Below are 288,358 nucleotides of genomic sequence, written 5' to 3' on the forward strand. Positions count from 1 at the left end.
AATCAAGTGAGAGACGTTACTTCAGATTCAAACTGGACTGTCTCATTCACAGGGATGCCTTGCCGGCCAAAGGTTTGCCATCTAAACTGATATATATGTTAGAAATATGCGTTAAAATGACAAAGTTTATTACGGCAAGGCCTCGGAATAGCCAACAAATTTCAATAATTTACAATGGTATGGTAATCGGGCGTCCGCCTCTGTGGTGTAGTGGTTAGCGTGATTAGCTGCCACCCCAGGAGGCCCGGGTTCGATTCCCGGCTCTGCCACGAAATTTGAAAAGTGGTACGAGGGCTGGAGCGGGGTCCACTCAGCCTCGGGAGGTCAACTGAGTAGAGGTGGGTTCGATTCCCACCTCAGCCATCCTGGAAGTGGTTTTCCGTGGTTTCCCACTTCTCCTCCAGGCGAATGCCGGGATGGTACCTAACTTAAGGCCACGGCCGCTTCCTTCCTTCTTCCTTGCCTATCCCTTCCAATCTCCCCATCCCTCCACAAGGCCCCTGTTCAGCATAGCGGGTGAGGCCGCCTGGGCGAGGTACTGGTCATACTCCCCAGTTGTATCCGCCGACCAAGAGTCTGAAGCTCCAGGACACTGTCCTTGAGGTGGTAGAGGTGGGATCCCTCGCTATGTCCGAGGGAAAAACCGAACCTGGAGGGTAAACAGATGATGATGATGATGATGATGGTAATCGAGCACGAACAGATTACATTAGATTCTAAAGTTCGCTGACTCGCACGGAGTAAAGTGCCCACAAGTCTCTTTGAATTAAGACAGGAAGTCCTATTTATTCTTCTTCTTAATCTGTTTCCCCTCAAGTGTTGTTTTTTCCCTCGGACTCAGCGAGGGATCTCACCTCTACCGCCTCAAGTGCAGTGTCCTGGAGCATGAGACATTGGGTCGGGGGATACAACTGGGAAAATTACCAGTACCTCGCCCAGGCGGCCTCACCTACTATGCTGAACAGGGTCTTGTGAGGGGATGGGAAGATTGGAAGGGATAGGCAACGAAGAGGAAAGGAAGTGTCCGTGGCTTTAAGTTAGGTACCATTCAGACATTTGCCTGGAGGAGAAGTGGGTAACCACGGAAAACCACGGAAAACCACTTCCAGGATGGCTGAGGTGGGAATCAAACCCACCCCTACTCATTTGACCTGAGGCTGAGGGGACCCCGTTCCAGCCCTCGTACGACTTTTCAAATTTTATTGGCAGAGCCTGGAATCGAACCCTGAGCCTCCCAGAGGTGGCAGCTAATCGCACTAACCACTACACCACAGAGGCGGACAAGTCCTATTATTTTTAAACAAAATCAATGAAGATTTTCTTCATTTCTTTTGAGTTGTTCCTAAGTACATTGGGATATCCTTCAGAGATTATCAAAGGTAAATAAATGATATTACTGTCTTAAAGCTAATTCTTTGACTGTTCTAGATGCTCATTCAAAATTAACCCTCAGCAAGCGTCGTGAGATCCCTGGGACCTCCCACAGTTTTCTTTGTTTGCTCTGTGCCATTCCTTTAAGCAATGACTTTCTCAGTCCTAGCACCTTCAAGCTTGCGGCATCTGTTGCGATAACATCGGAATATGCTCTGTTGTACTAACTACATAATTCGAGCCGTCCTCTGGACCTCACAACGCTGGTTATGTAAAATTTGTGTTCTTGTGCGACTTTGTTTATTGCTGTCCAAAAGTAATTTTGTTGTTGTAGCTATGGCTAAACACGGACCATCAAAATTGTGTATTGGCTGTGTTTCTTTTGAAGATGTTTTAGCAATAATAGATGAATACACCAGTGGTTTCCGATAATGACGATACTAATAATCAGACGGTAGTGTATTTTCGTAGGTGACCTTCAAATTAAAGGATACTTTTGCTTTCGATTGAGGTGAATGGGGAAAGAATAGACTTACATACATCATCTTGTTTTATGAGTAGGATATATTTTAATTTTCCAATTGTTTGAATAACTGTCAAATAATATTTCAAAAGTACCTATGCCTACTCGTAAAATGTAAGTTCTGCTGGTTTCCACATAACTTTGCAATGCGGTAAATCATTTCACAGTTTGACTATTGGGATCTTTATAGTCCGACTCATTGGCTGAATGATCAGCGTTGAGGCCTTCGTTTCTGAGTGTCCCGGGTTCAATTCCCGGCCGGATTAAGGATTTTAATCGCGTATGATTAATTCTTCTGCCCCGGGGATTGGGTGGTTGTGTTTGTCCCAACACTTCCCTCTTCATATTCAGACAACACAACACACTACCAACCACCACAGTGAAACGCAATAGTGATTACATCCCTCGATATAGAGTTGGTGTCGGGAAGGTCATCCAGACGTGAAACAAGGCCAAATCAACATGTGCGACACATTTAGCATCTATGACCCCACCGATGTGGGAACAGCAGTAGGAGAAGTATGATTGGGATCTTCATTCATATTATAATTACACTATTAGAAATGGTTTGCATATTTTTAAGGGGACCCGGAATCGAGATGTAGAGTCATAAAACCAATTTTCTTATTTTTAATCTGAAATTAACTTCGGAATGATATATAGATCACTTTTTGTGTGATAAGTGGGTTCCTTTTAAAATATTTGCAATAGTTCATGCACGAAATTTAGTCAGCAGTTAGCCATCATGGCCGTCGGAGTTATCTCTAAGGTTTCAGTTTTTTTGCTAGTTGCTTTACGTCGCACCGACACAGATAGGTCTTATGGTGACGACGGGACAGGACAAGGCTAGGAGTGGGAAGGAAGCGGCCGTGGCCTTAATTAAGGTACAGCCCCAGAATTTGCCTGGTGTGAAAATGGGAAACCACGGAAAACCATTTTCTGGGCTGCCGACAGTGGGATTCGAACCTACTATCTCCCGAATACTGGATACTGGCCGCACTTAAGCGACTGCAGTTATCGAGCTCGGTCTAAGGTGTGAGCATTCCAAATATAGTATTTCTGAAATGAAGTCCTTCTAACCCCAACTTGGCAGGTTCGATCCTGGCTCAGTCCGGTGGTATTTGAAGGTGCTCAAATACGACAGCCCCGTGTCGGTAGATTTACTGGCACGTAAAAGAACTCCTGCGGGACTAAATTCCGGCACCTCGGCGTCTCCGAAGACGTTAAAAAAGTAGTTAGTGGGACGTAAAGCAAATAACATTATTATTTATTACTGAAATGAAGTGAGCGGTTTAATAATTAGGAAAAATTATAACTAATCACACAGTCTACCCCTTGCTGCGAAGGAAATATTAAAGCCAGTTTTTAGGGACTTAGCACATCCTGGTCTGAAGGAAAAGTGTCTGCACGGACGGACACAAAATCCAAACGAGAATGTAAACAAGTCATCTGGAGTCGAATTCCTAAGACGCTGTTTGTGGGAGTAGTTGAAGCAAATGTAAGAAGATGTAAGATTTTGGAAAAGCTAAGATTGGGTGTCGAACTGTTGACACCATGCGACGATGCGACAAGTAATGGCTCTGAAATGCTGATCGAAAGTTCCAAAATTTAAGCAAGGAAGTCATAAAACGATAGAGCTATCCACAGAAAACTGCTGGAACAGTTTGAAGAGTGGGATGATGACCCAAGTAATGGGACAGGCCTATTTTGACATTCTAACTTTGGAGACTATTTTCTTATAAGTTTACTTTGTTATTACTTAGTGTACCATTCCTCAGTTTGTACTACATGGAGGAGCTTGAAACTTTCACAATTTGTTTATTCAAGTGTTCTACATGTACTGAAAGTCCCTAATTCCTTGATTTGAATTTTTAGTCACCTTAATGAATATGATGTTCAGTAAAATGTATACATTATTTTGACAATTCAAGAAATGTCATATTTATTAAACCGGAGGCACAATTATATTCGCTTCAGTAGCTAGTCAATGTACCCATCCTAAATACCCAAAAAAATTCATACGTCTGTCATGGATAGTTTTTGAGAAAACGTTGAGAAAATATTGATAATTCATCATTGAAGGGGTAGGGAATTCCGGGTCCCCTTAAGCAGTTTATTTGAATATTTGTAGCAAACTATATTGAAATAGACATTAGCTAGCCTACATGATATTTTCAAAAACCTGTTAATAACTGCCCTATTGAGATTTATTTATGAAATTAGGGAAAATGATCAGAATTCGTCGCTCTTGTGGTCAAAAGGTTATATCTCACAATGCTGTTCCTATCCATTATTTTCCATAAGTTTGGTCACGCCTCCCAGCCACATATGGATATGCAGTCCATCAGAATCATTTTCGTTGTGTTTATTTTCGTATAGTTAACGTGTAAAGGAAAATGTACTTTAACTTCATTGTACTGTGGGAGTGCGTAAATATGTCAGGCACTCATACATTCGTAGAGTGCGGTACGGTACACACTTGTTGCACTGCCGACACACTTCGTCTCACACGAGCGGCAATTTCCCGGATGGATGCATCACGTTCTCTCATGCCAATAATGCGCCCTCTTTCAAACTCACTCATTTGACCGTGCGGTTCTTGCATACGTCTGCGAGGCATTCTGCACGTCTGCTCAAGTCACAATGATCCATTACTTTCGGTTAATAGCGGCAACGAGAGCCGCAGGCACATTTTATCAATCGGTGGTGGTGCGCCGAGATATCAATGTGGACCTTGAACCTGAGGGCCGACATGTTTCGAATGCTAGTCATTTCTTCAGAACATACTAATGCACATGTCCTGTAAATATTAACTTCCTATCTCTAGTCCTTGAAGGTGTTCTGATGCACGTCAGCCTCGGGGTCGGTAGATTTACTGGCATGTAAAAGAACTCCTGATGGACAAAATTCTGGCACCTCGGCGTCTCCAGAAAACGTTATAGTAGTTACTGGAACGTAAACCAATTATTATTTTTTATTTTATTATTAAAATAAAAATCACCACCACCTCATGTTCTTTAATGTAACCCCAGTTGTGCAGCTTCCTTTTATTATACCGTATTTGAATTCGCCCACTTGGAATACAATTTGAAAAAAACATTTTTAACAGGGAAACTTTTTTTATATGACTGCTTCTCTCGCAGAATGCTGTAGTACGCGAGAACATCCGCTTTGAACGTGATTTCGCTATTACATATTTAATGGAACTGCATTAGTTTCTGTTTGATAATCAGCAGCGTTCTCATTTACTATTCAGTAATTCTGTAAACCATATTTTACTTCTACATCAGACATACTAGTAATCCGCAGTGATAAAGAAACAAATCAAACCAAGCTCTATGGTTCAACAGCCCCGAATGACATTGGCCTACCGAGCAACCGCTGCTCAATCGGAAGGCCTGCAGATTACGATGTGTCGTGTGGTCGGCACGACGAATTTTCTCACCCGTTATTCTTGGCTTTCTAGACCGGGGTCGCTATGTCACCGTCAGATAGCTCCTCAATTTTAATCACGCAGGCAGAGTGGACCTCGAACCAGTGCCCGTTGAAAAAGACAATTGAAGGGGGTAACCTCTAGAGAATCTCAAAGTCATTGCTTGCAGTTACCTGTATCAGTCTCCTGAATTTCATCTGTCTTGAACCAATGGTATTACGTTTGCGAGGAATAAGGATTGTTTCATTTTCACTCTCTTTTGGCTGATAGCCCATATTTCAAAATATCAAATTTCTTCCATTTTTCCCCTGGTAGTTGTCCAGTTATACTTCCATTGAAACCGATAATCGCCGCTAGAATCCTAGTTACAGATCACCAGGAATTGAGGAGAGTATACAGTACGTTTATTATAACCCATATTATTCTGAAACAAGCATATTAATTGGTCCTTATTGCAGTTTGACTGTACTACATTACACAATATGAAAATACATTCTTTGCCGGGGGAGTTGGCCATGCGGTTAAGGGCGCGCAGCTGTGAGCTTGCATCCGGAAGATGGTGGGATCGAACCCCATTGTGGGCTGACCTGAAGATGGTTTTCCGTGATTTCACACCAGGAACAAGCTGGGGCTGTACCTCCACTTAAGGCCACGACTGCTTTCTTCTCACTCCTAGGTCGTTCCCATCCCATCGTCACCATAAGACTTACCTGTGTCAGTTTGAAGTAAAACGAAGTGTTCTTTTTTTAATTTTAACCATTTTATACATCATCAGTAATGATATAAAGCCTAATATATGCATCCAACGATATATCAGTGCATTCGAGATTCAATGTGACGGCAGGTTCATTCATGTATCAATGCCAACGGTATGCCGGTACGTTCGGTTTGTGTGTGATTTCCGTTACTATTATACCATGTAGAGTTGCTAAAAACTGAGTGTACCGGGCGAGTTGGCCTATCCTTTCCCAATCGTCGCCATAAGACCTGTCAGTGTCGGTGCATCGTAAAGCAAATAATAATTTAAAATTGAGTGCGACATGAAAATAAAACGTCTCCGGACCCATGTCCATATAATATTTCTTCTTCTTCGTGTAAGGCATGTGTCCTGAACTTTCGGCCGAACCATAATGCTACACACTCTACTTTAGCTTAAGATTCACTCTGCATATTCACGTTAACGTCCCAACAACGAATGTATCGTTCATTAATTAGAGTTTGAAATACAAATGTTTAATGCTATAGACTATATACAGAGTGAAGCGAAATTCGCGCACTCGGGCATCGCAGCGCGACTCCTCACACGCCAGCAATAAAAAAATATCTGTCACAAAACTTCGTCCTGCGATTATATCTGGCAGAAAAAGGACGTTGAAGAGTGGCAGTCTGGCAACACTGTGACCACATGTAGGGTAACTACCTCTGTCAGCACATATTAGGCGGGCTGTACAGTTGGTGCAGTGGACAGAGTTTTGGGTTACAATGCAGGAGGTCGAAGGGTCGATCCTGGGTTGAGACATATGTTTTTTATTTCATAAATGTAGTTCAGGTGGTATGGTATGTCGTTCTCATTGGTCAGATTTGAAAGACATCTGCCTTTGTGGTGTAGTGGTTAGCGTGATTAGCTGCCACCCCCGGAGGTCTGGGTTCGATTCCCGACTCTGCCACGAAATTTGAAAAGTGGTACGAAGGCTGGAACCGGGTCCACTCAGCCTCGGGAGGTCAACTGGGTAGAAGTGGGTTCGAATCCCACCTCAGCCATCCTGGAAGTGGTTTTCCGCGGTTTCCCATTTCTCCTCCAGGCAAATGCCGGGATGGTACTTAAGGCCACGGCCACTTCCTTCCCTCTTCCTTGTCTGTCCCATCCAATCTTTCCATCCCTCCACAAGGCCCCTCTTCAGCATAGCAGATGAGGCCGCCTGGGCGAGGTACTGGTCATTCTCCCCAGTTGTATCCCCGACCCAGTGTCTGAAGCTCCAGGACACTGCCCTTGAGGCGGTAGAGGTGGAATCCCTCGCTGAGTCCGAGGGAAAATCGGACCCAGGAGGGTAAACAGATTAAGAAGAAGAAGCTTTGGAAGACGCCCTTTCCAAGTCGTTGGCGTGAATTTTTTAGAGTTATTTATCAGTTAATGTTCACAATATGTTGACAATTGGGCTGCAGCGAAAATTAATGGTAGAATGATTTCTTGGTTCAGGGTACTTACAGGGGTTAGATAAGACTGTAATCTTTCACCTTTGCTGTTCGTAGTTTACATGGGTCATCTGTTGAAAGGTGGAGATGTAGTAAGCAGTCTGGCCTATGCTGACGACTTGGTCTTAATGGCAGATTGTGTCGAAAGCCTGCAGTCTTCTATCTTGGAACTTGAAAATAGGTGCAATTAGTATGGTATGAAAATTAGCCTTTCGAAGACTAAATTGATGTCAGTAGGCAAGAAATTCAACAGAACTGAATGTCAGATTGGTGATACAAGGCTGCAATAGGTAGATAATTTAAACTATATAGGGTGTGTGTTCTCCCAGCTTGGTAATACAGTGAGATTGACTGAAGGTGCAGTAAAGCTAATACAGTGAGCTTGCAGTTGCGATCAGCAGTATTCTGTAAGACGGAAGTCAGCTCCCGGACGAAACTACCTCTACATCGATCAGCCTTCAGACCAACTTTGCTTCACGGGAGCGAAAGCTGGGTGGACTCAGGATATCCTATTCATAAGTTAGAAGTAACTGACATGAAAGTAGCGAGAATGATTCCTGGCACAAACAGGTGAGAACAATGGCAGGAGGGTACTCGGAATGAGGAGATAAAGGCTATGTTTACGAATGAACTCGATGGATGAAGCTGTACGCATAAATCGGCTTGGCTGGTGGGGTCATACAGACGAATGGAGTAGGATAGGTTAACTAGGAGAATAGTGCACTCTGTAATGGAGGGTAAGAGAAGTAGAGGGAGACCAAGACGATGATGGTTAGACTCAGTTTCTAACGATTTAGAGATAAGAGGTATTGAACTAAACGAGGCCAAAGCACCAGTTGCAAACAGAGGATTGTGGCGATGATTAGTAAATTCACAGAGGGTTGCAGACTGAACGCTGAAAGGTATAACGGTCTATAATGATGATGTCTGTAGGTATTTACGTAATTGTTCAAATTTAATTTTGTTACTTGTTTTGATGTAGTTAAACTTTGTCCTTGTGGCAGTCATGAACTTTCAGCATCATAAAGTAAATAAGTAATGAAATCTACTTCCTTTCTTATCGTTTTCCCCACACCTGTGGGCTCGCGGGTGCGAACGGCCGGGTGCCTTTCCTGACGCCAACCCTATGTAGAGGGATGTAATCAATACTGCGTGTTTCTGTGGTGGTTGGTAGTATGGTATGTTATCTCAAAATGAATATGAGAGTGTTGCGATGGACACAAACACCCAGTCCCCGAGCCAGAAGAATTAATGAGAAGCGATTAAAATTCCCGACCGTCTGAACCGAAGGACAGTACGTTGACCATTCAGCCAAGGAGTCGGACAAGTAAGTAAAACAATACGGAGTGCATAATCATCAATAGCACATATTGAAACAGCTGTGTACACGATAATAGAAGCAGAAAGGTCTTAGCAAACGAGCCGCTTGCGAGATAATTTAGAATTTGTGGTTACCAGCCACCACTGACTTGAATGTGTGTAAACGTCATCCTAGTTACGAAAAGGTACCAATACAAGATTAAGATTATATACTTTGCTAGGAGTGCAGTTGTTTTTAATGAACAATAAAACAATCTTACTTAGTCTTACTTAACTACTTACTTAATTTACTTAATCACGAGCAAGTACACTGTACAGTCATTGTCGACCCATGTTTACTAAGCTTTTTTTGCTTCTAGGATCGTGTACTTACAGCTGTTTTATATTTGTGCTATTAATTATGATTTTTTTTGCTAGTTGCTTTACGTCGCACGGACACAGATAGGTCTTATGGCGACGATAGAACTGAAAAGGGCTAGGAGTGGGAAGGAATCGGCCGTGGTCTTAATTAAGGTCCAGCCCCAGCATTTGCCTGGTGTGAAAAAGGGAAACCACGGAAAACCATTTACAGGGCTGCCGACAGTGGGGTTCGAACATACTATCTCCAGAATACTGGACACTGGTCGCAACTAAGCGACTGCAGCTTAATATATACATATAACTAAGTGAATTTGTCTTCATTCAGGCAACAAATGTTTCTCTTGCAGAGTTCTTCCACACAACAAACAACGATTCTCGTTATCTTTCTCTCTTTGACCTTCATTCTTGCAAATTCCCATTAAACACTACACCGTACCTTACTCCTGAATTTGTCTCTCTTTTTCTCATCTAATTGTGAAATTATCACCACCACCATCAATCTTACTCGTACTTCCACAGTAAAATATCCCACAATATTTTGCACAGACAATCTGGCCGTTTCATTTTATTGTTTAATTAGTGCATTGTCTGAATATTGCCGTTATTTCATTAAACTGTTCTTTTCTCTTGCAGGTAAGTTACCCCTGTTGCTGCTGCATGAATTGGTGAGTGAAGTTAGTTTCGCTGTATAATTAACCTAATCAGCAGTGTGTTTAGTAGATAAGATTATTGAACATGTCTGCCTTAGGTAATAATTTACGTACGTATGTTATGATTAATGGGTTTTCGCCTCTGGCAGTCAGAAACTAACAAATGTTCCCTTGGGTGATATATCCCATCCTGTAAAATGTATACAGCCGATAGTGAGTTAATCAGAAGTGGAAAATGTTATTGTTTTCATATTGAAATATATAATTCTCGTAAACTTACGCTTGGTTTATACCATACAAGGAAGGAATCGTCCTAATGCGCCTATTACAATAACTTACTTACCTTCGCAAATAGCGGTGGTTCGTTGCGCTGAGAACGAGAGGTAGATACAAAGAGAGAGAGGTAGAGCTGAGTAGCTCAGACGGTAAAGTGCTGGCCTTTTGACTCCCAATTTGGCATGTGCAAACCTGACTCAGTCGCGTGGCATTTGGTGCTCAAACACGCCAGCTTCGTGTCGGTAAATTTACCGGCACGTAAAATAACTCTGCGGAAATATATTCCGGCACCTCGGCGTCTCCGAAAATCGGAAAGGCTCCTTCGAGTCGAGCATAAGAGCCAGCATCATTGCCAATCATCGAAAAATCCACAGTTCTAGCTCTTTAGGCAAGTAACTCGATGTTCAAAACAGCCTAAGGATATGGCTAGACCTCGGATTTTTAGGTGGTAATAGGTTAGAATGCAAAGTAATTTGGTTTGTAGGAAGTGTCATGCAACCCGTTGTACCATAATGTAGGAAGAATAGCATCAATTCAAGGAGTTCTATAGGCTGTGCTCCTAATATCTATGCAAATATCATAGCATAACCGTTGTACAGTGTAGGGTATACTTGTTACTGGCTAAAGTATGTTTGCATTCTAACCTATCAGAACCTAATAATCCGGACTCTAGATATGACCTAAGAATTTCAGATAAATAACATGTAATAAAGTATATTATATTCTTTATTTATTCCTAAAAATTACAATCCTTTTCTTAATTCTCATTATCTGGTCGATTAGATTGGCAGTTTGCCTTTTTCACCACTACGAGCGCTAATGTGAGTGAATGCAGAGTTTGACTTAAACCCTTATAACTACATTCAGTGTGACATTTTTCAAAAAAATCAAAGAATATCTGAGGGTATTGAACCAAGAAACACATTACAGAAGGAATTATGTAAATAAGTTAATTTGACTAGGATTTGAATCAAAAAGGAAATGATTAAAGAAACAAGCGAGTTTAGACTATTTTTCTGGAATTGCATTTAGAGCAGAAGTTATTTTCGAAGTTTTCTTTTAGCGTGATAGAGCTATCCAGGAATCACAATTTGATACCTTTCACATTAAGGGGACCCTTACTTTGCCTTCTAAGAAATTTTTTCAACAATTAAAGCACATGCTTTGGTGTTGGACCTTACTATTCTTTTTTAAAGACACGATGAGCAGGTGATTCAGGTTGACAGTGAAAAGGAAGATATTCATGAATCATGCCTCCCATATTTAAGTGAATATTACAATATCCGTTTTGAGCATTGCTCAGTCAAAAGTTTGCTTTCATGGTAGCAGGGGAGGTACTAAAAATACACCTCGAATATCTTGAAAGGGTCAGGTATTCCCAGAAATAGCCTACACCCAAGAACGTTATAATAGACATTATGAAAGACTCGTTAAGCATCCTGTACCGCCACCTTTACACGTCATAATTGTTAATGTAACCCACTTTGTGTGATGATCCCCATGAACGTGGTGCATTCCGTAAATTCCAAACAGTTTTTTTTCATGTCTTCCGAGTTGTAATATTACGTCTACAAATGTTTTTCGTAAAATTCACGATCCTTATGCCTATTGCTCACGGTAAAATGTTTCGTAAAATTTGTTGTACAATTAATTTTATAAAATTTTGGTAAAAACAAGTTGTGTTGCTCACGGTAAAATTATTTTTTAAAATCCGTCGAAGCATCAGGATGGCCATCTATGAACTCACTTCTGAACTAAGATTTGTATGTGCTGCCATCTATTGATAAAATTTTAAACTAAGAATCAGCTGTTCAACTTACAGTGTGTTTGAGAGTATGGCTCCATCAAACAAAGCAAAACTTGCTGCTTTAGTTGCACTTATATATTGTACAGTGGTGAGAAGGAAGAAAAGAAATGCCAGGAAATGCTGGACTCGGGGTTGGATCAAAAGAAGAGAAGTAGGTAGAGGATTGCTGTCCTTTGTCGAAAATTAGTTGAGGTTAGAAGACCAGCATTCATATAGGTATTCGACGATTGTGTTTTCTGCTTCTCTTCTTGCATTTCTGTTGTGGTAAAGTGGTGTTTTAACTTCGTACAAACAAGGATATTTCTGGTATTCGTCAGTAAAACACTAACAGCTTCCTTAGTCCACCCGGATCCTGCCATTTTAGAAAGAAGTGTTTGTTTACAATCGAGCTTCACAATCTTCTCACGACGTAGCGCCAATATCATCGTGATGTCAGCTTCGCTGATTGGTTCGTTTCGTAAAATTAATTTTACGGAATAGAACATGTCCTATTTTATGAAAAGTTTTATCAAATGTTTTATAAAACTTGAATTTGACCGTGAGCAACAGAAATTTTATAAAATTAAATTATTGTACCATAAATTTGACAGAAAATTTTACCGTGAGCAACAGGCAATACGATGACATACTGATGTTCTTGTGAATATAAAAATGCATACCATTCCTTTCGCAACGTTGTGCCCATCCGAGGAGCGCGACTGAACTTACTTAGCAGATGTATTTGCTTCCTTCTCTTCCCAGAATCTCTCCACCCTATCGGCAGACAAAGTGGGGGTCTCCGTACTAAGAAAAAAATTAAATTAAGCAAATTCTTCAATCATGGAAGTTGAGGGCTAAAGGGTGCGCCAAGGTTTCAAATTGTCAGTCTAGAATAGCTCTATCAAAGAAGAATATTTCGAAAATTATTTCCGGCTTAAATGCAGTTCCAGAAAAACGGCCTTAAATCACTTGTTTCTTTACTAGTTTTCTTTATTATTCAAATCCTGGCCAGATTAACTAATTTACATAATTCATTCTGTAATGTGTTCCTTGGTTCAATTCCCTCAGGCATTTTTTGACTTTTTGAAAAATGTCCTCACCGAATGTTAGTTATAAGGGCTTAAGTGCATTGGCTCACATTAGCGTTGGTAGTGGTAGAAAAAGGCAAACTGCCAATCTAATACACCGGATAAGAGTGATTAAGAGAAGGAATGTAATTTTTAGAAATAAAATTCGTAGCTCACATCCCTAGGATGTTTTCAGCATTGAGTTGCTTGCCTAAAGGATTTTTCTTCCGTTCTTCTGTCCGTGCATTATTATTATTATTATTATTATTATTATTATTATTATTATTATTATTATTATTATTCGCTGGGGCCGTCAAGGACCACGTTAAGTCTTGTTGCATTTGACACTGAACTTGGCCTTCTTTAGAGCCCAAATTTCCCTCATTCTTTGCGAGTGGGCCTGCTTACGCTCCTCTGTCCAAGGGGCACCGTGCCTCGTCTTCGGTTGCTCGTCTCGGTGTAGCCCGTTCGTCAATATTTTCTTGCGGAAGAGATCTCTGTTAAGGGCGTCTTCAGCTGAGATATGTAGCGTTTGCAGGTCTTCTTTGGTATTTCTAAACCAGGGAATTGTGGTTTTGGGGTTTGAATCAAAAAAGTGAAAGATTTCTTTAGTTAACTTTCTTCCGTCCATTCTTTTCAGATGACCGTAAAATCGTGCCCGTCTTTTTCTGATTGTGTCGGTAATTTTCTCTATTTTGCTGTAGACTTCCTTGTTGGATCTCTTTTGATGGATTCCATTTCTGTACTTTGATCCCAAGATTCCTCTCACAATTTTGCGTTCTCTTTCCTCCAGTTCTTCAAGGAGTCCTTTGTTGGCATTTAGAGACAGGGTTTCGGCTGCATATAGAACTACTGGCTTCAGAACTGTTTCATAGTGACGTATCTTGGTGTTTTGGGAAAGACATTTTATTATTGTAGATTGTGCGGGATGTTAGGTAGGCTATTTCCAGTTTGCGTACTCGCTCCTGAGTGCTTCTTTGTCCAGTCCATTTTTCATGATGATCTCACCCAGGTATTTGATTATTATTATTATTATTATTATTATTATTATTATTATTATTATTATTATTATTATTATTACGCCGTCCTCATGGTATAGGGTTAGCTTGCCTACCTGTCACCCGTAGGTCCCGGATATAATTCCAGGCCAGGTGCTGGACCTGAGGGTTGGTTCGTGGTCCACTTAGTCTACGAGATTGCAATTGAGAAGCTATCTAACGATGAGATGGCTATCCTGGTTTTGAAAACCAACAATAACGACGTTACCTCGTAATCTGCAGGCCCTAGGGCTGAGCAGGTTTCGCTTAGTAGGCCATTGCCGTTCGGGGCTGTTGCATGGGGTTTGGTTTGGTTTTGTAATAATCTGGAAAAATAATGTATCTAATGGTGAAATAATTCCTGAAATCGTTCAAGAGATCCCAAAGGTTGCCTTCCATGTACTGTATAAATTTATCTCTTTATATCAATAGTATACATGCACAGCCTAGTCATAAATACTGCTACACGTTATTTTTTTAATAACTCGAATGTGGTTTGAGATTTTTAATTTCCTTTCTATGTGGTAGACACACACGTTACTCACAATTTGTATCATCAGTCTTAAAAATGTCCAACATTAGCAAGAACACAGGATTGGAGTCTCTTTCGCCAATAATTAATGGCAGAACAGACAGTACACCGACAAGAAGAGAGCTTCAACCACAAGAATGACAGTGTATATGCGGCAGGCTCTCGAGGAGCTCGTGGCTCCAAGATTGATTAGTCGCCACTCCTCCTCAGTCATGATTTGGTGAGGGGTGAGCTGTGAGTGCAAAACTACGCCTAATTTTTGTGAAAAAGACTTGAAAACAACAACTGCCGGAGTGGATGTGGAAACTGTTAGGGTCCCTCTCGTGAAGGATTAGAGTCGCAGCATGTTCATAAATGAGGCCTGGACCTTCCAGGAAAACTCCGTGGCAGCTCATGAGGCAACGGCGACTCAATAGTGGTTGCAGGGCAAAGTTCATCTGCACTGTGATCGGTGCTAGAGGGAATGGCTGCAAGGAAAAACGCTTGGAAGTTTGATGCTTTCCTTTCTGGTAACTCTAACGGATTTCCCGATTGATACTGTCCATGCTGTGACGGATGAATGGCCAAAGTAACACCAAGCCTGTGTGAGTACTAACGAGGGATAATTTGAAGGCATTAGTGCAAATAGTGTGCAGTGTGGTGTGCAATGTATGTGCCTATAATATATTAATAGGAATTTAACAAATCTCAAAACCATTTTTCAGTTATTCGAAATGTATTTTGTGTCAGTATTTACGGCTAGATGAGTTAGTTTAGAAGTTTGTCTTTTTGGTGCCCAGCATTTTTTTTTCGGATTTTTGGTACGATCGCAGTGCCAAATCTGAATGTAACAGTTTCGTCTCCGGGTGACAGTACTGTACATAGGTCGCAGTTGAACAGACTAGTAGAACAGAGGTCGATTTCCTGATTACTGGGCACGAGACTTGGCGAGTCTCAGATATTTGGCGGTGCTCCAGAAGTATCCCGATGCTAAATGTGTGTTGTTTACACACGCATACAGGTAGATGATGGAGCCAATCTTTCAACTGCTACTAATACAAAGTGATGTTCGGAAATTATCGCCTCCTTTACTCCAATGATTAGAAAGAACACCCGGGGTGTTCTCTGATGCTCATCATTTGAGAAAATTCAGACAGAATGCCCTCAATGCAGTGCAGGTTAACTTGCTTTGAAGGAAGTGAAGAAAGAAGTTGAAGACGTCTGAAAATGTGGTTTGAGCATGATGTGCGAAGGGGTCCTGCTCGATTAAGTATACATGTGATCCATTAATAATCACCGGCTGGAATTGTGCCGCGTCGAGAGTGCGTAATCATAAACTGAACATACTCATCAGATCGTCACATCATAGGCTCATAAATTGAGACAGGGACTATATGAAGACAATTTTGCTAAATTTGAATATAAGATGCGTATTTCAATGCTAAAATATCTTTGTCCCTAAACCGCTTATGGCAGATTTCCGTCATTATTTACAAACAAAGCCTTCGTAGATATGTTTTGTGTATAGACCCTAATAACAGGGTAACAACGAAATATAATGTCACAATTTTGCAGTCTTTCAGCATCATGAAACGTCTACAATTCTTCTAACGCTTTTCCCACACCTGGGAGGTTGCGGGTGCGAACTGTGTCACACATGTGGATTTGGTCGTGTTTTACAGCCGGATGACCTTCCCGTCGCCAACCCAGTGTGGTAGGATGGAATCACTATTGCGTGTTTCTGTGGTGGTTGATAGTCTGGTGTGTTGTCTTAATATGAGGAGAGTGTTGGAACCAAACCAAACACCCAGTCCCTGAGCCAGATGAATTAATGACTCGATTAAAATCCCCGAGTTGGCCGAGAATCGAACCAGGGACCCTCTAAACTGGAGGCTTCAATGCTGACCACTCAGAAAAGTAGTTGTACTGGTTAGTTTAGCTGGACTTAACACTAGTTACAACAAGATACAAGTAGCTTTTCAGTATTTTCTGGCAGAATGTTGAGTCTTCTCTCGCTTAGTATTGTATTGCACGATAAAGTTAGACGGCAGGAGTGCTCTGGGCCTCTTGGAGGACACTTTCATATTGTGAAAGCCAAGGATGACTGAGACAGGCCAATCGAAGTAAATTTGTTCTTGCTCATACTAGAAGACACAGTAAAAAGTCACGGTCAGGCTGTGCTGCCACTCTGCTGTTTGGATGAGTGGCTTGGGCTTTTCAGACATGTTTCCAAGAAAATTCTTTCGATATAGTATCTAGAAATCACGTCCTATAGCTAATGGAATTATTACCGGAGGGAGAAAAGATCATGCACTTTGCAAGAGCGGCACTGCCAACACTAGGTCTCACCAACAAAGTCACTGATTCATGAACATACTGTAGGTTAATTTTTACATTTTATTTTTACCTGGTGTTGAACCAATATAATGTTTACTTCCCTTCTAGGTTATGCTAGTCCATAAAAGACAAAGACACTTCCGTACAGGCCATGAAGGCCCTTGGAGGAGTGGAAGGTAAATGCTTCCACTATTGTTAACCGTGGCACGTGATGAGGTAGAGTGGTTAGCTCTACGTCCGGCACCCTTTGCCCCCAGGAATTAACCTGGTAATCATTTTTGGTTTAGGGTGAGTGAACCTCAGGGCCATATGTACCTCCGGAAGTGGAAATCTCGTTTCTTAAATTTTACGACTTCCTGACGGGGATTCGAACCCACGCCCTTCCGGGCGAACCGAGCACGCCTTTACCACCTTGGCCAGGCAGCCCTTTATGCTAGTCTACAGCAATTTTAAATAAATGAACTATTTTAATATACTTAATGCATTTCTCTTTTCCTACTATTTTGTTTAATTTTTATTGTACGTTTTTGTCCATTTGAGTATTCCAGAACTACCTGTTCATTTAGTAATTACATTTCAATATCAATACTGAAGGATTAATTTACCTCCATGAACTGTAAAGCGCGAGGAATCTGGTTTCCCTGCTTATTGAAAATTCTCAGCCCGTTTCCAGTCATTCGACCGGGTCGAGAATGGAATGGATGAAGCCCCCATCTAGCGGCGAGGATAGGAATTGTGCCGGATGACGAAGCCTGTCGTACTCCTCTGGGGCAATGATTAATGACCGACAGATGAAATGTTAATGGAGAGTGTTGCTGGAATGAAAGATGACAGGGAAAAACAGAGTAACCGGAGAAAACCCTGTTCCACCTCGGCTTTGTCCAGCACAAATCTCAGAGGGAGTGACCGGGATTTGAACCACGATATCAAGCGGTGAGAGGCCGGCGCACTGCCGTCTGAGCCATACCATAAAACTCCGGTAACAGTCCGGCTCCTTGGTTGAATGGTTAACGTAGTTGCCTCCGGTCCAGAGGGCCCCTGGTTTGATTCCCGGCCAGGTCGGAGATTTTAACCTCAATGGTTATTCACCCTGGCTCGAGGAGTGGGTGTTTGTGTTGTACCTACCGTCCCTACAGTTCACACACCATGCACAATATCTTCCACTACAGTACCAAGCAGTTTCCCGCGCACGTCAGATGCCGCCCACCAGGGGCGTATTCTCCTTGAATGCAAGGCATTCATTGCATGCGTTATGATAACACAAATAACTGTCTGATGTACGATTTTAGGTTGTTTCAAGTCAAATATTAACGATTTCATCTCTCAGAAGTTCAAAAGTTCCGCGCAACTGTACTGGTTCCGTTGCTTGACTACGTATGGTGCTGGTGTAGTCTCGCCGTCTACTCCACTCTAGGAAGAAAGAGACAGCAAATGGAGGAGTTAATGATGTAAGGCATTCAATCTTAAAATTGCATTCGGTGGCAGACGTAGTTCTGAAACCCTCCGAACGATGTCGCTGCAATTGAAACTTGGTCAGAATTTGTCACCCCATACCCGTGCTACCTTCTGCCATCTGTTAGCAACTTGGAGAAAGTCGGCATCTTTACAGCGAACGGGACCCACAGATTACCCCACAGCGAGAACCCAACGTGACGAAACTGACCAATGCCACTGGGGTGACTTACCTCCAGTGCTTGAGTTGTGGCTAACTAGTGAGTTAATTCATTGTGTTTTCGGTGTTTTATTATATTTTGCGCACATGTGGTACTAACGATGGAAGAGTCTAAAACGGATATAATTGTAAATCAGTTTGAAAAGCCATTTACTGGCCGTTCGTTTGATGAAAAGATTCAAATAGTTAAAGCCGGGAGACCCCTACCTTCCCTCGTAAATTTATTCTTCTTCTTCTTCTTCTTAATCTGCTTACCCTCCAGGGTTGGCGTTTCCCTCGGACTCAGCGAGGAATCCCTCCTCTACCGCCTCAAGGGCAGTGTACTGGAGCTTCAGACTCTGGGTCGGGGGATACAACTGGGGAGGATGACCAGTACCTCGTCCAGGCTGCCTCACCTGCTATGCTGAACAGGGTCCTTGCGGAGGATGGGAAGATTGGAAGGGATAGAAAAGGAAGAGGGAAAGAAGCGGACGTGGCCTGAAGGTAGGTACCATCCCGGCATTTGCCTGCAGGAGAAGTGGGAGACCACGGAAAACCACTTCGAGGATGGCTGAGGTGGGAATGGAACCCACCTCTACTCAGTTGACCTCCCGAGGCTGAGTGGACCCCGTTCCAGCCCTCGTACCACTTTTCAAATTTAGTGGCAGAGCCGGAAATCGAACCCGGGCCTGCGGGGGTGGCAGCTAATCACATTAACCACTACACCACAGAAGCGGACCGTCGTAAATTTAAAAACAGAAAACAAGAATTGTGTACGCACGTTCAATCCAGAAACTTACTGTAAAACTGTTTAGCTCGAGTTCACCTACATGTAATTAGGGTGAGTAGAATTGAAATTTACTTAATACATTGTGTTAACTGCATGGTTACTAGTTGCATGCCTCAGTGGAGATTCCAGGATACGCCACTGCCGCCCACCCTCTTCGTAGGGGCTGCCTAACAAGGGCTGCACCAGGTGCGCCGAAGATATCCTCGGACACTCGGAACTAAAATCCGCACGATAAGTAAATAAAATAACGCCAATGAATCTCTTTTCCTAAGTTCACATTCACATCATCAAAATACATTAAATATTTCTTATAACTAACTCAAATTATACGTTTAAAACTTCAAAAGAAAATGTTTAAACGGTAAAAAATTGCTAAATTTCTGATTTCAGAATGTTACAAGTAGCCACCCTTACACCCTTGTACAGTCGGTTAAAACAAGAATGAGCTTAAGATATTGCAGAAGTTCTCCGAAGACACACTTTTCTCAGAAACAATCGAACCTGTAGCTGGTATAATATTTGTTATGACTATCCACAACAAAGGGTGTTTATCTGTATGGGAAGTGAATATTTTGATAATGAATGGAATGAAAACCTACAACATGTTTTCCAGTCAGTGACCGGGTCAGGGATAGAATGAATGAAGCCCCCATCTTGCGGCGAGGATAGAAATTGTGCCTACTGCCGACACCTGTCGCACACCTCTGGGGTAATGATTAATGAATGAAAGATGAAATGATATTGGAGAGTGTTGCTGGAATGAAATATGACAGGGAAAACCGGAGTAAACGGAGAAAAACCTATCCCACCTCCGCTTTGTCCAGCACAAATCTCATATGGAGTGACCGGGATTTCAACCACAGAATCCAGCGGTGAGAGTCCGACGCGCTGCCGCCTGAACAACGGAGGCTCAATATTTTGTTAAAACACATAATTAACATCAAATCTCACAAATAGAAAATGCGAGGGTAGTAAAATACCTCATTCTTGTCCTTTTTTATACCTCATTTTTCTCCTCCTTTTTTTATAGCGATTGTACAGGCTACCATCAACTGCACTTATAGGCCAACCTTATAATTCCGGAGTGATTTTACTTCTCTCTCCATTTCTCCATTCTAGAACTATCTGTCCCTTCAGTAATTATTTTTCAGTATCGGTACCAAAAGGGGAATATACCTCTTTGATTTGTTGAATGCGAAGGACTTGGTTTTCCTGTTTATTAATACAATAAAACACCGGTCAAACGCCCGTCAATGGATCACGCTTAACCGCGCATTAACCGACAGCGTGTACGAGGGGGGATCAAATACAAACGGGATATTATTTTTTATTTAAATTAATTTAATGAAAAACACAGGGCAATTACAAGATTTTTCCACAGAGTTTCTGCTTTGGAAATGCACTTGTCCCAGCGTATGGGCAGATTTTTGATGCCCTCATCGTAAAAAAAGAACAGGGTTGTGTCACCAGCCGGTTGCGCACGATGTCTTCCACGCTCTTGTCATTTTCAAACCGTTGCCCCCCTAGAGCTTCTTTAAGCAGTCCGAACAAATGGAAATCGTAGGGCGACAAGTCCGGGATGTAAGGAGGATGATAGACCTCCAAACGTCTCGACTTCAGATTTTCGGTGAAAAGGCGACGGACCCATCTGGAACACACTCTACGGAACTGTCGGTCGTTTGTGATGATTGCTTGACAGCTGCCATAACTGATTCCGACTTGTTCTGCAATTTCTGATACTCTCACCCGTCGAGCGTTGTCGGTAATGTCTTTAACCGCACGAATGTTTTCGTCTGTAATGCTGGTCGAGGACGGTGATCGTGTTGCTGATTTTCCACACATTTTCGTCCTTCCATGAACTTTTTATGCCAGGCAAACATACGCGTCGTTGACAATGTTTGATCGCCGAACTGTGCAGTCAATTTCTGGCAAATTTCCGCCGCTGTAACTCCTTCAAGAGTAAGAAATTTTATAATTATGCGTTGCGCAGTGGAGGGATGCACCTGTTGCTCCGATATCCTGAGCTTTACTGAAGAAACGGCGAGAAATATCTAACAGCACGCTCTCCCGACTCCTAACGGTCCCGCCTAAACATAGCTGAAGCGTGGGGCCAGTCCTACCAACTGTTGATGTTCCGGAACAAAAATCCCGTTTATATTTGATGGACCTGCGTTTTACGTGGAAGACAACTAAATTCATAGTCATCATAAGATGTAAAGGACAGAGCGGGTAAGTCTCTGGAAAGATCCCAACTAGAGTATGCTACCAGTGTATGGGACCCTCACCAGGATTACATGATTCGAGAACTGGAAAAATCCAAAGAAAAGCAGCTCCATTTGTTCTGGGTTATTTCCGACAAAAGAATAGCGTTATGAATATTTTGAAAGTTTGGACTGGAAAATTTGGAGGAAAGGAGACGAGCTGCTCGACCAAGTGCTATGTTCCGAGCTGTCAGTGGAGAGATGGCGTGGACGGATAAGTTTGAGTGGTGACTTTAGAAGTAGGTAATATCAAAATATGAAGATAAATTTGGAATTCAGTAGGACAAATTGGGGAAAATATCAGTTTATAGGAAGAGGAGTTAGGAGTTGGAGTAACATACCAACGGAGATGTTCAATAAATGTCCAATTTCTTTGCAATCTTTTAAGGAAAGACTAGGGAAACAACAGATAGGGAATGTGCCACCGGAGCGACTGCCCCAAATGCAGATCAGTAGTGACTGATTTATTATTTCAATTTCGAAATTTATCAGCTATTCATAGATTGAAAAGATACGTACATAAGTGGAGGGAATCTCTTTTTTTTATTTATGTTCCTTTTAATTATAATTTAGATTATTATGTTAACTCTTTATAGGTCTTTGGGATATTATCTTCCCACCTCGTATATACATAACGGGTTTAGGGAGATTATCTTCCCAGGTGTTTCAGAGCATGCAGTTCCACTTGCTAGTGTAAGAGGGCTGCACAGTTTCATTTCAAACTTAATAACCTGATCGCTACTGCGACCTAAATCACTAGGTGGGAAGTATATATACCCCAGTGGTTCCTAGCGCGCGTACGGTGGCAGTCACTTTGTGTTCAGTTGCAGTGAAACGGTGTTTGTAGGAGGAAGGTGTGGAATACTCAAGACAGAAGATTTCTAAAGGTTAGTATATACTTCAGAGGTGCAGTTTATCATGTTTTATTCAAGGAGCAAATATATTTGTGCCATGGATATCATAATGATCCATCCGTTGTGTCATTTGGAATACTACTAACAGAATCAATGATAATTTCTCAGTTTCTCTGCAACTTAGTAAGATACTATTTCAAAATTATTTACATATTTTTCAAACTTACTATAATTGCTTATTCTAAAACTGTTTTAAGTTTCCCCTATGACGACGGACAAAGATGTTATTGTCATTTGCACTTAGTCAGTACTTGGATTTTATGCAAGATCTAGGCCTAATTTTGCTTGGACTGTATTTGTGTTATTTAGTTCTTCTAATAAGTGGTTTCAAATCATAAACATGGGTAAAGCATGTTTCCTCTAATAGTAGCTAGGTAATAATAATAATAATAACAATAATAATAATAATAATAATAATAATTTTAATACAGTATTATATTGGAACTATTTGTAGGCTGATTACTACTGCTCTGAATATGGAAGCAAAGATTGAAGTCTGGCTGGATGAAATATCAGAAGAACAAGCTGTGGACTCGGAGGAAAGTGGAAACTCTGATGCTGAAGATTGTGTCCAGTACTCTGGTAGGTAAGAAAAAACAATGTTCAACCCACGCAACCTATTATGATTGGAATTCCTATACATAGTGTCTTATAGGTTCATGTTATCTTTTATTGGCAGGTCAAGAATCAAGAAGATGGTGGCTCAAGATTTTTATTACTTCCTGGATATTGTGATTGTCAATTCATACACAGTGTACAAAGCGGAAATGAAAGAGAATACAAAAGGTACATCACACCTGAAGGTAAGGTCACAGCTAGTAAATGAACTGATACAGTCATTTTCGAACAAGAAACTGGGCTATTCCCCAGCGAACGGGCGTGGAAGGAAGAGAAACAGATCTGATGGACAAGCAACAATCGAAAATATGGTGAGATTATCAGATATCGGCAGCCATCTACCTGAGCTAATAAAAACATATCGTCGCTTTGCGCAGTGTAGTATCGAGTAAAAGGAGTAACATGAAATGTAATGTTGCATTATGTAAATCATGCTTTGAACAATTTCACAAATCATAGACAGTATTTTCAAATTTTTCTACAACCAAAGTAAATTAGGTTTGAGATATTTCATTATCATTTTTTAATCCATAGGTCATGTAGTATGTAATGTTATCGTATTATATTGATGTCAATAAAGTAATTAATACGTAATGAGCGCATTATCATAAAATATTTTTTAAGTGGGAAATTATTATCCCACTGCCCACACACAGACAATACCTATCTGGAACGGTCAGTTCGATAATAATTTCCCACCCCATATTGTACGAAATACGGTGTAAATCCATAAACTAGTTGTACATCTATAGTCTTACATACATTTCATGTACAAATTAACCATAAAATAGTTTTTTTAATACCCCCAGTTTTTTGCCCTATAAAGGGTTAAACTTGGTAGAATGATTTCTTTTCTGTTTGATAGGTATGAGGGTAAAACCTGACGTAAACTTGTTTATTAATGGCCGTCGGAAGCTCGTCTCATACTATAATGTGTTCGATGAGTTGAGTGAGTTCAAGAGAATTTGAAGTATTTACCGCGAAGTTTGTGGAGATGAAGGGTGAGAAGCCTGCCTTTGAGTACCTAACAGTGAAGCTATTAAGTTGTTAAACCTGTCTGCGAGTATATCAAGAGGTAGTGTATTCACTCTGCCTTTCTCTTAACAAGCCTTACATAAGTTGCAAGTGACCTTTTAAATTTTGCAAACTACTGTTGAATATTAGAAAATGGCAAATAATCTGCCAACATACTGTTGCACAACATGTCAAAAATTAACTAAATTTCAGCAGAAACAGAAACCAGTTAACAGAAAAGAAGCTGTTGCCATTGATGCTTTCACGGCCCGTACTTATAGAGATGATACTGTATAGGCTCTTGGGATTATGCCGTGTCAAGGAAAGTTTTGTACGTTCCTCATCGCCAGATGTTTCATTCCAGGTTTGCGTCAATGTCATACACCTGTCAATGTCATGTGTTACGTACACATGTTATGTGAACCTCTTAGACTGATTCTGATGGTTTGGTCAGCTTCCGCTTCGAACGCTAGCGCTGTGCCACGTCCGGGGAGCCATCTGCTGGCGAATGAACGTACCATTCCCACTTCTATTATAACGTCTAAATTTAAAGAGTCATTGTTTAAGAAGCCTTTCTCGTGTACAGTCAGATTTTCTTCTGATGACGCAGAGCACAGTTCTCTGCGAAACATAAAGAATTTCACCTTATTTTCTTGACACGTCATAAGCCCAAAAGACTATACAGAATCATGTCCATACAGTAAAGAAATTGTAGATGGAAGATCTCAAGCATATTATGAAACGACACAATATTTTCTTATTCAACTTCTTGGATGTTCTACCACTTTCTTAGGACTGATATGTAGTTGATGTAGATTTATGACATTGTTTTACGGCTGCATGTCTACCCTCACGCCAATAGGTAAGGTAAGGGGTTGTTCTGCCCGAAGGCAGGTCCGAACCTCCGCAGAGGTATTCCTGAGCCGGAGTTTCCTTGCGGCAGTGTGGCCAGTTCCTTTCCGCTCCTCCATTCCCTTACCCCCACCAACAGCGGGTGGCAACCCATCCAACTTCTGACCACGCCCAATGTTGCTTAACTTCGGAGATCTCACGGGATCCGGTGTTTCAACACGGCTACGGTCGTCTCACGCCAATCGTATCTCGAAAATGTATTAATTATTGTGTGTTTCTGTAGTGGTTGGCAGTGAGGTGTATTTTGTGTGGATGCCTTAAAAATGCATATAAATAGATAGATAGATAGAGATAGATAGATAGATAGATATGATTTATTTTAACTGGCAAAGTTAGGGACACGTGTCCCTGTCTTACACTTAACCAGTGAAATACATAATTAACATAAAAATATATAACATACTGAATAAATGAAAAAAAGAGACTGAAACAAATTACTACGGTACTATGCTATCCTGCTGTACATAAAAATAACTATTATAATACACAATATAAATTAACATTTTGCTTCGTACGAAGAAATTAACATACAACAAAGAACGAATTACAATTTCAATAATAATAATAATAATAATAATAGTCTAATAATGATAATAAGAAGAGGAAGAAGGACCATGGAGAGAAGAATGACCATGAGAAGAAGAAGAAGAAGAAGGACCATGAGAAGAAGAAGGAAAAGAATAAGAAGACTGTCGCACTACGAGCTCGTTTCATAGAGATATTTTGAACACATACTTTTAAATCTTCCGTGGTTTGATATCCCTCTGACCTCCTGCGGAAGGAAGTTCCATTCACGGCTGGCCACAACAGTGAAGGAATTGTTGTAGGTTGAGGATTTATGCTTAGGAATAGCGAGCAATGTCGAGCTCAGCGCTCTGGTGTTTTTATCATGGTGTTCAGAAAGGCTATGAAATCGTTCATACAGGTAAGATGGGGATTGTATGGTAAGGATTCGGTGCAATGAAGTCAGGGTATGCAGCTTGCGTCTGTCTTCAAGGCGTAGCCATCCGAGGTCGACGTAAGACTGGGTAACATGATCTGAAAATTTCAGATTACATATAAATCTTACACAGGCATTCTGTGCACGTTGTAGTTTATCTCGAAGCTCGGTTTTCACATCTTTGTAAACTACGTCACAATAATCGAATATTGGAAGAACGAGGGTTTCAACTAGTTTCTTCTTTAAACTGAACGGAAAAGTAAATTTGAAATTGTTTAATGTGTGCAACGTAGCAAAAACTCGTCTGCTCACAGATATTATCTGATCCGTCCACGAGAGGTGCTGGTCAATGGTTACTCCGAGATTTTTTACGCTCTTGCGAAAGGGCAACACTTGATTTTGAAGTTGTACGTCGGGGATGGACATGCGGAAATTGTCGGAAATAAGTCTTGGGTGGGCAATTACTATAGTTTGGGACTTTTTCGGGTTCAAAATAAGTCCGTGCTGGTAAGACCATTTACTTATGGCCTCTAGATCCATGTTAATTTTCTCGATTGCTGTCAAAACGTCTGTTGGTTTTGCAAGGATGTAAAATTGTACGTCGTCAGCATAGATGTTACGTTTACAATGTGTCAGCTGTTTAGCTAGGTCGTTGATATAGACAGAAAATAGCAAAGGAGCAAGGGTTGACCCTTGTGGGACACCTCTTTTTACATATTGCCACGAAGAAAATGCACCTTGATTGATGACACGTTGTTGACGTTCGTGTAAATAAGCTCCCAACCATCTCAGAGTACTGTAGGAGAACCCTAGGTGATAAAGTTTGGATAGGAGCAACTCATGGTCTACAGAGTCAAATGCTTTGCTGAAGTCCAATAATACTAGGATAGTCAGTTTTTGCTCATCAATAGCCTGTCTTATATCGTCAGTCACGCTTAGTAAGGCAGTACATGTACTGTGATTGCGTCGGAAACCTGACTGGTGTGGGTCTAATATGTCGTGGTCGTTGAGATAGTTGGTGATTTGATTATGCACAATGTGTTCGAGTCCCTTGGCTACTATTGACAGTATATTTATAGGTCTGTAGTCACTGTTTAGTCTAGGAGATTTTATCTTTGGTAAAAGATGCACCAGGGCCATTTTCCAGACAGTTGGAAATACACTATTTTAAAGGGAGAAATTGTATATGAATGTCAATACTGGAATAATAGCGTCGATAATTTTCTTTAGCATTATAATACATATATTGTCCACCCCTGTGGATTTGGTTTTGATTCGCATGATAGCCGCTTTCACTTGAAGGGGTGAGACATAACTAAAATAAAATTTGTCTCTGCCTACGGGTGGTGTGTTGTAATTTGCACACAAAAGGTTTTCTTTTGCTTCTTCGTTTAATTGTACATGGGAGGATACGAAGTGATTATTCAATTCATCAAGAGAAACTTCCAAATCGTCTACCTTGTCCGGTTTATTTAGTCCAAAATGGCGGATTGACTTCCGTAAAGTAGCGGGTCTTACGTCAGGTTTTATAAGGTCATGGGCGTACCGTAGTCGAGCGTTTCTTACTATCTGAGTCGTTTTATTACGTAGTCGTTTGTAATAGATAAAGTTTTCCTCTGTCGGGTAATGTTTATATTTCCTATGAGCTGCATCACGCTTAGCCATCATTGCTCTGATATCATCATTTAGCCACGGGGAGAGTCTTTTACAGACGCGTGCTGTCCGTATAGGGGCATGTTTGTCAAAAATATGTATTATCATGTTATTGAAAGTGGTGACCATGTCGTCAATATTAGTTTTATGAGTTATCTCCTGCCACGGCATCGAAAAAGCGTCTTCCAATAATTTTTCGTTGTTAATACGGCTATAGTTTCGGTAAGTCACGTACTTAGGTTTATGTTTAGGGCATTGCAGTGCGTAAGACACAAAGATGATGTCATGGGCTGACAGTCCGGGAGCAGATGTCTGGCCGTGATGTAATACTCTGTCAGGGTTGTTCGTTACTATTAGGTCCAGTAGTGTGTGTGAAGTTTTAGTGTGGTGAGTGGGAGAAAGTGGGAGGACCGCCAAGCTGCATGCCTGAAACGTATTCAATAGATGGGTGGCTTCGGAAGAATCTGGATTTAGAAGGTTTGTATTAAAATCTCCCATCATTATAAAATGTTCGTACATAGGTAACAGTCTGTTAATATCAGTCTCTAAGTCATTCAGACGGCGAGCTTTAGGCGGTTTGTATACTACACCTACCAAGCATTTAACAGTAGCGACCTGTATCTCTATGAACATGTACTCAGGTTTACGCTCGTACTGTTGAGGCGAGGAGGTTTCAAGCGCGAAGAGACAAAAGCACAGACCCCACCTCCCCCTTTGCCAAGTCTGTCATTCCTCAGAAGGCAGTAGCCAGGTAATTCAAGATTCTTAGCTTGATGTTTGACTTTCAACCAACTTTCACTGCATAAGATGATATCAAAGGACAGGGGAATGAAAATCGCTTTGAGTTCATCTATACGAGTTTGAGAAACTAAACTCTGGGCATTAAGGTGACATATGTGAAGTGCGCTTTTGTCCATTTAGGGCTGACTGGAGAATGTGTGTTGTAGCTTCAAGGGGTGGGGTTCGGGTCAATGGACTAGCAGGTAGACAGGTTGAAGGGATCGGTGGGGAAGGGGAAGTGTGACAGGGAAAAGTATTGCTATGGTCAGAGGGATTACTGCTGTTAGTGGTATGCATTGCCAATTGCTAAAATGAAAACTAACTAGAAGTAGAACACAGCATGCGAATACATCCAATGAATAATCAGCAATTTACGTATTTTAGATGGCTAAATTGTCTATAATAATAATAATAATAATAATAATAACGTGCAACAGCAGATTACGCGTACAGAATAACTCGAGTAGGAGCTTATTCTCCGTAGTGTAGATGTTAGATCTATGTAGACGTAAATACGGGGACCTGATTTAAATTAGAACCAGTTAGGAAAGTGATTAAAGAGTAAGTCAATCGACAGATGGTAGGATAAGAAGACAGCTAAGCTAATCGATATTTAGATCAATTAATACGGTAAAAAGATAGATAGATAGATAGATAGATAGATAGATAGATAGATAGATTTTCTTAAACTAAATTGAAAGATAGCTTCTCGGCTGTGACTTACGGTAAAGGATGGGAAGTAGACTCATATTATCAAGTGATAAAGCAGCACTGCAACAGAACCTTATGCCATAGGAAGTTCCTTTAACTGGCAAACTCTTAATTTCATCCCGTCCGCCTTCTTGATTATGATGTCTCCTGAATCAGTCCAAGTGTTTTTAAGCCCAAAACGCTGGATTGCTGTCTTCAAGATGGACATTCTGACAGCCGTAAGGTCTTCACGGATTGTTGTAGATGATCCTTTCAGTTTCCTTTTCTTCGTGAAGACGTCCTGCCGTGAGCGATAAGACACAAATTTCACTAGGATAGGTCGTGTTTTTCCTGGAGATCGAGGTCCTACTCTGTGACACCTATCGATGTCATTAAGTCTCACATCTGCACCTACTGCTTTGCACACGTTGAGCACTAGTTCATCGCAGTTTTCGTTCGAACTTTCAGGAATGCCGAAAATTCTTACATTATTTCTCCGGCTATATTGCTCCAATGAATCACACTTAGCGTCCATATCCTCCTTCAGTTTGCGAATTTCCGCCTCCTTCTTATCAAGTTTTTCAGTTAACTCTGAAAACGCTTCGATATTAAATTTTAAACTCTTTTCAAGTTCTTTTATGACCACTTCTGTTATGCGGGTCGAAATGGCCTGCACAATTTTTTCAAGGAAGCTGTCCGAGTTAATGAAGTCGTCCAGCGTGCACTTCACGAGGCGGTCTACGTTGGCAGCACTGGTAATGGCTGGGCTTCCAACTCCGTTGTTTCGGCGACCCGTTTTCTTTACAATGCTAATTTGGAATTAAAAGAATATCAGTACCAACAAAACGTGTGTGTATATTGATTGGTAAATACAAATGTAACACTTCCGCAAATTTTTGTCACTTTCACTGCTGTATAACACCTTCAAATCACTTGATTACTGTGGAGCCTCACTCACTCACGTCCGTCACCAAGCATATACTAGACTTCTAACCAGAGGAATTAGCCTTGCGCAGTTAAAATCCCTGGCTCAGTCAGTAATCCAAACCAAGAAGCCTGAAAATGAAATCACACGAACACCGAGCGAGTTGACTGCACGGTTAGGGTGGCGTAGCTGTGAGCTTGCATTCGGAGGATAGTGGGTTTGGCAGCCCTGAAGAGAGTTTACCCGTGATTTCTCATTTTCATAGCAGGCAAATGCTGGAGCTGTACGTAAATCATGGCCACGGCCGCTTCCTTTCCACTCCTAGGCCTTTCCTACCCCCATCGTCGTCATAAAACCTATCTGTGTCAGTGAGATGTAAAGCAAAATTGTAAAAATAAAGTGCAAATTTACACGAATATATAAATGAAAAATATTTATATTGTTTTATTATCCTACTTTACTCCCTCCATTTTAGAGAGATATTCTCTTTTCCCAAGTACCAGCTCCATCAGTCAGTCAGTCAGTCAGTCAGTCAGTCAGTCAGTCAGTCAGTCAGTTCCTAGACTTTACTTCAATTATTTTGAAGAAGTTGGAAATTTATCGTACATCTCTGGGGGTGGTGATTATTATTATTTTAAGAGGAAGTACAGCTAGGCATCCATCCTCTATATAACACCAATCAGAGAGAAGGAAGGGATCTGACATTTTAAAAAGTGAAAGAAATATAAGGGCCACGAAAGACGTGAAAATGAAAACCTCCCTAGACCTTGAATGCTCTAACACCGTTGGGGTCAGAAAATAATAAGAGTTGACCAAGAGAGGTCGAATAGGATGGATGAAAGTGAGGAGCTTGGCACAAGTAAGCGGAGGCAATGTCAGGACTCATCTGAGAATCCAGTAAACTCCGGCTCAGGCACACCTCTGCGGAGGTTCGAACCTGCCTTCGGGCAGAATACACCCTTGCCTTACCTTTAATTCATCTTCATCTTCATCTTCGTACAAACAGGTATTACACTAAGTAGTCTGTTACGATCTCGATCTGTCTCATAGCTGGGTTTCCAATAAAGCCACTTTTTCTGCGCTGGTATCGTAAGATCTGTTTTGGCATTCTTTCCCTTCCAATTCTATGCAAATATTCCTCCAGGTCATTCGGTATAAAAGAATCCACGGCTTGTTTCCAGTCATTTGACCGGATCAGGAATGGAATGGTTGAAGCTCCCATCTAGCGGTGAGGATAGGAATCGTGCCGGCTGCCCAAAGCCTGGCGTACTCTTCTGAGGCAATAATTAACGACTGCCAGATGAAATGAGGTGATAATGGAGTGTGTTGCTGGAATGAATGATAACAGGGAAAACCGGAGTACCCGGTCCGCCAAATGCCTCTGCTTTGTCCGCCACAAACTGCACATGGAGTGGCGCGATTCGAACCACGGAAACCGGCGTTGAAAGGCCGGCACGCTGCCGTCTGTGCCACGAAAGCTCTATTTCTTTTGTTATCTTCCTACGAATTTAAAGATCGGTTCTGCCTTCAGTACTTTCATTAGCTACCTGCTACTTTTGTAGTCCCATCGCGTGTATCCTGTTGTACGTCTCATGTATCTCACGTCAGCAAAAGTGATTCAGGGCTTATCTCTATTCCTGATGGCCCATGACTCACTTTCCCACAAGAGAAATAATCAGGCTAGTTTTCTATAAATGTGTTGTCTTGTGTTACTCGAAACTATAAACGATTCCATGGTAGTACCTATGGTTTTATTGCATTTTGCAGTGCTGTTATCGATATCGGTATTTCTGCCAAACGATAGGCAATAGCCGATGTAGTATAATTTATTTGCTTTACGTCCCACTTACTACTTTTTACGGTTTTTGGAGACGCCGAGGTGCCGGAGTTTAGTCCCGCCAGATTCTTTCACGTGCCAGTAAATCTACCGACAGGAGGCTGACGTATTTGAGCACCTTCGAATACCACCTGACTGAGTCAGAAGGCCAGCGCCTCAACCGTCTGAGCCACTTAGCCTGGCTACCGAGATATTTGGAGTTAGTTCGTTCTACTGGCTCATTATTTCGTACAATTCTGCACAGAACTCTTTATTTGCTTTTAGTTTTTTAGTTGATATTTCCAATGTCTATAACTGATAGGTTCTTCAGTCTATCGAAACTAATTTTGAGTAATAAATTTATAAACTAACTGAAAGAGAAAACATATGGTAACGGTATTATACTTGAAAAGAAACAAATTAATTAAAACATAATGGCACGTTTTGTTTTTAAAAGAACATCGTCAGGTTCTATCAGATCACACTCAAATAATTTGAAAAGTATAAACACATTTGTTTATTTCTGTATGAAGACTTATGAACTTGGAATTTGGAACTATCTTAATGAAGTCGTGTTTTCTCTCCACTCTAGCGTAGAAAGCAAGGTGTTGAAAAAAACCGTTGCTCTGTCATTGGCGCGAGTACAGCTGGCTAGTTAGTCCGTTGACCTGCCGCTACGCCACGCCCCCCACCCTGTATTTTACTTTTAGGCGTTTAAGGAAAAACATGTCATTCTATTTTAATTTAATTAATTTGTTTCCCTTTCTTTCAAGTATAATACTGTTAATATATTTTTTTCAGGTAGCTTATAAATGTAGTACTCAAAATTAGTTTCGGTAGACTGAATAACCTAACAGTCATAACTGAATCGAAACTGAAAAAGAATGGCTTGAGATATTACAAAAAGAAAATATTTCCATGAAATATTCAGCAGCGATGTAATACATCCTCTGTACAGTCAAATTACTTGGTCATCAGAATGCAGCTGCCTATCCAGTTGTAGGTGATTATTTATGATGATGTCACCGGGGGGAGGGGCAGGGAGAATTCTCTAATCTTTTATAAGAGCCTTCATGTAGATAATAAAGAGCAGGGGTAATGGGCCGCAACCATGTCGTACACCTCTGTTGACTGGTTTCCATTCTGACAGTGATGTTAACTCTTACTGCAATATTGAATGTTTACGTACAATTTGGATATTGCAGTGATCAAAATTAGTAAATCTTCGGGATTAGGCTGGAAAGATATGAGGCTGATCCTACGAAGGGAAGGGAGTAAGAGAGGGTTGCCCACTATCACCGTACTTCTAACGTATTCATCGAAAAAGCTATAAAGAAGTTCAAGACGAACACAAAAGGAATTAGAATAAATGGACAACAGATCCATTGTGTTCCATTTGCAGATGATATAGTAGTGGTCGCGGACTCAGAAAGGAATTATCCAAGACGCTGAATATACTGTCATCAAATTTGTATATTTATACTTACACATTAACGTGAAGAAAACAAAAATATCAGTTGTAAGTAAACATCTTGTGCGAAATCACACCAACATCAGGCTTGCTAACAAAGTAGTGGAACAAGCCACCAGTTTCCCTTACCTCGGAAGTCAATTCACAAAAAATGATAACCGTTGCAGCAAAGATATAAGAAGAAGAATAGCGCTTGCCAAACAAGCATTCAGCAACAAAATAAATCTTCTGACCAGTATACATCTTGATATTGAGATTAAGAAAAGTTTTGTGATGTCATTTGTGTGGAGCGTAGTGTAGCTCACATTTGTCGTGATGTCAACTACGGTTGACTCTTACGCACCTTACATGCCAATGGTAGTCTTATATGGATGTGAATCTTAGACAATCCAAGAACAGGATAGAAAATGGCTTGACGCGTTTGAGATGTGGGTCTGGAGGCGAATGCTAAAGGTCAGTTGGACTGAAAGGAGAAACAACGAAAGTATCCTGCGAGAAATACAGGAGAAGAAACAGCTGATGATAACAGTACATAGAAGAACAACTAAAGTCATTGGTCACACAGTGCGTCATAATACTTTCTTAACCAATCTACTAGAAGGAAAGATTTTAGGAAAACAGGGTCGAGGTCGACCTGGGAACCAATTCCTTCAAGTACTGCAGCCAAACGTTGGATATAGTTAATGTGCGATGAAACGACAAGCTGAAGACGGAAGACAATGGTTGAATCGACAAGGCACTGTCTTTAGATACTGATTGATTGATTGATTGATTGATTGATTGATTGATTGATTGATTGATTGAGTTATCACCTCTTTAATCTTCTAATGAACGAACATTTTTTGCTCCAATTTTACCTCTTAATTTTAACACTATCTGCATGTCTTTCCTACTTTAAAAAAACTCCACTAAAGCTTATTCTTTTATTAATTTCACCCCATACCACCTCTCCACTAACAGATGAAAACATACCGCTTAGTGAAGTAGTCCGTCTTCTTACTCTCAACTCTTCCACGGCCAAAGTTTGCAACATTTTCGTAGCAGTACTCTTTCGCTGGAAATCGCCCAGAACAAATCGTGCAGCTTTCCTTTGGATCTCTTCCAGTTCTCGAATCAAGTAATCCTGGTAAGAGTCCCAGCTACTGGAAATATACTCTATTTTTGGTCTTACCAGTGATTTAGAGGATGAGCTAAAATTCCGTTAACATTTGACGAAGCAATACTTCACGGAATATTGGAGGTAGAAAGGTAATAATTGACACACATGATTTTCATAGCATGGGGTTTTATTGGCACGGTAATAAACTTCATAAAATGATCAACAGACGGCGCTGGACAGCAACACGTCAGTTAAAAATGGCCACATACGCGTATGCTTGACATGACATGGAGTTTTATTGACACCATCAATTAGTAATTCTAAATTCCCATGGAAGGAATTAGATATTTTTCCACCAATAGAGCATATCAAAAATCAGATCAAAAATTAGATGTTGGCTTTTCAGGCGTTTGCTCTATTAACCAGCATTTCGTCTTAGGTCTGACACTAGACTCGTCAGAGTGGGATGTGTCAGACCCTACCCACTGATGCTGGGGTGTATGCAGGTGAACTTATCAGAAGCCTCTTATGTGGCACAGTCTGATAACTGCATACGGGAGATAAAACTCCACAATGGAATTAATGCCGCCTAGCAATTCCAAATGGTAATTCTAAATTCCCATGGAGGGAATTAGATATTTTTCCACCAATAGAGCATATAAAAAATCAGATCAAAAATTAGATGTTGGCTTTTCAGGCGTTTAGTGCACAAATAGGCCAGCAGATGGCGCTGGACAGCAACATGTCAGTGATATCACATGAGACCCCTGTACTTTATAAAATGAGTTGTTGTGAGAGATGGCATTAGATGCGCCTGCAATCGCTGCATGTCCTGCTTGGCCACGCCGGTCCCCCGATCTCAATCCGTGTGATTACTGGTTGTGGAGTTACTTGAAGTCGTAAGTCTGCCGCGATCGTCCGACCTCATTAGGGATGCTAAAATACAACATCCGTTGGCAATTTCTCACCATACCTACGGAAATGCTGTACAGCGCTGTTCACAACATTGTCCCTCAACTCCAGGCATTGTTGATGAGTGACGGCCGACATGCTAAGCGTGTGTTATAAAGAACATCGTCTTTTCTAAATCCCGATTGTTATGCTAATTATTGCTTGTTTATTGTATAAAGCGCCATCTGTTTGTCACTTTGTGTACCTTATTTTGGTGTCAATAGAACCCAATGTCATGCCAATAATTGGGGCAATTTTTTATCTCCCTACCTCCAATATTCCGTCAAGTATTGCATCGTCAAGTGTTAACGGACTTTCGGGTCACTCTGTATGTGCCTTCTCCTTTACAAACTTTCTACAATCCCTAATTACTTGCATAACCTTATGAAGAGATTGTGATTACCCTAATGAAGATAGTTTCTTATGTTGACCCCCAGATACTCACTGTTGCCCCAGTGAGGTACTTTCACCCCCATTAATACAGTAATTAAAACCGAAAGGGGTTTCACATTATGGAGTTTTATGTTCGCAGTTGCTCACATTCCTGTAATTTATTTATTCCTCTCAGAGCCATATTTAGACATTGGTGTTATGCGCCCGGAACCATGGCGGCAGAAATGAATAAACCCTAATAGTTTGAAAACGATTTTCTAGAATGCGCGTGCTTTCGTAGTATTAAAAAAAGCGAAAGCTCCCGAAGTGATTAAGGGAATTTTCGTTCCACTTAAGTGAAAACTGTCGGTAATAATATTATAAATACAACCACAGTGTTGAAAAATAGCCCCGTCGGTTCTGCGTATATAGATATATCAAGATGACTTCGGGCTGCCCTTATTCAAGCGAGCGGCGAATCAACGCCACCTAGGGACAACCGCGTGGTATTGAGTGAATCAGGAAGGCCTCTAAATTCCCATAACAGCAAGAGATCTGGAGAAGTCCATGAAAGTGAAAGTCATTTCCATTCACTTTGTGAGAGTTGAATTAAAGTGTTTATCGTGTTACATACACAACACGGAATGTCGAAAACAGTACGGTAAAGGGCGCAAATTGTAGCAATTAGCAGAAGATAATGAAAAGAGAATTGTGTCTCGGACACCAAAATTAGACTTGTTTTTTCCACAGGTTCCATACTATAACTCATAAACTTCCTCTCGTGCATGATGATACTAAAAGTGATGGTACCGGCGCAGAAACCTTTGAGGAGTGTACGCCCTGTTTTAGTTTGCGTTTCAATTGGTCTGTTGTTGGAACTGTAAGTGGAATTCGTGAAGACGATTTAGTACCAAGAGAATATATTTTTATACCAAAGGATTATCTTTATTTTTGGCTTATGAATAATGTTACTAGAGACTACTATGCTAAATGTCGAGTGGAACAGAATCAGGACAATTTGTGTATTTATGTCCGGATGAATCCAGACATTTACCGATTTCTGACAAATGTGCTGTTTGAAAGAAAGCTTACAAATGGAGACATGAAACGTATCTGGTTTATTCGTGCAGCCAACGATTTGTTTTTATGTTTCTTGTAAACGTTTTTGAGGGACCTACCAATTTGCAACAACCGGCCTCGATTGGAAGGATGGAAATCAGCGGTTAATGGAACATGAGAATTTCCACTCTCATCGTGATTACGTGCTAATTTTTAAAGGCGTGGTAATGAAATGTGCAGTGTTGACAGGCGTCTGTTCTCTCAGTTGTATTATTATTATTATTATTATTATTATTATTATTATTAAGTGGTATTAATGTTTGATATTCCAGACTCGTTGGCTGAATGGTCAGCGTACTGGCCTTCAGTTCGGAGGGTCCCGCGTTCGATTCCTGGCCGGGTCGGGGATTTTAACCTTCATTGGTTAATTCCAGTGGCTCGGGGATTATGTTTGTGCTGTCCCCAACTTCCCTGCAACTCACACACCACACATAACACTATCCTCCACCACAATAACACGCAGTCACCTACACATGGCAGATGCCACCCACCTTCAACGGAGGGTCTGCCTTACAAGTGCTAGTAATAACCACATGAAATTAAAAATTTGTTTTATAATTGACTTTGGAGGCATTATACTTATTACTTTATTCATTATATATAATAATGATTGTAATTGCAATTACATCTTATCACGTTTAAGGGTGGGGCAAAATTATATGGGCCAAGACGCGTTGGAGTAGTTAAATTCGGCCCTAATTACTCCACACAGTACATCTAATATAACCTGTTTATCTTGTTACATAACAGTGTATGGGTTATAATAAGTCCACAGCATTTTTCTCCCTGTCCGAGTTACTTGATGAAATATGCAATAATCATATCGTAGATTACATATTAGTTATAGATGAACACTTCAACTTAATTCTCATCTATATTTGAGTGTAAAATGGAATTGAGGCCAGTAGGTTATGCACTAGCCTAATAAATTAGTTGAAGTAGAAAACGGAGTTGTATGCATTTTAAGAGCAGTGGATTCATGTGAAATTCAGCAGCTTCTAACTAAATCAGAAGCTGGTATTTCAAGTACGGTAATAAAACATAGTTGGTTCAGTAGTACACGCTCTCGCTTGTAGATGGCTGTCGGGAGGCAGACAAATGAGCATCACTAGCCGGCAGTTGCAATGGTAGTCTGGTGTACCCCCTGAGGAATTATTAGGTGTTGTAATTGCTCGCCCATGAAGGCCGGTTCCAGAAGCCTGGGAGATTACAGCTGCGGAATCAGATTTCTGGATTACAGAGTCTGATAGGCCGCTCTCACCATTTCAACCGTATTAATATACACTATTGTATGATTTTTTTCTTGTCTCGTTACTAGATAATATCAGTAAAATTGGCATGGTCATAACATCAGTTGAAATTATAAATTTGGGATTTTATTTTATTACGTCACACGTTGCACCGACACAGAGTTTTTTTTTACAATTTGTTTTACGTCGCACGGACACAGATAGGTCTTATGGCGACGATGGGATAGGAAAGGCTTAGAAGTGGGAAGGAAGCGGCCGTAGCCTTAATTAAGGTACAGTCTGAGCATTTGCCTGGTTTGACAATGGGAAACAACGGAAAACCGTCTTCAGAGCTGCCAAAAGTGGAGTTCGAACCCACTATCTCCCAGGTTCAAGCTCACAGCTGCGCGGCCCTAACCGCACGGGCAACTCGCTCAGTAGAGATACGTCTTATGGTGATGATGGGATAGCAAAGGCTTAGGAGAGGGAAGGAGGCTGCAGTGGCCTTAATTAAGGCACAAACCTAGCATTTGCCTGGCGTGAAAACGGGACACCACAGAAAAGAATCTTCAGGGCTTCCGACAGTGGAGTTCGAACACACTATCTCCCAGGTTCAAGCTCACAGCTGCGCGCCCCTACCCGCACAGCCAACTCGCACGGTTCTTCAAATTTTAGAAACTGGATTGTTATTGCTTTACTCACATTATGTGAACATGTACTTTTAAAATACAGAACGTGTCTAGCTCCGTGGCAATCTGTTTAGTATGCTGTCCTTTAATCCAAGAGGTCACTGGTTCGAATCCCGGCCCGGTTGGGGTTTCTTAAACTTCATTGGTTTATTCTTCTGCCTCGGGGGCAGGAGCGTGAGGCAACTTCAACGTTAGATTTCATCATAGATAGTTTCCCATCCTCACAGACATGCAGGACGCCCATGGGCGTTAAATCGAAAGATCTGCACCAGGCTTCTCTGGAGGCTATACATAATAATAATAATAATAATAATAATAATAATAATAATAATAATAATAATAATAATAATAATAATACAAACGATACAGAAGAACCGTCATCATAAGGTAACTAATGAAGTAATAATTCGTATTGTGCACTTGATGTATCAGGATTTCCCTATCGTGGGTATGGAACCCCTGTCAGAAAATGTACGCTCTGATTTTTTTTATTATTTTCTATTATAAGTTTTATCAGGCTAAAATTGTCATCATTCTGCAATACATATCCATTTGAAAGGTTTTCATTGTCGAAACTTTCACCGATAACACTTAAACACTTTACCACTTGCCGACAAGTTTGGAATCGAAAGTTATGATTGTTCAACATTTCTTTTAATTTCAGGAACACGCCTCTTGCAGTGTCCTTTCTGATGTTGATTTTTACATCTTGTTCCCATCCTGTGTTAGTCAGCATCCTAGGAATGTACTTGTAATATAAGGCACTTCCTAGACTGTTCCCGTGCAGATCAGTAACAGCTTTTATTAAATTCTACTTTCTGACTACCATGAATAATTTTCTGAGCGTTTATTTTAAACTTCTGAGTAGTAAGTAATTCCAGATGAACAGACAATTCTATGCTGAATTATTTTCAGTAAAGTGTTCCTTAGTTCGTTATGGCTTTGGATAAATTGAACCTGTCCACATTTTAACTCCTATATGATGTAGTTCCAGGTTATAAATCACATATACTAGCAGTTTCCCGCTGGCTCCACCCGTAATGTGTTGTTCGTTACTATCCTCACGGATGTATTTGCAAAGTTCCGACTTAATGAAATAAAGCACATGATCTGCTGCTGTTATAGAATGTAATATTGTGTCAAGAAAACACTTGAAAATACATTACACAAAGAAATTGAATTAAAACGTTCCTTGGAACAACACTACGCGCCGAAGTATTAAAAAGTCCTTCAAAGATCTTCGTCGTGGAGACAAATGTACTCATAACTATGCTCATAATCTACCAATGTAGGTAGTTATTACCTCAAAAGAAAACTCTTGATCCACTGAGCGTGTTTAGACCAAAACGAACTGCGTAGCTCAGTTAGAACGAAAGATATGATTGGTTTAATGAGAAAAAATGTTGAAAAAATGAGACGTCAAATTTAATGTGCACCTATAACTTTGCTCAGAATCAACCAATTTGAATAGTTAAGAGTTGAAATGAAAGAACCTGATCCACTGAGTGTTCCTAGGCCAAAACGAACTCCGTACCTCAATTAGAACCAAAGATATGATTACTTCAAAGATACAAAAAAATTGAAAAAATGAAATAATTTGAGGAAGGTGAAAGTTAAGTGATTTATAGTACCTGATGACAAATTTGTGCATGAATACCTTTAAGTTAAAACAAAAATGAAGGAAATCGACCGGATAGAATGGCCGGACTGACTGACTTTAGTTTTCATAAATTTTTTAAATATATAGATTCGCTTACGCGCCAGAACGTTTCTCTATAGGGTGGCCAAAATTAAGTTGGCCCGGAAAATATTTCCAAGTAGCTATATTACCCGGCGCTGCCGGAGCAATTTATTGATTTACTTTTAGGTATTTTTATACCTGTTAATATGTGAAGCGAATTTTTGTAGACTGCGTTATTGTGACGTTGACTGATACTTCACTCCCTTTCCATCCCCGCCCAGAAATAAGGGTGCACACACATAAATCCATAACCTGGGCCATTTTGGACATTTTTCACCACTTTTAACCTTCCATGTGCCAACGGTCGTAGCCGTGTTGAAACACCGGATCCTGTGAGATCTCCGAAGTTAAGCAACATTGGGCGTGGTCAAGATTTGGATGGGTTGCCACGCGCTGTTGGTGCTGGGGCAAGGGAATGGAAGAGCGGAAAGGAACTGGGCAACCTACCGTAAGTAAACTCCGGCTCAGGCACACCTCTGCGGAGGTTCGGATCTGCCTTCGGGCAGAATACACTCTTACCTTACCTTCACCTCCCATGCCGAGGGGGGCTGAACTTGGACTCAAACGACATGCGGAGTGTCACTGTTTATCTCAGCGACTCCGAAACCTGTGGATTCGAAAATACTTTCGATTAATTTTACGTGCCACCCCTCCCCAACTCAACCCATAGGGGTGGCTTATCCCCACAATGCTTCTTTCCAGACAGTCATATGTGTAGCAGAATCTCTCCTTTGTCCAGGCTACATTTACGCACGTGCCTACTTCGAACTGCAGGCCTGTACTTAATTTAGAATCCTTGAGCTGACGTTGCATGATTACGGCTGGTCACTTCTTTATCCGATTCCTAGAGCGAGGCAGTGTAATGGCAATATATCCATATCGGTTGGTTTTGGGCCTTTAAAACATGATTTTCGGGGCCTGCAGGTTTTTTTTGCTAGGGTCTTTACGTCGCACCGACACGGATAGGTCTTATGGCGACGATGGGATAGGAAAGGCCTAGGAGTTGGAAGGAAGCGGCCGTGGCCTTAATTAAGGTACAGCCCCAGCATTTGCCTGGTGTGAAAATGGGAAACCACTGAAAACCATCTTCAGGGCTGCCGATAGTGGGATTCGAACCTACTATCTCCCGGATGCAAGCTCACAGCCGCGCGCCTCTACGCGCACGGCCAACTCGCCCGGTCTGCAGGGTTCTATCGAGTTTATTCTTCGCGTCGTGGGCTTAAAATGAGCTCTGTCTCGTCTTTGTCCAACAACTTCGAAATTTCGTCTATATTGGCCTGAAATGACTTTTATGGGCAAAATTTTGATACCTTGAGTTATATTATTTAAATTTTCGTAGAGATCTATAATTGTTTACAAAATAAAATTCAGCCCATGTTACTCATTGATAATGTAGTATTCTATACGTGAAATAATTTTTAATATCGGTTCAGTAGTTTTTGAGTTTCTCCATTACAAACAAACATACACATCTTTTTCTCTTTGTAATATTAGTATAGACAGGACTGACGCGGGATTATCCCTTGTTAATGAACATCAGAGAAGATGCTGGAAATGACCTCATCCGAAGAATTGAAAAACTAATAATCCAGAAGTGCTGACTCCACTTCAATCAGAAACCACCGGCAGAACTCAATACGGGATGGTTCGTGTGGACACTTAGCGCATGCGCAACAGTAAATTTGTAAGGATACAGATGCAGGTCCTTTTTGGTAATATTTCGACACGACGACTCATAATTTCCACTTGCGCAGATAAACGGCGCTGAGATTTCATTGGATTTCGTTCCAGCCTTTCCTTCACTAGAGCAAAGTTTTCTGGTGTTCGAAACACTTTTCGAACAGTTACAGATTTTATTCACTACAGAGCCCATTTCTCGCCATTTTGCCTCTAATTTTTGCATTTCCGATTTTGCTGGTGGTTTTAGCAAAACACTTCCAGTCTTAAACTCTTGCGCAAACAGTTCCGAAAAGGATTTCCATGAATCGACGATGAACACGCTCTGTTTTTATCGTGAGCACCATTTTGTGCTGTATTTAACTGGTCACTAAACACGTCTGCTCTTCACACTCACTCACACTTAATGACACAGCGACGTGCTCAGGAGATGCGCACGCGTAAACATATGACAGCAACCGATTGGTGCATCGAAATCATGGTTTCCAGCATTTCCTGTGATGGGCAGTTCTCTTGTCAATTCCGCGTCAGTCTTATCAATATTTTCCGAGCCAATTATTTTTTGTCTACTTTTGCATAATCGTTTCCTTTTCTTCCAGTAGTTTTCAAACGTGTAAACATATAAAAGCACTTCTCGATGCAGAATTTTGACTTAAACTTGCCTAAACCTCTGGAAATATTTCGTATTGCAATTTTGAGCGCGAATTTTCGATTATTTGGTCAGAACACAGATTATTGAAATGCATAAATATTCTATTACTCGAACAAATTTGTTCTCAGCTGTTGGCAATTTTCTTTCCACCTCTAAAGACAGCCACAAGACAGTTGATTATATTTATGTTCCCCTAATATCACCACAAGTGTATTTGTAGTGCCAAACTATTTCGCCACTACAATTCTAAAGGTTAATGCCGCACTCCTTGCTTACTTCGTTGACCGTGTTGAAAGGGAACTGTAAATAGCCTGGGAGTTTAAGTCGAAAAGAATTGGAGACAGGATACAAACCTCACTTACAACACTTTTGTTCCTTTATATATTCAATAACGTAGTCTCCAATTTTTGTATGAGCTGTCCAATTCCAATACAGGTTTTCGATAATTTTTCCATATTTATTATCAAGCCCAGTACGTTTCAATTGCTGTATATATAACTTTGAGGCTCATTGTTGATACAAGAATGTTTATAAAAACATTTTCAATGGGAACGTGTATGTTTGTATGTTTACGGAACAAGTTTAAATGAAAATATTGGTTAAAAATCTCCCTAAACGCTGCCTGTCTTTTTCTGACGTAATACAATCAGCTAGTTTACTGGAAAATGTATATTGAAGAGAACTTGCATTCGGGAGATAGTTGGTTCGATCCCCACTGTCGGCAGGCCTGAAGATCGTTTCCCGTGGTTTCCCATTTTCACGCTAGTCAATTTTCACACCAGTAGCTCAATTAAGGTCAAGGCCACTTCCTTTCCACTCCTAGCCGTTTTCGATCCCATCGTCGCCATAATACCTACCTGTGTCGGTGCGACAACTGTAAAAAACTTGTGTAATCACGTAATAATCATAGAAAGAAATAATTCGGAGCAGAATGGCCGCGTTACGGGTATGTAGCCAAGATCTTTATTCGGGAGGCGAGTGGATTCGAACCCCAATCGTCGGCTCTTCTGCGAAAGGTTTTATGTGCTTTCCCATTTTTACTTCCAGGAAAATGCTGGGACAGTTCCTATTCATAAAGTACAACCAATTCCTTCCACCTCCTTGTCCAATTTCATTTAACATCATTCATTTCATCTTAATAGCTGCTCGGCTGGGTTCGGCGTCATGAAGGGCATCCAGCCGTAAAAAGACATGTCATAAATTATCCTCTCACCTCATCCCCAACCGCGTATCAGGATGCAGGACTAAGGGGTAGACACACAGAGAGAAATAAGGTTTTCAAAGTTTCACACTGATTCTTCCGTGTACAATTCTACCCAGTTTTTGTTTGGGAAAGTGTACGTTGTCATATTTTAACTCTTGAATCAATTATTCCGACCTTATAATAAATGCTTGTCATTATTTCACGATTTTACACGGTTTTCACCATGTTAAGAACATTGAATTATCTATTCATCTAGCATTTATTTATCTCGAAAACCCACACCATTATACTCTCTCACTCCCTTCCTTTCTGCTTTCTGTACTTTGATTGTTTAAAATATGAATGTGTTTTTATTGTATTTGTGCTGGACGATGCCAAAATATAAATACTATATGCCAGAAAACTGAATCTTATTGAGGCTCATTATAGTTCAAGTTTCATTTTGATACAGGTTCTCCACCAATCTGAGTTCAGATTTTCATTATGATAGAAATGTTTGACCAATTAGGTACGGATAGCGTCGCACCTGCAATCAACGCACTAGCTTCGCGCTTGCCTCCAAAATCAAACATGTCGGACACACACATTATCATCAATACACCTTCTACTTCCATTATTTCACAACCTCACGGCAAATTTCCCACAAATTCACTTCACCAACTGTACTGCAAACAGTTTGTATTTGAAATAAAGCTAGGTTATGATAACCTTCTAACAAAGCTTTGAAAACATATGACATTGTCAAGGTCTCTGATCCACTCACGGAAAATCAACAATCCAGCGCATGCGCTCTGTTCAGTAAAACTCAACTGTCAAGCGACATCTCCACAGATATTTATGAATATTTAAAAAATAGAGTTATAATTATCGTCGAGCATAAACAGTCGTAGTACCTCGCCTATAATGGTAATTAAGACACTTGTATGGAAGACACTTAATTATTGCCGTTATACGCTTGTTGCATAATGTGCTATTACGTAACTGCCACCAATCGAAGTAGCCCCAAGGGACTCAGTATACCCACAACACAGTAATAATGAACATTAAGATGACATTTACAGAAGAATATGATATAAATGTAGGATGGAAAAATGAAACTGACCCGGAAAATACTTTTAAGACTGACGGGGCATTGAGCCTCGATAATGAACAGGAGAACTGTCCATCACAGGAAATGCTGGAAACCGTGATTTTGATGCACCAATCAGTGGGTGTCACTTGTCGGCGCGTGCCCATATCCCGCACCTTTAGAGTTCGTCGCTGTGTCATCACGTGTGAGTGAGTGAGTGACAGGATGAGGCATATTACTGACCCGTTGAATGAGACACCAAACGGGGCTCACAATTAAACAGCGCATGTTCATTGTCGCAAGTTATGCCAATGGAAAACCATTGCCAAAATGTTTGCGCAAGAATTTAAGACTGGAAGTGGTTTGGCAAAGCCTCCAGAAAAGTCTGCAATGCAAAACTTAGTTGCAAAATGGGGTGAAATGGACTCTGTAGCCAATAAAAAACCGTAACTGTCCGAAAAGAGTTGGAACGACCAGAAAATATTGCTCGAGTGAAGGAAAGCCTGGACTGAAGTCACATGAAATCTCAACGCCGTTTATTTGTGCAACTGGGAATTAAAAGAGGGTCGTGTCGAAGCATTATTCATAAAGGATCTGCAACTGTATCCTTTCAAATTTGCTGTTGCGCATGCGTTAAAATATGCAGACGAGCCTTCGCATGTTGAGTTCTGCTGTTGGTTTCTGAGTGAAGTGGAGTCAGGATTTTTGGATCCTCAGTTTTTCATTTCATCAGATGAGGCCGTTTCCAGCATCTTCTGTGATTTTCATTAACAAGCGTCAGTCCCGCGTCAGTACTGCCGTAAATATTTTTCAGGACAGTTTTATTTGGCCCACCGGATATATTGTTAAACATTATTTAGACGTGTGGACTGAGATGATGATTCGGAATTTGACAACTCATTTTTAGGAGTATGTTGACTATCTCATCTCGTACGGAAGCTGGAATGTCATACATTTTTTGAGGATTTTTCTTTGAAATAGTGAACGTTAGGTTCCTAATTACTTTTTTCTTTACTACTACTAAAATGGTTTCACTCCTCCCCTGAAGGGGGGAGGCGGGCCTCTTAGACGGTGATGCCGTCTCTCAGGCCAGGAGTTTTGTTACGGTGAAGGAGAAGGTGAGGGGGTTGCCGGCCGTGGTCATTCGCCTTAGTGCAGGAGAATGGAAAACCACGGAAAACCATTCTCAGGTCAGCCGACGGTTGGGACCAGCCGTGAGGTCCAGCCCCGTCCCGTCTCCCGAATCCAGAGGTGTAGAGCCACGGCAGAGCCATCTCCTCAGCTTGTTGAAGATCAACCTCGAATCGTACAGAAGGGTCAATTATCATACAAAGCCTATTCATTAATGAAATAATGTTTAAAATGCGTTAGTGCCCTTCTTCTTCGGCAATACGAAATTTTTCCTTTTTTTTTTTTCTTTCTGATAACTCTAGTTCTCTGTTCAGACTGGAACTAAAGCAAAAGAGAAGGCAAAGAGAGTCTGCGAGCGCATAGCGCAGCACGTCACATCACAAACAATTGAATCATTACGGAGCGAAATCTGTCGAAATGCCAACTCAACTCGGACCGAGCCCTGTTAGTAGGCTAATTGAGGAAGCTTTAAATAGTCCGTGTCACCTGCTGCTGTAATTGTCTTATTTCAGAGTGCTCTTGCGGAGGGGATAATCGAATTATCAACAGGTGTTAGCACACGTATTAGCAGAAAGAAATTCTCTATGTCTCTCTTACACATCTCATTGTTCATCTCTTGTACAGTAGCTCAAGCGGGTTCAGAGAATGAATAGATTAAGATAGGGAAATGCGATTCCTGATGTAAAATGTTTTAACGAATCTCTGACTATGATAATGATATTATCCTTAATGTGTAGAGTGTAGAGGAACTATCTTAAAGTCAATTTAGAACTGTAATTTCCATACTGTGTCTTAACACGAAAGGAGGAAATGTATTCGTGATGCAATAACTGTTCGAATACTGTAAAGCAGATTACGTTATATTCTCCAAGGTTTCTAAGATTTTCTCACTGGAAGACATTAACCCATTGAACTCGTATGTCGGATATATATCGGACATACTTTAATAATAATAATAATAATAATAATAATAATAATAATAATAATAATAATAATAATATATGCATCTCCTTTCATTTACACCATTTTAAAAGTATTTTTCATATCTTTTTACTGATATTTTTCTTTGTTTTCCTAGTATTTTGTCTTTAAGGTCGATACACACACCCAGTCCCCGAGCTAGTGGAAATAACTATTAAGGTTAAAATCCCCAAACCGGCTCGGTGTCAAACCTGGGCCCCTTGAACCAGAGGCCAGCACGCTGACCATTTAGCCGTGGAGCCGGACAAACTAAACAGTATGAAGATCTAGGCCGCAGTTCCGGTGATACTGAAGGACAGATTTCCAAAAAGAGTAGATGAAAAAGATGTTTTGGGACATCATTCGTGAACATATTTTGTTGTATGTATGTTGGAATTATTTCTGTTGTAAATATTCGTATAGTTTCATAATCAAGAAGGGGACTATTTGCTTAGGCTGAGTCAGCCCATTATGTTCCCGGCACAAGCCGACCCTTTCTAAATAATAATAATAATAATAATAATAATAATAATAATAATGATAATAATAATTGTACCGGTTGGTACACCTATACGCCGCACATTTGAATTTTCCGTCTTAAAGTACTCCTCTACAGCTAAAACTCTGAACTTTAAAACTGAATTAATTCAACCGTTTATCAGAAGATGTCACTGTGTTAATTTCGGATTGTTTTTGTTTACTAATTATCAAGAAGTGTGGACATTCTCTCACAGATGTCTCTACCAAAAAACTATGATCATGCACCCTGGTGCGAAGTGAAGGAACGTTTTGAAGAAATTTTGTATTCAGAAGTTTTGGTCTTTGCAAAATTTTGTTTTCTCATTTGTGGGTTGGCAATCTTTCTTTCCGCCAGTTTTGAACTTAGCCAATCCCGAATTTCTTTAATTAATTTTGGACCAATCGTGCCCTTTTTCTTCACATTTGATGTGTAAACTTTAGCTGACCAATAAACGCATTTGGGTGTCTCTTATTTATTCATGAAAGGTCTCGAATCTTCCACGAGAGTATAAAAACTGCTGATTTTCTTGTCTCTCGGCCACTCGTACAACATCTAGCTAAGTGTATGGAAGTATAGCAGGAGGCGGGAAGCGCCTCTCTCATCCGCCAGCAGCTCTTCTACAAGGTGATGGCCTTTTAACATCTTTATTTCTTGCTAGCTCAGCCGTTTAGCCCCCGGGGAAGGTCCGAAACCTTTTCAATGTAACCTACCTTTCAAAAATGTAACTTAGTGCCGGCTTAGGTAAAAGTTTCTTATTATTTTAACTGTAAATCGGGGTTAGAGAGTGCTTTTCCCTCTCGAGTTCCCCTTCATTTCTGATTGGAGGTGACTACGTTTTCATAACCGATTTTCTATTCTTAATGTATTAAAATTTTCTTATACGAGTCACCTCCCTAGTATGAGATTACTATCGGCAGCCCTGAACATGGTTTTCCGTGGTTTCCCATTTTCACACCAGGCAAATGCTGGGGCTGTACCTTAATTAAGGCCACGGCCGCTTCCTTCCAACTCCTAGGCCTTTCCTATCCCATCGTCGCCATAAGACCTATCTGTGTCGGTGCGACGTAAAGCCCATAGCAAAAAAAAAAAGTGTGGGATTAACCCCTGTTTAATCAGCCTAGTGCCCCTTAGGTTTTAACACGTGTTCATGTAGGAGTGCAAGTACACGCCTCCATTCATCTTGGTATTTTGGGCCATTTAATTGTTCTGTTCTTTTCCACGAAGGCCCAGTAGATTGGGTACAAGATACCCCTGTTTCTTTGTAGGTGTGCCTTGAGGGCAGTTGATAGTAATGTTGGTTGTTGCCTTTGATAGGCTCGGAAAATTGAGAGCGGGTTAGCTCTCTTACTTGTGGTAAATGTGCCTCAGAGAGGCTTGAGATTTAAAGGTGGGAGCAAGGGCTCCACGTTATAAGGGGGTTTCTGCCCTTTGGTAATATGTGGTTGTGAGCTGAGAGCTCAGGAATTGTAAAAATTAGGGCTTGTGGCCCAGATTGTTAAAGTCTCTCTAAATCTCGTCTTTCTTGGTCTTGTACCTGATTTGACTTGTTGTTATTTGTTAAAATCTGAAATTTTTATGTGAAAATTGTTAAGTTTTGAAAATATAACCTTTATTGAAATTTTAATTCATCTTTCGGCCTTGTAGTTAGACCCATTCCAGCCCGCACCTTCTTTCACCTCTGCTGATCCACCAAAACACGGTCATAATAATAATAATAATAATAATAATAATAATAATAATAATAATAATAATACCGAAGGCAACAGAAACGCCAAGCTAGAATAAGGATGCAAGAAAGGTATTTTACTTACACTTAACCACAATAAACAATAAAATTTAAAAATGTAAACATAAAAGTAAGACATAGAACTTCTAAAAAGAATCAATACTACGGACAGATAATTCTAAGACTAAGTTAGGCCTACATATCAGTATGGCAATTAGTGTGACAATACTACTACTACTACTACTACTACTGCTACTACTACTACTAACAAATGAAGAAAACCCATTCACACAACATACACACAACGACTCACACAACTCAGTTTTATGTTCCCAGGAAAAAATTTCGACAGGCAGATTTGAATTTATGAGAGGAAGTAAGGTGTCGAATGTCCATTGGGAGTGTATTCCAGAGTCTCGATGCAGTAACTAAAAAGGAATGATTGTAGGAATTCGTTCGACTTAGTGGAATTTCAAGCAGGGAACCAGAACGTGTACTAATTTCATGGAATGAGGAAAGGAAACGAAAATTAGAAGAGAGGTAAGTAGGAGTGTTCGTCGAGAGCACGTGGTAAACAAGTGTCATTAGGTGAAAATTCCTTCGATCATTTATGCGTAGCCATCCTAGTGTTTTGAAATACGGTGTAACATGAGCGTCATGTCGCAGTTGGAAGGCATATCGTATGCATGAGTTTTGTGCTCGCTGAAGCCTCAAAGCTAGTTCAGCATTTAGATTGACTAGTACTGTATTACAGTAGTCTAAAATTGGGAATGGTAGTGCTCGGATTAATTTTAATTTAAGTTTTAGGAGAAAAGAATTCTTGTGACGTTTCAGGGAATATAGAGCTGCATGAACCTTCCTACATACATTTGTTACGTGTTCATTCTAGGTCAGATTCTCGTTGATGGAGATTATAAGATTAGTTACATTTTTAAGGTACGGTACAGCAGTGTCATTGATTATGATTGGAGGAGGATTGATATTGCTTATTACATGTAATAATTTAGAGTTCTCTATGATAATACTTTGTGTTTTACGAGGATTTAGGATTAAGTGGTTGTTTTTAGCATAGGCGGTAAGCCTTTCAATATCCGAATTAATATGCTGAACTGTTTCATGTGAATTGTTTGCAGTGGTGTGTTTATATATCTGCAGATCATCAGCGTATAAGTGATAGTTGCAATACTGAAGTGTGGAAGATACGTCATTAATATGCAAGACGAACAGTAAGGGCCATAGAACAGACCCTTGAGGGACACCGGATGATTTTACAGCCCATTGGGATCTTTCATTGTTTACCACTACGCACTGGCGAAGATTTGTAAGGTACGACTTTAAAACATTTAGGGCTATCGGGCCGATATGCAGAGAGCGTAGCTTGGATAATAGTATGTCTATATTTACCGTGTCGAAGGCACTACTAAAGTCAATGAGTGTCAGTATCGTCACCTGCCGTTTGTCCATTGCTAGTCTTATGTCATCTGTTACCCGAAGAAGTGCAGTCGTAGTACTGTGTCCCTTTCTGAAGGCAGATTGCAATGGGTCAAAAAGAGAATGTCTAGTTAAGAATTCTACTAGCTGCACGTGTACAACTCGTTCGAGAACTTTGGATAGAGGGGGAAGAATCGAAATAGGCCGGTAATCAGGTGGCGCATTTGCTGTGGTACCGGTACGGTATGCTTTAATATTGGGGTTACTAGAGCATCCTTCCATGCAGTTGGAAACGTCCCTGTGGTGAGACAGTGTTTTACAACGTGGATAATAATTGGTAAGACCGCGCCAATAATGTTTTTTCATAAAGCCTATTGGTATGTTATCTGCTCCTTTAGCTTGTGACATAACTGAATTCAAAGTACGCTTTACATCATTTACACTGACAGGGTGGAAAGAGAAATTATGTTCGTTTTCTGTAGGGTCACTGATTTTTTATTTAGTTTGATATGATTTTGACGTTGAGATTCCTTTATTGGGTTAGTTAAGAAGTGAGAGTTAAGTGTATCGAGAGATATAGTCGGCACATGTGGCTCTTTGCATTTTCCAACTCCCATAGCTCGAAGTTCGTTCCAGGTTTCACGTGCATTTAAGTTCCTTGTTACATTTTCAATGTGATTAAAATTTGCTATTGCGAATTAATTGCTTTGTTCTGTTACGTAAAAGACGATACTGTTCAAAATCTAGTTCATAATTTATTTCCTTGTATCGGCGGAACATTGCGCCACGGTGAGCCACTGTTGCTTTTATACTGCTTGTTAACTAAGGTGCAGGCGAGCGAGTGACTCTAACTTGCCTAACTGGAGCATGGTTGTCATATATTCCTATGAGTGGAGAGTTAAATCTTCTCACTTTCATGTCTGTGTCCTGCAACTGCTTTATATCTTTCCAAGGTAAACTGTACGCATCAGTTTGGAGTTGTTGTAGATCGATATTTTTCAGACTCCTATAACTAATACACTTAGCTTTGTATTTTGGTACGTGTAGTGAGTAGCACAGGTAAATTAAGGCATGAGTTGAGATGCCAGGTACAGGAAATTGACCGTACTTACGAACTTTATGAGGGTTATTTGTAATCAGGAGGTCAATTCCAGTATGGCTTGTATATCTAAGTGTTTGAACATGATTAGTTGCATCTAGTGGTAAGATCGTCATATCGATTGAGGTAAATAGGTTGCTGATTCGGTCTGATTTGCCAGTCGGGGTTAAGATATTTGAGTTACAGTCACCAAGAAGTAGTATATTCTCGTAGGTGGGTACTAGTTTGAAAAGGTGGTATTCAACGTCAGAGATATTAGTAACATTCGGTGGTTTATAGACAACTCCTATCAATACTTTTTGACGGTTAATTATGGTCTCAGCAAACATATATTCCGAATGTGGAGTGATGCCAGATGATGATTTAATAATTTTTCTACATTTAATATCATCTCTACAGTATACAGCTACACCACCACGCCTGGCAGTGCGATCATGCCGATATAGAGTATATCCTTCTAGTTTTACAAGAGTAGAGCTTATTTTATCGGACAACCAGGTTTCAGTAATACACATAATATGCATGTTACAGGTTGACATTATCGAACGAACTTCATCTATGTGACTTGAGGAGAGAGAGAATTGATATGGCAACACTGTTGACTTCGCGAGAACTGAGAGAGAGAGATTGTTTCAATAGCAGTTCAGTAGGCTGAGGGTTGGAGACAGTTGGTGAAGGTACACGAAGGTTATTTTCGTCTTGGAATACACTCAGGTCAATGACATTCAGGAATGCCTCATCTACTGTAACAGTAGTTTCAAGGACACCAGCTGCTGACATGTTTAAAGGGTAGGTGACACATTCCTGGAACAAACACTGATAGCACACACACACACACACACTGACAGGTACACGCAAATAATAACATACACATAGAAGATGTTTGAACATTTCAATAGACAAATAAATAATAATAATAATTGTACCGGGTGGTACACCTCCACGCCGCTAATTCAAACTTTGCGCCAGTTGAAACTCCTCTTCTGGAGGAAGTCTGAACTTTATCTACTGCGTAAATTTTCAAGTTTCTCAGAAGATGTCACTACTTGTAAATTCTGAAGTTTCTGAACTGGGTCGTTTTCGATGTATTGTTGTTTTGCCTGTAGTAAGAAGTGTGGACATTCTCTTCCAGATGGCACTACTGAAGAACTACAATTGTGCACCCTAGTGCGAAGTGAAAGAACTATGTTTTTGAAGAAATTTTGTGTTTATAAGTTTGTTCTTTGTTAAATTTCTTTCAGTTATTGTTGATGTTGGCAATATTAACCCCTTCCTTCCGCCAGGTTTGAATTTAGCCAATCGCGAATTTCTTTAATTAATTTATGACCAATCAGGTGTATCTTCTTCAACTTGGATATGTTGCTTAACCCTAACCAATAAAATTCTTGTGGGAGGGTGTTCTCATTCCTGAAACGCCTCGAACTTTCCGCGAGAGTATATAAACTGCTGATTTTCGGGTCTCCGCGCCACTTCAGTAACATCTTTCAGTGTGTAAAGTACGTAGCAGGGGGCGGGAAGCGCCTCTTTCTTCGGGCAGCAGTTCAACCACAAGGTAATGGCCTTTTAATAACTTCTTTTCTTGCTAGCTCAGCAGTTTAACTCTCGGGGCAGGTCCGAAGCCTTTTACCATGTAACTTTCCCTTAAAATGTAAAGACACTCGGTATCAATTCTATCTGTTTAAACTATAAATTGGGATAGAGAGTGCTTAACCCTCTCGAGCTCCCACTCATATTGCTTTGAGGTGAACTTATTTTCTCCACTGTTTCTTCCTGTCTAGCGTAATGTAAATTGTCTTCTCATATAAGTCACCTCTTTAGTATGGGATTAGCCCTTGCATTAACGGCCTAGTGCCAAGTAGGTTTTAAACAAAATGTATTAGGAGTGCAGCTTCGCCTCCTTTCAAATTGGTATTGTCGAGGCCATGTAATGTTTCTGTTTCTTTACTTGATAGGCCTCAGTAGGTTGGGTATTTTTACCCCTGTTTTCATGTCCCTGGAGGACAACTTGAATGTGGAGTTTGGTGTGGCCTTTGATAGGCTTAAATTTTGAGAGCGAGTTGCTCTTTCTTGTAAATTGACTTGTTGTATGCCTCGAGGAGGCTTTACCGTGTAAAGAGGAGTAAGTGCTCCTAGGCATGATTGGGGTCTTCTGCCCCTTTGTTGAATTCTGTATATCGTTAGGTTGGGCTTATAGCTCAAGAATTGTGTGTCTGGCTCTCGGAGCCCAAATCCTGTAATCATTGTAATTGTACATTTTCGAATTGTTTCGGCTACTGAGTACCTGTTCTATTTGTTATTTCTTAATCTTTAAAAGAAAATATAACCTTGTTAAATTTTATCTTAACTTTAATTTCGTATTTTGGGACCTGTTCACCCCCGCACCTTCTTTCACCTCTGCCGTTCCACAGATACCTCGGAACAATAATAATAATAATAATAATAATAATAATAATAATAATAATAATAATAATAATAATAATAAGGATATTAATAAAATTACTCTAATATACAGCTGAAGAGTTAGTCTAGAGTAGGGTTTTGCTAAGGTGCTGTACTCCCAGGCTTTAAGTGCACCTGCCGGCGAGCATTTCAGAAATAAGTAGAAGATAAAGAGTTTGTAGGTGTGGGTGGAACTTGTGAATGCTATACGACTATTTTACCAATTTATTACAAATGAATAAATCACTTTGGAAGAAACAGTTGAGGAACTAGAAAGCTGTTTCACAGTAGAATCTACAGACACAGGGTGAGATACTACACTATTGCATTGTTCATTTATTTGAGACAGTTCATTTCATCCATTGTTGTACCTGGTTTCTCCTCTTTTTTGAACAATCCGTCCCTGTATGGTCCTGACATTTCTCACTCCAAATTTATCTACAGCCGCCTTTAATATTAGTGTGCGAGCCGCAGTCAGGTCCTCCCTGATAAACCTGCGCTTGTTACGAAAGACTTCCTTCCTTTTCCTATAGCTTACAAATTTCACTATTATAGGGCGTTTCACTCCCGGCCCCGGCCTGCCAATACGGTGAGACCTATCAATATCCTGCAAGGCGATGTCAAGGCCAAGTTTGTCTTTAAACAACCTGACTCATTCGGTGATTCGGGAATTCCGAACACACGCACACTTCCTCTGCGTTGATATTGCTCCAGAGCATCAGTACTCCTTTTTAGTGCATCCTGCACTGCTTTCAGTTCAATTTCCATTTTTTAATGTCAATTTTAAATTCATTAATAATCTCAGTGTTGAAGTCCAGGGTGGCCTTTAGTTGTACAGCCACAGCCTTTGTAACACTTTCAGTTATTGCCTCAACGATAGCCGAGAGAATGTCTTTCGACTGTAGAGCTTCCTTTACCTGCTGAACAATGCTGTCCTCCTTCACTACCGCTTCCGGCTGCAGCCTCGTCTCGGTCTTGGTTCCCCGGCTGGCCGCATTCCTCTTGTCTCTTCCCATAATTAAATTTTGTTTATATTTACAAATTTTTACCACACAGCACTGAGTGATGTCGTGAAGTAAACAACACACACTTTTAAAGTTGAAATCCACTATTTTCGTGACGAATTACGCCTTTACTACACCTGCTAGTGATCGAAAGCTGGGAGCACACACACACAGCACTAACAGCGTTAAATCATTCGATCAATACTTCTGTATGGTTCTAAGACATGGAGTATAACCAAGAAAGAGCAGCAGCAGTTGCAAGTCCTTGAGAATAAAGTTTACAGAAAAATATTTGGCCCATGGCTCAATGGTATCTCTCAAAGCTGGCAGAAAAGATCTGATTATGAGATTTACACCCTCTCTCAACAACACACTATAATGGGTGTGATAGAATCCAACAGAGTGCGTTGTGCTGGGCATGTACTGAGGATGCAGGATAACAGAGGGATCTATTAATGGGAAAGACGTTCAGGAAGACTCCGAGGCACCTGAAAGAAGATAATCAACAATTGCTGAACACCTCCGAATTGATAACTGGGAAGAGTGGGATCAGTATCGAAAAGGATGGAAGAGGATTGTGAGGTCGGCATGGGAACTTCACGTCCCTCAGAAGTCCATGGAGTGAGTGAGTGAGTGAGTGTAATAATAATAATAATAATAATAATAATAATAATAATAATAATAATAATAATAATAATTCCAGAGCGTACACGTTGGGACCCGAAAGATGGTGAACTATGCCTGGCCAGGACGAAGTCAGGGGAAACCCTGATGGAGGTCCGTAGCGATTCTGACGTGCAAATCGATCGTCGGAGCTGGGTATAGGGGCGAAAGACTAATCGAACCATCTAGTAGCTGGTTACCTCCGAAGTTTCCCTCAGGATAGCTGGTGCTCGAACGAGTCTCATCCGGTCAAGCGAATGATTAGAGGCCTTGGGGCCGAAACGACCTCAACCTATTCTCAAACTTTAAATGGGTGAGATCTCCGGCTTGCTTAAAACATTTTTGAAGCCGCGAGAGATTTATTTCTTGGATCGGAGTGCCAAGTGGGCCACTTTTGGTAAGCAGAACTGGCGCTGTGGGATGAACCAAACGCAGAGTTAAGGCGCCCGAATAGACGCTCATGGGAAACCATGAAAGGCGTTGGTTGCTTAAGACAGCAGGACGGTGGCCATGGAAGTCGGAATCCGCTAAGGAGTGTGTAACAACTCACCTGCCGAAGCAACTAGCCCTGAAAATGGATGGCGCTGAAGCGTCTTGCCTATACTCTGCCGTCAGCTCGGCAATGAGGGGTGCGCGGTTTCGCTTCGGCGGCCCGCCCCGTGAAGCCCTGACGAGTAGGAGGGTCGCGGCGGTGAGCGCAGAAGGGTCTAGGCGTGAGCCTGGGACCACTTCCAGGCATCTTTCTGGGGTCGACAGAAAGATGAAAATACCATCAAGACTAAACTGCAGTCGTAAATGACGGTTCGAACTCCGAGTGAACTAAAAAAGAATATCGGCTGTTCAGCAGCTGGCGTAAGCAGCGTACGAGATACCGTACCTTCGCGCTTTGGATGTGCTGTAGTACAAGCAGAACTACAAAGAACAGTAGCAATTGCACCCAACGAAGTCTGAAAAGATCAGAACCCGTCTGCGAGTCTGGGCGTTACTCGCTAACTTGTATCCTACGTACACCACTTCGTCAGCACTTTCATTATTTTTAATTTTTTTAACAGAATCAACTCTACAGAACAGAACTTCTCATTCGTTTAAAAGATATACGAATATACCAAGTTACAACCGAGAGAAGTTTTAAGAAAAATCGAAGCGGCTAAAATAGTGCACAGAAATCTTCGTCGAATTAGTACAAACACCGGTCGAAAAATAACATGAATGATAACGAAGTAGTATCAACTACGCAGTTTTGGGAAACTGCTATCACAATTTTCAACACCATCAGCGCTCATATTTAGTCGTGAGGGGTAGGGGGAACTGGCCTAATGTCTTAACCATGCGAAGTTTCGAACGCTCTTCGAAAAAAAAAAAAACCCGCGCACCTAAAATTAACCAGCAAGATGTTCCTCCCCATTAAGAGGTATTAAACCAAATTCTCTATACTGTAACCCATTAGCTAATACATAGTAATACAAATGTACAAATTTCAATAAACATACCTTGAAATTAAACCGCAACGTTCAATTATTATTATTATTATTATTATTATTATTATTATTATTATTTTACACCCTATGGGAAATAAACTTACCTTTGTAACGGTGGAAAAAATGTATATACCATGTGGCATTTTGTGAAAAGAAAAGGAAAGGAAAGAAAAGACTGACCTACTTAAGATATTTGGTATTTTTCTTCCTTCTTTAACAATGTGTTTTGTTTACACGTGTGTTATAGTGTAATATTTGTATTTAACTTGTGTGTTCGACAGACTGAAAAGCTTTTAGGTTACATTTAATTGAGTCGACACTGGAAATGTAGCCTCGTTCTTAACAAAATATTTCATCTAATATTATTTTCGACTATCTCTCTCTCTCTCACTCTTCTTCCCTCCCTCCCTCCCATTTCACCAAATATGGTTCTCGACCCCTTCATTCATTCTACCAAAACGTAGGCCTCGATTCTCTCACCAGTTCCACCTAAATACCGTATTTACGCGAATAATCCCCGCATATTTTTTTAAAACATCACGAAATTTGAGTGCGAGTTTTATTTGCGTCAAGGTTGGCAATACGCTGGTGGTTCACGTAGTCTTCGATGTTGGGTGTACAGTTATGCTTTGTGTAATCGCAGATGTAAGAAAACTGCCCCCATATGCCATATTTAAATGGAAAACAATTCATACTTTTAATTCTAAACTGCCTTTATACTTTTTAAAAGTAGCATGTTACAGAGTAATTTAAATTCGAAGAGACCGCGTGTGAGAAGTGCTTTAGACGTGTAAGTAATTTAGGAGAGAATTCTAGTGATGCGTGGGACGTAGAATCTTCCGATCTACAACGAATCGAGCCTATTGCAAGATCAGATTAATGAAATACCTGGGAAAAGCTGAAGAACGTTTTTGGTCCGACTCGTTGGGTGAATGGTCAGCGTACTGGCCTTCGGTTCAGAGGGTCCCGGGTTCGATTCCTGGCCGGGTCGGGGAATTTTAATCTCTTCTGATTAATTCTTCTGCCTCGCGGAGTGGATTTTGTGTCCGTCCCAACACTCTCCTCTTCATATTCACGCAGCACACTACACTAGCAACCACCACAGAAACACGCAATAGTGATTACATCCCTCCATATAGTGTTGACGTCAGGAAGGGAATCCGGCCGTAAAACAGGGCCAAATCCAGCGACACCGTTCGCACCCGCTACCCCACAGGTGTGAGAAAAGCGATAGGAAAATAATAATACTGATTAATTAAGGCGACAAACAATACAGAATTACAGTATTCTCTTAATTACATTAAGAACATTTGGTCGTGAGAACTTCAGGTTGTGATGCTAGCGCCAAGTCATGAAAAACAATGTCCCTAAATCGCAAAATTAGGCTGTTTTCTGCAAAGTACTAGAATTAACATGTGTATTATACAACGATTGGCAACACTAGATTGGATGCATTTACACAGAGTTCCCAATAAAGTGATTTATTCGCATGAATACATTCTTGTGAAGATTTATCGTACAGCGAAATGAACTGAAGCTCAGCCTGATGGGGCGTTTCACGACGTTGTTCAATAAGTCAACCTGCTTTCATTACACCTCCTAAACTACTCTACTCTGAACATAATTTGTAATTCACTGAGAGCCGAGACCAGTGCGTTTACAGTCGTGTTAACCATTTATTAAACAAAAATATTTTTCTGAATTTTTTTGGTTTTAATATTTAAAAATGAATCTACTTTGCATTAAAAATTCATTGACGGGTATCCTCCTCGCCTACCTCAAAGTGATAACACCGTTCTACAAAAAACCTATTTTTGGAAGGAAAACGTGTGATTCTTATAGGAATTTTTCTCTGAATTCAAATCTAGTTTTATTTTTAATTTTTTTATACACAGCCGGGCTGATTGGCTCAGACGGTTGAGACGCTTGCCTTCTGACCCCAACTTGGCAGGTTCGATCCCGACTCAGTTCGGTGGTATTTGAAGGTTCTCAAATACGTCAGCCTCGTGTAAGTAGATTTACTGGCACGTAAAAAAACACCTGCGGGACAAAATTCCGGCACCTCGGCGTCACCGAAAAGTAGTTAGTGGGACGTAAGGCCAATAACATTATTATTAGTTTTTATACATCAGTGATAGTGTAAGAATAATCCGTTTTTAATTTCTTTTAATATTTTTATATAATTATATATATTTAATTTAGAGTCATAGACATAGTGACAGAAATTCAATTACGGGGGCTATAAGCATTAGGTTAGTAATAGAAGATGATAGATGAAGTTCTCACATTATGTTCTTACTTTTTAGCAGTTATTCACAAAAATGCTTATAAATGTCTTATAAATATGGAAAATACGGACAGAAATTTGTCACCAGGAATTGTCATGACTTGTTTCTTCCTTTTGTATTGAGAATCCTTCTTGTCCCGAATTATACTCCAGCAATAATCGGATAACAATGTGAGTATCCATTTCCTTTCATACCGTTTCTCCATGGTACCTATGTCTACATGGAAACTTTCTCCATGCTCATCCGATACATCACTAAAACTCTCTGGAAAAAAATCTAGATACGAGTCCATGAAACGTACCTTCATTGACATATTGTATCCTAATTCTTTATAAGCTCTGATCATGTCTTTCACAAACTCTTTATATTTAGGGTCTCTTCTACTTCCAAGGAAGTTTTGCGTTACTTTCTTGAAACATACCCAGGCTTGCTTTTCTTTGTCGTACATACATATCGAATGTAAAGAAAAGAACATATTCACAGATATAGTCATTTGGTATATCTGAAGAAGGCAAATAAATAAATAATAAATAAGTAAATTTTAAACTGGTAGAAATCGTTGCATTCTCGCTGTGATTTTGACGTTGATATCATGCCACACTATCTGAACAATAATATCATTTTATAAAAAAAGAATCGGAAATAGTAAAGTTAATATTTATTTTATAAAAGTACCTCATCAATGTGATATATATGTTCAGATTAATGGAAAACTACCACCGATAGTGCAATTGCACTTTCAGATTTGAATTTAATATTGTAAATTCCTTTAGAATACATATTTTTTAAATCGGGAAGTTCGGCAAAATTTGTGCATAATACGATCTCAGGTGCACTACACATCAAGAAAGTATAATTTTCTAACTAAAATACGGTATTTTGGTATCAAATTTCATTGCTATAATTGTTTTAATAATTTGGTGCAGTCCTGTTATGAGGAGTGCCATGGTGTTGCGAGAGGCGCAATAATAAAAAAAATTATAATAAAGTAAGTGCTTTATGGAAATTCCTTTACGTACAAATTGTAAAACAATTGTTTAATACAAAGATGCCCCGACGATTTCCGTGTAGAGTGACATTAGGCTAGATATATATCATTTTTATTTTTTGTGAGGTGTCTGCGGGGCCCCTTAAAGGCCCGGGCCCGCCCGCATTGCATGCTCTGCAGTCCCTCACGTTACGCCCTTGAATTTCATCGTGGGTAATTATAAAATTCAGCTTCATCTTATGCATTTAAAAAGTTTTGAGGGAGGATACAACCTTCTCGTTTTGTGTCATGATCTATTCAATAACTTGGTCGCCAATTATGATTTGTGCTCTTTTCTTCCAGCACAGCTTCTTGATGCTATTCACGTCTTTACTGTAAAGTACGATATAGGAACTTAATAAGCATTTGCCTAAAATTCAGTGTCCATTAATTTCCTCTATCTGAGCATGGTTAGCCTATGTAGGCAGGTAGTGTACTAGTGTACTAAGATATATAAAAAGAAAATGGAACATACTTCATAATCATAGCTTGTAATATGTGGACACGCGTGCTGCAGAAGAGGAGTAATCTGTTACGGTTTGTTACATACACTTCATTTGAATGACAACATAGTGGTGCGGAATTAGCGCGGAAAATGACCTCATTCAGGCCAAAATGAAACAAATAAGAGAAAGGGAGGCTATAAAGCACGGTTAATGTGAAGTTTATTACCCAAGGAATGAGTTCATAACACGAGACAAATGGTGGCTCTGCAGATCTCTCTTCTCCCAAGATCAATTATACGTTTTGTAGACTACCAGACTACCATTACGTGCTTTACCAGAAATAAGTACAACTGATTAGTGTATAATGTACATTACGTGTAGAAATCTTGCCATACAGTTGTGGCATGATATGCAAATGTTACAGTGTTTGTATGGCTAACCCTTACAAGGGGAGGCTATGGCTCATGGGTGACCGATTCGGTCAACCTTCGATACACGTGTAGGACATGACCAGGAGTATAACAGATGCAAGTAGTAAGGCGTAATTCTCAGCCGTTTCCGAGAAATTAATTAATAAATTATTCCAGTGCGCTTATGTACAAGCTATGTTTGCAAAAGAGGCAACAAGCTCGTGGCGCAGAGGCAAGGGCTCCGCTTCATCAGCGCGCGATCGCTGCATCGAATCCCGTCGATGGACGACTTTTTCCAAGTATTTTTCAACTCCCACACATTTTTTTGCAAGTTACTTTACGTCGCACCCATATAGATAGTTCTTACGGAGACGATGGGACAGGAAAGGGCTAGGGGTATGAAGGACGTGGCCGTGGCCTTAATTATGGTGCAGCCCCAGCATTTTCCTGGTGTGAAAATGAGAAACCACGGAAAACCATCTTCAGGGCTGCCGACAGTGGAGTTTGAACCCACTATTCCTCGAATACGGGATACACTCACAAATTAAGGTGTCTTCCATAATGTTCATTTTCTAATCATTTTAATAAATAATTTTTTAGCGGAAAACTAGTTCTGAAAAAATCGTACACAAATGCAGAAATACGGCATTAATCACTTACGCAAAATGCTCCAATTTTTGTTATTGTTTTCCCTCCTTCTATGACCAGTATCAGCGTAGTTCGTGCAGTAATTCGTCCCGCGAACAGCACGATAGTGAATAAACATAGGGTAGAGTAAGTTGTACAAAATGCTAGGAATAAAAGTATTAATTTTTCAAATCAGCACCTGCACGATTTTTTCGGGTAACTTTTCCCGCTAAAAATAATTTATTGGAACCAATTCGAAAATGAACATTCTTGAAGACACCGTAACTTGTGAGAGATGTAGTGAGGATAGCGGAGCCACTGCTTGACAGAGCATGTACGATCCGCGAAACTTTTAGTGACACTTCGTTTTACGGGGGTGAGGATTAAGGAGGGAGCTACAAGGGTTCCGGTAATACTGCCAACTGAATGGAAATGAAACCTGAATTGAATCGATAGCATGGTCGAACGTTATGAATTTTCTAACCTGTCGCTTCCATGTAGGAGTTCTAGGTTGTTCCTGTGATGTACATTGATTTTCCTCACTCATGTTCTAGCTTAACCTATATGTTGACTTTGCTGTGTAAATAACAACAGACAGTATTTAGAGTGTTGCAATTATTCCGCCAGATGTCTCACGGCGATGCATAATCGATTCATACTTTTTTGTGTCATAAGTTGCCAATACTAATCTCGATGATAATCGAAGTCTACCGATTAAGCACTAGGCAGCCGAAGTATCGCGGACTGTACATGCCACGCTTTTTCCACAGCTCATCGCCTTCATCACGATTTCTACGGATTATATCTTCTTTTTATTTTATTTTTATTTTTGCTAGTGGCTTTACGTCGCACCGACACAGATAGGTCTTATGGCGACGATGGGAAGGGAAAGGCCTAGGAGTTGGAAGGAAGCGGCCGTGGCCTTAATTAAGGTACAGCCCCAGCATTTGCCTGGTGTGAAAATGGGAAACTACGGAAAACCATTTTCAGGGCTGCCGATAGTGGGATTCGAACCTACTATCTCCCGGATGCAAGCTCACAGCCGCGCGCCTCTACGCGCAGATTATATCTTCTAAACTACACCTCATAGAATTTTGAAATAAAGTGTGTTATATTTCCTTTTCAGAGAAGGTTCGTGTCCCTTCGACTTGATCCGCCGTTTACAGGACACACAAGATTTAGCAGAATGATTGAGGGAGTTTAGGACTATACCGTATTTATGCGAATAATCCCCGCACCTTATTTTTAGGAAGGACCGCTCTGAGAAAAATGAAATGATGTAAAATGCATTCCATGGAAAGAGTAATGTAGGCATGAACAAACATTTCATATCACTCCTCGAGTTCCACGTGGTATTTACGCAAACATAACATGACGGATATATTTGAGATGATAAAAATGCATTATCACTGCTATAAAATGTTTGCCATGAAATTTAGCAAGTAGGCCTTCTTACGTCACAAATAATAATAATAATAATAATAATAATAATAATAATAATAATAATAATAATAATAATAATAATAATAATAATAATAATAATAATTGTACCGGGCGGTACACCTCAGCGCCGCTAGTTCAAATATTGCGCCCGTTGAAACTCCTCTACAGGAGAAAGCCTGAACTTTAACAAACTGTATTAACTCAACAGTTTCTCCGAAGATAGCTCTGTGTGAAGTTTGATGTGTTTTTGTTTGTATTTGATCAAGAAGTGTGGACGTTCTCTACCAGATGTCTCTACTAAAAATTATGATTACGCACTCTGGTGCGGAGGAATGAACCTTCTTGAAGAAATTTAGTATTCATAAGTTTTGTTTTTACTATATTTTGTTCTGTTATCTTTGGGTTGGCAAAATTAATCCTTTCTATCCGCCTGTTTTGAATTTAGCCAATCCCAAATTTCTTTAATTTATTTCCAACCAATCATGTACGTCTTCTTCGACATAGAGTAGATATGTTGCTCTAAGCTATCCAATAAAAGCGAAAGGGTGTGTCTACTCATTCCTGAAAGGTCTCGAATGTTCCACGAGGGTATATAAACTGCTGATTTTCTTGTCTCGGTGCCACTTCAGTAACATCTAACTTAGTGTGTGTGGAAATGTAGCCGGGGGCGGGAAGCGCCTCTTTCTTCAAGCAGCAGTTCTTCTACAAGGTAATGGCCTGTTAACATCTTATTTCTTGCTAGCTCAGCAGTTTAACTCTCGGGGAGGGTTCGAAACCTTTAGTATGTAACCTACCTTTTTAAAATGTTAATTCTTTTCTGTCTATGTAAAATCTATAAATTTCTTTTACTGTAAAGCGGGGATAGAGAGGGCTTTACCCTCTCGAACTCCCCTTCATTTTGAAATTGAGGTGACTACGTTTTCATAACCGTTTCTTCTCTTCCTTAAAATATTAAAGTTTTCTCATACGGGTCACCTCCTTAGCCTGGGATTAGCCCCTGTGTGTCGGCCTAGAGCCACTTAGGTTTTAAAAGTGTATTTAGGAGTGCAAGTTCACGCCTCCAATCCCTTCTGTACTTTGGGCCAGTAACTTAACCTGGTGTTTAGTTTTCTTCATGCGAAGGCCCTGTAGGTTGGGTATTAAATACCCCTGTTTCTTTGTATGCCTTGATGGCAGTTTGGATAAGAGTCTGTTATTGCCTTTATAGGCTTGAAAGATCGAGAGCAGGTCAGCTCTTTATGGTGTTGTGGTAAAGGTGCCTTAGAGAGGCTTAAGGTTAATAGCTGGGAGCAAGTGCTCCTTGTATTTAGGGGTTTTCTGCCCTTTAGCAATTGTGGTTGTGAGCTGAGAGCTCAGAAATTAAACTTGGGGCTCGAAGCCCAAATCTTGTATCGAACTGTAAATTGTTAATTCGTTGATCTGCTACTTGGTACCTGTTATACTTTGTTATTGATTGATTTTGAAAAGAAAATATAACCTTTGTTAAAGTTTTAAATTAACTTTAATTTTGTAGTTTGAGACCTATTCCAGCCAGCACCTTCTTTCACCTCTAACCACCACGGAGATCTCCGTAACAATAATAATAATAATAATAATAATAATAATAATAATAATAATAATAATAATAATAATAATAATAATAATAATAATAATAATAATATGTGGTCTATTTAAATACACAGGAGAGTCAAAATGAGTGCATCAAGTACTTCGCAATGTTGCTGTACAAAATAAAGCGAGATTAATAAAAATATATGTAAATATATTCATATTTTTCGATACTTTGTGCAGTGTAACATTCTGGAACATCGTAAATGGAGCCAAGTTTCGAGAAGATGACACTAGAAACTTTCCTCATTACTGAAGCTGCGTGCCTTGCTTTCTCCGATAATGTCATTCTCCTCTTGGAAGACGGGGCTCAAGGTAAAACAAAACTTCGGCATATATTTACATGCCCCAGATATGAAAGTAATTATCTACACTCATTGTCTATGGCAACTTTTATGATCATCTGCTTTACACTAGTGTTAACAGTATAAATATATCTTCATTTCTCCAGTCGGATTGTCAATCTTCGATCGTGGAGTAGACCATACAGCACGTAACTCCACACTTACCGTAGTGTCGGGCGGCGTAATATTTCAACCCCTTAAGGGGACCCAGCAGCCTCCGTGGCTCAGGCGGCAACGCACCAGCCTCTCACCGCTTGGTTCCGTGGTTCAAATCCCGGTTGCGGACCCTTAAGACCCATGCCTAAATACGGCTCTGGGTACGCACGTCTTCCCTGAGTTTTTCGTAAATAGATGTAGCATTGCCCATTCACCAAGTCTTAAATTGTAGGCAAGGACTTCAGCAATTGGACCCTGGATCAATGTCCATTCACAGATAAGAGAACATTACAAATTTCCTCTCACCTTTCTTTCATCATGAACGTTACTACTGTCAGCGCAGTCTATGATGGTCTCCTGGAACTAACCTGAAAACTTAAAGGTCTTGTAGTTCTTCAAACAACAGTAAGTCTCTGTTGCAAGATAGGCTCTGAGTTGAGAAAATACCACTGGTATCCATCCATATCGGCGAGTTGCTTCAACATCTCTGGAGACAAGGACCTTGGCAGTACTGCAGACTCTGGTCTGAGATAACAGAAGAGTTGGTGGCAGATGAATCATTGTGGTCAATGGCAGCACTCAGGAAAACAACGGCCTTGGCGTCTGGTGTCAATCGGCCGTAAAAGGTTTGGCCATAATATACAGGAATCATGAGGCACAAAAGTAACAGGAAACGGTGCCGTCTCATGATAAGAAAAGAGAAGTTCATTTTGAATAGTGGAAAACCGTGTGACCCTAAGTTCTAAGAACATAGTTTTACAGCAAAAGAAAGGCCACTAATTTTGTTCGGGCTTCACTTCGTAGACCGGTTTGGTAAGAAAGGTCACTAATTTTGTTCGGGCATCACTCCGTAGACCGGTTTGGTTTGATGCAGGTCTCCACGCTACTTGTGCTAAGTTCAGCTTTCATCTCCACGTAACTAATGCACCCTACATCTACCGTAATTTATTTGTCATATTCATATCGCAGTCTTCCCCTATCGCTTGTATCCCCTAAACTTCCCTTAAAGACCTACTGACCAAGTTCTGTGTGACTCAGGATGCTTTCTAGCAAGCTCTCTCTCCTCTTGGTCAAACTTTACCTACGACAACATGAAAGGTGTTAATCATACAATAATTGATCATATATTTATGGGCAAAGTAACGAATATCTATCATAAGAAGGTAAAGGAATCATGTAAGACATTTACACGTAATGCATCTTTTGGTCGCCTAATTTTTGATTCTGTCGATTATGATTTGCCCAATGACTGACTAAATGAAGAGCGTTTGAATACATTCCATTTTCTCGAGAAGTGCTTGTCCAATTTTCAAAATAATCATAACATATTATTTGGCATGTCCGTAAGTTTAAAGCCGTGGGTATAAAAAGTGTAATTCCATTTAAAAACAAAGTAAGTACCACTACAGTATATCAGAGGATATCGACACCATGGAAAAGTACGACAAGGTCGATTATGAGTCCTTTGGTAATATTACTGAAAGTGTAGAGAGAATGTAAACATCTCGAACGATTCACAAATTATTTGAGGTCGGCATCTTAGCTGAATAACCCGGTATATGTCACATAAATCTGTAGATCATCTGCATAAAGGTGATACGAAATGTTTATATTTCACCTATGAGATTGATACTTTTTAATTAGTAGTGGACCTGATCCTGAACCCTGTGGGACTGAATCCATTTAGCGATGTTGGAATATCAGTCCATGTACAGTATATACGCTGCTTGTAAGTATCTACAAATGCTATAATATGTTTTTTGTATATTACAACGCTGGACTGCTTCAGTGCTCAAATGGAGCAAATCCTTTAACAGTTTGTGTTTAAAGGTATACAAGCAGTCTGTGTATCACGGTGTATGTATACACAAAGACATAGCTTAAGGAAGAGTGGTGGAAACGAAAAGCAATGAGACAGCTCAAAGGAACTCTTGAGGAGTTACTTTGTAAAACGCTCAGTTAGGTTGACTGCAGTGAGTGTTTAAACGACTCCATCACGTGATGAATGGTTCCATCGAGACAGACGATACGGGATTTGAAGCGTGGAGGATAAACGTATTCATAACAATGGAGGCACAACATACACTAGTTCGTTGCACGGGCCACTGGGTGCGCGATGGGCCATGTCGAGCCAGCTGGAACTGACATTTTATCCCCCTCGTCTTGTTCTCAACTCTCTAGTTCTTTTTTCTTCCACAATAAAGGTACGTCTTTTTACCTTGGCAATGTGAAAGTCAAGCTTTTTACTTGATGAGATTACTTTCATAGATACGGAAAACAAACTTCATGAAGAAGTTTGTAACTCTGATATGACTTTCGTTGTTCTGATTATTGTTTTATTCACATGATTAAAATTTCTTCCGCTGTTACTACTTGCATCTGGTTGAATGCCAAACAGCTCGACCATTAGCTCTAATAGATGGCGTTGGCGTCAGTGAAGAAGCTTTCTAGGGAGCTGAGGATTCGTGCAGTGTCCAGTTGCTTTTCACATCACGAGGGCTGCTCATACAATGGTCCTATGTTTTTATATGACACATGTTTTATCGAGATTAGACTACGGAAGCGCATCTTATGTGTGGTAATGTGGATCTGTTCTAGATAAACTGAATACCGTCATTCTCATTAGAACTAGGCCAGTGACGAAAGTTTTCCGTACAAGTCCCATAGCCAGCTTGCTCGTCCTGTTGGGTGTACCACATTTAAACCTGAAACGCAAGCAAGTGCTGCAAACCTACGGAATTTCATCTAAACTAATCTTGCGCTTCCCGTAACCCACATCGCCGGCTGTTGTGCGGGCAGGCGTAAGTCTCGACACAAAAACGGATCTCCTGATCATTCGCAATGGATTCTTAACTGCTCGATGGTACATTGACGAGATTTTACAACCACATATTATTCGTCACGTAAGACAGTTTAGAGGGAAGGCAGAATTCATAAATGATAATGTTAGAGCACACGATGCCAGCCTCGTTCGGAGATCTCTGCAAGAGCACCATGTAACAACAAAATGGAGTAGCCATCCCGATTTTAATCCGATTGCACAAGCCTGGGACCAACTGGAGCAACTCATAAGAAATGCCATGAAGACGCTCTTTTGGAAGAGTGGAGACGCCTGCCCGAACTGGATGTATGGCGCCTTGTCAGTAGTATGAGATGGCGTTGCGAATCTGTTACCCATGCGAGGGGTGCCAATTCTCCTCATGTAGCTTCTTTTTCTTCTTCTTCTTCTTATTCTTCTTCTTTTCCTGCCGCTTTTCCCACACCTGTGGGGTCGCGAGTGCGAACTGCGTCGCACATGTGGATTTGGCCCTGTTTTACGGCCGGATGCCCTTCCTGACGCCAACCCTCTATGGAGGGATATAAGCACTATTGCGTGTTTCTGTGGTGGTTGGTAGTGTAGTATGTTGTCTGAATATGATGAGGAGAGCGTTGGGAAGGACATATACACCCAGTCCCCGAGCCAGAAGAATTAATCAGAAGCGATTAAAATCCCCGACCTGGCCGGGAATCGAACCCGGGACCCTCTGAACCGAAAGCCAGTACGCTGACCATTCAGCCAACGAGTCGGACAAATTCTCCTCATGTAGCTATTGTGGTGTATTACTAGGGCAACTTTGTTTATGCCATGATGTGAAATGACATGTATTGAACATCCAAAGAATACTTTTCATTTCAATTTTTAATTTTTGAAAATATAAAGTTTGTTTTCATTGTGTGTCTGCTTTCATTTCGATAAGTTATGTATGCATATCATGAAAAAAAAATTCAGTACCTTTAATTTTAAATTAGGACATTTTCAGCTAATCAACTTTTTTAAAATCTGTGTAGAATTTTATTCCATCTCATTTTTACAGTAGTACAAGTTTCAGTCTCTTACTAAGAACACCCTCAGCTACAATGAATAACCTTAAAAACTATGCATCAATACTAATGTTATAAATGATAAAGGCTCTGTATTATAAATTTACAATCCTAACTTTTAGGTTTCGTCTTCCTGAATTAGGAATACAGTTCAAATGTTTTTACTTTTGTTTTTGTCCTACAAATTTTATAAATAAATTAAATTTCGTGTGGCTATTTCTAGCCGAGTGCATCCTTGTGAGGCAGACCCTCCGATGAGGGTGGGTGGCATATGCCATGTGTAGGTAACTGCGTGTTAATGTGGTGGAGGATAGTGCTATGTGTGGTGTGTGAGCTGTAGGGATGTTGGGGACAGTACAAACACCCAGCCCCTGGGCCATTGGAACTAACCAATGCAGGATAAAATCCCTGACCCGGCCGGGAATTTTATGAAAATTTTATGAAAAACATACTGAATACATTAAAATACAGTTTTGAGTGTCCTACTTTTCGTTCAAACTTACACCAACTATTACAACTTATCCGCTATATAATTTAGTCTTCTTGTAAATGTAGGCTCTTGTTTTCAATATAATACTATCGGTGAATAAAGTAAAAATCTATGACAAACATTTTCTAGAAATATCAAGTATTTGAGAGGCAATAGACTCTCTAAATGTCCTTGTTTGAATTTAGTTTCCTTAGTTTGTAAGGTGGCTACTGAATGTTGTCAAAGGCGGAATGTCATCAAAAATATACCGTCGCTGTTCGGGCAAAAGGTTATATCTCAAAAAGCTTTCCCCATTCATTATTTTCCTTAAGAATGGTCACGCCTGCCAGCCACATATGTATATTTAATCCATCAGAACAATATTCGTTGTGTTCACTTTCCATTGCTTACGTATAAAGAAAATGAACCTTGCTGTACCGCACTCTAGCAATATATGTTTGTATGACTTATTTGTGCATCTCTACAGTTTAATGTACTTCAGGTTCATTTTATTTTACAGGTTATCATACGAAATTGAACACAGTGAAAATTGTTCTGATGGACTTCACATCTACGTGTGGCTGGGAGGCGTGACAAGTCTTAAAGAAAATAATGGGTAGGAAGAGATATAACCTCTTTTATTTCCTACAATGTCGGCCAACATTCTGAAAGTGACATTATTTCCGTCAACAAGATTAGAATTTTTGTTATTTTTGTCAAAAGTACTGAAACTGGCATTTCTGTAAAAATGAGATTGAATAAAACTCTACATAAATTTTAAAAGTGGTGATTAGGTGGAAATGTTCTAACTTAAAATTAAAGCTACTGAAACTGGGAAATCAACACGGGAGTTATGAAAATAATAAATTATGACATTGTAAATATATGAGAAATTTTGTTTGAGTAGTGTAGTTGAAATTACTCAAAACTTCCTGTAGGTACATGATTTCAGCAACAATGAATTTGACACCATATAGCAAGTAGTATCGATTATTCATATAGTCTACCCCGGTCTTGAAATTTTATCACCCTTCCTAGCATTAAATTACCTTGAAACACGCTACCACTATTATAAAAGTCATAATTATGATAACTTATTATAAAGAAAAGTATTTCAGATATTGTTTCCGAGCACGATACATTTTCTTAGAAAAAAATTTACACGCTAAGGTGATAGAATTATACTTTAACCTTGCTAACCAATCCATAATGGGCTTCTCGTGCAGCAGCATGACCTAGCGAACACCATCTCACTCACAGAGCAGAGTCACAGAATTGTCTACCAGAATCGCAATGAAACATTCCGTTATTTATTTATTTATTTATTTATTTCGACTACCCAACTGGAGATTGCCCTGAGGACAAAGGTATACAAAAATACAATATGAATATTAAAGGTAATTGTGAGTTGGTTAGCACTTTTGACATACTGCATGTTGTTGCATTAAAAAGTCTGGGAGATACGGATCTTCAGGATGAAAATCCACAGCCTGTTTTCAGTCATTTGACCGGGTCAGGAATGAAATGAATGAAGCCCCAATCTAGCGGCGAGAATAGGAATTGTGCCGGCTGCCGAAACCTGTCGCACTCCTCTGGGGCAATGATTAATGAATGACAGATGAAATGAAATGATATTAGAGAGTGTTGCTGGAGTGAATTATGACAGGGAAAACCAGAGTACCCGGAGAAAAACCTTTCGCACCTCCGCTTTGTCCAGCACAAATCTCACATGGAATGACCGGGATTTTAACCACGGAACCCAGCGGTGAGAGTCCGTCGCGCTGCCGCCTGAGCCACGGAGGTTTTTTGATCTTCAGGATCTGAACAGAATATCTCAAGGCAGTCACTGCAATTTCTTTTTTAATGTTTGATTGAGGTTGAATGATTTGCAGAATTGTGCCAAATGAGATGAATGATTCCTCTAGCGCCAACCGTTAATCCTATGACTTCGATATCGTCCATTTGGTATTCTTATTGATAGAATGGAATGGTTTGTTCAAATCTTGCTTTCTTTTCCTCATGTACCTAATTGGGTTGTGTTTCGGATGTCTCGAATTTGATCGTCGGATTTTAAAAAGCCCTATCGGTAGTCTTTGTTATGATGTGTCCGAAGCACATGTGAGAATAACTAATAGTCGCAATTGCTCGTGACCTCTCAGACAGCGATCGGAAGCTGCAACCAAACGCCGAAAAACATGAAAGCTTTATATCTTTCGTAAGAGCTTGAATGGGGTATATGTACAGTTCAGAAGGAGTTACTCCCAATATAATGTGAATCGTTGGTTATATCATATTGAAATAATAATCATAATATATATTTAATTGATTTTTTTAATTTAACACATGGCTTTTAGTGCCGGTAGTGTCCGAGGATATGCTCGTCTCGCCTGATGAAGGTCTTTCTTTATATTTGACGCCCTTAGACGTCTGAATATGAGATGATGTTCTTCATGATGATTATGATTATGAGGTAGAGACCTTGTGAAACCCTGTGCCCTATCCGAGGGACGAGTCACCATCAACAGCGTGTCATGACCTCACTCCATAAGAACACTGCGGAGAGGTTTGGAATTGTATCAAGGATTTTGGCTCGCAACCTAGAGTTAACATTATTTTTTATACTACCACATATTCTACCCTGCCAGCCAACATCGTCTTGGAGAAAAGTCTTTTTCACCAACGGGACTCGAACTGGCCAACCACAGTATCAGGCCACACAGAGATGATGCTTTAACGACCATGGCCGCTAGGTGGGCTATAATAATAATAATAATAATAATAATAATAATAATAATAATAATGATAATAATAATAATAATAATGAAAAATCCACAGCCCGTTTCCAGTCATTTTACTGGGTCAGGAATGGAATGAATGAAGACCCCATCAAGCGGCGAGGATAGGAATTGTTCCGGCTGCCAAAGCCTGTCGCACTCCTCTGGGGCAATGATTACTGAATGACAGATGATATGAAATGATATTGGAGAGTGTTGCTGGAATGAAATATGACAGGGAAATACCTGTCCCGCTCCGCTTTGTCCAGCTCAAATATCACGTTGAGTGACCGGGATTTGGACCACGGAACCCAGCGGTGAGAGGCAGGCACGCTGCCACCTAAGCCTCGGAGGCTCCCTATAATAATAATAATAATAATAATAATAATAATAATAATAATAATAATAATAATAATAATAATGGACAGATACGAAAGTATTAATCAAGATAAGTTGGCAAACAGAATATTTCTTCTACAAGGAAAGTGGAAAACACTAGCGTGGTTGGCTTAGCCAGGTGCACAAGGATCTAACAGAAGTGGGTTAGGCAGAAATACAGGTCAGAACAACATTTAGGAAAAAAGGGTTGCTGGAGAGAAGGATGCAATCGAAAAGCCACTGACCAAGCCACGGAACGTCTCGGCGGAAGAAAGAGAAAGGAGAAACCAAAGACTTAAAAATCTTTGACGAGAGTGCAAAGAGAATGGCATTAGTCCGCATGACAGAAGATTGTGTAGATGACCGTATCGATGAAACAATGAGTAATACTAACATGGTTTTAATTTCCACGCAATACGTTTACGTTCGATGGAAGGAAACGAAAGTGTGAAGAAGGAAATGAGGAAGAAAGGGTATCATTTTGGATCCAATGGACTGTGAAGAAATAGGGTAGAATCATGGAAAACCTCAAGTTTTATGAATTTGAAGCTCGAGTAAGCTTCAGTAAGATGACTTCGTGTGTGAACCATTACAAGAGGAAGCTCTACTTATTTCAAATTTGTTTCTAATTTCAGCATTTTATTTATTAACGTTTTTGTGTAACTTTTTTTCAATGAAAGTGGTACTACTGTGATAAAAATAATATTAAATGTTGCTTGAAAACTGAAGAATCAATACATGCACTAGAAGTTTCGCAAAACTTCAATGTGTTATCATTTTCCAGTTAGATATAAAATCTGCTATTTTGTGCAACATTAGCCATTACTGAGTTCAAAACCCACTATGCACGACTTCAGTTGCCAATACAATGTAATCATTAATTATTATGTTCAAAATAATAATATTACTTACGAATACTATGTTCCAACGAATTCAATTCAGGATGATGTGATGTTTTCGTAAGTTTTGTGTTTATAAATGCAATATATTATATTGTAACATATCGTCGTTATACCGGGACAAAACCTCTTATGTGATACTAATTTTGGAGATATACTGACCCGCAGCACATATATTATGAGGAGCGAGATTGCCTTGACAATATGCACACAATATTGCACCTTAGATGACAGAACCTCACCGGCCAAAGTTCTAAGCTAAAATATTTCACATAGGAGGTTTTGTAACGGCAGCGACGATATTTTGCCTTCTCCTGCAACATTAGGAAAACTTCCCACAGAATTTAGAATCTAGACGATTCAAATATTCTATTATAGGAAGGGAAGTTAGGGATTGGAATAATTTACCAAGGAGGGTTTTCTATACATGTTCAAGTTCTTTCAAATTATTCAAAAAAATTCTAGGTAAACAACTGACAGGCAATCTGCCTCCTGGACGGTTGGCCCAAATACAGATCAGTGGTGATTGATTGATTGATTGATTGATTGATTGATTGATTGATTGATTTTACGAACAGTGGGAACAATGACAGGAAGTATTCGGAATGAGGTGATAAAGGCTCAGTTAGAAATAAACTCGTATGATAAAGCTGTACTGTAGCCTAAGTATAAACCGATTTCGGTGATGGATCACATGAGGCGAATAAAGGAAGATAGGATATCTAGCAGATTACTGAACTCGGACGTGGAATGTAAGAGTAGAGATAGACAAAGGTGACAATGTTTATACTCATATTTTAATGATTTCAAGATAAGGGTTATGGATCTAAACGAGGCCATATAGATAACTGCAAATAGATAACTATGTAGATGAATGAATGAATAGGAGCACTCCCATCCCCTAGTTTCGGATTATCCGGAATTAAGGGAAAGAGCACTCTTTTATTGCAGTTTGTTCAATTTTGATACATGCATTACATTTTTACATTTTCTTCTTATATTTGGTTAACTATACCAAATATAATTTGTTTTGTCCTACACTTTAGCAATGCTATATTGTCTAGGACAATATATATCTTTCCTTGGATTATTTATACACTTAAGGCAATAATGATCATTATCAAACATACACTGACTAACAGAGCAAATGCAACACCAAGAAGGAGTGGTCAGAACTTTATGCCAATTGCAGGGTAGACTGACGTCACTGAGGTATGCCCATGATGTGAAATGCGCCGCTGTGCTGCGCACGTAGCGAACGACAAATGGGACACGGCGTTGGCGAATGGCCCATTTCGTACCGTGATTTCTCAGCCGACAGTCATTGTAGAACGTGTTGTCGTGTGCCACAGGACACGTGTATAGCTAAGAATGCCAGGCTGCCGTCAACGGAGGCATTTCCAGCAGACAGACGACTTTACGAGGGGTATGGTGATCGGGCTGAGAAGGGCAGGTTGGTCGCTTCGTCAAATCGCAGCGGATACCCATAGGGATGTGTCCACGGTGCAGCGCCTGTAGCGAAGATGGTTGGCGCAGGGACATGTGGCACGTGCGAGGGGTCCAGGCGCAGCCCGAGTGACGTCAGCACGCGAGGATCGGCGCATCCGCCGCCAAGCGGTGGCAGCCCCGCACGCCACGTCAACCGCCATTCTTCAGCATGTGCAAGACACCCTGGCTGTTCCAATATCGACCAGAACAATTTCCCGTCGATTGGTTGAAGGAGGCCTGCACTCCCGGCGTCCGCTCAGAAGACTACCATTGACTCCACAGCATAGACGTGCACGCCTGGCATGATGCCGGGCTAGAGCGACTTGGATGAGGGAATGGCGGAACGTCGTGTTCTCCGATGAGTCACGCTTCTATTCTGTCAGTGATAGTCACCGCAGACGAGTGTGGCGTCGGCGTGGAGAAAGGTCAAATCCGGCAGTAACTGTGGAGCGCCCTACCGCTAGACAACGCGGCATCATGGTTTGGGGCGCTATTGCGTATGATTCCACGTCACCTCTAGTGCGTATTCAAGGCACGTTAAATGCCCACCGCTACGTGCAGCATGTGCTGCGGCCGGTGGCACTCCCGTACCTTCAGGGGCTGCCCAATGCTCTGTTTCAGCAGGATAATGCCCGCCCACACACTGCTCGCATCTCCCAACAGGCTCTACGAGGTGTACAGATGCTTCCGTGGCCAGCGTACTCTCCGGATCTCTCACCAATCGAACACGTGTGGGATCTCATTGGACGCCGTTTGCAAACTCTGCCCCAGCTTCGTACGGACGACCAACTGTGGCAAATGGTTGACAGAGAATGGAGAACCATCCCTCAGGACACCATCCACACTCTTATTGACTCTGTACCTCGACGTGTTTCTGCGTGCATCGCCGCTCGCGGTGGTCCTACATCCTACTGAGTCAATGCCGTGCGCATTGTGTAACCTACATATCGGTTTGAAATAAACATCAATTATTCATCCGTGCCGTCTCTGTTTTTTCCCCAACTTTCATCCCTTTCGAACCACTCCTTCTTGGTGTTGCATTTGATCTGTCAGTCAGTGTACAATATAACAGCTCACCTCGCGGCAAACTAACAAATAACTTACCTTTACTATTTTTAGCGCGAGTAACTATGTTGATGTGTAACTACTTTACAGGAGCTTGCGGAGTGAGCGGTGAAAGGCATAACAGACTGTAACGAAGGTGTTTGTATGTATTATTGGCTGATTTTATATTGATTAATCTGATTGCATATCCAAATAAAATTAGAACCGTATCACGTGTGGACTGGCCGTAAGAGCATGTTATAATTCACCTCCTCGCTGTTTTTAAGCGTGCGCTCTATATACACACGGTGGACCATAATGGTATCTCAAGTGCCAGGGTATGTAGGGACATAGTAACATCACATCTCCCCCCCCCCCCACCCCCCTCCCGTGATCCTGTTTGTCCTCAACCCCATCTCCATTTACAATATTTCAAACTCACCCCCGGCGTTTCCTCACGCAGTATTCACCGGCACGACTTTTGGCTCTCACCATTCTTTGTGACCGCAAACAATGGGCACACTTGTGATGTGTTAGTGTCATCTCTCTAAACGGCACAGTTATCAAATGAGCAAAGCAGCGATGCCAAGCCTTACTGATAGAAAGGCTTTTATCCTCTTCATACCCTAAGTCAGGGCCTCTCAAACGCCCAAAATCTCACGCGTGCAGAGCGAGGCGCAAGAGCTCCGTGCACTGTGCATCGGTGCCGCTCGGTGTGGCTCGGATCAACGCTTCGTCTCTGGGCTACTCGGCTATACTCGGCTCAACTCAGCCCGGATTTGGAGCGCTACGGCGCAAGTGGGTAAGAGGGAGACAGGCGGAGCGAGCGAGAGAGGCGTAAGGAAAGAGAGAGTAAGCGCTATTGCTCCAAATCGAGGAGTGGGGGTCTGCACTCTGGTCAACCAAACCAAGTCGTCTTTTGCACCGTGCACAGTGCATGCACCACGCGCATGCACCCTGAGAGGCCCTGCCCTAAGTACTAAAATATCCACATGCACTTATTAATAATTACCTGCTGTAGTCGTCACTGATGGGTTAGTTTTACCACAATTCCGACTGGAATACCGTCAAGCGGAGGTGAGTGGTAATACAAGAGACGGTGGAGGTTACTGTTTCTGTTACTTGTTCACGTCACACCGGCTCACAGGTCTTAGGAAGCGACTCTAGTCTTAAATAAGGTACAGCCTCAGCATCTGCCTGGTGTCAAAATGGAAAACAACGGAAATCCATCTCAAGGCATACCGACAGTAAGGTTCAAACACAGCATCCGAATGCATTTTCACCCCAGCCGCGTAGCCAATTCACTCGGTAGAATTGAGAACTATTGAACGTGTTGAACACTGTCTGACTCCTTGGCTGAATGGTCAGCGTTAGGTTCAGCGTGTTCCGGGTTCGATTTGCGGCCCGGTCGGGAACTTTAAGCGTTTCTGATTAATACTTCTGGCTCGGGGACTGTAATTTTGTATTTCTACCAACACTCTCCTCTTCATATTCAGACAACACATCTCATTACCAACCACCACAGAAACACGCAATAGTGAGTACATCCTCCCCATAAAATTGGCATTCAAGAAGGGCATCCGGCCGTAAAAGCTTTCAAATCCACATGTGCGACACAGTTCGCAGGGAAAAGTGGTGGAAGAAGACGTAGAACGTGTTTAACATTGTAATCAAAGTTTGCTAGTGGTTTTATGTTGCACTAACGCATCGAAGGTTTTGGTAGACCTAAGGATTTAGTATTAAAAACTTCATTTTTTGTCCGTATTGACTCAAGATTTTACAATGATTGGTAAAGCTAAAGGTTCCACCTATTCAATACATTATCATAATGGTCTGTACAATGGTCTGTATAGTACAATGGGTCAATGTTATCTAGCTATTTTTAATGTTTTTCATGTACAATAGGACTTGCAGTTAAAAGTATGCCAAACATACATTCTATACTGATTTTATAGCATATTTTTACTTTTTTGAATGTTCCTTGCTATTAACTTCCAATGGCTGATGATGGCATAGTGGATTGCCGAAACCGGTCCCAAATATGTATTTTACAATAAGTTAAATAAATATGTGATGTTCTAAACAGACCATTATGATAATGTATTGAATAGGTGGAACCTTTAGCTTTACCAAGCATTGTAAAATAAAAGACCTAAGGATGGAAAGGTGGCCTTAATTAAGGTACCGCCCCAGACCGCCCCAGCTTTTTCCTGATGTGAAAATTGGAAACCACGGAAAACCATCGTCAGGGCTTTTGGCGGTGGGATTCGAACCCAATGTCTCCCGAATGCAAGCTCACAGCTACGCGACTCTAACCACGCAACCATTTCGACAATCAAAGTTTAAAAATACTATTGGTAGAAAATGATAAGCAAGACTGGAATATAAGAAATTCATATTTTTGGAATTTACTGTCTAGAAATTGAGCAATTGAATTTTTACGACCGGATGCACTTCCTGATGTCAACCTCATCAGAGATGTTAATGAAATGAAATGAAAGACGTGATTCCAATCCGACGTGTAATCTGTGCTGACCGGGCGAGTTGGCTGTGCGCGTAGAGGCGCGCGGCTTTGAGCTTGCATCCGGGAGATAGTAGGTTCGAATCCCACTATCGGCAGCCCTGAAAATGGTTTTCCGTGGTTTCCCATTTTCACACTAGGCAAATGCTGGGGCTGTACCTTAATTAAGGCCACGGCCGCTTCCTTCCAACTCCTAGGCCTTTCCTATCCCATCGTCGCCATAAGACCTATCTGTGTCGGTGCGACGTAAAGCCCCTAGCGAATACGAAATAATCTGTGCTGGAATTTTAACCTATATTTAAACTTCGACAGACCTCAAAATCATCGAAGACTAGTTGAAATAAACTCACAATTACCTGGGATAAGTCACAGAAAGTCCAGAAAGTGTGTACTTGGGGCACCACTGCCTCATAGCAACATCTCATTGTAACGTTATTATTTTAACAATTTTCAATATCTTGATAGTCAAATATGACTTGGTTTAATTTTGAATAAATAAATTCTTCAGTGGTTCAATGTGACCATAGTTTTACCGGGATATAATTTATTTTTATTTAAATTGGTTCAGTTTTGCTGCAAATATTATTTCTCTTGAAGGTACTGCTATAATTTTCCTAAGATTTCGTTCAGCTGTTTCAATATCCTTTTTTTATTTTTGGACCACTTTGCGCAGAGTATATTTCCCATTAGCTATGAAGCCATGTGTAGAAGCCATTCATTTCAGTCTGGTGTTACTTAGAGCTACGAGGTTTTACAATCTCTCAGAGCCAAGCTGTCTACTCCAATGTCATCACAATTTGTTTCTTGAAGTAAATTCTCAGTCTTCATATAAGTTGTTCTTTGTTGACGCATGACGCACCACATATTACAACAGACCTGAGAGATGCTCGGTGCATCTTTATGAAGAGACGAAGATGAAATTATGATGAATGCGATTGATGAAAGCGTGTCTACGTTCTCGGGTATGAAGTGAGATGAATCTTCGAAGTGAATTCCAGGAACCTGTTACACTGGCGTAGAAGGGGGGGAGGTGATACTCCCACGTGGCGTGTCCCAGGTGGCGGATAGGGGGGTCCTAACCGGCTTGTCGGCGGACTTGAGAGATATAAAATACCTCTCGTGAACCAAACACACAACCCCCTGTGGGTGGGGGACGCAGGCGAAGAATTCATCCACGGTACCCTCTGCCTGTCGTAAGAGGCGACTAAAAGGGGCGACCAAGGGATGATCAAATTAGAACCATGAAACTACTTGTGATTAGTACCACCACGCGGGGAACACCATGGGTCGCTTTTACTTGCGCGTAGTACCACTATGTGGGTACCAAATAGGTCTGTGATTAGCAGCAAACGAGGGCTCGACGACTTGTTCAGTACCTGTGATTAGTAGCACTATATAAGCGACACCATGGGATGAGGGAACCCATGGTTCTGGCTTGCCTATGATTAGTACCCATTATATGAGGAACACCACGGGATAGTACGAGTCCCTGTGGTTAGTACACTTATGTGATGAACACCATAGTTTTGCGTTGCCTGTCAATGGCGCCGCTATGTGCGAAACACAGTAGGTCTGCAATATATGTGCGAATTTCATTACCTGTGAGTAGTACCATAATGTGTGGAATACCGCGAGTCTACGCTACTCTTGGTTAGTACCGCACCATGGCAAATTCCATGGTTCTACTTTTCTAGCGATAAATACCGTTTTGAGGGGCCGATGACTTGGATTTTGGACCCGTTTCGACAACAAGGATAATTGATTCAGCATCGTGCTATAGAAGCAGTCCCTTGGTCTGTAATACTATTGTTTTTGCCAGCTTCTGTGCATGTGAGGCACTGTGGGTCGGATCCATTGATTGTTTTAAATTCATAGTCATCCATCCATTCGTTCTTCGTCCTCACGCTTTGAATTCTGGTCAGTGGAGGATTTTGGACTTTTAATTTGTCATCTCATTTTGTCTCATTTCGTACCATTAGGAGCCGATGACCTCTATGTTAGGCCTCTTTAAACAACAAACAGCAATCAATCAATCAATCAACCAATCAATCAATCAATCAATCAATCAATCAATCAATCAATCAATCAATCAATCAATCATCGAAGTGAATTTTTACGACCGGATCCCTTCTTTATGTCAACCTCATCAGCGCGTCGGCCTCTCATCGCTGGATATCGTGGTTCAAATCCCGGTCACTCCATGTGAGATTTGTGCCCGACAAAGCGAAGGCGGGACAGAATTTTCTCCGGGTACTCCCGTTTTCCCTGTCATCTTTCATTCCAGCAACACTCTCCATTCTCATTTCATTGCATCTATCATTCATTAATAAATCACTTTGGGAGTGGCGACCCCATCGTACTAACAGCCTATATATGCTTCATTCACTACATTCCTGACCCCGTCAATCACTGGAAAACGGTTGTAGGTTTTCATTTTCAGTGACAGAACGCATTGGTTTAAGAGGAAGTACAAATAGCTAATCATACCGTATTAACAATAATCAGAAGGGAAAACGGAAGTGGTTCTACACATCGAAAATGAAGGTGTTTGGGCCGATGACCTACATGTTAGGCTCCTTTCTACAATGATCATCGTCATCCGAAAGGCTTGAAAATATTATATGTCGTGGGCTTTGCAAGCCTTATACCAACATACCGAATAAGGTGGAATAGGAACAGTAAGAGTCTTGAAACAATGTCCGACTCAGCTGCACCAATCACAGCTCACTTTCCTACTAGTCCATTGTCCGACTCGTTGGCTGAATGGTCAGCGTACTGGCCTTCGGTTCAGAGGGTCCCGGGTTCGATTCCCGGCCGGGTCGGGGATTTTAACCTTCATTGGTTAATTCCAGTGGCCCTGGGGCTGGGTGTTTGTGCTGTCCCCAACATCCCTGTAACTCACACACCACATATAACACTATTCTCCACCACAATAACACTCAGTTATCTACACATAGTAGATGCCGCCCACCCTCATCGGAGGGTCCGCCTTACAAGGGCTGCACTCGGCTAGAAATAGGCACACGACCTTATTATTATTATTATTATTATTTTTAGTCCATTTTCGTCATCTCTTAAGACACCAAAAGGTTTTAATTTTTAATTTTTAATGAACGAGTACATGAATGGAAACTTTGTCCCTTTACTCATCTGTTCCCGAAAATAACCGATGAGTCGAAAACTCCCCATTGTAATGGACTGGCGGCGGATAAAACGATCCGTCATGCAGGCGGTACTTTACCCCATGTCAGAAAAAGAAAACTCTCTCTTCACTAATCTGTTATTTATAAAATACGGTCTGAGGAATTTTTAAGAAGAATGAGGGAGGTTTTGACAGAAAACCGTGTTTGGTAAGAAAGGTGAATTTCGAGTTATTTGGTGTTGAATTGCTTGAATTTAAGAAAAAGCTTGGAAAACAAGAATGTAACTAGTTAAAACAGGTCATAAGTTAACGATGAGGCGGGCTAGCTGCCTCTGTGGATCAGTTGGAAGAGTGTCGGCCTCCGGATCCCAAGATAGCGGGTTCAAACCCGGCAGAGGTAGTCGGATTTTTGAAGGGCGGAAAAAAGTCCATTAGACACTCCATGTCGTACGATGTCGGCATGTAAAAGATCTCTGGTGACACATTCGGTGTTTACCCGACAAAATTACTTAAATCTCAGCCATAGACGCCCAAGAGAGTTTCGGCTTACTCGGTCTGCCATCTAGTGGGCCTAGAGTAAAACGGAACGTCGACATTCACGAGCAGACAGCCAGATGGCGTCAAATTGAAATGTCTGCACACGGTAGCTGAGGCCATACGATTATTATTATTATTATTATTATTATTATTATTATTATTATTATTATTATTATTATTATTAGCCGGGCTGAGTGGCTCAGACGGTTGAGGCGCTCGCCTTCTGAACTCAACTTGGCAGGTTCGATCCTTGCTCAGTCAGGTGATATTTGAACGTGTTCAAATACGTCAGCCTCGTGTCGTTAGATTTACTGGCACGTAAAAGCCCTCCTGCGGGACTAAATCCCGGCACCTTGGCGACTCGCAAAACCGTAAAAGTAGTTAGTGGGGTGTAAAGCAAATAACGATGTTTAAAACGAGTGCAAGGCTGTATTTTTATATGACTGTTGATATTGTGATCGTAGCCAAAATCCTCTTTACTTACAAAACGGAGACGTGACGACTGATTTCAACAATATCACATCTGTTTCCGGGACTTCGAACCGCGAGCTGTGGATGTGTTCTAGCCGGTTATATTCGAGGAACGGAGGAGATTATGACCTACAATGATAAATGTAAATCGAGTCTCAGCCCGGGCTTGCATATCCAACAATTCAGCTGTCGTAGAAAGCCCGGGAGGATTAGGGAAATGAGGAGTGACGTAGAGAAGACCACTTAAATGCGCACACCAGACGACACAATACTTTTATATCTCTCATCTCAGGAATTAACTGTGTAAGGACTTGTGTTGCTAGCATCACTCATTCCTTATTCTCCAAGTCGAAACAGGCTGAGACAGGTCGTTAATAATAACTTCGTGCGGCTATTACTCGCTTGTTGCAAACATTGCCGTACACAGGATGCTCGGAGACTGCGTGAACCGGTATATGAACGTCATAGGGTTGGTCATACTGATAAATAAAGTTCGGATGTTAAGGAAAATTCATATATCCTACCTGGGCTCATTTTACCCGAAAACTAAAGTATGAATGTAATTGATGGATCTCTCACCCCGTTCAAAGCAATTTTATTTTGCATATAAATACATTTTTCAGTCATTTTTATTGTTTACGTCATAATTTGCTTGTTTTAGTGATATAAGGTGTCCGGCCCCGTGGCTAAATGGTTAGCGTGCTGGCCTTTCGTCACAGGGGTACCGGGTTGGATTCCCGGCAGGGTCGGGAATTTTGACCATCACTGGTTAATTTCCGTGCCACGGGGGCTGGGTGTATGTGTTGTCTCCATCATCATTTCCTCCTCATCACTACGCGCAGGTCGCCTACGGGAGTCAAATCAAAAGACCTGCACCAGGCGAGCCGAACCCGTCCGAAGGTCTCCCGGCACTAAAACCCATATGCCATTTCATTTTCAGTGATATTTTGAGCAGTTACAGTACGGCGTCAGTGTATGTGACCCTCACCAGTACTACTTGTTACGAGACCTAGAAAGAATTCAAAGGAAAGCAGCACGATTTCCGACAAAGGAGTAGTGTTACTAAAATGTTGCAGACTGTGGGCTGGGAGTACGGAGATGAGATGCTCGACTATGCGGTATGTTTCGAGCTGTCAGTGGTGACTTGGTGTGGAATGACATAAGTAGAAGGATAAGCTTGAGTGGAAGTTTTGAAAGTAGGAAATATCATAATCTATATATATAAAATAAGAGTTTTGTCTGTACATTGCTCAGAATTTGAAAATAATGGTATTTCTGTATCGGTCATGTCCATAGTAACAAGAAAATGCACTTTTTACTTTTCTGTAATTTCTGTCTGTCTGTCTGTCTGTCTGTCTGTCTGTCTGTCTGTCTGTCTGTCTGTCTGTCTGTCTGTCTGTCTGTCTGTATGTACACGCATCACGAGAAAACGGTTGAAGAGAATTTAATGAAAATCGGTATGTGAAATCGGGGGATGAGCCTCTACAATCTAGGCTATAAATCATTTTACTCACGCTGAGTGAAATGGTAGTTTAGGGGAAGGCCTAAAATTGAATTCTCAACTATTTATGTTATTAGTGGTCTAATGAAAATCGGTATGTGAAGTCGGGGGATGAGCCTCTACAATCTAGGCTATAAATCATTTTACTCACGCTGAGCGAAATGGTAGTTTAGGGGAAGGCCTAAAATTTAATTCTCAAATATTGTTGTTATTAGTAGTCTTATCTTGATGAAAATCGGTATGCAAAGTCAGGAAATAAGTCGCTATAGTCTGGGCTGTAAATTATTTTATTCACGCTGAGTGAAATGGTAGTTTAGGGGAAGGCCTAAAATGTAATTCTCAAATATTTCTTATTAGAGGTGTAATCGATGAATGCTACATAACTAAGGTTATATAGTATTAAATTTCCTATTATTAATGTCTTATACATTGTTACCGTACTGGCTATGTTTACAAAGATATTCATGAATTTGAATTTCCATGGAATGCCATCTTCAGCGCTGCCGACAATGGGGTTTGAACCCACTATCTCTCGGATGGAAGCTCACAGCTGCGCACCGCTAACCACACGGTCAACTCGCCCAGTCGTACAGAGTGTAACAGCCTGTCTGAATATTGATGGGAAGTAGCTGGGGAGTTAGATAACTTTCTTCTTTAGCATGCCATTCCCCTGGTTTATAAATTTTCTGATACTACTGGTACGTAACACACTGGATCATCATAGCATTCAAGCTATTCAATCCCTACTCTGAGGCACTGATTGGAATGAACAGTGTGCATATTTAGCGGAATAATGGCAGATGAGTGTTCATGGCAATCTGCGGCCTGATCATTCCAGCTCTGGAACTTTTGACTATTAGATTGGCACCGCAATCTAACCGCAGCACTGTTCGTTAAAAGTGATAAAACCTGCAGCTTTCCATTTGATCGAGTATTTTATATGATAGCATTGCTTTTAATCGCTACATTCATACTTACGTTTTTGTAATGACCTATGTTGATTTTAGGTTAGGAAAACCACAAAGTCAGTCTTTCTGAGTATGAAGATGGGGCAAATATACATTTATAGGACGAGGGGTAAGGGATTGAAATAAATTATGAAGGAAAATGTTCGATAAATTTCCAAGTTCGTCGTAAATATTTAAGAAAAAGCTAGGTAAACAATTATAAATAAATGTAATGAGGTAAACAATTGAGAACGTGATGCTGTATGGATGTACACCGAGTGACACAAAAATGTACAATTCGCCTCCGTAGCGTAATTATAGTTCTATTAGCCACCGTCCTCGGAGGTCTGGGTTCAATTCCTGGTAGGGCCAGAGTTTTGTGGTTAACATGGCACTTGCAGCTCACTTCCTTTCGGGGTGTGCCTGAAAAGAGCTGCAGCATGTCGGGATGGGAGCTCAAGTTTACTTACCAAAATGCATGCTAACACTTTGTGTTTTAGTTCTTTAAAAAAACAGAATGAGAACGCCACCTCGGAGCTGACAGTTAATGAATGTATAAAGTTTTAAAGTACCTACTGAAGCTCTATCAGTTCGCATGATTAAATGTGTCTCCTGTATTGTTGCTAATCACTTTTTGGTACATTGAATGTAAGTAATAATCTAACACTTGCTATCTTTCCCTAAAATTCTCAAGTCATATTTTAGCATTTTCAGGTCATATTTAGGGCATATTTGCTTGCATATTCTGTACTACTTACGTCAACCCTACTGATAAATATTTTTAAATAATTCTTTATCTCGTTGTCATTTTACCAGCTGCTGAAGTTAGCCAATCAGATCATTTCGCGGGCGTGTCGACACTGACTAGGCTTGCGTTGCAATGAGAATCCAAGTCCACAGTATGCACGCACATGGCTATATAACGAGCATTTAAGTAACTTATATGTCCAGCGGCTCCCGATGGCGAGAAATCAACAAACAAGCAAAGTCACCTCCGTACAGGGCATGAAGGCCCTTGGAGGAGTGAAAGGTAAAGGCATCCACCATTGTTAACCTCGGCACATGATGGGGTAGAGTGGTTACCTCTACGCCCGCCCGCCTTTGCCCCCAGGAATTAACCTGGTACTCATTTTTGGTGTAGGCTGAGTGAACCTCAGGGCCATATGCACCTGCGGAAGTGGGTATCTCGTTTCTTAAATTTTACGACTTCCTGACAGGGATTCGAACCCACGCCCTTCCGGGCGAACCTAGCACGCCTTTACCGCCTCGGCCAGGAAAATGATTGAGATGTTTCTATGGTTAAACATCCTGGCTATATTAGCTTTTCCTAATCAAGGAAAACAATTAATTAACTGTAATGAAGTGTGCACGATGTAATCTCACCCCAATATATGGCACTCATTGCTTGATCAGCGCTGACAAAAACTTTATAAGAACGGTTTTCCAAACGCCTTTGCGTCTCTGATGATCATAATTACTTAATGCCAGGTTATTTTTTACTTTAGTTTTTGAGGATAATAATAATAATAATTAAAATTATTAGTAGTAGTGGTAGTAATAGTATTTAACATGACCTATATTGGCGAAAATAAGGGTCATTATTTCTTACAATGGTTGAGTGCGATGCCATTTGATAATGAAGTCATAGTCGAGACCGCTAACATTTGCCAGACCTCGCACATAAGAATTACAAAGAAACTTGAGAATTTGTCCCTCAATGAGTTGACATATATATTACGTCTGTTGCCTTGAAGAAGGCGTGTGGTTCCAACCTTCATTCCCCTCACCCTTCATTGTCGAGCTAGTGGGACGGGTGGACAGGCGGGGAAGCAAGTACCTTCCCCTCCGCGTGTGTTTCGTTCATGCTAGATATCCTCGTACTTCCGTTTCCTCCACCTCCCCTCACTCTTCAGATGTGTGTATGTACTGACGCGTCTGATGGATGTGACCAATGAGAGAGAGAGTGGGTAAGCAGGTACTGGGTGGTTCTGAGGGCTGTACTGATTTCTCTCCTGGAATGAATGATGTGTTTCCGGCCACGAGATACTAAAGATTTCGAGTATACAAGAATTAGAAGATTTATTACTTTGACGTTGTAAGATCACGTAGACTTTGCGCCTTAACAATGATGGCCACCAGGTGGACGTAGGGGTGGTGGAGGATATTGTTGTGTTGGGGACAACACAAACAGCCAGTCCCCGAGCCCAGTAAATGAACCATTTAAGACCAAAATTCTTAGACCCGGCCGGGAATTGAACGCGATATCATAAGTAATAAGGTAGCCGATTTATGGAAAGGCGTTCGAAAATCTTGCCACTCCTAATCATTGTCGTTGCCACGTAACAACACCTCTGGTGCCGTACTCTGCTTCAACTGAGAATATTAATTAAAGCGTACGTACCGGCCAGTATAAATTCTAATTTAACGATATGATAAATACATGATTTAGAATATTTATTAATTTTTTAACGAATAATCACTGGTTTAAGTTTCATTATTTCGTGTCCTAAGTAGCACGAATCCTCTTGTTATGGTGTGTTGTGTACTCACACGTGCAGACATACACTCGTGTGTGCTCTTCCTCGTGACGATTATTCGTGTTTCTTTCTTAGAACACTATAAAGAAGTGGATGACGTCTTGGCGCCTGCTGCAGACTATTAAGAGTGACGCCACGACGCAAGTGTGAGAAGCCAAGAAGAAGAAGAAGTGGTAGTAGGAGGGGCAGGGAAGAGTTTTAATATTCATATGCACGTCCTGAAGGGGCGGCTTGTCGGGTGGAGGGTGTGACTGCCCTTAAAATGAGGCTCCGATAACCTGAACAAGCTTCCTCTTTACTCGCCTGTCGATCTCACATGTAAGTTTAGAAGTGGATTATAATTTTAGACGTAAAGGATTTGGCAGCCTGCTGTGGGTCCTCCACTGCACCTCACCCCCGTATGTGCTAAGGCATGAACAACGGATCTATCGATTGCTCTTCTGGTGTGCAAAATTCATATCAGCGTGAAAATGTAGCAGTACATTAGTCTGGTGTTTACACGGGGTCATTTCGTAAGTCATGGCAACTTTGTTATATCTTCTAATAGAATGGCAATAAAATAAATTTACTGCATGCGTTTGAAGGCCACTGGTATGTGTTTCTTGATGGTATCGCGAAATTTGTTCCGGACACGGGAGCTGATGATGAGTGGCAATCGAAATATAAGAAGACCGAGCGAGTTGGCTGTATTTTGGAAATATTGGGTTCGAACCCCACTGTAGGCAAACCTGAAGATATTTATCCGTGGTTTCCCGTTTCCAAACCTTAATTAAGGCCACGGCCGCTTCCTTTCCAATTCCAGCACTTTTCTGTCCCATCATCAGGGCCAAAGATAGTCCTACAAGCTACCAGCTAATTACGTCTCTGTTGGGCTGAGTGGCTCAGACGGTTGAGGCGCTGGCCTTCTGAACCCAAGTTGGCAGGTTCGATCCTGGCTCAGTCCGGTGGTATTTTAAGGTGATCAAATACGTCAGCCTCGTGTTGGTAGATTTACTTGCACGTAAAAGAACTCCTCCGGGACTAAATTCCGGCACCTCGGCGTCTCCGAAGACCGCAAAAGTAGTTAGTGGGACGTGAAGCCAATAACGTTAAAATCATTAATTATATCTCTAACTTCTCATCAGCGTACACTTGACTTACGTTGCGGAGATTGTCAGAATACGACTTCTACAGTGTCAATATTGTCAGAAGTTTCACATGAACAGCTAGTTTAGAGGCAACTTTGTAACCAAATGTGTTTTCGGACTGAATTCCAGTTCTACATTTTAAAATCCTTTTGACTCTCGGAATCAATGAATTTGAACTTGCTGGAATTCTGGAAAGCCGCTCTGTCCTGCCGAATGTGATTTATACACAAGTTGTCTGAAAGTAAGTTACGGAAAATGAATAATCCCAATGATATAAGAGGATCGGTCATCCATTTTTCACCGAGTGAGTTGGCCGTGCGGTCAAGGGCTCGCAGTTGTGAGCTTTTATACGGGAGATAGTGGATTCGAATCCCACTGTCGGCAGCCCTGTAGATGGCTTTCCGTGGTTTCCCATTTTCACACCAGGCAAATGCTGGGGCTGTACCTTATTTAAGGCCACGGCCGCTTCCTTGCAACTCCTAGCCCTAAGACCTATCTGTGTCGGTGCGACGTAAAGCCACTAGCCAAAAAAATAGCATCCATTTTCCCTAAACCGTTCCGTTGATTGCCAGGGGTTACTGGTTCATATTTCGTATGTCCTGTGACGTAGTGCACTGAATGCACAACCGAACGTTAGCGGAGAAGAGTATTAATATTAGCATTCAAAATTCCCAAGGAAAATGCATGAGATACGCAGAATATATCACAATCTCTTATAGCGAACGCAGTACAGACTTAAGCGCGTGACCAAGGAACGCACAGTATCAGCTGTTTACATGCGTTGTGCAGCTGGCAAGCGATACAGTAGTGTGTATTGCTTGAGTCAACACATGTTGGGTAGGGGCGGGGAGTGGACAAGCGGGGCATCGGGAAAGATATATTTAAAACATTATTCACCATATGTTTTCGCGTTTGTACCATGCGCCGTGTGAAACGCACTACAAAAATGAAATAAAAAAAATATTCACAGTATGCACGACACATAAGTAATTAACAGAATTCAATTATTACTAAATATATCTGTCCGCCTCTGTGGTGTAGTGGTTAGTGTGATTAGCTCCCACCCCCGGAGGCCCAAGTTCGATTCCCGGCTCTGCCACAAAATTTGAAAAGTGGTACGAGGGCTGGAACGGGGTCCACTCAGCTCGGGAGGTCAACTGAGTAGAATTGGGTTCGATTCCCACCTCAGCCATCCTCCGTGGTTTCCCACTTCTCTTCCAGGCAAATGCCAGGATGTTACCTAACTTAAAGCCACGGCCGCTCCCTTCCCTCTTCCTTGTCTATCCCCTCCAATCTTCCCATCCCCCACCCAGCCCCTGTTCAGCCAACGGCAACTACAGCAACGCACCGTCCAACGTTATCAAGCTCACTCCCCTTCTCTCACATTGTCGGACAAAATTAGCTTCCAAAATTATTCCACACTAGCATTTCAATAATACCGCTGGAATATATTTACCTTGCATTACGTCTGCGCTGTGCGTAGGAGGAGAAAGACATCTGAGAGAGTAATTTACAGTCCACGGCAGTTGCAAGCATTTTTCTCAAAAAGTCAATTAATTGCTTTCATTTACTTTAAAATACGTCAGTTCTTTGTTATGCATAAATCCTAGCCCAAGGGTGTAGGCGTAACGTGCATGCCTCAAGGGCAGTGTCCTGGAGCTTCAGACTCTGGGTGGGGGATACAACTGGGGAGGAGGACCAGTACCTCGCCCAGGCGACCTCACTTACTATGCTAACGTACGGATCTACTTTGGACTTAGTTTTATTGCCTATATCCTAGGATACCCTATTCAATACAACCTCTAATACCTGTCAATACCACAGGAAGGGCTCGCTATGTTTACTTGTATTACATAAGTTATGTTACATGGGTATGACACTTCAGCCAAGCTGTTTTGTAGTGTGGCGCACGTTGACATGCACGAAATACACTGTGTTTGCCAACATACTCCATTAAACCAACGCACTGTGCTCACCCGAAACCGGTAGGAGTTTTACTACTAGTATTCCAGTTTTGTGTGCCAGTTGGTTCAGGATACCTTAGCGCATGATGATAATAATAATAATGAGAATTAAGTCGCTACATTATCTGGGCCTGATTAGCAGATGTTGCTTAGTGATACACCACCAGTACTAGCAAAGTTGCAAGTGAACCAGCCACACGTCAGTAAACTACAGCCACGCACCGTCCAACGTTACCAAGCAAGAGAGCTTGGCCGGCTACACGCTGCACAGGCTGACACAGAAGTTGCTCACGATTGAGCTTACATTTCATTGTCGATTTTTCAATGAGCTCTCAGTAGGTGGAAACAAAAAACTTATTTTCAGACACTCTGTATAATTCTGAAGCCACTTATTATCCATATATCGCGACATTTTACCAAATACATTTTTCTCACTTCTTCGCCCGAAACCTTTATCAGAAGTACACAATTTGACTGTTATTCACCATACAATTATTGAACTTAAGGGACAAATCAAATGAACCTTCACACGACATATGAACACGGGGAAAATAGGCCAATATTCATTCGATTGTTATGTATGCTGCAAATGTTGTTGAAAAATGCTGCACATACCCCAGGATTTTCATGCTTAAGAGCAATCAGATGCAACTTCAATAATGTCAAAATTATAATTATAACATTTTAAAATAAAATGTTCAAAATTTCCCGCCTTTTAAACAATATATCACGGTTTCCTTCATAACTCTCTTACTGATTCACAGATAATTATGGTTTTTTCAGAGTTTCCTCCCATAATGTTGTACTACAATCTGTACCTCATTCAGATCAACAAGATTTAAATTTGACTTTATATAACATTTTTATTTAAAAAGCTATTAATATTTTCTGGTGCTCAGAATAAGAACGCGACCAAAAATCCAAATCACAGTGTATGTTAATGCTTGAGGTTCATTTTGTAGCTGGAGTTTTGATACAGACTTTAAAAAAGGAAAAGTACGAAAATTCTTATAAACTTGGAATTTATAAGGGAAACAGTGATATAGTGTTAAAAAGGCGGGAAATTTTGAATATTTTATTTTATTTGAGAACACCACAACAGCACTCTAAAAAATGAAGCTTCCCACATTCGAAAAGGAGGTCAGCGCGTCTATCCTGGTTTCGTTTAGTTCCTGATTTTCTAGGCAGCTTTAACTGTGGTTCATGGTACATTATGACGATGCGATGTATATTTTTCTGTCCAGTCCTTCTTCCAGTTCTCTAGGGATCCGGCCATTTTGACTGCATTCAGTATTATATTGTAAATTATGCCATATCTGAAATAATCTTTAACACCCATATATACACTGAGCGGCCAAAAGACATGCGAAGACACTGAATGTGCTGCTAATAACAAGTTTCTTATCCGCGAATCCTCGAAACGGCAGCAATACGGGGAGGCATCGACTCTACAATATGTTGCAATCATTCTGGAGGGATCTGGACCCACGCATCTTGCACTGCTACCCACAATTGCTCTTGTGTAGTTGGTGCGGGGGCTCATGGAGCGTATACACCACCATCGACAGCGACCCATAAATGCTCGATTGGATTAAGATTGGGGGATCTTGAGGGCCAATCCATGGTCGTAAACTTCAGTGGATTGCTCCTCCGACCACCTGCGTGCCACAACAGAGCGGTAACACGGCGCATTGCCCTGTTGAAACATGGCATCTTCATCAGGGTACTCTAGGGCTAGAAAGGGATGCAGGTAGTCTAGAGAATGTCCACATAACGTGCACCTGTCAGCGCTCCCTGTAGCCGGACAATGGAGCCTAACTGTAACCATGGGAACGCCACCCAGACAAGAACTGAGCCAACTACAGCCTGGACAAAATCTTGTTGACACGCAAGATTCATAGCTTCATGGGGCATACGCCTCATCCTCAAGTGCTCTTCAGATCGGTAAACTGAAACCGGGATTCATCGCCGCCTCTGTTCCACTGTCCACTGCCGATGTTCGCGGGTGCATGCACGTCATTGAACTCTGTGTCGAGGTGTCAGCAAAGAAACACAAGTTGGTCGTCGGCTGGTGAAGCGTATGCAGTGCAGTAGCCTCCTTATATTCCTGGTAGAAATGGGTTCCTGACTACTAACATTCAATTGGGCGGTGATATGATTCACAGTAGCCCGTCGAATGCCCAGTATGGTTCTGCGGAAGCGACATGATGTCCGTTCGTTGAACACCTGAGTCTTTCCATGCGTCAGTTACGTGGGCGATATTCAAGATTCACCCTCGATACTATTGACCCCGAAAACTCTGATTCGCGTGTAATTTCTGCAATGTTTCGACACATGCGCCGTGCGCCGATGATCATCTCACGTTCAAAGACTGATTACTTGCGACTTGTTCCCATCTACACGCTAGCTGCAACGCCAACGAGTCATACACGGCCCATTTTCTAATGGCACGCCCCTTCCCGTGACTTCTGGCCACTCATTTTACGTGATCATAGCTGAAAAATGCATCGATAAAAGTAAAATATCTTTCTTTTTTGAAGTCCTTCGATACTGATCATTACGAAAGCTAGATCTAACGGAAACTGCTTCTTTTTAAAATCTTTAAAGGAAGGGATATGCAGAGAAACACACACTGAGGAGTAATTTTAAGTAGAAATGCAATGCCCGTTAGCATCTTATTCAATCAAAAACCCCAGAGTGCAGCAATCCCAAAGGACCTTGGCCTACCAAGCAACAGCTGCTCAGCCTGAAGGCCTGCAAGTTACAAAGTGACGAAGACGACTTCTTCGCGCAGTTATTCCTGGCTTTCTAGACTGAAGCCTCTAATTCACCGTCAGATAGCCTCTCAATTTAATTACGTAGGCTGAGTGGACGTCGAACCAGCCCTCAGATCCAGGGCAGCATCCCTGGCCTGTACGGAAATTGAATCCGGAACCTCCGGATATGACGCAAGTACTCTATCCCTACATTTGCACCGTATTGTGAGAATAAATAAAAATATATATTTTAGGTGAATAAAGGACTTACTGAAATAAATAACATTTTCTAATAATCGTGAGATGGTGTCCTTTCTTTTCATGTGTAAGACACAGGGATGACTATCGCAGTTTGTTCAGAATATTGCCTTAGATCAAAATGTAAGACCTAAAATGTCCGAAGCCCCTAGAACTGATAAATAATAGCATTTTAGTGACTGATAGGTGCGCTCAATTTGTTCTTCTACCACCAATCTCCGCTAGATATCATTTCTGCCGCCGTTGTACGAGAACTAACTCGTCAAAGGGGGTACAAGGGCTGGTTGTCAGATCTACTTCAAAGGAAGATGATGTAGTCTTAAGGGGAGTCAAGACCAAAAAGTTGCTAGAATTTACCACTTATCAAAACCAAATTGAGAACACAAGCTCCTATTAATAAGACAAAGCCCCTCACGAAATTTGGAATTGATTAGTTAATTTGTTGTAAAATTATTGGCAAATCATGTTTATTTTTATATGTTGCATGGAAAATGCTCTTTGCGGCACAGATTTTTTTGGGCTAAAATTCGACAGATTTGTCAAAAATACTCGTATAGTTAAGAAAAACTCCGGTTTTTGCAGTCAGATATAAACTATTGGATTTTTTAAATTTTTAATAATTCATTCAGTAAGCAAATATTTGATATCTTGCTGTTTCAGGAGTTAAAATATGAAGGTAATATTCATATGATTATGACATGCAGAAGTACTTTTAATTCCTGTCCATATTCAAACACACTCTGAAAATTTCGGATGAATCCGGTAAGAACACTGTCGCAAGGAGCATTTTATGCATTGCAAAACCGAAACCAAACCCATGGCACAACAGCACTGAGGGGCCATGGCCTACCAAGCGACCGCTGCTCAGCCCGAAAGCCTGCAGGTTACGGGGTGTCATGTGGTCAGCACGACGAATCCTCTCGGCCGTTATTCTTCGTTTTCTAGACCAGGGCAACCATTTCACCGTCAGATAGTTCCTAATTTGTAATCACGTTGGCTGAGTGGAGCTCGAAGCAGCTATCAGATACAGGTAAAAATCTCTGACCTGGCCGGGAATTGAACACGGGGCCTCTTGATAGGAGACAACACGTTACGCCTACACCCCGGGGCCGGGATTTATGCATAACAAAGAACTGACATTTTTAAAAGTATAGGAAAGCAATTAATTGATTTTTTAAGAAAAATGCTTGAAACTGCCGTGGACCGTAAATTACTCTCTCAGATGTCTTTCTCCTGTTAAGCACAGAGCAGACGTAATACAAGGTAAATATATTCCAGCGGTATTATTGATATGCTAGTGCGGAATAATTTTAGAAGCTAATTTTGTCTGCAGTGTGAGAAAAGGGGCGTGAGCTTGTTCTATATACGTCAAAACGCAACCCTGTAAATCCGGTAGTTAGAGATTTCGAGGAAAAACTTTTTAATTTAATTTCGTATGGCTATTTCTAGCCGAGTGCAGCCCTTGTAAGGCAGACCCACCGATGAGGGTGGGTGGCATCTGCCATTTGTAGGTAACTGCGTGTTATTGTGGTGGAGGATAGTGTTATGTGTGGTGTGTGAGTTGCAGGGATGTTGGGGACAGCACAAACACCCAGCCCCCAGGCCATTGGAATTAACCAATTAAGGTTAAAATCCCCGACCCGGCCGGGAATAGAACCCGGGACCCTCTTAACCATAGGCCAGTACGCTGACCATTCAGCCTACGAGTCGGACGAGGAAAAAACTGATAATGTCATTGAAAGAGGAAGAATTGGGCCGTTTTCTTCTTCCTTTCTTTCTTAATCTGTTTACCCTCCAGAGTAGGTTTTTCCCTTGGACTCAGCGAGGGATCCCACCTCTACCGCCTTAAGGCCAGTGTCCTGTAGCGTGAGACTAACGGTCGGAGATACAACTGGAGAGGATGACCAGTACCTTGCTCACGCCGCCTCACCTGCTATGATGAACAGAGGCCTTCTTAGGGGATGGGAAGATGGGAAGGGATAGACAAGGAAGAGGAAAGTAAGCGGCTGTGGCCTTACCTTAGGTACCGTCCCCTAGAACAGAAGTGGGAAAGCACGGAAAACCACTTTGAGAATGACCGAGGAGGGAAATGAACCTCCCTCTACTCAGCCGATCTCTCGAGGCTGAGAGGACCCCGTTACAGCCCTCGTACCACTTTTCAAATTTTGTGGCAGAACCGGGAATCGAACCCGTGTCTCCGAGGATGACAGCTAATCACACTAACCACTACACCACATAGGCGGACTTTGGGTATTTTTTAAGGCTCAAATTGAAAAATGGAATTTATTGGTCAAAAATCGCAACGTATCATTCACGATTCCTCTTAAAACACGTTCGACCCCATGGCGCTACAGCCCCGAAGGGCCTACCGCTGCTCATCCCGAAGACCTGCATACTAAGAAGTGTCATGTGGTCAGCACGACGAATACTCCTGGCCGTTATTCTTGGCTTTCTAGACCGAGGCCGCTATCTCACCGACAGATAACTCCTCAATTATAAACACGTAGGTTGAGTGGACCTCGAACCAGCCCTCAGATCCTGATAAATATTCCTGGCCTGACTGGAAATCGAACCCGGGTCCTTCGGGTATTAGGCATGCACGCTACCTCTACACCGCGGTGCCTGTTAAAACATCTATACCAGTAGTGTTTCATAGTCAGAAAACTGCATCGTAAAAGCGTCTAATAAATTTCAGTGTCAATGGCGTTGGTAACTATAATAGCCGTGAAAAATCTTAAGGAAAGGCAAATACTGGCGCCAAATCCACATTTAGCCGATATATCACAACTGAACTATATTACGCCAGGAAACAGGATATAAAGTTGAAACTAGATACAAAGGCAGAGGCCATAAACAGTCGGTCGTTAACATTACACTTGTCGAATATAGCAAGAAGTGTTTTACATTTTTATAGCAAAAATCGTAAAACGTTATCATGTATGTAAATTCCATACCAATGTATGCGATACCTTGCTCTCTCTCTCTCTCTCTCTCTCTCTTGCATAATGTGTAAGCAACATTTACATTCGAGGTGTGGTGGCTGAGCTCGGGAAATACATCCCCATTACAACTGTCTACCATTCAGCACCACTACAACTGCGTCATATAAACACAATAGAAAAGCAATGATACTTATTACAGGCAACATTAAACGAAACACAACGGTTCATTACTAAAATATTGTCCTAAAATTCTAGGGCCTTAAACAGTGGATGTTTTCGTAGGTTTGTTATATTGCGAGATACAATCTGAACAAATTATAACGAAACTTAAATTTGTAGTAGAAAATAAATTCACCAATAAATCGCCCGATAGTGTTCCTGTTTTTCTGCTATCTGGTAGAGTTAAAGTGATTATCACAATTCATACGTAGACAGCATAAAAAGTATCATATGCAAACTCCTGCTAAAAGTAATTAAGATCATAGATGATGATGATGATGATGATGATTGGTGGTGGTTGAACGTCACACTAACACATCGACGGTTTTCGGTGACGCAAGAATGAGAAAGGGCTACCAACCGTGTCATTAATTGAGGTACAGCCCCTGTATTTGCCTAGTGTGAAAATGGGAAACCAAGGAAAGCCATCTTCAGGGCTTCCGAATGGAAGTTCACAACTATGCCACCTTAACCGTGTGGCAAACTCGCTCGATTATTATTATTATTATTATTATTATTATTATTATTATTATTATTATTATTATTATTACCCGACTCCTTGAGTGAATGGTCAGAGCTGAGGCCTTCGGTTCAGAGGGACTTGGGTTCGATTCATAGCCGGATCGGGGATTTTAATTGCGTCTGATTAATTAAACTTGGTCGGCGACTGGGTGTTCATGGTTGTCCCAACACATTCCTCTTAACATTCAGACAACACATTACAACCAACCACCATAATAACACGCAATAGTGATTACATCCCTGCATATAGGGTTGGCGTCAGGAAGGGCATTCGGTCGTAAAATAGGGCCAGCTACACATGTGTGACACAGTTCGCACCCTCGACCGCACAGGTGCGGGGAAAGCGGTAGAAGAGGAAGTATTATTATTATTATTTATTATTATTATTCCGGGGATACCGTGGTGGACAGAGGTGAAAGGAGGTGCTGGCATGAATGGTTCGGTATTAATCAGGCAAAATATTAAGTTAAAACTTTAAAATTCGTGTTATATTTCCTTCTCCTGGTTTTTTTTTTTTTTTTTTTTTTTTTAAATCAGAAGATAGACTTTACGATTTCAGGTACCAAATTCGCTTACAAGTTAGGTGACAACGTTTAGTAAAACAGAACAATCAACAAATGATAAATTAGAAACCTTGAGCTTGCAACTCCCTAATTACAAATGTTGCACGAGCACAGCTGCTCCCATTAACAAACAGTGGAGGAGACGGATCTCCGAATTTCTTTTACACCAAGGTAGGAGCCTCCTTGCTCTACAAGTTTGTCTAGGAAACTACTCTTTAAACCTTATATACTTATATCCTTCCAAAGGCACATTAATACTCAGAGCGTCCTTGCTCTATAAACTGTATATTTTGAAAAAATGTCCAGAAATCTCCAGGCCTGTCAAAGGCTCAACCTACATTTTACAAACTTCAACAGTATTCACTGTTTTCTATGTTTAACAGTCTGACGTCTTTACTTTAAGGGAATGAAAATGTTTAACAGGGGTATCGAGTGCCCAGTCTACCGAGCCTTTGTGGAAAACAACAGATTTAAGTTACTGGCCCAAAAATTGAAATGATGTGGAGATGGATACTTGCACTCCTTGAAATTTGCAATTAAAAAATTAAGACCCTATTTGGGCTTCTGGCTAAGTCTATAGTACCAAGGTGACTAGATGGAGAGAAAATTTAAATTACAAGGATTTTTAAACTGAAAAAGGTTACACAATCATAGTCACCTCAAAATCAAGTGGATATGGAACCCGAGAGGGTATCACACTCTCTATTCCCTGATTCCGGCTAAGTTCTTTTGACTTGTTTGAAAGTTACATTTTAGAAAATTAAAGTTACATTATTACAGACTGGAAATCTTCCCCTCGAGATAGCTTTCAAAGACTATCACTTAATAAAATCCGGACTGCCATTACCTTGAGCTGATAGAATGCACCCCGCCTCATTTGTAAACACACGCACTAGGCTGGAGCGATGAATAAGAACACCTGGTCGAAAATGTGCCAGCTTTTATACCCCAGGAGGAAGGTTCTAGAGAGCTCTGGGCTAAGGCCCGACACCTCCCCCCAATTCTTATTGCGTAATTAAATAAATACAAGACAGATCTAATCGGCTGAAAAATTAATATACAAAATTTGCTATTGGGCAGCATCCAAAGTTGGCGGGAAGGGATAGAAGTGTTGCAAGCTTTAACACACCAAAAACAAAGAATAAACAATTCAGTTTAGTAAACCTTAAAATAACAAATTACTTTGCAATCTTAATAGTCCCTCTTCACATCAGAGGGCATAACATAAGTTTTTTGGTAGAGAAATCTGTACAGAAAAGTCTAAACTTCTTGTATTAGTTGTTGCAACTTTAAGATGGCAGATAGCGTTCTTCCAGGCGTTTGATTTAAATGAACGGGGCGGGTGTACCTCTCGGTAAATTATTATTATTATTATTATTATTATTATTATTATTATTATTATTATTATTATTATTATTATTATTATTATTGTACCGGGCGGTACACCTCCACGCCGCTAATTCAAACCTTGCGCCTGTTGAAACTCCCCTACTGGAGGAAGTCTGAACTTTATCTAATGTGTTAATTTTCAAGTTTCTCAGTAGATGTCACTACTTGGAAATTTTGAAGTTTCTGAACTGGGTCGTTTTCGATGTATTTTTGTTTTGCCTGTAGTAAGAAGTGTGAACATTCTCTTCTAGAGGACACTACTGAAGAACTACAATGGTGCACCCTAGTGCGAAGTGAAAGAACTGATTTTGGAGAAATTTTTATTTCAAAAGTTTGTTCCTTGTTAAATTTCTTTCTGTTATTGTTTAAGTTGGCTGTATAATACCTTCTTTTCCCTTGTTTTGAATCTAGCCAATTCCGAATTTCTTTAATTAATTTATGTCCAATCAGGTGTATCTTCTCCAAAGGGGATATGTTGCTTAAGCCTAGCCAATAAAGTTTTTGTGGGAGGGTGTTCTCATTCCTGAAACGCCTCGAACTTTCCGCGAGAGTATATAAACTGCTGATTTTCGGGTCTCCGCGCCACTTCTGTAACATCTTTCAGTGTGTAAAGTACGTAGCAGGGGGCGGGAAGCGCCTCTTTCTTCGGGCAGCAGTTCATCCACAAGGTAATGGCCTTTTAATAATTTATTTTCTTGCTAGCTCAGCAGTTTAACTCTCGGGGCAGGTCCGAAGCCTTTCCATGTAACTTTCCTTTAATAATGTAAAGACACTCGGTGTCAATTCTTTCTGTTTTAACTACATATTGGGATAGAGAGTGCTTAACCCTCTCGAGCTCCCACTCATATTGCATTGAGGTGAACTTATTTTTCACAACCTTTCTTCCTTAACGTAATGTAAATTGTTTCCTTCTAAAAGTCACCTCTTTAGTATGGGATTAGCCCTTGCATTAGCGGCCTAGAGCCAGATTAGGTTTTAAACAAAATGTATTAGGAGTGCAGATCGCCTCCTCTCAAATTGGTATTTTAGAGGCCATGTAATTAACCTTTCCTTACTTAATAGGCCTCAGTAGGTTGGGTATATTACCCCTGTGTTTATGTCCTTAGAGGACAGCTTGAAGGTGGAATTTGGTGTGGCCTTTGACAGGCTTAAATTTTGAGAGCGAGTTGCTCTTTCCTGAAAATTTTGTTTTCTGCGCGCCTCAAGGAGGCTTTACTGTGTAATTTGGAGCAAGTGCTCCTGGGCATGTTTGGGGTCTTTTGCCCCTTTGTTGAATTCCGTATATCGTAAGGTTGGGCTAATTGCTCAAGAATTGTGTGTCTGGCTCTCGGAGCCCAAATCCTGTAACTCTGTAATTGTACATTCTCGAATAGTGGCTTTGCTACTCTGTACCTGCCATTCTTGTTATTTCTTGATTTTGCAAAGAAAATATAACCTTGTTAAATTTTAAATTAACTTTAATTTCGTAACCTGAGACCTGTTCACCCCCGCACCTTCTTTCACCTCTGCTGTTCCACAGAAAACCTCGGAACAATTATTATTAGAATGTCGGGCTTCAATGCTGAATTGCCAGCGTCTTAGCTTTTGGTCCTCGGAGCACCGCGTTCAATTTCTGGTCGGATCGAGGGATTTTAGTCTTCATTCTCTTGGTACCGAGCGAGTGGCTACGTGGTTTCAGTCACGTAGCTGTCATCTTGCATTCGGGAGATAGTGGGTTGGAACCACACTTTCGGTATCCATGAAGATGGTTTTTTTGTGGTTAATCATTTTAACACCAGGCAAATACTGGGGATGTACATGATGGTCAGGTTCGCTACTTTCCCGATTCTACCTCTTTCCAATCCCATCGTCGCCATAAGACCTAACTGTGTCGGTGCGACTTAAAAAAATGAAATCTCTTGGCTCGGGGTCTGAGTGTTTGTGCTTTTCCCAATATCCCTGCATCTCACACACAACACCATCCTTTACCAAACGAACACACAGTTCCTGTACATGCCAGATACCGCCCACCTTCGTTCGAGTGTCCAATTTTTACAAGGGCAAGCAGTAGTCATACAAAATCCTTCTGCTTCTTCTTCCACCACTTTCCCCTGACCTGTGGGGTTCGCGCGTGCGTAATATCTCGAACATGTGGATTTGATCCTGTTTTACGGCTGGATGACCTTCCTGACGCCAAACCTATGTGGAGGGAAGTAATCAATAATGCCTGTTTCCGTGGTGACTGGTAGTGTGGTGTGTTGTCTGTGTAGGGATTCAGTCCCAGATTCAGAGGAATTATACCGATGCAATTTAAATCGCCAACCCGCCCTGGATTCGAACTCCGGACCCTCCGAACTGAAGGTTTCAACGCTGACCACTCAGCCATTGCATCGGACAGTTGATACTAAATTATTATTATTATTATTATTATTATTATTATTATTATTATTATTATTATTATTATTATTATTATTATTATTATAGTTGAAAGGCAACTCATGTAATGTTACAATTTCGGCCACAACAGTTACTGGGTCAGGAAGTGGAGTAAGTATAATTTTATCATTAGTCCTCAGACAGTTAGCCTTTGTGATATTTGCTAGCGGAGCGATATTTGATTGCTTCCGCCTGGTAAAATAGTAGCGTGCAGACGAGAAGATGAGTGCTGGCTTCGAGTTTCTTCTTCGTTAGTCAGCCAACCCCCAAGAGTAGGGAGAGAAGGAAGTAGGGCAGATGTAATAGGAGCCAAGTTCTGATGAGCGCTTACGATATTCAACTCCAATTTACGGTAGATGTAAATCACATCTTACTGCGTGAGCTTCTCTTACGAGCAGCACTGGATGATGAATATACAGGAACTCCTTCTTTTATAGTTATGTACAGCCCCAAGAAACTACGAAGATTAGTCAAGGAACTAAATAATGTTGGTGAGGTAATGGTGGGGTGATCGTAGCAATTTAAAAAAAAAGGAGGTATCGTAAAACTGGGCAAACATTCTCTCTCAACACTAATGAGAAGGGACAATGAGAGTACCGACCCTTCAGAGAATGGAGATGTCGACAGAAATAAAGGAAGGGCCACGGATGGCGTGGAAATTAATGACATCCTAGGCCTCAAAAACTAAATAATGTCGGAGTCGGAGAAGAACAAAAGTTGACCGAAGGAGGTCGGATGGAAAATATGAACATAAGGAACCTGACACAAGTGGAAGGAGTGTCACACTCAGCTAGGGAAACCGTGGTCACCATCCCATGCTCCCAGGCTTGGAACCTCTGATACCGTTGTGGATGTACTCTACCGGTAGAGATTCAACCTAAACAGTAGCAATTTTGGGTGCGAGGGGTGTGACGTCACTGCGAGGAGGCAAGCGTTCTACATACGAACAATGAGATGTTGCGGTTGCTCAATATCGCACTTTAAGGACTAAATAAAACACGAATAATAATTTCGTGTGGCTATTTCTAGCCGAGTGCAGCCCTTGTAAGGCAGACACTCCGATGAGGGTGGGCGGCATCTGCCATGTGTAGGTAACAATGAGATGTTGCGGTTGCTCAATATCGCACTTTAAGGACTGAATAAAACACGAATAATAATTTCGTGTGGCTATTTCTAGCCGAGTGCAGCCCTTGTAAGGCAGACACTCCGATGAGGGTGGGCGGCATCTGCCATGTGTAGGTAACATCGTGTTATTGTGGTGGAGGATAGTGTTGTGTGTGGTGTGTGAGTTGCAGGGATGCTGGGGACAGAACAAACACCCGGCCCCCAGACCACTGGAATTAACCAATGAAGGTTAAAATCCCCGACCCAGCCGGGAATCAAACCCGGGACCCTCTGAACCGAAGGGCAGTACGCTGACCGTTTACCCAACGAGTCTGAAAAACACGAATCAAATTATCAGTTGCAGCATATACTTTTTTAATCTCTTAATAGAACTCAAAAGAGAAAGAAAGACTACGTCCGCTTATTTGTGTCAACTCCCTAAATTCCAGTGGAAGGAATTTCTAGTCCGCCTCTGTGGTGTACTGGTTAGTGTGATTAGCTGCCACCCCCGGAGGCCCGGATTCGATTATCGGCTCTGCCACGAAATTCGAAAATGACAGGAGGGCTGGAACGGGGTCCACTCAGCCTCGAGAGGTCACCTGAGTAGAGGGGGCTTCGATTTCCTCCTCAGCCATCCTCGAAGTGATTTTCAGTGGTTTTTCACTTCTCCTCCAGGCAAATTCCAGGATGGCACCTAACTTAAGGCCACGGCCGTTTCCTTCCCTCTTCCTTGTCTATCCCTCCAGTCTTCTCATCCCCCAACAAGGCCCCTGTTCAGCTTAGCAGGTGAGGCCGCCAGGGCGAGGCACTGGCCATCCTCCCCAGTTGTATCCCCCGAGCCAATATCTGGCGCTGCAGGACACTTCCCTTGAGGCGGTAGAGGTGGGATCCCTCGCTGAGTCAGAGGGGAAAAAACCGATCCTGGAGGGTAAACAGATTAACGATAAGAGGAAGGAATCTCTAAATCTGCGTCAGTTTGACTGCAGGTGGAGCAATTTTTTGCATTGCGTAGATTTACGTTACCTGAGGCTATATGATATTATTATTATTATTATTATTATTATAATTATTATTATTAGACTAATTTCTTCTGAAGTAGCTCTTCTCCACGACAGTTAGGTATCACTTGAAAAGGAAGATCTCTTTCACAATCCCTAGTAAGGAACATAGACGTACACTATCAACAATTATGTTTTTTTTTTTTTTTTTTTCATTTTCAGCTCGCAACCAATTCCCTCTTAATTTCTTTGTTCTTTTTTTTAAGTACGAAATACAACTTGTGAGTTGTTCTTTCCAGTATTCTTGACCCCCTGCGGGTGGGGGACGCACATGTAGAATAAACCCGTGGTATCTCCTGCCTTTCGTAAGAGGCGGCTAAAAGGGACCCAAGGGGCTCTCAACCTAGGAGTGTGGGTTGGCGACCACGGGGCCCTTAGATGAGTCTTGGCATTGCTTCCACTTACTTGTACCAGGCTCCTTACTTTCGTCTATCCTATCCGACCTCCCTTGGTCAACTCTTGTTCTTTTCCGACCCCGACGGTATTAGAGCATTCGAGGCCTAGGGAGTCTGTCATTTTCACGCCCTTCGTGGCCCTTGCCTTTCTTCGTCCGTTACTTCTTTTTTCGAAGTGACGGATCACTTCTTCCTTCTTTTTTCTCTCAACCCCCTGTGGGTGGGGGACGCAGACGAATAATACACCCACGGTATCCCCTGCCTGTCGTGAGAGGCGAGTAAAAGGGGCGACCGAGGGATGATTGAATTAGAACCATGAAACTACTTTTGATTCGCACCATCATGTGGGGAACACCATTGGTTGCCTGTACTTGCGAGTAGTACCACTAAATTAGGTACGAAATATGTTTGTGATTAGTAGCAGCAAGAGGGGGTTCTCCTGTGGGTTTCCAGCACCCGTGCGTCGTACCGATGTGAGCAACACCGCGGGTCTGGGCGTTGCCTGTGAGTTGTACCACTATATGAGCGACACCATGGGTCTGTGTTGCCTGTGATTAGTACCCACTATGTGAGGAACACCACGGGATAGTGAGAGTCCCTGTGGTTAGTACACCTAGGTGAGGAACCTTATCGGTTTGCGTTGGCTATGAGTGGCGCCATTGTGTGAGAAACACCATAGGTTTTTGTTACCTATACGAAGTACAATACTTGTGAGTAGTACCATCTTGTGTGGAACACCGCGAGTCTTCGCTACTTTTGATTAGTACCGCAACATGACAAATACCATGGTTCTACTTTACTCACGACATTTACCATTCTGTGGGGCCGTAGACGTGGATTTTGCTCCCCTTTAGACATCAAGCATCATTGTGCTTTATAAGTGGTCCCTTGGTCAGTAATACTATTATTTACGATTTTTTGAGTCAGATCCACTGTTTTTTTTGTTGGTTTCATGTCCATCCATTCATTCTTCAAGACATTTTTATTTGATTTTGGTCAGTGGATGAATTTGAACTTTTTGTTATTTCATTTCGTACCATTAGGGGGGCGATGACCTCGATGTTAGGCCCCTTTAAACAACAGTCATCATCATCATCAACATCATCATCATCATCATCATCATCATCAGCATCACCCAGTATTCTTGCAGATCGGAGTGGCAGAGTTATTATGAAAAAAACGTACCGGTACTCGTTACAAAAGAACAAAGCTAATCACTACTCACAAGTATAACAGCATCCTGATTGACTTCACGACAGCACTGAACACAGATATGACTAAATAACTGAAACAAATGTCATAAAACTGTCGGTGTTAGCGAGGATTTACATGAAACGGGTACTAACCTATAGGCTCACTATGACCGAGAGTCCTCACCGTGACGTTAAAGCGAAGATCAGCTCAGATGGCGCCACTGGCTATGCATTCATGAACGTTCTACCTTTTGCTTATTGTGTCTACCTCGGGTGTGCTCTGTATCGTTTATTGCCACTCATGTCCGTTAGATGACATTATCGCCGCAATTGTAAAAACTGACCCGTTAAGAACGGATATACGACTGATAGTATGTAGATAAGCGCGTTGATAATGACGAGCCATTTCATGAATAACATTTTAAAGGTTAATCACCCGCGAATACCACCACGCAGTGGAAGTAACGATGGTGGATATGTTTTTAATATTATAACGAAAACAGATCTTGAAAAGGATATTTAGATCAATGTCAAATGCATAGCATTCGCTGACATTTAAATTTATTAAAGTATTAAGCATGAAATAGCAGTGTTCAGTGAGTAATGATAATGCGAATTCGATGTACGACTCACTGTCAACAGTGATTGAGTTAAAGCTTAAAAAAAAAAAAAAAAAAAAAAAGGAATTGCCGCTCTCCATAGTACGACAATAGGAGGCTTAGTCATAAAACAGAGCTAATAAGTCAGAGGATGTATGAGCTCTATATATCGCAATAAAAACACTGCAGAGCTAGGATAATACTAATGAACCTAATTATAACCCGATGCTGGGTATAGCAAGACAATATCACGCATACTCATCCATCAACGGTCTCTCTGGGAATCGAACACCCATCACATAGGAGATATTAATGCGCCGTACATGCTCACTCATTTACGAGCATATATCATCACATGTTAAATGCAATTTTAGACGTTTAAAAAGAAAAACATGGCTCAGTTGTTGCTTAGCGAAGCGTCTGATTTTGGTGGCGGTGTATGGTATTACTCATATATATGCAGCAGGATGTAATTTTTCAGAAATTAGACCACGCCTCGTCCCGCTTCAAGCCACATATTAATATCTGATACTCGCAGCAGGCTATGAAATTGCAAACGTTATCTCTGCATCTCTATTTATACATAGCCTTCCTCATGTCGGGATGGGCATTTGCGATGTGTTGTACAAACAACAACATTCGGTAAAGAATGTTTAATCACAAGAAATATATTTATACTTTCATTCCATGGATATCACAAACATGTCATTAGACACGCTGATCAAAGTATCTGTTCAGTCAATCAGTGAGATATAATCGGGAAATTTAGTATATTATTAAATGAAGAGACCGGGCAAGTTGGCCATGCGGTTACGGGCGCGCGGCTGTGAGCTTGCATCCGGGAGATAGTGGGTTCGAATATCACTGTCGGCAGCCCTGAAGATGGTTTTCCATGGTTTCCCATTTTCACACCAGGCTGTACCTTAATTAAGGCCACGGCCGCTTCCTTCCAACTACTAGGCCTTTCCTGTCCCATCGTCACCATAAGTCCTATCTGTGTCGGTGCGACGTAAAGTCACTAGCGAAAAAAAATTAAATGATGTTCCGATTACCCAGTGAGTTAAACATTACAACCAAGGTTATTTAAAAAACATGTGTCTAGTCTCACGCACAGTTGCCCATTTTGTCCTTCTCGCACGAACTTGATTGTCATTTTATCAAGGATATCGTCGTTGCCGGGACAAAACCTCTTATGTGATAATATTTTTGGAGATAGGAGCGAGATTGCCTTGACGATATTCACACAAAAGTGCCCCTTATATGACAGAACCTGTGATAAGTTGATGACTACTGATATAAATAAAATGAATAAAATATATAAATAAAATTACTCAAAAACTTAATGAAATTAATAAGCATAATTAACCGAAATGTCCGTAGTATGGGCGCCAGAGTTCACCAGAATGGATCCCTCGAATTTAGATAAGAGCATGGTAAACTTTATATCCCAGGGCGTGTACATAATGCTGCGTACTGGTACATCTGCTGCAGGCCTTACCTAACCTCCTGAAAACGACTAATTAGGTAGGAACTGCACCTAGGTTTATCAATAACACTGATTCTAAAATAGCTAACTATATTCTGAACAAATTCCGTGCATGAGCACCTCATCAACATACAACATTAGACATATAATACACACATAAAATATTGCTGGAAGACTCCATATTTACAACAACAACAACAATAATAATGAAAATCGTGGGAAAACGAAAGTGAGAACTAAGCTACCATTTGCAGATAGTCCGATGAACAATGTACATGTATGAAGATAAATACCCTTCACTGTCTCTATATCAATACGACTTACCGATTCTCATAATCGGCAGTTATCACTTCACACAGATACTGTACCTTGTACTACTGTGTTCACATATTTTAACACTTGTAAAGATATATACACACGTCTGTCGATCCTCAACATATAAATTTATGGAAAGTCTGAGATAGCTTTCACCAACATATAATGCTAGGCCGCCACAAGTGCTGCAATACTTAATGCGCAAGCACTCTCCACAAACATAACACGACTACGCTCCACGAACGTTTGAAGTCCAGTCCATTGCTGCCGTGTCACTCCCGTACCGTGTATCAGCGCCACTTCCTTCCCGTACAGTGCGTCAGTTGTAGTTGTAGTTGTAGTTATCTTCCTTCTCGTTCCTTTACAATCACCTCTACAATCACCCTTACAATGTTTCTTACAATCTCCTATACAATCATCTGGTTGCCGCCGTATGACCAACCTTTATATACATCAACATCCCCCTCCTCTCAGATGAGACGTCTGGATTGGTGCTTGCCAGCCAATCATGAGTGATCTCAAATCAAGACCAAGCCCTGAACTACTTCTTCCTCCCAAGACAATAACAAACTCTGGGGAGTTTTCATGAATCACCAAACTTTCCTGGTACAACAACAAGCTTATCTCATCAGGCTGGGATATATACATGAGTAAATGGAATTTCCTGACACAAGTACATCACAACAGACACTGGGGTAGCCAGATGACTCATTCAAATTACCAGAGTTATTACAGCAATGTTTTCCCACTGGTGCAAAACAAATTACTCATACCTACATATGTGGATATCTTCCAGCTTACCAATATAAATGTCAAAGTATACAAAAGAAATAATAATAATAATAATAATAATAATAATAATAATAATAATAATAATAATAATAATAATAATAATAATAATAATAATAATAAAATAGAATACTGACAATAATATCTCTAACTTCTACATATAATTCGGGGGTGTGATATATGTACTATCACAAACCTTACCGGCCAAAGTTCTAAGCTTAAATAATTTACAGCTGTGAGCTTACATCCGGGAGATAGTAGGTTCGAATCCCACTATCGGCAGCCCTGAAAATGGTTTTCCGTGGTTTCCCATTTTCACACCAGGCAAATGCTGGGGCTGTACCTTAATTAAGGCCACGGCCGCTTCCTTCCAACTACTAGGCCTTTCCTATCCCATCGTCGTCATAAGACCTATCTGTGTCGGTGCGACGTAAAGCCCCTAGCAAAAAAAAAATTACATACGAGGTTTCGTCCCCGCAACAACGATATGTTTTTGGGTTGGGTATCCATCTGCAGTTAGCGTCATCAATGTCCCGATATAATTGTAACCATGGCAACCAGTGTTCTTCTACGTACACTAGGTCAGTAGTGTCATCTCCCCACTGTACGCTTTCTTCCTGTAATTAAGAGCTTCAAGTAAATCTCGTATCAAGTGAAACCCGTTTTATTTATTTATTTATTTATTTATTTATTTATTTATTTATTTATTTACTTACTTATTTATTTATTTATTTTTAACTTACATTTGTGACCAAGTTAGTACTCGCGGCCGGCTCTTACACTTAACCACTTTCAGTTATAATATTTAAAAATGTAGACATCAAAATGAAAGCAAGACATAGCAGTTCTGCAAAAACTGAAGACTGTTGATTGATAAAACATGAATACAATAAAAATTAAGTGCTCAATTCTGAAAATATATTATCTAAATACCTACACCTAACATTCGAGTGAAATAAATGTTTGATAATTGCTTTTTTTTTTTTTTTTGCTAGAGGCTTTACGTCGCTCCGACACAGATAGGTCTTATGGCGACGATGGGATGGGAAAGGCCTAGGAGTTGGAAGGAAGCGGCCGTGGCCTTAATTAAGGTACAGCCCCAGCATTTGCCTGGTGTGAAAATGGGAAACCACGGAAAACCATCTTCAGGGCTGCCGATAGTGGGATTCGAACCTACTATCTCCCGGATGCAAGCTCACAGCCGCGCGCCTCAACGCGCACGGCCAACTCGCAATGTTTGATAATATTCTTAATCAGACTGTAGTAAATGTAAACTACTAAAGTACAGTTGTCGGTTTTGCATATTAATTACCAAACATCATGATAAAAGTATAAACAATTAAGATCACGTAAACCGATCTCGATAGCTGCAATCGTTTAAGTGCGGCCAGTATCCAGTATTCGGGAGATAGTGGGTTCGAACCCCACTGCCGACAGTCCTGAAGATGGTTTTCCGTCGTTTCCCATTTCCACACCAGGCAAATGCTGAAACTGTACGTTAACTAAGGCCACGGCCGCTTCCTTCCCACTCCTAGCCCTTTTCTATCCCATCGTCACCATAAGACCTATCTGAGTCGGTGCAACAAAAGCAATTTGTAATATATATATATATATCGGGTAACAAATTTATAAGTCCATACGAGTCATGTGGCCACGGCTGCTTCCTTCCAAATAATAATAATAATAATAATAATAATAATAATTGAAGTGCAAAAGAGAGAAAAATCCCATTCACACATCATGCACGTACTGACTCACACAACTCAGTTATATGTTCCCTGGAAAAACTTTCGGCAGGAAAATTTGGAGGTAATAGAGGAAGTCAGGTGCCGAATATCCATCGGGAGTGCAGTCCAAAGTCTCTATCCAATGAAAATAAAATAATTATTGTAGGAAATCGTTCGATTTAATCTTCAGTCCAGCATTCATACCTTGAACTCTCCCAAAAATGAACCCAGTGCCTTGGAATAAGAGACAGGCACATTACCTCCACACCAGAGTTTTGGCTAATAATAATAATAATAATAATAATAATAATAATAATAATAATAATAATAATAATAATAATAATAATAATAATAATAATAATAATAATAATATATTTACGAGATCTAGAATGTCTTTCATTTTCTTAGAATTCATTAGCCTTAGGCCTACTCATTTTTCTTTCGATTTATCGGAATTCTTTATCTCCCCTGTGGGCGGAGTCTAAGGATACATGTCATAAGAGGCTACTAAGAGGGGGGACAACCCAGGAATCTATACTCGCTCTTTCGTTTCCTAAGCCCAAAATATATCCATGTTTCTATGCTTTCCCACTAGTGGAGAAAATTTGCGATTAAGAATTTCTTCTCCTAATCTCTCCAATGGACTGCCCGTTCGACTCCAAGTTTGTAGACTCAATCTGGGCTCAAACCGATATAATTCTAAGTTGTTCAAGTAGGTCAGCTTTCATGCTGGTAAATTTAGAGGCGCGTAAAGAACTCTCGAAGGACAAATTTCTGGCTCCTCTGAGTCTCAGAGAAATCGTAAAGGTAGGTATTGCGACTTAAAACAAATATTTTTAATCAGATTTACATTTACATTTCGTATTTGTTTTCATCTTGTAATCCTTCTTCAGTATATGTTGATTATGATGGTGGTTTTGAGATGTCGAACACCTAAATTGCTGGTCCAGAACGTTGTGTACACTGTTCAATAATTGCTGCAGAAAATTAGCATACCCACACATAATGGCAGTATCATCCACCAGTCCCAGAGTTTCGATTTCTTCTCGTCGTAGTGCGATTTCTTTCCCATAATATTCTTGAATATCCTCCTTAATATTCCTTGTCCTAAAATGCTTAACGCTCAGGTGTGAACAGGTTTTATCATTACTAGAGTACAGATTATTATGCTCTACACTAACCCGCAGAACAGCTCTGTAGTAAGAGTTGTATCGGTTCCCCCGTGGGTGGTGGCACAGAACTCATTCACGGTATTCGCTGCCTGTCGTAAAAGGCAAATGAAAGAGGTGGAACTCCCGGGATTTCATAGCAACCTAGGGGTTCTTAGCTGAGGCTGCGCCGAAGCATTCATCGTTTCTATTCTACCTCCTTTTTTCAGAAAAATAATGGTCGAAGCACTTGTTTTGTCTCATTTCGACCAGTGCGATGTTGTTGATAGGGATGCAGGTGTGTTCCTACAAAATCTACGATGGCGAGCACAGAAATCATGTTTGCGCTACATAAGCTATTTATTTCACGTCACACCGACAGAGATAGGTCTTATGGCGACGATGGGACAGGAAAGGCCTGGAAATGGGAAGAAAGCGGCCGTGGACGTAATTAAGGTACAGCCCCAGCATTTGTTTGGTGTGAAAATGTGAAACCACGGAAAACCATCTTCAGAGCTGCCGACAGTGGGTTTCGAACCCACTATCTCCCGGATGCGAGCTCACAGCTGCGTGCCCCTAACCGAACGGCCAATTCGCCCGGTCGCTACATAAACTCACTGGACAAAAATTTTAGTCACCTCTAGAGAAATTATTACAAGCATCCTAAAATACAGTGTAACTCCACCTCTGGACTTGGTAACTGTCTGAATTCGGTTAGGATGTTAGTTCGCAAAGCTGTGCAGGTACGTCACATCGCTGAGGATTTGATCGCGCAATTCCACAAATTTGCGGGAATGCTGATGTCGTCATTTTGCCCGCTGTTCCAACATGTCCCTCAGATTTTCAATGGGGTTGAAGTCAGGCGATTTTACATACCAATCGAAATGTGATAGGGTGGGGAAGTGTTCATAAAACAAGTCACACATGCGTCCGGCCCGATGAACTTCGCTCTTGTCATATTGAAAAATTGGGGTATCATTAGCATATTCATCTGATCGTCCAGAATGTTTAAATAAACATACTGGTTCAGGTTAGTTGACACCTCATTGAGCGTCCCCAATCCATGCTATACCCCCTGTGAGTGGGGGACGCACATGTAGAATACACCCGCAGTATCCCCTCCCTGTCGTAAGAGGCGACTAAAAGGGGCGACCAAGGGCTGATTGAATTAGAACCATGATTGAATTCGTACCATCATGTGGGGAACACCATGGGTTGTCTGTACTTGCGAGTAGTACCACTACATTAGGTACGAAATATGTTTGTGATTAGTAGCAGCAAGAGGGGGTTCTCCTGTTGGTTTCCAGTACCCGTGCGTCGTACCCGTGTGAGCAACACCGCGGGTCTGGGCGTTGCCTGTGAGTTGTACCACTATATGAGTGACACCATGGGTCTGTGTTGCCTGTGATTAGTACCCACTATGTGAGGAACATCGCGGGATAGTGCGAGTCCCTGTGGTTAGTACACCTAGGTGAGGAACCTTATCGGTTTGCGTTGGCTATGAGTGGCGCCATTATGTGAGAAACACCATAGGTTTTTGTTACCTATACGAAGTACAATACTTGTGAGTAGTACCATCTTGTGTGGAACACCGTGAGTCTTCGCTACTTTTGATTAGTACCCCAACATGACAAATACCATGGTTCTACTTTACTCGCGACATGTATCATTCTGAGGGCCCTTAGACCTGGTTTTTGGACCCCTTTAGGCATCAAGCACCCTCGATTCAGGACTGTGCCTTATAAGTGGTCCCTTGGTCAGTAATAGTGTGATTTATGGCCTTTTTTTGAGTCGGATCCAATGTTTTCTGTTTGTTTGTTTTTTGTTTGTTTTTGTTTTCTTGCGTTCATGTCCATCCATTCATTTTTCATGATTTTTTTTTATTTTGGTCAGTGGATTTTTTGAACTTTTTGTTGTCATTTCATTTAGTACCATTAGAGGCCAATGACCTCGATGTTAGGCCCCTTTAAACAACAAGCATAATCATCATCATCATTAATCCATGTTACGAAAAACACCCCCAAAATATCAGACCCACCTCCGGCTTGAACCTGATCTTGAACAAATCCACGATGAAATGCTTCATTTGGCCTTCGGTGCACTCAAGGACGTGAGTAACGTGATTACTTTCCACCGGTTAGCTTCTGTCTACTTTTGATGATTTCTAGCCCATCTAAGAAGAGCAGCTTCTTGTACCTGTGTGAGCAATGGCTTTTTGCGAGGTGACGGACACCAAATGTTCATTGCATGCAGTTTCCGTCGCAATATTCTCTCGCTAACAGTTTGGGGTGGACCTTCACTCACTGATTGCACCAATTTTTGTCGGGTTTGGAAGCGATTTTCATTCACAAGCTGTGAAACGCGTCTCCGGACCCTCTCTGTCAGTATCTTCTTCTGACTACAATTCTGACGTCTTTCTTGGCCACGTGTAGTAGGCCTACACCACTGCTGAACAGCCCGCTGCTATACACCAACTTCATACACCGTACGCCGATGGGCACGACCAAGCACGTATAACCATGTTGACGCACATTGTCCGCTTCTAACAACAACGTCTCACTGATCACTACTGCCTTACGCTCACTTATTTATTTTTTTTTTTTTTGCTAGGGGCTTTACGTCGCACCGACACAGATAGGTCTTATGGCGACGATGGGATAGGAAAGGCCTAGGAGTTGGAAGGAAGCGTCCGTGGCCTTAATTAAGGTACAGCCCCAGCATTTGCCTGGTGTGAAAATGGGAAACCACCGGGCGAGTTGGCCGTGCGCGTAGAGGCGCGCGGCTGTGAGCTTGCATCCGGGAGATAGTAGGTTCGAATCCCACTATCGGCAGCCCTGAAGATGGTTTTCCGTGGTTTCCCATTTTCACACCAGGCAAATGCTGGGGCTGTACCTTAATTAAGGCCACGGCCGCTTCCTTCCAACTCCTAGGCCTTTCCTATCCCATCGTCGCCATAAGACCTATCTGTGTCGGTGCGACGTAAAGCCCCTAGCAAAAAAATGGGAAACCACGGAAAACCATTTTCAGGGCTGCCGATAGTGGGATTCGAACCTACTATCTCCCGGATGCAATACGCTCACTTAGAGGCAGTGCGCGAGCGGTTGAGCATGGGAATCGTTCTCTGCGCCATCTGTACAGGCTTAAAGAACCATCTGTGCGTGCGCAATAGCGTGACTAATTTTTTTGTGCAGTGAGCTTACTTCGACCATGTATCGCCATCATCGCCATGATTTCCACACATATCTTGGTCATATCTCACCATGGGATGTACTCACCACTCCCTAAGCATGCTTCATAAAATACTGAATTAGTCACAACCCACCTACCTGAGAAATTCCATCACTTACCTCTCGTCATACCATACAGAACAGAAACTGGCTCAAGATCGAACCCTTGTGTACTCCTTCCATTACTGCAATCGATCTTGTGACTCCCGCATTTACGTATGTGTACATTACATCTATAATGTTAAAATCATTCTTCTTTCGACGGTTACACCAGATCACGTCTCCTGGAACACGATGAAATGCTTTTTCCATGTCCAAAAAGGCCAGCGTAAAGAGGGCTCGTTATGTCTTCAACACTCATGTTAAGGACAAATATCGAATTAATTGTGGAAATCCCCGCTCTGACCCCGTAATGGTTATTGGAGTGCAAGGGAGTTTCGTGTTACTTGTCTTACAGAGAAAGCGCGAGTTATTGCAACAAGAGTCGATGTTACGACTGACTTTCACACCATTCATAACAGGGACTGACCGCATGTCGCTCAGATACGTTCATATTATCGAAATCAAGGATAAGACTAAGGCAGATTCTCTCTTTCTTAGCATTAATCCCGACTTGCAGGGTCTGCTGCTTTGTTACATCTCCTCCATTTCTGTCTGTCGTTGACATCTTCTGGTGTTAAGCCAACACTGTGCATGTCTGCCCTGATGTTGTCAGTCCATCTCTTTGCCGGTCTTCCTCGTGGTCTTGTTCCCTCTGGGTTGATGTGGAGCGCTGTTTTGGCAACTGAGTCGTCCCGTTTTCTCATGACGTGGCCGTACCAGCGGAGACGGGCTTCCCTCACTTTGTCTATGATGGGCGCGACACCAAACCTTTGCCGGACGTCCGTGTTCCTTATGTGGTCACATCGGGTCAGCCCCATGGACCATCGAAGCATCTTCATCTCCATGGTTGTCAACATTTGCTCCTGTTGTTTCGTCATGGGGCGACATTCAGTCCCATAGATCGCTGCTGGCCGAACCACACTCTTATAAACTTTTGCCTTTAGAAATTGAGGCATCTTTTTATCACAGAGGACTCCAGTGACCTGTCTCCACTTGAGCCAAGCTGCATTTACCCTCATCCGAGTATCAGGAGTGGTGTCACAGTTTGAGGTGACGACGGATCCTAAGTACTTAAATTGCATGGTCTTCTGCAGGTCTTCTTCACTGATACTTATGGTACCTCTGGTTTGGGGGCCACCTTCCAGGTATTCTGTCTTCTGGATATTGAGGTGTAGTCCATTTTCAGCCAGTCTGTCCTTCCACGTTTGAACCTGATGCTGGAGTTCAGGACGGGTTTCTTGTGCAAATACCACATCATCGGCATAAAGAAGGGTCCAGGGATGTGAAGTCTGTATGTCAGCTGTTGCCGTATCCATGCAGAGGATGAATAGCAATGGTGAAAGGGCAGAACCTTGATGAAGGTAAAACATTTCTTATAGCCCGTGTCAGAATACTGCATCGCACCATAAACGGATTAGGGCTTATTTTAATGTATATTATGTCCCTAGTTTTTTAACCTTACTCGGGCTTGTCAGCGTTACAAAAACATCATATAATTAAAATGAAAATAAGTTCTAGGAAACTCGTTCGACGACAGTGTTCAACGTCTCGTTTTGAAGAGGAAGGGACAGTGTATCTAGCAACAAGAGTCGAACCTAGGTAAGACGTCAACGGACGATGCAATAGCACCGGCACCTTGAGGTACTAAATTTCCCATTCTTGGCGGGTAACAATTAGTGTATGTGGCATGACGATGCGTCGTGAGAGGTGTCGTTTAATTCGTCTCAGTGAGTCCCATAAGGATATGTAAAAACAAATCAAGTAATGAATATTTTAGGAAATTGTGGGGCGACGGATAACGAAAAAGGAATTTTCTTCGGAAAATGAATGGCTTCAGAACTACCAAACACATTTCCGGAAGGTTAGAGCGTTTTGTCGAAATTCCAATATGACCAAAATCATCAACGCTGAGCGCCAAAAGAATTACCGGGAGCGTCTCAAATTTAGTGCGTTTGAGACTCGTGACGTGTTTTCCGTGCAAGTAGAACCCCAGTTCGAGCACATCTCCTATTCTAAGAGGGGAGGAGCAATTTTCACCCCATATTAACCAAACTAAACTAAACCAAACCCCAGGTTATAACAGCCTCGATCTGCCATGGCCTGCCAAGCGACAGCTGCTCAACCCGAAGGTCTGCAGATCTTAGTGTCGTGTGGTCGAAACGACGAATGCTCTCGCCCATTATTATTGGATTTCTAGACTAGGGCCGCTATCTCGCCGCCAATAGCTCCTCAGTTTTGTACTGACGCAGGCTTAGTTGACCACGAACCAGCCCTCAAATCCCGGTAATAGTCCCTGGCCTGGCCGGATATCGAACCCCGGTCCTCCAGGTAAGAAGCAGACATAATACCCCTACACCGGGGGCAGGCATCCAATATTAATTACATACTTTATTTCGACAAGGCCTATCACTCGTTAGGTATAGGTCAGACTTCCGGCCGTGACCCGAACACAATCCCGTTCGAAATTTTTGATATTAATTAAATTAATTAATGTAACTGTCCGCCTCAGTGGTGTAGTGGTTAGTGTGATTAGCTGCCACCCTCGGAGGCCCAGGTTCGAAACCCGGCTCTGCCATGAAATTTGAAAAATGGTACGAGGGCTGGAATGGGGTCCACTCAGCTTCGGGAGGTAAACTGAGTAGAGGTGGGTTCGATTCCCACCTCAGTCATGCTGGAAGTGGTTTTCCGTGGGTTCCCACTTCTTCTCCAGGAAAATGCCGGGATGGTACCTAACTTACGGCCACGGCCGTTTCCTTCCCTCTTCCTTGTCTATCCCTTCCAATCTTCCCATCCCTCGCAAGGCCCCTGTTCAGCTTGGCAGGTGAGGCCGTGTGAGCGAGGTACTGGTCATTCTCCCCAGTTGTATCCACATACCGAGCTCGATAGCTGCAGTTGCATAAGTGCGGCCAGTATCCAGTATTCGGGAGATAGTAGGTTCGAACCCCACTGTCGGCAGCCCTGAAAATGGTTTCCGTGATTTCCCATTTTCACACCAGGCAAATGCTGGGGCTGTACCTTAATTAAGGCCACGGCCGCTTCCTTCCCACTCCTAGCCCTTCCCTGTCCCATCGTCGCCATAAGACCTGACCTATCTGTGGCGGTGCGACGTAAAGCAACTAGTAAAAAAAAAAAAAAAAGTTGTATACCGGCCCTGATCCTGAAGCTCCAGGACACTGCTCTTGAGGTGGTAGAGGTGGGATCCCTCGGCGAGTCTGAGGAAAAAGCCAACCCTGGAGCGTAAACATATAAAGAGGAATGTAACTTAATTACTTTAATGTAATATGTACTTTACAAGTACGAGTTTCTTAATGGACTTTTGAATTTTAGTGGACTGTTTTATTTATTTGATGGACTGTGTACTTAAATTATTTGAAATAATTCATTCATTCATACTGATGTTTCACCTATAGGCCTATCTGAGCTTGGTTTTAATCAACACTAATATGGTAAACTGGTATTTTGCATTCGGTAAATGGTGGGCTCGAATACCGCCGTTAGCAGTTCTGAAGGTGGTTTTTTCCTAGTTTCATTCTCACACTAAAAAAATTGCTGGGGCTGTACCTAAATTAAGGTCACGCCCGCTTTCTTCCAAATCCTATCCCTTTCACATCTTTGCGTCACCGAAATCTTTCAGTGTCTTAGTGCGATATTAAACCACTAGCAAAAAGAATGGTGGTACTGTCACTGTTGTAACTGCCGCAGGGTTTTGAGAGTTTCGTGGACTTATATCTTATAGTGCCAACGGCCGTAGCCGTGTTGAAACACCGGATCCCATGAGATCTCCGAAGTTAAGCAACATTGGGCGTGGTCAAGATTTGGGTGGGTTGCCACGCGCTGTTGGTGGGAGGTAAGGGAATGGAGGAGCGGAAAGGAACTGGCTGCCCTACCGTACGTAAACTCCGGCTCAGGCACACCTCTATGGTGGTTCGGACCTGCCTTCCGGCGGAATACACCCTTACCTTTGCATACTATAGTAATAAAATACAAATATTACGTGGATAATAAATTTGTTATTCGGAGGACCAATTGTATTTCGACATAACTTTTAAAAGGGTTTCCCATGCAACCAAGAGAAGTGTACTCTCAACTATTGCTGCACGCGTAGCCCTTTCGTGTCTCATCGTCACCACACGGCACCATAAATCCTATCTATGTCGGTGCGAAATAAGCCAATTGTAAGAAAAAATTAGTTGTAATTGTGTTTCAACGGGAGATACTACCAACGTTCCTTTCACTGGGCTAAATTATTTCTTTGTGTTACGTTATTTATTATGTAAATGGTTACATATAAAACAACATAATACAAACGAAAGAATTTAGTGCGCTGAAAATAAAGTTGGTATTCTCTCGCGTTGAAATTACAAATACAATTAAATATATCTTTACGTCGCATCGACACAGCGGGGAGGAAGCGGCCGTGGCCTTATTTAAAGGTACAACCCTAGCATTTGCCTGGTATGAAAATGGGAAACCACGGAAATCCATCTTCAGGGCTGCCACAGTGTGATTCGAAACCACTGTCTCCCGAGTGCAAGCTCACAGCTGCTGTGCGCCCGTAACTCCACGGCCAGCTCGCCCGGTACAATTACATATAAGTACGGCATGATAATGCAATTAAATATCATTTAGTATTTGAAACACACTAAGAAACTAACAGACACTAAAGAAACTGCCAGACAGACGAATGCGCGCGACAAGCGGGTAATTATAACTTAGTGGGCACAACCTTGGCCAAAAAATATGTACCCCTACTACCCTTCCTCACAGCACATGCAATGTCTCCACTACTTGCCGTAGCGCTATACAAATCGCTTAGCCGCGACAAACGGCGTCTCGTGCGTATTTCCGCCAATAATTATGTTAAAGAAAATATAGGAACGATTTAGCATATAAGACAACAAGGCTTGTACAAATAACTTTTCTAAATAATTCCTAGTTCCAGCTGGCTAAAGTGGAATAAAAATGTAACGTTTTCTGTGCAAAGTGGATTGGGGGGGGGGGGGTGACTGTCCCTTTTCGCCCCACCCCGTAATCGCCGCTACTGTTTGTGAACACGCCAAAGATGCAGTAAAGGATATCTAATAACTTATTGATCTATACACGTGTAAACGTTCCACTCGATAAAAGAGTTGCATGTATGAAACAAAAACTAATACTGTTCGGCGAGACACGTGTGTAGAAGGCATACGCCTGTTTGGAGCTTCTGTTGCAATCCGACCAGGTTGTCCAGTTTAAAATAATGTCTGTCTATTCATCGCTGCTGAACACATTATTCATTGCCGATAAGCAGACAGCAAATATAGTGCGGCTGTACCATACACCAGCCTAGAAGTATGCTGTCGAAAACGATGTTTACTAATGCAAGGGGTGCATTATACCGGTGGCGCTGAGTAACATGTTGCGAGCGACACTCCGATTCTTATCTCTTCATAGTCTCACGTAACCTGCCCGCTGGCAGTAGTTCCCCTGTGAAAATCAGTTAGTAGATATCCCACTCATCATTTGTGCATGCGGGACATTTATATGTAGAAAGTACGGCGTTCGGGAGCCACCTGGTATAACATAAGCTTCTATTTTATTATCTCAGCTTTTGAAGCAGGCTGTACATTAAAATTTTACCACATTTTGAAGGTTAGATGTTAACCAAGAACTAGCTATCAATATTCTCGAGGTGGTTTCTCTTTCTCCACATACAAGCTACTGGGGAATTTAAAAGGAAGGGGAGAAGGTTAAGAAAAAAAGAAGAGTACATCGCGTGAAGTGTCAAGACCGAAATTCCCCGTGATGTATATGGTAAGTGGTTGATCACGTGCTTGTGCAGAAACTTTTAGTAGGACGTGGTTCGAATCTCCAATATCTTACTCTACTTATCGATCTAGTTACACATGATAGCAGCTTTGCGGATCCATTGCAAGGGAGGCTGATTCAGGGAGGGGGAAGAGGATGGAACTGAACTCATCGGCTGGGAAACAGGATGAACATTTCGCGGATGAAGTATTTTAATGGGCTTATGTGTTATCTGTGATTAACAATAAAGCAGGATGAATTCAGCAATATAACAGCAGCTATATGATTGTAGAGAATATTATTTATCTTTAGTTCGCAAAACGGGGAAGCAGAAAGTGAAAAAATAATTGGCAATGTTTTGCCAGATTAACGATCTTTTTCTGGTATGCTGTATTTCTAGCTTGCATACTCACCACCTGTCAACCATTAGGTTCATTTTACAGTGGGTTATTAATATCCAGAATATTTCCATTACCAAGTCTCCGTGGCTCAGACGGCAGCGCGTCGGCCTCCCACCGCTGGATACCGTGGTTCAAATTCCGGTCACTCCATGTGACATTTGTGCTGGACAAAGCGGAGGCGGGACAGGTTTTTCTCCGGGTACTACGGTTTTCCCTGTCATCTTTGATTCCAGCAACACTCTCTTCGCATTTCATAGCATCTATCAGTCATTAATAAATCACTTTGGGAGTGGCGACCCCATCGTACTAACAGCCTATATCTTCTTCATTCATTCCATCCCTGACCCGGTCAAAGCTGTTACCAACGGCTTTGCTCGCGATGATTTCGTAAGTTGATAAAAATAATTTTTTCCTCGGTACTGCACTATGACATTATCTGAAAATCCCTAAAGTATAACAACTCGCCGAAAAATTGCATTTCATTTACCCCCGAAACTTTTTGTAAACCACGTTTGTGGCATTGATTTTGGGGCTAAGATGACCAGGCTACTGGCAGAGCTAAATCTGGAACATGTGACATGGGACAATACATGTGAGAAACAGTCCTCATTTAAGTCGAAAAAAGAATGGGTCTCTTTATTTCTAAAGGAGATTCCAAATACCAATTTTCACGTCTGCAACATTTTAGTTTTTTAAATATAAGTTTCCTCATCAAGAGAATTCAACCCCTTCAGTTATTTTCGATCTCTACCTTAAGTTGATTTTCCGAAAACAAAAGGTACGTGTTTCTTTATTTTTAAAGGAGATTACAAATACCAATTTCCACGTCTGTAACATGTTAAGTTTATGAGATATACTCTAGATACACTCATTTTAAAAGCTTCCCAACTCCTTGGCTGAGTGGTCAGCGTTGAGGCCTTCGGTTCACAAGGTTGCGAGTTCGATTTCGGGCTGATTTGGGGAATTAAATCGCATGTGATTAATTCTTTTCGCCCGGGGATAGGTTATTTGTATTTGTCCCTTCATATTCACTCAACACTCCACTTTACCAACCACAACAGGAACACGCAATAGCAATTACATCCCTAGACATAGGGTTGGCGTCAGGAAGGGCATCCAGCCGTAAAACTGGGCCAGATCTACATTTGTGATACAGTTCGCACCCGCGACCCCACAGGTGTGGGAAAAGCGGTAAAAGAAGAAGATACTCATTTTAAAAATTCACCCACCTTTTTTGTTATTTCACCCGCTTAATTGGATTTTCCAAAAAAGTGTGTTCATTTATTTTTAAAGGTGATTCCAAGTACCGTTTTTAACGTCTGTAACATCTTCAGTTTCTGAGATATATGTATCCTCATATAAATACTGTAATTCAAATCCTTTCTCACTTCTTTAACCCCACCCCCACCCCATCAACCCTTCAGTGGATTTTCTGGGGGGGAAAATGTGTTCTTTTATTTTTAAGGAGATTCTAGATACCAGTTTTCATGTCTATATCGTGTTAGGTTTTGTGATATATTGTAGATAATCTCGCTGCTGCAGAATCTTGGAGCTGACGTTGCCATGGTTACGGCAGTTCATTTCTTTAACCAATTCCTAGAGCAGGGGTGGTGTGGTGTCAATATCTCCGTAACGGTTGATTTTAGGGCCTTAAAACATGCTTTTTGGACCCAAAAGACTTACCGAGTTTGGTTCTTTGCGGCAAGGGGTTTAAAATGAGCTTTGTCTCGTCCTTGTACGACAAATTCGATTTCGCCTGTATTAGGCTATTATTTTTATATGTTTATAGCTCCCCCCATCGCCCTCGCCGCTCTCGAATTGTTTTGAAAATAAAATACAGCCTACTGTATGTTTCTCACTGGCAATGTAACTTTCTATAGGTGCAGTAATATTTTAATATCGGTTCAGTAGTTTTTGAGTCTATCCGTTACAAACAAATATACAAATTCTTCCTCTTTATAATTATAATAGTATAGATGTATCAATACGGTAGCTCTAACTTTCAGAACATATTGCTCACACGTAAATGAAGAAACTGTGTTATGTGAATAATAATATTATTTACGTACCACAAACTACTTTTATGTTTTTCGGAGACGCCGAGGTGCCGGAATTTAGTCCTGCAGGAGTTCTTTAACGTGCCAGTAAATCTACCGATACTAGTCTGACGTATCTGAGCACCTTGAAATACCACCGGACTGAGCCAGGATCGAACCTGCCAAGTTGGGATCGGAAGGCCAGCGCCTCAACCGTCTGAGCCACTCATGCTGGCATTTGTTATATGGACATGGGTCCAGGAACTCTTTATTTCAATGTTATAACTCATTTTCTACAACTCTACATAGAACATTAATCACGGGAAACAGACAGGTACAGGAAATACCAGTGTACCAGATGTAACTCTTTTTTCATGAAATGTTCATAATGTCCTGCGTCTGCTCGCCTTCAGCGAATCTGGGATTTAATGTGACGGCGGGCTGATGCATGTGTCAGGGCTAACGGAAGGCATTTTGAATATTTTTAATTTGAGAAAGAGTTTCATGTGGTACGCTGGTACGTTCTGTTCCTGTGTGGTTTCCATGACTAATTTACTAGGCAAAGTTGTAGAAAATTACTTCTAACATGCAAATAAAGCGTTTCCTCACTCAGGTGCATATAACATATCTTCTTCTTCTTTTTTGTGTCACAATACCATACTTTATTGGTGCACCTGTACATCGCTTTGCTTAGTCTTACACTCCATCCCATTATCTCGTTAACATCTGCAATATTTCCTTCACATTGTCTTGGTATTTGTCGGTAAAATACAATTTTACCTTTCAAGAAACATTAAGCCCAAGAAAGCTATAGACCAGGGCCTCTCAGGGTGCATGCGCGTGGTGCATGCACTGTGCACGGTGCAAAAGTCTTGGTTGACCAGAGTGCAGACCCCCACTCCTCGATTTGGAGCAATAGCGCTTACTCTCTCTTTCCTTACGCCTCTCTCGCTCGCTCCGCCTGTCTCCCTCTTACCCACTTGCGCCGTAGCGCTACAAATCCGGGCTGAGTTGAGCCGAGTATAGCCGAGTAGAGCCGAGCATAGCCGAGTAGCCCAGAGACGAAGCGTTGATCCGAGCCATACCGAGCGGCACCGAGCGGCACCGAAGCACAGTGCACGGAGCTCTTGCGCCTCGCTCTGCACGCGTGAGATTTTGGGCGTTTGAGAGGCCCTGCTATAGACCATCGTTTTTAAATACTTTGACACTGGCTGAAGAAATACCAACGTTTGTGTACTTACGCTGTTTTCCTTCATAGCCACAATTTTAAAAAAAGGACACCTTATTCCCCTTCTGAGTTCAACTCTCTCGGGCACTGTAGTAATTTTTGAATTTTCTCGTAGGTAAACTCGTGGTGGTGCAACACTTTTCAGGCACAACCCCGAATGGAGATGAGCTGCATGTACCATTTCAACCACATAAAATTCCTGCTGCCATTCTTAAATTTCTGGCAATACATGGAATAGAACTGGGCACCAGAGGTCGGCAGCTAATAACACTAACTCTTACGCTACGGAAGTGTACAATTATCTAGTGATCTCGGGGGTATAATTTTCTCTGAGACCTAGATATAAATTTGTAAGATTCCTGGAATTTTTATAGCTACACATTTCTTAAGAAAATTCTCTGTTATAAATAAGTCAAAGAAAAGTGTTTTACAAGAAAATAAAGCAATGCTACCTGAAAAAATAATAGGCAATGACAAAATCAACTGTCAAATTATTGTAAGTCTACAAATATCGTGATGATTTTCGCTTTATAACATCCTCGTTAAAATTGTTTTTTTAAATAGCAGATAATCTCTCTTGAATCACTAACCTATATCGTGAGTTACGATGTTCACACGTGGTTGCATGAGACTGGAAGAGACCCTGATCACATATCTATATCCATTACGCTACTTTATGAAATACTTTACGCATTTGCATGATGTATAAATCACCAGAGTTATGCATTAAATGAACATGTACACACACTCACTAATTGTAGTTTAATTTCAAGGGATATCATTTCCAAAACGCGATTTCGCTACAGGAAATTTCATATGTTCATGTACTGAACATAAATGGTGGACATGTCACAGCAGCAAACATGTTTTATCTATGTTTTAAATTTACATTTTATAATACTGTAATTAAAATTAGACTCTTCTGAAGATCACAAAACAATTACTTTCAGTTATGTAATTGCTACAATTATTTTGACTTTTTGTTGTTTTTTCCGTTTAAAATCTCGTCGTCTTTGTAGATCGAAACGAAATGAAACTCATCATTTGATTATCCTGTGGAGCTTTTATGAGTGACTCAAGTATGGAGATGGGTTGGTAGAGTGGCTGTCATAAGTGACAATTTCTACTTATAGTGTGGTTTTCTTTTTTGCTATTTGCTTTACATCGCACCGACACAGATAGGTCTTATGGCGACGATGGGACAGGAAAGGCCTAGGACTGGGAAGGAAGCGGCCGTGGCCTTAATTAAGGTACAGCCCCAGCATTTGCCTGGTGTGAAAATGGGAAACGACGGAAAACCATATTCAGAGCTGTCGACAGTGGGGTTCGAACCCACTATCTCCTGGTACTTACAATCTTTGTCACCGAGGGAGTTGGCCGTGAGGTTAGGGTAGTGCAGCTCTGAGCTCCCATTCTGGAGATAGTGGGTTCGAACCTAATTGTCGGCAGCCCTGAAGAAGGTTTTTCGTAGTTTACAATCTTCACACCAGACCGGCTGTACCTTAGTTAAGGTCACTACTTCCTTTCCACTCGTAAAACAATCTTTGTCCCAATAAATTATTGCCATACTCTTTTCTGTTGTACAGTTGTCTGAATGAATCTCATGGCAACATACCTTTCTACCTGGCGGTTAAACGTAAAGTGACTGTTTGTTTCCAAATATTGAAGACGTCTTTGAAATCTTGGGGAACTAAAATGGTTGTCTTTCATTATCATGATGAATTGTCTGAACCTGAGAAGTGGTGCTCTCCTCGGGAGACTTCCTAGAATCGGATGCTCTTCTTTCTTCAGAGTCCAAGGGGCATTGCAGCTGAGTCTAAAGAGGTTTAGTAGTTCCTTACTAGGAAGGCCACGGTTCAAATTCTATCCAATTTACGTGCAGTTTTTGAAACGAATTGTCACATCTCTGTAGTTCAGATTCCACGCAAAGAGGTTGGTCCTGTGGATATAATCAAGATATGCATGTACAGTTACGTAAAACTACAAGATTCCTAACTTTGCATTTATAATCTTCTGTAGACCAAAGAATGCTGGTGCTATGGTGTAGGGTTAGCGTGTCTGCCTCTTAGCCGGAGAACCCGAGTTTCATTCCCGGCCAGGTCAGGGACTTTTTTTACCTGGATTTGAGGGCTGGTTTCGGGTCCCCTCAGCCTATGTGATTACAATTGAGGAGCTGTCCGACGGTGAGATGGCGGCCCCGGTCTAGAAAGCCAATAATTTTTTTTTTGCTAGGGGCTTTACGTCGCACCGACACAGATAGGTCTTATGGCGACAATGGGATAGGAAAGGCCTAGGAGTTGGAAGTAAGCGGCCGTGGCCTTAATTAAGGTACAGCCCCAGCATTTGCCTGGTGTGAAAATGGGAAACCACGGAAAACCATCTTCAGGGCTGCCGATAGTGGGATTCGAACCTACTATCTCCCGGATGCAAGCTCACAGCCGCGCGCCTCTACGCGCACGGCCAACTCGCCCGGTAAAGCCAAGAATAATTGCCGAGAGAATTCTTCGTGCTGACCACACGACACCACATGATCTGCAGGCTTTCGGACTGAGCAGTGGTCGGTGCTGTTTCGCCAAGGGATCTGGTTTGGATATGATTATTTTTATTGTTCTATTATTAACAAATAATAATAATAATAATAATAATAATAATAATAATAATAATAATAATAAAATAAAGTTAACACATAGTTCATCATCATCTGTTTACCCTCCAGGTTCGGTTTTTCCCTCGGACTGAGCGAGGGATCCCACCTCTACCGCCTCAAGGGCAGTGTCCTGGAGCTTCAGACTCTTGGTCGGGGATACAACTGGGGAGTATGACCAGTACCTCGCCCAGGCAGCCTCACCTGCTATGCTGAACAGGGGCCTTGTGGAGGAATGGGAAGATTGGAAGGGATAGGCAAGGAAGAGGGAAGGAAGCGGCCGTGGCCTTAAGTTAGGTACCATCCCGGCATTCGCCTGGAGGAGAAGTGGGAAACTACGGAAAACCACTTCCAGGATGGCTGAGGTGGGAATCGAACCCACCTCTACTCAGTTGACCTCCCGAGGCTGAGTGGACCCCGTTCCAGCTTTCCACTTTTCAAATTTCGTGGCAGAACCGGGAATCGAACCCGGACCTCCGGGGGTGGCAGCTAATCACGCTAACCACTACACCACAGAGGCGGCTCTAACACATAGTTACTCGACAAAATCAACAACACATATACAACAAGCACTTCCTTTGAAAGAAAATATTACAAGAAATATTACTAGTTTAACATTCTTAAGTACATCCAGTGCTTAACATTACGGCTTTAAGTACAATAGGTTCAGCTTAGGCCTACTTCTAGCTTAACATTACATGTGATAATAAAGTAAAGTAAAAACATAACTACACAACAACAAGAGTAGACCAAAAATATCGTTAGTAGCCAAGCTTAGTGTTTCTTATCTGTAAAAATTCCCTATGCATTTCTATTTCGATTCAGCTAGACTGTGGAGGTTTAGGTTGTAATGGGCATGAGTGGCTCAGATGTATGAGCGTTAGCTTTCTGAGACCAAAGCGGTGGATTCCAACGTGGTGGTGTTCGAAGGTGCTCAAATACGTCAGCCTTATGTTGTTAGAATTTCCCGCTCGTAGGAATTCGAACGGAGAAATATAGTTGGCATCTCTGGCGTCTCTGGAAACCTCTAAGGACGAACGAAAGAATAGTAATAATAATAATTAAAACGTGCAAAAAAACTAATAAAAACAAAAATTAATGATTCAAAAAAAGGAGTAAACAAATTCAGATTGCCTATAATAATATGGGAGGAAAAAGGAATTTTACTGCTCAAGGAATTACCTAAATTCGCTTCAGAGGTTCCCGAGATTTCCGACCGACAGACAGACAGACAGACAGACAGACAGACAGACAGACAGACAGACAGACAGAGCGACCGACCGACCGACCGGCCAATCGACCTAACTTATGTTAGTTTAGATTATGATTATTGGTAGACCATACTATTATTATTATTATTATTATTATTATTATTATTATTATTATTATTATTATTGTTGATGTTGTTGTTGTTATTATTATTATTATTTCTTTTTTCTTAATCAGTTTGCCGTCCAGGGTTGGTTTATCCCTCAGACTCAGCGAGAGCAGTGTACTAGAGTTTGAGACGTTGGGTCGGGAATACAACTGGGGAGGAGGACAAGTACCTCGCCCAGGTGGTCTCACCAGCTATGATGAACAGGGGTCTTGTGGGGGAAAGGGGAATTTGGAATGCATAGGCAAGGAAGAGGGAAGGAAGTGACCGTGCCCTTAAGTTAGGTGCCATCCCGGCATTTGCCTGGAGGAGAAGTGAGAAACCACAGAAAACCACTTCCAGGATGGCCGAAGGTGGGAATTGAAACACCTTTACTCAGTTGACCTCCCGAGGCTGAGTGGATCCCGTCTTAGCTCTCGTACCACTTTTCAAATTTCGTGGCAGAGCCGAGAATTGAACCCGGGCCACCGGGGCGGTAGCTAATCACACTAACCAGTACACCACTATGTATTATTATTATTATTATTATTATTATTATTATTATTATTATTATTATTATTATCTCTGTGGAAGAGTGTAATGTTTACCCCAGAATCCTACGATCATGGGTTCAAACCTGGTAGAGGTAGTCACACTTGCCAAGGGTGGAAAGGAGTCCGTTCTACACTGAATATCGTATGATGTCCGAATTTAAACGATCTCTTGTGAAACCAACAACACCACTGAAGGCAGCCTTAGATCGCCCAATAGAGATCCACTATTCTGCTATCTGGTAGAGTAAAACGGAACTTCGAAACTGACCCGCAGTCAGCTTGAAGTGATGTAAAGTAATGAGCCTAAACACGATAGCTGAGGACCTATATTTTTGTTACTATTAGAACCAGTTTTTTCAACACATATTGCTAAATTACTGGTTAATTATTTGTGCAAATGGACTCTTGGGAAGGAAATTGGGAAGAACACAAATGTTCTTGAAGTTCAGTTCCTTCCCATGGAACGCTTGTTCTTTGGTTGTCATCGTTGAATGTAAACATATATGTTCAATATTAACAGACATTAATAATAATTTCGTGTGGCTATTTCTAGCTGAGTGCAGCCCTTGTAAGGCAGACCCTCCGATGAGGGTGGGCGGCATCTGCCATGTGTAGGTAACTGCGTGTTATTGTGGTAGAGGGTAGTCTTATTTGTGGTGTGTGAGTTGCAGGGATGTTGGGGACAGCACAAACACCCAGCCCCCGGGCCACTGGAATTAACCAATGAAGGTTAAAATCCCCGACCCGGCCGGGAATCGAACCGGGGACCCTCTGAAACGAAGGCGAATACGCTGACTATGCAGCCAACGAGTATTAACAGACATTAATTTGCAAAGACGTAAGAGCCCATCTTCCTTCACTATTCACCACCTTGTGTTGTGGACAGTCTCAGGTGACCTAGCGCAGTTGTAATATGCGATGCACGCGATCCTCCTTCCATCTGCGTGATTCGCTGGGAGAACTCAATCGATTCCCCAGCAATACCCGTATGGACAGCCTCTGTGTACACAGCTCCGTAGAAAATATTTCGGTTGGACTTCCACTCGGGGGTCAAGGATGTGAAACAGACAGCCAAGTGGTTTTTGACGATAATTCAAAAGTGAATTGGTGAATGCAAATCGTATAAGAATACAGGACATTCCAACATTCAACTTACATTACGAGGCTGTCTAGGCGGTTAAAAATTTCGATTACCTGTTAGGAAGTCGAAAACATTAGAAAAAATTTCCACTTCTGGATAGGCGCACGATCCTATGCTTCAGTCTAATTACACCAAAAACTTTACACGACTGGGGTGTATCTTATCTAAAGCCACAACCGCTTCCTTTCCTGTCTTAGATGTTTGGTATCCCATTGTCACCGAAATCGTTGCCAAGTTAGTGCGAAGTTAAACCACCAAAAACCTTTTTTTGTCACGTTGATCAGTTATCATTCCAAAATATGCTGGTTATCTGGCTGGTTGATCTGGGGATAAGTGAAAGTTCCTCTGAAATGTGAGAATCAAATTTGATAATAAAATATTGTATATATGAAGACAGGTGATGTAGGAAACATTAGATTAGGAAATTAAGTCTTAAAGGAAGTAGATGAATATTGTTACTTGGGTAGTAAAATAACTAACGATGGCAGAAATAAGGAGGACATAAAATGCAGACTAGCACAAGCAAGGAAGAGCTTTAGAAAAGAAATTTGCTCACTTCAAACATTGATATCGAAATCAGAAAGATATTTTTGAAGACTTTCGTGTGCAGCGTGGCATTGTATGAATGTGAAATATGGACGATAACTAGCTCAGAAAAAAAAAAGAATAGAAGCTTTTGAAATGTGGTGTTACAGAAGAATGTTGAAGGTGAGATGGATAGAACGAATCACGAATGAAGAGATACTGAATCGAATTGGTGAGAGGAGATCGATTTGGCTAAATTTGACGAGAAGAAGAGATAGAATGATAGGACACATCTTAAGACACCCAGGACTTGTTCAGTTGGTTTTTGAAGGAAGTGTAGGTGGTAAGAACGGTAGGGGTAGACCAAGGTATGAATATGACAAGCAGATTAGAGCAGTTGTAGGATGCAATAGTTACGTAGAAATGAAAAGGTTAGCACAGTATAGGATGGCATGGAGGGCTGCATCAAACCAGTCTATCGACTGATGACTCAAACAAAACACACATATATATATATAACACCACCGGCCGCGTGGTGTAGGGGTAGCGTGCCTGACGCTTACCAGGACACCCCGGGTTCGATTCCCGTCCAGATCAGTCCACTCAGCCTATGTGATTATAATTGAGTAGCTGTCTGACGGTGAGATAGTGGCCGCGGTCTAGAAAGTAAAAAATAAGGGCCGAGAGGATCCGTCGTGCTGATCACACGTCACTTCGTAATCTGCAGGCCTTCGGACTGAGCAGCGGTCGCTTGATAGGCCAAGACCCTTCAGGGTTGTTGTGCCGTGGGATTAGGTTATATAATATATATAACTCCATGGCGCAACAGTTGCGATGGGCCTTGCCTACCAAGGGACCGCTGCTCAGTCCCAAGGTACAACAACCTCTCGGACGTTGTTCTTGGCTTTTCAGGCCGGAGCCGCTATCTCACTGTCAAGCAGCTCCTCAATTGAAATCATGCAGCCTGAGTGGACCATATTCCAGCCTTCAGTTCCAGATAAAATTCCCTGACCTGGCCAGGAATCGAACCAGAGGCATCGGTGGGCACGCTACTCCTACACCGGGTAATAACTTATTTTAAATAATATTTTATTTACATATTAATGTCATTTCAGTGACGCAAAGAATACTTTAGGCCTGATATTTAATGCCTATTGGCCATAGGTACTTATTGCAAAGCGCAAGTATACTTCCAAGACTTCAATGCCTTTAAGGATGACGCCAAGAGGTACTCCTGCCTGTGGGAACTGAATGCGGACGGCCCACGGGAAATAGACGGTGGTTGGTACGCATGGATGTTGACTGGGTGGAAGGGAGTACCTTCGTATATAGCACTGTTTTGTCGTCTGTTATGTAAAAAAAAACCGAGGCATGACTGGTAACTTATATGCATTAGATTGACTGTGAAGTTGAATAGGTGACAGGGAAAATGAGCTACCGAAATTAAAAACAATAAATAATGCATAAAAATGCATCAGAACTCCAATGATTTCGTATAAGGTCCTGACGCATGAGACGATTAACAATGTGGAAGGGATCCCACACTTCGAAAAGTGGAGGTATCCACCAAAGAAAGACAAAGGCCATTAACGGGTTAAAATGAAGGATACCCTAGGCCTCGAATGCTCTACTACCATCAGGGTTGGTAAAGAGTAAGAGTTGAGCAAGAGAGGTTGGATAGTAGCCTATAGATGAAAGTAAGGAGCCTGGCATAGTAATGAAATCAATGACAGGACTCGGTTAAGAACCCCGTAGTTGCCAACGATAGATCCGAGTTTGAGTCCCTGAAGACCCTTTTAGTCACCTCTTACAACAGGCAGGGGATACCATGGATATTATTCTACCGCCCCCATCCTCTGGGGTATTATTCTGAGACTCTTCACGAAGAACGTTACAAATGTATGTATGTGTATGTATGCAGCTCCGCCAACAGCTGTCATAAATAGCCTAGGCGTCACTGAAGAGGCGTACTAGGGAAATGAGGAGTGAGGTAGTTTCCCGTTGCTTTCCTCACCGAGCCAGCAGTTGCAGTTACATATCAGTCTGCCAAGCCCACTGAAATGCATGCACCAACCGACCCTATGAGCGATATTTTCACACCATTCATAACAGGGACTGGCTGCGTAAGGAATGGTATTACTAGCATCACTCATACCTCAGTCACTTTCATATTGTCAAAGCCAAGGATGAGACTGAGACAGGTCAATGAGAGTAACAAATTTGATATAGCCCATACCAGAAGGCATAGTGCACTGTAAACACTAGTCTACATCTCGCTAGCAAAGACATAATGTTACAAATAATGCACCAAACTGTACAGGAAATCAGTACTCGGTAATTTAATTTAATTTAATTGTAAGAAATCATGCGGGAAGGGAGGTTTGTAAGAACTCCAACATGATGCACACCAGTGGCTCATTTTCATTTTCGCTGTGTCAGAGCTTTAACTCCTCTCAGTATGGCTAGTCCATATAAAAATTAATAAACAATATTAACAGTATCGGAACGGTTGCCAGTCAATGTGGAAGTCAACACCGACCCAACTTGATCTACAGGAGCATAGGGCTGGAGGAGGAGAGAGCTTAGGGCTGGAGGAGGAAAGAGGATATCCTGGCTTTACTTGTGTTCCCTGTGATGCAATACAACGGATATTTTAAAAACTCCACTCCGTTTTCCAGAAACACGACAGATTAGCACAACATCTGTCTTCACTATTCCTATTAATATTCACTAGCATTCACTTTTCCAACTAATATCGTACTAAATACGGTTGGATTCAAACTCACAACTTATTTTGTCCCAATTTGAATCATATACATTTTAACATACACTCTCATTGCATTTGTTGACTATTTTATCCCGGGTTTTTTCGTATCACTGTTTTTGTTGTATGTCTTTCTTCTTCGATATTTCTCTGATGATAACCTCTAAGCTAGGTTGAAACATTTCCAATGTATTTTAAACAATTGTGTAACTTTTAAACAGACCATTTATTAAATGGCAAAAGTGTACTGAATAGGTGGACCTAATATAATTGAATTCGTTTGGAATTTCAGCTTAGATAAAAAAAAGACGAAAGTTAATAAACAATGTTAATGAAGCCATGATATGGGATTTTGGGCTTATGCCGTGTCTAGAAAACAAGGTGAAACTCTTTATGTTTCGCAGAGAACATTGCTCTGCGTCTTCAAAAGAAAATCTTGACTGTTCCCGAGGAAATCTTCTACAATAATGAGGATTTGAATTTAAGAATGTATTACCGTTGGGCTGTCGTGGTACTCTCGTTCGTGGTGGCTCGCTGCATGCTGGCACAGCGCTCCAAGCGGGAGCTGATGACAACAGCAGACGGCAGCAGAGAGGACATAAGATTAGTCAGGGACGAATGTGTGTGCGATATAAAGTAATAAAATAAAATGCAACGAAAGACACCAGGGTGGGATAGAACAGAGCTGGAGAATGAAAGGAAAGTGTGTGGAGAAAACCAGAGGATGATGAGAGACGGTGTGAGAGAGTAGGGGAGTATGTAAACCTGTGTACACACGTTATGAATGTACGACATTAACACATAACACATAGCTTGGAATGAACCAACTGGTGATGACGAACGTACGAATTAGAAAGCACCGAAACGAAAGTAGAAAGACAGGGAGGAGAACTACCCACGTAAATCCTTAATGGCTGGCAACCAGGCATTACTTAATTGATAGCCAGTGTCCCTGTTCAAATTGTTAGGAATTTTACGTATTTCCACAGCTTCCCGTGCAATCCTAGACTTGTAGTGTTTAGTGTAGGTAAAAGCTCGAACATCTTGGAACATCATGATCCAGCGTGCTCAGCTATTGCTGACTTGTCTGGCTGATTGAGAGGGATATTTCTTTCGTGTTCCTTGATGAGAGTCCCAATGGACTGGCATGTTTGGTCAATGTATTTCTGGCCGCAAGAACAAGGAATTTTGTACACTCCAGGGTGTAATAGTGGGGACAATTTTTCTTTGTTTTTACCTAAACTGTGAGCAATTTTAGTGACAGTGCAAAACACGGTTTGTATTTTTTGTTTGCGGAGGACCTCGGAAATTCTGTCTGTGGTATTGTGAATGTGAGGCAGATAAGAAGTTCCCTCTACTTCTTCCTTCTGTGAGCTTGTTAATTTAAACATTTCTCAACACAGTTAACACACCAAAGAAAGCTGTTTCTGAGGAAGAAGAAAATAGATGCAAAGTGTGGGAAAGAATAATATTGGAAAAGCGTTTAGAATTACGTTTGGAGAGAACACTTATGTCAGAACATTTAATTCATGATGCACCAGGCTTACATGTTTTATTGAGAATGTCCCCACATGACTTTCAGTTCTTGTTGACCTTGGGCCTAAAATTGCAAGAAATGATTCAGATTATCGGAAAGCCGGTTCCACTAATGACAGGCTATTTTTTATAGGTATAACTTTAAGATTTCTAGCGACTGCTTTCTGGGACATTTCACTTAAGTATTTGTCTATGTCAGGGATGGCAAACCTTTAACGACAAGCGTGTCAGCTAAGGTCTTGTTTATTCCCTTTTACTGTCTAGTGTGCCATCGGTTATTTTCCTTTAAACTCATCATGAAACCACTCATTTGACTTCATTTATGTATTCGATTGCAGAACATAAATCTATAAATGTATAAATCTATGCGAATGAATGATTCATGATTTCTTCTGTAAACATCAGTGGTAAGTTTTAAGAATAAGATATATATTTACTTTAACCTAATATGTTTTTATATATGGCCATATAATTAATTGGACATTCTTGTTTCTTCTTTCGTTTCACCCTCTTTGGGCTACGCTGACGTTGAAACAATCATTTCTTTGTGTGTGTGTTGTTTTTTTCTTAGTGTCCAGTATTTCTTCATTCCTTTTGAACTTCCATTCTTCTCGTCTTCCGAGATAATAGGATTGGCTTTTAATGTAGATTTATCTTGGAACCTTGTATTTTCGTCTTTAGTTTTACTTTAGCTGTTCGATGGAATAATGAATTTTCTGTAATGTTTAATTTTACTATATCTTTTTCAGCGTCTTTAAACCAGTTGGATTTTATTTTGCGGTAGGCCTACGGAAGAATTCAAAAATTTGTTTGGTTAATCTATTAGAGTTTATTCTGAGAGGATGACCGTAACATTTATCTTTCTTGTTCGCATACCGTCTGAAAGTTTTTCAATTTTCTTGTAGAGTGTTTCATTCTTGATGTATATTATCTTATTAAATTCGGTCTTAGGATCTTAACATTTTTCTTTCTTTTAGCTTGAGTTTCTCCATCTGGCCTTTGAAACTCATATTTAGGAGATACTTCTCTGTTAAATTATGCTACTTTGCTAGATTTTCGGCCGATTTATTACATGTTAAAAATATTAAAATATGTTCGTATGTTGTCTGGCGTGCCACTGAAGTAGTGTTCGCGTGTCACCTAGTGGCATGCGTGTCATAGGTTCGCCATCCCTCCTCTAGAGCAGGGCCTCTCAAACACCCAAAATCTCACACGTGCAGATCGAGGCGCAAGGGCTCCGTGCACTGTGCATCGGTGCCGCTCGACATGGCTCGGATCAACGCTTCGTCTCTGGGCTACTCGGCTAAGCTCGGCTAAGCTCGGCTCTACTCGGCTATACTCGGCTCAACTCAGCCCGGATATGTAGCGCTACGGCGCAAGTGGGGCAGAGGGAGACAGGCGGAGCGAGCGAGACAGGCGTGAGGAAAGAGAGTAAGCGCTATTGCTCCAAATCGAAGAGTGGGGGGTCTGCACTCTGGTCAACCAAGCCAAGTCGTCTGTTGCACAGTGCATGCACCACGCGCATGCACCCTGAGAGGCCCTGCTCTAGAGCATCAAAACAAGCAATTTCAGTTATCATGCCAGAGGTGTTTGAAGCTTTGTACAACAATCTCAAGGAATTGTTAACGGTACGAAATGAAGAAAACTCTTAATTTAACCAAGTAGGATAGTATTATTTTGATGACGTACACGTGATTTATAGAAGGTTAGGTTATTCAGTGAGGAGCGAAGCTGGAATGGATACTACATTAGAAAACAGTTAAAAGAAAATCACACAAAATTAAAAATACTGTATCGTCGCCATAAGACCTACCTGTGTCGGTGCGACGTAAAGCAAATAGCAAAAAAAGAAGAAAAAAAAAGGAAACTGTATATTAGAACTTTCGCTTGCGGGTTGATAGTCAATTTTTAGAAGAAATAAGAAAGCATCGTAGAACCGCGCTACTAATTTGCGTGTTCTAATTGCGTCGTTGCGCATGTGCGAAGTGAAATGTTAACGAAGACACGAAAAGTTCATGAAATTTTCATTCACAAAAGTTTAATATATATTTTTTACCAACATGCTAATAAGTTAACGAACACGCTATTTTGTTTATAAACAGTCAAAAATTCTCATGAACATTGTGTTTATTAATAAAGTTAACGGAAACATCTTGGTGTGAACGCACCTTTAGGGATTCTTTTCGAACCCAATGCTGCTGGGCTGTTTTTCAAGATTATACAATCTGCTGATCTTACACATTGAATTTAACATAAGATAGTCTGCACATTTCATGTATGTAATATTCTTGCTCCCTCTGGACTGTAAAGCCAGACAGAATGTGTTGTCACTTTCTCGGGGTAGGATGAATGGGTCTCGATATAATCGGTGAAGCGAGTGAAATACGGGGTTAGCAGACTCTGCAGCAAATAGCTACTCCATGTGACAAATAGTAACATGGCAGAGAGTAAATACTAACAGAGAAATGCATGTTCGTACGTCTGTTAGTTCTCTATAATAATATTTACATTCCGCTTTGCCGGATACCAGGTTCAGTGTATTCACCAATCAGTACAAGTGATTTACATTCAGATGCCATCCCATTTCTGTATCTCTCTCGGTCGATCTGTGCCCCTGGAGCGAACCAAAAATGTGTTTCTCTTTGTGTACTCTGTGGGAGAGAATTAGAAATAGTTTACAGTCTACATGCTGTGGAAAAAGAATTGTGGTTGCAAGATATGTGGACGGATCTCCAGACGGCCTTGCAATGTTTTTGTTGCAGGCATTGAAACACTGTACATAGGGTTTCTATCAGAAGAGTCTGTGTATACTCGAACGCGTGATGTGACCGTGTGAGTTGGCCGTGTGGCTTGCATTCGGTAATAGAGGGTTCGAACTCCGTTGTCGGCAGTCCTGAAAATGGTTTACCATAGTTTCCCATTTTCGCAGCAGGCAAAAGCTGGGACTGTACCTTAACCACTTCCTGCTTCCTTTACACTCCCAGCTCTTTCCTATCCCATCCTGTCCTACCTGTGTCTATGCATGCCAGGGTAAGTGGCTCAGTCCGGTGGTATTTGAAGGTGCTCAGACACGACAGCCTCGGGTCGGTAGATTTACTGGCAAATAAAAGAACTCCTGTGGGACAAAATTCCGGCACCTCCGCATCTCCGAAAACCATTAGAAAAGCAGTTAGTGGGACGTAAAGTATTATTTATTATTATGTCCACCTTTGTGGTGCAGTGTTAGTGTGATTAGATGCCACCCCCAGAAGCTCAGGTTCAATTCCCGGCTCTGCCACGAAATTTGAAAAGTGGTACGAGGGCTGGAACGGGGTCTACTCAACCTTGGGAGGTCAACTGAGTAGGTGGGTATAGCGGGGTTCGATTCCCACCTCAGTTATCCTGAAAGTGGTTTTCCGTGGATTCCCCACTTCTCCTCCATGCAAATGCCGAGATGGTACCTAACTTAAGGCCACGACCGCTCCTTCCCTGTTTCTTGTCTATCCCTTCCAATCTTCCCATACCGGGCGAGTTGGCCATGCGCGTAGAGGCGCGCGGCTGTGAGCTTGCATCCGGAAGATAGTAGGTTCGAATCCCACTATCGGCAGCCCTGAAGATGGTTTTCCGTGGTTTCCCATTTTCACACAAGGCAAATGCTGGGGCTATACCTTAATTAAGGCTACGGCCGCTTCCTTCCAACTCCTAGGCCTTTCCTATCCCATCGTCGCCATAAGACCTATCTGTGTCGGTGCGACGTAAAGCCCCTAGCAATCTTCCCACCCTCTCATAAGACGGCTGTCCAACACAGCGGGTGAGGCCGCCTGGATGATGTTCTCGTCCTCCTCCCCAGTTGTATCCCCGACCCAAAGTCTCAAGCTCCAGGACACTGCCCTTGAGGCAGGAGAGGTGGTATCCATCGCTGAGTCCGAGGGAAGAACCAACCCTGGAGGGTAAGCAGATTAAGAAAGAAAGAATTATTATATATATAATTCGCTGGGACCATCAAGGACCACGTTAAGTCTTGTTGCATTTGACACTGAACTTGGCCTTCTTTAGAGCCCAAATTTCCCTCATTCTTTGTGAGTGGGCCTACTTACGCTCCTCTGTCCAAGGGGCACCGTGTCTTCTCTTCGGTTGCTCGTCTCGGTTTAGCCCGTTCGTCAATATTTTCTTGCGGAAGAGATCTCTGTTAAGGGCGTCTTCAGCTGAGATATGTAGCATTTGCAGGTCTTCTTTGGTATTTCTAAACCAGGGAATTGTGGTTTTGGGGTTTGAATCAAAAAAGTGAGAGATTTCTTTAGTTAACTTTCTTCCGTCCATTCTTTTCAGATGACCGTAAAATCGTGCCCGTCTTCTTCTGATTGTGTCGGTAATTTTTTCTATTTTGCTGTATACTTCCTTGTTGGATCTCTTTTGATACATTCCATTTCTGTACTTTGATCCCAAGATTCCTCTCACAAGTTTGCGTTCTCTTTTCTCCAGTTCTTCAAGGAGTCCTTTGTTGGCATTTAGAGACAGGGTTTCGGCTGCATATAGAACTACTGGCTTCAGAACTGTTTCATAGTGACGTATCTTGGTGTTTTGGGAAAGGCATTTTTTGTTGTAAATTGTACGGGATGTTTGGTAGGCTATCTCCAGTTTGCGTACGCGTGCCTGAAGTGCTTCTTTGTCCAGTCCATTTTTCATGATGATCTCACCCAGGTATTTGAATTTGTCTACTCGGGCGATATCCCCGTATTTTGTATGGAGTTTCGGTGGAGCCTCATTGATGTTAGCCATTACTTCTGTTTTCTCAAACGATATCTGCAAACCAGTTTGTTCGGTAATTTCCTTTAAAATTTCAACTTGAGCTCTAGCAGTTTCTATGTCGTTTGAGAGAACAGCAAGATCATCGGCAAATGCTAAGCAGTCTGTTGCGATCCCCTTGGATTTGGTTCCTATTCTCAAATGACTGTAGTTGGTTTCCTGTAATCTCACCCGCCAGGTTCTGATGATCTTGTTAAGAACACAGTTGAAGAGTATCGGGAATAGCCCATCACCTTGTCGGACTCCTGTTTTGATGTCAAAGGAATGCGAGAGACATCCGTGGAACTTCACCTTGGATTTTGTATCGGCCAGGGTGGCTCTAATTAATGCCAGCAGTTTCAAATTAACTCCAAATTCATTTAAGATGTTTAGCAGGACTTCCCGGTCAATGGAACCGTACGCTTTCTTCAAGTCCACAAAGACATACACATACTGCTTGGACCTTAATGTACAATATCTGATGATCGTTTTGAGATTTTGGATCTGTTCATCTGTTGAGTGACCTTTTCTGAACCCTCCTTGGTATTCACCTATTTGATGTTCGACTTGTGCTTCCAAACGCTCCAGGATGGCAAGTGACAGAATTTTGTAAGTCACGCGTAGCAAAGATATTCCTCTGTAGTTGTCGAAGTTCTTCATGCTGCCTTTTTTGTGTAATGGATGGATCAAAGCTATTTTCCAATCTTCCGGTAGGGTCTCCTTGTTCCAAATTTCTTCTATTTGCTTTTGCAAGATATTAAGTGATTCCTCTGGGGCATATTTCCATAGTTCTGCTACTACTGAGTCTTCCCCCGGCGCTTTGTTATTTTTGAGACGGGAAATGTGGCGCTTGATTTCATCTCTGTCGGGTGGTCTGGAATCTGGGTATCTGAGTAAGGGTTCCTTGGTCTCAATGGCACTTTGCGGTTTAGAGCAATTAAGTAAATTCTTGAAGTAATCTGCCAGAATGCTGCAATTTCCTTCATTCGACGTCGCCAGTGTGCCGTCCTTTCACTCAAAGCATATAGATGGTGGTTTATAGCCAGAGAATTTGCGTTTGAAGGCTCTGTAGTACTCTCTGCTTTCATTCTTCCTAAAGTTTTGTTCTATCTTTTCAATGAGAGATTTTTCGTATTTACGTTTCTCAGTTCTGAACACCCTAGCTGCTTGGGCACGTTGGGTTTTGTAGGTTTCCCAATCATTTTCTGATTTCGTAGAGTAGTACTGTTTCCACGCATTGAGTCTTTCTTGGAGGACTGATTCGCAGGTACCATTCCACCAGGCATGCTTTTTGCTTCTCTTGATTTCTGCAACGTCTTTGGCGGCCTCAACAAGGAGACTTTTGGCGTTGTTAAAGTCAGTCATTTGGTCTAGCCTTCTCCTTTAACTCCTCGACCCTTTGCCGAAGTTTATCATTGTCGAAGCGTGTGATCTGTTTGGTTGTCTTCCTTGTGTTTGCGGGAATTGGTTTGAATTTGATCAGAGACCTATAATGATCTGAGGCCACATTGATGCCTTTCTTTACCTTGATATTCGTAATTTCCGGGCTGTTTCTCCTGGCGATTTCAACATGGTCAATTTGGAACTCTCCGAGAGCTTGGACGGGAGAACGCCAAGTCATTTGCTTTCTGGATAGATGGCGAAAGTGAGTCGACATGACCTGCAGGTTGTGATTTTCGCAAATGGACACCAGTCTTTTGCCGTTGGGATTGGTTCTTTTGTGAGCAGGGTAATTTCCTATAACTTTCTTGAACTTCTGCTCACGACCTACTTGGGCATTGAAGTCACCCAAAAGAAGCTTGACATGGTGTTTGGGGATTTTGTTTATTTTTTCATCCAGTAGGTCCCAGAAATTATCAACTTCGTCTGGATCAGTCTTGTTCTTATCGTTTGTAGGAGCGTGTGCGTTAACTAGGGCGTAGGTTTTGTCCGCGCATTTCATTGTGAGTATAGACAATCTATCATTCACAGGTTCAAAATTTGCAACCGATTTAAGGATCTTGGTTCTAACAGCAAACGCGGTTCCAAGCATCACAGTTCCATTGAGGATTCCTCTTTGCGCTTTGCTCTTGAAAAATCGGTAGCCTTCGGATTCAAAAATCTCTTCAGCTGGGTACCTTGTTTCCTGTAGGGCCATTATGGATATCTGATTTTCGTGAAGAGCTTTGGTGAGGGTTTTCAGCTTGCCAGTTTGTGTAAGTGAATTTATGTTGAAAGTTGCTAGAAAGGTTTTAGATTTTGGCCTGAGTTTTTGACTCTTCGGGGTACACCGAGACGCTCCGACTTATCTCTTGCATGATGTCGAGTCTCCCCCAGAATCCGAACGAGACTCGTGCGCCGTGGCGTTCACAACGAGGGATTTATCCGAAGATTTACCCCCTGGGGCATGTTTCTTAAAATGTTGTGCCATCATGCACTTTTTACTTTTAAGTAATTTCTGTCTGTCTGCCTGTCTGTCTGTATGTATGTACACGCATCACGAGAAAACGGCTGAACAGAATTTCATGAAAATTGGTATGTAACGTCGGGAGACGAACCACTACAATCTAAGCTATACATCATTTTATTCATGCCGAGTGAAATGGTAGTTTAGGGGAAGGTTGAAAAGTAATATTCAAATATTTTTATTATTAGGGGTCCTATCGATAAATACTACATAACTAAAGTTATATAGAATTAAATTTCCGATCTTTATGTCTTATACATTTTTTCCGTACCAGCTATGATAACACAGATATTCATTAAGTGTATTTTTCTTGCCAAGTCCATATCAGTGCCGAGCCACGAGAAAATGGGTACACAGAATTTAATGCAAATCGGTATATAGAATCAGGGAATAAGAAACTACAGTCTAAGCTATAAACAATTCTATTCACCCTGGATGAAATTGTAATTTAGGGGAAGGCACCAAAAATTGGTACCTGTTATTGGTCCTTTCGAAAAGTACTACATAACAAAAGTTATAGATAATACAATTTCCGATCATTGATGTTTTATTCAGTTTTACCGTACCGACTATGATAAGAATGGCATTTCAGAGTCGGAAGAAAACTAAATGTGAAGGTCTACAATATCGAAAGCGCATAACATTGATCAACAATAACATTATATAGACCATTGTTTGTGTGATATTCTTTGTCTCTTATGGTGCCACTCAACTCCGATAGATGGGATTACCGCTGCTTACCGAGTATAACAGCCTGACTGAATATTGGCGGGAAATAGCAGGGAAGTTGAAAAACGTTCTTCTTTAACATACCATTTCTCTGGTTCATAAATTTCCTGATACTGCTGGTACGTAACACACCGGTTCATCATAGTATTTCAGCTATTTAATAATAATAATAATAATAATAATAATAATAATAATAATAATAATAATAATAATAATAATAATAATAATAACTACTTTTACGGTTTTCGGAGAAGCCGAGGTGCCGGAATTTAATCCCGCAGGAGTTCTTTTACGTGCCAGTAAATCTACCAACACGAGGCTGTCGTATTTGAGCACCTTCAAATACCACCGGACTGAGCCAGGATCGAACCTGCCAAGTTGGGGTTAGAAGGCCAGCGCCTCAACCGTCTGAGGCACTCAGCCCGGCGTTTCAGCTATTTGACCCCTACTCTGACGCGCTGTTTTGAATGAGCAGTGTGTACATTTACGACAGAGACCCACTTAGTAGTAGTAGTAGTAGTAGTAGTAGTAGTAGTATACCCTGGTCTAGAATTACAACTTTCCGGGTGAGTTGGCCGTGCGGTTAGGGTCGTGCGGCTGTGAGCTTGCATCCGGGAGATAGTGGGTTTGAATCCCAATGTCCGCAACCCTGAAGCTGGTTTTCCGTGGTTTCCCATTTTCACACCACGCAAATGCTGGGTTTGTACCTTAATTAAGGCCACGGCCGCTCCTAGGCCTTTCATATCCCATCGTTGCCAGCAGGCCTATCATTACAATGAACTTTCCCTAACCCAGTCATCATATGAGAAAAGACGTTTGGTGACTTCCCCGTCGCGTTTCTAGGGTAACGTCGACAGCTATGCAATTTAATACAATCTTGCTCACAACGTGTACAGTACCTAACTAGAATTCTGTATAATGAAGAAATCCGTAGCGAAGCACGGGTACATCAGCTAGTCTTACCTAATTTTAAAAACTCCGCTGAAGAGTATTCGTGCTGGGCTGAGTTGCTCAGGCGGTTGTGGCGCCGGCCTCTCGACCCCAACTTGGCAGATTCGATATTGGCTCAGTCCAGTGGTTATTGGGAGGTGTTCAAATACGACAGCCTCGTGTCAGTAGATTTACTGGCACGTAAAAGAACTCCTGAGAGACTAAATTTCGGCACCTCGGCGTCTCCGAAAACCGTAAAAGTAGTTATTGGGACGTAAAGCCAATAGCATTATTAATTATGAAGCTTATTCGTACTAATATCATTCCACGCCATCTCTCCACTGACAGCTCGAAACAATACCACATGGTCGAGCATCTTGTCTCCTTACTCCCAAGTCTTCCCAGCCCACAGACAGAACAAATCGTTCTTCTTTCCTATGGATCTTTTGCAGTTCTCATATCAAGTAGTTCACTGTAATCGTGATCTTACCAGAGAATTATATGCCCTCCTTTTTACATCCTTACTACAATTCCTAAATAACTTACTCTCAAAACCATGTGGAGAGATATATAACCCTTCTTAACAACTAGTTAATATGATTACCCCAGTGAAGGTCCTTCCTTATATTAACACACAGGTACTAAGACTGAGAGGACTTTTCCTCGTGGTGAAACTTACAACTTGAATTTTCATCCCTTTTAACATCTTACCATTATCTGCTATCCATCTCACAACATTATTTAGGGCCCACCCTAGCACTCGCTCGGAATCCTTCAACTCTTTTACTACTATACAAAGAATAACATCATCCGCAAATAGCCTCATTTGTGATTGTAGTCATTTATTCATATCATTTACATAAAAGGAAACATAAAGGTCCAATAATAATGCCCAACGGGACTCCACTCTTAATCACTACAGTATCAGAATAATATTAAAATTTAACCTCTTATTGCTTCATATAAATCCGCTCATTGATAACTCGAACCTGCATTTTTGATTTCAGAAACTGAATTAATTCTATTAACAGTATTTATTCAGCACTAAGTGTCCTCCAGCCGGCTTTACGATAATGCAGTGGCCATAGTTTAAGCAGTAGTAGTTATACAAGACTTTCCCTAATTTTGTACTAATTTGTTTACGGAACGGAAGTTTGAGCTAGGGGGGAACACTTATCCGTTAAATAAGATTGTAATCTATGGTAATATTTAAATTCATAAAATATGGTCACCACAGTATAATCGTGACAACTTCCTTTTCATCAAGGTTCAAAATTTGCAGTTTCATAGCGTTCTTCATACTGTAATCTCCAAGAAACTTGTCTCTTCATCTCACATGGAACACTTGCCCATCACCACCGCAGTCATTACAAAGTTTTCTCCAGTTTAAGTTTTGATAATTTGAGCCTTAAAAGGAAAGCCGCTCGTGAGTAATTTCATAATTAATAAGCCTACATCTTTGAGACTTCCAGAATAAGTGCCGTAAGTTTCTGTGTGAGTAACTAATGAAACATTTCACAGCCGAAGAAGCAAAACAATCCAGAAGTTAAGTTCCGTATTGCAGAAATAATTAATCAGTCTATTCATTAATTTCGTGCAAAATACTGGGTGAAGTTTCTTTCGCTATCGAAAATCGAAACCTCTTTTATATTTGTCTAAATTCACCTAGCGACTGAAAGCCTCGTAATGAGAGTTGGGAACTCAGGAGGAGGTGGATGTGACCGACATAATGTACCTTGTCTCCCGAAATCAAAAAGTGTCATGTATATTTGTATAATGTACCTATATTCGGAATTCTTAGCTTATTTTACAAATCTGGCCTATGAGCTCTCGTTCGTCCTACTTAACAAATACACTTTTTGGAACGAAGGGATAATTTGGGCGAATTAATTTGTCACCGAACGGTAGGGTAAACTGCTTTTTAGAATTTCCAAAATACGGGTTCTAGAGAGTAAACTCTTTTATCGAAGTGTATGATTATTACAGCCGGCCCCGTGGTGTAGGGATAGCGTGCCTGCCTCTTATCCGGAGGCCCCGGGTTCGATTCCCGGCCAGGTCGGGGATTTTTACCTGGACATGAGGGCTGGTTCGAGGTCCACTCAGCCTGCGTGATTAGAATTGAGGATCTATCTGACGGTGATATAAAGGCCCCGGTCTAGAAAGCCAAGAATAACGGCCGAGAGGATTCGTCGTGCTTACTACACGACACCTCGTAATCTGCAGGCCTTCGGGCTGAGCAGCGGTCGCTTGGTAGGCCCAGGCCCTTCAAGGGCTGTAGTGCCATGGGGTTTGGTTTGGTATTTATGATTGTTACAAGTAGTATGGTGTGGTCCATAGACTCGTTTGATGCAGTTCTTCGTGCCACCCTATCCTGTAATCTTTTCATTTCTACGTAATTACTACATAGCCTATTAAATCTGCTCTAATCCTGCTTGTCATATTCATACCTTGGTCTACCCCTACCGTTCTTACCGCCTACCACTTCCCTCAAAAACGAACTGAACAAGTCCTGCGTGTCATAAGATGTGTCTTATCATTTTATCTCTTCCCGTCAAATTTCACCAAATCGATCTCCTCTCACCAATTCAATTCCGTATCTCGTCATTCGTGATTCGATCTACCCATCTCACCTCCAGCATTCTTATGTAACACCTCATTTCAAAAGCTTCTACTCTCTTTATTTCTGAGCTATTTCTCGTGCATGTTTCACTTCCATACAATGCCACGCTCCAGATAAAAGACTTCAAAAACATATTTCTCATTGCCATATCAATGCTCGACGTGAGCAAATTTCTTTCCTTAAGGAAGATACCAGTCTGAATTTTATGTCTTCCTTAATTCTAGCATCGTTATTCATTTACTTCCTATAAGACTTCATTTCCTAATATAATATTTCCTGCATCTGTAGACTTTGTTCGACTGCACTCCATTACTTTTGTTTTGACATTTACTTTCATCTTGTATTCCTTACCCATTTAGCCATATCTCCAGATCTTTTGCAGTCTATATATATATATATACAATAAGAGTTTTGTCTGTACATTGCTCAGAATTTGAAAAGAATGATATTTTTGTATCGGTCATGTCCACAGTAACAAGGAAATGCACTTTTTACTTTTCCGTAATTTCTGTCTGTCTGCCTGCCTGTCTGTATGTATGTATGTATGTATTTATGTACACGCATCACTATAAAACGGCTAAAGAGAATTTAATGAAAATCGGTATGAAAAGTCGGGGAATATGTCGCTACAATCTAAGCTGTAAATAATTTTATTTACGTTGATAGAAATTGTAGTTTAGGGGAAGGCCTAAAACTTAATTTTCAAATATTTATATTGTTAGTGGTCCTATCGTAATAAAAATTCGTATACGAAGTCGGGGAATAAGTCGCTATAATCTACGGTATAAATAATTTTATTCACGCTGAGTGAAATGGTAGTTTAGGGGAAGGCCTAACATTTAATTCTCAAATATTTATATTATTAGTGGTCGTATCGATAAATACTACATAACCAAAGTTATATAGAATTATATTTCCGACCATTTATGTCTTATATATTTTTACCGTACCGGCTATGATAACACAGATATTCATGAATTTGTATTTTTGTTGCTAAGTCCATATCGACACCGACCCACGAGAAAATGGGTTAACAGAATTTCATGAAAATCGGTATATAGAGTCGGGGAATAAGAAACTACAGTCTAAGATACAAACAATTTTATTCGCCCCTGGATGAAATTGTAGTTTAGGGGAAGGCACCTAAAATTTAATTTTTAAATACCTATATACAATATTTGGTTCTATCGAAAAGTACTACATAACAAAATCCCCCCCCAAAACCCCATGGCACTACAGCCCTTGAAGGGCCTCGGCCTACCGAGCGACCGCTGCTCAACCCGAAGACCTGCAGATTACGAGGTTTCGTGTGGTCAGCACGACGAATCCTCTCAGCCGTTATTCTTGGCTTTCTAGATCGAGGCCGCTATCTCACCGTCAGATAGCTCCTCAATTAATTGGCCGTGCGGTTAGGGTCGCGAAGCTGGGACCTTTCATTCTGGAGATAGTGGGTTCGAACCATACTGTCGGCAGCCCTGGAGATAGTTTTCCGTGTTTTCCCATTTTCACACCACACAAAATCTGGGGCTGTACCTCAATTAAGGTCACGATCAACGGTCACTTCCTTTTCATTTCCAGCCCTTTCCTATCCCATCGTCGCCATAAGACCTATCTATATCGGTGTTACGTAAAGCCGAATGCAAAAATAACATTTACAGCGATGTAGGTCTAAATTCTATATTGTATTTGTTCACGTTTTCCACAGTGGTAACCTGAAAAATCAGGAAGTTGATGTTTCCGCAACAAATTATCTTTCTCTCATATATTCGTGTCAGTGTGTTCCAACTCTTCGGAGAATAAGTTGCAAAAGTAGAACCTGTGTGTAAGTATTTGACGGCTAGAAGTCGAAGATCGCCACACTAAGGTTATGAGAGATTACACAGTTCTCTCTAATAACCAATCTATTTCGTTCTGACACTACCCATCCTGCGCACATACACATTATCTCCCTCCCCGTATCAGTAAATGACAATATTTCGGTTGTTGCCTCCAGCACCTGTATATTTGAATAATCCAATTAGAGCGTAATTCAGTGGACATCTTTACGCCAGCTCAGATCCATCTGTAAACCAATACTAGCCTCCGGCTACGGCAGAGTACAGTTACCGTATTCGATTATTCTGATGTATGTCAGTGATCCTGTGCTATGAATACCTCGCTCATATGTGATACTATATATCGGTACTTTTCTATCTTCTGTTCTCTAACCCTATTCATGAACTCAACTTAATTTTGTGCTCTCCATTGGCTTTAGAGGACTATTGCGCTACATAGCGTTCAGTACTCGTTGCAGTGGAGTGAATAATGTCAAGAGCTGCTGTTGTGTGAAATAGATGGTTATGTTACGGTGTTCCCTTTCTGTGGTAGGTAAAGAGTAGTTGAACATCACTATTTACATGGTTGATAATGAAAACATATTTTATTGACTCTATATTACTGGAATTTATCCGAAACATTTCGTTTGCTGTCTAAAATTTCGAAGACTCTCCCATCTGTTTAGTGAGTCATTAAGTGTGTAAAATCGCAGAAAATTCCTTTCATATGATATCTTAAGATATGTGAGGTAAGACAACTGATTTGCACGATATTTTTAAAAATTGGGGGATATCTGTAGGACTATAATAATTTCGTGTGGCTATTTCTAGCCGAGTGCAGCCCTTGTAAGGCAGACCCTCCGATGAGGGTGGCGGCATCTGCCATGCGTAAATAACTGCGTGTTAGTGTGCTGGAGGATAGTGTTATGTGTGGTGTGTGAGTTGCAGGGATGTTGGAGACGGCACGAACACCCAGCCCCCGGCCCATTGGAATTACCCAATGAAGGTTAAAATCCCCGACTCGGCCGGGAATCGAACCCGGGACCATCTGAACGGAAGGCCAGTACGCTGACCATTCAGCCAACGAGTCGGACATCTGTAGGACTGAACATTTCCGAAACTTCTCTGAGATGAAGCAGGACGTAAATTAATTTCAGCCATAAAGTACAGGAGAAAGAAGGTATGCCTAAAGATCATGTTCAACGTGAGTCTAAAAATGTGTCCAGGGACTAGACTACTACCGAAGCCCTTTGCTGTAGATGAAGTAGAAAGCTGGTATACTGTAATTTAGCCTGATGAATACTTACGGGTTCGTCTGGTTTCTCTTGGATACAGACAAGAAGGACAGCGTGCTGTGGGCATCATATATTTTAAAATTCTACCGACATTTTCCACCAGTGAAGACTCGGTCTCGAGTATAAAATCTAGTATACGAATTACTACCACGAGCATAGGCATCCTAGCCTATTTACTGTGTTACAGTTCATTACACGTATCGACAATATTCCTACTCCAAAATGCCGATACGAGAAAAGTAGTCGGTTAGTTGTACTGATTCCGTCCGTATAATATGTACTTCTGTTACAGAATACATTTCTTAGAGCAATATAAAGAGAATGACACTCTTCATTGACGTATATCCTTCAGGCCAGGTTTCATTTAAAGTGTGTTAAACCTTAACCTCGTGCTACACAATCTTAACTCTGAATTTGACTCTTAATTCTGTTTCATCAAGCAGGTCAGTTCTAACTCTGCATTAAGGTTGGAGTTAAGTGAACACCAACTTTCAACTGGGTTAAACTGGTAACACGAGGCTGAAAGCAAAATGGTCGTTTTTATTATGCCTTGGATGCAGAGTCGCTTTATTTAGATATGGTAAATGATATTCCTAACATATTATGAGGAACGACTTTTAAAAACTATTTGAGGAATAATTTCGGTAGAGGTATAGGCTGTCAAATACCGTTGTAACACAATTGACAGAAGGAAGTGTACCTGTCTGTCTCTCTCTTTCTCTCTATCCTCTAAATTTTTTTTTTTTTTTTTGCTAGTTGCTCTACGTCGCACCGACACAGATAGGTCTTATGGCGACGATAGGACAGGGAAGGCCTAAGAATGGGAAGGAAGCGGCCGTGGCCTTAATTAAGCATTTGCCTGGTCTGAAAATGGGAAACCACGGAAAACCATTTTCAGGGCTGCCGACAGTGGGGTTCGAACCTACTATCTCCCGAATACTGGATACTGGCCGCACTTAAGCGACTGCAGCTATCGAGCTCGGTATCCTCTAATTTACTGCAGGTATTAATTAAATTAAGATTTTATGCTACAGGGTCTTTTCCGCAGTTGCAAAGTTTTATATTTAATTTCTTGTGTCTATTTCTAGCCGAATGCTGCCCTTGTAAGGCAGACCCTCCGAGGAGGGTGGATGTGTAGGTAACTGCGTGTTATTGTGGTGGAAAATAGTGTTGTGTTTGGTGTGTGAGTTGAAGGGATGTTGGGGACAGCACAAACACCCAGCCTCCAAGGCACTGGAATTAACCAATGAAGGTTAAAATCCCCGACCCGTCCGGGAATCGAACCCGAGACCCTCTGTAGCGAAGGACAGTACGCTGACCATGCAGCCAACTAGTCGGAGTTGGAAAGTAACTGAGTAAAAGTAATCCATTTACTTGTAACGATTACATAGTAATTTTTACTTGTAATTTACTTTTGGAAATGAAATTGTAATTGTTACATTCTAGTAGTTGATACACATCACATGGAAACATAAACAGAGAAGAAATAAATTATGAAGAAGATAACGTTTTCAGTTCTATTACAGCTAATACAGTAGCTTCACCAGGGCTGGATAAGTTACTTTCCTACTTCTCCTGTACTTCCATTTATACCAACTGTGTTCCTAATATGAAACACAGGTATTCCTTCAATTGCTTTTGTAGGGCGTCATTTCAGTAAATGAAAAGATGTACTATACTGTTCTGTTTGTCTCTCTCTCTTTCTCTCTCTCCTTTCAGTTTTTCTTTTAATGCTATTTGTTCGGGGCGTCGACCCATGTGGATGTTTTGCCCCTTCTGGCACCATATTGTATGAACCTGCGTGTAATTGGAATGGCAGTAGTGTGGAATGTTGTGTGTGAGGAAAGGAAGATTAAGGACGTCACAAACACCCCGTCTCCAGGCCAGTCCTTACAGCGTCCGCGCTCTAGTAATACTAGGAGCGCGACTGCCGCTGTTGCTTTAGTAAAGATATGTATGTATTTGTTGTTTTCTAGTTTTTCTTGTTAATATAGTGTACAAGAGGTACAAATGTATTCATCTAAGTTTTTGTGTACAGCCAAAAGCCTGTTTTTAAGAATTGTTCATTTTTAGAAAAATATTTGTTACTTGTTGGATAACCCTCGTAAGTATAAAAATTACGATTTCGAATTTGAAAATTAGTGCTTGTTGTGAAATGAAATGGCGTATGGCTTTTAGTGCCGGGAGTGTCCGAGGACAAGTTCGGCTCGCCAGATGCAGGTCTTTTTATTTGACCCCATAGTCGACCTGCGTGTCGTGATGAAGATGAAATGATGATGAAGACGACACATACACCCAGCCCCCGTGCCAGCGAAATTAACCAATTAAGGTTAAAATTCCCCACCGTGCCGGGAATCGAACCCGGGTCGCCTGTGGCCAAAGACCAGAACGCTACCATTTAGCCATGGAGCCCGATATCATTACAATTAAAAACCCCTGATCCGACCGGGAATCGAAACCGGGGCCGCCGGGTGACAGGCGGACGCGTTGCCCCCTACACCACGGGGCCGGGCCTCCTCTAAGTTACTGCAGGTATTAATTAAATTACGATTTTACGCTACAGGGTCATTTTCGCAGTTGGAAAATTTTAATTTAATTTCGTGTGGCTATTTCTAGTCGAGTGTGTCTATTTCTAGTCGAGTGTGGCTATTTCTAGCCGAGGCTTAGCGATGAGAATCCTAAGGGCCAAGCCAAACCAAACCCCATGGCGCAACGAGCCGAAAGGGCCATGGCCCACCAAGCGACCATTGCTCAGCTCATAGGCCTGCAGATTATGAGGTGTGGTGTGGTCAGTACGACGAATCCTCTCAGCCGTTGTCTTGGCTTTCTAGACCGGGGCCGCCATCTCACCGTCAGATAGCTCCTTAACTGTAATCACGTAGGTTGAGTGGACCTCGGATAAGCCCTCAGATCCAGGTAAGAATCCCTGATCTGAACGGGAATCGAACCCGGGTAAGAAACAGTCTCGCTACCCATACACCGCGGGAAAGGCTATTTTAAGAACCATGTTCTTTATTTTTAAAGTAAATTGCAAATCAATTGAAACGATAAATGTTCTTAACTAATATAAACATGATAATTATTGGCGGTTTGTTTCTACTGCGACTGATAATCACTTCATATCTCTAAGTTTAAAATATTACAAAATGGAGTAATATCTCTTCCTTGACAACTTAAGTATTATTCCAGCCCAATGCGAAAGAAATGTCAGTGATTTAATTTAGGTTGGCATTCTGTAAAGTAATTGTAATTGCTCATTGAAAAAGTAATTTGTAACTGAGTGAAATATTTCTCGCCGAGCTGAGTGGCTCAGACGGTTGAGGCACTGGCCTTCTGACCCCAACTCGGAAGGTTCGATCCTGGCTCAGTCCGGTGGTATTTGAAGGTGCTCAAATACGTGACCCTCGTGTCGGTGGATTTACGTAAAAGAACTCCTGCGGAACGAAATTCCGGCATCTCGGCGTCTCTGAAAACCGAAGAAAGTAGTTAGTGGGACGTAAAGTCAATAACAATATTATTAATATTATTTCTCAAGTAACTGTAATCCTAACTACTTTTTGCAGGTACTTTTCCCATCAGTGGTCATATTTATAATAATCGGACACAACGTTCGGGTATCAAAAGCCACACCGATCAGAATGGTCTCTAAATGTGTATGCGGAACTGTTTTAATTGCTTGCTAATTCGCACTGTCATGTGGGCAACGCTATTAAATTCCCCCTTATTTTTTACCGTGTATCCTCTTATTATTTTAATCTCACACCATAACTCTTCTTGCATGCTATAACACTTTGACACTTACTAGAAACAAAAATTACCTCTTTCCTTTTATGAATGTGTTACCTTGTTTTGATCACTGCTGTCAAGAATATTACGAATGAATTATACAAGAAAACAAAATACCACGCGAAAAAACAAAAGAACTGCACAATAAGTGTGTTCGTAACCTCTGATTTTCAGTCACAGCCATCTTGATGGGATCACTATTAATTTGTTTCCTGCGAGATTTATTACGGTGTTAGTAAATCCCTGCCGGAATAGCTGGATGAAAGGCGCGACTTGCAAGAACGAGCTAAACATTAACTCGATATTAATGAACTCAATGTTAGAGTACACAGTGTGTCCAGTTTGAAAGTGACAGGGCTTCTCAAACGCCCAAAATCTCACGCGTGCAAACTGAGGCGCAGAATTCCTGCGCACAGTGCATCAGTCCCACTTGGCTCGGCTCGGACCAACGCTTCGTCTCTGGGCTACTCGGCTAAGCTCGGCTCAACTCGGCTTAGCTCGGCTCAGATTTCGAGCGCTACGGAGCAAGTGAGGAAGAGGGAGACAGGCGTGGGGAAAAAGAAAGACAGCGCTATTGCTCCAAATTGAAGAGTGGGGGTCTGCACTCTGGTCAACCAAGCGAAGTCGTCTTTTGCACCGTGCACAGTGGTGCATGCACTCTGAGAAGCCCTGGGTAATATAATAAATATCTTGAGAAGTAACAGATATAATTATTGGCGGTTTGTTTCTACAAGTAGAGAAACTTATGCTTTTTTACATATCTAATAAACCTCGGTGTGCGAGTATCAACTGCGACTAAGTGACGATGTTCTCCATGTATCAATCAGAAAATGGCACAGACGCCATCGGAAAACCCGCAGAATGCTTTCGATATTGGGCCAAAACACCAAGCACACTGACAGGGGTGCGGGGAGTGCAATACAGATTCGGCATCTGTCGCACCACTAATGATGCGTAAATCGAGGTGTATTAGGTATGTGTACAGAAACATTATGAGTTTTTCTACTTGTAGAACTAAACAGCCAATAATTACCACTGTTAACTTACTTCTCAAGATATTAATTTTTATTTTACTGTACATTAAACGCGGACACGCTATATTTAACCTTCCTTGATGAAGCCGGTTTTTTCTATTTTCTTACAATCTGTTTTATGTCGCACCGACACAGAAGGTTTCAAGGCGACGATGGAATTGGGAAGGGCTAGGAGTGAGAAGTAAGCAACCGTGGCCTTCATTAAGGTTCAACCTGGTGTGAAAATTGGAAATCACGGAAACCCATCTTCAGGTCTGCCGACGGTGGGGTTCGAACCGACTATCTCACGAATGCAAGCTGCGTAACGCAAACCGTACAGCCACTTGCTCGGTGAATCCCTATTTTAACGTCGTATTTACGCAGAAATATTTTCGGCGAAGATGCTATGGGAAAGGGTTTGGATTGGGAAGGAAGAGGTCATATTCTTAATTACAGTACAACCCCTCCATTTAGCTGGTGTAATAAGGGGAAGCTAGGAAAAATCAACCCCAGGACTGCCGACGGCGAAGTTCGAACCTGTCACCTCCCAAATGCAAGCTAACACCTACACGGGCCCTTACCGTGCAACAAACTAGCTTGGTCCTTCAGAGAGAGTTGAGAGTGTACCACAGAAATGTTCGGTGATATGTTTTGTAAGGACGCGTGAGAAACAGAAGTTGACTAATGAAGTGGGGAAAAGCTTGGATGAAGACAAAATTATATAAAAAATATAAAAATTATATTAACATTTTAGGCATAAAATAGTTGCATTGGTGTAAAAATTACGAAGTAAATAACGGTACATCTGATATTTGCATGTGGTGCCGAAAGAAGATACGTACGTTTTTCTATAACTTTAAGTACTGTAGCCCCAACAAGTAGGCCAATACCGAAATATTGAAATTCGAGTGTGTAATTTTCTTTGCTCCACAAACGTCCGATTTCCTAAACTTCGGTACTTTGCCTCTCTACCTGTCCTCTAGTTTCTAAACGACAGTATATAGTAAATTACACAATGAAAATAGCAGTAAAACTGTTTTGTTTTACTCCCTGTAGGACGCGTGTCAACGTATACAATAACGTGACCGCTATCTGAGGCACTAAAACATTAAAAATATAGCTGCAGCATTTCTACGTGCATTTAACGTTTCATCTTTATAACCCTAATAGTGACATTTACAACTTCGTTCCGTAATATATTTCATTCTAAACGTAATGCAATTAGCTAGATTTTATGAGCTATATAACGATTTTCGGTGGAACAACCAAGATGTAATAACATGCAGGCTTTCTGTATAACACAGAAAATACCGAACGAGTTGGCCGTGTGGTTAGGGTCGCGGAGCTGTGATTTTGCATTTGGGAGATGGTGGGTTCGAATCCCATCGTCGTCGGCCCTGAGGATTGCTTTCCTTGGTTTTCCATGTTGACACCAGGCAAATGCTGGTGCTGTACCTTAATTAAGGCCACGGCCCCTTCCTTTCCAATCCCTATGTCACCGAAAACCGCCGATGTGTTGGTATCATGTTAAAGCACTAGTAGTAATAATAATTTAGACTATCATGAGATTACAGCACTAAACGAGTAATGTCATGTAATGCTAAATTGAAACATTATAAAACATTCTTCTACCCGAAGCTCTAAATTCATCAAAAACCTTAACTTTAGGAGATCATTCTAAAAATGCAAATATTCAAAAACAAAATCGTAAAATTCTTAGGAAAATTTTCTGTCGTATACAAGAGAATAAAATTTGGATCAAAAGGCGAACTGCAGACCTCAATAGCTACACATATAGTTTCATCAACGCTCTACGGAAGAGATGTTTGAAAATTTTTTGGACACATTTTCAAGATGGATGATAATAATAAACTCACAAAAATAATAGACTCACTATTAAATGTAATTTATTTCTAAAACGGGAGAATAAATTGGGTGGAGGAAACAAGAGTGGACCTGAATGAATTGAACATCAGAGAAGACATCACGGAAAATCGCAAAGTATTCATAATGTCAGTGAAATGAAATGGCGTATGGCTTTTAATGCCGGGAAATCCCAGGACGGGTTCGGGACGCCCGGTGAAGGACTTTTGATTTGACTCCCGTAGGCGACCTTCGCGTCGTGATGAGGATGAAATGATGATTAAGACAACATACACACCCAGACCCCGTGCTAGGGAAATTAACCAATGATGGTTAAAATTCCCGACCCTGCCGGGAATCGAACCCGGGACTCATGTAACCAAACCATTTAGCTATGGAGGAGGACATAATGTCAGTAAATAAACACGTCTGTGGTAATAACTAGCAGAAGGACTGGTACAAAGTGGTCAGAAGAACGGAGAGGCAACAGTGAGTTCATGAAGAGATCTTGGAAGACTAGAAACGCGAAAGTCATCAAGCCAAAGAATAAACGTGGGGATAACGAAACAAGAATATTATTATTAAAGAAATTACTCTTTATTGGAACTGTGATAGAAAACGCTACAAAGAAATACCGAGCGAATTGGCCGTGGAGTTAGGGGCGTGCAGCTGTGAGCTTGCATTCGGGAGATAGTGGGTTCGAACCGCACTGTCGGCAGTCCTTAATTAAGGCCACGGTCGCTTCCTTCCCACTGCTAGCACTTTCCTATCCCATCGTCGTCATAAGATCTATCTCTGTCGTGTGACGTCAAGACAATTGTAAAAAAAAGAAATATTCCGGAAAATAAGGAACAAATATAGGTTGTTCTTCACGTATTTCAATCATTGGTACGCGTGCCACCGGTGCTGTATGGTATGCCATAAAATTTGTAGAAGAAATGTTAAAATGTGGTCTGATTTCGAAAACGCACTGAATCTGCAACTAATTTATAGTGAAAATGTTGTTGACATAGTATCCTCTTGAATAACCTCTTATGAACTATTGGGAGCAGAATATTGTCTGATTTAGTGACATACGTTATTGAAATGCATGTTAAAGATCGTACTTCCTCATCAGTCAGTATTTTACTCCTGAATACTGTATAATATGAGTTTTCATTGTTAAGGTCAGTCTTTTAACTCGTTGGAATAATTTGATTTTTTTTTGACACAAGGAATTCTGTTTAACATTTTAGTTAAGTGCCCGTATTTGTAAAACTCCGTATCAAATGTTCCATCGTTAGGATAATTTTTGAAGTTCATCCAACTCATTAGTTCTGAATTATTTGAAAACTGAATATAATTGCAAGGAAAAATACACTAAAGTTCAAATTTTAAGTTATTTCTTTTATGTTGTTATGTTGTTATGTTTTATGTTGTTATTCGAAATAAACACTTTTGTCATAAATTTAAGCTTTTAGTTCTTGTTCAGTGATTTTCAAATTTTAAAAGTTAGCTTACATTGCTAACATCCTTTTATAATCTTAAATGAATTTTAATAATTCGTAATATATGGAGATTGTAAGTATTCACAATAAATGAATCGAATATAAATTAGAGAGTAAAAATAAGACAAGATTATTATTGTTTTCATTTCCATGTAAGCAATTTCCCCCTCCCCTCCTGATTATGCCGCATTTTTGGACTCAGTGCACTTATCCAGTGATAATCACGGAAAGCATTTTCGAGAAATGGTGGTGTAACTAAACTATTTAACAATTGCATTCAATTTCGGAAACAAAAACATGTGCAGATTGTAATTGGTGATTTCAACAGCCATAGTACTGTTTGGGGCTCTGTCCATGAAGATGAGAATGGGACAGCAGTACAAGAATGGGCACAAATAAGCCAGCTGACTTTAATCCTTGATGAAAAACTACCTGGATCCTTTAATAGCGGCATGTGGAGGAGAGCTTACAATCCTGACCTCATACTTGGCAGCAGCAATATCAGCCAACAATGTGTAAAATATGTCTGTTCCTCAATACATAATCCACAGCATAGGACAATAATGTGCCAAATATTTGCTGTTATAAGACCCCAGAAGGTATCCTTCCGGAGGAGCTATAATTTTAAGAAGGCAGGCTAGTCAAGATCTGCGGATTTCTTGACGTCGAAGTATCTGCTATAAAACCAGTACCCAGTTGTCATGACACCTTCACCACAGCTGTAAAGAGATGCTCAATGATGTCTATCCCCCGTGGCTGCGGAACATCTTATATCCCCGGGCTTTCTTCAGATCAAGCCACCTTAATAGTAGAATACAGCAACTTATTTGAAGAAAACCATTTCAGTGAAGCAGCCGTGAAAGCAGGGACAAGCTGATTACCTCTATTAGAAAGATCAAAAGGGATCAGTGGATACAAACTATTAAAAACCTTGATCTGAAAAGAGACTGTCATAAAGCCTGGAGACTTCTGAGACGTCTAAGCAATGATCCGACCAAGACCACCGCACATCATAATATCACTGCTAACCAAATAGCACATAATTTACTGCTGAACGCGAAGGCAACCCACAAATCACAGAAACCGAAATTGCAAAGAGAAGACCATGAGGAGAGCGACGACCTCACATCATCATTCAGCATGGAAGTATTAGAGAAGGCTATCAAACAGAGTAAAATGGAGAATCAGCTGGCTTTGATGATATACGAACTGAGCAAATTAAGCACCTTGGCTTAATGACAAAGAAATGGATTCTCCAACTTTTCAATAACTGTTTGAGCAGAAACCAAATTCCAAAGATATGGTGGAAGAGCCAAGTGATTTCCTTGCCGAAACCTGGCAAAGAAGGGAATGATCCAAAGAATTTTAGACCAATTGCACGACTATGCCACCTTTTCAAATTGCTGGAAATCGACTATTACCTGCAATCGACCCATTACTTATATCTCAGCAATCTGGATTTCGTCCTGGTAAAAGCTGTATCGGACAGTTGTTAAAATTCACAAAGTTTATAGAAAATGAGTTTGAGGCGTGTAAGGTGACAGGAGTGGTATTTGTTGACTTATCAGCAGCGTACGGCACTATCAACCACCAGCTACTATTAGTCAAGGTCTACAATCTAACCAAGGACTTTAACCTAACGAGACTCATCGCCACTCCTTTTCAGAATCGCAGGTTCTTTGTTGATTTCCAAGAACAGCGTAGTCGATCGAGACTACAGAAAAACTATCTTCCGCAAGGAAGTGTGCTAGATCCAATTCTGTTCAATATATACACGAACGACCAACCCATAGTCCCAATTGCAGTAGCTTCTTGTATGCTTATGGCCTCATTCTAACCACCCAGAGCACAGATTTTGAATCGGTGGAGAACACTCTCACGGATGCCCTTAATGATTTTTCTAGATATTACAGCACAAACCAGCTTAAATCAAACCCCTCAAAGACACAAGTGTGTGCTTTTCATCTGAGAAACAGGGAAGCTACTCGCAAGTTAAATATAGTATGGTTAGAGGTCGAACTGGAACACTGCGAGCTCCAAAATATCTAGGAGTGACACCTGAGAGATCTCTTAATTTCAAGAAGCACTGCATGAACTGCAAATGGAAAGTCTCCACCAGGAACAATCTTTTACGGAAACTGGCCAGATCACAGTGGGGTAGCCAACCTGAAACTATCCGAACTCCTGCAATGGCAGTGTATATTCTGCGGCAGAGTATGCGTGTCCTGTTTGGTATAATTCAACATATACCAAAAAGGTGGATATAGCTCTCAACGACACTTGCAGAATTATAACAGGTTGCTTGAAATCCACTCCAGTCGAATGGCTCTACCACCTTGCAGGAATAGCAACTCCTTCTCTTCGAAGAGAAATAGCTGCGAACAAGGAAAGAAAGGCAGTGGAACAGGAAAGGACCCATCCTTTATATAAGCATGAACCGCATCTGCAACGATTAAAGTCAAGGAAGAGTTTTCTCAGAACTTCGAAGGAACTTAAGACCACTATTGGAAAAACCAGGTTTCAGTTATGGAGGGCTACATCCTGTCTTCCCCCTGGCTGGATAATATTTTCTGAAACTCTACCTCATGGCCACGACGAAGAATGGATGATCTGGAAGTCCCTGAATAGACTGAGATATGGAGTTGGCAGATCCAAGATTAATTTTGCAAGATGGGGCTACATAGATCAAGAAAAAATCCAGTGCGACTTCGGAGAAGACCAGACCGTCCAACATATGCTCCAATGTCGACTATGTCCAGCCTCCTGCACAGAAGATTAACTATATCAAGTATCAAAGAACGCACTGTAAGTGGCCAAATGTAATATAGTAATTATAACTGTATGCAATATGTATGTTTGTGATACGAGAATAATAATAATAATAATAATAATAATAATAATAATATAATAGTATAGGAATTGAAGTGTTGTGTGGGTAATTCATCTCCACCCCACCGATACGCCCCCTCCCGGTCTCGATCCCATTTTCTGGTTATAAAAAAAGCCTTCACAACGAGGGATAATTAATTCACAAACACTGAAAATACTTTGTTTTTTAGTTGTTTTCCATTTTTAAACAAATATTATCTATATAATTTACTGTACCTCAGTTGTAAATCCAAAAGAAGAACTATAACCACCTCTGCAAGTCCTACAATGTTATTTCATTTATCTGCCTCCGCTCCCCACCCGATAGTCGTGATCGTTAAAGCGTCAAGACTTTATAGTCTGACACCATGACTAGCAAGCTCAGGTTCCACTGGTGGAAAATATTTTTACCATCAGCATGTTGGCCGGCAGGGCAGGTGAGGTGGTGGTATAAAATTTCTGATCACTAGACTGCTTTCTAAAACCACCTCTCTTACAGTGTTCGTATGGAGTAAGGGCAGATGATTCTGTTGATGATGATAACTGGTCTGTCGGATGGAGACGTAAAGCCTTAAGCAGATCTGTTGGTTCTATTTAGGCTATGTACCGACACCAAGCTTGAACCTCTCGGTATCTCATCATCATCATCATCATCATCATCATCATCATTTGTCTTTACTCGCGAAATCTAGTGTTTACAGTGCACTGTGTTTTGTGGTATGACTAAAACAAATTTGTTTCCGAGTTGGCCGTGCGGTTAGGGTCGCGCACCTAAGAGTTTTCATTCGGGAGATCATGGGTTCGAACCCCACTCTCCGCATCCCTGAAGACGGTTTCACATTTTCACACCAGGCATATGCTGGGGCTGTACCTTAATATAAGGCTATGGTCCTTCCCTTCGCACTCCTAGCCCTTTCCTATCCCTTCGTCACCGTAAGACATACAGCTGTGTTAGTGTGGGCACAAGCAATACATAGGCTACTGTATATTGTTGTAGATTAAGGTGCACCCTTAGAACAATGGTGTCGGGCTGAGTAGCTTCCTATCAGTTGTTTACCTATACTTTCCTCAAATAATTTCAAGGAATTTGAAAATTTATCGAACAACTCCCTTGGAAAATTATTCTAATCACTTCTCTTTCTATAAACGAATGTTTGCCCCACTCTGTCTTCCTGAATCCCAAATTTATCTTCATATTGGGACTTCTCCTTCTTTTAAGAACACCACTCAAAATTGTTTGTCTGCTAATGCCATTCAAAGCTATCTCTCCACTGACAGCTCGGAACATACCGCTTAGTCGAGCAGCTCTTTTCTCCTTTCTCCGAAGTCTTCCCGGCCCAAACTTTGCAACAATTTTCGTAACGCTACTCTTTTGCCGGAAATCACCCCGAGCAAATCAAGCAACGTTTCTTTGGATTTTTTTTACAGTTGTTTAATCAAGTAACCCTGATGAGGGTCCCATACTGTGGATACTAACAGCGGTGGTAAGAGCGTTAAAATAGACGCCAAACATGAGCAGCAAGACGGTAAAGACCGTGCTTGCAAATAAAAAATGAATACTTGATGAACTATTTGTTTTATTTTTGTGTAACATTAGTCATTATCCGCCTCTGTGATATAGTGGTTAGTGTAATTAGCTGGCAAAGCCCGGCTCTGCCACGAAATATGAAAAGTGGTGCGAAGACTGGATCGGGGTCCACTCAGCCTCAGGTGTCAAGTGAGTACACTGGGGAGGGGGTGCTGATTCCCACCTCAGCCATCCTCGAGGTGGTTTTTCATGGTTTCCCACTTCCCCCCCCCCCCAGGCAAATGTCGGGACTATACCTAACTGAAGGCCATGGCCACTTCCTTCCCTCTTCCTTGGCTATTCCTTCCAATCTTCCCATCCCACCTCGACAAGGCCGCTGTTCAGCCTAGCACGCGAGGCCGCCTAGGCGTGGTACTGGCTCTCCTGCTCAGTTGTATCCCCGAGCCAATGTCTTGCGCTCCTAGACACTGGCCTTGAGGCAGTAGAGGTGGGATACTTCGCTGAGCCCGAGGAGAAAACCAACCTGGTCGGTAAACCGTTAAATAAATAAATAAATAAATAAATAAATAAATAAATAAATAAAGAAATAAATAAAAGTCACCTCCGTACAGGCCATGAAGGCCCTTGGAGGAGTGGAAGGTAAAGGCTTCCACCATTGTTTAACCTCGGCACGTGATGGGGCAGAGTGGTTAGCTCTACGCCCGGCCGCCTTTGCCCCCAGGAATTAACCTGGTACTCATGTTTGGTGTAGGTTGAGTGAACCTGAGGGCCATATGCACCTCCGGAAGTGGAAATCTCGTTTCTTAAATTTTACGACTTCCTGACGGGGATTCGAACCCACGTCCTTCAGGGCGAACCGAGCACGCCTTTACCGCCTCGCCAGGAAGCCCCATAAATAAATAAATAAATAAATAAATAAATAAATAAATAAATAAATAAATGGAAATAAAAGTAATAATAATCGTGTTGTTTTTACGTCCCACTAACTACCTTTACGTTTTTCGGAGACGCCAAGGTGCCGAAATTTTGCCCCGCAGTGGTTTCTATACATACCAGTAAATCTACTGATACGAGGCTGACGAATCTGAGCACCAAACTGAGCCAAGATCGGACCTGCAAATTTGTTCTCAGAAGGCTAATGTTCTATCGTCTGAGCTACTCAGGCCGACGTAAACACATAGTAGGATAAACACAACGACTGACCTAAAAATGTTAGAAACATGCAAGCATTTATGACCTAAAAATCTATTAAAATATGGCAATAAATATGACTTAAAAATTTTGGTCACATTTTTAAAATCTTCAAAACCTTGCCGCTGTTTAAATTGACGTTATATTGAAAATATACTTTTAAAATCTACAACTTTCAATAACAATTAATAATATTAATTTTATTACTACATTTTGAATTAATTTAATTACTCAATCCAGAGGTAACTCTCGACTCTCAACAGAATGAAATAAATGTCACATTTTGATGGACGATCAGAAAGAATTACAATAGCAAATTACATACATTTAAAAGTTTTTAAGTAGGAAAGATCTTCTATTTTCACGCAACATTGACTTGCAACGGGAAAAAGACCGCTCAGCGTCGCAGGATGTTATTGGGCCATGTTTGAAATACGTCGAATCATTGAGTTCAATTGATACTTACCTTTCTGTCGCTTTATACGCATCTGTCCCTTTCTTTACAGCTTACCCTTCTCTTTCACATAAGTATATATCTAAGAAAGATAATTGTAAGAAAAAAAAATGAAATGGCGTATGGCTTTCAGTGCCGGGAATGTCCGAGGACAAGTTCGGCTCACCAGATGCAGGTCTTTTGATTTGACTCCCGTAGGCGACCTGCGCGTCATGATGGGGGTGAAATGATGATGAAGACGACACATACACCCAGCTCCCGTGCCAGCGAAATTAATCAATGTTGGTTAAAATTCCCGACCCTGCCGGGAATCGAACCCGGGACCCCTGTGGCCAAAGGCCAGCACGATAACCATTTATCCATGGAGTCGGACATAAATGTAAGAAATCACAGACAACAATAAGTAGGAGATATGAAAAATCTGTCTTGGAGATGACTGAAGCAGATATGCGCCAATGGAATAAAAAATTAAAAATATATAAACACGAAAACTCACGGGGAAATAGGCCATAATATGAAAAATCGCCGAAAAATGACAAAAAAGGTAAACAAAAGCCGAAATGTGACCTTATATGACCTGTGAAAATTGCATAATTTCACTTACCGTAGATAAAATCATGCTTAACTTGTATTTTTTATTGAAATATAAAGAAATGAAATATGACATGTCATAAAGATCCGGGCCCTGCTGATCAATGTGCGAAGAGGGAAGAACAGGAAGACTGGATAAGGACAATCTTCACATCTCCCAATACCATCTCATTTATACCACTTTCTTTCCTCCGTGTCCCCTCTTTCTCTTATTTTGAAATAAAATAATAAATTAGTCAGGTGACGGGTTCCGTCTGAGACTTTATTTCATTTTATATAATGAGTCATGATGAATAGGACAGCGGGTTTAATAAGAAACTTCTGTCGCATTCAATCTTGGTTAGTCTGAGAAGGACTATTTGCCGAGATGAAAGAAGCAGACTTGAACTACCGACCCGTCGCTTAATATTGGTCTCCACAGCAGAGAGCCCTTATTTTAGGTATAAATCAATGAGTACTTTAGATTATTGCGCTAAAAGAAAGAAGAGAATTAATAATGTGCGTCTGTCGACAACACACGCCAGTTATTTCATCTTGGTTGACTTTTAATACGGGCGGCCCGCGTCGGCACGAACGTCCCCTCTCACGTCCCGTTCTGCCACGGCCTCCTACTTACACTCGACTAGCGTGATCGCGCCAAGTACCGAGAAATGCTCCGTTAACTAACTGAAGATTAAAATAGACCCCGGTTAAACAGGCTGAACCTCTTCTCTATGGCAATACGCAGGGAGATTTTGGGGGAGATGATATGGAGGATATTAAGCCAAAAGGTATGGTCCAGTACACTACTGTTGTTTGATAATTAGAGTTTATCAAATTTCTCACCCAATCTAGCGTAGACCCTATAGTACTGCAATATGTCCGCAGATAGCAGTACGTGAAGTTCTCTTAAATACCCACTGTTCACACTTATGCTTAAACTGCTTTGTTTTAACAGTGAAACTAAGGACTGACTTGCTCCAGCGTCGACAGAGGTAGGTCTGGATGTGCAACTGCTGTTTTAGCAAGATGCAGATGTAGCTGTGACTTTGTTTCTTTCTTTGTAACGTCCTCAATTTTTGTCGTGGAGGAGAGAATCGCCCTGAATATACAATAAAACACGTAGAATTGTCACCATTTATGAAATTTTTTTTGCTAGGGGCTTTACGTCGCACCGACACAGATAGGTCTTATGGCGACGACCATTTTCAGGTCTGCCGATAGTGGGATTCGAACCTACTATCTCCCGGATTCAAGCTCATAGCCGCGCGCCTCTACACGCACGGCCAACTCGCCCGGTATTTATGAAATTAGGTTACCTTTTACCCAGTCAAATACCAGTATTTTGGAAATGAAATGAAATACTACTACTCCTGCTGCCGCTGTTAAATATCGGAATCGAATCTCGAGTTACATTACGGTTTGATCATCCACGATATTGAATTCTTGAAGTTACACTTGTAACTATAAAATTGAAAGAGAATTATTGTTTTTTAAATATTATTTATACTATTACTACCTAATGAGACAAAATTAACGGTTTAAAATTACAAACTAATGGAATTTGATATCCTCTTTCTATTATACCTGATGTTGGTTTTCCGTGATTTACCATTTTCACACCAGGCAAATGCTAAGGCTGTACGTTAATTGAATCAACGGCCGCTTCCATCTCACTCATCCCTTTCTTATCCCACCGTCCCCATAATACCTTTTAGTGCCAGTGCGACGTAAAGCAACTTCTAAGAAAACAATTATATTATTCTATGACAAAATACCATTACCGGATAAGAGTTCAAATTAAAGAGAGGGATGAGCTCTAAAAGGTGTAAAATTAATAGATACTGTAGTCATTGCATGAGGGCAAACATTAGCTCACCAGAATATTTTGAATTAATGCCGCCTTCTCAGTATTTCAATCAGAAGATTAGTTTTCTTTTAATATCAGGTCTTGCAGACAATTCATAGAGATTTGCTCTTGTTAATTTCTAATGAATAACACCATTTCATTATAATACACAAGAACCTCGTTTATCCGGATTAAGTGAGCCTGGAACTGATCCAGATTGTCAGATCCAGATTATCGAAAATCCGGATAATCCGGAAAACTTAAAAACTAATACAGTGCATGTTATACAACATAACATAAGTTGTACAGTGATACCCTTTTTAAATTATACTAACAAATATAAGAACACTTTTCTTACATTTAAGACTCTGTTTTATGCACTAAAATAATGTGTGAGCTTTGAGCACGATCACGAAGACGTTTTACTAATATCAGTTCTGCCGGTGTAGTTACAGTCTGGGATTCTAAACAGGCCATCAGTTTGTCCAGCTGCAGTTTTGCATCTCCATGAGTCATTGTTTCTTCTGATGGAGCACCGGTTATATTTTCGAATTCACCAGCACTCTCGTCATTACCTGCCGAGAACAAGAGGCAGTAATGTATTCATCTGTCATTTTGTCGTAGCCTGAAATACAGTCATTTATCAAACAGTCATTTACGTAATTCACATCTACGTCCGAGCATCCGGGAATACGTGCAAATGTGTCAAGGAACTCAGAAGAGTCCACGGTTTCCCATTCTCAATTCCACGCGAATGCTAGGACGGAACTTTCAATAGACCGCGGCCGACTTATTTCCAATTCCTGTCCTTAACTATCCTTAGCGGAAAAGATATTCAAGAAGAATCGACTCCGTAAAAGAAATACTGTACAAATAAAAATAAATGTTTATTTTTTCGATCCGGATAAACCGGAGATCCGGATTAATGAGGGCCGGATAAAAGAGGTTCTTGTGTACCTAGATTTTTCATAAAAATAGTTTGAATATTATATATATATATTTTTTGCTAGGGGCTTTACGTCGCACCGACACAGATAGGTTTTATGGCGACGATGGGATAGGAAAGGCTTAATTAAGGCACAGCCCCAGCATTTGCCTGGTATGAAAATGGGAAACCACGGAAAACCATTTTCAGGGCTGCCGATAGTGGGATTCGAACCTACTATCTCCCGGATGCAAGCTCACAGCCGCGTGCCTCTACGCGCACGGCCAACTCGCCCGGTGAATATTATATTAATAATTTAGTAAACCGTAAATGCACGTGGGATTCAATATTTTACGAAAACCTATAAAATAACCCCATTTTTAGCATATATCAATAATTGTCAACATTTAATTTGGTAACGTTGGCCCTACAAAATATGAAATAATTCTGACCACGAACTCGGGAGAGGGTCATGAAGCGTTTGAAAATGGACTCCCTGTGTATCACAATCGTTATATCGTCGAAGTCAGAAGAGAACATGAGTTGAACGAGGGAGGTTAGATAGGATGGGGGCTCATACTACCAAATTGTGAGTTCCTGGGAATTATCCTCTTTAAATTCCAATTCTTTGAAATTATTTAGCAACACCCTTAGTAAATTAATCAAATCCCTAACTCCTCTTCCTATAAACGAATTCATGACTCAATCTGCCCTCCTGAGCTCCAAATTTATCTTTATATTTTGATCTTACGAGAGGCAAGAGCCCTCACTTGCAGGTGTATAAGGCATAATAGTCTATAGTGAAGAAGGAATTATTTAACATGTATAATACATATCTCAACATCTAGTGATTGTCGAGATCAGGCCTGCTCACGCTGGGCTTTTCGTCCCACGGGCACAGAGCCTGGTGGGTGACCAGTGTGTGTGCTGGTATTTCAACTTTTGGAATGACTGCACATTGTAACAAAAGTTGCACCGTGTCAAATTTTCTTTGAATGTGCAAAATCAGGAAAATAAAACCATGTCTACAGGGCGAGTTGGCCGTGAGGTTAGGGGCACGCGGCTGTGAGCTTGCGTCCCGGAGATAGTGGGTTCGAACCCCACTGTTGGTAGCCCTGAAGATAGTTTTTCGTGGTTTCCCATTTTCACACAGGCAAATGCTGGGGCTGTACCTTAATTGAGGCCACGGCCGCTTCCTTTCCATTCCTAGACCTTTCCTATCCCACCGTCGCCGTAAGACCTATCCGTGTTCGTGAAACGTAGAGCAAATAGCAAAAACAAAAAAAAATTACTATGTCTGTTGATATTGAGTGCAGTATGAATCAAATACTAATACTTGAATAATGTAGGGTTTTTTTTTCGTTTTTGCTAGTTGCTTTACGTGGCACCGACACAGATAGGTAATATGGCGACGATGGGACAGGAAGGGGCTAGGAGTGGGAAGGAAGCGGCCGTGGCCTTAATTATGGTACAGCTCCAGCATTTGCCTGGTCTGAAAATGGGAAACCACAGAAAACCATTTTCAGGGCTGCCGACAGTGGGGTTCGAACCTACTATCTCCCGAATACTTGATACTGGCCGCACTTAAGCGACTGCAGCTATCGAGCTCGGTAATGTAGGTTTTAATTGAGATTCTAGTTACTTTCTTTACACTGTACTCCAATCAATATTTCGTTAAAAATCGGGCGAGGAAAGCTTCATGGTCATAATCGAACGTCACTCTCGCTTGACTGTGGCGTGCTCTTGACACGGAAGCTGCCCGCATTTACATCAAACCAGTCCGGTCCCATTGGTCTAGTCACAACCGGCGCTTAGCTGAGCAACACTAGTGTAGATCAAGGTTCGAAAGTAACTGAACGGAATTAAATACCCGTTATTGATATTAATCTGACACTGTGTTCAAATTTCTGAAAGACGAATTTGAACTTTAACAACTGACATAGATGATTTGTATGCAAGGTTTCAATGACCACTTATTGTTATTCTGTAAGATGAAATGTTAACTAAAGGAGTTCAATATATTTTTAGAAATCTCTGTTTAAACTATCAAACTATCGCTCAGTTTTCGTTTGACAATTAATTTTATGATTTGCTTTACGTCGTACCGACAGAGATAAGTTTTATTGCGACGATGGGATAGGAAGGAGACTGGAGTGGAAAGGAAGCGACTGTGGGCTTAACTGAGGTACAATCAAGCTTTTACCTGGTGTGAAATTGGGAAAACATGGAAATCCATCTTCAAGCCTGCCGGCAGTGTTGTTCAAACTCACTATCTCCGGAATGCTAGCTGATAGCCACGTGACCCAAACCGCACAGCTAGTCGGTATTTGACAATTAATAGGGATTTTGTGGTTGTAATTTCTAATCACTGCAAACTGTGTTCAAACTGCTGGTTCATTAATTCATAATTTAAAGGTTTCTCAAGATATTCGGTTTATAGGAAATATTTGTAATCAAATACCACTAACAGCCGTATGTTTTATCATTCTAACTGAATATTTTTTTGCTACGGGCTTTACGTCGCACCGACACAGATAGGTCTTATGGCGGCGATGGGATAGGAAAGGCCTAGGAGTTGGAAGGAAGCGGCCGTGGCCTTAATTAAGGTACAGCCCCAGCATTTGCCTGGCGTGAAAATGGGAAACCACGGAAAACCATCTTCAGGGCTGCCGATAGTGGGATTCGAACCTACTATCTCCCGGATCCAAGCTCACAGCCGCGCGCTAACTGAATATTAAAGTCGGCCATCTACCGTTGCATTTGTGCCCGTAGAATAACATCACCCCGAGTTCCCAGTCAACATAAATTAATATTGCCTGCTATAGGTACTTTAAGACTAGTGTGTGCTCAGTTTTCAGCTGGATTCCATGGACGTACCCACAATTTGAACCGCTATAGAACGCTATTTATTATTAATACGGCCACTTTGGTAAGAAGAATGGCGAGGGATAGAGCTGAGTAACCTCTTAATTACTACGCATGTACCAGTACGTTCCTTACCGCGTATGTCATATGGCATGGTGTGTTTCGAAGATTTTGCCTCACGTACTTTACCTTAACAATACGACATCTGATGACATTTTCAGTGATGCCTCGAGATGATGATATTCACCGATAGAGGCTGAACAATATTCGTATCTCTCTATGGCAGTGTCCATAATTGGCCTCAAGTTTCGTGTTTCCACCTCCCCCACCATGGCGCAACAGCCCCGAAGGGCCTTGGTCTACCAAGCGACCACTGCTCAGCCCGAAGGTTTACACATTACGAGGTGTCGTTTGGTCAGCATGACGAATCCTCTCGGCGTTTATTCTTTGCTTTCTAGACCGGAGCCGCTATCTCACCGTCAATAGCTCCTCACTTGTTATCACGTAGGCTGAGTGGACCTCGATCCAGCCCTCAGATCCAGGTAAGAAACCCTGACCTGGCCGGGAATCAAACCCGGGGTCTCCGGTTCCGTGAGGCATGATATGTATTGTGTTTGGTAACCAGTAATTATGGGTTCAAATCGTTCGCTGAATGAAGAAGGAAAAATTACGAGTTATTGTTAGTGCCGAGTCAGATATCGATGGAAATGACAGCAGTATAAAGAAAAATGATTCCTTCTTAGCACACAGTAGTGAGATCTAGGACAGTGACAGTAGAAATCTAATTTTGTGTCTCTTGCAGAATGCAGATATTCTGACCAAATATATTGCAAGATGTTTAGGCATATAAAATTAAGTTTCAATAAACGCGAAAACAAATCACACAGGGGCCAACTCCAGATGTTTGTAAGTGTTAATCCTGGAAGTTCTTAATGGGCAACTTCGGAGAGGAATAAGTGAGGCAAACGACTATTTTCTTAACATAAGTATGTCTTAGAGCTGGAGGTCTTCCGAACATTTTTGTACTGAAATAGTGTCATGTGACAAAATGTGCGACGGAAGTGTTACCTAGCAACCGTACAGGCTGTGCTGTAAGGTATGGAGGGATGGCTAGACAATGTTACCTAGCAACCTTACAGGCTGTATTGTAAGGTATAGATGGATGGCTAGACAATGTTACCTAGCAACCGTACAGGCTGTGCTGTAAGGTATAGATGGATGGCCAGACAATGTTACCTAGCAACCGTACAGGCTGTATTGTAAGGTATAGATGGATGGCTAGACAATGTTACCTAGCAACCGTACAGGTTGTGCTGTAAGGTATAGATGGATGGCTAGACAATGTTACCTAGCAACCGTACAGGTTGTGCTGTAAGGTATGGATGGATGGCTAAACAATGTTACCTAGCAACCTTACAGGCTGTGCTGTAAGGTATGGATGGATGGCCAGACAATGTTACCTAGCAACCGTACAGGCTGTATTGTATGGTATAGATGGATGGCTAGACAATGTTACCTAGCAACCGTACAGGTTGTGCTGTAAGGTATAGATGGATGGCTAGACAATGTTACCTAGCAACCGTACAGGTTGTGCTGTAAGGTATGGATGGATGGCCAGATAATGTTACCTAGCAACCGTACAGGCTGTACTGTAAGGTATGATTGGATGACCAGACAATGTTACCTAGCAACCGTGTAGGTTGTCTTATGGCTGGTGGTTATCTGAAATTAGCAACCCTTGATGGATGCCCATAACTGAGAGACATACTTATGATCATTGGTTTTACTCATACGGAAATTTGACATTTCTTTTCTACTACGGTCGTACAAACAGAACGTCCAGGGTTAGGGCAAGCTTAAATATTGTCTAATGGAAGGGAATAGCTTTGTGAAGTATAAGAAATGATACATAATTTATACCTTGCGATATAAATACCCTTGGGGGTGGAAAGAGAAAATAAGGTGGATATGAACGCTGTGGTCAGAGGAATAGAATTAACCTGGCCGATGTAACGTGTACCATTTTAGATTCAACTGAGTTCTCTTGACTGCTACAAGCTGTGAACTGTTTGGGGAGAAGAACGTTTCCTAGTTGTGAATTTCACATGGTAGTACATCACGCCGACTAACACCAGTGTCTCCTGACAATTTCTATAATTAAAGAATTACGACTCGCTTAGAAGCTCTTGGCCTGCAAGGAAGGAGAGAAAAATTTAAAAGAGTAAGTAGAGGAAAAAAATAAGAAAAGAAAGAAGGTAGAGAACTTGGCGAGAAATTACGAGCTGACAATGATTTCAATCTCCATGACGTAAAGTCTGCACATTAGGAAGCTGTCGCCGGGTCATTTATCACGGCTGTTTTACGGTATTACGCAGTACCTCTGTGAATATCGTTGTTCTGAGATGAACTAACACACTAATAATAGCAACCTTCATCTTCACAGAATTTGCAGTAACATTTGGCATCTTTCTACTCTAACGACTACGTCTACATGTGAGAGAAGGCGTGATTGAAGACTCGATGATGATGATGATGATGATGATGATGATGATGATGATGATAATGCCGGACTTAGTCGCTCACTTTGTAGAAGGCTAGATTCTGGATCTGCTATTTTGGTTTAATGCCAGCTCAGTTCTGTGGTGTTTGAAAATTCTCAACAACATTTTCAAATAACCAATAATATTATCAAACGCTAACAGTTCATTTACTCTGAAAGGGTAAAAGGTAAATTATTAATCATTCATTCACAATTCACAACTAGTAAAATGCCCAGTCAAACAGATCACCCACCTCGCTGTATTCTGCAACAAGACGCACTAATCCTTACCCTGTTTTCTAGGCAACTCTCCCTCAAACACTTTAAACCTAAAATAAAACACTGTGTTATTTAATTGACCACAAAGATTCATGCCTGAAATTTAATTTCAAACAAACACATACGATTCATCTAGGTAGAATTTCAGGCACATAAAAGAAATCCCATGAGACATTTCCGGCACCACATCATCTCCCAAACCTGTAAAATTAGTTAGCGGAACTTAATACCAACAGCACTAATAATAATAATAATAATAATAATAATAATAATAATAATATAATAATAATAATAGTCTACTACGTTGCCGTAGCAGGAGGAGAGATGACGCGTCCAAGGTGGCGGATAGGGGGGTCCTCACCGGCTTACCGGCGGACTTGAGCGAAATAAAATAACTCTCGCGGACCAAAAACACTTTGAACAGTCGCAGAACATCAAAAGGCACCTCTCAGTCTAAACAATCGAGTTATAATCATGTAATCACCTAAAGTGATCACTCCAAGTACTCACTTTTAACTTGTGATTCTAGCATGATGGATCGTAGTTGATCAAAGCAACTACCCCAGGTCCCGGGCGCACACAGTTCGGGTTCTCCCGATCATCGAATTCTGGGGGATTGGGAGCGTCATGCTGAGAAGAGTCGGAGCTTTTCAAAATCTCTTCATCCCAGGAAAGAGAACTTCATAGGCACAGTCACCGTAAACACACTTCTCAAAACTGGGAAACTCAAACAACTAACTGACATCGTGAATAAATTTGGTATTCAAATTGCAGAAGTACAGGAAACACACTTCCAAGACGATAACCATTTTGATTCAGAAAACTTTAGGATATATAAGAGTAAACCAGCGATAAAAATTGGAGGGAATCTACTGCAATTTGGAACAGCCTTCTTGATAAGAAAATCCATAGCAAATTCAGTGCTCAATTTTACACCTCCCTCTGAAAGGATCGCTGTGCTGACAGTCAAATCGAGAAACAAACCATATTCTTTGATTAATGCTCATGCACCCACAAACAGTGACAATAAGAAAAATCCTCAGAAAGTTGAAGACTTCTGGAAACTCCTTGTGGAAACCATCAGCAGCATCCCTACACATCATATGAAGATCTCTTTTTTCAAAAGTTGCTTTACGTCACACCGACACAGATAGGTCTTATGGCGACATTTGCCTGGTGTGAAAATAAGAAACCACGGAAAACCATCTTCAGGGCTTCCGATAGTGGAGTTCGTACCCACTATCTCCCAAATTCTGGATACTGGCCGCAATTAAGCGACGGCAAATATCAAGCTCTGTATGTGAAGATATTGCTAGGTGATTTTAATCGACATATTGGTGGTGAAAGAAAGTATAGATGGATCGTAGGCCATTATCCTGCCCATCGGAGGATAAATAAGAATGGTGAGCACCTAACAGATTGCTGTAGATACTTTAATTAGCGACTCATGTCTACATATTTCTCCAGGCCTCCACACAAGAAGAAAACATGGAAATCACCAAATCCCTTATTAGAGGAATTCCGAATTGACCATGTAGCGGTCTCCAAACAGAACATTTGTGAAATCCAAAATGTTAGAGTACGTATGGGAGTGTTTGATTCTGATCACTAACTAACCCAATTCAAAGTGAAATTCCACCCTAATAGATCCAAGCCCAAATTTCATAGATTACCAAGAGTGGATCCTGAATATCTTAAACAAAACTCAAATGCATTTCTTCAGGACATAAATGGTCAAGATCCCAAGGATTGGCCTGAATAGCTATCTAAACTTCTGACATCAGCACAGAAGTTAGGACAGCCCCCGAGGAATCGAAAACGCAGATGGTTCAATACAGCCTGTGATATAGCCTATGAAGACAGAATCAAAGCCAAGAAAAGAGTGGAACTGACACCAGACGACTGAAAGATGGGAGGCATTCAATAAGACTCAGAAATTGACAGTCAAGGTAATTCTCAGGAAAAGCGCGCATACGACAGGAACAAACTCATAGACATAGAGCAGGACTTCATCAAAAACAACTATAGGAATTTCTACAAAACGTTCCGTGAGAGTCTATCCAGTTATCAGCCTCCAAGCATATGTATTCGTAGATCAGATGGCACACTAGAGACTAACACCAAAGAAAACTGCAACATGCTACCAAAATTACTTCCAAGACCTACTCAATTGTGAACCACCAAAGGAAAAAATGCACTTTGAGAAGCCCACGTCAAACCCAGATTCACATCCACTGACACTGGAAGAAACATGAGAGAACATTCCATCTCTTAAAAATAACAACGCACCGCTAGAAGATGGTATTACCTCAGATGTGTTGAAACTTCGAGGAGAAGAGCTTACTGTAAGATTTCACACTATCCTATCAGGAATCTGGAAAACAGAAGCAATCCCGCATGACTGGAAGTGCGCGTTGATTCATCCTTTGCACAAAAATGTCTACAAAGCAGATCGTAATAATTACAGAGGTCTATCCCTACTACCCGTTGCTTATAAAGTCATATCTAAAGCCCTCCTAAATCGACTAGAGAAACAAACAGATCATTGACTGGGGAATAACTATCGGGTTTTAGGAAAGGACGTTCAAGTCCTGAAAAGATATGGAATTTGAAAACGATTCTGAAGATCCGCAGAAGCAACAACACGATAGTCACCTTTGTGCACCTGAAGAAGGCGTATGACTCGGTGAACAGACAGACCTTGCTCGACACGCTAGAAGAGCTTCGAGTGGGTAAGAAGACCTGGTATCCAGTATTCGGGAGACAGTGGGTTCGAACCCCATTGTCCGCAGCCCTGAAGATGGTTTTCCGTGGTGTCCCATTTTCACACCAGGGAAATGCTGGAGCTGTACCTCAAATAAGGCCACGGCTGCTACCTTCCCAGTCCTAGCCCTTTCCTGTCCCATCGTCGCCATAAGACCTATCTGTGTCGGTGCGACGTGAAGCCAATAGCAAAAAAAAGTATAAGTCCTGAGAACTGATACGTCAGGCCCTCGCAAACACAACATCTAAGGTGAAATTTTTTGACGAAATTTCTTCCATTATTTTACTGTATTCTACTACCTCCATCTACAAGGGAACTTAATAACTGACATCTCGCGTGAGATAAGGAAGTGACTCCTAACTTCTTCTTCTTTTTATTCTTATTCAGTCACTCCCCTTTACACCCTATTGGGTTTACGGGTTCAAATTGTATCGCGCATGTGAATCTGACCCTGTTTTACAGTCGGATGCTCTTCCTGACACCAACTTCACGAGGAGCGATACATTAACAACTCCGTGTGTCTCTGCTGTCTCATAGTGTTGTATGTATATAAAGAGGTATGTACCGAGACTAACACAAACAGCCAGTCCCCGAGTCGGAGGAATCAATCAGATGGGAATAAAATCCCAAATCCGACCGGGAATCGAATCCGAGACTCTGAACATTCAGCCAAGGAGTCCGTAGAAGTGACTTATAACCCTTGATAAATCTGAAAATCCTACTGGATAGCTTGAACAACCACATAAGTGACTGGGATAAGCTAATGGTGTTTCCAAAAGGTGTGGTAGATAGGGGAGCTTTAACTAGATCTGAATTCTGTCGTACACTGCAAGTAGATTTGATATGAGATGCAAAATAGCCTGGAGAGTCGCCAATAAAGTTTCAAGCTGTTTTTTCACTCCTGGCATCAACGATACTTTCTCCACTGCCTGCTACGGAGATTGGTGGAAAGAAATACACTTTTCCTATACAAATTTACTGATACGGGGTAGTTTTAATCCCAAATTTTAAAATAGGTATCAGTTTTCTCTTGCCTCGCCTCTCTAATTGAATGATCAATGTTATCACTACCATTTTCAAGAACTAATCAAAAAGTGGTATGCTAAATAATTATTGTATTGTACGTGAATTCATTCATTCATACAAAACCAGTATGTCATATTATTTACTCAACAAAACCTATTTGTTTCAACATAAATATCCCCCTGGCCATTACGTAGCAATTATTTTATATTTTTACTATGGATCTATTTTCCACGCTTTGTAATAGCTGAATTTGATCATTAATTGTATAATACCAATCCAAAACATATGCAGGAGCTAAAATAGAGTCGTTTGGTGACATAAACACTCGTCCAACTGTTTCCACGTACAAACTAAAGTTAAAACTAAACGAACATAATGTGTGATTGCATTTATTGAACTTATCATATATATTATTTCAGATCCCTTTTGCGGCGCTCACAAGTTGCCAATCGTGATAAATTGGCATTCAGAAGAAACAGAATAGACATTAGCAGTGACAAATTGCGTTCTCATTTCATAAATATTGATAATTTCTTTCAAAAATGAGTTTAAAGAATTGTACGAAGTGTGCGATTTGCAAATAGTGTTGCTGCAGGAAAATACGCGCCATCATTGCTGTCCACTTCACATTTTGGCCACTGGGACGCATGTTTTATATCATTATAATATGCTGTAATTATCAGTTAAGAAAATAATGAGAGTAAAACGAAAAATTACTTCCGGAACATTCGTCATTATAATAATGCACTTGCATTTGCTTCCGTTCAAGTGGATACCATAAATGTTAAAAAATCAAAGATTACATTAAGTAAGACTGTCTAATATTGTACTGATTTGTGTATTCCTTAGTTCAGCAGTAGTTCACCAGGGGGATACTCCAACATATACTTTATGAACATGCGAGATTCCTCTAGTCCGTACATAATTTCCATTTTTGCAGCATATTTGGTATTCCCGCGTGTTTGAAAACAGTAAAAGTAGTTAGTATGGAAAATAAAATAAAATAAAACCATTATTATTTAGGTTCGGATGTTAAAGGAAAAGTCCTATTTATTTCCTGAGGTCATTTTACCCGAAATCTGAAAAGTAACTGTGAATGATGGGTCCCTGACCCCACCTAAAGCAATTTTATGTTGCATATAAATGCATACTTCGGCCATTTTTATTACTTTGATTATATTTTGCTCATTCTAATGATATAAGGTCATATTTTGAGTTTTTGTGTATAAATTGAGGCGCCGTTTACAACTAGGCAGGTACAGGTTGCATGTGTCGAGTGTTAAACAAAGAATAAGACAGGATTTCAAAAGATGCTTTTTTCCTTTTTTCCCCCCCGAAATACGTACCGCGTTTAAAAGAAATGATTCCGAGAAATGAGGTGCTGTACTGCAACCTTTGGTGGCCTCGAAGTCCTAATTCTAACCAAGGTCCAGGTTGGACTGATAAAAATATAGGTATCACCATCGCGCTGTACTTCCTCATACTTCACCTCAAGTTGTAGTACTAATCTAATATGATGTTGCCCGTGCAATATTTCCACTTACATGTTGCTAATTAACTATGCGAAATCGGGGATGGATATACCAATCAAACGCGGTGGTTGCATGTCCATATTAAGTCAATATCTCAGGGTAAAAACATCTATATATATTCAACAATACTATTTACCTTCGCAAGTTCCGTTGAAGAGGGTGTATAGTTCAATGTGTTACTCATTTACTCCGAAATCCTACCGTAGAATTAATATAAGCCTTTAAATATCATGATTCCGAAATATCAGCCTAAATGTATCCTTATAACTAATCTTCCTATCTCTACCTTTGAAAATAAACGCTAGAATAAACTTAAAACTAATTTATTAGCATGCCAATATTATCATTAACAAAATAATGATCATCTTTGGTAATAGAGGAAAGTAAATAAAAAAAATCACATATTATTTTTCTTGACAACTAAAATTGACGAATTGACATAATTAAAATTGGGCAGGTATCTTTAATTCATCTGGGCAATTATTATTTCGTTGCGTGACCACACTTCATCATTTTATTTCAATATGGGGACAACTAGGATTTACTCTTTATTAAAGGAGGGAGTGGTCTTTCTTTCCTTTAGGTCTATTTGCACAACTCTTTGGAATTGGTTTGGGAATTTGCGTATTGACTTGTTTATGGCATGAGATAAGTAATTCTTTCCAAATATGGCTTCAAAATGCCATTTTAAATATCTAAAAAAAAATTAATCCTAACCATAAATATTAATTCCAACATCCTTATATATATATATAAAAATGTGTGCCAAAAATAAAATTAAATATCTTCATTTACGAATGCCATCGCCATGTTCTTCAACCGTCATGACCTGTTAGAATCGTACCGACCGATTAATTATGTGTATTTTCAATTAAAATTACTCCTTCTACTGCCTACTAATTTTACCATTTTCACGTTAACGCGTGCTCCACTGCTATATATTCATATGTGAGACGAATATATTACTAGGCGACTATATCTCTATTCTATATGCACTTCAAATACATGTAAAATACGATCCATCTATCTCCATATTCCATATAAATTCAACCAATAGACCATTTAATCTCATTGCTACACTTAATATATTCACGTATCTAGGCCTTAATTTCACTGCTTGCCTCATTTTCAATCGCAACAAAACTGTAGCTAAGCATAAATTCGCACCTATTTCCATCACTCATTTACTTACACAATACCTATTCAACATCTCAAATCTCCAACAACATATTATCATTTATGCATTTAATTACTGCGATTCCTCCGCATACAACAATATCTCTACTCAGATTCCACGTAATGTCTACCACGTCGCAGTAAAACATTCCTTTTACTTAAATATCTACTCAAAACACCGCAAGCTGCTACTGTTTATTTCAACTCATCGTAAATGTAGACGATATATGGCCTAGTTATTCAATCTGGTCATTGGGTAGCCTAGGTTTATTATTATTATACTGCACTTCACTATCTTAGCCTTGCCTAGTTTAATATATGACGTTCTCGAAAGCATATAGGTTCAAAAAACATCAATTCTCTTCCCGATACAGCTCACATTAACCTCATATCAAACTTATGAGCACGGCAGTATATTACTACACATAAATAATACGTATCTGTGGTTAATTTCTCCGGCATATGCCTTAGAATTCACACAATGGCACAAACAGGTCATATATTTGGCACTACAGCATTCCTACAATTATACTACACCAAATGAAATACTTTATAGTAAAATTTCTTAGAATTTTACTTATCTCATGGCCATGTTATGTCCGACTCTGCTTTCTTCTTCCTAGTCACGGCATCTCGGAACGCTCAGCCTTGCACTGGATCACGTCATGCTGGATCTCTAGGTCTTCAGGCTTGAGCTTACGATGATCCGGTCAGCCTCCCTCCATCGCTTTAGGCTAGCTCCATTTCGTGTCCAATTTCCATGCAACGAAAAGATAATATTAAATTGATAGAATACATCTTAATTTTCAGTATATAGAGCTTTTCCAAGTACTTTCTCTAACTGTATTTATATTTCTTTTCCTCTAAAGATACTGCTCAGATTCAATTTTATTTTCATAAACTGGCTCTTCCTTGGTCTTTTTTTTATGTTGTCTGAATAATGTTCTTTAAATCTTATCAGTGGGCAATACGTATAATTTGATGAAAATTTGGCCGTTTATTAAGTCAGTGTAGGCCTTATTTACGAATGCCGTATCCCAACACCTCTTCTTCCGTACAGTATTTGAAATCTATTATGCGTGTTTCCCTGCCGTTTTTATGTATTTTCCAGTAGTTTGTTTCTGGATTCTTCCTTCGTATGGCTCCTATTATGGTTATATTGATTATGTCAGCTAGTCTTCTGGTCAAGTAATCGCAATTCACAGTCCGTTTACGACGAAAACTCTTCTTGCCAAAGTAGATAATAATAGACCGTTTTTCAATTTTTTTTACGTATAATGGTTCATTTCTCATAGAGATCTCTTTCCATCTCGCCAGGCACTGCCTCCTAATTGCGGTCAATTTGTCACAAAAAATTATTCCGTGCATTCTTAACGCTTGAAGCTGATCTGCGCCATTTTTCTTCCGATGTATATTCATGTAAACTGACGTCAATCGTAACGTAATGGTACATTTTCTCCTCCCACTCATTTTTTAAATATGTTGGTCACAATATATTTATACTATGCTTCCATTCGTATAATAAATGGACCTTTACGTTACTCAACTTCCTTCTCCGTACTTCATTTCGTAACTGTTGACTTTGCAATTACTTTATGTATTTCTTTCTAAACAGTCTCCTCATCTGTTTGACATTCTGAATTAATGCATCCTTCCTTTCCGCATATCTCCGGTATATTACTTAAGGATTGTTCCTGATTTTCCCGGTAATAATACTTGATATTTGCGGCGTTATGGATTCCTTTATAGGTTCCAGATAAATTTTCAACTTGATAAGCGTTATTCCCAAATGCTTTTCTTATAATATATGGGCCATCATATAAGTGCAGAAATTTTGCAAAGATCTTTCCGGATACATTAGAACTTGGTGTCTTTCTAATAAGTACCAAGTCATTTAACTTCAATTGAGGGTGAAACTTTTTGTTTTTCAGCCTCTTAAGCCTTCTTTGGGATTGTTCCTGCAATCTTCTTTGTACCATATCATTTAATTCCTCTGCACTAGGTCTATTTTCTATCAGCTTCCCTAGAACAATATCCCAAGGCCTATCTGGGACTTCGTTTCTATGTACTATTTTCGGTATTTGCCCAGTAGATTCGTGTATAGTGTTGTTCATATAATACTCAATAACTGGGATTACATCAATCCATTTCCAATGGCTTTTTTCACAATATATTCGGCAAAACTTCGAAATTTCTCTCATGCAACGTTCTACGGGATTGGATTGCGGGTGTCTAACTGAGCAAAATACGTGCTTTATGTTTAATGTTTGCATAGCCTCGCGAAACTGTTCAGAGGTAAATTGAGTACCTCGGTCGCTTAATATCTTTTCCGGCCTTCCCATTTTTGGTATCACGCCTTTCATAATTGCATGAATAACTTGCTTCGAATTAGCCCTTTGTATAGGCTGGAGAACCACATATTTCGAAAATATATCCATAGTGACTACTATAAATTTTCTCCCTTTTCTGGCTATAGGAAGTGGTCCGAAAATGTCGATTGCGTATATCTCTCTGGTCTTAGCTGGCAATATCGCGATTGGTTGATGGCTATTTAATCTCGTACTATGCTTCGTTCTTTGACATACATCGCACGTTCTAATGATTTTCCTTATCATTGCTCTTAATCCCTTCCAGGTAAACCTCTCTAGGATGGTGTGCAACACCTTATCTATTCCACCATGTCCTGTTATTCTGTGAGTTAACCATATTACTTCTCTTTGCAATTTCCTTGGCACCACTATCCGTGCTTTATCTTGATCTTCGGTAAGATATCTATTCAATCTTCCATCTATTATCCTGTATGCCTGGGTTAATGGGGTTTCTCCGGTTTCGTTTTCCAACATAGAAATGATTTTAGCTAACTCCACATCCGTTTTCTGTAACTCAGCTATCGCTTGTAACTTTTCTACCATATCCCTATCCTGGTCATCCAATTCTAATTGACACATTATCTCTTCTCCTTGCTCTGGATTTCTACTCAGTGCATCAGCCAAAATGTTGTCTTTGCCACTACAGTGCTCTATCTTAATTTGGAATTGCTGTGTAAATAAAATCCATCTAGTTACACGCTCACTTGCCATGGCAGCCTTCAGACCAAAAGATAATGCTTTATGGTCAGTACGTACAACAACTGGATACCCACTAATTATTTTTGACCACTGTTGTAACGCGAACACTATCGCTAACAGCTCTTGTTCCGTTGTTGTATAGTGTTGTTCATGTTTTCTCAATTTTCGACTTGCAAAAGCCAGATATGTTGGCTTCTTTTCCCCATTTGCTTCTTCCTGATATAGGCAAGCACCAATTCCTATGTTCGACGCATCGGATTGTATGATAAACTCTTTTTCATAATTGGGGTAACCAAGCTTAATGTTATTCTCCATTAGTTTCTTCATTCCTACAAATGCTCTTTCAGCTTCTTCGCCCCATTTCCATCTGTTGTTTATTCTTAATAATTCCTGCAAGGGTGCTGCCATCTCGGTGTATCCTTTGCAATGGTCTGCGAAGAACTGCGTCATCCCAAGGAACTGCCTTAATTGCTTTATTCTGGTTGGCCGCGGAAAGTCACATATAGCTTTTATTTTTGTTGGATTGGGTCGTATTCCTTCACCATCGATAATGTGCCCTACAAAAAGTATCTGCGCCTGGCAGAATTTCGACTTAGCGAAATTGACCTTAAAACCAGTATTCTTTAAATTGTCTAACAACTTTTCCAACCGTTCACAATGTTCCTTGTATGTTTCCGTCGCAAGAACCAAATCGTCCACATAAGATGTTACATAGCTCTTCACCTCTGCCGTTAAATTCCTATCAAGTGCTCTGATAAGAACGGCACAACTATTTTTCAGGCCAAATGGGAGTCTACAATAGGCGTACGTTTGGTTATCGAACATGAATCCTGTTAGTAACCGTGATTTTTCTTCTAAAACAATGTGGTGGAATGACGAAGTGAAATCCAGACTACTGAAGTACTTCATGTTCTTAAATCTCTTAATAATATCCTTTATCCTTGGTACCTGGTCATATTCAGGTATTAGCTTCTCATTTAGCCTTCGCGCGTCCAAACATAACCTCAAACTACCATTACTTTTCCTCACAATGACCAAGGGGTTTAAATATGGAGTCGCCGTCTTTACAATTATTTCATCATCTAACATTTCCTGGATGATCCCTTTAACCTCTAGGTGATATTTTTCAGGTACCTCATATAGCTTTCCTTTGTACGGTGTCCAGTCATTAACTTGTAATCTGTATTTAAAATTTGGAATTTTTCCCGGTTTATTTTTGAACACAACCGAATATTTCTTCAGAATTTCATATAATCTGACTTTTTCTTCAGTGGAAATTTTGGTCTCTATAAGGCTTTTCCATATTTCAGGATCCTTCTCCTCCTCTTCCAGACTTAGTATTCTTTCAATTGTGCCAATTATTTCTGGTTCTACAACCTTAATGGTATTTTGGCATTCATTTACATGGATGTTTTCGCGATAAATATTGCTAATTTCCCGTCCTTCAATTCTCATATGCTCCGCGAGCTCTCTATTAATGTCTAAACTTATCCTTTCAGTTGTCTCCTTATTATCACTCTGGATAATTGGAAACCTAATTTCTTGTTTTTCCATATCAATAGTCATTTTCGTAGCTACCATGAAATCCACACCTAATATAATATTATATTTTATCCTATTCATTACCACGAAAGGATGTTCAAATCTCTGAGTCCCAATTCCGATACATAAAAATGTCTGTATTTTACATTCTATTGTTTTATCTGGTATGATTCCTTTAATTTTAACTCCAGCCACTGGTATGGTCGGTAATTTCATTTTTTTCTCAATTTCCAGGAATAACGTGTTTGAAATCACACTTATACTTGCTCCCGAGTCTATAAGACAATGTACTCTCATTCCATTTACTCTAACCACAATTATTGGCAGATTCAATTTCTGTGGTCTCGCATTCGATGCCATATCATGTAGTAAATCCTCTGGTTCGAACTCCCACGATTCGATCTGTGCTATCATCCAACTTATAATTTTAATATCCGTTTTCTTTCCTCTATTACCATTTTTATCATAATCTATTTCAAAATTGTCGTTTTTTTTTCTCAGGAACGTCTAACCCTGTATTGAAATTCTGTGCATTCGGGTTAAGATGACGTTTCCCTGCTTCCGAATTTTTATATTGTTGGAGCTCTAAACTCTCTGCGCCCTCGATATCTCCAACAATCTCCTTGTCTTTAATCGCTTGCTTCCATTTTTCTTGATTTCTCAAGTCTTCTTTCTGCTCCTGGGCATATCTTCTATTTCCGAACTCCCTTTCTGAAGTTCCGTCCACCTCTTCCTCCGTAATAATTCCTTCTTCGGATCATATTTCTGTTTCTTGTATATCTGTTACTTTGCCTGTCATATGGCACATATCTTCCATCCATCTGATATGTCCGTCGATATTCTTGATCTCTTTGACGTTGGTATCCTCTCATCTCTTTTCTTTCATCCATCTCCTGGTTCCTAGCCACGTCTCTTTGTCCTCTTCGTTTGTTAATTTCGTAATTCTCATGGGCTATTACATTGATTGACTCTTCATTTCCCATACTACGTATTAACCTACTCGTGGGATGAGAAGTCGTCATGTCAATTTGTCTCAGCCTATCTTCCATTTCAATTGCCGTTTGAACATTCGAGGTCGCCAATAATCTTTGTATTTCAGGTGGAAGTTGGCTTTGAATAGTTTTAATAGCTTCCAATTCACTGGGTGCATAATCCAAATCCTGAAAACGCTGAAATTGGAAAGCAAAATAGTCACTATATCTTGTCTGACCGGCAACAGCGAATTTTCGTGAATACAATTCCATTCTAAGCTGCTGTTGTACTTCCGGACTCCAATATTTCCTTAAAAATGCCGTTTTAAAATCCTCATATTCGTGGAAACTGTACTTAAATGCCTGGTACCAAATACTTGGGTTAGCATCTAAATGTTTTTCAATTACTTTGAGTCGTTTCTCGTTTGGAACGTTATTATCCCGAAAATAATCCTCCATCTCCCTCAAAAATCGTTTTGGGGATAAACTTGCAGTATTATTAAAATGTTTTGGCTTATCCTCGATGGTTTTAATTATATTTATTATTGCTGGACTTCCATTATTACCATTTCCGTTCCCCATCGAACTTCCATTAATACCTTGGCTTGAATCCGTAGTCCTTGCTGGCGTTGTTTCCCTATCACAAGCCTGAATTTCTACTGTTCTCATGACATTAGGCCTTGTTGTTCGGTTCTCTATTCTCATTTCCTGAATTTCCTTACGAATCGTATGTAATTCTCTCTCCGTTCTGCTGATTCTGCTGTCAGTTTCATTTTTATTCCGTTCAGCTTCTTCTTGTATTATTTTAATTTTATTTGACACCTGCTCTCTTGCCAGAATGATATTTACTTCCACTGATTTATTCGTTGTTTCGATTGCTTCATTCAATTTGTTAATTCTTTCTGTGGAATTTATCCTCAAACTCTCCAAATTATCCGTTATACTCTTCATCTCTTCCATTTTCAACTTTTGAATAACATTTCTGCTTTCTGCCAATTCTTCCATAACTTTATTTATCTCTTGATTTACCTCTTGATTCTTATTTTCCATAATCCCTGTCATATCCTTACGTAAAACGTCAATATCCACTTTAATTTGTGTCATTTCACTTCCGACTTTTTCCATTTCCATCCTTACAGCTTCTTTCACTTCCTTCATTGTTTCCTGCTGTTTTTCTTCTTGCCTGTTAATGAATTCTTGAAGTTTTCCTTCAATCATTTGCTTTTGTTTCTCATCCTGTCCGTTGATTATTTTCTGAAATTCCTCATTTTTCTCATTCATCCTTTCCAAGAGCTTGCCTTCCAGTCTGTTAATGTTTTCTTCATTCTGCTTCCTATTTTCTTCATTCTGCTTCCTATTTTCTTCATTCTGTTTCCTAATTTCGTCAGCCATCTGGTTCCTATTTTCTTCATTCTGCTTCCTAATTTCTTCATTCTGTTTCCTAATTTCTTCAGTCATCTGGTTCCTATTTTCTTCATTCTGCTTCCTAATTTCTTCATTTTGTTTCCTAATTTCTTCAGCCATCTGGTTCCTATTTTCTTCATTCTGCTTCCTAATTTCTTCAGCTATTTGTCTAAACACTTCAAGAATCCCTAATTGCTCTTCCTTGGTTTTCTGTATTACTTCATCTCTCTTCCTGTTCTCCTCCTCAATTTCTTTCTTATAATCCTCAAATTGTGATTTTAATTGAGCTAAGTTCGACATTTTTTTGATATTCCACTTAAAATGCTCTATAATTCCAGTTATGTTATATATAACCCTAATTCTCTATTTATCCCTCAACTTCAACCAACCAATCATCAAATATCAACATAAAATAGTCTATCAGACTTATAACTATATCTATTATTATAAATACTTCAAAGTTTACTTTGTACTTTCTTGTTTAACTGGGAAAGACTAACCCAGACCATCGTAACTCAGCCATGACAACCTATACAAGTCATACGCAAATCCAAACCTTGACCTATATGCCCAATTTTAATTATATTTATGTCGTATCCACCTAATCATATATATAAAATCAATAATATGAAACTTGCGTTATAAAATTCTTCCCTCATCATCACTCATGCATCAAATTCCTTAAAGTAACCTAAATATATATACAGTAGACTTTCTCCTTCCACGAGACTGTCAAATATTGCGAGACTCCGCATCAAATTTCTTGCTACCTTCTTCTTCTCCATCCAAAAATATAAATTTCTCCATTAGTTAAGCCCTCTCTTCCTTAATCTTCATGGCTATCAATCCATTCTGCGTCGCATGCCATACCTAAGTTCATAAACTATCAGGCATCGTCTCCTTCTTCGAATAAATTTCATGACTGTGGTCCAAGATTTAATTCAACAACCCCGGTATCGTTCTCTTGAAACCATTCTCATTCCTCAATTCGTCCTTCTTTTCAGACTTGCTCGACGCTACGGCATCATATGACCTATGTCCAAGCCTAACATCCATATCTCATCCTCAGGATTCACTCCATAATCAAGTTATCAAATTTCTGTATATCCAGAATCTAATTATTCATCCGACCTCTTCAAACTTGCCTCACGTTCGGGCCGCCATATTTAATGCAACCTTTGGTGGCCTCGAAGTCCTAATTCTAACCAAGGTCCAGGTTGGACTGATAAAAATATAGGTATCACCATCGCGCTGTACTTCCTCATACTTCACCTCAAGTTGTAGTACTAATCTAATATGATGTTGCCCGTGCAATATTTCCACTTACATGTTGCTAATTAACTATGCGAAATCGGGGATGGATATACCAATCAAACGCGGTGGTTGCATGTCCATATTAAGTCAATATCTCAGGGTAAAAACATCTATATATATTCAACAATACTATTTACCTTCGCAAGTTCCGTTGAAGAGGGTGTATAGTTCAATGTGTTACTCATTTACTCCGAAATCCTACCGTAGAATTAATATAAGCCTTTAAATATCATGATTCCGAAATATCAGCCTAAATGTATCCTTATAACTAATCTTCCTATCTCTACCTTTGAAAATAAACGCTAGAATAAACTTAAAACTAATTTATTAGCATGCCAATATTATCATTAACAAAATAATGATCATCTTTGGTAATAGAGGAAAGTAAATAAAAAAAATCACATATTATTTTTCTTGACAACTAAAATTGACGAATTGACATAATTAAAATTGGGCAGGTATCTTTAATTCATCTGGGCAATTATTATTTCGTTGCGTGACCACACTTCATCATTTTATTTCAATATGGGGACAACTAGGATTTACTCTTTATTAAAGGAGGGAGTGGTCTTTCTTTCCTTTAGGTCTATTTGCACAACTCTTTGGAATTGGTTTGGGAATTTGCGTATTGACTTGTTTATGGCATGAGATAAGTAATTCTTTCCAAATATGGCTTCAAAATGCCATTTTAAATATCTAAAAAAAAATTAATCCTAACCATAAATATTAATTCCAACATCCTTATATATATATATAAAAATGTGTGCCAAAAATAAAATTAAATATCTTCATTTACGAATGCCATCGCCATGTTCTTCAACCGTCATGACCTGTTAGAATCGTACCGACCGATTAATTATGTGTATTTTCAATTAAAATTACTCCTTCTACTGCCTACTAATTTTACCATTTTCACGTTAACGCGTGCTCCACTGCTATATATTCATATGTGAGACGAATATATTACTAGGCGACTATATCTCTATTCTATATGCACTTCAAATACATGTAAAATACGATCCATCTATCTCCATATTCCATATAAATTCAACCAATAGATCATTTAATCTCATTGCTACACTTAATATATTCACGTATCTAGGCCTTAATTTCACTGCTTGCCTCATTTTCAATCGCAACAAAACTGTAGCTAAGCATAAATTCGCACCTATTTCCATCACTCATTTACTTACACAATACCTATTCAACATCTCAAATCTCCAACAACATATTATCATTTATGCATTTAATTACTGCGATTCCTCCGCATACAACAATATCTCTACTCAGATTCCACGTAATGTCTACCACGTCGCAGTAAAACATTCCTTTTACTTAAATATCTACTCAAAACACCGCAAGCTGCTACTGTTTATTTCAACTCATCGTAAATGTAGACGATATATGGCCTAGTTATTCAATCTGGTCATTGGGTAGCCTAGGTTTATTATTATTATACTGCACTTCACTATCTTAGCCTTGCCTAGTTTAATATATGACGTTCTCGAAAGCATATAGGTTCAAAAAACATCAATTCTCTTCCCGATACAGCTCACATTAACCTCATATCAAACTTATGAGCACGGCAGTATATTACTACACATAAATAATACGTATCTGTGGTTAATTTCTCCGGCATATGCCTTAGAATTCACACAATGGCACAAACAGGTCATATATTTGGCACTACAGCATTCCTACAATTATACTACACCAAATGAAATACTTTATAGTAAAATTTCTTAGAATTTTACTTATCTCATGGCCATGTTATGTCCGACTCTGCTTTCTTCTTCCTAGTCACGGCATCTCGGAACGCTCAGCCTTGCACTGGATCACGTCATGCTGGATCTCTAGGTCTTCAGGCTTGAGCTTACGATGATCCGGTCAGCCTCCCTCCATCGCTTTAGGCTAGCTCCATTTCGTGTCCAATTTCCATGCAACGAAAAGATAATATTAAATTGATAGAATACATCTTAATTTTCAGTATATAGAGCTTTTCCAAGTACTTTCTCTAACTGTATTTATATTTCTTTTCCTCTAAAGATACTGCTCAGATTCAATTTTATTTTCATAAACTGGCTCTTCCTTGGTCTTTTTTTTATGTTGTCTGAATAATGTTCTTTAAATCTTATCAGTGGGCAATACGTATAATTTGATGAAAATTTGGCCGTTTATTAAGTCAGTGTAGGCCTTATTTACGAATGCCGTATCCCAACACCTCTTCTTCCGTACAGTATTTGAAATCTATTATGCGTGTTTCCCTGCCGTTTTTATGTATTTTCCAGTAGTTTGTTTCTGGATTCTTCCTTCGTATGGCTCCTATTATGGTTATATTGATTATGTCAGCTAGTCTTCTGGTCAAGTAATCGCAATTCACAGTCCGTTTACGACGAAAACTCTTCTTGCCAAAGTAGATAATAATAGACCGTTTTTCAATTTTTTTTACGTATAATGGTTCATTTCTCATAGAGATCTCTTTCCATCTCGCCAGGCACTGCCTCCTAATTGCGGTCAATTTGTCACAAAAAATTATTCCGTGCATTCTTAACGCTTGAAGCTGATCTGCGCCATTTTTCTTCCGATGTATATTCATGTAAACTGACGTCAATCGTAACGTAATGGTACAGTACGAACGATAGATACTAAAATGCATGCTAATACAGTAATTCGGTCTTTTGGTTCTTATTTTTAGGGGAACAGAGTGAGAACTGCGCCTTAAGGCTGATACTGAGTGCGGCCAGTATCCGGTATTCGGGAGATAGTAGGTTCGAACCCCACTGTCGGCAGCCCTGAAAATGGTTTTCCGTGGTTTCCCATTTTCACACCAGGCAAATGCTGGGGCTGTACCTTAATTAAGGCCACGGCCACTTCCTTCCCACTCCTAGCCCTCTCCTGTCCCATCGTCGCCGTAAGACCTATCTGTGTCGGTGCGACGTAAAACAACTAACAAAAAAAATGTATGAAATTTAACGCATCTACTGTAGCTCTGTCTGTTTGGAATATTATGTGTGCCGTATCATCGCCAATCGCTTTTTGTACCACGTTTAATGTTGGTAATACTATATTACAGTACTTGCTCCCTATCCCTAAAATGCTTAAGTCATATTTTATATTATGTGGGTCATATTTAGCTAGATTTTAGAACATATTTGATTGCACATTTTGTACTTCTTTAGGTCATAATCTTCCGAGCCTTTATTATTATTATTATTATTATTATTATTATTATTATTATTATTATTATTATTATTATTCATTTATTCATTCAATCAACTTCGTTAATCGGCCACCAAGGGGCCACGATAAGCCTCACTTTATACATTCTTGCATTTCTTAGTTTTTCACTTGATCCACGTCGTCTTCATTAGCTCACTGGGTTTAGCACGACGTTCTTCTGTCCACTTTGCACCAGTTACCCGTTTTTCGTCCCTCAAAGTCCCAAAAGTCTAGACGGCTGCTTTGTTAACATTTCGATCTTGTGTATCTTCTGCTTGTAGGCCCAGTTCCTTAAGATCTTTCTTGCCTCAAGATACATTTCGTCCTTCGAGAGTCAATCATTCGTCGTCTTCTTCTTAATTTTCAATCCTAAGATTGGTTGGCAGCAATTCGTCTTCTCCACTCTTCTCTGTAATCCGCTAATCTCTTCATTTCCACATACGAGCCTGTTCCTACGTCATCTCTGATCTGTCTTGAATATTGCAGTATACTTTTTGCCTGGATTTTCTAACGTAGATGCCATTTCTGTAGTTTGGGCCAAGGATCTTTCTTTCCTTCCTCTCTAAATCTGCAAGCAAACATTCCTCGGACAGGATAAGGCATTCAGATGCATTCAGCGATACTTGGTTTGAAGACAGTGTTGTAGTGACGAAATTTTTGTTTTCAGAGAAGAGCACTTTTTTTGTATATGTTGCGGGTGGTTTGGAAAGTGACTTTCATTTACTTTATTCTTGCTGCTATGGCCTCTTTGTCAAGTCCACTTTTCTGAATCCATTCCCCAAGGTATTTAAATTTATTAACACGGTTTATCGTTCCATATTTTGTGTTTATTATTATTATTATTATTATTCCCGGTCTAGAAAGCCAAGAATAACGGCCGAGAGGATTCGTCCTGTTGACCACACGACACCTCGTAATCTGCAGGCCTTCGGGCTGAGTCGCGGTCGCTTGGTAGGCCAAGGTCCTTCAAGGGCTGTAGTGTCATGGGGTTTGGTTTTTATTATTATTATTATTATTATTATTATTATTATTATTATTATTATTATTATTATTATTATTTCATATATAGCCTATGTTGCCGCTGTTGCTCGAGAAATTAAATCAATCACGAAGATTTCACTTGGAGCATCTATGAGATTATTTGACACGAAAATAGCTCCCATCGCCACACATGGGCTGGAAATCATCTGGGAGAAGCTGTCCATGGAGGACACTCGAAGAAGTCAAGTCGCGATTTCTGGAAGCCACCCTGAGGGTATCAAAGTAGGCAAAATCTCGACTAGCATATGAACTTGCCAAGGAGACCTCCTTCATCGAGGACCCCCGGATGAAGAGAGGGCTGCCATTCACAGACGCCTGGGAAAAAGTAATGCAGGACAGAGTGAGGAAAAGAGACGAACATTGGATCGACTATTATACAACGGAGGCCATGATGAATATACAATCACTAACCTAGACCTGCGACACTTTGTTAACTCGATGGCAGTACATAAATACCACCTTAAGCTGTTTAATACCGAGTACTTCCATGACCCAGACGAATCCTGCGTATGCAATTTATGCGTTGTGCAGTGCAGCTGGTACCATGTACAAATCGGAGATCTTCTAATGTGAACTTTTGTAAAAGTGTGTGTTGACAGTATACATGATAATTCTAGTTTCTTTTCAACTCTATGCCTGATTTGTGCGCTGTATCTTGTAAATAAAATTATTTCTCAAAATTCAAATTCTTCGGTGAAATTTCTGAACCATTTGAAATAAAAACGGGAGTCAGACAATGGGACTGCCTATCACCAATTCTCTTTAACACTGTTCTGGAAAATATCATTAGAATCTGTGAAAAAGCTTTGGAAGTGAAAGGAATTAGGGGAATACATTTAGGGAGGAAAGGACAGAACTTTGAAATTAACTATTTGGCTTTCGCAGATTATCTCGCCCTCCTGGCTCACAACCGAGAAAATGCTCAAATTATGCTGAATACTCCACATGAGATCGCTAAGGAAACGGGTCTCAAAGTCTCCTATGAGAAGACGGAATGCATGGAATATGGACATAAAGTGGAGAGGCACTTAGAAGTGAAGCCTGGGACTGTAAAATGAACTGAGAAATTTAAATATCTAGGGGAATGGATAGAACCTAACGGATTGGATAAAGAGGCGAATACGGCAAGAATTAGGAAACTAGAATTAGCTTACAGGTTAACCCAGAACAGATACAACAAAAGAGCAATATCTTACAAGGCGATAATTAGACACTACAGCACAGTGGTAAAGCCAAAGGGTCACTACGCTTTAGAGAGCCTGACAATGAATAAAAAGGGTGAGCTTCAAGAACTCGTAAAAAGGGAGAAGAGAATCTTAAGGAAAATTTTAGTACCACAGGTAAATGCTGATGGGGAGTGGAGGAATAGAAAAAATGATCATCTCTACAAATACACCGAAAAAATCATTGTCACCATGCGAAAGCGAAGGCTGAAATTCTATGGGCATCTAGAAAGAATGGATGAGAAACGGCTAACTAAGAAAATATTCAAGTACATCACTGGACTGAAAGGTTCAACGAAGTGGGTGGAAGAGGTAAAAAGGGTTGTAATAGAAAGTGGATTTACAATGGATATAATTCACAACAGAAAAGAATTTAGAAGCCGAGTGGACAGCATCAAAACATTCCAGGAGAAACCACCAAAGTGTAGACCCAAATTGGTCATATCTGAGAAAGAAAGGAAGATTAGAAGTGAAAGGATGAAGCGATTATGGGATAATAATAATAATAATATTAATAATGATAATAAGAGAAAGCCTTAGGTTAAATGCAGTGATCGGTGGCCAAACTCGGAAACAAGTATTATTATTATTATTATTATTATTATTATTATTATTATTATTATTATTATTATTATTATTATTATTATTCACGCACATAAACTTTACGAGAAATGTTTTCGACATACGTTTGGGAAATGTTCTTGGCCCCATTTCGTGGAGTATGAGTAAGAACGTTCTTTTATGAGGAGGAGAGCGAAGCTGTTAAGTTGAAAGGTCATAACTCGCCAGTGGTGGTGATAAATGACCGAGTAAGAACGGTATGTGAAGCTGGAGATACGTGAAATGCTGGACCTTCTCTCGTAGGCGGTGAGGGATGCTCACCAGGACTGTAATTACGAGGTTAAAACGGAACACGAGGTAGAATTCACAACTTGCTTGAAAATTCGTGAGTGCTCAGTTGTTATTCTTGTAAACACCGGCTTTCATACAGAGTATTATTTACAATTTCCGAATTCCTGCCTACAGTCTACATTTCGTACATATGTAAGGAAAAGGCAAAATATAAATAAATTCTGGAACTGCAATATTCTGAAGGATATTTTTATTTTTATTCAGAGGACATTCAAAGTAAAATTTATAGCACAATTTTATTAATACTTAAATTATAAAAATACAGTATCTCGGTCACAAAATAATATTTTTGAGAAAAAACAATATTTGAGAATATTATGCCACCCATACCTCATTAATTTGACACACAAATCATGTTGCACAGTGTAATCGATTATCAGTTGGACAGACGTGTGTCATGCAATCTTCCGTAAATGTCTATTACAAATAGTGATAATTTGGTTTTCTCTCGTTGATTACGTGGAATGAAACAATCTGATTCTACAATTGTTTTAGGTTATAGGAACCAAGAGACAGATTAATGAGTTAGGTGGTTGTTCAGTTTAAATGAAAATATCGATTGTGATTGTGGATTTGTGTTAGCAGTTTGCAATTATTACGATGTGCATATGCTACCATCTGGTAGTAGTATTGGGACTGCAGCCAAAAGCAATTGCTGCACCGTTCGTGAACTCTGTGGCCCCATTTATAGATGCCAAATCAACGGCAGTCCGGGATCTAATAATATGCTGACTATCAAGATTTTTTATTGGAAAGTCCCTTATTTCCCAGAGATTAAAATAACAATAATCAACTTATGTGCCTGGTGATATGATGGTGCTGCAGTATGAGCAACCAATGCATTGAGTCACTTTTCTCTTCCTGCCTACTTACCCTCACGTCTATTGCCGAGTGAGTAAATTAGCACTTCAGAATAGAACTGGGAACCGCCACCTTTCGCAGGTTAAAGTTCCTGTGCAATACTTTTGTATGTGCTGATGTTTACATACCTTGCACTCTAGCAAAAATGCTGAGGCACCTCATTATTTTAAGACAGTGGGCAACTATCACGTTACAGTTAAACACTGTTTCACGAGAGTGTGTTATAGCGTAGCAAGTAGATTATAGCACCCGCCTCTTTGATATGTGAAATAGCACAATAATTTCCAATTCTGATGATATAGTTTCTATAGCTTTGTCACAAATTGTGACTGGTTTCGAGAAATTGCAATGTGGATGAGTAACTATGCCGATAGTTTCTCGGAGTGGACAAACATTGTATGTATACCAGTAATATTTCAAGATATATTTTAGCATTGAAAAATCTTGTCATAAAATCAACTTTTGCACAAAACTCTACACTGCCCTGCTTTCTTGTTTGCTAAAATCGAAAATCTACTTTATAAATCACAGTAATTGGTCCCGTCAGATTGACCGGTCAACTTTTAGTTTTATGTCACATCAGTACCATCTTCTATTCGCTTTCGGTGAAGTCTGAGTGAACCTCAAGGCCACGAACTTCTCCAAGAGTAGAAATGTTATTACTAAATGTTTCGACTTTCTGACTGAGTTTCGAACCTACGTCCTTCCAGGTGAACGAGCACTTCTTTACCACCTTGACTTGGCAGCCTTCCTCCTTACACACAAGAATGACAATAAACCCCTAAATAAAACACATGTGTAATACGGTATGAATGAATGAATGAATGAATGAATGAATGGAGTACTCAAGGTGATTACTTGGGGAGAGAACACATCCCTTATCGAAAACCAGATTTCACGTGGAGTTTTGTATCTTTTAGATTAGAAGTAACAAAAAATATCTTCTTCTTCTTCTTCTTCTTCTGGATGAACTGGTCACTTAGGACCAAGCGGAATCAACATTTGTTGAGCTTTCCTCCTTGCCTAATAGCTCTTCATTTTCATCTATTGTTGTGATTTCTATTCCTCCGACCAAGTGCGTCGTGTTGTTTTCTTCTTGTCTTCCTCAAATCCCCTTGTGTGAACAATTTTCCTGACTATATTCCTATACTGCAGATTTGCTGATCCTAATCCTGTCAGGTCTTTCGAAAGTCGGGAAACTTTTGAAAGATTAGAAAAATCTAAAGAAAGCAAAGCAAAGCAAAGTCTTCTCCGTTTGGCCATGTAGGCCCTTGGAGGAGTGGAAGGTAAAGGCTTCCACCATTGTTAACCTCACCTCAGGGCCATATGCACCTCCGAAAGTGGAAATCTCGTTTCTTAAATTTTACGACCTCCTGACGGTGATTCGAACCCACGTCCTTCCGGGCGAACCAAGCACGCCTTTACCGCCTCGGCCAAGCAGCACCCAAAAAAATTCTAAAGAACGCGATATAAAAAAATTGCCTTCCAAGAATCACTACACTGAAAATTACAGGATATTCAAAAGAAAACCGGATGAACGAGTCATGGCACACTGCCCACAATTTGGTACAGACGTTATAGTGGATAAGTCAATACTTGAATCAGTTGTGAAATTAGTCCTGCTTAGGACGGCGTTCAAACTTAACTATAACATTGGGAAATAAAATCCATTCCCTAATAAATGGTCATGCACTAACAATACTGACTTCCCAAAAATTGGGCCTAGGTTGGCAGGGTTTAAAAATATAACATTTTGTTACTTTTTCAGCATTTTACGTAAATTCTGCGAGACGGTATTCCGACACCTATGTGTCTGTTAAAACCGCTGCTTGATAGGACTGATACCAAACTTCTTCTTATTATTATTATTATTCTTCTTCTGCTTATCATTACTATAACATTCGTTTTATCTCCCACTAAATGCGTTTACGGTTTTTCGGAGACGCCGAGATGCCTGAGTTTAGTTCCACAGGAGTTCTTCTACGTGCCAGTAATTCTACCGACACGAGGCTGACATATTAGAGCACCTTCAAATACCACCAGACCGAGTCGGGATCGAACCTGCCATTCAGCCTGGCGTTATCATTATTATTATTATTATTATTATTATTATTATTATTATTATTATTATTATTATTATTAAAACTATATATCACTTGGCAATGATTTATCTAAACTGGCTCCTCCTACAAAAGCAAATGAATGTGTTTGGCATACACGTGTTGTGAATGGTTTTATAAATACCCTTCTGCTGATATTTTAATATATCGAAACTTCAAATGCAGGAGATTATATATCAATTAATTAACAACCTTGTGGAAGTTTGAAGCCTGATGTAATCAATATTTTTAATTGCCTTTCATTGAAAATAAACGTACCGAATAATTCGATATTGGATTTAGTCTGCGCCCCATATTTGCTGTTCACCTCCAACCATACGTGTACAACACACGCGAAAAGTTGTTCGGTTCTAATGACTCTTAGTTTGGCTGTGTTTGAAAGAGGTGGAAATTTTAAAAAGTAAAGGAAAACAAACGAGAACTTTAAATAATGGAACTGAACCGATCTACAGCTCGCAACACAAGGAAAACAGCCCATGTGGTTAGCTGAAAACAAGTGGAGAGAATGTAGGAAACTAGTAGCACAGCCAGGTCTGATCCATGCCTGTTTTATTGTAACGTGATGATGAAGTCTTTCTAAACAAGCGTACTTTCTTATGGAGACACCGAGCTCGATAGCTGCAGTCGTTTAAGTGCGGCCAGTATCCAGTATTCGGAAGATAGTAGGTTCGAACCCCACTGTCGGCAGCCCTGAAAATGGTTTTCCGTGGTTTCCCATTTTCACAACAGGCAAATGCTGGGGATGTACCTTAAGTCAGGCCACGGTCGCTTCCTTCCCACTCCTAGCCCTTCGCTGTCCCATCGTCGCCATAAGACCTCTCTGTGTCGGTGCGACGTAAAGCAACTAGCTTATGCAGACATTGTGGAGATGAAAAAGCTGTAATTCTAGGAGAACTAAAGTTCCAGTCAAAAAAAAAAAAAAATGAGAACACACTGAACATTCACAACGAACAACGATTGACCCACCATGTGAAGGTATGTAGCATATATGAATTTCTAGATCTTTTTACTTGATTCACCTTACAGTGAAACGGCAATCGGTGACGTAACTTCCACATAATCAGTATTGAACTCCCCGTGATGGTAACGCGAGAAACAATACCATACACTACTCCGTACTTCACTAGTCATGCTTACGACTAAGGATAACACGATGGCAAGCATAATTGGTGGCCATAGAAATGGAAGTGTATGTATAGGTACGTTAAGGCAGAAACAAGTTCCAAGGACATTCCAGGAGTCATTAATGAACAAGGTGAATGTGTATGTGAGGATTTTCAAAAAGCAGAAGTATTCAGTCAGCAGTATGTAAAGATTGTTGGCTACAAGCATAATGTCCGATAGAGGAAACGACTAATAGTAAAGAAGTATTAAAATTTACCTATGACAACAATGACATTTACAGTAAGATACAAAAGTTGAAAACTAGAAAAGACTACCAACTGAGTTCGAGATTCTTTACATCTCTTTAATGAATGTGTCTTTAAAGCTTTCCAATCTGCCAAAAACTCTAGTTATAACACATATAACATACTTGTACAGAATGCACACTATTAAACAAAGAATGACATGTTTCGTTCTACAAGAACATCCTCAGATTCTATCAAATCACTTTAGATCATGCCCATATATTGTTTACGTTGTTAATGGTTGAGAGTTGGTGATATTATGAACAAGTGATAGCAAAGCAAAGTCATCTCCGTACATGCCATGAAGGCCCTGGTGGGGGGAGGGTGGGGTGGAAGGTAGAGGCTTCCATTATCCGTAACCTGGACACTTGGTGGGGTAGAGTGCTTTGCTCTACGCTCGACCACCTTAACCCTAGGAATTAACCTGGCACTCATTCTTGATGTAAGCTGAGTGAACCTTAGAGCCATGTGCATCTCCGGAAGTGGATCTATCGCTTCTTACACTTTTCGTCTTTCCGATGGGGAATCGAACCCATGTCCTTCCGGGTGAACCAAACACTCCTTTACCGCCTCGGCCAGGCAGCCCCATATTATAAACAAGTAATAACAAATAATCACTGTACTAGTCTTCAACTTCGCCTTATTAACTTACAGAAGTTTTTCTGAACTTATCCAGGCTACTAATGAGTAGTCCGTCGCCTTAAACAACTGTTTCCGGACTGTGGTCGTGAGGTTGCCGAATAGCAGAGGGGTGAGTGGAACATTTCTGTGGACATTGCACTGTGTTCCGCGGAATTCTACGAAGCGGCAATCGGTGGTGTACGTTCTACATGATCCATACTACAATGTATATGATGTAATCGCGTGGAGTGTTGTCATTCATTAGTCAAAGTTTATAAAGCATAATTGCATTTTACACAGAGCCTCCATGTCTCAGGCGGCAGCGCGCCGGTGTCTCATGTCCGTGGTTGAAATCCCGGTCACTCCATGGGAGATTTTGTGCTGGAAAAAGCGGAGGCGAACAAGCTTTCCTCCGGGTACTCCGATATTTCGATTCATCTTTCATTACAGTTATAATCTCCAATATCATTTAATTTCATCTGTCAGTCATTAATTATTGCCCCAGATGAGTGAGACAGGCTTTGATAGCCGCTACAATTCCTATCCTCGCCGGTCGATGTGGGTTTCATTCATTACATTCCTTACCCGGTTGAAACTCGAAACAGGCTGTGAATTTTCATTTCTTCAATTGTATTTTATACAGTATGTACGATTTATTTTTACATTCAAAACCGATGGCTTGTCGCCTATCTGTTGAACAGAGTATCATCGTGTTGTGATTATTCTTAAAGCATGATGTAGTAAGAGAGTCTTAAGGATATTTTGTGAGCAAATTTACTTTGAACAACCGGGCGAGTTGGCCGTGCGCGTAGAGGCGCTCGGCTGTGAGCTTGCATCCGGGAGATAGTAGGTTCAAATCCCACTGTCGGCAGCCCTGAAGATGGTTTTCCGTGGTTTCCCATTTTCACACAAGGCAAATGCTGGGGCTGTACCTTAATTAAGGCCACGGCCGCTTTCTTCCAACTCCTAGGCCTTTCCTATCCCATCGTCGCCATAAGACCTATCTGTGTCGGTGCGACGTAAAGCCACTAGCAAAAAAAAAATTACTTTGAACACTTTTCAACGCGATGAGGAATTTTAAATAATTGTCAGGATGTCCAAGCTGTGTGTTCATAGCTAATAAGCACAAATTCAGAAACTCTGGTTCGGGCTGTGTGCACTAACTATACCTTGGCAGCTTCCGTCCTATCACAGCCTCCGAGCAAGTGGCTGCTGGGTTTGGACCACGTCATTATCAGATTGCACTCAGGAAATAGTGGGTTCAAAACCTGTTGTCGGCATCCCTGTAGATGGTTATCCGTGCTTACCCATTTTCACAGCAGGTAAATATTGGAACTGTACCTTAATTAAGGCCACAGTCGCTTCCTTTCTACGCCTGGCCCTTTCCTATCCCATCGTCGCCATAAGACCTATCTGTGCCGGTGCGACGAAAAACAAACAGAAAATTGCAAGAAAAGATAATCACCTGTGTCGGTGCGACGTAAAGCAAAGTAAAACAAATCTGTCACAAACACAAATAAATATTGCATACTGTATATCTAGCAGTTGTATTAAGCATAAATGACCCGCGAATTTTCCTCTTTCTTCGGTACAGGTTTCGGGAAACAACCAACCATTACACTTAAAACATCCACCTACACTTGAAGCAAGAAACGAAAATTCACTTATTGAATGCACTAGAAGGTATCTCAATTGGCCACATGAAGTTCTTCGTTTCAATTCTTACCAATTTTAATTTTCAGGTCCACCCTTCAACATTTCATAGACTAACTCTCACAATTTTAGAGATAGGTTTAGTCAGATTTTTTGTGCATGTTTCGACCTACAACCGTCATTGTCAGTTAGACACAATTAACAAAAACATTGGAAACATCTTAAAATCTATGAATGAATGAATGAACGAATGAATAAAATTATGTGTACCATGAGTGGGTGAAAACTTTGTTTAAAAACACTCAGTACAGTGTCTATCAGAAAGTCTTCTTCTGTCCTTGTTAACATTCACAATTGTTAAAGATACTTTTGTTCATTTAAAAATAATGTTTACGTGTCATTTTTTGGAAATTCTTACGTTCATTAAAATGGACCTTGAAGTTGTATATACAACTTGTGATTAAGAAACGTCAGTGCGGAAACGCTTGTGTGCAGTTTGAAATGACGTTTAGAAGTTCATGCTGTGTTCGATGGAGAAGTCTAGAGAAATGAGAATATGAATTCTACTAACAGAAAACAAACTTCTGAGTACATCTTGTATCAACACATTCTAGAATTTCATTCGTCTAAAGTAGATTCTTCTTCTGGTTTGCCCCTGCGATGGGTTTTCTCCAACTGAGTCGATCCTGTGCAGTACGTTTTGCATCTGCATAGCTCCTGCATTCTGAGTTCACAAGAAATGTCATCATGAATGTCTTTCTTACTCTTCCTCGAGGGAATTCCCCTGGTATTTTATCTTCCAAAATGTCCATCAACACATTCCTAAGTCGAAGCGTATGTCCCATCTAAGAAAGTTGTCTCTTCCTAATCTGACTCAACAGCTGTCTCATTTCTTGGACAATGTTCAATACCTCAATGCTGCTCTTCTTCCCCACCCAACTTATCCGTTGCAACTGACGCCAACACCATATCTCAAAGGCTTATAGACCCTTAACATCACTGTTGGTTAACGTCCAGGTCTCAACACAAAACAACACAATAATTCCATTATTATTTTAAGAAAGGTGAGGGACATTGTTTTCTGATATAGAAAGGACTATTTATCTAATATAGATTAGAAGTTGGGAATCAGATAAAACAGGGAATATTTTCCTTTCAGAATATGCAATAGTATTGCATACCTGGTACGTGATATATGGAGTAAGCGGCAATGCATTTAAAGACTGTGTCTATTTTACAGTCGTCTTCGGTACTGTATTCCTTGGAGCATAGTATGGACATGTTAACGCCGTTCAAGACACTGAAATCAGAAAATAAAGCATTTGCACTTAAATTTAATTTAACTTTGAGAATTAAATTAAATCTGCCAACACAATTAAAATTAATACGCTCAACCCGTGTCTGGTGCTTTGGGAATCCAATCGTCTAAATTAAGTGACATGCTCCTCCGTCGTCTTCAAGACTTATAATCAATGGCAAATGTTCCTACAGAAATCTCGAGTTCTTCTCACACAGTACAGATGTGTTGTACAGTACTGTGTGAGATAAGCTCACTTGTAATTACACTGAAATACTGCAACCCGTTAGATCTGTTTCGTCCCACTAATTACTTGTACGGTTTTCCGAGACGCGGATGACCCAGAATTTTGTGCTTAAGGAGTTCTTTGATGTGCCGGCAATTCTACCGACACGTGGCTGACGTATTTGGGTACCTTTAAATATCACCGGACTGAGCGGGGATCGAATCAGCCATCTCAAATGGCAAGCGCTCTACCGTTTGAGCTTATTCAGGCTGGATCAGGTGCTATTAGGTGGGGAAGAAAGAGAAATAATATTGTGCTTACTGTGCGTAATCACTTGTCCTCAAGGACCTTGGTTCGATTCCCGGATTAGTCGGGGGACTTCAAACCTTAACCGATTTATTCCCTTTTTTTGGCTATTTGTTTGAAGTCGGCGACGGAAGGATGGGAAAGACTAAGGCCTGGAAAGGTAGTGGCCGTGTTTTAATTAGGGCACAGCCCACAGCCCCAGCATTTGCCTGATATGAAAATGGAAAACCATGGATAAACGTTCTCAGGGCTGCCGACGGTGGGATTCGAACCCCGTGTGTTCCGAATGTAAGCTCACAGCAGCGTGATCCTAACCACAGGGGCAACTCGCTCATTTATTCCCGTAGCTCGGGGAATTGTTAGTGCTGTCTCTAACATTCATAAAACTCACGACCCCACACCACACCAACACTAAGTTACCGTACCTAACAGACACCTCCCGCTCTCTTTGGAGAGTCCACTTTACAAGGCTACCATGTTAGTCAAACCCACACGAAATTGTAATCGATACTGTTGTAGACACTAGGTTTCACTTTACCATATGAGTTAATAACTGAAGAAAGGAGAAGGGAAATGATTGTAGTGCAACGCCGGTTGGTTTTAGGATTTTTCTTGGAATCGGATGAAAGGAAAGCTCTAATATCCGTAGTTATACACTGTCCGAAAGTTTGCAGGTAGTTTATAGAGATAGCTGCATTTTGTAAAATTGATGCTGAGATGGACTTGGGGACCGTTCACCTGGAATGAAATGGGGCTCGTGGAACGTCCACTAACGTTCGTCCCTCGTCAGTGATCGATACAGGAACCTGCCATCAGGTATTGCCGACCCATTATATCACCTCCAGCATCCTCCGGGAACCCTGTACCTACGGCAAGGCAATGCACCGGCGCACGGTCCAGAATTGTGGCCGATTGGTTCGAAAAGTTGTCCTTGGGCATGATAATTCCTGCCTGGCCTTCAAGTTCACCGAACCTCAATCCTATTGAGCACATCTGGGAATGCTGTCAAGGGGATGTGTGAACCTTGGGCACTCGTCCGAACAATCACTGCTCATTAGGCGAGGTTCTGCACTATACTATTTCAGTTTGCCTCCTCAATCGTGCTGGTATCTTGTTCAGTCCATGTCTCCCCCCCATCATCAGAGCGAAAGTTAGTGCTACACATCAGGTGTCTGTTATTCAATTGCTCATCATCTATATATATAAAATAACTTGCCCTGACTGACTGACTGACTGACTGACTGACTGACTGACTGACTGACAGATTCATCATCGCCGAGCCAAAACTACTGGACATAAAGAAATGAAATTTTGGGGATACGTTCATATTAAGATGTAGGTGCTCGCTAAGAGAGGATTTTTGGATATTCCTTCGCTAAGGGGGTGAAGAGGGGGGTTAAATTTTAAAATGAGTGTCTCTATATCTCAAAACTTTAAAAGTTTACAGATGTAAAAATTGGTATTTAGAATCTTCTTTAAAAATAAGGAAACACGTATTTTTTTGTTTTCAGAAAATCCCAATAGGAGGGGTGAAAAAGGGTGAAAATGGGGAAAAATGGGTTGAATGCCTTTAATCAGGATACCGGTACGTATATCTCAGAAACTGAAGATATTACAGACCTGAAAATTGGTACTTTTGATCTCTTTTAAAAATAAAGAAGCACGTATTTTTTGTTTTTGGAAAATCCAATTAATGGGAGGGTGAAAAGGGGATGAATTTTTAAAATGAGTGAATCTATATCTCCAAACTTTTGAAGTTTGCAGATGTAAAAATTGGCATTTTGAATCTTCATTAAAAATAAAGAAACACGTATTTTTTCGTTTTCGGAAAATCGCAACAGGAGGAGTGAAAAGGGATGAAAAAAGGCTTAAATGCCTTAAATGAGGCCACTTATATCTCAGAAACTGAAGATATTACAGACCTGAAAATTGGTGTTTGGGATCTCCTTTAAAAATAAAGAAACACGTATTATTTTGTTTCTGGAAAATCCAATTAAGGGGGGTAAAAGGGGGTAATATTTTAAAATGAGTGTATCTATATCTCAAAACTTTTAAAGGTTATAGATGTGAAAATTGGTATATAGAATCTCCTTTAAAAATAAAGAAACATGTATATTTTGTTTTTGGAAAATTCTAATAGGAAGGGTGGAAAAGTTTGAAAAAGTTGTCCAATGCCTTTCATGAGTCTACTTATATTTCAGAACCTGAAGATATTACAGACCTGAAAATTGGTGTTTGGGATCTCCTTTAAAATAAAGAAACACGTATTTTTTGTTTTTGGAAAATCCAATTAATGGGGGGGTGAAAAGGGGGTGATTTTTTAAAATGAGTGTATCTATATCTCAAAGCTTTTAAAGTTTATAGATGTAAAAATAGGTATTTAGAATCTCTTTTAAAAATAAAGAAACGCGTATTCTTTTGTTTTCGGAAAATCCCAATAGGAAGGGTGTACAAGGGTGAATAATGGGTTGAATGCCTTAAATGAGGCTACTTATATTTCAGAACCTGAAGATATTACAGACCTGAAAATTGGTATTTGGGATCTACTTTAAAAGTAAAGAAACATGTATTTTTTCGTTTTTGAAAATTCCAAATATTGGAGGGTGAAAACGGGGGTGATTTTTTTAAATGAGTGTGTCTACATCTTAGAACTTTGAAATTTACAGTTGTAAAAAAGTTGGTAGTTAGAATCTCCTCTAAAAATAAAGGAACACGTATTTTTTTGTTTGCTGTAAATCGTAAAGGGTGAAAAATGGGTTGAATGCCTTTAATGAGGATACATATATATCAGAAACGAAAGATATTACAGAACTGAAAATTTGTATATGGGATCTCCTTTATAAGTAAAGAAACACGCATTTTTTAGTTTTTGGAAAATCCAATTAATGGCGGTTAAACAGGAGTGACAAATTAATTTTTTTAAAGACTATATCTACAGAATATCTTGGAAACGTAAAATGTTACAGACGTAAAAAGTGGGTGTTTGGAATCTCCTGTAAATGTAAAGAAACATAGGTGATTTGTTTTTGGAAACTCCACTTAAGGGGAACTCAAAAGGGGAGAAATTTTAAAATGAGAATTTTTACAGTATATCTAAAAAAACTTAGCATGTTACAGAAGTTAAAAATGGTATTTTTTATCTCTATTAAACATAAAGAAACGTGTATTTTTAGTTTTCAGAAATGCCACTTGCGTGGAGGGGGGTAAATGTGACTGAAAATGGTGTTGAATTCTTTTAATTAGGCTACTGATATCTCAAAAATGAAGATGTTACAGACGTAAAATTTGATATTTGCAATCTGCTTTAAAAGTAAAGGAACACGTATTCTCGGAAAATCCAATGAAGGGGGGGAGGGGGTTAAATAATTGAAAATTTAGTTGACTTAATTGTATGAGAATACATACATCTAATAAAAACTAAAGCTGTTACAGAGGTGAAAATTCGTATTTGGATCTCCTTTAAAAACAACGAAAAACGCGTTTTTGGGAGGAAACCATCTTGGAGGGTGGGAGTGTAAAGGAGTTGAATTCCTTTTATGAGGACACATAAATCAAAAACTGAAGAAGTTAGAGTCGTGATAATTGGTATTTAGAAGATCCATTACTATTAAAGAAACAAGTAATTTTTGCGGGAATATTCACTTAGTGGGGGGGGGGAGTAGTGTGAAATGAAGTGAAAAAATCAATTATTCTTATGGGGATACTTATATCTCAAAACTGAAGGTAATAGACGTGAACATTGGTGTTTGGAATCTCCTTTAAACATAAAGAAACAAGCCTTCTTTTAATTTTTTAGGGGGGGGAGTGGGTGGCGGTAAATAAACTTGACGGTGGTGGGGTGTAGAAGGAGGTGAGACCAATTGATTTTACTGTTCTTAATGTACTTATAAGGATCCTCCGTTGCTCAGGCGGCAGCGCGCCGGCCTCTCACAGCTGGGTTCCGTGGTTCAAATCCCGGTCACTACATGTGTCATTCGTGCTGGACAAAACGGAGGCGGGACAAGTTTTTCTCCGGATACTCCGGTTTTCCCTGTCATCAGCCATAATAATAATAATAATAATGTTCCGGACTGTCGTCAGTTGTGCGGACTGCGCTGGAAACGGCTCCTGGACTGGTAATGACTAAGAATGCAGTCCGGCCGTGGGTTTAGTGCCGCCAAGGCACCCAATATGACACCACGCCGGTTCTCCTGAAGGATTTTATCCATATTAAAAATGATTATAGGAAAATATGGCAAAGATTTAGGGACCCAACTGACCGGGAGGAATACCTGAGCCTAGCCCGGGTAGTACGAAATCGATTGCTGGAAAGGAAGATTGAAAATGGGAGGAAACATGTCGTAATCTAATAGAAAACGAGTCAGATCGGGAATTTTGGTGGATTCTCGCCGAAAACGAGTCAGATCACGAATTTCGGCGGATTATATATCTAAAACAATAAGCATTCAATTATAAATTTCAGTATAATACCGTAGCGAAGCACGGGTATCTTGCTAGTTGTATTATAAACGCCTTGATGTGAGAATTGGTTAACTACTGTAGGCTACAGTTAACACCAAGCAAAGGGAAGATCACAACTAAGTAGTTTACATCAACTACATATAACGTACGGTATTTTATTATCTGTTCTCTGTGAAAATATGTTTTGTTAGCCAATATTTTAGAGTTATGTTCAACTTACACGCATATTAAGTGGTTATCTTGAAGTATTGCTTTGAAAGTGTAAACAGATTTCTTGGGAAGACCCAGAAATTTCGCTTTAGAGTATTTCATTACATAGCATGGTACTTATAGTTTTTTTTAAGTCTTTCTGGATGAAATAACCCTCTTTCTCAAAGATTTGTGTGTGCATGGCGAAAATGTTTAAATACACGATTTTCTTCAGTTTGAGGAGGTTGTGAATTTCCATATAAAATAGTTTCACGTTTGGTTTTGTACGTATTATATTATGCCTTTCGGTGATTTTGTTCCTGTGAAAAAATGAGAACTTCGTCCCGTATATAATTCTTCAATATTCCTGGAACTATGAGCATACAGTATGTCACCTGTTACCAGACTCACTCCACAAGAGATCAAGCAAGTGGCTGTGCGATTTGGCTCACGTAGCTATCAGCTAGCATCCGGAAGATGTGGGTTTGAACCCCACTGTCGGCAGACCTGTAGATGGTTTTCCGGGTTTCCCATTTTATACTAGGCAAATGCTGGGGCTATACCTTAAGACTACGGTCGCTTCCTTCACACTCCTAGACTCACATCGTTGCTATAAATCCTATCTGTGTCCGTGCGATGTAAAACAACTTGAATCCCCTGTTCAAGTAGCCTACGTTTTGAGGTGGTTGAAAATAAAATTATTACGTACATTTTTAAGTGTAATTTTTTACAACTGTTCAAAAGTGCATCCTCGTACTTCAATACTGCTCTTCAATATTGTGCCGTTGTTTGCCGTATACGTTCAAAGACCCTTTTGGCTACTGGGGTAGAGAATACGGAACTGCAACCACTCGAACGACAAATTCGGATTCAGTTGAGTTTAAAACAGTGACGGCTGGTGGACTCTCATTTGTGGGTGGGGGGAGGGAGGTCGGTCTCAGTAATTTTTCCCACCTTTCTTTTTTACTGAACTGTACCACAGCACTCATTCAAGTCTTCCGCGCGGAAACAAACTAATTCATTGCTGCCAACCCTCATAAAACGCGGGATGCAAGCCAGACGCCAAATTTGAATCAAAAGTCCTGGTCTCAAATGTTACATTTCTATATAATTATTTATAATTTTCCCCCTTAAAATATAAATAAAATTGCAAACAATGTCATAAATTATTATTTAATTTTTTTGTATGCAACCATGGAGATTTGACTGGCGCATGCTCGTATAGGGGTTTATGAGGACATCTTTACTGCTACACTGCTACGGACTCTGACCACGTGAAAACCTCTTCCCGCGCCCTTCCTCCTCAGGAAAGCGCTCACCAGCGCGCTTCCCCCTTACATCTCAACGCCCTCACCGACACTATATCCTCGGACGGAAGTTCTGGAGTCGGTGCCTTATCTTCAACCTGTACCAGTGAACTGCGTGCTGAAAATCAGTCACGTAAGTTTCATAACATATTGCCGAACAGTCCTCCTTATTGATGAGAATTTACAAGTTTACAATGACATGTCATTTTCTTAGTATGATTCGAGTCCAATATTTGACTTCAAGTGTGGAGAGTAAATAAAATAACATTTTCGTTCTCTAGAGAGGACACCGCCAGGGAGTCGCTACTGGTCTCCAACAATCTCTCTCTCCCCGGGCTGAGTGGCTCAAACGGTTGAGGCGCTGTCCTACTGACCCCAACTTGGCAGGTTCGATCTGGCTCAGTCCGCTGGTATTTGAAGGTGCTCAAATACATCAGCCTCGTGTCGGTAGATTTACCGGGACGTGAAGCAACTCCTGCGTAAAACCGTAAAAGTAGTTAGTAGACCGTAAAGCAATTATTATTATTGTTATTATTATTATTATTATTATTATTATTATTATTATTATTATTATTATTATTATTATTATTATTATTATTATTATTAAGATTATTATTATATCTCACTCTGGTGTAAATGTACTGTATGTTATCACGTTGAAGACCCTGCATTATAACGTCATCATTTGTTTATCAGGAGCAGTATCCAGTAATCGGGAGATAGTGGGTTCGAGCCCCACTGTCGGCAGCCCTGAAGATGGTTTTCCGTGGTTTCCTATTTTCACACCAGGCAAATGTCGGGGCTGTACCTTAACTAAGGCCACGGCAGATTCCTTCCAATTACTAGGCTTTTCCTCTCCCGTCGTCGCCGTAAGACCTATCTGTGTCGGTGCGACGTAAAGCAAATAGCAAAAAAAAAAAATGTTTATCAGGATATGTAATAGTGATGGTTTTGAAGAGTGAGTGTCTTAATTAATTTATACCTTAAAGTAACGTTTCTGACTTCCGTCAGTCTATAATCAGTTTCATACTCATAGTTATTTACCAAATTATGCCTGTTTCGATCGCTTCTATCCTCCCAGGAAGTTAGAGTATATGCACTCAACCGGATACTGATTACATTCTCTGTTATGTTTAACCACAAAGGAAACAAAAACCTGAATTAACGGTTACCGACGATATGTTGATACAAGACTCGAATTTATGTACTGCGCTCTTTTGCTCTGGGACGTTAATTACTTAACTCAATTTTTAAAAAAATAGTAAGAATGTTTACAAACAAAGGAGACTCAACTAGAAGTCATCGGAAAGCCTGTGGTGTAATGAAAGTGCAGGGCTTCCACTATCCCTAGCCTCGACACTAGTTGAGGTACTGAGGTTAGCTTTATAGCCACCTTGAAATGAATGTACTGTTCTAGGCTTACAAGGGGACGTATCCACCGTGTCCCCACCGATTTGATCATTTCAATATACGTGCAATGTTTATTGGTACCGCCTGTGGGTTGGGGGACGCAGAAGAAGAATATACCCACGGTTTCCCCTGCCTGTCGTAAGAGGCTACTAATTGGGACGACCAAAGGATGATCGAATTAGAACCATGAGACTACTTATAATTAGTACCATCGCATCGCGGGGAAAACCATAGGACGCCTTTAATTGCGAGTAGTACCACTATGTTAGGTACACAGTAGGTTTGTGACAAGTAGCAACAGAGGGTGACCGGGCGAGTTGGCCGTGCGCGTCGAGGCGCGTGGCTGTGAGCTCGCATCCGGGAGATAGTAGGTTCGAATCCCACTATCGGCAGCCCTGAAGATGGTTTTCCGTGGTTTCCCATTTTCACACCAGGCAAATGCTGGGGCTGTACCTTAATTAAGGCCACGGCCGCTTCCTTCCAACTCCTAGGCGTTTCCTATCCCATCGTCGCCATAAGACCTATCTGTGTCGGTGCGACGTAAAGCCCCTAGCAAAAAAAAAAAAACAGAGGGTGAAACAGGGTGCGATTTATAGTACCCGTTATTAGTACCACTACATGCGGAGCACCAGGGGCTTACGTTGCTTGTAATTAGTACCATTATGTGAGCAACATCAGGGGACTGTGAGTTGCCTGTGTTTAGTGCCCACAATGCCAGGAACACCTTACGTTTGCGTTGCCTTTAAGTGGCGCCGCAATGTGAGAAACACCATAGGTCTGTGTTACGTGCGCGTATTACATTATCTGTGAGTAGTACCATAATGTGTGAAATACCGCGAGTCTACGCTACTTTTGGTTAGTACCGCAACTTGACAATTACCATTGTTCTACTTTACTAGCGGTAAGTAACTTTGTGAGGGGCCGATGCCCTGGATTTTGGGCCCCCTTAAACAATCATCGTCGATTCAGGATTGTGCTTTAGAAGCAGACCCTTGGTCAGTAATACTATAGTTTTACGATAGTTTCTGGGAATGTGGGGCATTGCGGGTCGGATCCACCGTTTGTATTAAATTCATATTCACCCATTTATTCATCATCACGTTTTGAATTCCGGTCAGTGGATAATTTTGGACTTGTTATTGCATTTCATCTTATTTCGTACCATTAGGGGCCGTTGACCTAGATGTTAGACCACTTAAAACAACAATCATCATCATCATCATCATCATCATTGAACTTAAATATGACAAGATAGTTTCACAGGATCAGCACGCGGTACATTCCTACAACGAATGCGCAGTGCAATAAGCGAGTTCTGCGCTGCACTAGTTCGTGCCAACGGATCGAATCTCTCTTTTACAGGTTTTCGTTAATTTGTTTTAACGTCCAATTTTAATGTCATTTTAATTAAAATCACATTAAAATATGCGCTGTAATACGTATTTAACAGTATTGGCTGACTAATGAGCATATTGACGTCTGCTTCTCTGTGGGAAATAGGATGTTGTATATTGAAAATATGATTACCGTGTTGTTAGACGTTGGTAATTGCAAGATCTACGTAGGTATAGTTAAAATAACTGACGACTGCGAGCCATTATTATTATTTCTTCGCTATGAACTTGTTCATTGGCCTGATGGTTTTAACTTTCTTATCCTCCAAAAACCTTTTCATGAATGCACTGTATTCCATCTTGCGTTCTGTGGACCACTTTCTATCAGTTTTCTTTCTAGGTTTCTCCACGAATTTGTGTTTGGCTACTATTGCACTAAAGGCTTCAAGATCTTCTGTGATGCCGTCCGTAATATTCACATCTTGGAGGTGCGCTTCAGTTCCTTCTAGCCAGTTTATTATTATTTAATTTGCATGTGGTCTCCTGAAAGGTCTGGTGCAGGTCTTTCGAGCTGACATCTATTGGCGACTTGTACGTCTTTGAGGATGGGACCATGCCTATGACGGATTCTAATATTGAAGATGGCACACCGAGCTCGATAGCTGAAGTCGCTTAAGTGCGGCCAGTATCCAGTATTCGGGAGATAGTAGGTTCGAATCCCACTGTCGGCAGCCCTGAAAATGGTTTTCCGTGGTTTCCCATTTTCACACCAGGCAAATGCTGGGGCTGTACCTTAATTAAGGCCACGGCCGCTTGCTTCCCACTCCTAGTCCTTTCCTGTCCCATCGTCGCCAAAAGACCTATCTGTGTCGGTGCGACGTAAAGCAACTAGCAAAAAAATATAAAGAGAAAAAAGATGGCACATACACCCAGTCCCGATGCTACCGGAATTAGACAGTGAAGAAAAATTCCCGACCCGACTTGAAATTGAACTCGAAACTCCTTAGAGCCATGGAGCCGTACTATGTTTTGGTAAAGGATTGTGACCAAATCATTCGCAAAACCTTTTTTACAGGTCTTCGTCTACATACAGCATTTGTTGTGTCATTTATAGGAGAGTAAACAAGTTTTGTGTTGCGAGTACGGAATACGTCCGGCCTGTGTAAAACAAACAAATAAAAATAGACACACTACAGAGTTAAGATCCGATTTGTGGAATATGAACTTATGATATGGAGAGCTTCGTCATTGCCCAGCGCATTCGGTGTGAGATTGTGTTGCTTCCTGGTCTTGTGAAGCACTCCCGAAATTAGAAATTCTGTCTCCTCCGAACTGAGTGAAAATTGTGCCTTACAATTTGAATCGGTGAAATTTCTTGCAATGTCCTTCACCTATGTTGAAAACTGGATATAGTCGCCGGAGACATGAGTGCAAAGTCTCGTGGTGAGAGAATTTTAGTTTCACGTGTCGGTTCAGTAGTGACAATCTCATCTCTATTTACAAGACATGGTAAAAATCAAATGGTTAAAAGCTCTATTCCTGGGAGTGTACACCTGTGACGTTCATAAAATTTACTTCTTTGAACAGAGAAATCTGCACGGTTGTACCTATTTTGTGGACACATTATAATCTCTTCACCCTGATCCCTCATATTTCCTACTTGTGCTGATACGGCTCGCACTGGGACATGTCAAAATAATTAAATCCGTGTCCATCATCACGAGAAATAATTAGCTCATTAAACCTTATTAGAGACTCCCGTATAGTCTTTCATAGAGATTGACACGAGACTGACAGATGATACGAGATTTGTTATGGAAATTGTGTTTGAACGAAACGAGCGAGGGAAAAAATGTCACTATGGTGGCTCTCGGATGGATGACTGCCCTCTCGATTATACTGCAACTCTTCACTTTATTTCGTTCCATTGATTTGAACCACTTCGTTGCTTGCAACTTGAAATAGGTTGACCACACATTGCATCTGTACAAACGTGGAAATTAAGATAAGCAGCAATTGGAAGGAGGATTATTTGGACGGATGGATGGAAATAACATTGTACTGGATATGTCACCACAAGTAAATCTCTGCTGACAGAAACTAATTTGAATAAAGAGGTCTTGGCTGTATAGGTTTAAGAGATCAACCCAAAATCTTTCTTAAGAAAATAAATTTTCTCCTTTTAAGCACACGAAAGCTATTTTTTCATTAGTGATAATTATTAATTACAATCGATACAAAAATTTACCTTTATGAAACGCTTGCAGTCCCCAGTATTGCTTAGAACGTGTTGCCAGTGACGTGGAAGCGGTAAAATCTTTGTAGCTGTGCCTGTTCTCTGGATGATTTGAATGGAGTGGTCTATCACTTGCAGAACTTCGGGAAGAGAGGTTTCTTCATATTCGGTATAAAATCAAAACTACAGGCAATAAAGTCTGGGAAGTACGGAGGATGACAATTTACCTTACGGCATCGGTAGGTCTTACGACGACAATGGGACTGCATAGGGCTATGAGTAGGAAGGAATCGACCGAGGCCTTAATTAAGGTACAGCATCATTATCTGCGTCGTGTGAAAATTGGAAACCACGGAAAACCAACAGTAGCGTTCGAAGTATGGAGGATAATGGTGTACTTCCACACCCCCATCGAGCGTATACAACAACCACCTCCGAAATGAAGGAAAGTGTCTACAGAAAGCGTTGTCGATTGTTGCACAACGCTGGTCGCAGGTGATGTTCCAAAATTCAATAGCAATACTGAGCATTCATGGTACGTCCCTGGAGAACGTTACGTGTTAAGATAACGCCATCACAGTCGTACACCAGACTCATCACCACCTTCACACTGCTGGGGTTCTGACACAGACTCTTAACAGGCTACGCTATTCTTCGCTGAACAGCGCATGCCCGGAGCGTTGGATGTGCTGTCAGATAGCTTGGGTACCATGCTAACAGGTGTATATGTGAAAAACCATGTTTTCTGGAGTTCATACACCAGTGTTACTACTAATAAAGGATCAGCCTTTGTAGATGTTTCTGAAGACTTTTGTGAGAAGTATGGCATTATGAAAGTGAACCATGGACAGCAAATGGCACTGAAAGAAAGAGAATACATATCTCGTAAACGTGGTGTTACAAAATGATGTTACTTTCCAAGTAGGCATCCTAGAAACTGAAAATTTTTTGAGATGTAGCAGAAACTGGTCATTCTAAAATGCTAGTACTCTAGGCGCTCATTCAAGAGAGGGTTGGTTCAAATCCCGCTATCGGCAGCCCTAGATATGGCTTTTTGCAGTTTACTCAGTTTCGCACGGAACAAATAATGGGACTGTACCTTAAGACCACAATAGTTTCATTCCCAGTCCTAGCTCTTTCCTGTGACATTGTCGCCAAAATTCTTATTGAGATAGCAAAAATTTTAAACCTGTTTCTTCCTGTTTTATCTGGCCTTTCCTCAATAATCTGGGTCGGGACTAATGGGGACTTTGCTGAGTTTTACAGCCGGATGCCCTTCCTGACGATAGTTCAGTACGGATGGTTGTATTCACTATTACGTGTATCTGTGGTTGTTAGCAGTGTTGTATGCAAATGAAGATGTATATCACGACTATAACAAACACCCATTGTCGCCAAAAATGTATCCGTGATGGGGCGAAGTTAAAACACCGTATATTCAATACCCATCGCAAACGCAGGCGGGATCCTTAACAGATGCGCCATCAGATGTTACTGACAGCCTTGACAACTCTAAGGAGTCCTACTAGGGAAGTGAGCGATGTTGTAGTTTTCCGCTACTTTCCTCATGGAACCAGAAGATACAAATCTGTCTAGTCCAGTAAAACACACACACCAGTCAACACTACGAGTGACACTTTCAAACCATTCATTATAGGAATTGGCTCTGTTAGGAATAGTGTTACTAGCATAGCTCATACCTCAGTCGCTTTCCTAATGAAACCCCTGTGGGTGGGGGACGCAGACGAAGAATATATCCACAGTATCCCCTGCCTATCGTAAGAGGCGGCTAAAAGTGCGACCAAGGGATGATGGATTTGGAACCGTGAAATTACCTGTGATTAGTACCATTAAGTGAGGAACCTGCCTGCTGTCATTTCTTGATGGATACAGTACTTTTGCATCCATCTCTTGGCACAAGCCAGAGTAAAGTGTAGCTTCCACCGAAGTTCCAGTCAACATCCATGGCTGTGACAATATGGAAGTTGCTGGGGTATGGGTGGTGCTGAGTAATAACATTCAGAACACGACTAGTGCATCTGAGTGTTATGAAAGGTGCTGCTCATAGGGTCAGTCGTGCTGCAATAGTACTTTCTGACCCAGTGAGGAAAGCACTCCTCATCTTGCCTAGTACGCCTCATTTTGGTGCTGCCATTGGCTTTTGGGGTTTCCTTATAACCGCATAAACTTTGGTGGTGCTATTTGAGGATCCAGCCAGCCTCTGGGCTGATGACCTAACAGACAGACAGACAGACAGACAGACAGACAGACAGACAGACAGAAGTGAGGAACACCATGGGTCCACGTTACCTAGGATTAGTACCACTATGTGAGGAACCTCAAAGGTCTGTGATTAATATCATGAGGAGAGGAGTACCATGGGTTTATCTTACCTTTGATTAGTATCACAATGTGAGGAACACCACGGGTCTGGACGTTGCCTGCGATCAGTACCATTATGTGAAGAACACCATGGGTCTACATTACCTGTGATTAGTACCACTATACGAGGAACACCATGGGTCTGCTTTACCAGTGATTAGCACCATTATGAAGTGCCGGTGACCTGGATTTTGGACTCTTTTGGACAAGAAGCATCATCTCAGAAAATAGCGTATTTTGCGAACTGGATCCGTTGTTTGTATTGGATTTATGGACATTTTTTATGATAATTCTTTTTAGATTCTAGTCTGGACACATTTCGAAGTTTAAATTAACATTTCATTTCGTTGTACCTCGTATCATTAAGGATGATGACCTAGCTGTTAGACCCCTTTAAACCACACCTATCATCATCATCAGCAGCAACAGCGCACTTTCATAATGTCAAAGCTAAGGATGAGACTCAGACAGGTCAACGGAAGTAACAGATTTGTCCAGCCCATACCAGAAAATAAAATAAGAGCATCATAATGCCGACATTGAATTTTCTGGGTTCTGCAAATGAGTCTATTGACAAGTTAGTAAATCTAACACAAGTCTGTTTCATTTCAGCTCTCTTAATCCAACCGACTATCCTGAGTTTACAAACTGCACCTTCAGTATAGGCTATCAATCAAGGCTATGGAAATTTCATCATCAACATCATCATCATCATCTTCATCACAACGTTGTGCCCAACTAAGGAACACGATTGAACTTATTTAGATGAATTTGCTTTCTCCCTTTCCCAGAATTCCTTCATCTTCTCGCTGTGTTTTTTCTTTCGTTCTTCCGTCCGTGCAGTGGTGATTCTCATCTTGCGTTTTTCAGCAAAGTGTTCCTTCACCAACATTCTAAAGGTATGTGTGTCTCATATACTGTGAATTCGTCAGTTATGTTGAATTTTTTAAGGTCTTCTTCAATTTCGATCATACATTTATTCTTGACATTAGTGCGGAAGCATAATCACATTGTCAGCAATCACAATGGCAGCAGATGTAATTTACGGCCAAGTAGCGGCCTTGCATCTTGCTGCAGGGTCCAGAACATCAATAATAATAATAATAATAATAATAATAATAATAATAATCTAAATTCTACTAATATCACCCACCCCATTAATAATAATGTTCTGGATCGTCGTCAAAATGTGCGGACCGCACTGGAAACGGGTCCTGGCCAGGTAACGACTAGGAATGCAGTCCACCCGCGGGTTCAGTACCACCAAGGCACCCAAGACGACACCACGTCGGATCTCCTCAATGATTTGATTTATATTAAAATTGCTTATAAGAAAAGATGGCAAAGATTTAGGGACCCAACTTACCGAGCGAAATACCTGGAGCTAGCCCGGGAAGTACGAAATCGATTGCTGGAAAGAAAGATTGAAAAATGGGAGGAACTTTGTCGTCAGATCGCGAATCTCGACGGATTATATACAAAATGTTAAGCATTCAATTATAAATTTCAGTATAATACCGTAGCGAAGCACGGGTATCTTGTTAGTTAAATATACTTTTAGTAAGTCTTTCAATGTCCATTCTTTGAATACGGCCAAAATATTTCAATAGTATTTTAATTAGTGCATTATTATTATTATTATTATTATTATTATTATTATTATTATTATTATTATTATTATTATTAGTGTGCGTTTCTAATTGAGCCCTTGTTCCATTTCTCTACGGGGTCGGGTGTGAAGTGAGATGGATATTCGTAGCGAATTTTTACGACCGGTTGCCCTTTCTGACGTAAACCTAAACCTCATCAGAGGAGTAAATGGGATGAAATGAATTGTGTGATATATGATAATAGGAAGGGAGACGGTAAAACCCCATGCCGGAACATAGCCTGATTCTGTTAAAAAAACCAAGGGGTCTGCTCAAGTCTGAATGATCCCTTCCGATGGACGAATTACATGAACAATGCCCTCAATTCATTTGAAGAATACGGAAAGGTTTAAAATTGAATGCAGGCTACCTGGCACGGAATCTAGTGATTCGAAATTGTATACCACCATCTCTTCTACCCTGCCGGTCAACATTCTGGCCGTGAATATTTTGGGTGCTATTGTTGTTGTTGTTTTTTTGTTGTTGAATATAGGATCGAGAAAGTAGGAACGCTAAACTACCACACACAGAACCCTACAACGCTGAAGCACTTCACGGTGACATTTTAGCATCGCTCCAGTGGAATGTGATTTACATAACAAATCTCATCTCATCTGTCTGTCATCTCAATCAAAGACTGTGCGGAAATCACTAACAAGTTAATTATTCTACATAATGAATGACAGACAGGTAATTAATTTCCATGAATGTACAGTGCCGCGTGCTAGATTTATAGAGAGTATTTCGAAGAGCGGTAGTGAGTTAAGAAATAATAACAATAATAATAATAATAATAATAATAATAATAATAATAATAATAACAAAATGCTTGTCCCGCCATGTAAAGATCAGACACTATACAGTAATCAAGCCCGAAGTCTTATATGCCAGCGAGACTCTTACACTAAATGGGAAAAGTGACCTAGAAAACATTTTAAATGAAGGAAGAAGAATCCCGAGGAAAATTCTCTGCCCCTGAAAAGCAGAAGATGGCTGTAGACTGAGGTCACGCAAAGTGACAGAAGAGCTTTCCAACATTGCAGCAGACATCCGCAAAAGACGTCTAAAATTTTATGGGCACGTTCGCAGACTGCCGACAAGTAGACTGACACACAAGATTCTCACCTACATATAACATCAAGAAAATATTCCATGCGTACTGGAAGTGAAGAAGGATATGGAAAAAGACCAGATGAACTCAGCTGACACCGCGGACAGAAACCTCTACAGGAAAAATATTAATGGATGGAAAGTGCAACCAGAGAACGAAGTGAAAAAGAAGATTGGAGCAAACTGGACAGGCGAACGAAAAAGGATAATTTTTTAACTTTATTGATTTATTATTATTTTTCTTCAGATCTACAGTAACAATACCCATTGATCCTTAAAAGAGAAAAATAACAATGTCCAGCTTAAGCCAAAATTCACACTCTATGAGCTGTACAGAAAAAGAAAAGAAAATAATGTACGGAATGAACAGAAAATAAATAGAACAATTTAGTAAAATAATGATACTTCTTGGACTTGGCATGAATCCCCTAGGATACTCCGGAAACGTGACGCCCCAAATGAAGGTCACCACGGTAGTCATCCTCGGCCTCTTCATGTCACGTCCAACTTCTCTCCTGAATATTTCTATTGTTTTCCCAGAATATGCAATTTAAGCTATATTATGAATGTCACAGACCTTCGTGCCCCTGCTGAGTAAACACGCGAACCTTTGCACATTCCATTCCTCCTACATTTCCTCTACTTGACTCCCTCTGAGTTGCTGATTCCATACTTCCGTTGCACACACATTCTGCTACTACGTACCCTGCTCACGTTGCAACTTTATCACTGCACTACTTATCTGTTCCTGCTCGTTTTATTCAACCATGCTTAATCTAATTTAAATAATCATATACAACCAACTTTGCTCACCGAGCTACCATTAATTAATGAATCACTTACCAATACCATTTAAACTGTGCTGCCTCTTTTATCATCCATCCATCATCACCTTTCATACTTAACACTTCAATTCCAGTCCTCCATCTAAACTTCACTACCTCTCTTATCATCCATCTATCGAACTCCATAAACCATCCATCTTATTCCAGGCCACATTTACTTCAACAATTAGAATACACATACAGACACCATCACTTGAATAAATACCATCTAAACTTCGTTACCTCTCCTCATTTCCATCCATCATCTAAACTTCGCTACCTTATCATCCATCTATCGAACTCCACAATTCATCCATGTTATACCTAAAGACACTTGAATAAATACCATACAATTACAATAAACTTAAAAACACCTTATCACCTCGTTACCTCTCTTATCCTTCATCCATATATACAGACACCATCACTTGAATAAATACCATCTAAACTTCGCTACCTCTCTTATCATCCATCCCTCATCATCACCTTCCATTCTTAACACTTCAAATCCAGTCGTCATATCATCACTTGAATAAATACCATACAATTACAGTACACTTAAAAAAATACCTTATCGCCTCGCTATCTCTCATTCTCCTTCATCCATCATACAATACGCTATCATCCATCCATCGAACTCCACAGTCCAGCCATCTTATATCTAAAAACACAAATAATCATCTACAACCAACTTTGCTTACCGATCTACCATTAACTAATAAATCACTTACCAATGCCATTTAAACTTCGCTGCCTCTCTTATCAACCATCCATCATCACCTTTCATACTTAACACTCAACTCCAGTCTTCAATTACTTTACATTTATAATACACATTAAGATACTTTCACTTCAATAAATGCCATCATTTAAACTTCGCTACCTTTCTTAACATCGATCCATCATCATCACCTATTCATACTTAACACTTCAATTCCAGTCCTCGTTTATTTTACCATTACAATCATCTAAACTTCGCTACTTCTCTTATCATCCATCCCTCGAACTCCACAATCCATCCATCTTATTCCAGGCCACACTTACTTCAACAATTACAATACACATATATACACCACCATTTGAATAAACACCATATAAACTTCGTTACCTCTCCTCATTTCCATCCATCGAACTCAAATTTCGCTACCTCTCTTATCCTCCATCCATAATCCATCCATCTTTTACCTAAAGACACCATCACTTCAATAACAATTATACTACACGTACAGGCACCATTACTTGAGTAAATACCATCTGAACTTTCCTACCTCTCTCCTTCTAGGCCACATTTACTTCAACAATTACATTACACATACAGACACCACCATAAACTACGCTACCTCTCTTATCATCCATCCATAGGTAAACCATGTTACTTACTACTGTTACTTGACTTTTTACTTCTCGTAATTACTCCTTCTTCCATTTTTCCCTTTTTGTCCCATAGCTTCCTTCAAACTCAAGCTTCTCCCTTTAATCACGGCACTTCTTACTTCTGCTTCCTCCCTCAAACCATTATTCTCTCTCCGATTCTGTCCACTTGTCTTCCCCTGTGATTCTTTTTCCATCATCTCTTCCTGGATCCTGCTTTCTTCCCTCGCGCAGACCTCCAACACTAGTTCGTCCATTAATTTCCTGGCTACTTCCATCCTCCTTGCATTTCCTTTTTCTTCAGCTCTTTTTACGATCGCTTCCCAGGAACCCCATCTACTCAGTGTTCCTCCCTTTACAGTATGTACATCAGCCCTGGTAGTTTCTTCTTGCCTCGAACTCTCAGCCCTGCTAGTTTCTTCTTGCCTCAAACTCTCATCCATTAATTTCAGTTTCGATATTGTCCACTTTCGGGTCCAATTCCTGTCGCTCACCACAAGTATCTGACCACTAATATACGCTTTCAATCCCTGAATTTTTGCTTTCACAAAATGTTTATTGAGAATTTTAAAATTCCTACTCTCTTCTCTTCCGAAATCTCTCTTAACTCTAATGTTCTCACACTGTAGATTACCAGCGTTCCTTATCACTATATCTGCCATCAATGAAGATAGCAGCGACACTTTTATGGGCCTGTGCCCTCCCACCTTGCCAACTCTCTCCACATTGTCTATATCTACCTCACTGAAATTTATTTTCATTTTCTTTTGTATGACATCTACCACTTTGTAAATAATGTCCACTTTAGATTCTGCCTTTTCTTCCTCCACCCCATAAATAAATATGGATTTCTTCTTACGCTCCTCTCTGCAGACTTCAATTTCTTTCTTCAGGTTTACTATCTCTTCTTCCATATTTTTTATTTTCTCTCGTAGTGACACCAGTTCTTTCTCGCTGCCCTCTATCATCGCCTTCGTATTTTTCATATAATCCTGGATCCACTGTCTCGTCTTTTCTTGCTCCTGGACTTGTTCTTGAAGCATCTTCTTTAATTGCTCAAACGGACATACCTCCTGTATTACTTCTTTTACTACTTTCCTCATAGCCTCTACGTCTACCCAACTCATCCTATCTATCTCCTTGCCGACCGCTTGACCCTACCGCTTCCCCACTCCTACTCCACTCCACTCAGCAGGCGCACGCCACACGATACGTCCGTCCTCCTCACTGGCTTAAGCTAGACTGAGACGAACGAAAAAGGATCCACGGAGAAAGGATGAGAGCTGTTTGGCAACTCAGAAAACAGAATCGTTAGAGCTTTGCGTGATCCATTGGGTCCATACGCACATAATAATAATAATAATAATAATAATAATAATAATAATAATAATAATAATAATAATAATAATAATAATAATAATAATAATAATAATAATAATAATAATAATAATGCCGTCCGCCCCTGTGGCGTAGTGGTTAGTGTGATTACCTGACAGCGCCGGGGGCCCGGGTTCGATTCCCGGCTCTGCCATGAAATTTGAAAAGTGGTATGAGGGCTGGAACGCGGTCCACTCAGTCTCGGGAGGTCAGCTGATTAGAGGGGAGGTTCCATTGCCTCCTCAGCCATCCTCGAAGTGGTTCTCCGTTGTTTTCCACTTCTCCTCCAGGCAAATACCGGGATGGTACCTACAGTAACTTAAGGCCACGGCCGCTTCCTTCTTTCTGAGTTGCCTATCCCTTCCATTCTTCCCATCCCCCGACAAGACCACTGTTCAGCATAGCAGGTGAGGCCGCCTGGGCGAGGTACTGGTTGTCCTTCCCAGTTGTATCCCACAACTCAGTCTCACGCTCCAGGACACTGCGCTTGAGGTTGTGTAGGTGGGATCCCATGCTGAGTCCGAGGGAAAAACCATCCCTGTAGGGTAAACAAATTAAGAAAGAAAAAATAATAATGCCACTATGGAAATAAGATAATGACACCATTTTTCAAAGATGAAGATGATTTGGAACTACTCAACATTAAAAACAATTGCAAATAGAAATGAATTTAGGAAAGCAATATTTGATGGTCAATTTCCAGAGAAAGCCAGGAATAAATCAGACAGCAACTGGAGAGAACAGAGATTCTTTTTTTGCTAGTGACTTTACGTCGCACCGACACAGATAGGTCGTATGACGACGATGGGATAGGAAAGACCTAGGAGTTGGAAGGAAGTCGCCGTGGCCTTAATTAAGGTACAACCCCAGCATTTGCCTGGTGTGAAAATGGGAAACCACGCAAAGCCATCTTCAGGGCTGCTGACAGTGGGATTGGAACCCACTATCTCCCGGATGCAAGCTCACAGCCGCGCGCCTGACCGCGCGGCCAACTCGCCCGGTAGAACAGAGATAAAGAAACAACACCGAGGAATTTTGGGAAGACAAGAAGAAAAACTGTTTCTTGCGAACTAAGCTTCGAATGGATGAATTAATAGATGATAATAGAGAAAGGCTTAGTGCCAAGTGACTGGGTACGCGCAACGGTTGCTGCAACTGTTTACGGAGGATGGTTGGTCTGAATCACACAATCGGGAGCCCCAAAGACGCCTTTTCAAGGTACATGTCTTTCACACCGAATGAGTGTAATTGCCGTGTTTGAACTGATAGCTTCTTACGCTAGGTGGAAAAGGCGCGCTCCGATCACCTGCCAAAGCGTGGATTCGATTTCCAGTTACGAAATAGAGAAATTTAAATGTGATACTCCACTTCAGGGAAGGTTAATTGTCCTGGATTTCACTCGACTACACCAGAAATTAGTATCAGTTTAATTCTTAGGCATAGCGGCGAAGGAAGGTGGGATGGAGACCCCTGTCACATTTACACCATAACCACCATCAACCGGTGAAGATACAACAAACCATGAAAGAGCTAGGAAAATGGAGTCTGCATTCCACCTTACGAAGAACACATACAACAAGGGTTATCTCAACTGAGACTAAGCTAAGACACTATCAGACAGTGATCCAGTCAGAGTATCCATACGCCTTAGAATGCCGAAGATTAACAACTATTACAATACAAGACGTTGAGAAGAAAGAAAAAACCTCGGACCCTGAAAATGTGCTGACACTTACCAATTATGCAACAACCAAGAACTGTACAAAACATGCGGCAGGAAATCAGACGTCATACGAAAGGGAAGTATTCAATTCCTCGGGCACATTTCGAGAACGAACGACGACAGCCTCACTAAAAAAATGGATTTTCAACCATTTTAATAAGTCCAACAGAAAAGGCAACTTACAGTATATTAAAAATGGTTTAGTAACGTCAAGAAGCACCTGCAAGAAATGAACATCATGGACAGAACGACATTCAGAAACAAGACACAAGCAGTTGAGGGTTTCCAAGAACGAGAAACAGCGAGTAATAAGAAATATCTCTGGACGGTTAAACGAAAGAATCTAGATGCAAGAGAATGACGAAATATTGGTACCGAGGGTAACTGATATCATACCAATTTTATTACGTGGTCCATAACTGGACAAAATCGATTCAAATAATAATGTCCAGCTCCTTGGCTGAATGGTTAGCGTACCGTTCTTCATTTCAGAGTGTGCTGAATTCCATTCCCGGACGTAATGGGTATTTTTACTCCATTGGGTTAATTCCTTTCTCTTGGGGAAATGGGTCGTTGCGTTCGTCTTAATACATATCTCTTCATTTACAGACAATTCGCCACTCTACCAAGCACTGCAGAAAGGCCAACTAGTGAATACTTCCCCCAAATAAGATTGACGTCAGGAAGGGCATCAGCCGAAAAACTGGGTCCAAATATGCCTTAACTGCTGAACTGAATTAATTCGAACAGAGGCAAAGAAGAAATAATGTATTAATCAGGACTGTAGACCTAGCTGTGAAAATTTCGCATGGAGCAAGTTCGGCTCGTATTTCGAGAATTATAGCTGTTAGTTTGCGTTCGGTAGATAGTGGGTTCTAACTGCATTGTCAGCAACCCTTAAGATGTTTCTGCATGCTCTCCCATTTTCATACCAGGCAAATGGTGGGGTTGTACTTCAATTAACGTCAGGGTCACTTCCTTCCCAGCCGCACTCTTGTCTTATTCCATCATCGCCAAAAGACCTCACTGCCGGTGCGATGTAAAACTAATTTAAAAAAGAAATTCAGAACAATATCTAAATGCCTAGAAACATAAAAGATAGAAATTTGCATTTGATTGCGTGGATCTGAATAATTAAACATACAATATCTTATGGCCTTCACTGTCACGTGTAAATGGACGCTATTGCGGCATGAAAAAGGTATCTCTACGAAGTGAATAAGTAAATTAATTAAATGCGTGTGGATGTGATCTTCAAAAAGACTTGAATATTCATATTGCTGACAGATAAGCCTGAGTAGGGTGTGAATATTTTAGTAGGAACACCGGACGTACTCTGGAGCGATCCCTCTTAACTTACAGCAACGATAAGGCTGTACTTTGTGAAGCTGAGATGAAAGGCATGTTGGAGACGGAAAAGGCTGTCCGCAGAAAGAGCGAGTGCCCGTTTAAAGAGTTGAGTGGAATGGCGTCACATCATATTTTAAATGCGACAATAGGCTTCACTTTAACTCTGCAAGTATCCTTTAAGATACAGACATTATTTCATTTCCTCTCTCAACATTTGTTACACTGTAATTTTATCATTCTCAACTCCGAGTTCAAAAAAATATGTTAATTAGAATTATTATTGGAGTGTCTTCTATATTTGGCTGCCACGCCGATGCGATAAAGGCATGCTCTGTTCACCTGAAATGATGTGGATTCGATTCCTCGTCACAATGTTGAAAAGTTAGAATCGAAATTTCCACTTCTAGAGAGGCTCACTGGTTCATACAGCCTCCTACAAAAATGAGTAACAGGTGTAGAGCGAATCACTCAATCCCACTTAGTGGTGAGGTTACGGACGGTGGAAGCCTTTAGCTTCAAGGGCTTTCATGGGCTGTACGAAGATAGCTTAGCTATTTTTCTCCGTTTTGGGGGCGTGATAGGCGAGTGACATAGCTACTAACTTCTCACCAGGCAAACACACTACAGTCTTTCAAGCGGAAGTGATAGGTATCACAACATGTCTTAAAGAAAATCTGAAAATGAAATATGGGAATAAGAACATTTTCATTTTTACGGACAGCCAAGCGGCCATTAAGGCACTAGAGGCAGTCCGGGTAATATCCAGAATTGTCTGGTATTGCCACTCACTTCTCCTGAAGCTCCCAAAGTACAACATTGTCAAAATAATATGGGGGACCAGGATGCAGGTATAGAGAGAAATGAAAAGGCAGATAAACTGGCCACGAAAAGGGCAGAAACACATTTTGTAGGCCCAGAACCTGTATGGGGGACTTCCTATGGACAAGCCCGACGCTACATAGGAAAATGGGTACAAAAGAAACAAATGGAGAACTGGAAAAATACTCCAGGATGCAGGCTTGCAAAGGAACTGATAAAAGAACCAAACAAGAACCATACTAAAGAACTGTTGAAACTCAGCAGAGAAAATATAAGATGGTTACTAGAACTGTTGACAGGACACTGCCATCTGAAAAAACACCTAATGAGAATTGGAGTAATAAAAGACAACATATGTAGGAAATACAATGAAGCAGAGGAATCAGCTGAACACATACTTTTCAAATGTGAGGTGTTGGGTAGGATCAGACTCTCCACTCTAGGACTACCAGGTGAAGAGAGAGGGAAAAAATCCAAGGAGACCCTATAAGAACAACCTGCAGCTTTGTGCAGGGAGAAGGTATATCTAGGTGAGAATGAAGGTAAAACATGTTAGGAAATGATCTTAGAGGTCGACGCTAATTTGGAACTAATATTTAGAGGCCCCATGAAGAAAAAGAAGAAGAAGAAGAAGAAGAAGAAGAAGAAGATGATGATGATGATGATGATGATGCTTGTTGTTTTACGGGGCCTAACATCGAAGGTCATCGGCCCAAGAATAAGAATAAGAAGAACTTCTTCCCAAGGCAGCCTGAGTTTGAATCCCAGCCAATGCGCATGGGAGTTTCAAAATGAAATATCGTTTGGATTCAATGTATAACTTGACATCCTGAAAAATTCATATATTGACAAAGTATCAATGCTTTGAGAGAAAGTGTCCTTAAAAATAGCATAAGAAGATTAAATGACAACATTGAGAATTTTTCATCTAAACAGTGTTATGTGGCTGAAGATGTTAATAATATACGAAACATGTACCGCTTTTAACCAATAACTTGCCTTAAGCAACTAATGTATCGACAAGGTGGAAAATAAAAAATACTTACTTGTGAATCTGTTAAAGTGCGATACGGACCATGAAGTTGATTTTATGTAATGGTTCACATCAGAAAATAATGGCTGTTCAATGTAGGACAAGTCACATTCATTCAAGATCCAAAGCAGATACTTCATTAATGTTTTGAATCAAATAAAATCAAACAAAGAAAAACTGTTTCGTACAACGCACAATGATTTGACAACATATGATGAATCGGTGATTTCGTATTGTTAAAAAAATGCTTCCCCTGAGAACTTTTTTGACTTATCTTATTCCCTGGGATCAATCACATATATATAATAAGTTTCAGAGGTGATCTATTAAATGTAACTATTAACGTTCTCTTTTAGCCCTTCCGCGCAGAGTACGTTCTTTTAGGAAGGGTTTATTAACGAAGTGATGAATCCATTCCAATCCATTCGATTTTATACTTATTAAACAGTTCTGTATTCTACATAAGCTTGCATGTTCCTTTAAAGACCTGTTAGTTCAAACCTTTAATAGGAAAAATATCTGGCTTATTAGAATAATATCTCTATTTTGAGAACAGAATGGGATAAATCCGTAGCCGTTCCCTAAATTCAACAGAATCTGCTTGGTCACTGTACTGTAAGTCAGCCGTCATGTCGTGCTCTGTAAGACTTAACAATATTTCTCGTTACACCAAGATAGACTGTTACTCTTTATTATTATTATTATTATTATTATTATTATTATTATTATTATTATTATTATTATTATTATTATTATTATTATTGTGTATAGTTTCGGCCAAATAAGGGTTGAGCCCTCTCAATCTCTTTAATCTTTTTCTATGCTTTTTAACTTTTGCGTAGTACTCCCGCACACGTTTCCTAAGCTGTTAATTTTTCTCCTGAATATTCGCCTTTCCTGTCTTTAGTTTCAGTTTTTGCTGGCGTGACTGAAGTTTCTCCATAATGAAATTCTGCACTTGATTCTTCTTCTTATTATTATTTGTAGGTGGCTTAGCACAGTTTGGACTTATCTAAACATATAATGCGTTTGTTGATTTGTTTATATCTTCAATATTCTGGCAGTATAACTTCTAAGATTGTGGGGTAAAGCAAAGACAGGTCATCACGAAATGTAGCCATTGTAGGGGCTCTTTGGTGGGAGAAAATAGATGGCCAGAAGAGGATTACATAAAATTGATTGAATCTTCTCATTTTGGCCTTCTTTCCATTTATTGGGGTCAGGTATGGATGTAATCTGGGTCCAGTTTTACGGACGGATGTATTCACTATTGCATGTTTCTGTGGTGCTTGGTCGTATGGTGTGTTGTATGAGGATGAAGAGAAAAATACCCAATTCCTGAGGCAGGGAATTTACCACACGTAGTTAAAAAATAATTTGACCCGGCTTGAAAGTGAATCTAGGACCCTTCGATTGGAAGATCAGCTCGCTGACCATTCATCCAAGAATTCGGAGTGGAAACATAAAACAAACCCACCCCAATAAAAGACTAATTGAATATCAGTCGGATATCCGTGAGTGATTTAGACCGGATAGAATACTGATATAGTCTGGGGGCCAATCTTGTGCCATCCAAATTAATTGAATATCGTCTCTGTAGTTTGTCATTTAAGTACACTTGTGAGAGAAATCCGTGTCACCAGATTAGCATGTACGTTCCATCTTCTGGGCAAAATTCTGGCACTCTCGGCGTCTCCTAAGATCATTACCGCGTCTTCTTCTTCATCAGGATCCGCTTTTTCCACATCCTGGTGGAATCGTGGGTACAAACTGTGGACATGGCCCAGTTTTATGACTAGTTGCCCTTCCTGACTCCAGCTGTATGTGGAAGGATGTATTCACTATTGCATTTTCCTGTGGTGGTTGGTATTGTGGTGTAATGTGCTGTGTGAATAGTCATTCAAAAAAAAAGAATGATCACATGGCATTGTATCTTCCTTACATTGAATATTGTATCAGACTTGATTAGTTTCAATTATTATCAAAGTATAATTCATCTCCCATGTGGTGCAATCCCTGTGGACACCTGCAACAAACAATATATCGTCGTTCCCCCTCGAAATTATGTGACAATGTTGAAGGGAAGAAATACTGACCCGCAGCACAGGTATCACTTACAACGAAATTTCGTTTATAGAGTCCATGCAATCCTGAACCTTAGAAGACAGAAATTTTCTGTTCAGAGTTCTAAGCTGAAATATCATAACATAGCAGCTTTTTAGGAGCAACGACAACATATTTAACTATTTCTGTGAAATGTGTATTTGCTAGTACCTTGTACAAGACCATTCTCTCATTCTTTCTTTTGAGTGACAGCACATGAAGAGATGTATATTAACACAAACATACAATGAGAATTTGCTGTACGTCTCACCGACATAGAGAAGTCTTATGTTGACGATGGGATAGGAAAGGGCTAGGAATAGGAAGAAGGAAGCGGCCGTGGCCTTAATTAAGGTAAAGTCCCAGCATTTGTGTAGTGTGAAAATTGGGAAACACGGAAAACCATATTCAGGGCCGCCGACGGTGGGGTTCGAACCCACTATCTCCCGGATGCAAGCTCACAGCTGCACGTCGCTAACCGCACGGCCAAATCGCCCGGTGCAAACATAGAAACCCTGTCACTGAGTAAGAGGAATTAATCAGATGTGCCTAAAATGTCTGACCTGGCGAGGAATCAAATTGTGGACTCACTTAAACGAAGGTCGCGACCCTAAATATTCAGTTACAGTAAGGAGAAGGTCAATGATCAATAGTGGGCTACTGTAATTTGAGCACTTAAGGCTGTCATCAGGAAGTTTCTCTGGAGAAAGAATAACTTTGTGAAGACTTATTTCAGCAGCTCGTTTTCCCAATGAGTGAAATTTAATTCCAATACTGATATTTTTTTGAAATAGGCTATGACAAAGATGAAGGATAAATTATCAGATCATAAAAAGGCGTAGAGCTATTCCAATCCTCATAAAATTTGGAGCCGTGCTAACGCCTCATAAAACATGCTACATTAAACTACACGAAATTATCGACAGATGTAGTTACATAACTTGGGCTAATGAAGTGGCTATTAATTCGACGTTCTTGCGGTGAGCTGCCGTCAGATGGCAGGTTGCCCACCATCCTCCCGGACACGTAGTCATTAGTGGGAAAATGTATTATTCATGCGCTCAGAAAGCTGTGATTTTTATATTGATATTTCCACAACGCAGGTGATTTCTTTGACTGGCGGACCTTCTTGTGGAGAAATTGTGAGAATATCTCTTTGAATTGTCTCCTATAGCAACGAAGTCGTTAATGACCACAAAGTACGGAAGAATCAGAAATGTTTCAATGAAGCGATTAGAAATACCTTTGAGCATTGAAACGAAATCCTTATACCATTCTGAATACTTGTAATTATTAAAAAATCCATCTTTAACCAATTGAAAGTCAGATTTTCTCCTAAAATTTATCTCAAGTGGAGTCAAATGTATAATTATATTAATCAAAATGGCAGGTCTTCGCTGTAGTAGAACTGAGATTCCCCCTCCCCCGCTCTAGTACAGCTCCTTCGCTGAATCGTGACCGTGCTGTCCTTCGGTTCAGAGGGTTCCGTGTTCGATTGCCGGGGCTTTTAACAGCCTATAGGTAATTTCCCTGGCTCGGCGACTAGTTATTTGTGATAGTCTTAATACACTACTTTTCAGTTACAACACTACAGAAGCACGTAATAATCAATACATCTCTCCAGATAGACTTGGTGTAAGGAAGGGCATCCTGACATAAAAATGGATCATATTCCCATCCGTTACCAACACCAATCGTTTGCGGAAACTAGCAAGAACTGAGACTTTCCCCTTTTTTCTAAATTTTCTTTCTCCGCTGGTTTTTCCAATTCCTGGTGGGGCCATGAATGTGATCGGTTTAGTTCATATTCTGCTCCAGTTTTACGGCCGTATGCACTTACTACTATACGTGAAAAATACGTTCAGAAGACGTGTTTCTGTGTTTTTGTTAGTGTGCTGTGGTTTGTTGTCGGTGAATGAAGATATCTGTATGAATGAGCTGCAGGAATAAACAAGACCTGACTGACATCCATGATGCGGCTGTGAATCGAACCCAGGACCTGTTGAACAGAAAGCCTGATTGGTGACCTTTTAGCCAAGGAACTGAACCTACGTTTTCACTATTCCATCATATTGAAATTACTCCTTCACATGTGGAACGTAAAATCAGTAGCTTGTAAATGATCACGGTCAAGTGAAATTTTAAATTTATTTGAAAATTTCTGCAGGACATTTTCTGGTTTTTAAAGATTTAACTAAAGAAAAGAAGCAAAATATCATTCTGAGGGCTTTAACTCTGGTCATTTTTATAGATTATTATTTTCGTTCGTCAAACGATTTTAAAAATCTTATTTAATAAGTTTCGAATTCCTAAGAAAAATTTGTTAAAAACATATCGTTTGCGGAAATAATTTGTCCATGAACAAAACTGAAGACAGCACCATAATGAGCTCAAGATGACGAATGAGTTGGTTAGCCATTGCTTTTCTCACTTAGCCAAAAATTGCTGCGTGGTTGACCGTACGTGTACCACCGTTCGTAATACTCTGACGCGCTAGTTGTACTCTGAATGTCATTACTCAACGCCACCCATAGCTCAGTAGCTGAGTCTTAAGTCGAAGCAGCAAGGCGCTCAGGTCTGTGTCAAGAGATTACTATCCAAGCGATTATAAGATGTTACATTTAACCCTTAAATGCGCAATTTATTACTTCCTTCAAATATGATGGATTGTCACTCCAGAAGTGTCTGCCCCCGTAGCTTAACGGTTAGCGCTATTAGTTACCGTCCTTGGAGGCACGGGTTCGATTATCGATACTGCCAGACCTTTTTTTTTTTTTTTTTTTTGCTATTTGCTTTACGTCGCACCGACACAGATATGTCTTATGGCGACGATGGGATAGGAAAGGCCTAAGAAGTGGAAGGAAGCGGCCGTGGCCTTAATAAAGGTATAGCCCCGGCATTTGTCTGGTGTGAAAATGGGAAACCACGGAAAACCATCTTCAGGGCTGGCGACAGTGGGGCTCGAACCCACTATCTCCCGATTACTGGATACTGGCCGCACTTAAGCGACTGCAGTCATCGAGATCGGTGCCAGAAATTTAAGTGGCAGGAGGGCTGGTATGTGGTTAAATATGTATATACAATTCACCTCCATTGGGGGTGTGCCTGAAAAGAGCTGCATCACCTCGGGATGAGGAGACTATTTTAATTCTGCTCCTTGCCTGAATGATCAGTATAGTGCTCTTCGGTTCAGAGGGTCCCCGGTTCGATTCCCGACTGGATTAATTCCCTTGGCATGGGTACTGAGTGTTTATGCTATCCTCCACTACAATAATACGCAGTTCTTATACACGCCAGATGCCGCCCATCCTCGTCGGAGTGTCTGCCTTACGAGGGCTGCACAGGCTTGAAATAGCCACAAAGTATTTTAAAAAGCCGAGAAGTAATACATTATTAACACAAAAATATTTAAAACAATATTTGTCAAAGTATGTGTTTATTTACTCGGATGTGTCCAAATGTTAAGAGTTTTGAATGTTTTAGGTATTATTACTTTAGCTACTGGTGAGGAAAGCAACGGGAAACTACCTCACTCCTCATTTCCCTAGTACGCCTCTTCAGTGATGCCTAGGCCATCTATGACAGCTGATGGCAGAGCTGTTGAGGTTCCCACCAGCGGAATCGCTGACGGACTGAACATACATACTTTAGCTACTCCCATACTTCAATCTTAGGGATGTCCTTGCTCACGAATTCTCTGAGGTAAACAACATTTCATTATTTTGTTTTTACCTTACTTAATTAAAGTTTAGCAATAAAATTATGAAATAATACATACTTTCATTTGTAGTACTCTAGAGACACCTACCGAGCTCGTCTGCTAGGTAGAATTTTTAAATGCGCATTTGTAAAATCGTAAAGCAGATACAATAAACAAGCATTCCAACCGATGAGTCCACTGCTACACTGGGGCAAAACGCTGGTAATTTCACGATTGAAAAAGCCTAAATGTTTTAAGTAAGTTCTCCTTTGCACATATGCGATGCTGTTCACTTTAGGGTTAACCCACAATATTACAGTGTTAGTTTAGAGCAGGCCCTCTCAGGGTGCATGCACCAGTGCATTGCGCTGTGCACGGTGCAAGAGACGACTTCGCTTGGTTGACCAGAGTGCAGACCCCCACTCCTCGATTTGGAACAATAGCGCTGTCTCTCTCCATCCACATGCCTGTCTCGCTCACTCCGCTGTCTCCCTCTCCCTAACTTGCTCTGTAGCGCTCCAAATCCGAGCCGAGTTGTGCCGAGCTTAGCCGAGTAGCCTAGAGACGAAGCGTTGGTCCGAGCCGAGCTGAGTGGGACCGATGCACTGTGCACAGGGACTCTGCGCCTCAGTTTGCAAGCGTGAGATTTTGGGTGTTTGAGAGGCCTTGGTTTAGAGGAAGGTTCGTCATTGTCGTTTTCTAAAGTCTACGCCTTGTTGCTGCAACCATTGGCAGCATCTTCATCTCCCCACAGGAGCTAGAGTTCATAGACATTATGAGCTTCTTGATGTATGAAAGTCTCGGTCGCCCTCTCCCGTTTCTTCCAACAACACTCCCTCATGGTAGCTACGAAACCGTAATCCTTGGATGCCTAATACATAAGGGACATTCGAACGAAAACTTAACACCAGACATAACACATATTCCACGCGAAAGGTGGCAACATTGTTGTTACGTATTTATACTGCCATCACTATGGTAGGAGAACTGCATAGTGACAATTCACAGGTGTACAGGTTTACTCAGCCTACAATAAAAATGAGTACGAGATTAATTCCTGGGGGGTACAGGTGGCCGAGCGTAGACTAACCACTCGACTCCACCGAGGTTACAGATAGTGGAAGCCTTTACCTCCCACCCCTCCCAGGGCCTTCATGGCCTGTACGGAGATGACTTTGATTCATTGATATTGACAGTGTTTGCGAAGTCCTTTTGATTTCAATATCTTGGACATTTACTGTGCATATAACCAAAGACCTGTAAGATTAAGTAAAATGGCCGGTATGCGTGATTCCCTTAGCTCTTCGTGCAGCGTTAACTTAATCCATCTCTCGTATAATTATGAGTGGTGCAACCGACAGTAATTTTGCCTTCCTTTTTTTTCTTTTTTTCACTCTCCTCCCTTAGACATTTCACTTTCTCTCTCTTTCATCCATTTCCTTGTTCACTTTCCTCTCTTCCTTTCTCTCGACGCTCAACTTCTTCCAATATCACGTATTTTCTACTTGTTAATCACGGGGCTCTAATACTACAAAGTCGTGTCTCCGCCCCGTACGTATTGCATGCAAACTCTCGTTCGATCTTATCGCCACTTCTTTTACCTTCCTACATGAAAAAAAAAGAACAAAAAATAAAACAACTTAAGTTTTCTCTCTTCCAGCCTTGCTGTTAAAAACATGTTTCTATACCACAAGCACGATCATTTTGTTAGTGTATGTGTGGGTTCTCTCTCGTACACATAATTTTCTCAAACAATCTTTTCCTCCTCTCGATATTTTTTTTTTCTCCAAGTTGGTTATTAAACCAATTTTCTTGTGCTGCGCTTATCGTAACGAGAGTGATCAACATTATTGATTACGCTGCTGCTAATGACACGACCAACTTTGCTTAGCATTACCAATATCGTATCACTAGCCAGCCGTTCCCTTACTTGAAAACGATACACCGTACCCTTTACGGAAAAACTGATACCATGCGCTCACAAGGTTTTAAAAACTTAGCTTCATAACTGCTGTTTCAGAACGTTAATAATACTGGTTGTATTATCAAGCGTGAATTCTCCTGGTGGATACTTTTGTTGTCTTCCAAACAAAAGCAATGTCAGCGTTCATAGCTAGGGGTAATAGAGCATGGCCGGAGATTTTAACCTTTATTGGTTAATTCCTCAGGCCTTCATTCATTAGAATTCATCTTATGGAGGCCACCATTCTCACTGACACGCAGGTCGCACACAGATTATCAACTCAGAAAAGGACCTGCACCGGGCCTTTACGGAGGCCATGCGACATTATTATTATTATTATTATTATTATTATTATTATTATTATTATTATTATTATTATGTCTCACTCGTTGGCTGAATGGTGAGCGTACTGGCCTTCGGTTCAGAAGGTCTCGGGTTCGATTCTCGGCTGGGTCGGGGATTTTAACCTTCATTGGTTAATTCCAGTGGCTCGGGGGCTGGGTGTTTGTGCTGTCCCCTACAACCCTGCGAATCACACACCACACATAACACTATATTCCACCACAATAATACGCATTTACCTCCAGTACATATGGCAGATGACGCCCACCCTCTTACAAGGGCTGCACTCGCCTAGAAATGACCACACGAAATTTATTATTATTATTATTAATAATAATAATAATAATAATAATAATAATATGATGTTTCATTCCTAAGGTCATTTTACCCCATTTAAATTGATTTCGAATATTTTGGTCAATTTAATTATTTTGGTCATTTCAGTGATACAGTATTATGGTCATATTTGTTTGAGGTGTCGTTTTTAACAAAGTTCGTCGAGTTTTAAACACAAGATTTCGAAGTACGGTACTGCAGTAGATATATTTGTTTTCTTTCCTTCCCGAAAGAGCTCGATAGCAGGTTCAGAAGACGTTATTCCGAAAAAGAGATGCTTGCTGTGCGAACGTACGCCGACAGATTCCAAAAATGCTAATATTTCAGTTTTGTTATGTTTTTAGGAAAAAGAGATTGAGAGCCGCACGTCAGGGCTATGAAACTGAATGAATGTATAAAGTGTTAATTTACCTGCTGGAGCACTGATAGTTTGCACGATTAAATGTGTCTGCTGTATTATCGCTTATCACTTTTTGACTCGTTTAATTTTTGTAATACTCCAACACTTGCTACCTATCCGTAAAATACTTAAGTCATATTTTACCCTTTTTAGGTCATATTTAATTAGTTTTTAGGACATATGTGCTTCCATACTTTGTACTCCTTTAGGTCATAAACTTCCGAACCCTAATTATTATTGTTTCGTTATGCCTCCCGCCCCCCGTAGAGCTCGGTGGAACTTGTTCTTTGACTTCCTATTCTTTGAAAGTGTCCGAGGATATGTTCGGCTCGCCAGGTGCAGGTCTTTTGATTTGACTCCCGTAGGCGACCTGAGCGTCATGATGAGGATGCAACGTTGATGAAGATGACACACCCAGTCCCCGTGCCAGGGGAATTAACCAATTATGGTTAAAATTCCCGACCCTACCGGGAATCAAACCCGGGACCTCTATGACCAAAGGCCAGCATGCTAACTATTTAGCCATGGAGCCGGACAATTATAGTAAAAGTCTGGAGTAAATTCCTCCCCAGCATTGCAACGTGACTCTCCTTTCCTCCGTCGCAGCTGACCTGATCGCAATCCAAGAATGATATTTCAATTTTTGCCTTGCATTGCTGGGATTTTGAGTGGTATATTGAAGTTTTAGCCGGCCCCATTGTGTAGGGGTAGCGTGCCTGCCTCTCGCCCGGAGGCCCCGAGTTCGATTCCCGGCCAGGTCAGTGATTTTTCTCTCGACCTGAGGGCTGGTTCGAGGTCCACTCAGCCTACGTGATTAGAATTGAAGAGCCATTTGACGATGAGATGGCGGCCCTGGTCTGGAAAGCCAAGAATAACGGCCGAGAGGATGCGTCGTGCTGACCACACGACTCCTCGTAATCTGCAGGCATTCGGGATGAGCAGCGGTCGCTGGGCAGGCCAAGGCCCTTACAGGGGCGTTAAGTGCTTTGGGATTTGGTTTGGTTTGGTTATAATGAAGTTTTACATGAGGAAGTTAGCATAAACTTAGGTAGTATGGAAAGCTGTATGGCATCGTGATAGTTACTGGCTTCTCACCAAGGCTTCCGTGGTTCGAATATCAGAAAATGCACGTGGGATTTTTGAACTGAAAATTCTCTCCCCGTGGTTCGGGTTACGCGTAAAATTGAACGTTCTGTGGTTATGATCCTTATTTAAACGGTGACGTAAAATTACGAGCATGCCTGCTTGCATTTCTAAAGGCATAAAGAAATAAAAAGGAACGCTGGAGCGAACAAACAGCCTTACTTTGAAACAATAATTCAAGCAGTTCAACCACAACCCTATTATTTCCCTAATTGTCTCTTTTCAATACCGTTGTAGAGACTATTATTTTCCAACGTTAATCAGCTGCTTAAAAAGTAAAATGTCAGTGAATGAGCCTCCACAACTCGATGATGTTCATAATGCATCATTGGGAGGATTCATTTCACATGAGTACGCAGTTCAGGCTCGACAGAGAATTGTTCCTGTGTAGTGAGGTTTAAAATGCCACTTCATAGGTCAAGCGTGTTTGGAATGTACTAATTGCATTTACTAATGCCTTTGAAGTGTGTCCATGGAATACCTTGCTTCTATATTAAAGCCACGTTTCGTATTTTTGTCGAGGATGCTTCCACTACAGTCGGTGAGCAATGGGAATTATGAGAGGCTCGTGTTAATTTACATATCAGGAATTGTGGAAGACATCAGTTGTATTGTGCTTGCTGACTTCTCAGTTCCACATAATATTTAACGTTTATCTCTAAGGTTAATTTGAGCTAACAAAGGTAGCTTCTTATACATATCCTTTATTTACTAACTCTGATACGTGTGATTCGACAGAAACAATCTTTAAAAATCTGTTACAATTTTGAAACATTCAAATCAATGAAACACATTTTAAAAACCTGATAGTGTAGCTTTAGTGATTTTGTCGTGTCAAGTAAACAACGACAGACTTCTATAATAATTCATAAATGATAGTTTATAAATTTATAAGTACAGGTACCGTACCAATGCAGAGGAAATCAGAACCCTGAGATTTGCCGATGACATTGTTATTTTACCTATGACTGCTGAAGATTGTGATAGTACATATATCACACCCCCGAATTATATGTAGAAGTTAGAGATATCATTGTCAGTATTCGATTTATTATTATTATTATTATTATTATTATTATTATTATTATTATCAGTATTTCATTTGTATATTTTGCCATTTATATTTGTAAGCTGGAAAATATCCACATATGTAGGTATGAGTAATTCGTTTTGCACGAGTGGGAAAACAGTGCTTTAATAACTCTGGTAATTCGGATGAGTCATGTGGCTACCCCAGTGGTTATTGCGATGTACTTGTGTCGGGATATTCCATGAGTCATGTATATATCCCAGCCCGATGAGATGAGCTTGTTGTTGTATTAGGGAAGTTCGTTGACTCATGTAATAAACCCCAGAGTTTGTTATTGTCTTGGGAGGAAGAAGTAGTTCAGGGCTTGGTCTTGACTAGAGATCACTCATGATTGGCGGGCAAGCACCAATCCAGACGTATCATCTGAGAGGAGGGGGGTGTTGATGTATATGAAGGTTGATCATACGGCGGCAACCAGTGACATTGTAATGTAACTACTACAACTACAAGCAGTAACACTGTATGAAGGAACGACAACTGACACACTGTACGGGAAGGAAGTGGTGCTGATAGACGGCACTCGAGTGACACGGCTGCAATGGACTGGACTTCAAACGTTCGTGGAGCGTAGTCTGGTTATGTTCGTGGAAAGTGGCTGATCAACAAATTGTGGAGGGCGTACGCATTAAGTGTTGTTAGTACTTGTGGAGGTCTGGCCTTATATGTTGGTGAAAGCTATCTCAGACTTTCTATAATTTATGTTGAGGATCGACAGACGTGTGTATATATCTTTACAACAAGTGTTAAAATATGTGAACACAGTATTACAAGGTACAGTATCTGTGTGATGTGATAACTGCCGATTATGAGAATCGGTAAGTCGAATTGATATGGAAACAGTGAAGGGTATTTATCTTCATACATGTACAATGTTCATCGGACTATCTACAAATGGTAGCTTAGTTCTCGCTTTCGTTTTCCCACTGTTTTCATTATTATTATTGTTGTTGTAAATATGGAGTCTTCCAGCAATATTTTATGTGTTGTATAATTCTGTGTGTTGATGAGGTGCTCATGCACGGATTTTTCTAAGAATATAGTTAGCTATTTTAGAATCAGTGGAGTTATTGATGAACCTAAGTGCAGTTCCTACCTATTTAGTCGTTTTCAGGAGGTTAGGTAAGGCCTGCAGCAGATGTACCAGTACGCAGAATTATGTACACGCCCTGGGATATAAAGTTTATCATGCTCTATCAAAATTCGAGGGATCCATTCTGGTGAACTCTGGCGCCCATACTACGGACATTTCGGTTAATTATGTTTATTGATTTTATTACGTTTTTTAGTAATTTTATTTATTTACATATTTTTATTTATATGATTTTATTTATCAGTAATCATCAATCAAAAAGTTACAAGATCTAGAGAAATTACTGAAAGGTACGGGCAGAGTCTTGGAGAAGGATGTAAGATAAAATAGATAAGTCGAAAACAAAAGTCCTACTACTAATAATAATAATAATAATAATAATGATAATAATGTTTAATATTAAACATAATATGTACATATGATTTTAAAAATATAGACATTCACTGTCAATAAAACGCTTCAAGTTTTGCATAATGAGAAAGAGGAAGTGTTCTTTGTGTGCAGTCAAACAGGTGGTATAGTGAATAATGTGAGCCGTAGATTTCAAAAACACAGTCACTGGATACCTGGTGGAAACCTTTCTTGTTACAAATACGGTGACGAAAGTAATGAAATGCAGTCGAAGCCAGGTGATGCATGAAATATTAGATTAGGAAAGGAAGTAGATAACTATTGTTACTTGGGCATTAAAATAACTAACGATGGCAGAAGTAAGGAGGAAATAAAATGCAGATTAGCACAAGCAAGGAAAGCCATTCTTAAGAAAAGATACTTGTTCACTTCGAACATTGATATAGGAATTAGAAAACTGTTTCTGAAGACTTTCGTCTGGAGTAGGGCCTCTCAAACGCCCAAAATCTCACGCGTGCAAACTGAGGCGCAGAGTTCCTGTGCACAGTGCATCTGTCCCACTCGTCCCACGAGAATAAGAGATGGGACACATCTTAAGACACCCGGGACTTATTCAGTTGGTTTCGAGGGAAGTGTACATAATAAGAACGGTAGGGATAGACCAACGTATGAATATGACAAGCAGATTAGAGCAGATGTAGGATGAAGTAGATACGTAAAAATGAAAAGTTTAGCACAGGATAGTGTAGCAGGGAGGGCTGCATCAAACCAGTATATGGACTGATGACTTAAGGAACAGCAACAAGTACAAATAAAAAAAACAAATTCAATGAATTCGTGGAATTCGATCTATAGGAATTCACCAAACATGGTTAAAATCCCGGGTCCGATCGAGAATGCAATTCGGGTTCCCATGAATCCATGGATACTCCACTGACCATTCAGCCAAGGGGTCGGATTTATAAAAGTAATCTCAGCAGTGTGTGAAAACGTCCCTGAAGGGTAAAATGTTCGGTAGATCCGGTGTTTTACCTAATGTCGTCTTGAAAGTGCATCCTTACTTGGTGAAGACTCTCCGACATAAGCCTTCAGACATCGCTTGGCGTAACTCCACAGTAATGATCGTAAGTTGCGATTCCTTTGCGGGTTTCCTGTAATACACCTCTTCTTGGTGGAAACCATAAAGGAAATAGTCGAATGATTTGATGCCCGAACAATGTGGCCGACGTCGAGACAAATCCACTCGCTGGACTTTAAAAATTGTTGGAGTGATTAAAATAAAATAATTTAACGGTATCTTCTTCAACAGAGATGTCTTCTTTCTGGTCCTTTTCCCATTTGTTGGAGTCGGCACTTGATTTGGCACAGCTTCACGACCGGGTGTCCTTTCTGACGCCAAGTACCTGTAGAGAGAGATAGTCGCAATTGCATGTGTTTGTGGTGGTTTGTAGTGTTTTGTGTTTGTGTATATGTGTATAAATATGTTCACAGCCCTCGAGCCAATTTAAACGTGTGCAAAAGTTAATCCATAAATATAATTAATTATAAAGATCCCAGCAACTTGGCCGGGAATAGGACTCAAATCCCTCTGAACTGTTCACCCAAAGAGCTGGACTCCTTCAGCACACACAACAGTAAATAACAGCAACAACCACACCTTTTTATAGTACAATGTGCTCACATTTTTTGAAAATTTGTATACAAATGTTTTAATATGTATATCCTGTATAGTCTAGAATATATGCGTCATATGTGTTAAAACTTCGTCAAAAATCCGTTGATTATCATCTAAGAAGATTTTATGTAAGCAAACAACAATGGCATAGTTAAATTTGATCATGAACCTAATTTTAATTTGTACAAATATGTTTCTCTATGTATATCATGTTTTTAACGAGTCATTGTAATGTGATTAGAATATTTAATCCCCGAGGTCGATAGCTGCAGTCGCTTAAGTGCGGCCAGTATGCAGTAATCGGGAGATAATGGGTTCGAGCCCCACTGTCGGCAGCCCTGAAGATGATTTTCCGTGGTTTCCCATTTTCAAACCAGAAAAATGCCGGGGCAGTACCTTAATTAAGGCTACGGCCGTTTCCTTCCACTTCCTAGGCATTTCCTATCCCATCGTCGCCATAAGACCTGTCTTTGTCCGTGAGACGTACAGCAAATGGCAGAGTGGTAGAATATTTAATCGAATCTCGCTGAGCATGGCGATAAGAAGGCGGAAACATGTTCTGGTTTTAGGTATGACTTTTTAATTGACTGTTAAAGGTCGATTTTAAGTATTGAATAAGTGGAACCTTTATAATCAGTTCTTTTAACAATTATTTTTTGTACATATTCGTGATCACGAAAACGTCATTTGTTCACTCAAACACGCCTTACTTCCGTAAACAGTTGCACAACCTTCGCCTTCTGTGCAACAACAAACCTTCGTTAGTCTCCCCATTATCACAAATCAATATGTGCGACTTACAACGTAACTTACCGTGACTTTCATGAAGTAAGGAATTTGCATTCACAATTCAGAAATTTATACGCCGGTAGTATAGCTTTATGAGCAAAATTAAATGGGGTGATATTTTGCGCACTACTCTGTGGATGATCTATAGTCTATACATTGCAATCTATAGTCTATACATTGCATTTTACGTGGGTGTAGATACTAGGAATATTTACACAATGATAAAATCTGCTTATTTATTGAATCGCCCTCGTATTAACAATGACCATGAGTACAGACAATCATATCTCGAACAACAAATTTCACGCGAGCTCTTGGCTGTAGATAGGAAATCAATTTCCTTCGGCAGTTTTGAAAATTGGTTTCCTGTTATAAATAGGCCCATGCAAGCTTTGATTGTGACAGCGCTATTTTACCCCTTAATGCAATTATAGAGCCCTTCAGTGAATGTTCCTCTCTCCTCCGATATCACCACGCGCCATCAGCTTACCCTATAAAAGGGCCACGTGTGGCTACCAAATGTCATAGGCGTTATAAAGGGTTGCTGGTCTCAGTTTTAATGATCCCCTTCCAGATAGACCTTCATTAATACCACAGCGCATGGATACGGCTGATTTCACAGTACCACCTGATTATTATCTCAAATATACCATTTAGTCGACACCACCAGTTGGCAAGTTAAAATAATAATAATAATAATAATAATAATAATAATATCGTATGAAAAGACTCATATCATGGCTAATGGACACCAGAATATCCAAATATCCCCACTACAGACAAATTATGGAATAATCACATAGGTCCCTTCCTTCAAATATCTAGGAGAAATCATTGTACCATCCAGATTGGACAGGATAGCTAATTTAGAAAGGGCCACCAAACTCCTGAAAGCATACCCAATAACATAGAATCACTACAATAAAAGAGTGATGTCACGGACAGCAGATCTTCGGCATTACAAAACTGTTCTTCTTCCGGAAGCTTTGTATGCCTCAGAAACCACATCTCTAGGAGGCCACTCTAAAATTGATGAAATTGAAAAACAAGAACGAAAAATTCTTAGGAAAATATATGGCCCCGTTCATGTAATTAGTATAAGGATGGAAAGAAAAACTGCAAATTTGTACAAAGCAACGGACAAGTTCACAGATACCGTACTCAGGAGACGATTGGAATTTTATGGCCACTTCTGTAGAATGGACGACACTAGATATGAAAAAATACTTGGTATAATTAATTGAAAGAAGGTCAAAATCAGGTGTTTAGAGGAAATAAAGCAGGACTTAAAAGGAATGAACATCGCAGAAGATACCATCAGGGATGCAAGGCTTTTGGAACTCTGGTTGCAAAGCACACGTTCGCGGAAAAGGCTAAAAGAACCATAGCAAAACAATGGACGGAAGAGCGCAAGAAACAGCATAGGAGTTCATGAAGAGATTTTATGATGAGGAGAAGAAGAAGAAAGGAAAATCATCATCAACCTAACAAGTTGCGATGCGCTCTGTAAACGGGCATAACGAAGAAAGTACAAGAAGAATTTGTGTTCTACCCCTACTTTTTTCAAGATATTGGGTCCCCATTTTCACAACCAGTAGCCGTATTTAAATTAACGTACTACCCTTTGACTTTATCTTCTTAACCCTTAACTGGTATAATACGTCAGTGAGAAGAAAAGAGGGAATTTGTCTGCGTACAGGCCATGAAGGACCTTGGAAGGAAGGACGGTCAAGGTTTCCACTATCAATAACCTTGGCACTTGGTGGGGTAGAGTGCTTAGCTCTATGCCTGGACACTTTTGCCCTCAGAGATTAACCTGGTACTCATTTTTGGTTTAGGATGAGTGAATCTGAAGGGCATATTAATCTCGGGAAGTGCAAATGTCGTTTCTTAAATTTTTCGACTTCCTGGCGGGGAATTGAACCAATCTCGTTCCGGGTGGGTTGAACAAGCACTTACCGCCTTGATCAGGCAGCTCTATCATACGTCAGTGAGATAAATTTTCTCACGACTCTCTCCTTCAGTTATCCTACAGAATTTTTAGTATTTTACACGGAAAAGGGGAAATAGCATCCTATCTTGTGATAAGGAATATTGTGTGTTCTAATCAACATAGATTTTGGACATTAATGTAAATTTGTGTTTTGAGTTTTCTAGTAATTGTGTTTCTTTACTGATGTGTATATCTCACATAGAAGCAGGTGACGTGCCGCTTGATTTGTCTTGACGAGATCTACTGTATAATAAAACGCCAGAAAAAATAAAATTTGATCGTATTTTTTTAAAAATTGATGATTGTGTGACTGACGAATTTTGGCACACTTTCTAAAATTGTTTTAATGAGCGGGGGAAAACCAATAGAGAACGTATGCGGGAGGTAACTAGACTCAATAGCGGTTCGAATAAGACCAAATGTATATCTTCATAATGAATGAGGCGGCTGATTTTAATGCCATACCAGTTAAAATTTATGGGGAAATTTACAGGACGAAACACATAAAACTTAACAATTTTAATGAGTTATAATTTCCCTCTGGAAGCTAGTGTAAACTTGAAATTAGTTTTAATGATCTTAGTGGCTCTGGGAGAATCTATATTGGTACTCCTGCCATCCATTGTTGTCTATTACGAACATTTTTGGCTATTATTAATTAGTACACAGCTGGCCCCGTGGTGTAGAGGTAGCGTGCCTGCCCCTTATCCTGAGGCCCCGAGTTCGATTCCCGGCCAGGTCAGGAATTTTTACCTGGATATGAGGGCCGGTTCGAGGTCCACTCAGCCTACGTGATTAGAACTGAGGAGCTATTGACGGTGAGATAGCGGCCCCGGACTAGAAAGCCAAGAATAACGGCCGAGAGGATTCGTCGTGCTGACCACACGACACCTCGTAATCTGCAGTCCTTCGGGCTGAGCAGCGGACACTTAGTAGACCAAGGCCCTTCAGGGCTGTAGTGCCATGGGGGTTAGTTATTAATTGGTACAGTCTCTATTTTTTACAGTCAAAACGGAACTGTTTTCGTCGGCGTGTTTTAATAGCGAAAAACATTCCTAGATTGAAATACAACGGGAATTTTGAAGAGAAGTCTATATGTATGATGTTGCAACCAGACCAACAATGATGATACAGAGTGCATGCAATATAGGAAGTGAAAGAACCATATGCGGAAAAGCGAATGCATTTTTATCAGTAGTTTCAGGCTCTTCATATTCCAAACATAGACATTCCCTCGATGACTTGGTTTACGGATGAGGCGTATCAGATTGAATCAAAGCGCAAAAGCATATTGAGCAACTGAACATATGAACATCATCCACGAAACACCACTGCATTCTGGAAAGGTTGAAGTCTGGTGCGCGGTGTAAGCTACCAGAATTTTTGGCTCCGTTTTCTCCGACAGTAAGGTAAACAATGAGGTTCAATGAATTCATGGAACAACAGGGCAACAGCGAACTAACAGAAGCCTATTTCCAGTACGATGGTGCAACATGTCATACGTATAACGACTCCGGGCATCTTGTAGCCAGTTTCTTCGGTGATGGCCTAATCTCAAGTAAACTATAGCCTCCCAGTTACGTGATCTAAACTCACCGGATTTCTTATAGGGTTACCTCAACGACACAATATACAGACAAGAACAGGCTGTTCGGAATGAAATCAGTAACATTGACGAGTATACACCTCAGAGAACGTCGTCACGGAATATGGACCAACGAGTATAGATGTGTATGGGTGCAGGGGTAAGACATATGCAACGCCATCCTGATGATTCTTCCACCATTGCTCTGTAATTCAGAACAGATTGCTCGCGTTTGCTGTTACTGGTTTAAAAGTTATAAGACATTGAAATTGTAGACGTTTATTTGTATCGCCCTGTATTATCACACTGACGGTTTAGCACTCCGAAGGAGCTCCCTTTGGGTAGAGTAACTTCTACGATCAGTGCAGTTATTCCTTATTCATTTGCTCCTCATGATGCAAGTTTTGCGGCACTTGACACAATATCAACCACTTAAGGCTTTTCCGCTCTCGACGTGGGATGATTTTCTCCTTAGACTTTCCTCCAGCTCAATACTCCAAACTAAACGAATAAAACAAATTATACCTTTCATAAGAATCCTTATTTCAAACGACAAAATGATTGGTGTTGGTGAAGCTTATTCCTTCATTTTCAAATGATACAACAAGCATCGATCAAACGATACGACCGCATTGGACTTTTCGATATTTTTATGGTTAATCTTCCGGTCTGAGAAGCTCCGACGGTAGAGAGCTAGCCTGTTTTCTTGTCTAGTGATTACGTAACGTCAAGATTCGTCGGACACTGGATGTCGATTATTTTTCACCAATAGAATGATACTCGCTTCAGTCTTGGCGTCGTTTGAAAGTAAACATTGAAACGAGTCCGAGCAAAACGACTGCCGGGGCTTCCTCTTAATAACTTATGGTTTGAAAACTGTATTTATTTTACCGAGCGAGTTGGCCGTATGGTTAGGGTTGCTTAGCTGAGAGCTTACAGTTTGGACATGGTGGGTTGGAATCCCACCGTCATAAGTCGTGAAGATTTTTTCTGTAGTTTCATATTTACACACCACACAAATGCTGGGGTTATACCTTAATTAGGGGCCGATGACCTTAGATGTTAGTCCCCGTTAAACAACAAGCATCATCATCATTATACCTTAATTAAGGCCACGGCCACTACCTTGTAAATCCTAGCAATTTGCCATCATTGCGTCGCAGAAAACCGTCGGTGCGTTATCGTGACGTTAAACTACAAAAGAAAAACGAGCAAAAACGACATAATTTTACCTTCCCCCAGTTGACTGTGCATGAACATCATGTATTAGAGTGCTGGTTCTCTCTTCATTTTAAATATCCTGATTCACTTTATCACCGGACGGTATCATTCCTGTACTCGGTGTGCTGTGAAATACTGTACTTTTCTTTCCTTTTTAAGAACAGGAGGAGCTGTATTCCTTCGTATTGATTTCCTTCGTCTTTTCTTTTAACCTCTTGACCCTGTTTCTCGCGGTAGGCCGATGTAAGGCAGCAATTCCCTAGGTAATGCTCCTCACCCTCAGCACAACCAACATCCCTCCAGTTGTCCACTTCGTTCCGCTCTCTGTGTTTTTATTCTTCAATATATTGCCCGTTTGGGAAAAGAAATATGCCCAGGTGGCTTCTGACTCGAATGACCTGAATCGTGATCTTCCTGAACAGGAATCACGATGTTTGATTTAACGGAATATTTTACTTTCCTATATTTAATAATATTCTTCTTTTTCTTGTTTCTCCTGTTTTATACAGGAGCACTGATTTTAATGAACTTCGTCCATCTATTTCTGTCTTTTACCAGTTCTTCCTCTACACCTTTCTCCTTGAGATCTTCCCCGAATAGCTTCACCCAGGCTTTCTTATGACATACATTTTTCCTGATGTCCTCAACGTACATCTTTCTACATAGTTCTTGTCCCTCAATACAATGTCACCTGAGCCTGGTGTATTAGATTTTCTCTGCCATATCTGGAACAAAGCTTTTCAACTAGTGACATTTTCTTAAAAATGAGAAATAGGCTGGATCGTCCCTTCTTCTCATTCCACGCTTTTTCTGTTCACTTTCATCTTCTGCATCCCGTCCTGCCTAAAAGCATCATCATCATCAGATCCTTCATTCTTCTAACTCCATCTTAGTTCTGGCCGTCGCAGTACTGGTTCACCGTTTAATACAATCCTCTCAACTCGATGAGTGCATAATCGTTTGGTCTTCTTTCAACATGACCAAACCAGCTGAGTGAAGTTTCTTTAAGTGTATCAGAGGCCGTTGTTACTTTGAGATTGGCGAATAACGTTATTTCAGATTTTTTCAACCCATCGTAACAACCTCTTTTAATCAACGTTAAATTTATGTTCATCCTTTTACTTTGTCACCAAAAATTCAGAACCACGTAGAATGACTGACTGAACCATTGTTTTGTACACTTTTACTTTTAGATGGAGAGGCACCATTTATGTTATTTCAACCCAGAGAGCGCCCCTTTGCTGCCCATCATTCTCCATAGCTGTTAATTACCCTATTAATGAAGTTGTTTCTGTTGTTTTTGCCTCTTCATTGTATTCCTTCACAACTCTATCCCTTCATGGATAAATTGCATTGTGGGTGAGGAAGGAGAAATATTTAGTTTAGCTGGGCAGTGGGGTGTAAAAAATCTATCCAAATTTAAGTATGGATTGTTCTGAGAAGCTAGACTCAGGAATGCTTCAAAAAATTCAAAGAATTCTTCAAACATTCTGAGGGACATTCTTGAATATAACAGTAATATTTGCACTGTCTCATCATTAGTGCAGGTATGAAGGGCACGACTAGCTCTACACTAGAAGGTGAACGAGTTGACTGCCGGTTTGGGTTACGTAGCTGTGGGCTTGCATTCAAGAAATGGCAGGTTCGAATACGGCCGTTGATAGCACTGAGGACCGTTTCTCGTGATTTCTCGTTTTCTCATTGTGAAACCTAAAACCTTTATTTATAAAAAATTACAAAGAAATAATACACGTTAATCACAATATAATAACCATAAAGTCTTAAACACATGCGCAGGAGTTTTGATTTTACGCTATTTCCTGCCTGTGTGGATATTAACATGGATACGTTTTTGGACTGGGAGTCCAATTTTAATTACAGTCATCAATTTGCTGACACTATTTTAACCATGTCAACCACTGTTCTTCTATTTAAACTAGGTCAGTAGCGTCATCTTCTCACTGTGCACGTTCTTACTGTAACTAAGAGCGTGAGAAAATCTCGTATCAAGTGAACCACGTTCTGCTACCAGTGTTGTCTATGTACACTAGATCAGTAGCGTTATCTTCTCACTGTGCACTTTCTTCTTGTAACTAAGAGCGTGAGAAAATCTCGTATCAAGTGAACCACGTTCTGCTACCAGTGTTGTCAATGTACAGTAGGTCAGTAGCGTCATCTTCTCACAGTGCAATTTCTTCCTGTAACTAAGAGCGTGAGAAAATCTCGTATCAAGTGAACCACGTTCTGCTACCAGTGCTGTCTATGTACACTAGGTCAGTAGCGTTATCTTCTCACTGTGTACTTTCTTCCTGTAACTAAGAGCGTGAGAAAATCTCGTATCAAGTGAACCACGTTCTGCTACCAGTGTTGTCTATGTACAGTAGGTCAGTAGCGTCATCTTCTCACAGTGCAATTTCTTCCTGTAACTAAGAGCGTGAGAAAATCTCGTATCAAGTGAACCACGTTCTGCTACCAGTGTTGTCTATGTACAGTAGGTCAGTAGCGTCATCTTCTCACAGTGCAATTTCTTCCTGTAACTAAGAGCGTGAGAAAATCTCGTATCAAGTGAACCACGTTCTGCTACCAGTGTTGTCTATGTACAGTAGGTCAGTAGCGTCATCTTCTCACTGTGCACTTTCTTCCTGTAACTAAGTGCGTGAGAAAATCTCGTATCAAGTGAACCTCGTTCTACTCCTCAGTCCAGAATTAAAATCCTCCAACTGGCCGGAAAACGGACCCAGGACTTTGGAATAAGAGACAAGCACGCTACTTCCACACGAAACGTCGTGTATATCTGAAACACATTTAACCGAAATACCGTTTAACCGAAACCACCGGGAAAAATGTTGTTTAATTTACAAAAATTAATCAATGAAACATAGTTTGTTATGTTATTCTGTTAATGAAATAATGGCGGCATGACATAGCGGCTAGCAAACGACAGCTAAGAAATAACAAAAGAAAACAGACCTCTTCAGAAAAAGGTATTAGGACCTACAGTACGTTTACATTACATTCACTACCAAACATCGGTTGTTTTGTAAATGCAGTTGAGTACTTTGGGTTTCCAGTATCAAAATACCTTTTCAACAAAGTACCATATACGCCTTTGTACCTGTAGCACACTGTCTTCATTTACTTCATCTAAACCTTCACAAAATTATTCTTAATCTCTAAAAACGACATTCGATTATTATTTGAAATTTTGGTTATGCGAAACCCCTTCCCCCATCGTTTCGATTAACAGAAGTTCTACTGTAATAATAATAATAATAATAATAATAATAATAATAATAATAATAATAATAATAATAATCTTTACAAGGTCTTGATATCTAATTTTCTCAGGACTCACGAGCCTTACTGTTTTATGCACTCACTCATTTTTCTTTCTATTTATCGGAGTCCTTATCTCTCCTGTGGGTGGAACCGAAGGATGCATGTCGTAAGAGGCTACTAAGAGGGATATAACCAAATAATATGTTCTCTCCCTCTCTTCTTCTGAGCAGAAAATATATCCTTGATTCTATGTTCTTCCGTGTACCGGAGAAAATGTACCACTGCGACTTTATTCCGACGTTCCATATTACTCTACCAGATGACACGACAATTGGAACTACATTGCACCACTTATGGCTAAGTTTGAATTAACTTCATGGAGTAAACACTAATTGTGCCAGCAGGGTTATTTTACGTGTCAATTTTGGTTCCAATATAATACCTGAAAGGCGAATTTACTTCGATACACCCTTCAAAATTCGAACATGCGAAGGCGAACTCGCTCTTCAAAAATCTTACTGCCTGTGCCTGGCGTAAACAGAGAATTACGGATCTGGAGGCAGACACTCTAGTACTCACCCAGAGAGGGAGTTACCTTTTAAAGTACACATTATTGTCAGAAATGCACTGTCCCTTTACTTAAATTCTTTATACATGTTTCAAGTTAAATTGTGCTTGATATCCACATTATTGCCAAGAAAGGGAAAGAAATGATTGCATGTAAATGAGTGCGAAATCATGTTGCCTGAGAACAACATAACCAAATAAAGGGTTTTAATTATGGCCACGGCCGCTGCTATCTTTATCTTAACCATTTCCTATCCTTGTGTCACCGAAAACCCTTTGACGAGTTAAACCAGTAGCAAAAGAAATTGTGTCTATTGTAACGGCCGTTGGCTTTTGACGGTTTGGTGCACTTATAAAATAAAAGAAATAACATATAAATATTATAAGACCGAGCTGGTTAGCTGCAGTCGCTTAAGTGCGGCCAGTATCCAGTAATCGGGAGATAGTGGGTTCGAGTCCCACTGTCGGCAGCCTTGAAGATGGGTTTCCGTGGTTTCCCATTTTCACACCAGGCAAATGACGGGGCTGTGCCGCAATTAAGGCCACGGCCGCTTCCTTCCAACTCCTCGGCAAATAGAAAAAAGTATATTATGAGGATAATAAATGCGTTACTCTATACACCTGACCACGATGTACTCACGACAGCTAACCTCCACTTGAGCGCGCGAGTCAACACAGCGCCATCTTATAACAGAGTATGCGTGTGACGTCACTTATTTAGCGCTATTTCATGAAAACTACGTTTCAGATTTTCAATTCACTTTCGTTACAGGTAGCCTTTTCTTTTACCTGTCAATTGAGATATAAACGTAATCGTAAAATATTCTCGGCGTTATATGCGTTCTTCCCAAACACTGAAAGCATGTTAATGTTTTTCTTTCTATGTCGCCGTTGCAGAGGAACATAAGTCTCCTTAAAAAAAAAAAACACTTTTCCCTTTGCGACGGTCATGGCCATCCATCAACGGCTGCTAATTTCAGATGGCAACCAGCCATCAGACATAGCCTGCACGGTTGCTATGGTTACATTTCCGTCACACATTATGTCGCGTTACGTTACACAGACTTTCGGATGACCTCCAGCAATAATATATATATTTATGTCCAAATCAGCACTTCAAACTGAAGATCAGGTAGTCAGTAAAGGAACTAACACCTCCACTGATTTTAGAAGGTAGCAAGAGTTTATTGAGGGCCTGTACTACGACTGTCAGGTAAACAGCCAGATACGTAGGCTGCAGTTTTGCAAACTAGAAGTTAAATATTTTCTTGCGTACTACCAACGGATTTTAACGGCGGTATTGCAATGCGAAAGATGTAGTAACATTTTTATTGGGTTGGTAATAAGGCTACTGAAAATATAGTGATATTTAGTGCGGTGGTGTACGTGTTCCCTGGTGTTTTCGTTTGTTTAGCTCTATTCCTTGTGAAATTGTATTACTAGAATCCAATTAGCTATAATCTGGAAGTCCAGGTCAAAAACAGAATTAGGACTGAAATATACGCAAACGAAGATATTTTAAAATTAATTAACTGTATAACGAAACTGTTATAGAAAATAAAAAGACTGAAAATGTAACCTGGACGCAAAAGTTAAGATTCAGGTTATGTATCTTTTTTGTCCAGTACTCTTTCCGAGGTTGAGCGTTATGACGAATGCAAAGTTTATATTCGTAATTAATGCCACTGATGCAGCGTGGGATCATTAATTTTATTATTAATTCAATTTATTGTTTGCTCATTGAATAAGTAGTTCGTTTCTTTCTTTTCAATACAATATGAGAATAGTAATTGGCAAGCATTTATCTCACTTTAGCGTGAATACTTTTGTAGCAAGTTATTATGAAGTAAAAGAAATATAACCTCCTTAACATCCTCATTCGACGGACGAATCGCCATGAACAACGTCTTATACCTTTACTCCACATGTGCGTCGCGGATAGATTTGGAATAGAACCCACGCTTTTGACACGCATTTTAATGATTAGGAAATGTGTACTATCACCTCTAGTACCCTACCGACTACCATTTTCAAGGTTTAAAAAATGTTAGACTATTGGGACTTGAACCAACGAAAAACAGCTTAGCAGCAAACTATGTTGCCCTAACGACCACGGCTACCCATGAAGCTTACAGTTAACTGCTTGTGTGCTACTGATATACTCAGTAGCAACAACTTGCTAGCTTGGGAAATCTGTAAGAATTCTGTGATAGCTGGACAGGAAGCATGACATACTTTATAAATATATACATAGATTACATTGTAACAACTTAATTTCGCACAGCATCATGCAGATGTAGATTCATCTTGATGAGTAGCCATCTTGATTCTTTACAGTAGCGTCCCTGATAGAAGCGAAGTCCCAGATAAGAGCGTTAATAGCCTCTCCAACTTAGGCATAGCTATACTCGAGAATATTTTCCCAGATTGCACATAAACGAAAGTCGTAGTACGCGTTTTCAACCGAACTTCCAGATAGATGTCCAAACTGCCAAATAAATTTATACCGCACTTTTATCTGGCTGTCGTAGTACAGGCCCTAAGAGACGAACCCGTACAGGTAGCTGGGAACACTTTTCAGACTCAAGTGAGCAGCCTGATCGTCACAGTGTTCCATTTGTTATCATTTGAGTGAACGAAGAACGCCTGACAGTTAATTTCTCAAACTGACGTTCTACTACTCTTAGAACATAACATAGAACCGGTCTCTCAATATCAGAACAATGGTCGAACAAATCTCTGTCCGGGGAATTGTTTAATCGAGCGTGAGATCACCCACTGTACAACAAACGTTACCCGCTTGGCCGCGGTGCCCAGCGTGTTGCGTCGGTCAGGGGCAGACTGGGGCGGGGCTGGGCTCCCTAGGCGATCAATCATAATGCTGCCAGTGAATCAATCATCCACTCAATCAGATAACTGACACATAATTGGCTAATAATTCACTCCCGTATTCATTGGCTTATTCATCACTCTCAATTAATGAATTAATGTAATAATTAAAAGTATGTAACAAGTTTGCTATTCAAATCAGCTGATTGGGGTATGCAGTTCATAGATATTAATTTCATGAGAAAGTAACTATAAAAACGTAAATACTCCAAACAAATCCCATGGGAATTAATTAATTTCATTAAATCAATTACTATGTGACGAGTTGTGATTTTTTTCCCATTATTCCTCTCTTTAATAGGAACTCCTAGTGAAATTAGTTGCATAAAGAGCACTTTGCGTCTGCTCCATATATTTCCCGGCTCCGATCATATTGACCCACATATGGTTTCTAGCTTTCCTAATAAATTAACACGTTTTTCGGGTACAATAACAATGTTATTGGTGTGAAGTCTCACTCCCTACGTTCATGGTTTTCGGAGACGCCGAGGTGCCAGAAGTTTGTCCCGCAGGTGTGTATTTACGTGTCAGTATCATAGCATTTGATCACCTTGGAATACCAACTGGTGTAGGTGAGGCATATTTCACTCTCACCTGAGGTATCAGGTTTAGTACCTGGTTCGTCCCGGATTAACCTAGATTATGCTGAAATCCCTCCAGAATTATGTATTAATTATTTTGGGATATATTTCGTAACTCTTGTCAGTTTTTTTCCTATAAACGGATTTACGTCAGACCGACACAGATATGTATCATGGCGACGATAGTATAGGAAAGGGACCGGAATGGAAGAAAGCGACCGTGTACACTAAGTAAGGTACAGCCCCAGCATTTTACTTGGCGTGCAAACGGGAAACCACGGAAAACCATCTTGAAGGCTGCCGACAGTGGGGTTAGAACTCGCTATCACCCAAATGTAAGCTGTAAAATTACGTGACGCAAACCACATAACCATTTGCTCGGTAGTGACAGTGTTTTATTTTTAAACGTAAAAATTATCAGTTTCTTGAATGTAACAATATTTACGCTATAATGTCTTGTGCATGGGAAATGAAACTATGACTTTTTCTGCAAATATAATTCGGAATTAAACGATTTATTATTGTTGTTGTTAAGTACACAATGGTTTGAACGGGGCTTCCCTAGCCTTACTACGTCAACGTCGATGGACAAGTCGTAGTTTTTCCGTTAGAAAATCGAAAGAATTTTACAAGAAACTCCGTTTGTGTGGGGGTAACAAGGCGCTAGGTTTAGAATTAGATTTCCATATTAATATCTAAGGAAACAATCTGTGCCTTAACACATTCAGCGGCATTCATTGCTTGTCCGGAGGTGGCCTATTGAAAATTTAGTCAATAAACAGTGTGCTGTAACGTTCCATCCCTTTTTAAGAAACAGTGTATTGTTATCCTGAACTAAGATATTTAAACGGAATTTTTTAGGCAAGAGATTTTAAACTTTTAGTTTCTAGGCCTCAGTTCAGGAAATTTATTAATAGAACAATACCAAGGAATCCTTTCCAGTAGACACCGTGGATATCGAGATGAGCTTTGGTGGACAAAAAATACAGTTGAGTGTTATGCTCCATAAAATAAATTGCGTATGGCGAACTGTTTGAGACCCAAGGAGAAGAAGAAGAAGAAGAAGAAGAAGAAGAAGAAGTTTACCATAGTTAAGTACGTACAAGAATTAAAACTTTATTGTTGTATGACTTTCTGCATATTGACTATTTTGGGACCGGGTTACGCTGATTCCTTCCTAAAAGTTCGGTTCTGATTCCGTCCACAGAAAGAGTACAGATCTTTTCCCTCACAGTTTCAAGTAATTTATTTTTCGTGCACTCTGGTTACCTCCAGAGCGAATATTCCTTAACTAGACTTTTGGTGTGTTTCAGAAATGTACATTTTTATTCCCTGACACTTATACAAACTAAATAAAATTATAATCTTAACTAAAATATTGTAAGTTGAACATTATCTTAAATCCATTTATTTTCTTCTTCTTCCTAAAAAAATCTCATGTAGGATCTTCTAACATACGAAATTGCAGTAGTGTGAAATAATCTCTTCGGTATTTCATTATTCACTTTTATTAATTAAATAACTGATATTTTGTTTAGAATTCTTTCTAGTCGGACAGGAATGGAAATTATTTTTAACTTTTGTGTGTGTGTGTGTGTGTGTGTGTGTGTGTGTGTGTGTGTGTGCTTTCTTCTATTTTAATTCGACGGCATATTTTAAACTTGTCACTGGGGGAAATAAATTTTACGGGAGTGCATCGGCCTACGTATGGTTTGCTACTGCTTTCTGGTGAGGAGCGAATTGTGATATTTCGAATGGTTGTTTTTGACTGAATCGTAGATGAAAATTGTCCAAGGGGGAGAATAGGGATTCTCTCGTCTGGACTAGCAAATCGTAACAATTTTGTTAACGGAAACGTGTAATGTTATATTACATAATAATTGTGTCATTTTCACCAAAGTACAAGACACTCACATTCATGAAAATGAAGATAATTATATTTTTGTAACTCTTCTTCATTGTCTTGAAAGAAGTGAAGAATACAAAAAAATACCTTTTGCTAATATTTACATATGTGATTCGCATATACGTGGAAAATTCACTACTGCTATTCAAATACTAAGAACGTTTCCACTGTATAGAGTACTTGCATAAAACGTTCATATCAATGCCCCTTTTACGGAAGGCTGTACGACCTTTCTTAAAAATTCATTAATTCCATATCATATTCCAGGAAGATATCAATATTTACTTGCCGGGCTGAGTGGCTCAGACTGTTAAGGCGCTGGCCTTCTAACCCCAACATGGCAGGTTCGATCCTGGCTCAGTCCGGTGGTATTTGAAGGTGCTCAAATACGACAGCCTCGTGTCGGTAGATTTACTGGCACGTAAATGAACTCCTCCGGGACTAAATTCCGGCACCTCGGCGTCTCCGAAGACCGTAAAAGTAGTTAGTGGGACGTAAAGTAAATAACATTATTATTATTATTATTATTATTATTATTATTATTATTATTATTATTTACTTTGTATATCACCATTATTGTACCTCCTAAGAATGCAGTAAAAGTGGTTTGACTCGTACACAGATAAACGTCAAATGCATGTCCTTGTTTATTAAATATTTCCATAACGTGACACAAGGTCACATCATGGTTGCTAGCTAAGTTCCTTACTGGCAGATACCCCCACAACAAGTTTATCAAGCAATTTGACGCTGAATAGCAGGTTCTTCGGGAGTTGATTGGGAAAGGTTATTTGTAAGACATCGTTCTTGGAGTGTGAACAAACTGGACTTCAAGATGTTTGGGTACAGAAACATATAGAAAAAGGAGAATGATACCTCAAAATCTCTTTTTATGAACTCTTAGTAATGAACTAGAGCAATGATATTCATATGAAACGACGTCGATATAGGCTACACACCTCAACAAAGGTTTAAAATTTTATTTAGAAACCCAGAATTGTTGAACGTGTATGAATATTAAATCATTATATAAATGAATCATTGGTACTGAAAAATGCTGCTTAAAATTCGTTTCGTTATTGTTAAACCCAGGATAAATATACAGCAAAATTCAACATTTATATTCAGAAGTGTGTTGTCAAGGTTACCAAAATACTTCACAAGGAGTGAATATTGACGCGTTAACTAACAGCTTTGGTTGCTTTAGATCCTTTACTCAACGGGTTTACTCTTTTACTTTTCCAGACACAACCTGGTGTGAAATACGTTGCTTTTCTGAGATGATTTCGCTTGAAATATTAATTTATTTATATATTTATTAATGTTAATATATTTGTTCTCGTTATTTATACATTAGTATTAACGAAATTTTTTTTGTTTGTTTCAGGAAGGTAAGAGCTGCTTGGGGATTGAATTTCGCTCTTCACTTCTGCTGAAAGTGAGCACGTAAGAATTCTTTTTTTGCACCTATAAGTGATGTTAGTGTATGTACTTATTTTTCGTTGTTTTTCTTATTAGAGGATTAAAACATTTAACGGAGAACTACTAATAAAATAAAATAATGTTGAGTTAAGACAATGAAAGAAATGTTTAACTAATTTGAACAGCTTGTAAAATAATGTTAACACACAAACTGTAGTATGTTCCAAATCACAAGCGGTTTGGCCTCCAGCGGAGTCTAGTCAGAATTGTCAAACCAGGTGGCTGATATGTTATCACTCAATGCGTAGCATTCGCTGGAAAATTTCAATGATTTAAATATCACTTGCCTTTGTACAAAATGGTTTTAGTTCATACAACCGACCGTAATGGAAACAGATTCCATTTGAGATAAACTGTAGTTCATTACCTCAGAAATCGTATCATGTTTTTAATAATAATAATAATAATAATAATAATAATAATAATAATAATAATAATAATAATAATAATAATAATCTATGAACTCAGCTACCATGTGCAGACATTTTAAATTTCACGCCATCAGACTGCCTGCTCGTCAATTTCGACGCTTCGTGTTGCTCCAGACCTGCTAGATGGCAAAGTAAACTGAAACTCTCTTTTAATGAATTTAATGATTTTTTTTGGGGGGGGGGGGGGTAGACACCAAATGGGACATGAAATGTCGAATGGACTTTTCTTTCGCCCTACAAAAATCCGACTACCTCCGCCGAGTTTGAACCCGCTATTTTGGGATCCGGAGACCATCACTCTACTACTGATACATGGAGGCAGCTATGCATGGATGTGTGCTACATTATTATAAAATATGAAGAGAAATCTTTCAGACGTGAACAATTTCCAGAGGTAGAAATATAAATGATTTAAATAAAATTTGACTCTTTGAATGGACATGTATTGAGCAACAATTTTGAAGGAACTACTTTTAATTTTAATGAAATAGTGGTATACTCACGGTCCCGTAAAGAATAAAAATAAATGACTGCATCGCCAGTTCTTCACCATTTATGATTAAAGCAGTACAATAGGTAATATCTAGGCTATCGAAGATGACAGTATTTACTATGCATTCAAGAAATTATTTACTCACTAATTCCCAGGTTAATGTCGGGAGGGATGCAGCTTTCTTGTTTCCTATGTACAGTATATTTCTAAATGCTGCGGACTTCATGACCAAGTCGATTATTCCACACAATTCTAAACATCGTTCTCCATTGTGGTCAGTTCACTTGCATGCGAGATAGTCATCTACTACTTTACTTTCTCTCTCTTCACAATTGGGCATTGAAGTCGCTTAGCAGTGTGCTGGTAGTTTGCCTCTCTGGTATTTCGGAGAGAATATCCTCCAAATATTCCAAGACTTTGCCCGGTTTCTCCGTATTTGACCTGTTGTCTTGGTTGACTGCGGCGTGGACTTTGACCAAAGTGTGAGTAGGCCTTGTTAGCGCACTAGAGCGAGAGGATTGATACACGACTTCTGGATAAAGTAGAGTCAGTGTCAATTGCCAAGTCGAGTATCTTGTTGATTATTCTATAACTGCGTGACCAGAACGCCTGATTCCCGGTGAACCATGTTTTCTGTAAGACTGTCAGAAGTATGTCGTGACGTGTCAGTGTGAGATGTTTCAACTTGCCCACTTTGAGCTGTAAATTAGCGTTAAATGTTACGAAGAAAATTCCCCACCTTCGCCGGAGTTTACGTCCGGCTCATCCTTGCAGCATGTTAGTGTGAACTCGGCAAAGTCGGACGGTTTGCTGACGTCACCGTAACGTACGATAGATTGATTATCACCTGGGGTAGTGCATTTAGCAAAATGCTCATTCCTACTCAGTTGAAGACCGGGCGAGTTGGCCGTGCGCGTAGAGGCGCGCAGCTGTGAGCTTGCATCCGGGAGATAGTAGGTTCGAATCCCACTATCGGCAGCCCTGAAAATGGTTTTCCGTGGTTTCCCATTTTCACACCAGGCAAATGCTGGGGCTGTACCTTAATTAAGGCCATGGCTGCTCCCTTCCAACTCCTAGGCCTTTCCTGTCCCATCGTCGCCATAAGACCTATCTGTGTCGGTGCGACGTAAAGCCCATAGCAAAAAAAAAAAAAAAAAACTCAGTTGAAGATAATTCTTCAAATGGGTCACTGCCCAAGGCACAATCCGGGCTGTAGACATGACTGGGTTTATAATTGGTGGTTTTCTGCCCTAGAAAGATTGGCTTATCTACACCGTACGTAAGTTCTTCCGCCCTTAGATTTCTGACAGTGTTTTTCTTAGCCCAGGTGTTGAATCGGTGTAATATGTTAAGAAAATATATTTTTAAAACCGAGCTCGATAGCTGAAGTTGCTTAAGTGCGGCCAGTATCCAGTATTCGGGATATAGTGGGTTCGAACCACACTGTCGGCAGCCCTGATGATGGTTTTCCGTGGCTTCCCATTTTCACACCAGGCTAATGCTGGGGCTGTACCTTAATTAAGGCCACGGCCGCTTCCTTCCCAGTCCTAGCCCTTTCCTGTCCCTCCGTCGCCGTAAGACCTATCTGTGTCGGCGCGACGTAAAGCAACTAGCAAAAAAATAAAAAATAAAATCCAAACATGACTAATATAAATTGTTTGTTATACAAAGAAATATCGAGTTTATACGCATGCACAGAAGAGATGTTCTTATATGTACACCTCCTGGTTTAAGGCATTGCTGCAGGTATACAGTGCGCTACAAGGCTGTTGTGATTGGATTGGCACAGTGATGGATGTAAAGCAATACACACACTGTGCTTCATCACTACTCGTTCACACACTTCCCCTCCTTTTCTGTACTGGAGTGAACTTCAACATTCATCCCCTCACTTTCACTCCTCCTTGTCAGTACTGCACTGGGACAGTGTTGATTGTTTATGTCGAAACACAATTTCTGTGCATGAGTGTACATATGGCGACTCGCAGGTGACACTTGTAAAATGATTAGATGAAATAAAATGGACCAATTAAACATATTTGATACGCTACCGAAGACTCAGTGGGAAGACGAGAGACCCTATGGGGGAGAAATTCAAACTAACGATTAGGTCATACTGTTAGCAAAACTCTACCAGATAATGGCACGTATATATAAGAGAAGGCCTGCGAACTTCCCGTATATCTGTCGAAGGAACATTCAACAAACTTTAAGGGCGTTTGATTTAGTTTTAGAACGTGAAGCATTCATGGCAGAATCTTTGTCTTAGTGCAAAATGAATATAAAAAAACGTGCAAGAATTTGACAATATCGAGGTTATGGTGAATTTATACAAGCAGGATTGCACGGGACGACAATTAGAAGAAACAAAAGATCGTGGCGATCCCAAAAATCTTTCACTAATATTAGCCGACCTAAACAGAGTGCATAGAGAGGAAGAAATCTAAGACGAAGTCGCAGTCTGGCTGTGTACCAGTGCAAGCAAAACCGGTGGTGATTCTTCAGTGGATGCTGACACTGATATAAATTCCATTGAACTTTCTATTCACACGACATATCAGTGTTTAAAAAACCCTAGTGGCCGTGTGACTAACCCATTCTATATTATTTTTAATTAATTAGTATCCTTCTTGATCCCCTGAGAAATTCCTATGTGCTGTTAATGTTTTCTATTTTTCAAAAGTTTATTTCACTTGAACGACTACATAGTACCATTGAGTTGATCTACTTTTACCTAAATACCCTTCTGGCGCTCGCTGGTGTAGTTTCTGGTTTACGATTATGTTTCCAGACAACTCTGTTAGTGGCTGTCATAGCATGCAACCGCATTCCTCTGTGACATTGGAGAAGTAATGGGTAGTTAATGTCCTTCTCTCGGCTTATTTACTTCTCACCAGCGGAAGAGCTTGTGGGATTGAGTTCCAAACTCACTCTGCCACTAGTACTATTTTGGTACATTTGTTTGTTATTTGAGCTTGTTACGATGCGCCATAATTGCTAAGCACTATTTCTCGTGGGAAGTTTATGGCTGAGTCGAAAGTAAGAATGTGTGAAATTCAGAGTACACTTTATTTCAATTTATCGTTTTGCTACGTATCCTTTGCTCCTCATCGTCAAGATAAGCAAACACTTAGAAGGGAAATGAGTTCCTTTAGGTGTTTATACCCTTACGTCAAATAATTCTCTGAAGTTTCCTTAAATATAACCATCGATTCAAATGTAAGGAGGAAAAATGTGTTCAGTCATTAACAAGCAAACGTGTCGTCCTCGGAATTTGAAGTTCTGGCACTCACAAATTTAATGATGGATAATGAAAATGGTAGGGAGACTCCGTGGCTCGGACGGCAGCGCGTCGGCCTCTCACCGCTGGATACCGTGGTTCAAATCCCGGTCAGTCCATGTGAGATTTGTGCTGGACAAAGCGGAGGCGGTACAGGTTTTTCTATGCGTACTCCGGTTTTCCCTGTCATCTTTTATTCCAGCAACACTCTCCGTTCTAATTTCATAGCATCTATCAGTCATTAATCAATCACTTTGGGAGCGGCGACCCCATCGCATTAATAGCCTATATCTGCTTCATTCATTACATCCCTGACCCGGTCAATGACTGGAAAACAGGTTGTAGGTTTTCATTTTCAATGAATATGGTAACTTTCTGACTCGTTGGCTGAATAGTCAGTGCACTGGCCTTCGGTTCAGAGGGCACCGGGTTCGATTCCCGGCCGGGTCGGAGATTTTAATCGCTTCTGATTAATTCTTCTGGCTCGCGCACTGGGTGTTTGTCCATCCCAACACAGTCATCTTCATATTCCGACAACATGACACACTGCCAACCACCACAGAAACACGCAATAGTAATTACATCCCTCCATATAGGGTTGCGTCAGGAAGGGCATCTGGCTGTAAAACAGGGCAAATCCATATGTGCGACGCAGTTCGCAACCGCGACCCCACAGGTGTGGGAAAATCGGTAGGGAAAGAAGAAGAAGAAGAAGAATGAAAATGGTTATTTTGTTACATGTCTTTTAACAACCTTACGTACGTAAATGTGCCACCTTTAACGTGTTTAAAGAGTTGAATATAATCTGCTTTTTCTGACCTTCTCCCAAATAGTCGGGGTGCACATTTTATGTGGATTGAGCCCCGTCTTACGGTCGGATGCCCTTCCTGATGATTAATGTATTCACTATTGCGTGTTTCTGTGATGGTTTGTAATGTGATATGTGTTACGGAGATATCCGTGGTAGGTAGAGGTGAAAGAAGGTGCGGGTGTGAATGGGTTTCAAGCTACGAAATTAACGTGCAATTTAAAATTAATTTAAAATTTAACTAGGTTATATTTTCTTTTCAAAAACAAGAGATAACAATCATAACAGGTACAGAGTAGCAAAAAAGTAGGTACAATATTACTGGATTCGGGCTCAGTGCCCTTACTTCATAACTCTTGGGCAATCAGCCCCGCCTTACTCCAAAAAAAAAAATTAGCCAAGGGGCAGAAAACCCCATTCATGCCCAGGAGCACTGGCTCCAAACATTACACATAAAGCCTGCACGAGGCATACAGAAACAAATTTCAAAGAGCGATCCGCTCTCAAAATTGTAAGCCTATCACAAGGCCACACCAAACTCTACCTTCAAGCTGTCCTCTAAGGACGTATTCACAGGGGTAAAATACCCAACCTACGGAGGTCTATTACATGAAAAGAAGGTTGATTACATGACCTCTAAAATAACAATTTGAGAGGAGGCGATCTTGCACTCCTAATACACTTTGTTTTTTAAAACCTAATCTGGCTCTGGGCCGCTAACGCAAGGGCTAATCCCATACTACAGAGGTGACTTAGAGAAGAACACTTTACATTACATAAACGAAGAATAGTTTGAGAAAATAAGTTCACCTCAAAACAAATGTGAGTGGGAGCTCGAGAGGGTTAGCACTCTCTATCCCAATATGTAGCTTTACAAGAAAAAGATGAAAAGAGTAATTACATTTTAGGAAAAGGTTACATGATGGAAATGCTTCGAACCCGCCGCGAGTGTTAAACTGCCGACCTAGCAAGAAAAGAAGTTATTAATAGGCCATTACCTGGTGTTGAACGGCTGAAGAAGAAAGAGGCGCTTCCCGCCTCCTGCTATGTACTTAATACACTGAAAGATGGAACAGAAGTGGCCTGGAGACCCTAAAATCAGCAGTTTATATCCTCTCGCGGAAGATTCTAGGCGTTAGGGGAAATAAAACACCCTCCCTCAAAGTTTTTATTGGCTAGGGAAAAGAAACCCCTACATAGAGGAAGAAGAAACACATTATTGGTGGAAAATTAATTAAAGAAATTCGGGATTGGCTAGATCCAAAATAAGGGGAAAAAGAGGGGTATACAGCCAACTTAAACCATGACAGAAAGAAATTTAACAAAGAACAAACTCTTGAAATAAAAATTTCTCCAACAAAATAGTTCTTTGATTTCGCACTAGGTTGCACTATTGTAATTCTTCAGTAGTGTCCTCTAGAAGAGAAAGTTCACACTTCTTACTTCAAGCGAAACAAAGACACATCAAAAATGACACAGTTCACAAACTCAAAAATTTCCAAGTGGTGACATCTTCTGAGAAAGTAGAGAATTAATAGAATAGATAAAGTTCAACCTTCCTCCAGAAGAGGAGTTTCAACTGGCGCAACTTTTAAATAAACGGTGTAGAGGTGTACCGCCCGGTACAATATGTATTTATACTATCAAGCAATGTTCCGTTTTTAGAAATTTTTATGTGGCAGAGTATGCAATACGTCATATGAATATTAAAGGGACTGTATAATCAGAGTGCATTTCAGCCCTGGAAATTATGCAAACTGATTTATAATAATAATAGTACTGATGATGATGATGATGATAATGTTATTGGTTTTACGTCCCAGTAACTTATTTTACGATTTTCGGAGACGCCGTGGTGCCGGAATTTAGCCCAGCAGGAGTTTTCTTTACAGTATGTGACATTAAATCTAAAGAAACGCGACTGACGTACTTGAGCAGCTTCAAATACCACCGGACTGAGACAGGATCGAACCTGCCAAGTTGGGGTCAGAAGGCCAGTGCCTCAACCGTCTGAACCACTCAACAGAGTCCTGCAGTGAGGCCCACCGCGCAGCACTCGCAAACTCACGGACTCCGGCACCCCAGCCCGTGCAGTGTCGTCCTTTCCTGACGCGGCCGCTTACTGGCCCACAGTACTGGTCTCACTCATCCAATCGCAGTCCACCGCACTGAACGGGCTGAGTAGTCTAGCTAGACTACTTTCTCGCAAAAACGCGTTCGCCGTTTACAACGAAATGTTCATTTCACACTTCTATTCGGATCACTCGCTATACAAATTCCCGTACGCTAATGACAAATTTTACGATAATCGCACTTGTTAGAAATAAAACGATGAAGGAACCCCCTGCACTGGAATAATATTAATAATAATAATAATAATATTTAATAAAACACAAGCAGAAATTTCATTAGAAACTGTAATATTCGTCTGTAATTGGCATCAAGTTAACTGAAAATGAATTTAAATATCACGAAGCATATTGAAGGTGGTGGTGGTGGTGATTACAGTTTTAGGGGGAGGTAGAACTGGTCAACCATCCTCCAACGCTAATCAGAGAGAAAATATGGAAGGGATCCGACACTACAGAAAGGAAGATATCGGCCAAAGAAAGAGAAGGGAAACCAAGGTCGTGAAAATGAAAGACCTCCCCAGGCCTCGGATGCCCTAATACTGTCGGGGTCAGATAAGAACAAGAATTGACTAAAGGAGGTCGGATGGAATAGGCGAAGGTGAGGAGCCTGGCACAAGCGAGTGAAAGCAATGCCAGTACTCAGCTATGGGACCCATGGTAGCCAATTCACATTCCCAATTTAGGAGTCACCCGGGCCCCTTTTAGACGCCTCTTGCGACAGACAGGAGATACCATGGGTGTTATTCTGACGATCCCACCCTCAGGGGGTGCATATTCAAGGGGCCCTTCTCGCGTTTAACTGAACATGAACTAAAATAAAAACTTCAACGACATAAAAAATACCTGAACACGGCTTTTACTTAGTTGATGTGCGTAGTTTATTGGTCATCGATTAATGTTACAGGAGTTACTGTGAACAAAAGGAAGAGCATCAACATTGTCTGGGTGCAGTAGAGACCACTATGCGTTGAGAATTAAGCCTTCTGAACTGAACTTTCTCTCTGAAGCTGAACTTGACGCTTGCATACAGAGTACTCTCTTGGCGATGTGGTGAAGTTCTGGATCGTTTTGTCTATTTGTCCTCAAATAGGATGATATATATATATATTTCCACTGCACAATTTTGCTTCAAATATACTGTATTTCCACCTCATCTGTTGGAATAGGACCATTTGCAACGTCAGCCCACGGAGCAAACTTCATGCATTACTTTGGCATAGTCGTTGGAGTCTGGTGATGACTCGGGATGATCGAAATGTTCGTCATTGATACAAGCCTTGCTCAGATTGTTCAGTACACAAAATGAACGTCTTTCGCATCACTGTCAGCTACAGGCTTGAGTACCGACCAAATACGCCTTTTGATGTTCGGATCCAGTTCAGAAGTCCTCTATTGTCCGGTTTCTAGTTCTTCCTTTACTTCATGTTTTCTTGCCAAGGTTTCTTTCTTTTCGAAGCCACAGTCCGCATTCATTTCCGATAAGAGGATAGAGGGGGAACTCAAATAGAAAACCACAGCAAATCTGATCGTCTTCACTCGACCAAAATGCAAGGCACTCCGCTGACGCGCAGTACACTGTATACATTGAAGCAGTCAGCCCATGGCACTATCACAGCGATGTCCTTGGCTTACCTCGTACGAACGACATAGCGCTGCCCTGCCCGACCCGTCCGATGACGTCACGGGCTTCTTGTGTTCAAGCCTTCTAATGTCCATTGTTGTCTATTGCCGAAGCTTCTCATGGGCTGGGCCGCTGTGCAGGGCTCTGCCACTCAACGTGGTAGAAGGTAAAGTCTTCCACTAACCTTAACCTCGGCACTTGGTAGGGTAGAGTAGTTAGCTCTTTGCCCCCAGGATTAACCTGGTACTCATTTTAGTTGTAGGCTGAGTGAACCTGAGGGCCATGTGCACCTCTGGAAGTATAAATCTCGTCTTTTTTACATTTTCGACTACATGACGGGGAACCGAACCCACGTCCATCTGGGTGAACTGAGCACGCCTTTATCACCTCGGCCAGGCAGCCCCTTCGGCACAAAGAAAGATTATTAAAACAATCCCATCATGTGAAGTTAAATTTTTATCACACGAAGAGTAGAAGGATTTGACCAATATGCGTCATTTAACTGCTAAATTAAGTGTAATTATATTTATCACTAGCGAATGTACCCGTGCTTCGCTACGGTATTCTACATTGTATTCAAATATCGAAGTAAATAGTGTGCATGCAGTAAATAAGATTGTTTTAAAATTGCATGTCTCTTAGCGTTATCCGAGAAAGAGCATGGGGAGGTCCCCGTACGTTGTTTCCAATGTAAAGTGTTTGTTATGGATTTGTGATATAACGGCAGGCTCACTGCCTACTGCCATTCACAATCGAGTTGGGACGTTTACGTTATAATTGCAGGCCCCATTGCCTACTATGCGGACAGAATCGATTTGGGGAGTTTTCGTTAAAATGGCAGCCCCCCTTTCCTACTTCCAGACAGATTAGAGTTTTTATTATAATGGCATGCAATTACCCTACTACCACTCGAAATTAAGTTGTGCAGTTATCATTATAATGTCAGGCCCATTTTCCTACTTTCAGCCAGCTTACTGCCAGTCACACCAAGTTGGTGAGTTTCCATCAAAATAGCAGGCCACTATGCCTAATGCCAGTCACATTTTAGATGAGGACATTTCTTTATAATGGCGGGCACCCTTGCCTACTGCCAAACACAATCGGGTAGGGGAGTTTTAAACAAAACTGCATGCTCACTTGCCTTCTGCAAGTCAAATCGAGAAGTGAACTATTCATTACAATTGTAGACCTTCCTTACTAATGACAGTTACACAGGAGTTGGAGAAGGAACCCTTTCATACTGCCAGTCAAAGTCGGTGTGGGGAGTACTGATTACAATAGCAGACCCACCCTTTCTCGATCGCTACAAATCGACATCAGTGAATATATATAGATCGACATACGAAACTATATGCGTGTTTACAATACTGAAGACCTTCATTTACAGATTAACTGCTACTAAACGTACGTCATATCGACAAAGGATTATACCATAAGACACGCCGGATTTAGTGGCCTAAATGGCTGGTCCTATGATATGTAATCTATTCTTGGGTCAGATTGAGTTAGAAACGTGGAACAGGGTAACGTTCTTGTAAGATTATCTCACATTACATTACTTTTCGGATAATTATGTGACAGCTATATACATAGCATTTGGCTCATATATGGCTACTGGGTGGGCCAATTTTCGTGAAGAGTTTGATGATTCTGTATTTCATATAAGTAATCGAAGGTGTAAATTATGCATGTGAAAATTCCAAATTGACTTAACATCCATTAATAGAGAAAAATCAAACGTAAAATTGATACAGATACGGCAAAGAGTAATAAGACCAAGGTTGTAGATCATTCCAAATTGAACGGAGATTGTGCAATCTGTTATGCGATAGGAATTTCAGAAGGTCTGCACCATTATTAAAATTGCCTGCATATTTCGATATTCTTCGGGGATAAAAAGTGAAGTATTTAATGATCTTGGATGTTTTCCGTTCGTTACAGGCTAAAACGTATAATTTTGTCAAATTTCAATTATCTTCTTTTTTCTTCTGGCAGATTATGCCGCAATCTGGATTTTCGGCGAGGCGGGTAAAAATTAGGACTTTCAGAAACTAAACCAAAAATTATGCAGATGGTCATTATTACCCCTTAAACGGAAAGCTGTACGAAAATTTCGCCAAAATAGTCAGTGTAGAGGCACACAGTCGTTACGATTTGATTTATATAGATAAGGAATCTGCTCCATGTAAAACACCTTTTTGGTTATGGCCGCTGGACTTAACCTGCAAAACTGACCATTCATGATATCTCCCTTATTAATCCTCCTGACGAAAAAATGCACATGAAAAAAAGGTTTAGAGGTGGAATTCCATCACGTTTGGTCGATTTCCAGTCAGGTTGGTCTTGTTCTCTATATATTGTGCAAGAGTAAAATCACCATTTCGGTTCCCTATAAACCGCCAGTCCATTCCGGAATATGAAATGTTATTTACGTTTAAAACCTACCTTTGGACAGGTGGATGCTAAATATGAATTTTGGTTCGAATGTCTTCAGTAGTTTTCAAGTTGTAAGGAATACGCTTTACACGCACCCGCTCGTGAGTTAAGTCGGATGGGACTTGTACAAAAAAACGGTCCGTTAATGATATCTCCCTTATTAATCCTCGTATCGAAATGATGCACATGAGAAAAAAGGTTTAGAAATTAATTTCTACCAAGGCAGGTAGATTTAAATTAACGTTGGTTGTGTATATTTTGTGGAAGTGCAAAATCACTGTTTCGGTTTCGTATAAACCCCCAGTCAGTTCAGGGATTTAGAAACAATATTTGCCCTAAAATCTATCAAGGACAGGTGTATTCTAAATATGAGTATTGGTGGAAATACATCCAGTAGTTTGTAGCACTCGCGTACATACGGCGTAATTAAGGAAGAAAATAATACAGTTAAGATAGTTGAAAGTAATAGAAAATGGATTATAACTGAGGACAGCCGGAAAACGACAAATATGTAAATGCCAAGTTAATGTATTGGAAAAACAAATGCCCCTCCATAAATTATGCTAGTGTGAGTTATGGATATAATAAAACGGTAACAGAGGAGCAATTTAGGTCCATTAATTCCTAGGTAAACAAATAATAAGAAGATGACTAATGGTGTTATTATTTAATCTATTCGAAGGTGGTTATAACATCCAACGATATTCCGCCAATATCCCGCAGATAGGCCGATTGACGCCTTTCTTGCATTCTACCCAAGGAACAACCAAGAATTTAAAAGCATAATGAGGAAAATGGCAATACGTTACTTCCCTGCTGGCATGCAGTCAGAGACGTTGCCATGGTAACCTGTAGGTTCGTTGTCGGTCTGTCGGTCACTCAATGCAGAGCATGGTACCAGCAGAAAATTGTAAATTTCTCCGTCATGTAAAGAGTAAGGTAAATTATAAACATAACGAAAGTTGTTTATAATGAAGAGACGTTTCACGTACGGTAAACGAAGTTTACAGAAAATCAATAGTATAAGAGAAAATGGAGGAAAACCATTCTGGTTTTCCAATAAACACCCCGTCTATTCAAAGATTTTAAAATGATATGCATATCGAAACCTTCCCCGGGAGGAGTATGCTCTAAATGTGAAGTTTGGTTGAGATCTATCCAGCCGTTTCGACGTGATAGTGGAAAAACCATTCTGGTTTTCCTATAAACCCCCCCGTGTATTAAAGATTTTAAAATGATATGCATATCGAAACCTTCCCCGGGATGAGTATACTCTAAATATGAAATTTGGTTGAGATCCAACCAGCCGTTTCGACGTGATGGTGGAAAAACCATTCTGGTTTTCCTATAAACACCCCGTGTATTCAAGGATTTTAAAATGATATGCATATCGAAACCTTCCCCGGGATGAGTATACTCTAAATATGAAGTTTGGTTGAGATATATCCAGCCGTTTCGACGTGATGGTGGAAAAACCATTCTGGTTTTCCTATAAACGCCCCGTGTATTCAAAGATTTTAAAATAATATGCATATCGAAACCTTCCCCGGGAGGAGTATACTCTAAATATGAAATTTGGTTGAGATCTATCCAGCCGTTTCGACGTGATGGTGGATAAACTATTCTGGTTTTCCTATAAACCCCCGTGTATTCAAAGATTATAAAATGATATGCATATCGAAACCTTCCCCGGGATGAGTATACTCTAAATATGAAATTTGGTTGAGATCTATCCAGCCGTTTCGACGTGATGGTGGAAAAACCATTCTGGTTTTCTTATAAACCCCCCGTGTACTCAAAGGTTTTAAAATGATATGCATATCGAAACCTTCCCCGGGATGAGTATACTCTAAATTTGAAATTTGGTTGAGATCTATCCAGCCGTTTCGACGTGATGGTGGAAAAACCATTCTGGTTTTCCTATAAACCCCCCGTGTATTCAAAGATTTTAAAATGATATGCATATCGAAACCTTCCCCGGGAGGAGTATACTCTAAATATGAAGATTGGTTGAGATATATCCAGCCGTTTCGACGTGATGGTGGAAAAACCATTCTGGTTTTCCTATAAACACCCCGTGTATTCAAATTTTTTTTAAATAATATGCATATCGAAACCTTCCCCGGGATGAGTATACTCTAAATATGAAATTTGGTTGAGATCCATCCAGCCGTTTCGACGTGATGGTGGAAAAACCATTCTGGTTTTCCTATAAACCCCCGTGTATTCAAGGATTTTAAAATGATATGCATATCGAAATCTTCCCCGGGAGGAGTATGCTCTAAATATTAAGTTTGGTTGAGATCTATCCAGCTGTTTCGACGTGATGGTAGAAAAACCATACTGGTTTTCTTATAAACCTCCGTGTAATCAAAGATTTTAAAATGATATGCATATCGAAACCTTCCCCGGGATGAGTATACTCTAAATAAAATTTTGTTGAGATCCATCCAGCCGTTTCGACGTGATGGTGGAAAAACCATTCTGGTTTTCCTATAAACCCCCCGTGTATTCAAAGATTTTAAAATGATATGCATATCAAAACCTTCCCCGGGAGGAGTATACTCTACATATGAAGTTTGGTTGAGATCTATCCAGCCGTTTCGACGTGATGGTGGATAAACTATTCTGGTTTTCCTATAAACCCCCGTGTATTCAAAGATTTTAAAATGATATGCATATCGAAACCTTCCCCGGGAGGAGTATACTCTAAATATGAAGTTTGGTTGAGATCTATCCAGCTGTTTCGACGTGATGGTGGAAAAACCATTCTGGTTTTCTTATCAACCCCCGTGTAATCAAAGATTTTAAAATGATATGCATATCGAAACCTTCCCCGGGATGAGTATACTCTAAATATGAAATTTTGTTGAGATCTATCCAGCCGTTTCGACGTGATGGTGGAAAAACCATTCTGGTTTTCCTATAAACCCCCCGTGTATTCAATGATTTTAAAATGATATGCGTATCGAAACCTTCCCCGGGAGGAGTATACTCTAAATATGAAGTTTGGTTGAGATCTACCCAGCCGCTTCGACGTGATGGTGGAAAAACCATTCTGGTTTTCCTATAAACCCCCCGTGTATTCAAAGATTTTAAAATAATATGCATATCGAAACCTTCCCCGGGATGAGTATACTCTAAATATGGAGTTTGGTTGAGATCTATCCAGTCGTTTCGACGTGATGGTGGAAAAACCGTTCTGATTTTCCTATAAACCCCCGTGTATTCAATGATTTTAAAATGATATGCATATCGAAACCTTCCCCGGGATGAGTATACTCTAAATATGAAATTTGGTTGAGATCTATCCAGCCGTTTCGACGTGATGGTGGAAAAACCATTCTGGTTTTCCTATAACCCCCCCCCCCCCCGTGTATTCAAAGATTTTAAAATGATATGCATATCTAATCCTTCCCCGGGAGGAGTATACTCTAAGTATGAAGTTTGGTTGAGATCTATCCAGCCGTTTCGACGTGATGGTGGAAAAACCATTCTGGTTTTCCTATAAACCCCCCGTGTATTCAAATATTTTAAAATGATATGCATATCGAAACCTTCCCCGGGAGGAGTATACTCTAAATATGAAGTTTGCTTGAGATCTATCCAGCCGTTTCGACGTGATAGTAGAAAAACCATTCTGGTTTTCTTATAAACCCCCCGTGTATTCAAAGATTTTAAAATGATATGCGTATCTAAACCTTCCCCGGGATGAGTATACTCTAAATATGAAGTTTGGTTGAGATCTATCCAGCCGTTTCGACGTGATGGTGGAACAGACAAACAGACAAACAGACAAACAGAAACGAACAACTTTATTTATAAGATTATTTTTATACCACTCCCCTCGCCCCCTGCCAAAAGGGTGCTAGGGGTGTCTTACCCTCACGCGGTTTGTCTCCTGATACTAATTGATAAGTGTACCACGTTTGGTGAAATTGCTCCAGTGGTTTAGGAGGAGATGTGTCATATACACACCCACACCCACACACCCACGCACACACATACATCAATTTTTATATATAGTAAGAAGAAGAAGATAATATTTTTATATGTAGTTTTTCGATTAATTTTATATCTCACCCCCTTCGCTCCCCACTTGGATTTGCAAAAAATCCGGAGTAATACTATTCATCTCAGAGACCCTGAAATCTATGGATTCGAAACTGTTTTTAATTATTTCTATATCTCACCCCACCCCCCCACCCTTTGCTCCCAACCTAAAAGGGGGCTGGATTTTAAAAAAATTCTAGAGTATCACTTTTCAACTCAGCGACCCCGAAAACTATGAATTCGACACTATTCTCGATTATTATTGTAACTACCACCCCCCTGACCCTCTCCCTTAAGGGCGCTAGGGATGGCTTACCCCCCACAGTGATCGTCTCCCGATAGTAAGTGATTCGTGTACCAAGTTTGGTTGAAATTGCTCCAGTGGTTTAGTTGGAGATGTGTCATTTACACACACACTTCCATTTCTATATATAGTAAGATTTTTACACTCGTTCTTCACCCCCTTTCCATCCCCGCCCAAAGGAGTCCTATGAGTGCCTTACACAACAGTATATTTTTTTCCCAGATATTAAGTCTTATTTGTACCTATTTTGGTTGACAGCTATGCCCAAACGTACATGCATAATCTCACTGCTCTAGAATCCTGGAGCTGACGTTGCCATGGTTACGGCAGTTCATTTCTTTATCCGATTCCTAGAGCAGGGGTAGTGTGGTGCCAATATCTCCGTAACGGTTGGTTTTAGGGCCTTAAAACATGGTTTTCGGGCCCGTAGGGCTTACCGAGTTTTGTTCTTTGCGTCAAGAGGATTAAATTGAGCTTTGTCTCGTCCTTATACGACAAATTCGATATTTTGCCTATAATAGTATAAGAGAAAATGGAGGAAAACCGTTTTTCCTATAAAACCCCCGTCTTTTCAAAGATTTTAAAATGATATGCATATCGAAACCTTCCCCGGGGTCAGTATACTCTAAATATGAAGTTTGGTTGAGATCTATCCAGCCGTTTCGACGTGATGGTGGAACAGACAAACAGACAGACAAACAGAAACAATTTTATTTATATAGATATAGGCTTTTGGGCTTAAGCCGCAAGAAAATAAGGTGAAATTCTTTACGATCTCTCCGAAAGTACGGGCCGGGAAAGCATCAATGGCAACAAAACTGAGAAAAATGAATGGTTATGACCCAGATCAAGTAAATGTGTAGGCCGTAAATTCTGAAAGAAAATTCCCTAATTTTTCACTTTCCCTCTACTTTGTGATTATTTTCCAGCAGGAAAATATATAGAATTCGTAATTTTTGTAAAAATTCTAACCTCGGACTGGAAATTGACAGATAACCTGCCATTTTCCGGGTTCTCCGCTTATCCTTAGAGTGCTTGAAGATCCTGTACCAACAGAATGTAGGAACTGTCGTTCAGAATCCGAGCTGAAATAATGTTGGCAAGTTGATCGAACTTAAAGTTATATATGCATGCAGGCTGACAAGAGGAAAAATATAAATTCTGCTTGTTAATTAATTAATTAATTAATTTATTTATTTATTTATTTATTTATTTATTTATTTATTTATCCGTCTGCATAATTATATCTATCCGTCTGCATTAAAGAAGAGTGAGTGCCCTCACTAAAAGTACATTTGTGACGAGTAAATTATTTATGATTCGTGGATACTGACGCTAAAATGGTTTCAGTTGAATGTGATAAATGTTTAATATTTTTAATGCCTACTTATACAAGGTGTATCACAACTCAGTTTCAAACATCCAGGAAGTGAGCGACGAAAACGGATATTTTTGTTAAATACCCATTGGTCGGAAATCAACAGTTGGAAGTACATTATCAGGCGATTGAGAACAAAACTATTGCATACCATTTAAAATACTTGTAATATTTTACAAAAACCTGGTCAGAGATGCATTCTTCTGCTTCAATACATGCTCTACAACGACGTGCCATTGCCTGCCGTGCACGGTCAAAGACCCCAGGCCAGTGATTTTTTTTTTTTTTGCTAGGGGCTTTACGTCGCACCAACACAGATAGGTCTTATGGCGACGATGGGATAGGAATGGCCTAGGAGTTGGAAGGAAGCGGCCGTGGGCTTAATTAAGGTACAGCCCCAGCATTTGCCTGGTGTGAAAATGGGAAACCACGGAAAACCATTTTCAGGGCTGCCGATTGTGGGATTCGAACCTACTATCTCCCGGATGCAAGCTCACAGCCGCGCGCCTCTACACGCACGGCCAACTCGCCCGGTGGCCTGTGCTCTAAAATAGTGTTATTCAAAATATGGTACGCGCACTACTGGGGGTAGCGGGGTCGTCTCAAGCGGTCCGCAACTTTATCGTAACTTCTGAATTTTTTTTCTTTTCTTAGACATATCTGTGTCTTAAGGCTATGGGTCATCCGAAAATTTGTGTAATGTGACGCAACAATGTGTGTGTGAAGGAAGTGTAACCACAGCACCGTGTACTATACGCGGACCTTTTCTTGAGCCTTGAGCTCCCTAGTGCTGAATCGGTAGACCTCGGTTATCTTCGGCATCCATATTGACAACCTTTGAAACACAAACTATGAATCACTGTGCGACATATGGCGTACACTTTACGAACTAGTACAGTTGTTGTTTACACATCAAAGCCAAACTATATAATTCATGCTAGTTACAAGATTCGCAACGAGAAATGTTATATAATGTTCAATAATGTATGTGTGACACAGTTGTTGACGTAAGATAATAAATGTTTAGAAAATTCATATCGATCGATCATATTTTCGATTCAATTCAGATTTCATTTCCATCCAGTTGGCAGTATAACTGGAACCGGCAGCGCTCCCTCCTTACTCCTCACCCGGTAAAAATCGGGCTCAAGAAAAGGTTCGCATATAGTAGACAGTGATGTAATGTATGGATGAATGGTGAAACATAGTTACCTAGCAACCGTGCAGGTTATGTCTTACGGGTGGTTGCCATCCGAAATTAGCAGCCGTTGATGGATGGCCATGGCCAGCAGACATATTTATGATAATTTGATTTTTGCAAAGGCAAAAGTTTTTTTTTTTTTTTACAAGTTGCTTTACGTCTCATCGACGCAGGTAGGTCTCGTGGCAACGACGGGATAGGAATGGGCTAGGAGTGGGAAGGAAGCGGTAGGTAGTCCTATCACTTACTTACAGTACTTACTTACTTACTTACTTACTTACTGGTCGGCGCTACAGTCGATATAGATCCTTGGCCTCCTTAATTACCTGCCTCCATTCGTCCCGATCCTCGGTTTCCTTCTCCAGCATTTAATTCCGATCTTTTTAAGTCCGTCCTCAATATCATCAATCCATTTCTTCCAGGACCTTCCTCCTTTTCTTCTCCTTTCCGGTTTTCCTATAAAGACTTTTTTGACAGTACTGGTTTCTGCCATTCTCTGAACATGACCATCCCTGCTTAATTTTAACAACAATATCTGGGTGTCGAAACAATCCTTGAAGCTCTGCATTTGTCCTCATTCTCCATCAATCCTGATCTCTAACTGCTCCAAATATCTTTCTCAGTATCTTCATTTCTCACCGTAACAGCCACTGTTCTTATTTTGTAGTTACCACCCAGCATTCTGAATTTTGAGCCATACATCACTATAGGTCTTACAGCCCTAGCATTTGCCTGGTTTGAAAATGGGAAACCACGGGAAACCATCTTCAGGGCTGGCGACAGTGTGGAAAGATTTGAGCCTGCTCTTTTTGTCATTTATTGTTTTTGTCTACCAATACACAGAGTCCCCTATCCGAACTATTCAATCTAGAATGTGTCAGTTTGTAGCTCGCATTGACTAGGTATGTAAAAATTGTTACCCGCACTGCATTGCCCTTTTTTAATTTTTGTTTCGAAATCCTCTCATTCACTTCAATATTTTTCAATAGCAATGTGTATAGTACAATAGTAATTGTGAATTAATCGTTATTCTTCCTTTCTTTCTTTCTTTCTTCCTTTCTTCCTTTCTTTCTTTGTTTGTTTGTTTCGTTCTTTCTTTCTATCTGTTAACTCTTCAGGGTTCGCTTTTCCCTCGGACTCAGCGAGGGATCCGACCTGTACCGCCTCAAGGGCAGTGTCTTGGAGCGTGAGACATTTGGTCGGGAGATACAACTAGGGAGGAGGACCAGTATCTCGCCTAGGTGGCGTCACCTGCTTTGCTGAACAGGGGCCTTGTGGGGGGATGGGAAGATTGGAAGGGATAGACAAGGAAGAGGGAAGAAAGCGGCCGTGGCCTTAAGTTAGGTACCATCCCGGCATTTGCTTGGAAGAGAAGTGGGGAAAACCGCGGAAAACCACTTCAAGGATGGCTGAAGAGGCAGGTTGACCTTCCGAGGCTGAGTGGACCCCGTTCCAAACCTTGTACCAGTTTTCAAATTTCGTGACAGAGCCGGGAATTGAACCCGGGCCTCCGGGGGTGGCAGCTAAGCACACTAATCACTACACCACAGAGGTGGACATTAATCATTATACTCGTATGTATATCGTTGCTAGACAATGTAAACCTCGCATTCCACTCGCGAGAAAATCACGTTTCTCCATCTGTTTTAGGTTTCTTCTGGAAACTTCACTCCGAAGGAGTTACGAAGTTTCCTTTTTACAGCGACGATAATTCTTTTGTTATTATTGGGAAAGAGTGCGGCGTTGCGGCTTAGCTGCTTGCCTGTCATCCCGGCGTCCGCGGTTTGATTCCTAGTGTTTCTGGGGTGGAATTTTCAGTTGAAAATCCCGTGGTGTCAGGAAGAGCATACGACCTTAAATCCCCAGCCACAGTTTTTTTCACTGAGCTCGACAGCTTCAGTCGTTTAAGTGCGGCCAGTATCTAGTACCCGACTGTCGGCAGCCCTGAAGATGGTTTTCCGTGGTTTCCCATTTTCTTTTTTGTGGCTTTACGTCGCACTGACACAGATAGGTGTTATGGCGAAGATAGGATAGGAAAGGCCTAGGAGTTGGAAGGAAGCGGCCGTGGCCTTAAGGTACAGCCTCAGCATTTGTCAGGTGTGGAAAGGAGAAACCACGGAAAACCATCTTCAGGGCTGCCGACAGTGGGATTCGAACCCACTATCTCCCGGATGCAAGCTCATAGCCGCGCGCATCTAACCGCACGGCCAACTCGCCCTGTTTTTTCCCCCATTTTTCATACCAGGCAAATGCTGGTGATGTACTTTAATTAAGACCACGAACGCTTCGTTTCCACTCCTAGCCCCTTACTGTCCCATCTTCGCCATAAGACCTCCCTGTGTCTGTGCGACGTTCAGCACCTTGTAAAAGAAAAAATTCTTTCACGCCTCAGTGTGCGCAGTGAGCTTGAATAACCGGGGTTAGCTGCGGAAAACGATGACGACGACGATGATTATGATGATGATGATGATGATGATGATGATGATGATGATGATGATGATGATGATGATATTATTTGGCATCCAGAAACAATCGCAATATACACGCACTCGGGGGTACGAAGGTAAAACATTATTGGATTTTGGGGGTACGCCAACGACTGCTCTAAAGAGTACGCAGCTGCAAGCACCTGAGCGACGAGTTCTTCCTGAGATTCAGTTGGAGACTCGTACCATCTCTCGTTCTGCTGTAAGCGAACAAAATCTTGCTGCGTGTTGTCGTTGTCAGTAATTCGATTCAGATCCATGGTAATGTAAAAACGTCTGTTTCGGTCTCCTTTATCTTCCGTAGAAGTTCGAGTACTGATTTTTTATAAACCCTGTATCTACCTGGCCGAGGTGGTAAAGGCGTGGTCGGTTCACCCGCAAGGACGTTGGTTCGATTCCTCGTCAGGAAGTCGAAATGATTAAGAAACGAGATTTCCACTTCCGGAGGTACATATGGTCCTGAGGTCAACTCAGCCTACATAAAAAGTGATTACCAGGTTAATTCCTGGGGGGCAAAGGCTAACCACTCTATCCCATGATGTGCCGAGGTTACGGATACTGATAGCCTTTACCTTCCACCCCTCCAAGGGCCTTCATGGCCTGTACGGAGAAGATCTTGCTTTGCTTTGCTATATCAACCTAGGATTATCTGTTGCTTGTAGGGTCCAGCGTTCCAATTTTTGAAGTGTTTAAATCATGAATTTGGGGGCCGGAAAGTTTTTTTTTTTTTTTTTTTGCAATTTCCTGTAAAACAATGAGGCGTTACCTATTTGGAAGGCGGCGGACTTGGTCAAGAAAACCGAGCTTACGGCTGACCAAAAGATATTCTCATATGTGACACCCAGCAAGTTAGCCATGCGGTTTTGGGTCGCAAAGCTGTGAGCTTGCATTCGAGAGATTGCGGGTTCGAATCCCACCATAGAAAGCCCAGGAAACGGCTCTCTGTGCTTTCCCCTCTTCACACCAGGCAAACGCTGGGGCTGTGCTGTAAGGCCATGGCCGTCACTATCCCAATCCTTGATTACGTAGGTGGGATGAGTTCGATGAGATAGTGCGACGTTAAAACACTAGCAAAAACATAATAATAATAATAATAATAATAATAATAATAATAATAATAATAATAATAATAATAATAATAATAATAATAATAGCCTAATTATTGTTATTATCAGTCGTCTTATAAGGTCAAGTTTTATATTAGGCTGTGTGTACCTCAGGGTTTGCTATTATTGGTTTTTCATTCTGACAAAAACAGGACTTACTTTGTTGAAGACAGAATATGAAACGTCACTGTTCCTTTCATGTATTTATGAGTCAATTTTACAATGATCATAAGGTAGGGATTTGTAAAAAAGGGCATGTGTGTCATTCTACACATATCCGATATTTAAATGCGCTTTAATTTTTTTATAATCCGATGATAATTTACTCGCTAACTGATTTGGATTAAGAATGCTTATGTCCACAATGAAGAAAGAAATGGCGTTATTTTTATCAGCCCTGCGCTTAAATGTGACAAATATATCGTCGCTGCCGGGGAAAAAACCTCCTATGTGATAATATTTTTGGACATACACTGACCCGCAGCACATACATTATGAAGAGCGAGAATGCCTTGACAACATGCATACAATATTGCACCTTAGATGACAGAACCTTACTGACCAAAGTTCTAAGCTAAAATATTTCACATACGAGGTTTTGTCCCGGCAGCGACGATATATCTTTTTACATTTGGCTTTACGTCGCACCGATAAAGATTGGTCTCATGGCGACGATGGGATAGGAAAGGGCTAGGAGTGGGAAGTAATTGGCCGTGGCCTTAAGTAAGATACATCCCCAGCATTTTTCTGGTGTGAAAATGGGAAACCATGGAAAACCATCTTCAGGACTACCGACAGTGGGGTTCGAACCCACTATCTTCTGAATTCAAGCTCACAAATGCACGTCCATATCCGCATGGTCAACTCGATCGGTTGTGACTAAAACGTTTTATGGTCTAGCTCCATTTTTTGTTTGCGTGACTGAATAGTCTCTCCCAATTACAGACATGGATGATAGCTTTAGGATCACTAGGTGATCCGCCGTCATTAACAGTGGAATATCGACGGAGCTGAATCCTATAGCGTCGCTCCTAGTCATGGTCATATTATGTTATTAACCAGGGGTTATGGGTGTGTTCCAATCACTCGACTACTAACCTACAGAATAATCCTATCTACGTCATCATGTCACCACTGTACGTGTAAACTGCTGCAGGTCGTCCGTCCTTCGCTATGAGTGCAAGGGTGTGCAATCTCCGGAGCGAATTTACTATTTTATGAGTTGCGCTTGAAAACAGGAGGCAGGCTATGCCAGGAACCACGGCCAGCTGAAATGCTTCAGTAATGAACTTGCTCCAGTTGTTGGAGGCCATGACAGAGAAAAATCTTCATTAAACGAGGGCTCTTTCATTTGGTGCAGGAGCGGAGAACATACCTGTAAATTAGGAAACATTTTATTATGAGTATGAAGAGACTGAAGTGGACGGGTTTTGATTAATTCAAGTGCAGTGTATTTCAAAAGAGTGAGTGCTCTCACTAAAAATACATCCGTGCCGAGTATTTTATGTATGATACATGGATCCTGACAATAAAATAGCTTTATTTGAATGCGATTAATGTTTCATATTTTTTCAGTTCCTACTGCGTCATCCAGATAATGCACTGGTGGAATTTAAAGCAGAGCTAAATCCGTGCACGTCTTTGAAGGCCGCTAGGGAAGTAAAAACACGGAACTACAGTAACTGGGATGGAGTACAGTAATTAGCTCTACGCATGGACCTAGCAATGAATAGTGCTCATTTTAGTTGCAGGCTGATTGAACCGTATATGCATGTCCATCGCCGGATGTGGCATGCTCCTTTCTAATATATTCCTGATGGGGAAACTGTGCACGTTCTTTCTGGTGAAGAATAATAAATAATAATAATATTATTGCCTGTACGTCCCCCTAACTACTTATACGAATACGCTGAGGTGCCTGGATTAAGTCCCGCAGGAGTTCTTTTAAGTGTCATTAAATCTACTGACACGAGGTTGACGTATTTGAGCATCCGGGCTGAGCCAGAATCGAACCTGCCAAGTTAGAGTCAGAAGGCCAGCGTCTCAACCGTCTGAGCCACACAGTCCGACAACACGCACTTTCTGCTACGAATAGGCAGCCCTCCTTTGTACTAGAATTAATGATTATAAATGTGGCTATTGCTATCCTTATTTAGCCTTAATTGTGGTCTAGAAATAGACGAAACTAATGATAGTTGACAGGCAAGATGAAATCCAACTTACACGATACCTCAAGGACTTGGAGGTAGTAGGTGAATTTGTGTACTTGGGGTCAGTCATCACCGAAACGGGAAACTGTGAAAAAGAGAACAAATAATTACTCTCCCAGATCGAGGTGCTCACTTAGATTTGGCAGAACCGGCCAATATTAAAAGCTACGAAGATGCATTTGGTTGATCACTAGTGTTCCCCATCTCTTTGTACAGATGTGAAAATTGGGCCGTGAGAGCTTAGTATATGTAAAATATTGAATCGATGCCTTTGAGATGTGGTGTTGGCTAAGAATTCTATGTTTTATGTTACGCGTGCATTCTGGCATAAGGCATAATATAAAAATAGGGTTTGCTTAGTGGCTCTCAGCACATATAGCAAGAATTACTAATATCGACGGCTAAGAACTAGAGGGTAATAACAAAATATTAAAATACAATTTTGCCAGAGCATTTCGGTTAAGGCGGGTTTTGGTTAAGCGAAGATCGGTTAAGCGGGGTTCTACTGTATATGCAATTGCCTAAGCCAATGAATACTATGTCTTTCCTAACATATGTAAAACTCATCCATTTCCCGTAATACACTTTCGAAATTATGGACTGGTTCAACATCTTCCATATAATCATTCGGAGTAACGAAAGGAAATGTTTGTGTTATCTGAAATGCCGCAGCATCGCCATCAGGCCCGATTTCTCGATATCTGTTTTCAATTATATCGCTGTTATCACTAAAATTATCTTCGTTTATAAATTATTCACTCACTAAAAATTCACCCACACCCCTACTCAATGATTCTGTGTCACTTTCTTCGCCTATATTCAGCTCAGTTTCAATATCCGCAGTATTCAATCCCGCCATGTTTACGAACGAAATGGCTGACCACGTTTGCGGAAGTTCGAGACCGCTGCCTTTGCGATGTCAAGAGAGATTATCGCTTTTCTTTTATTTCCTAAGCATTGTAGATTGTACTGCGTGTTCATAAATAACTTATAGATACTTCGTTGTCGAAAAAATTACAAAAGTATGGCATAGATAGGAGACGTGTGCAGATAATACAGCCGGGCGCATTCGGGCGCTAAGGGCCGGAAGGCGAAGTAAACAGTCGGGCGCTAAGGGCGAGAAAGAGTTAATTAAGGCCACAGCCACTGCCTTACCAACCCTTCCACCGCCGAAAACCTTCGATGTATTGTGCGATATTTAAAAAGTAGCAAAAAGAAAAAGAAAAACGATAACTGGAGCATGTCAGCGGTAGGTGTGCACAGCCCTGAGTCAGCAATGTGAGGAAGTACAAGCTGACAGAAGCAGAGAGTTGCCCCCACGTACGCAGGTATTTCTAGCACGGGCACTGCGTTTACGGCAGGCTTTGACACTTGTGCTAAACATGATTTCTTGAGATACCTGTGAGGTCGCGGGGGCAAACCAATTTAGTTGATGTTCATAGGCGATCAGCACGTCTGAATGCGTGATGGTGATTACGGTGAGGTTGTGAGAGGTTGAAATTACGCATCGGGGGATTTACTGGTACGTAAAATAACTCCTCAGGGACAAAATTCCGGCACCTCGGTGTATCCGAAAACGGTCAACAATAGTTAGTGGGACGAAAAACAATATTATTATTATTAAAACTAAAATGAATTCCTGAGGAAAGCCACTTTCACTACAAAAATAAAACTGAGCTTTAAACATCAGTATTTCCCTCTTAAATATTAGTCTTTATCAGCCAATAAATTAATCAACAGATACGTTTGAGATACCTGTAGATTTATGTGGCATCATGTTTTCCTCTTTATCCTTTCCGCTATTATGTGATGATAAACAAAATAAAAGTAGACACTGTTAATTGGTTTTAACATCGAACATATTAATACTAATGTTCAATTAATAATTTGAAAAACAGGTAATTAAACATTAGCAACCAATATATTTTTGATCAGGTTCACTAATGAGGACGTAAAATGGCTGCAATGAATAAATTAAACATAATTAGTAACTATTAGTGAATAGTGGGGTAGCTGATTTCAAGATATGATTTTAATTTCATACCTGATATTTTAGAATATTCGAATATGAAACAATTTACGTTTATGTGTGAGTCGAAGAAATTAAGGTACTGATAAACAAAATAGGTTGATAGTTTCAGATAAAAAAGGGAAATTGTAATTACCTTCACAGTCTAAAGATATAAGGTTTGCTAGACCACTTTCCCGACTTTCATGGCTATTCTCTTTCTTTAACCGAGATTCTTTATCTTCAGTGTGTCAGACTTCTTTTTTCTGTAATTAGTTTTCAAGCTGGTTCGCATTTATTCTTAAAATGAGAACCGCCACACTCCACCCACACTCACGTTCACAAAAGCCAGAATACCTCAGGTTCAAGGTCCACATCGATATCTCGACGCACCATTACCGACTGGTAAAATGTGCCTGCGGTTCTCGTTGCCGCTATAAACCGAAGGTAATGGATCAGTGTGACTTGAGCAGACGTGCAGGATGCCTCGCATACATATGCAAGAACCGTGTCTTCAAATGAGTGAGTTTGAAAGAGGGCGCGTTATTGGCATGAGAGAAAGTGATGCATCCATCCGGGAAATTGCTGGGACGAAGTGTATCGGCAGTGCAACGGCTGTAAGTTTATACAGAATATTTCACAGAGGGCTGTAGAACATGATGAGATGGGTCTGACCACACCACCCAGACACCCCCCCGCCTTCTCCCCGAGACGATCAACACCTCATCCGAATGGCATTGGAGGAGGATCTGCGTCCTCCTCGGCTCTGGCGCTACTTTGGAACAGTGTAACACTTCGTACACTATCAGGAGTGACAGTCCGTCGCTGTTTATTACGGTCTGGGTTACCAGCGCGTTATCCACTTCCCCGCCTACCTTTGACTAATGTTCATTCATATGTTAGACTGCAATAGTGTATGGAACTACGTCACTGGGGACAGGAGTAGCAGCCTATACCTTCACTGAAACCCTCGAGCTTATTCACTCTATCCACATCCTAACCCGCTCATTGACATCCCTGAAACGTAGGACAAGGGCCTAGACACATGCTGTGTTCACGACCAGTCTTACCCTACTTTGCTAGCCGTATGTGAAGCGCTCATAAGAATGAATTCGCTTATCTGTATTGACCAACCCTATTATGATACGGACCATCAACAAGAACTCTTTTACGCTAAGAGACTTGTAATGGCATCGTAGTGCTATTCATTTAACGTCACGAATTTCACACTAAAGAAGATTAACAATAATGGGTACGATAGAGAAGATGACTAAGATTTTCTTGGGACCATGATTAAGAATTATTATTTTTTCGCTGAGAACCTGTCGTCCGGCTCTGTGGTGTAGTGGTTAGAGTGATTAGCTGCCATCCCTGGAGATCCGGGTTCGATTCCCGACTCTGCCACGAAATTTGAAAAGTGGTACGAGGGCTGGAACGGGATCCACTCAGCCTCGGGAGATCAACGGAGTAGCGGTGGTTTCGATTCCCACCTCAGGCTTCCTGGAAGTGGTTTTCCGTGGTTTTCCCACTTCTACTCCAGGCAAATGATGGGATGTTACCTAACTTAACGCCACGGCCGCTTCTTTCCCTCTTCTTTGTCTATCCCTTCCAATCTTCTCATCCCCTCACAAGGCCCCTGTTCATCATAGCAGGTGAGGCCACCTGGGCGAGGTACTGGTCGTACTCCCAGTTGTATTCCACGACCCAAAGTCTTGCCGTTCAGGATACTGCCCTTGAAGCGGTAGAGGTGGGATGCCTCGCTGGGTTCGAGGGAAAAACGAACTCGTAAGGATAAACGGATTAAGAAAGAAAGAAAGAAAGAAAGAGAACCGATAATTTATATATTTGATTCCATACTATGACGCAATTGTCTTCTTCCCGAACTCAAAAGTGCACGGAAAGTGACACTTTACCGTACTGTAATTACTTCCCACACTGTTTCATTCGACATCGTCTCTGATTGGTTGAACTCCGCTTCACAGTAATACAAACACGAATATTCTGAGCAATCATGAATCAAGGAACACCAAACTTAACCTTGTTGAATTCTTTCTCCGCCTGATTGCAGCACCGTAGTTCCCTACTTACAGTATCTACGTAAAAAATGGCGTCTCTACATTCTCAGCACAATTAATCTGCCGTCGTCACAATACTGGCTAATGTATAGGTTCATCCATTTCTAACAAATAAATATTGCATCTACGTATTTGAAACGCGAAGGTTTTTTTTTGCAATCCACCAACAACTCCCCAGTGCATCGATTTTTATGAAATGTGATTTAAATGATACCAACTTACATTTACATATGCCAACACTATTGTTTTCGTTGTTTGAACTATTTTTGGTATTTTATTTTAATAAATTTTCATGCGCATAATACTATTTGTCCATAAAGGACAAGTTTGCATTCTGTCGACAACTCGTCAACGACGTCTACTTGGCCGATTTTCAAGTCGTTTGCTTTAAATTAAAGATACATATCTCTATATTCCGCATCACTGCGGTTTTTCTTTGTTGATAGTTATCACTTTAATATGAATTTTTCATTATTCAGACGAGCCTTCCTCTCGGCTTCAAAAAGAAGTTTCAATCAGTTCCAATAACTGACAAGAGATGGCAATACCGTAGTTCATTCTGAATTCAACAGATGGCACTGCGACAGTTTCATTCTAGCTACTGTCGTTGCCTTCGATATGTTAGGCAACGCTACTGTAGAATAGCATAGAGAAGCGGAAGCGCTGTCTGGCTGAAGCAAATTGAATGAACGTCTGCCATGTTTTCAATGGTCACATAAAAAAGGAGGCATGGCCCTTGAATGACGAAAAATGTTGAAAATACGCATTATAGAACCACTGGAGCAAAATTAAACACCGTTAGCCGAATGTTTAAAGCGTTGATAACATCATAGAGTGCGAATAGTGCCACTTTATTAAAGTTGCGGTGCGTGGCCATCACGATCAGGTGATTGTAGGTTAGTTCCAAAAGGATAAGAAGAATCGTCCTACAGTGACGTAAGAATAGGCAATGAAATTGGAACCCTGCTTGGCTATTGTAATTAACCCTTGTCTAGTCGTGCGAAAATTAGTACGTTACTAGTCGCGCATGGAGTTAACCTCCGGGGTTAAAAATGCGCGTCATTTTCGTCCTTCGAGACGTTGTTTTGGCACGTTCGTTTGCAGTTTTCTTCGGTATAATTAAAAGAAACCCTTTTAAGTGCTTGAAGGTTATTTTTACACGGTTTGTTTGATCGAAAAGCAGAATACTGTAGACCTCAACTATGTCGAATGATCTTATGACATTAAATTCGTGAGACTCGCCATTACCTACGACGATCACATCATATGAAATATGAAATAATATTTTTCTAAAATAAGTTTAGAAGAACAAAACAACAACGTATCGACCACCAAAATAAAAAATTATGCACTAAAATTTAAGGTAATTTACTTAATCGCACACGGAGGAAACGTCCAGGCGATGTCACTCGTCAAAACAATGATCCCACACTCGCACACAGGATGCACGATCGCGCCGAAATGCTGACAGGACGAGTCCAAATAAACAAGGAGAAAGGTATAGGGATAGGGAGACCCACAGTTCAACTGGGAAGTTCGGTACCGTGCAAAATGTAATAGGCCCGGAGGAAATCTCCGTGAGTGACTAATTAATGGTTAAGCGTAAATTACAATAAACACCGTAGACATAAATGAGCAATTACGACGTAAATCCTTAAAACAAAAGGGACCTACGATAGATTACAACCTCATTCTGATCTTATTTTTAAACGTATTTCATCCCCAGGAGTACCCCTGTAACTGTTTAATATAATAATTTATACTTGGTGTATGTTTGATTGAAATAGGCCTACAACAAACGAAAGCCCAAGCACAAGATAAAGCTGGTCTATATGCACAGGTCTAGTCACGCTCTCAGGACTCTTTGCGTCAGCGTCCATTTTGAGACTGTAAAGATCTACTTTCTGGCGTCTGCATGTTATCCAGTGCAGTGAGATTGAAGTTATAAAGACCATTATTTCGCTCCCTCCATTTCTTTTAGAGGGAAACGTATTGTTCTAGGCGGAGATTTTAGATGGAATTTTCCTGTTGTTCCGTT

The sequence above is a fragment of the Anabrus simplex genome, chromosome 8 (assembly GCF_040414725.1).
Source record: "Anabrus simplex isolate iqAnaSimp1 chromosome 8, ASM4041472v1, whole genome shotgun sequence".
In the NCBI taxonomy this organism is placed as follows: Eukaryota; Metazoa; Arthropoda; class Insecta; order Orthoptera; family Tettigoniidae; genus Anabrus; species Anabrus simplex.